The sequence below is a fragment of the Phocoena sinus genome, chromosome 13 (assembly GCF_008692025.1).
Source record: "Phocoena sinus isolate mPhoSin1 chromosome 13, mPhoSin1.pri, whole genome shotgun sequence".
NCBI lineage: Eukaryota > Metazoa > Chordata > Mammalia > Artiodactyla > Phocoenidae > Phocoena > Phocoena sinus.
In genome coordinates, this window is record NC_045775.1 from 45,326,956 (window position 1) to 45,615,313 (window position 288,358).

The window sequence follows — 288,358 nt, forward strand, 5'->3', positions numbered from 1 at the left end:
AGGGAGCTAATGATTCTTCTGCAATCAGGAAACCATGTACTGAATTGGGAAGTTGCTGGCTTTAAAACTATGTCTTTCCTGCCACCATCAGGAAGCTGCCATGTTCTGGAAACTGCCACATCCTGGACGCTGCTACTCCAGAACCCGGTACATGATACTAACTAGTAAAATGCATGTCCTGCACCCTGCCTCTCAGTGCCAAGAGGCCACAGTCATAGTGACCTCAGTTAATGCCACAGAAAAACTAAGCTCCTCCATTGTGCCTGTCATGGAACCAGCAGCAGAGGGCTCTGGCCTCAGTCACGCCCTCCCTCCACATTTAGCATGGTGTTTCTGTTGGTGGATCCTCTATAACAGAAGGAATCCTAATTGCAAGGGTGTAGCTTTAACCTTTCCAGCTCTACAGAATAGGAAAGCAAGCTAGAAGGAGATTGGAATGGATGTTGTATACCCATCCTGTGATCTAGCAAAGGCATCATGAAGTAGATGAGTTGTTTTAAATACTGGAGAAGCCTTGATGTCACACAAGCCCAGAACTAAGGGTAAATGTAATTCATACCTTTCAGGGAATAAGTGTGTGCGTGCGCATGTGCGTGTGCATGTGTGTAGGTATGTACACTAAGGAGGAATCGGAAGGGATGTCTTCCCCTGACAGGCTCTTTGCTTCCATAGAAAAAGCAGACCTGAGACTGGCTCAACTCTGTAAGTCTGTGCTTGGGAAGGGTTAGGAGGGGAAGAGCATACGTTGCCTAATTTTTTGAGTTAGTGTCTGTCCCTTTCTCCTCTTCTCTATCTTGGAGCTATAGCACAGAGCCTGGGCACATTCTGTTTAAAACTTGGCTTTGCTATTTGTTGCCTTTGTGATGTGTCCAAGCAGCAGTATCTGTCATTTTGTCCCCTCTTTAGCTAATCTTATCCTTCCCTCATCAAGACCTCTAGATGCATATTTCATGTTTTCTAAAGCACACAGTGCTAAGCATAATATTTTCCCATAGTTTCCTCGCTTCTGGATATATTGTTATTCATTTTATATATTTTCTTCTTTTGGAAATAAACTATGTTTCCATAACACATTCTTTTCATTAATTGAGGTATGATTTTAATTATTTATTTGTGCTTCTTTATCCAGTTAAGATTTGCTTTAATGCTTTGAAAATCAACTGTTTAATCCTCTCTTAATGTGAGCATGACTTACAAGTTCACTAAAAATTTAAATCATGTCCCATATACTGAAATAGTTTTAAAATATTTTAAAATTAATAATGCTGTTCATGCACTACAGTGAGAAATTATTTTGAAATGTTATTATGTGAATATATAACAGGATATTAAAATGGACTTTTGAAAAGTAAACTTTTTATTTTAGGACAGTTTTAAATTTATGCAAGTATTATGAGGGACTTCCCTGGTGGTCCAGTGGGTAAGACTCCACATGCCCAATGCAGGGGGCCCAGGTTCAATCCCTGGTGGGGGAACTAGATCCCACATGCGTGCTGCAACTAAGAGCCTGCATGCTGCAACAAAAGATCTTACATGCTGCAACTAAAACATGCCACAACTATTATGAAGCTAGTACAGAGAGTTCCTGTATATCCTACACTCAGTTTCCCCTATTATTAATGTCTTACATTAGTACAGTACATCATTTGTCACAGTTAATGAACGAACACTGAAACCTTACTATTAACTAAAGTTCATACTTTATTCAGATTTCATCAGTTTTTACCTAGTCCTTTTTCTGTTCCAGAATCCCATCCAGAATACACATTACATTTGGTCATCATGTCTCCTTTGGCTCCTCTTGGTTGTTTCTCAGGACATCCTTGTTTTTCTTGACCTTAATAGTTTTGAGTATTATTGGTCACATATTTTGCAGAATGAAATGGACCCTTTCATTTTAAATTTTATTTTAAAATTTTACATAAAAATTTCAAACATACACAAAATTAGAGAATAGTAAAATGAATCCCCATGTACCCCTGATGCAGCTTCAATAACTATCTCCAATTTACTAAGCTTGTTCTATCTACACTGTCGTACTCCCAACCCCGAGGGTTTTAAAGCAAGTCCCAAATATAACTTCATAGCATGTAACTTCATAGCATAGCACACATATATTTCAGTACATACCTCTAACAGGTAAGGCCATTTTAAAAAATACACCCCCAATGAATAATCACACAACAAATTTAAAGATAATTCTGTAATATTTAATAGTCAACCTGTGGTCAAATTTCCCCAGTGGTCTCACAAATGTCTTGAACTTATAAATTCAAATCAGGATCCAAATGAGGTTTATATTGAATTCTGTTGATTTGAAAAATGGGACTTCTGTCTCAGTTTTAGCTGAGACCTGAGACTCAAAACAAATCAATAGTTATACCCACATTACAATCTGGGATGCTAAACTAGCTATGTTGTCCAAAAGGGGTGTTTAAAACTGGTTTTAAAATCCTGAGCCCAACACCCTCCTCAGGCTCAAGAGGATTTCTTGGGGGAAAGTTTAGGGGAGCTGTGGCTTTTCCCTCTTTGCCCCTCTCCCACCACGGCAGAGAGAAACAGGGTGTTTTCCCTTCACTGCATGCCTAATGAGAGGGTCTTTAAAAGAACCACTTTGAGAGCTTGGCTTTTACTCCTTGAAGCTAGAAGGGACTGGTATTTGACCCAGACCCGCGGCAAGTAAAAAGGACAGGCTGTGGCTGGAGATACCTGAATAAAGTCTACCAAGTGGAGCAAAAAGAGGTGGTTGAATTCAGAGCAAACTGTGACTTCTATCAGTGGTAGGGCAGAAATATGAGTCCCCACAATTAGATGTGATGGGAAGGAGGGATCTGGTCTTGTGGTCGTTTTAAAAGAAATCCCACCCATGCAGCCTTCTACCTGGGGGCTAGTCTCTCAGAGGAAACAGGTTTTTAATTTCAACCAGCAGTAACACAAAGCCAAAGTTATTGCTCAGGTTTCAAAATTAAAATTTTCACCTAATTTAATCATGTATGTGAAGAGCTTGCTTACATCTGTTTGCATCAAAAGCCAAATAATCATATACTCATACAGTGTTGGTAATTACATGTTTAAATTGGTACAGCCCTTTGAAAAATGATTTGGTAATGTGTATCAGAAACAATACACACTTGTACCCTTTGATTTCGTATTCTAAATTCTACCCTAAATGATTTTTAAATATAGGAAAGAAGCTATATGATGGAATATTTCCTTCACAATATTTTTTATGGTAGTGAAAAATTAGAGGCGACCTGAGTATGTAACAACAGGGATTTATTAGTAGGTAAACGTATGGTTATACCTACTTAATAGAGTATCATGAAATTACTAAAATATTCATTACAAAAAACTATAACATGGAAAAAGAAAGAATAAAAGTTGAATTTATACAATGATATTAACTACTTAAAACATATATATAAGAGAATACACAAAAAAGATAAAAGTTGTGTTAGGGTTATGGATTTTTTTCTTCTATTTTTAAAAATTTCTCTAATTATGCACAAATGTTTTTGTTGTTTAAAATTAGCTGAAGCATTAGCAACAACTGCTTAAAATTTTTAGTCTTAGAATCACATATATTGGCAATTCATGCTGAAATGGTACATAAAAATTTGTTTGCTAATTTCAGCTGTTGGCAGACACAGTCAATTTTTTAGCTAAGCAAATGTCAACTGTTGCCACTGCGCTTCTAAAATTACAATAAAGCTACATAATAACTGGCAGGAGTACTCTTGGATAAATGTGGAGAAAAGTCAAAAGACTGATTAAAAAAAGGAAAATGTCAACCTTCCCAGTCAGTGACAAGATCTTTGATAGGCAGGGACAGGACCCAGTTTGAGATCTTACTTCTTGGAAGGCACAGTACTAGTGGGGAAGACAGTAAATAATTAGGATGAAATCTGGTAAGCACCTTGCACAGGCAACTGAACAGGATATGGGAAGATCTGGGAACTGGAATAGGTATTCCAGATAAAGTAGATCCAAGAGCAAAGATTTTTTTAAAGTCAGGGTGTGTTCAGAGAGCTGAATAACTTAAAGTGTCTTGACAATAGGTTACCTATAACCTACAGGAGGGGTAGAAGCAGGTAGTAAGAGGTTAGTGGAGGCTGAAGACCCTCACTTTTATTTGGAATGCAGTGTAGAGACTTTGAAGTCATTGAAAAGAATGACATAAGATCTATGTTGATTCTAGGGTCTGCATGCAGTGAACTGGAAGGGAGATGAGAGGAAGATGTAAGTTGTGAGGATTCTGCAATAAACCAGGATCTTCATTACATAAAATTACCGGATTAGCGCTTCCAGAATATATTTTACTGTAAATGATTTAACCACATTCCAAGCAAGTTTTAGATGATTTTTGGTGCTAATAGAATTGGCACATAATATTGAATCAGATTGCAGAGGATTATTTTAATTATATGGCCAGATGCAGAGAAATATGTAAAGATCTCGAAGCCAACAAATATGTTGAGAAAGGCAAATTCTCACAAGTAAAAGGATTTTGATTTCTAGAAGGCATTAGGTTATCAATAGCTGTATACAGATTCTCTGGAGTTGTGGGTTGCTTTAACACTTCATAACAGCTCACCAGGAAGTAATATGTTCTAAAGTATAAACTGCTTTAACCTTCTAGGCAATTGGGGGCATTGCTGAACAATGATCAAGATCATAAAAAAGCTATACGAGTTCACAGCAGACAACATTTTTTGTTTCCATTAAAGTTTCTTGTCCCAGAATATATCACAATCCATTTAGAATATGGATTCAGGCCTAAAGCTTTTCTGACTCAATAGAAAAAAGAGGATGCAGATGTCACCTTAAGAACGGCTCAAAATCGCCTGACAGATTCGGCAGTTACCTAAACGTTTAATAAAAATTTACTCACTAACCAAATACTCTCAGTCACCGAGCTAGCAGGTCTTTCATTTCAAAAGAATCATTTTGGGGGTACCAAACTATTGACATCTGGGCCAAGCCTCCGCTTTTATTTAAATACAAACACTGACAAAGAAGCCCAACGGTTCGTTAAATCGCAGGGACTCGTAGCTGGCAACCCTCCCGGGAAGCGAGTCTGGTTCCACCACGGGGGAGGGGCAGAGAAAGGAGACCTCGGGCGCCAGGGACCTAGCGGGCTCTTCCTTCCAGGCGTCCCGGGCTGCCCTCACTACCAGTCCCCGCCGTCTCATTTGCCGCCTTCCGACGCGTGACCCCGGCGTGCTCGCGTCCCGGGCCGGTGACAGGCGCGGGGTGCGCCGAGCGGTCCCATGTGCGCCCTCCCTCTCGCGGCCGCTGCAGTCACCGCGCCCCGAATCCAGCTCCAGCTCCTCTGCCGAGGCCTCGCCGCCGCCATGTCTACCGCCAGGCCACTCAAATCCGTGGACTACGAAGTGTTCGGGAGAGTGCAGGGTAGGGGACCCCCTTACAGTGGGAGATCAAAGAGGTGTTGGGGAGGAAGAGTAGAAAGCTTCGACAAGCACACCCCATCTTAAGGACGCCCTGCCCCGTAGCGGCTACGGCTTCCGCTCGGCCATGACACAGCAGCCATGGGTGGGAAGGAGGCGAAGGGCGCATGCGCAGAAGAGCTGGGGTGGGTGGGATGGGGGCGAGGGAGGAGAGCGGAGCCGGGGAAAGACTGGGAGAAGGAGGAACAGCCGGGCGCAGGGAGTGGGCCACTTAAGGGGGTCCGGGGAGTGCAGACTGAGGGGACGAAATGAAGTGGGGGAAGGAAAGAAGAGAGGGTCTTTGAACTAGTGGTCCCCGTTACTCACCACTGAACTACTGCGCTTGACTTGAGTTTAGGATGGACACCTAAGATGGTGTGTGAGGGTTCACTTTGTAGGAGATTATACTTTTTTTTTTCCTGTATAGCTCCTGAAAGAATTATTAAGTTGTTATCTAATTTTTGTCTTATTATAAGTTTAAATCGTTGTAGAGGATGTCATGTCTGGCTTATTGTAACTGTCGTTATTTCTAACTTAAAATGTTAAATCACTGAAATTTATCCAGTGGAATATAAATATGGTACTGATTTACTATTTGCCATCATTCATTCAAAGCAAAGCTTTTTAACAGTGGGAAATTTTGCATCATACCTTTTCCTCTTTGAATTTGATTTCCATTCCATTTTCCCCACAGAATTTTATCCTATTGTTATGCTTGAGCAGTTTCTAATTGGTCACCTACCAAACTTCTCTGCAATATGTATGTGCATATGTATGTGTATATATATATATACACACATACATATATTTTCTTAATTTCCTTTGACCATAAAGCTCTATTATTTTTTTTCTTTTGGCTTGAGTTACTATAGTGACTATTATTAGAATACACTTGATGAAAATAATATAAATACATTTAAAAGTGTGATAAACATTATTAAAATTTAAAAGGTAAATTTGTTTTGGAAATTTATTTCTTACAGGGAAAGCTGGAGGTTTCATGGAACATTGATTAAAGAGTTGAGTTATCTTTGTATTTTGGTATTCTAGAGGTTTTTACACTTTGGGGCAGTGTACCAGGATAAGAAAAAGGACGGGTGAGTGTATGTCTTTTGTAAAGAAATAGCTCTTCCTTTCAAAGGGTAACTGTGGGAAGGGAGGTAGGAAAGGAGAATCATGGCGGATTACAGGTGTCTCCTCAGACAAGTCAGTTTTAGGGGAAAAAAAATATGGAAGTTCTAGATACAGAAATTGATTACTTAAAATTATTCATGCTTTGTACCCTTTAGAATGTCTTCGGTACACCCAGGGGTATGGTATTCTAGATTGAAAACTACCCCCAAAAGTCATTGAAACATGTATATAAAAATGAATATGGTGGCAAAGATCACTTGACAAACTATTTGGTCTACTGGACAGAGACGGGAGTACTTAAGGAGCATGTGTGTGCACGTGTGTGTGCACATGTGTGACGTTTACTGAGGGTGTACCATGTGCTGAGCATCCTACTATTATTTAATCTTCATCACAATTTTGTGAGATATGTCTTAGTACTGTTTTAATAATGATAAAATAGGTAGAGTGTCAGTAACTTGGACAAGCCGTTAGTCGACAAATGGGATTTGATCCTGCATCTCTAACTCTAAAACCTGCACTTTCCCATTAGATGAGGTTTTCTGATAACACATAATGTATTTCTATTAATTTTAACTATGTAATTGCACTTTGTCCATGTGGTGGTCACATGGTGTATGAAGATCAATTTGGGGCAACAGTATACATAATAGGAAAGAGAAATGTACGCTATATAAACAGTGGGGTTTAAAAATCAGCTTTAGGGCAATAACTCTGTTGTTTACAGTATGTTAAATGGAAGAGAGTACATGCATACTATTGATTTATCAAGGCCTAGTATGTGGGACAAATTCACAATCACATATTTGCACACATATACATCAATATTTGCTGAGAATCTAGGATGTGCCAAACTCTGTACTCATTTAATCGTCAACCCTATGACCTCAACCATTTTCCTCATTTAACAAATGGAGAATTTAAGGCATAGTGAAGTAACTTTCCCGGTTACAGAGTGAGTTAAGTGGTGACGCTGGGATTTGAACCTTGACAGTTTTATACCAGGGCCCATGCTCTTAATCAGTATATCCTACTGATCCTCCTCTCAATACCTTTTCCACCTTTATTTTGCCTTTCTCCGAACCTATGAACCGAACACATACATACACTGATGTAGGGCATTTCGACCTGGCCATCTACACCATTCCAGATGATTCTGAGGATGTTTTTATGGTCTTTTTGGCTCCAAGGAAGTTTGACCTTGTCAGTAGGCAGTCAGCACATTCAAAACTGCAGCCTCTGACTCTCTCTCTGTTGCTTGCTGGCACTATCACCGTTGCTGTATATCAGTCTGCGTCTCTCTGTGTCTCACAGAACTGCTCACAATTTTTTAGTGGATTACCTAAGAAATAAATACAAACCACTAGCTTTTTGTCTGAGTCATAATGATAGTGTAGAAATAATTAACAATAAATGATAAAAAATTTTAATTTTATTTTAATAATGTAAAATGGAGAATGATTAAAGGGATCTTTAAAAAGTGTGGAATAATAAAATCTTAGTGAATACTCACTTGTTAGAAATAACGGCTATGAAGGTAAATTTACAATGGAGAAAGCTATAATTAGGAACATTGAATATGGACAAGATATAGATTGATAAATAAAATTGTCATTAAAATACTTAAATGAAAAATATTCTTAAAATTGCTTCAATGTTATAAAAATTAATTTGGAAAATGATTTAACTGTCTTGTTCTGATGGAAAATTGATCAGTGAATTGAATTAGCTTGACGGAGCTTATGACAGAAAAAATTTTCTAACCAAAAAACGGGGTATGCTGTTATATTTGTATTTAGAATGTTTGAATTTAAATCATCCTTGGTGCCAAAATGGTAGTCAAAATGTTCTAGGGGTCAAATATACTCTGCCTTGTTCTCCAATACACACACCCCAATTTGCAAACAGATTGCATTTCAAGAACTAGTTTATAAATTGGTTGTTTGAAATTCAGGAAAATACATTAATAGAAATAATATTACAAATAGTGGATTTATTTCTCAGACCCTTCTGCAAAGTCCACTCATAGAGCTATAGGCTTGTTGACAGAAATAATCAATAAACAATCTATAATTGGAATAGAAAAGAGTTTTATTTCAGCCAAACTGAGGACTGTAGCTGGGGAGACAGTCTCTCAGGTAATTCTGAGGAACCGCTCTGGAGAAGCATGGTTTCCAGCACAGTTTTATATCTTGTCAGAACAAAGAACATCTAAAAAATCAGCGATTCATTCCTTCAAGGTTTCAAAAAAACAGATCAGCATGTACACAGTGAGCCAGTATGTCCTTGGCACCTGGGAAGAGAGTCCTATCATCAAAGAAGTACCAGTATTGGCATCCCAGAAAGGGAGGCATTTAATCTTTATTCTTAACATGGACATTCTTTACTTCTGATTAAGGTGCCCTTTTCTTTAACAGTTAAAGCAGATGTATAGTGTTTGATAAGCCACAAACAGGCTGTTTTAGTTAGCATAAAAGTCAGGTTAATTCCTGGATAAGCCAGAATGACTTTCCCATCCCTCAATATGTGAACATTTCTTCCATCAGGCTGCTGCTGCTCTCCATTGCTGCTTCCTTCCCTCTATTTTTTTAAATAATTTTTTTGTTTGTTTTAGAACAGTTTTAGAATTATAGAAAAGTTAGAAAGATACTATAGAGAGTTCCTGTATACTCCACATCCGGTTTCCCCTACTGTAAACATCTTACATTAGTATGGTACATTTGTCACAACTGGTGAGCCAATATTGATACATTATTTTTAACTAAAGTCTATACTTTATTCAGATTTCCTTAGTTTTTACCTAAAGTCCTCTTCTGTTCAGGATTCGTCTAGGCTATCATATTACATTGAGTCATCTTGTCCCCTTAGGCTCCTTTACACTGTGATAGTTTCTCAAACTTGCCTTGTTTTCCATGACCTTGGCAGTTTGGAGGAGTACTTTGGTGCTAGGTACCTTGTAGAATGCTCCCATACTGGTATTTGTCTGGTATTTTTTGTTGTAAGACTGAGGTTGTGGGTTATCAGGAAGAAGACCACAGAGGTACAGTGCCATTCCCACCAGCATATCAAGGGTACATGACTTATCACTGTTGAGGTTAACCTTGATCACCTGGCTGAGATAGTGTTTGTCCACTGTTAAGTTACTCTTTTCTTCCCCTCCCTTTCCATCCTCTACTTTATCTCCATATTCTCAAGAAGCTCCATGTTTTTTTTTCCCACCAACTTCTATTACATTACGGGCTTTGGGATGGGGGATAGGGGAGTAGGGGACTGACCTCCTGGGTTTCTAGAGCATTTGTAACTATGGCATGGCTTATAATGTTCCTATAAATGTTTAATTACAATTACATCAAGAATAATCTGAAATTTTGAAAGAGAAATTGATTAAGCTGTGTATAGATGCTTTACCAACTCTCAGGTAAATACTGACAACACTTGTAGAAATGGACTGTGGCAATCTGTTGGTTTACCTGTGCGTTAGAAATTTAACAGTTTGCTTTTGATGGGATTGACTCAGATTTAGAATGGGAGTAACTTATTAGACTACAGAAATAAATAGCGATTTTCTTTAAGATTGCTTAAAATGAAAATTAAGATATTACTAAATAGCTTTGTCAGACACCACATAATTTAGGTGTATACATTTTTCCTTACGTAGACAGGTAAGTGGAAAAGTTATGTTTTAGAGGTTGAAAATTTTAGTACATTAAAGTCAAGAAATACGATTAACTCTAATTCCCTTTCTCATCTTTCTTCCTATAGCGTTTCATTTGTAGTTCTGTTCTACTTCTTGTTTTTACTTCTCCAAATCCATCCTCCCTTTTTAAAAAAATTATTTATTTATTTATTTGGTTATGCCGGGTCTCAGTTGTGGCACATGGGATCTTTAGTTGTGGCATGTGGGATCTTTAGTTGTGGCATGTGGGATCTAGTTCCCTGGCCAGAGATCGAACCTGGGCCCCCTGCATTGGAAGCATGGAGTCTTACCCACTGGACCACCAGGGAAGTCCCTCTCCTTTCAACTATAGTTATTTGTGTACACCTATCTGTGTCTCTCACTAGACAATAAGGACAGTATTGGGTGGGCCAAAAATGCCTTTGGTTTTTTAAGTAAAAATAAAAGACACATTTTTTAATTTTTCACCAAGAACTTTATTGAACAAAGTATTCACCCTTTTGTTCCACTACCTTCTGCCATTTTTCAGGCAACTTCATGATTCCATCTTTCTAAAACTTTTTATGTTTTTGAGCAAAGAACTATTCCAGGTACCTTTTATAGTCTTCCAGGGAATTGAAATTTTTTCCATTAAGAGAATTTTATAAAGACCGAAATAAAGGGAAATCGGAAAGTGCAATGTCTGGTGAATACGGTGGATGAATCAGAACTTCCCAGCCAAGCTGTAAAGTTTTTGCTTGGTCGTCAAAGAAACATGCGGTCTTGCATTATCTTGATGGAAGATTATGCGTTTTCTGTTATAATTCTGGACACTTTTCATCAGGTGCCACTTTCAGTTGGTCTAATTGGGAGCAGTACTTGTTGGAATTAATCGTTTGGTTTTCCAGAAGGAGCTCATGTTAGAGGACTCCCTTCCAATCCCACCATATACACAACATCACCTTCTTTGGATGAAGACCGGCCTTTGGTGTGGTTGGTGGTGGTTCATTTCGCTTGCCCCACGATCTCTTCCATTCCACATTGTTGTACAGTATCCACTTTTCATCGCCTGTCACAATTTGTTTTAAAAATGGAATGTTTTCATTACATTTAAGTAGAGAATCGCATGTGATTCTCAAGAAGGTTTTGCGGTTTGCCAGGTTTGCCTGCCATGTCAAGAAGGTTTTTTTCGCTTAACTTACGTGGAACCCAAACATCAAAGCGAATCACATAACCAAGCTGGGGCAAATGATTTTCAGTGCTTGATTTGGATATTTTGAGTATGTCGGCTATCTCCCGCGTGGTATAACATTGATTGTTCTCAATTATTGTTTCAATTTGATCGCTATCAACTTCAACTGGTCTACAGGACTGTGGAGCATCGTCCTGCGAGAAATCTCCAGCACGAAACTTCGCAAACCACTTTTGACACGTTCGATCTGTCACAGCACCTTCTCCACACACCACACAAATCTTTTTCGGCATTTCAGTTGCGTTTTTACCCTTCTTGAAATAATAAAGCATAATATGCTAATAATGTTGCTTTTTTTCTTTCATCTCCAATATTAAAATGGGTACACAAAAATTCACCAATTTTGATGTCTTTTTTAAAATGCTCACTGATATGACAAATGTCACATACAATCTAACAAAATTGTTTTGAATGAAGTTAAAGACAACTAAGTGCTACTAGAGCCATCTTATGCAAAAAACTGAACTAACCTTTTGGCTCACCCAATATTTTAAAGGTCAAGCTAGCTTGTTTTTATATCCCCTACAGGCTATGCTTCTGGTGGGAACTTCCAAAGTATCTCAAATTAAATTCAAGTGTTTGGTATAGTTGGCTTAGAGAAGAAACAGTAGTATATTTGCTGTTTTGACTATTTGAAAGATGCCATGGTGTGTGGCTCCAGGGGACAGATCCTGGATGGATGTTGGAAGGTTAAAGTGAGGCAGAATTTTATTCCATAGAAGGAAGGACTTTCTAACAAAGATGTTTAAAGTCATTAAGGGCTGCTTTGTAAGGTAGTGACTTGATGACTTCCTGCATTCAAAATTGACATATGCAGTTCGATCCCAGGATGAAGGATTACAGGTTAATATGAAAATTTGATTTTACATGAAAGGATCCTAATGTTTAGAATTCATCATATGGTTTCTTTAAACATCAATACTTCTTTGTAGATTTAAAGTATGATTTGCTTTGCAAATATTCACCTCAGAGTTTCTCCCTGACACATCTTTTCACAAAGCAAGGTCCGGTTGCAGCTGACTGTGACTTGATTGAGTGGCATATTTTGTTTGAGTCTCTCATAACTGAAGCGGCTGATGTCTGTCCCAGTTTCCAGAGCAGTGGGTCTGTAAAAAAAACTGCATGTGTCATATCAGCTTCCCTTCTCTTTAGCAAGCAGGGTGAAAGCAGTGTAGAGAGGCCACGGAAGCCCATGGAAGCGACTTCTCCAGTACAGGCCCTGTCCTGAGAGTGCTCAGTTCCAGTTAGTGCTACTCAGCTGCAGAAGATCTGTGTTCACATTCACTTTGTTTGCTATATGGACCTCCCTCTGTTGCACAGAATGCTTCAGACTAGGGATGGGGACTCTCAGAAAGACTGAGAAAATTCCAGGGCTTTGAACAGTTAATTCCTGCGTGGTTCACTGCGTCACAAAGTTAATGGGCTGGAGGTCCTGACACCTCTTGATACACATTCCTTCTAAGGCTTTAAAATATGGGTTGTGGTTGAGGGACCCAGTAAACAACACCCCTCTTCATTATGTGAGTTATTGACAAGTAAGACAGTGAGTAAAGCAGAGTTTGGGGGATGTGTCTCAATCTTCAGGTAAGTAGACTTTGTAATAATCTGTACTGCAGAATTAAACACACCAACCCAGGCACCAGCAGGGCTCCCTCAACAGAACAGAAGGGATGATTCCTTTGAATAACTAGTTCCCAGAAGGAAGAAGAGGAAGCACCTGGACTATGTATGTTTCTCCTCCCAAACTTAACCATTAGATAAGTCACTGCATGTCTCCGAGGAGTTAGGAACAGGTAGAGAGTGGCCAGGAGTGACACACTAGTGGATATTTCTCCCCGTTAAAGGAACTATCACATGGGCAAAGAAACTTTCTCTCCCAGAAATAAGCAGTGACATCTAGAGGGAGCTCAACTATTTAGTTCTCGTTGTAGTACTTCAAGATGATCTGCAGAGCAGAGTTTTTTGGTGTGGAATGATAGGAGAAGTCAGGGATGTTGTATGGAGAGCAAATTGGGGAATGACTGTCCTTGTTCTACAGAGAGAGAGGAAGGACGACGTCACAGTCCTGTTTCCTGCTTTCCTTTTTTTGTGTGTGACATAAAAAAAAATTGAGATCTAATTCACATAGTATTAAATTCACTCTTGTAACGTGTTCAAACATACTCAATATACAGTGTTTTTTACTGGATTCACAATGTTTTGCAGCTATCATCACTATCTAATTTAGAATATTTCCATCACCCCAAAAAGAATCCCTGCCCCACAGTTCCCTTTCTCAGTCACTCCCCATCCCTTACTTCCCCCATCCCTCAGGGATGTCGCTGCCAAGGTCTCTGTGATTTCCTTGGACTTTCCTTCATGGTTCCAAGACGGCTGCTATCGCTCCAATCATTACGTTCACCCTACAGTCAGCAAGAGAGAGGGAACAAGGAGGAAACCCCTGGCTGAGACAGCCCCTGTCAAAGAGCTTTGTTGAAAGCTTCAACCAGTGATTTGGCTGAACCACTTGACATGGACCACCCCTTAGAGGGAAGATCGATAAATATGGAAGAGCATGTTGCTGCCTCAAGTAAAATCAGAATTCTGTTAGAAAAGCAGAAGGGGAAAATGGATTTTGTGTAGGCAACTAACAGTGTCTGTCACAGATATTCATATGTTAAATACATTTAACAGCATAGTAATTACATTTGTTAGTCTTTCCCAAGTAGTGATGCAAAAAGACATACTACAGAAAGACTTTGATCTCCCTGGTCTCAATCTCAAAATATTTGGTTTATAACCAAGACAACCTAAATTTCTGTTAAGTACATATTGAATCTTTCACATATGATTTATCTCAGTCTTATTTTTTTTCCCATTTATCACTGCTTAAAGCAATGGGCAACACTTGTGTTATCTACCCAATTTGTCAAGCAGTATGAACTTAGCCTAAAATTAAGTCTCTTAAACTTAAAGGACAATCCTTTAGTTATACTGTTTTAAGATCTGTTTAATAAATGTGTGTGTGCCCTTACCATTCATAGTTACAAATACAGCCACCATGTCCTGCTCTAGTCTTCTATCCCAAGTCCTCTAAGTTCTGTAAGACAACCAGTTTAACCATTTCTTTTTTCAGTTCTTATGGTTGTTAAGCCATTATTTATAAACAACATGCTCATATTAATATTTCCTGATTTGTCAACTTAGGCATTATGTAGTGACTTCTTGCTACCCTTTTTAGTATATAGTATATATAAGCACACACACACATACACACATCAAACTATATATTATCATTTAGATAAAGCAGTAAAGTTCTGCTAGAATCAACACAGAAGTCTTATGATTCTTTCCCGCTTTGAGTGCAGTAAATTTATCATCATCACTTTGAAATTAAACTTAAACTCTAATAAGTATGGTTGGATGTATATGTACAATGTTAATAATGAATTAGTACAGGACAGTAAAACAGTTCACTTAAATATTTATCAGCTGGTTTTTCTTTTACTTATTTATTCAACAACTATGTGCCAAGCTCTGGTCTAGGTGCTGGGGACACAGTGTTGAACAAGACAGAAAAAAAAAAACCCACAAATAAATACCTAGTAATATCATATGGTAATCGGTTATGCATATCCAGGAAACATATAAGGATGCAGTGCTGTTTTAGATAAATTGGTCAGGGACTATTTCTCTATGGAGATGACATTGGTGCAGAGACATGAATGATGAGAAGGAGCCAGCAATGAGAAGATCAGGGGGAAGAGCAGTTTAGACAGAGGGAATAGTAAATGCAAAGGCCATGAGGCAGGGATATGCTTGGCATGTTGAGGGACACAAAGGAGAAAAATTTGGCTGGAATGAAATGAGCAGACAGGAGTCCTAAGAGATGAGACAGAGCATTAGAAAGGGGCCTGGAGGCTGTGGTAACCAGAATGTATTTTATTTTGAGTGTGATAGGGAGCCACCAGAGGGTTTTAAGCTGGGAAAGGAAGTGATTTGATTTTACTTAAGGAAAGAAAAGCACCTTGGCTGCTTTATGGAGACTAGACTGTAGGAGGGCAGAACTAGACATAGGGAGACTAGTGAAGGGGGCCATTGCTGTGGATTAGTTGAGAGATTATGATAACTTGGACTAGGGTGTAAAAACATTTTTACCCATTTTTCTAGAAACAGTTGAAACAGAATTAAACTATTTTTTAGCAAGTCTTGAAAATGAAGTTTGGGGCTAGAAATAATTGGTAAAATGAGTGCAATGACATGGTTTTGAATATTTAACTGTGCGTGGTATCCAAATAGGTCATGATCCTGATTTGGGGACTTTGCACATGCTCTTCCATCTTTAATGTTATTCCATTCTCATCATACTAATTTTTGCTCATCATTGAAGTATCAATGTCCCGTTTTCAATAAGCCTGCCCTAAAATTACCCAAGACTGGGTGGGTCATTTGTCTGTCCTGTGAACTCCCACTTGCATCCTGGTTTATACATCTTTCAACTCATAATTGTCCTATGTTTTATTTATTTTTAAAGTTTTATTTATTATTCTTTCTTCCCCAGTTTTATTGAGATATAATTGCCATACAGCACTATATAAGTTTAAGGTGTACAGCATGATTTGACTTACATCATGAAATGATTATCACAATAAGTTTAGTGACTATCCATCATCTCATATAGATACAAAATAAAAGAAAAAGGAATAAATATTTTTCCTTGAGATGAGAACTCTTATGAGTTACTCTCTTCACAACTTTCATATGTAACATAAGCATAAGTTAATTTTATTTATCGTGTTGTACATCACATCCCTAGTACTTATTTATCTTATAACTGGAAGTTTGTACCTGTTGTCTTCTACATTTTAATTGCCATTTTACTTGTCTATCTTCCTCACTATACTGTAAGCTCCTAGATGGCAGGACTGTCTTATTTACTTATCTCATTCTCTGCAGAATTAGACAATGAATATTTGTTAAGTGAATAATCAGAATGTCTAAAAGTGTGCTTATTTTTTTTTTAATATTTATTTATATATTTGGTTGCACCAGGCCTTAGTTGCGGCATGTGGGCTCCTTAGTTGTGGCATGCGACCTCTTAGTTGCCGCATGCATGTGGGACCTAGTTCACTGACCAGGGATTGAACCCAGGCCCCCTGCATAGGGAGTGCAGAGTCTTATCCACTGCACCACCAGGGAAGTCCCTAGTGTGCTTATTAAATATATGAATTGTGGGGCTTCCCTGGTGGCGCAGTGGTTGAGAGTCCGCCTGCTGATGCAGGGCACACGGGTTCGTGCCCCGGTCCGGGAAGATAGCACATGCCGTGGAGCGGCTGGGCCCGTGAGCCATGGCCGTTGAGCCTGTGCGTCCGGAGCCTGTGCTCTGCATCGGGAGAGGCCACAGCAGTGAGAGGCCTGCGTACCGCAAAAAAAAAAAAAAAAAAAAAAAAATATATATATATATATATATATATGAGTTGCCTGATTCTTAGATTATGTCTGTGTGAAAAGAACATTTCATTAGCAGACTGGAGTAGGTAATTTCCTTAACCCTGCAATGTGTTGGATAACTCTTTTAAAAATTCCTCAAATCCTGTCACCTTAAGCAAATGGCCTTTTTGTCATCAGTAAATAGATGGTGGAAGGGCTGCTGGGAATTCATAAATGTTGAAAGGATGTTGCTCTTCACCGGGGGTGGAGTGGGGTGGAGTAGGGTGGAGTGGGCAGCTTGTTGTTAACCTCCCTTTCTGGCAGCTCCGGTGTTTCTGGCAGTAAGTAGCAAGGGTGGAGGGAGCAACCTAAGTTACAGGCTGCCTGCTCTGCTCCAGCACCAAATCCAGTTAGAGTGCAGGACAGGGTTTTTTGTCTTTTCATTATCCATGGTTTCTTTCAAGTAGCGCTGTTGACTTGTAAAATAGCTGAGGCAATATTGACATGCAAGTACATGATTTATTACCAACAGGAATTTGAACAGCACGAATGAGAAATGCATCAGACCTGCAGTACCCTACAAGATTGGAGTTTTCCCCTTTGCGATGCAATTCTTCACCTGAAATATAAATCTTTTTCAAACCTTTCCCAGACCTTCCTTTAAGGTGGAGCCAACCATTGATTCTAAACTTTAGTGGGCATAAAAATCACCTGGAGAGCATGTTAAAATTGGATTCCAAGATGCAACCTGCAGAGTTTCTGATTCTTTAGTGCTGGGGAGGAGCTTGACAATTTGATTTTCTAAAAACCTCTCAGGTGATGCTGGTGCCTCTGGTTCATGGACCGGTCTGAATAGGAAAGAGCTGGACTATATGTTTCCAATTTCTGTTTACTTCAGTTGCATGTGCTTTCTTTTCTTATTGCTAACATCATTTGGGGCTGTTCACTGTTGAGAAACTCAGAGGGGAATATGCACAATAGGCCTGGACCCGAACCTTCAACTCTGCTTAGTCAGTGTCTTCTGGGATCCCCTCACTCCAGGAAAAAATGACTGCACACTTCTCCACAGTTCTGCCTGTTTTGTCTCTTCTACATGGTCTGGTTAACCTGAAGTTTCCCTTGAATTTTCTGCCCATTCCTTTTATATCTACTGACTCATGTCTTTCCCTCCATCTATATAACAGATTACCTTTCTGGTTCTTCTTCAGATCAATACTCCCCACTCATCCTTCCCTCACATTTATAGGTATCTTTTTTTTTTTTTTCCTGGTACGCGGGCCTCTCACTGTTGTGGCCTCTCCTGTTGCGGAGCACAGGCTCCGGACGTGCAGGCTCAGTGGCCATGGCTCACGGGCCCAGCCGCTCTGCGGCATGTGGGATCTTCCTGGACCGGGGCACGAACACGTGTCCCCTGCATCGGCAGGCGGAGTCTCAACCACTGCGCCACCAGGGAAGCCCTATAGGTATCTTTTAAAATATTTTTTATAGCCCCATAAGAATTTCACTTGTGATACTATCCTGCCTTTTTTGCTCCACTACTCTTTATTTCTTCGTATTCATTTGGTACCACAATACACTACCCTCAGGAAACAAATGATACTCCTTGTTATTATAAATCTGCTTACAAAACTACATAAAATTACCCAAGCCACTGATCTTGTCTTCTGTATCCTCTTAATCAGGCTCAATTGCTGTTTGGAGAAGCAATATCTTTTGACCTCTCTGAGATTGATTTGATCTATCCCCTGTGATTTGCCTATTTTTTTTCTAATTTATAAAAATTGAGGTATAATTTACATTAATATTCACCCTTTTTAGTATACAGTTCAATGAGTTTTGATAAATGCATACCGTCATGTAACCACCACCACTACCAGCACAACTGAGACATAAAACAGTCCAATCACCCCAAAAATTTCCTTCGTGCTCCTTTTCGGTGCCCCACTCGTTCCCACTCCCGCCCTTGGCAATCACAGATCAGTTTCCTGTCCCTGTAGTTTTGCCTTTTCCAGAAAGTGGAATTAAAATAGTAATGTTTTATTACATTTAAACTTGAATTTAGTCCTTGTATTTAAAGAAGACATTCTATTTATTTATTTAATTTATTTATTTTTGGCTGCGTTTGGTCTTCGTTGCTGCACATGGGCTTTCTCTAGTTGCGGCGAGCGGGGGCTACTCTTCGTTGCAGTGTGCGGGCTTCTCATTGCCATGGCTTCTCTTGTTGCGGAGCACGGGCTGTAGGCACATGGGCTTCAGTAGTTGTGGCACGCGGGCTTCAGTAGCTGTGGCTCACGGCTCTAGAGTGCAGGCTCAGTAGTTGTGGTGTACCGGCTTAGTTGCTCCGTGGCAAGTGGGATCTTTCCAGATCAGGGCTTGAACCCGTGTCCCCTGCATTGGCAGGTGGATTCTTAACCACTGTGCCACCAGGGAAGCCCCTAAAGAAGACATTCTAAAAGCTGAGAGTGGGTAAGTTTTATGCCAGCACACTCAACTGTTCTTGTAGTAATTATTTTGTTTTATTTAGCATTTTAAAATAGAAGGAATATGCAGTTTGGCGTTTCATTATACTTTGGTTTCAGAATATTATTCTTTTTCTTCAAAAATAACACTCCTTTTTCTCTTTTTGTTTTAAAAGAAAAGAATTTTTAAAAAACACTTTCTGAATGCATTCAGATATTAAAGGTTTTGTTCATTTCATTTACTTACTATTTAATAAACTAGATGAAAGCTAAGTCAGGAAATATATACTTTTTTTAAAGGTAGACAACCTGACATTTCTTTTCATCTTTCTCTTATACAGGTGTTTGCTTCAGGATGGTAAGTCACCAATCTGTTTATTATTTTTTGCCATCTCCCTCCCACCCCCACTGTTATTTAGTCACAGAGACAGAGCAGTTATCTACTTAGTGCTAATCTATTGCTAATTTCCTGTCCTTGACAGTGAATGAAGAAATATTTGTATTTCTTTCAAGTTACTGGTTGAGATTTTTATTAAGGATGTCTTTTAAAAGTAGCCTATTAAAAACATTACAGCCTTCCTAGTTTTCCGTTAATATTTCTAGGAATTTCGAAAGTATCTCTCTTGGGGTGATCCAATTAAACATTTTGATTAGGTATATTTAATACACAGTATGGGGTCTTCCACTTGTTCTGGATGTAAGAATCTCTCCAGTCAAGGGTACATATCTTGAATTGCAAAATGAGAAAAACCCATTGTTGCACAAGGAAGTGGTTCCTAGGTTTTTAAAGTTAAAACCCCTTGCTGCCTTTTAGATATTTATTTTAAAATATTTATTTATTTTAAAATATTTATTTATTTTAAAATACTTTTAAAATATCAATTTTTAAAATATAGTACTCCTTTCCTAAAAGTTAAACGTGGCATGTATTCTCACCTACTGTTTGAGCTGGGAATCACTAGCTAGGTCTCTGTTCCTAACCTCTAAGGGTTCTAACAGGTTCCCACAAGTCAAGTCTCTGCCTTTAGAGATAGTCGCATCCCCTGGAGTTCAGATTGTCTTCTTTTTCATTGCTATCTGTGAAGGCATGACATTTTCAGAACCCAGCCGTTCCAGCAATCCTAGCTGTAATCATCTTGGTTTGCGCTGCTTCATTTAGTTGGGGACGTGGAGTGTAGAGCTCTTGGTCACCCTGGCCTCCAAACAGGAGAGAGCATGTTTCTAAAAAATGCTGGTATTCTGGCTCCACAAGAATTTTAGTGTGATGTAGTTAAAGTAATACAAAATAAAAATGTTTCTAGGTTTGCATGTGCTGGTAGCATAATTGAATTTGGAATCAGGAAAAGGAATTTTAAAAAACTATTACGAATAATAGGAGAAATAAATTTACTCATAGGCAATTATAACAATTGCGTGGCAAGTCCAGAGTCAACAGAGAACACTGGAATCTTTTAATCCAATACTTTATGTTGATCATAACTGGATATTTTTGCTCAGTGATTAAGAATCTTGGAGTGATCATCATTTGAAACCCAGATTGACGGTGTAATTTAGCATTAGCAGGTTGTGAGGGCAATGCAACTGAGTTTTATGGATTCCAAAACACATCATGGAAATTGTTTTCTGAAATAATTCCCACCATCAGTTTATTTTCTCATAATGTGCTTGTCTTTACTGAATGTGGAATTTAGCACACACACAAAAAATACCATTTAAACGAAAGTTTTTATAAATATAGGTATTACTATGGGTCAGCTACACAATCTTTGGCATAGACTATATTTTAAAGGAATCAGCTTTTTTGTGACCATACCTTTTTGAATGTTAGAATCAAGTATGTTGTAAATTCAGACCTTTGATGATGGACTTCGTCTCTCTTGTTTTCTCCTGAAACCAGTACACCGAAGATGAGGCAAGGAAAATAGGGGTGGTTGGCTGGGTGAAGAATACCAGCAAAGGCACTGTGACAGGCCAAGTGCAAGGCCCTGAAGAGAAAGTCAATTCCATGTAAGTAATAAGACTAATAACACACTCATGCAACTTATGAACTTATTTCAATGTTTGGCTGTACAATAAGAATAGAATTGATGGACCAAATTTAGTTTGTAGATTATCACTAAACCAACATGCTTTTAGGCAGACCAGCAAAGAAATTTTCAGAGTTGAGAGTGGAATTTCTATGTCTAGGAATGGATTTCCCACTTGGGCAGGCCCTCAGAAAGAGCAGTAGCATCACTCTCCAATCTGTATGAAATGTGTTCTGTTCAGTCTCCTCTAATATGAGGGAAACATCCAGGGTCAAGTGTTTCTCATCAGAAGTGGTTGTGACAGAAGCATAGCGCTTTAGGATGGTTCTTGAAGTTCTTAAAGAGCCTGCAAGGCAAAAAGTTGCCATTTCCTTTGTATTGTTTAAGTATCTTATTTATCTTATTGTAATTTTATTTTTACCGTCAATGAAAGTGTGTTTGATGAGCTGTATAGTTACCGTAATATGAGTCCTTGCAGTGCAAAGGAGATCAGATTCAGTTGTAGGGAAAAAAGTGCCTTGTGTACACAGTGTCATTTTCAAAGACGTTATCTTTTCAGCTTCCTAATTGCCACTGCTCTCTGTAGTCTTATTTTTTAAATAAAAATTGCTCCTATTTATCGAGCGTTTGCAGCATGTTAGGTAATGTGCTAAAAACTTTACATTTATCTCATTTAATCTTCACAACATGTCTTACGAGGTAGCTACTCGTTGATACCCAATTTACTTTATTATTTGCAATTTATCTTTGTTTTCTTTACTTAATGTTTTCAGATTTCAAGAGCAATACTTTTTTACTTGTTGTAATAAGTGAAGTAATAAAATGTAGAGAGGTATAAAAGCAAAGTTAGTAATCGGCCCCTCCTTTCTACTTCCTTCCCCTTTATGTAACCTGAGCCAGTGGCTTTGTGAATCCTATCCAAAGCTTTCTTTTTCACTTAAAAATACTTAATTGTACGTTTAAAATTAGAGTTTTGCATGCTTTTACTGAAATGAAATACTTCATGCATATTTTTCTATAACTAGTATTTTTTACTTTATGGACGTTCAACAATCAAGAAATATATAAGTACCAATTCCTTATTTTTTCTAATTTCTTTATGTATAGGTACATATTTGCATTTGTGCATAAACCATACCCCAACTTGAAGAGTGGGGTCCAAAATTCAATTTCATAAAATGTGGGGTAACAGTTAATGGAAAAATTATCTTTTTCAGTAGGATAGTCACAAAATGCACAAATGAGAGGACTGTGAGCAACATTATGCAGAACTAATAGTTCAGTGGATGAGAAAATGCCAGATGACTATGATATAGTTTGAGATTGGGGACCACATGGAGGATGGATGCTCATGCCAATCATGTTATACCCTAGTCCATGTTGTAGCAAGCTTTTGATTAATTTCCTTAACATAATCATATCATACATTCTGCCCATTTTTCCTTTCCAACCCCTGCACACCCTTCTTCCCTGCCATGCTGCCAGTCATCTGTGTTAGCAACCTGTGTGTGTTTCCTTCCATGTTTGTCTCCATGTTTGCCTTTACACAACACACACACACACACACACACACACACACACGGGTGCACATATATTTGAGGGTTTTGTTCAATGTTTGCTTTTTAAAAATGGGATTGTGGTGTATGCACCTCTCTGCATCTCACTTTTATTTTATTTTTTTTAATATAAATTTATTTATTTATTTATTTTTGGCTGTGTTGGGTCTTCGTTGCCGCGAGCGGGCTTTCCCTAGGCCGCTTTCACTGTGGCAAGCGGGGGCTACTCTTTGTTGCGGTGCGTGGTCTTCTCATTGCTGTGGCTTCTCTTGCTGTGGAGCACGGGTTCTAGGCATGTGTGCTCTGTAGTTGTGACTCGCGGGCTTAGGTGCTCTGCGGCATGTGGGATCTTCCAGACCAGGGCTCGAACCCGTGTCCCCTGCATTGGCAGACGGATTCTTAACCACTGCACCAGCAGGGAAGTCCCTGCATTTCATTTTATCATTCAAAAATACATCCAGGAAAATCCCTCCAAGTCAAATGGTGTAACACTAATTCATTCTTTTTAATGGCTGCTTAATATTCTACAGTATAGATGTACCATTATTTATTACCTTATTGCTGGGAAACTCATTTTGTTACTTTTTATTTTTTTCCGCAATAAGAGCAATGATGCAATAAACATTTTATTGGTGATTTTATTTTTATGAGATAGATTTCTAGGAGTGTGATTTGTTGGTTGAAGTGTCTTGCATACTTTTAATTTAAAAATATTTGCCTGACTGCTTTTCAGAACAGCTGTAAACAATTACATTTTTTTCTATTCATCCTGTTGGCAATTGGTACTGTTGCACTCTCATTTTTCTTTTATCTGATTTGGTGTAGAGTGATATATTATTTTTTTTACTGTAGTTTGCATTTCTCTAATTGATAGTTGGAGCATCTTCATGCTATGTGGATTTGTTCTCATGGATTCCCTTTTCACATCCTTTACCAATTTTCTCACTGGATTGCTTGTCTCTTGCCAATTTTTAACAGCACTTTGTATACTGGTGATGACTACTAACTCATTATCTGTTATCTCTTTTCCAAGTATTCCCCAAATCTATCATTTGCCTATTAGTTTTGTTTATGGTAGCTTTTACAACATAAGTTGTTTTTCATTTTTATAAACTTAGATATGGCTATATTTTCTTTCTGGTTAAAAAACAGATTGTGTGTTGTTTCCTAGCTTTCCTTCTAACTTTTTGATGCTTTATTTATTACATTAGGCATCTACTCCATCTGGAATTTGTTTCTTATTTATAATATGAGATTGGAGACTATTTCCTACCAGATGGATAGGGAGTTGTGCCAGCACCATTTATTAAATAGTCACTCTTTCCCCATTGAATTGAAATATGTTTTTGTCAATATATTAAAATCTCATATAAACTGGATTCTATTTCTGGTTTTTCTGTTCTGGTCCACTGATTGATATATCTATTCCTATACTAATACTCCATATTGATTTAATTACAGTGGCTTTATAGTATATTTTCTTTCATTATTCTTTTTCATTCACTTTTTTGCTTTCTTGGGCATTTATTTTCTCTCTAAACTTTAAGATAATTTTATCTATTTAATTGGAATAATATTTGTTTTTTTTAACTTCCCTAATTGTCTTACAAATATGTTTTTTCAAAAAAGAAAACTTTCTTTTTTAAAACAGTTTTACAGTTACAGAAGAATTGTGACGATAGTACAGAGGGTTTCCGTATACTCCTCACCCTTTGCCCATTAACATTTTACATTAGTACGATACATATGTTACAGTTAATGAACCAGTATTGATGTACTGGGTATTAAGTAAAGTCCATAGTTTATTCAGATTTCCTCAGCTTTTACCTAATGTCTCTTTTCTCTTTTAGGAGCCCATATTTTACTTGCTTTTTAATTGCACATTTTTATGACATAAGAGAATTGTTATTAAATCTTTCCATCTAAGAATATGGATATCTTTTCATTTGTTCAGATTTTAAAAATTATCCTTCAATGTGATTTTCTGGTTGTCACCATCTAAGTTTTGTGCTTTTCTTGCAGAGTTTATTCCTAAGTATTTGCCTTAGTCAGTTTGGCTTCAGTAACAAAGCACCGTATAGACTGGGTGGTTTATAAACAACAGAAATTCTCATAGTTATGGAGGATGGAAGTGCAAGATCAGGGTGCAAGCATGGTCAGGTTCTGGTGAGGGCCCTCTTCTGGGTGACAGACTGTTGACTTCTCATTGTATTCTCCTATGGCACAAAGAGAGCTAGTTAGCTCTCTGACCTGTTCTTATAAGGACACTAATCTCATTCATGAGAGTTCTATCCTCATGACCTAATTACCTCTCAAACACCCCACCTCCAAATACCATCACAGTGGAGATGAAGCATCAAGCTATAAATTTGGGGAGGACCCAAACATTCATTTCGTAACAATATTTTATTGCTTTTTTTCACAGTTAGGTATGGAATATTTTTCCCATTTTTGTTTCCGGGTATTTATGCTAGAATAAGGAAAGCCTAATGATGTTTGTATATTTATCTTATAGAGTTACCTTATCAAATATTCTCATTAATTGTACTAGCTTTGATTGTTTGTTGTTTTTTTTGTAAACTATAGTCTATTAGATTTCGTAAGTATACAATTCTGTAGTTAGCCAAAATAGTGTCTCTTTTATCCAGTGTTTATTTCATTTGCTAGACCTCCTCACAGCAATGTTGAATAGTAATAGCCATAGCAAGCATTCCTGTCTGGTTTCTGATTTTATTTGAAATGGCTTTATTTTTTCACCATGATGATGAAGAATGATGTTTGCTGTTGATTTTTGGTAAATAAACTTCATTACATTGAATTTTACTCTTGAATTCCTTGAATTAAGCTCTAGTTGGTCACAGTGTGTTATTCTCTTGAGTCATTGCTGAATACTGCTTCCCAATGTTTTATTTAGAAAATTTGCATCTGTACTTATAAGTGAGATTATGGTTTCCTTTTTTTTGGGGGGGGAGGGTTGTTACTGTATCAGGTTTTGGTGTTAAAAGTTCTGCTGGTTCATGAAATGTATTAGGAAGTTTCCCTTTTCATTCATTCTGGAATAATTTAAGTAATACTGGGATTACTGTTCTTAGGTTAGCTGAAATAAGTTATGAAATCACTTGGTCCTGGTGCTTTCTTAATGATAGGCCTTTAATCACCTTTCCAATCTGGTCTATCGTAATTGGTGTATTTGGGTTTGCCACTTGTTCCCAGATTCATTTATATTTTGCTAGGAAATTATCCAATTCTTTTTTGAAATTATCTACTTGTCCTAGGGTTTCAAATTTGTGGTTATAGATTTTATAGTTTTTAAAATCTCTTCTGTATCTGTGTTTATATCTCCTTCGAAAATTCCTAATCTTGTATAGTTTTATTCTCTCCTCATTTTTCCTTAATCAGTCTCGGAAGAAATTTATCTATTTTATTGGTATATCTTAAAAGGCAGCTTTTGGATTTATTGATCATTTCTACTTTTTTGGTTTTCCATTCCTTAATTTTAATCTTTATTAATTCCCTCTTTTTTATTTCTTTGCTGCTTGGTCTCTAAGTCTTCAACATGAGTGGTAGTTGCCTTTAATTTTAGCCTTTTTACATTAAAGATGGTAATTTGGCATTTACCCTAAACACATCTTTTGAGTTCTTCCATAGGTTTTGGTAAAAAGTCTTTTCATTGCTTTCTGGAGAGTTTGTATTTTCATGTTTCATTTCCTCTTTGAGCAAATATCCAATGGTATTCTGTGTATGTGTTTTTTAAGCTTCCAGTGGTTATGTTTTTTTAGTCACCTTTTATTACTTATTTCTATTTCTATTTAATGATGATCAGAGAATGGGGCCTAGAAGATCTCTACTTTGAAAAAATTGTTAAACCCTTGTGATGATGTGATTTATTTTGGATAGATCAATTAGGATGGGTGATCCAATTAGGATACTTTAGGTTGCAAGAAATAGAATATCTGTTAAAAGTAGCTTAATGAAGCGGCTGAATTTTCTCACTTTCTAAAAAACTGGGGCAGGTAGTTCCAGGGTTGGTCCAGTTGCTCCATTACATTAGGGTTCTGGGGTCAGTTTCTCTGGGACCCTCTTGACCTATCTGTTCTGCTTGCCTGCAAGTCCTTCACACCCTCACAGGGTCAATTCAAAGCAGGAAGAATGTGAGACTTTTTCCCTTCTCTTCTAAGAGAGGAAATTCTTAAAAGACCCTGGCAGATTGCTCTACAGGTTCCACTGGACAGAGCAAGGTCACAAGCCTATGCCCTGGCTTCAAGTGATATTAGGGAAGTATCTGGCATTTTTAGCTTTCCTTCTAACAAGTGGGATTTGGCATCAAGAAGGAAGAGAGAGAGAGGAATGGCTGTTAGGGAGACACCCAATGATGTTTGCTGTAAAAGAGACCTGAAAGGAACATATGTTCTCTTTCTGAGGCATATGAGATTTCATATCTCTCTCTCTCTCTTTCTCTATCTATCTATCTATCTACCTATCTGTCTTTGAATGTGTTGATTATGTTATTCCATTCCAGTATTTTTTGACAACTAAATCCATTTAATTATGAAAGAGGTGTATTTTGTTTTTGTTTTTCGGGTTTTTTTTGGCCATGCCGCACCACACCCAGCTTGTGGGATTTTAGTTCCCTGACCAGGGACTGAAGCCAGGCCCTCGGCAGGGAAAGCGTGGAGTCCAAACCACTGGACCGCCAGGGAATTCCCATGAAAGAGGTGTATTGAAGTCTTTCTGTATAACTGTATTTTCATCGTTACCATTGCCGTTTAATTTTTCTTTACATTTCTTGCTGTTGTGTTGTTTGATACTACAGATACATGACTTGTGTCATCTTCATAAAGTGTCTTTTTTCATTACATAGTGTTTGTCTTTATACATTTTAATGCTTTTAAATTTAATTTATACCTTGCTACTCCCTCTTTCTTTTAAATTTACATTTCATTGGTATTTCTATGTTTACCTTTATATTTTTATCCACTCTTGATCATTTTAAGGGTGCTTTTAATAAACAACATAGAGCTATGTTTTGTTGTTTAACACATTTTGAAAGTTTTTCTCTTTTAATGGCAGAGTTCAATCTTTTCAAATTTAGTATAATAATTGGTTTGTACACAAACTTGGTTTCTTCATATTTAGTATAATAGTAGTTTGTAACAATTTTATTTTTCTATGTTACTTTACTATTATTACTTTTAGTTTTAATCATCAATACACTTTTTTTATAGTGAACTACAACACATATATAGAAAAGTGCATAAGATATTAATGTGCAGGTTGATGAATTAGTATAAAGCAAAGATCTTTCTCCTGCAGTATCACCTTGGATCAAATGTCCATGGATCATATGCATGGGTCTGTTTTTCTGGATTCTCTGTTCTGTTTCATTGGTCTGTTTGTCTACCCTTGCACCACTACCATGCCATGTTAATTATTGTAGCTTTATCATAAGTCCTGGCATCTGGTAGACAAGTTATTCTAACTTACTCTTTGTCAAGGTTGTGTTGGCCATTCCAGTACCTTCCATTACCAAGTAGATTTTAGATCAAGTTGTCAAGTTCCATGAAACAACCTGTTGACTTTTGACTGGGATTGCACTGAATGTAAAGATAAATTTAGGGAGAATTTATGTTATAAATGTGATAAATCTCTGATTTATTTTGTTCTTCTTGAACTCTCTCAATAGTATGTTATAATTTTCTGCATAAAGGTCTTGCATATTTCCTCCCGAGGTATTTGATAGTTTTGATGCTATTATAAATGCTATCTTCTTAAGCATTTTTCCTGTTTATTGCTAATATATAGAAAATCAATTGAGTTTTGTGTATTGCCTTATTTCCAGTGACTTTGCTAGACTGACTTGTTGATTCTAATAATTTGCATGAAGAATCTTTTGAATTTTATTGTTTTGAATATTATCTGAGGATAATGAGAGTTTTATTTTTTCCTTTCCTATTCTTTCACCTTTTATTTCTTTTCCTTGCTCACTACACTGATTAGGACTTTAAGTATTTAAATATTGTGCAGAAGTAGTAGTAATAATTGGCATCCATGTCTTGTTACTGATCTCAAACTTCCAACATTTTACTTTTAAATAGTATACTTGGTAAAAGTTTTTTTGTAGGTACTATTTATCAGATTATTAAAATTTCCTTCTACTTTTAAAATCACAAATGGATACTGCATCCTAACAAATACTTTTTCTATATCAATTAATATGATGATATGATTTTTCTCCTTTATTCTGTTATTGGGACAAATTATATTGATTGATATTCTAATATAATCAGTACTATATTCCTGGAATAAACTCAAATTAGTCATGACTGATTTTCCTTTTTATATATTGCTGGATATTGTTTGCTCGCATTTTGTTTAAGATTCTTACATGTATGTTCACATGAGAGATGGGTCTGTAATTTTCCTTTCTTATAGTGTCAAAGTTAAGTTATGTTTATCTAGAATTTTTATAATATTGATATTATTCTGTAAATAGTAGAATTCATCACCAATTAATTCTGGGCCTGGAGTTTTCTTTGTCCCGATGTTTTAAATTACAGATTGAATTCCTTTAACACTTATAAGACTTTTCATATTTCCTTTTCCTTTTGTCAATTTTGGTAAGTTGTATTTAAAAAAAATTTGTCCATATTTTCTAAAATTTCCAATCTATCGGCATAAAATCTTATTAATATTGCAGTATGAATAGTGCTGTTGACCTTTAATTTCTGATATTAGTTGTCTGGGCTTTTTTGTTTGTTTTTTTTTCTCCCTAGGCCTTTATCAGTCAATATTCTTGGTCTTTCAAAGAATCAACCTCTGCCTTTGTTGATCCTTTCTATATATGATGTTTCCTGTTTCATTAATTTTGTTGTTATAATTTTGCTGCAATTATTTTCTTCCTTCGATTTTCTTAGTAGTTAGTTTGCTGCTCTTTTTTTAACTTTTTGAGATGGATGCTTAGTGAATTGATTTTTTAGCCTTTCTTTTTAAAATATATAGCATTTTAAAAGCCATTTCAAAAGCCAATTTGCTTTCTAAGCACTGTTTTATCTGTATCTCATAAGTTTTTATATACAGTTTAAAAAAATTTTTCAAGATATATTCTAATTTTCAGTTTGACCTATCAATTATGTAGAAATATATTTATTAGTTTCTAAATATATCTAGCTTTCCTAGGTATCTTTTTGTTATTGATTTCTACCTAATTACCTTATAATCAGAGAACATCCTGTATATAATTTCAGTCCTTTGAAGTTTGTTGAGACTGTTTTCATGGCCCAGTATATGATCATTTTTATAAAACTTCTCTATGCCTTACAAAGAATGTATATTCTGTAATCATTGGAAATAGAGTTCTATATGTTCATTAAATCAAATTTGCCATATCATATTATCTAAAACCCGTACTGGTTTTGTTTTTGACTGCTTGTCCAGTTATGATTGTGGACTTGCTTCTTTTTTTCTGGTAGATTTGTCAATTTTTTCTATATATCTTTTGAGTCCATGTTATTTTTATTTTTTTTATTTTTTAATTTTTTTTGTGGTACGTGGGCCTCTCACTGTTGTGGCCTCTCCTGTTGCGGAGCACAGGCTCCGGACACGCAGGCTCAGCGGCCATGACTCGTGGGCCCAGCCACTCTGTGGCATGTGGGATCTTCCCGGACCGGGGCACGAACCCGCGTCCCCTGCATCGGCAGGCGGACTCTCAACCACTGCGCCACCAGGGAAGCCCTTGAGTCCATGTTATTTGATGCATGCAAATTTAGACCTGTTGTAGTCTCCTGGTGACTTAAGCCTTGTATCACTGTAAAGTGTTTCTCTCTATCTTTAATAACGCTTTTTGCCTTAAAGTTACTTTATCTGATATTAATAGAGTTATACAAGCTTAATTTATGAATGTGTTTGAATAATTTCCCGTTGTTTCATTTTCAATGTTTCTTTCTCATTATGTTTTATATGTGTCCGTTTTAAACAGCATATAGTTGTTTTTTTTTCTTTATGTAGTCATATAACCTTTGTTTTCAAATTAGACTGTTTAGTTCATTTAAGCTTAATGGAATTACTGGTATATTTAGAATTAAATTTATATCTTACTGTGTTCTTTCCACTTGTTTTATCAGTTCTATGTTTCCTCTTTCTAGCCTTCATTCGGATTGAATATTTTTTATTATTCTTTTTTTCTCTATTAGTTTAAAAGTTGTATATTCTTTTATTCTCTTACTAGTGCTTTTCCTGGAGATACAACATACAACCATAACATATCAAAATTTGATATTAATTTAGGCCTTTATTCTTTTTTCCAACAATGCAAGATCTATAGCACCTTTTACGGCCATTTATCTCCCTATTTATTTAGTTGCTATAGTGGTATATTTTAATGATCTATTTTAAAGTTCATAAGACATTATTTTTAAAAGTCAGTATTTGGTGGGTTTCCTATAGATTTGCCATTTTTGTTGCTCTTTTCCCTCCTAAATTCTCTGGGCTTCTGTGTAGGAATATTTCCATTCTGCCAAAAGAATGTTCTTTAGTATTTTCTTTAATTTGGGCCTGCTGGTGATGTGTTACCTGAGAACTGTGTTTCAGTTTTTGTCTCTGTGTGTTTTTATTTTACCTTCATTCTTGAAAAATATCTTTGTTGTGAGTAGAATTCTAACATGCCATTTATTTTTTTCAGTTCCTTGTGGATACCATGAGAGTGTCTGGCATCCATTGCTTTGTTTGAAGCTGGCTGTTGGTTTTACTCTTTGCTTCTTTAAAGTAACTTAGCTGCATTTAAGACAGCAACGATAGTAAAATTGCCAGTTTATGATTTGCAATAATAAATATAACATTAAGCCTGTCAGATTTAGGTGATTTTCTCCAGTAATATTTAGTTCTCTGGGTACAGATGCAGAGAAGGCAGGAGGTAGGGTTCATTCCAGAGCTGGTTGTTGCCAGCTACAAAAAGCAGAAGTGATAGAGCAGGGGCTTACGGATATTTACAAGGGTGTGAATAGAATGATGAATCCCGGAATCTAGTTTGGACAAGAAGAGAAATGAACTGGGAGGTAATTGACGGGCAGTGAGAAATGATTGCCTTATTCAGTTTTGGATCTAAGCATATGGAACAGCTGTCAGTACTGTTTTGTTGCACAATGCAATCAGTGGAATCAGTATAAAGGAAGGGATGAAATGGGGGATGTGAAACATCCCTGATGTTGCTTAACCCACTGTGACTGATGATCCAGGGTAGATGGGCTCTTTCAAAAACTGACTTTTTCTGTGTCCAGTGGTTCTATAACTTAATCGGAGCATTGCTAAGTGGAAATTCCTCCAGGCGTTTGAAAGATTACTGAAATTTTGCCCATTTCTATGTTGTCATGATTTTCTTTCTTTCTTTCTTTTTTTTTTTTTTTACTGCTTTTTACTATGGGATAGTCAAACATATACAGGACAATGAACAACCCCACATGTCTATTACCCAGTTTCAATAACAATATCTGACAATCTTGTTTCACATATTCCTCCAACTTTCCTTTTGTTTTTGTTATTGTTAGACTTTTTGATGCAGATTTCCTGCATCATATTATTCACTGGTAGGTTACCTTGAAAGGTACAAAACAGCCAATGTTGGACAAAATTTTGAGCTATAAAACAGTAATTTCATGTTGTTCAATCTAATACTTTACTATTTTTCTCTAAAAGAAACTCTATATACTTATCAATCTATTTTTCTAACCCCCACAGAAGATCTACCTCCAAATGTCAAAGTGCATCTCATAACCTATCAGTTATACTTTTCCCTGGAAGCTTGTCTTCCTCCCAGTCTGGGTCTAGACCTGATGAACAGCATTCATTCTGGTGTTTAGCCTCTTGCCCCTTTCCTGGAGCAGGTTTCTGTTTCCTCAATTACATGTTTTCATTCCCTTGATTTAGTCCCTTATTTTGTTGACACAATTCTCCGTAAGCTTCCCTCAAAAAGGTGCCTGAGAGACAAAAAGTTTGTATCCTTCATCTGCCTGCCTTCATCTGTCCTCATACTTGATTGTTGGAGCTGTAAAATTTTATGCCGAAAATTATCTTCCACTCAGGACTCTGAAGGCATAATTCCATGACTTGCTTTGCTGTTGAGAGATTTGATGTCATTCTCATACAAAGGTTTGGGAGCTATACCTGTTTGTTCCTCTCAGAAACCTCTTTAGATGTTCAGTTTCTCCCTCTTTCTCTGCATTTTCAAAATCATCTGCCTTCATGCATGTTTTAATTTCACTTTAGATGTTGGGGTCTTGGAGGAGGAGAATTAATGTCTTCCTTTGACAATTTCTTTCTCTCTCTCTTCTTGGCTCTCCTCTTTTGAAATTTCTATGTCACCCTGATTCTCTAATTTTCAACTTTTCTCACCTAGTCTCCAAACTTTATTTTCTGGGAAATTGCCTCAACTTCATCTTCCAACCTTCCTTTAATTTTGTTTGTTTCTGCTGCAATATTTTGATTGTTTCTACTTCATAGCACCTTGTTCTTATTCATTTTTTTCCATATTTCTCTGAGGATAATGTGTTTTTCTTTTTGCTGTTTTCTTCTGCTTTTTGTGTTGTTTTTGTTTCCTCTAAGTTTTTTTTTTTCCTTTCACCCCTCCTTGCCTTTTCTTTTTTTCTGTTTGCTTTGCTTCTCTCTTTCATACCCAGGCTTTCCCTACAATCATATTTTCAGTGACTTACTCATAAATATGAACAGACAGCCAAGAATAAACAGACTTTTAAGGAAATTTTCCAACATGTAATAGTAAACTTGTTGGCTTGAGGAATGGTGGTGACTGATTGTGAGCTGGCTTTTTGTTGGGGAAGCTCCAAATGCTAAATCTGTAGGTCTTGTCTTCTGCAGTCCTTGGTGCCTCCAAATCCTGAGTCTACTGTGGGTTCCATGAGGTGAGCTGACTTGCTTCTCATTGTTTTTGCTTCTGCAAGTACTTGGGTTATAGCATCCTTTGTTTTTCTGTGTAGTTACTCCTCCATCTGCTTTCCTTCTAATTTGTTGAAATCTCTTGTTCATATTATAGTTTTGTATCCAGTAGGAATGTTTTCAGCTGCAGATTAGTAGAAAACCATACTGAAAATGAATATGACAAATAGGAGTTCATTTTTCTCAGTAACAAGAAGTCTGGAGGTAGATGGTTACTGGCCTTGGTTCAGTAGCTCAGTGATATGAGTGCCAATGTCTCTATGATTTTCTTGGCCTTTCCCTGATGGCCAAAATAATGAAAAGTGCAGCTGCACATAATATCCACTATTAAGTCAGGAAGAAGGCAGGAAAGGGTAAGGATTGTGTTGCATTTCCTGAACTTCCCAAAACGGATATCTCCTTATGTTTCACTGGCTCCTATAGAGTCATGTAGTTGCTCCTTGCTGCAAAGAAAACTGAGATATCAGTTTGACATATTGATACCCTGAACAAAATTGGTGTTCTCTTGGCCAGGAAGAAGGGCAGGGGAATGGGTACTAGGTAGTTAATGAATGATGTCTGTTACATATTTCATATTCTGATGCTATCATTTGAATGGGGTTTCAGGTAAAAGGAAATGAACCTGCCATGTTTAATGGCACTGTAAAGATTAAGTGAGAAAATCCATGTGAAGCACTCAGCACAGTGTGTGGAACATAATGAATAATCAATAAACATTCCCTATCATGAGATGACCTAGGGTGTTCCATCTTTGCACATGTTGTTTTAGTGGCAGTTAGACTGTCCAGGTGAATGTGCCACTAGGCTCTTAGATATATGGGGCATCCCTGCAGTGAAACCGGGCTAGAGAAACAAATTTGGTTGTCATCAGTATGTGGATAGTGTTTTAAATCACATACATGGATGAGATTACCCAGGGAGAGCTTTTGTGATGACAAGCAAGCAGGAAGCAGACACCATGAGATTGTAAGTCAAACTCAACAAATGTTATGAATTGGGATGTCATTACAAATAAAAATATTTATACTTTAAAGAATGAATTTATTCCTCTAGTATCTACTATGTACGATATACTATTTAAGGTACTGAATTATCAAAAAAATTAAACTATGGTAAGTTACAGAAATGGGTTGTAAAGTCAGACCAAATGTGGTACATTTATAGCTCTATAGATATGGACTTTTTTCTTCTAGTTATTAAAAACATTCTTTTTAGGATTCTATGACAATAAGTCATGGAAATTAGAGCTAAATTTTCTTCAAAAACATGGATGTGGTTTCTTCCCAAGTTACTGAAATGTGGAATACAACAAGGAACATCATTTAGAGGTAGCCTGGCTATGACTGTAGCAGCCATGCTCTGTTCTTGCTAACAGGCCAGCAGCATCAAAGGACACACTGCAGATGTGTGTGTGTTTTCTTCCCCTTTTGTGCTTCATTTTCTCTGAAAAAAATAACTGATGGTTTTCTTTTGTAATTTGCAGTATATGATTCCAATTGTAGAGGTAAGTTCTGCCAACATTTTTTGATGTGTAGGAACCATTTTGAATTTATTGTTTTATTAAGCCTACTTTTTTTTTCAAAATGAAACAAAAAATATTTTCTATTTCTTGGTAATCATTTTTAATTAATGTATAGAGTTATGACACTGGGAATAAACCATTGGCTATATCTACACAAAATATATTTTTCTTAAAGACTAAATGGTAATTTTGTCAAAAACAAAACCCCCAGAAAACTAAAAACATTTGTATTTGGAGACAGTGAGCCAAATTCTAAAATTAAAATTCCATCTTGATTACTACATATTTTGAAAACCATATGTCATGTATCTGTACTCTGCACTTCAAAGGATAGTTATTGGACTGGAGTATGTATACAACAGGATGATCAGTTGGTCACATAGTCTGGAAAACTATGTCATAACAGGAGGAATGCTTGAAGGCGTGGGGGATATTTAGACTGGAGAGAGTACTACTTGAGGGAGTCATGATTGTTTACTTCAAGTATTTGAAGGGCTGATACATGGCAAAGGATAAATGTTCTCTTGTTTCAGAAGGCAATATTTTGTTTATAGCAATGGGTGAATTTGCTTATTTCAGTGCCCCCGACAAAGAACTTTCCTGTCAAGGTGTCTAATGTATCTAATGGAATTTTATAAATAACTGGGAGGGGTCTATATCAGCGGTTGGCATACTGTGGCTTTCTGGCCAGACCTGGCCTACTTCCTGTTTTGTAAATAAAGGTTTATTGGAGCACAGCCATGCCCATTTGTTCCTGTTTTGTCTGCTGTTGCTTTTGAGCTACAATGGCAGAGTATTTGCAGCAGAGACTGGATGGGCACAAAATCTAAACTATTTACTGTCTGGCCTTTTACAGAAAAAATTTTCAGACTTCTGGTGTAGATAACAGTCAAAGGTGTTATAGAACATCTAACTCATTGGATAGTAAGTTAGTATAGGTGACCTCAAAGATCCTGTCCATAAGATTCTATGGCTCTATACAGAGACAATATATATTTACTTAAAATGTGTTCATGGTCTGAGTCAGAAGTAGAATAGATGTATTCACCAACATAGTTGTATTTATCTCTTCCAAAGATAGCATTTGTATGAAATGTGAAATTTTAACAGCATTTTGCTTTACCTATGAAATGCCATTGTTTTAAATTTCCAGCTGTTACAGTAGTGGATTGGAATGAAGTAATGGATTTCATGAATAATTAGGTAGTGTCTCATTCAAAGTTATTTAATATTTGTAAAAATAACTTTTCTCTGACAGACCATTAGTGGCATGAATTTCTGTTACCAGACTTGCTAGTTTTTCCTAACTTTTTCATCTGAGAATCTCAAAGCACTTTGCTAATATTTTTATACCTTATTCATTGAAGTCCTTCATACACAAATAGTGTTATTAAGAAAGTTCCGTTAGATGTTCTATTTATGTGTATGTATGTGTGTGTGTGTGCGTGTGTGTGTGTGCGTGTATGTTTTCCCCTGGATCTTCTATGGAAATAGAGAAGACTTGGACAGTTTTCAGGAGAACAAAAATTCATTGAGGAGATGTAATTTTGGAAAAAAGTTTAGTATAACCTATTTGACGTAAATTACTCTAATGGAAAACTAGAAAATGAAAAATATCTATAGTAGAGTCGGAGATCTAATATCAGGTTTTAGACCTCAAATTCTAAATCATTCAAAGTGAGAGAGTGGCATGGTCATATATACACTACCAAATGTAAAATAGCTAGTGGGAAGCAGCTGCATAGCACAGGGAGATCAGCTAGGTGCTTTGTGACCACCTAGAGGGGTGGGATAGGGAGGGTGGGAGGGAGGGAGACACAAGAGGGAAGAGATATGGGAACATATGTATATGTATAACTGATTCACTTTGTTATAAAGCAGAAACTAACACACCATTGTAAAGCAATTATACTCCAATAAAGATGTAAAAAAAAAATTCTAAGTCATTTGTTTTCTTTTGGAATATAACATCTTTATTAAAAGTACTTAAATGCATGACTTTTGCTTTAAAGTTTACATTTTAAATATTTTAATTTAGTTAATCCTATTTAATAAAGTAAATGCATAATGCAACACATTTTTAAAAAACTAATAGACTTTATTTTTTAGAGTGGTTTTAGATTTACAGAAAAATTGTGCAGAAAGTACAGTTCCCATATATCTGTCCCCAGCTCATTTCCTCTACTATTAATATCTTGCATGAGTGTGATACATTTGCTGCAGTTGATGAGCCAATATTGATCACTATTATTAACTAAAGCCCATAGTTTACATAGTTTACATTAGGGTTCATACTTCCACTGTCCCCCAAATCCCTGGTGCTCCATCTATTCATCCCTCCCTCCCTCTCCCATAACCCCTGGCAACTACTAATGTTTTTATTGTCTCCATAGTTTTGCCTTTTTCGGGATGTCATATAGCTGGAATCATACAGTATATAGCCTTTTCAGATAGGCTTCCTTCATTTAGAAATACGCCTTCAAGATTCCTCCATGTCTGTCCATGACTTCATAGTTTATTTATTTTCTGTGTGTGTGTGTGTGTGCGTGTGCGTGTGTGTGAGTGTGTGTGACTTTGGAATTTATTTCAAAAACAGATTTTGGTTAGATGATAATTGTATAGTTTAAGTTTAAAAAGTTACAGGAACTTTTTTTAACATTTCTTTTTTTAAAGACTTTGCTATTTTTAGAACAATTTTAGGTTTATAATAAAATTGAGAGGAAGGCATAGAAATTTTCCTGCCTCCACACATGCATTGCCTCCCCCATTATCAACATCACTCACTAGAGTAGTATATATATATTTTTTTTTTACCAAGGGTGAACCTACATTGACACATCACAATTGTCCAAAGTCCATAGTGTACCTTGGGGCTCACTCTTGGTGTTGTACATTCTCTGGGTTTTGCTCATTTCTTTTAATTGCTGAGTAATAGTCCATTGTATAGTTATATTGCAGTTGGTTTATCCATTCACCTGTTGAAGAAGGTGCTTCCAAGTTTTGGCAGTTGTGAGACTAATTCATTTTATAAAAGTTAATACTGTAAATAAAATAAACTTCTTAGTATTTATTTTTATTTATTTTAAAGTTAATCTACAATTTTAAAATGTGAACATAAAATATTTTTGAAAAATATATCTCATATTTCCAAAAGCTTGAAACTCATTTCAGTCACCTCACTACAAAATAAATGTGGTAATTTTTTTTAGTTTGCAAAAGGTTTACATGGGTGTTCCAAAAGTTCAAATGATACAGAATTGTATGGAGTAAGAGATGTAACCCCTGCCTGTCCTCCTAATACCACAGTCCTCCACATCTTTTTCCCTATGTGTATAAAAACATGTATATATGTTAAAAAATTCATATAGCATAATATGGTATAATCTTTCATTGTAAAAAAAAACCCAACTATATATACCCATATAATTACATTTATCTCTATCATTTATAAAGATGGGATGATGCTGCACATATTGTTCTGAAACTTAAAAAAATTCCACAGTACTATGTATTGTCAATATATTTTCATGGCAGTAAATGTTCTTTTAAATCACTGCAGAGTATTCCATTGTATAGATAAATCATAATTTATTTAATCACTCATCTATTATTGGCCATTCAGGTCATTGCAGCTTTTTGCTATTATGAATCTCGTTACATGAGCATTCTTGTACATATGAATATGTACTTAATCCACACTTACTTATTTGGAACCTATTCTGTGTGCCAGGCACAGTCCGGTGCTGGGATTCAGCAGTGAGCCAGAGGTGATGTTCAATTTCTTGTGTGGGGCTTCCCACAAAAAACACTAAATAAACTGGATATTTTCAGATAGTAGTAAATGCCGTGAAGGGAGTGGTGGTTTTTTTACTTTCGATGGACTGGTCAGGGAAGAGCTTTCCAGGGAGGTGACATCTGAGCTGAGGGCTGCTTGGTGAAAAAGAGGCTGCCAGTGCCCTGAATCTGGGTGGAGGGAACAGCATGCAGGGTGGAGAGCAGGCAATAAGGGTGTGTGTGTGCAGGGAACCTGAAAACAACTAACTGAAATCAGTCCACTTTTTATTACCATCATGTGCCACAATTCAGACCAATAAAATACTGCTCCCTGCTGCCCCCTCCACCACGACTCTGACATTAAGTGTTTGCTTTGCCCAGTATTTTTGAAGTGTTGATTCCTGGACATGAGTTAAAGGCTATGTGCATTTTAAATTTAAACTTGGTGATTCACTTTTAATTATAAAATCTATGAAGTATTTTTCAAATAAATGCTGAGTAAAATAAGGACTCATGGATGAAGTTTTGTTCTCCTTTGTAATTTGTGAGCAATTGGACTGATTTAGATAATTTAAGTGAATCAAGTCAATTATAAAAAAGTTAAGAAATGGGGCTTCCCTGGTGGCGCAGTTGTTGAGAGTCCACCTGCTGATGCAGGGGACATGGGTTCATGCCCCGGTCCTGGGGGATCCCACGTGCTGCGGAGTGGCTGGGCCTGTGAGCCATGGCCGCTGGGCCTGCGCGTCCGGAGCCTGTGCTCCGCAATGGGAGAGGCCCGCGTACCGCAAACAAACAAAAAAAAAAATTAAGAAATGGAAATTAAATAACCCACAACCTGCTGCTTAAAATCAAATATGGATAATATTTCAATGCATAATAGAACTATTTCTGCCTCTCTCTTTTGCTGGGGTGATAACATCAAGCTCCTTGTGATTTTAAAAAATACTTAAAAATCAGGAAATTGTAGAGCTGACAGACTCATCAAAGGTCACGTAATATTTTAACCCCCATAAGGCTCTAATGGAGCAAGCATCTCATCCAATCATGTAAAGACGGCATACTGAGTGGGTGGCGGGACTCAATTGCAGAACTGGGCCTCAAAAACAGTCATGAATTAGCCCCCTTATTGGATTAAATAGTTACAATAACCTATCATGATAATTTTTTCATTCGGTGAATATTTATTAGATGTCTTTCCGCATCCCTTCACTAGATGCTGGGGGTACAAAGATGATTAAAGGTATTGTGAAAAGTCCAAACAGTCTAAGTGAGGGAAAAGGAAAAAGGTGAATTCAGCACAGGATGGGAGGTACAAGGGTGGAGGCTGGGAATGGAGAGCTGGGCTGCACAGTGGAAGGTGCTCCCTCCTGCTTTGGGGAGCAGGCCAGGCCTTGCCTCTCTTTCTGGCCTCTTCTGCTGCTCTCCCTCTCATGGGCCTTTCAGTCCCCTCGCCACACCATGCACTTCCTCTCTGAGGACTCTTGCGGAAGCTCTCCCCTCTGCCTGCTTTATCTGCAGGCCTCTCCCAACTCACCTGTTATCCCCTCTCACCATATGCTCTGCTTCTTCAAGTCACTTAGCACAGCTGTGTTGAAGAATTACTTGCTTATTATCTCCCACCTCCATCCCCAGAGATTGCTGTCAGCTGTAAGCAAGGGTATAAAGCAAGTGGCTCAAACGAGTGGGGGGGGGTTTGTTCTTCTCAGATATAAAGGGGCCTGGAGGTCAGTGGATGTTGCGCTTGGCCAGCTGATCCTCAACGTCAGGACCTGGGTCTGTGGGATTTTCTTGTTCTTTCCTTCATGGTTGTAAAAGGATTGCTCCAACTTCCAACATTGCGACTACACTCAGAGCTGGAGGAAGGAATGGCTCTGGGTCTGTTCCCTTTTATCTGGGAAGCAAACTTTCCCACAAGCCTGCAGCACACTTGCATGTATATGCCATTGGCCGTCTCTAGCCGAATCAGCATTCCCGGCCACTGGTAAGGAAGGTGAGTGTTTTGTGTTCTTTTATGAGATGGTCAGCCACCTAACTGAAGTAACCTCACTGAAGCTCAGGAAAAAAAAGCTTACTATGCTCACAGGTCCTAGAGACAGAAGGCATGGCATGCCATGCCGGGTCAAGGGGACAACACCAGGGGAGTCAGGATGGAGTGAGGGGAAGGGTTAGGCCAGAGCCTTTGTTGGGGTGTCTGTGGGGAAGGTAAGGCAAGGCAGGGCAGGTGAACAGTTTAGGATTGGCTAGTAGGAATTATTTTGGAGGGCTTTGGACTATAGGGGTGGTCCCCAGTTGCCTGGAATCTGGCCCTGGGAAATTTAAAGGAGAGGACAGTTGCCTCCTGGGATGCAGGGCCCCATGAAGGAGGTAGGGCTCTGGATTGGTTACTTTGCATATTAAAGGCAGGCTCAGGGCTGAGCTCTTTGCTGTCTCTAAGAATTGACAAGTGCCCAGGAAGGGCAGTCTCTCTCCAGCTAGAAAGGCTTTTTAAGATGTCAAAACCTCATAATATATAGAAAATAAAAATATGTATTATACAGTGAGGAGGGTAATGGTGGTGGGTTCACTGCTCAACAATGCCTACCACACATCTCAAGACTCCTGAAGGGAAGGGGTTGTCCTGTTTGTCCTTAAATTGCCCAACTGAGGCTGTGAAGGAGGTTTGGGGTCAAACTGTGAAAAGCCTTGCGTGTCATGTTAGTTGGTCTTGTCTTCTGTCAGTGTTGGGGAGTCGTTGAAAAGTTTTAGGCCAGGAGTAGCACAGGATTTTGGGGGTTAGGATGTTAACTTGGCAGCGTGGGCTAAGAACTGGAGGAAGAGAGCTTGGAATCAGGGAGACTAATTAACAATGCCATACTGTGGTTTGATAAAGTAGAGGGAAAATAATACAAGGAATTCAGAAAATCTAATTCTGAGGCCACCATCTAGAACAGTGATTCTCAAAGTATGACTCGGGACCAGTAGCATCAGCATTACTGGCAACTTGTTGGAAATGCAAATTCTTGGGCCCCTACAGAATCAGAAGCCCTGGGGGTGAGTCCAGCAATCTGTTTTAACAAGACTTCCAGGTGACTCTGAAGTACCTAAAGCTTAAGAACCACTAACTAGAATAATAGGCTTGGGGGTGGAAGAGAGCTAGGTGAGTCACTGATCCAAAGAAACCTATCTGCATATTAGAATCACCTGGGGAGCTTTTTCATGGCAACTAGGTTGGGCCCCCTAGTAGAACAACTAAATCGCAATCTCTGGGGTTGGGACCCAGGCATCAATTTCTTTCTATTGCTCCCAGATGCTTCCAATGTGCAATCAGGGCTGAGAACCACTGATCTTGTTTAACCCTCATTGATGAGACAGCTCAGAGCTGGAAGGTGAGTTGCTCAAGTTCGCACAGCAAGTTCAGGTAAGAATCCATTTTTTAAGCTTCTCCTTGATGCTTTAGACACTATCCCAACTTTTAAATAATTTGCTTTAAGACAATGGCTTCTAGATCATCCACAGTAACAAATATTACTGCCAAACTTTTAGAAGAAACATAGGTTACAGCATTATTAAAAACTCAGTTCTTTAGTTAACAATATTTCACACTTTAGAAAGTTATCCTTTTTATAAAGATTTCATAAAAATAGATATTTTCACCATAAGCAAAAAAGAGTATAGATAAGATATGGATAAATAGTGCTCTGTTATTTGTGTTTGTGTGTGTTAAGTAATAACACTTTCTTCCAACTCTAGGTGGAGCTCTTTGGTTTATACATACATTGTTTTATTTATAATTTTGAGAGTCTTAGTTTTAAACAAGGAGGTATTTGAGATTTTTTTTAATTTAAAAGTTTATAAGACATTCGCAACATTGCTCTGCTTTCCTTTTCTTCTTGTTTTAGAGTCATAGATCTAAAAACTCATTTTTATTTCACTGCTTGACCAAAGAATCCAAATCCAGGCCTCAGAGAGTCATTTTCAAAACCATCTTAAATCTGTATTGTTTTCCCATAGTCATTAACGAATGGAGTATGTTTCCTAGAGCTTTTGTTTTTTATAAGTCTCAGTGTTGAAATAGAATTTCTATAAGATGGGCTTCCTTTTCTGAATAATGTCAGTAGGAAAAAATCTGGTGGATAACATAGCTATTGCTATAGTAATTTCTTCAACTATATTTACCCCATTGTGTACAAAGGAATGTTAACAGCTACCTTCCTGTAACATAAATGAAACATTTTGCTGCCACTTCTTTTGCTCTTTCCTCTTTGCTATCTCAGTATTCTCCCTTCTACTGGGAGTGCACTTGAAGCAAAGTTCCCAGAATATGCCTCATGTTAGTTTTAGGTGATGTGAGCCAGTGGTTGTGGTTCCCGGACCAGCAGCATCACCATTGGCATCACCTGGAAGTTGGTTAGAAATGCAGATTCTGGGGTCCCACCCCAGACCTACTGAGTGAGAAACCCTGGGGGTGGGGTCCGGCAACTGTCGAACCCCTGGTATATGCTATTTTGAAAGGAGAGAAATCCTATAGTCACTGGCGCCTACATAAAAAAAAATAAAAACCAAAAAACTCCTGTGCCATAATCTATGTCCATTTTGGGGTTGCTCAAGACTCTTAAAATCATCTAGGGACTTTGTTAAAAGGCAGAATTCTCATTCAGTAAGTTTGAGGTAGAGCCTGATACTTTGCATTTCTAACCCAAGCTCCCAAGTGATGTAGGTTTTGCTTATCCATGGAGCACATCTGGAGTATGGAGGATATTGACCAGACACATAGCACGTGTTAAGACCATACTCATGCCCACATATCAAAGTTACCTATGATTTCTGAGTATATATTTTTGGTTTAGTATATCTAAGGTCAATGAGTTTTTCCTTTTCAATCACAGTGGAAAGAGACAATTTCTGGAATATAGTGCTCATTTGTCTATAAAGTGACTCACCCTTATTAAGTGCTACAAGAGGGTTTGTTTGCCAGGTACTGTCTCTGAGGCCCTCTACTGTATCAGAAGCAGGCACACTTGAGGAATGTGTTATTTTTTAATTGAGAAACTTATTCATGGCATGATGAAGCTAGAAAGAAAGTCCTGAAGTTAGGTGATGTTTTCAGACAAAAAGAAGTGGTTCACGAAGTTTGGAATCATTCATTTATGATTTTTTTTATTGATGTGTAGTTGAATTACAATGTTGTATTACTGCTGTACAGCAAAGTAACTCAGTTATACATATGTATACATTCTTTTTCATAGTCTTTTCCATTATGGTTTATCACAAGATATTGAATATAGTTTCCTGTGCTGTATAGTAGGACCTCGTTTTTTATCCATTCTGTATATACCAGTTTGCATCTGCTAATCCCAAACTCCCAATCTAACCCCTCTCACACCCCTCACCCCCTTGGCAACCATCATTCTCTTCTCTATGTCCCTGTGGAATCATTGAGTGCTCCATATTTATTTAGCACCTGCCATGTGAAGCATTGTGCTAGGCACTTTGGGAAATTAAAAAAAAAGTCCTTAACACTGAGATTGTAATCTACTCAAGGAAACAAAACCTATGCCTGTGAAAGTTAATTACCAGTATAGAGAGCATGCTGTCCAATGGTAAAGAAGTGTGGCAGAAGAACCTCAGGAGACCAAAAGATAGTTATTGGCTGAGGAGGTTAAAACTATGGAGTCTGATTTGGACTTTGGGGTGGGTAGAATTTAGATATTCAGAGCAGAGTGAAGGAGAGGACTCCATAAAAGGGTGGTAGGGCCAGGATGCAACTTCCAGAAGTGAACCACATGGGAATACAGGAATAGTTCAGACTACATGGAGTTTAGACTTTCTTTCTGGGAGAGATTTTAAAAGTGAGCTGGAGCCAGATTGGTTAGGATTTAACTGCCAGGTTTATGAGTTTAGACTTAACCCCTTGTGCAGCAAGAAGACATTGAAGGCTTTGAGCTGTGTGTGTGTGTGTGTGTGTGTGTGTGTGTGAGAGAGAGAGAGAGAGAGAGAGAGAGAGAGAGAGAGAGAGAGAATGACCCAATCATAACAATGATTTAGAAAGAGTCATTAATGGAATGTGCCGGGTTAATAGAGATGACAGACTGGAGGCAGAAATTCTTGTTGGAAGGCCATTGCCTTGGGTGCCCTTGGCAGTATGCATGAGAGAACAATGCAGAAAATAAGAGATTTGGCAAAGGGGCAATATAAACTGAAAATATCAACGGATTAAAGAGAAGTTAAGATAATTTGCTCAATATAAATGGAAACTAGGGGCTTTGCGACTATGTTTATTCTTTTGAAGTGCCCCTTGGGACAAACAGCCTTACTTTCCAACTAACAATCTTGGAGACACCATATAGACAAATTGGGTTAAATGGTATTGCCTTTTTAATAGTTTGAAATTTATATATTTCATTCACATCTTTTTGGTTTTTTATCTCCCTATATGGTCCTCTGCCTTATTTTCTGCAATCAAGAATATGTTTTGAATACCGCTAGCCATCACAAATTCCAAAGCTGGAATAGCATTGTTAGATAGTACTATCAAAATAATCATCCTAAAACTTTAGATCTAGAAGGGACCTGAGAAGTTATCTAGAATCATACACATGTACAAACTCTATCTCTTACATACTCTTACACTTCAGAGACAACAAAAGTTTTCTAGGACTTGAGGCAGAAGGAAACTACACTTAAAGGCAATGCCAGGTATCACCATGCCCTATACATGATAAGACGGTTCGGAGCTGTGTCACATCTGATCACCAGTGCCTCAGGCAAGAGAGGAGGGTTGGTACCAGAAGAGCACTCTGAACAAAAGTTTCCCTCCTACCCTGCTCCATGGGAAAGCTGATGCACCTTGGACGCTGGATGAAGAAATCTTCTGGCAGGATATCCGGGTGGCTCTTTATCGACACTTACTGGCCATTTTGCAAAAGATTATAGCTCCCCAAATCCTTGGAACACATGTAAGAGCACTGAGTCTGAACTACCCAGCCTAAATTGTTATAGAAAACACAGTGTCTTAATATGCCAAAACACACTCACATGACCCTCTCTCCTGAGATGTTTGCCGCTTTACATTCCAGTTTAGACAGTCATCTGGCAAAAGTGCAGCCTGGTCCATTGGTCCAGTGATGCCTCATTGTTGATGCTCTTATCTGGGGGCAGCCTCAATTATTGACATCATGCTGTTTGGTTGGCCAGGCAAAGAGACCCAAGGTATGTATATTCCATGTGGCCATGGTGTTGCCTTAGAGCATCCAAAGGACTGTAAGTCTTCAATACATCAGTTGATGCATAGATTATTGCCTGTAGCCTGTAGGAAAGAATTCATTTATTCCATGAACATTGTGAAGTATCTGCTATATGTCAGGTAGAGTGCTGAGAACCGTGGAACAGAGATGAGTAATACAGTCTCTGCCTTCCATAACAATGGAGACTTAAATCAAGATTCTACGACAATTTGACTTTTGTAGTCCCACCTCCCATACCACTCCCTCTCCTTCCCTAGTTGCACATTTACCACCCCAGTGCCCATGGTAATAGTGCCCATGGTAATATCTTCTGACAAAGCTGACAGATGCAGCTCATAAGCAGGGAGAGCAGCAGCCCCTCTTAAAAAAAAATAAAAACTTTTGTTTTCTTAATGCTTCCAATATTTCCATTTGCTCTAGCTGTCACAAAAGCTAGATGGTAATCCTTACGTCCCTTCTTCATTACTACATCTATTGACCTGTGACCTTCTGCTTCCAGCTCTTGTTGAACACTGGATATATTTTTATGTATCACCACTCATTTCTTTACCAGTTCTTGTTACATTTTTGGATCTTGATTCAGCTATCTAACACACTCATTGTTTCTCCCAGCTCATCAACTGAGAAATATTATAAATATCCTTTCTATATAATTGTCCAAATAATTATGACAATGTCGAACAGGACAGGGCTCAGTAGCATGAGTTAGAAACTTCCTACCACTTTCACATATATAAACATATTTGCACAGATAAAATGTCCAAAAGAATTAAATCATTATATTATAAAATTTTTCAAATGCATAGAAAAGGGAAGAGCACAGTGAACATCTACATCTAGATCTTACACTTGTAATATTTTTCCATATTTCTGTCACAAAAATAGACTGATTTCTTCTTCCCTAATTGGGACAAACCAGCTGTAAAAGACATTTGAGTTACTGATAGGGGACATTCGAATATGGCTTACGTATTAAAGAATATTAAGGAATTAGTGCTAAATTTGTTAGGTCTGACAGTAACATCATGGTTATGTAGGAAAATGTCTTTATTTTTCAAAGCTGTGTTCTGAAATATTCGGGTGAAAAGTCACGATGTCCGAAATCTTATTTATAGTACTTAAGACTGGCATGAAAATCCAATGGGAAGAGAGTTGGGTAGGAGATATATAGTCAGAATAATGGCTTAATGGTCGTTGTCAGTCTATACTGATGAAATTGTTTTGAGTCTAGAATATTTTGATAAGTTCTAAATAAGAAACCAACTTAAAAAAATTACCATATAATGTGCAAAAAAGAAATCCTCATCCTGTTCCTGGGCCCCATGCCATCCCAGAGCCTCACTCCATCCCATTTCTCCACTGCTGGTGTTATTGTAATTTATAATAAAAATTGTTTCTATATTTTGGTGTAGATTGCTCAAAACTGTTCTGTCAAAATGTTCACTTTGCCCCTTGGCTCCATCAGAACACGCCCCAGACAAAACCACTGTGTCAAATCTCCTACATCAGAATGTCCGTTAAAGGAAAAAAGCAAGACAAACGGTGAATTAGGGACCATAAAAAGTAATTGTATATTATCAAGGGAAGAGTTATTAATATAATTTTAGACATATTACTAGGATAATAGTTAGACAGGTATAGAAGTCAACTATTGTTATATATTGGCTGAGTTACTTAAAAATATGTATATGGTAATCATTGAATTAAAGTAAGAGAAACTCAAGTTAATAAAGAGGAAGAGCTATGAAAATGAATATAAAGTATCTCTTGGGAAAGTATAAAATGGATAAGACACTACTAATGTAGAGGATGATTATTATAGGTAATACGTTAACTCTAGTCTGGGTGTGTCTGTTAGAAATAAAATTTTATGTATTGCCATTTTGTGGATTAGCTAAGGATGATAAAGGCAAAATTTGTATTGCGTACCAGAACCATAAATGCCATATAAAATGGTCAGCCAAGGTGACCGACATTGGTGAGATAAGCCAAAGCTCTGTCTTTGGCAGCAGTTTCCATTCCTTTAAATTTGATTTGTAAAATTTGATTTTGCTGCTGAAGAGCCAAATAGGAATGTTACAGAATTTTTTTTTTAACCTAAACTATTTTAGATGGTATTCTTTCTAAAGTATATTACACTCATCCCTTACTTTTTCTCCTTCTAACTGGAAGCTATTTAACAAAAGTTAACCTTCTCCTGATGATGATTTCTGTCTATAATTTCAGCAGTGAATCTCCCAGGGCCAATTAACATGTGTAGCGCCATTTGTGCCAACACCAAAGGGCCACTGTGTCCTTGTGTCCCTGAATGTCATTCTTCTCTACTTTGTTCGGTGGGTCTGCCTGGTTTTTATCTGCTTCTGTGACTTTGGGGCCTGCCCATGAGAGCCTTCCACTTGCCAGCCCCAAAACCCCTACTTTAATTTCTAATCTATGGGCTTTACTGACATACATACACATATACTCCCCTTTCTTTGGCCCTCACATTAGAATACTCACTAAACTGTAGGAATTTAAGACCAGTAGGAATTTAAGACCAGCTGTTATCTATCAGCTATACCCATGTTACTCTAGACATCTTGGACAAACAGCTCACAGAAAAGGTCCACAAAAATTATTAGGTTTTTTCCCTAAATAAAAATATTGTCTTCTGTTTTTATGTTAATTTTGTTTTTTAAACAAAATAATATCTGCACATGTTTAAAAAGTCTAATAGTGCTAATATATATATATACATATATATATATATTTTTTTTTTTTTTTGTGGTACACGGGCCTCTCACTGTTGTGGCCTCTCCCGTTACAGAGCACAGGCTCTGGACACATGGCTTACGGGCCTAGCTGCTCCACGGCATGTGGGATCTTCCCGGACCAGGGCACGAACCCGTGTCCCCTGCATCAGCAGGTGGACTCTCAACCACTGCACCACCAGGGAAGCCCACTAAAATATATATTTTTTAAAAAAGGCAGGCACCCCTTTCCAACCCATCTCATCTCATTCCTCAATCACTGTTTTAGTGATTTCTTTGGGCATTCCTCCCAATTTCAAAATAATATACTCAAATTGGTATGTCTTAAATCATTAATTTTAGCTATTATCTATCGACTTTCTATTATGATAGGTGAAGTCATAACTCTTATAGTACTTATACCACATATTCCTTCCCTCATTTCCCCAGTATGGTTACATCTGACTTTTAGTTAAATGAATCAGCAGTCGGTTTTTATATTCTTAGCACTTTGTGTTCACCACTAAGCGAGGCAGTGTATTCCCCAAGAATATGACACTTACCAAGCTGCCCTTGCGGGTGCCTGTGACTTGCCTCCCCCTTCTCAGATTCTCTTAAAGCTTGGAAGTTGGGTGCAGCTGTTCATCTTCCTCCTCAGAAGACCCTGGCTCTAATCGTTCATTTCTCCTTTTAGAATTTGGTGATAATAATACTTGGTTGTCAATTCTGGGTACTAGGAAAACTTTTATTCCCAAATCCCTTTAAACTTTATTAAAACATTTTGTCGGAATAGACACAATCTCTTAGATGGTTGGAAGCATGTTCATATCTCTGGCTAGACTGTGAAGAGTCTTGAGAGCAGGGATTGTGAATGTGGCTTCACAAAAAAGAGGGAGGTTGAGAAAGAAAGGTTAGAATTTGGACAGGCAAAAAGAAGGAGAATATGCTTTATACTCTTGGTCTCCTGACCTTTATATCTGAAGCCCTGGAGCTTCTGGAATGGAATGTAGTTAGGTAGTCAAAGGTGAGAGGAAGGTTCTCACTCAGGGCTAACCTTTAACTGCCCCTCTTCTATAGCTTAATCATGGGGGGAGTGTTGGGAGCATGACAGGCTGAGCATATGATTTTTGAGGCTCCTGAATTGATCGTATATTCCCAGTTTCCTGATGGTCTTCTTTCATGTCTGCTCTGTCTAGCCCCAAATATGGACATTTTCCTTTCATACAACTACTTAGGACTTTATATATGAGCTCAATTTTCAATCACATGTTCCTTCCTCGTACTGAAGATACTGAGTGGAATACAATGATGTTACAGAAGAATGACTTTACTGTTGTCTCTCTACTAAGTTTTAATTCCTAGTGACTGAAATTACTTTTCTTTATTAAGTAAATTTAGGTGCCAGGAAATTATTATTTGCACAATTTCAGCAGACTGTGGTGGCATTTATGGTGGTATAAGGCTTACAATGTGTTGTTGGTTGCAAAATGCACTATCAACCTGTTTGAGAGCAACCCTGGCAATTTCTTTGTTCATGAAGGTCAATTTTCACTAATGAAAGAATCACAAACACAATTAACTGGGGAATTTAATTTTATTTCATATAAGAGAGGTTTTTTTACCCCTTAAATTAAGTAGGTCCAAGCTTCTTTGGAAGTTGTACTTGTCAGTTCTATTTTTGGTTTCTTAGGAAATAAGTTAAAAACAGCTTTTTAAACCTTACTACATTTCTTTCTCCCCTTTTGAGAGGCTTGGTTCTCTTTAAAAAGGTAATGACTTCTTTGCTTGTACTAATAGGATTATCGATTTTAAACATTCATATTCCCGCCAACCATAGTCATTAAATATATATATAAATGCTCACAAAGGGAGAGCAGAAAAGTCAGGTGCTTTATGTAAAGCTTTTGAAGTTGCTCAGTGATCACGTGTTACTATTTGTGAACACATTTGTAACAACTGAAGTGATGGCCTGGGTTGAATTTCCTTCTTGTCCCCGGATCATCAACCACACAACAGTGTGTATAACCCATGACAGTGAATGAGTGTGGAGACAAAGCTAGCTTCCCCACCTGGAGAAGGAGCAGTGTGAGAATGCGGGGTGGTGGGGGGAATTGAACCGCAGTGATCTCTCAGCTCCTATGTCTCTAGTTTGTAGCTCATGGACCTGGCACGTTGCAAGGTTTATGTGTTACTTTGATTTCCACTCAGTTACTCATATCTGGTTTTTTTGGCAGTACGCGGGCCTCTCACTGTTGTGGCCTCTCCCGTTGCAGAGCACAGGCTCCGGACGCGCAGGCTCAGCGTCCATGGCTCACGGGCCCAACCGCTCCGCGGCATGTGGGATCTTCCTGGACCGGGGCACGAACCCGTGTCCCCTGCATCGGCAGGCGGACTCTCAAGTACTGTGCCACCAGGAAAGCCCCTACTCATATCTTTTTTCAGATGCTTCAGAGATGAAAAGTGGGAGGAGAGAGGGGAATTTTGCAGATGATTTGCTGCCTCTCCTGGAGGTGTGAACTGAGGGAAATGGTAGAATCTCTGAGCCTGTCTGCCCTTTTGACACTGTCTTTTACGTTGACCAAGTGGTTATGAACGACTCTTCAGCTGCCGTCCCCACATTCCAGGGAGATTCTTATTGTCACTGACAATCTTTAGAAACAAGGGGAGCACATGAACTCTTGTATCACTCTTCCCTTGTCCATACACCTGCCCCACTGGCCATCTTTTCACTTCCCTAATACTTAAAGCTTGAGGAGTCTCCGTCTTCATGTGGCTGTCTTCTTGTCATTCCGTTCCCCACTCAAATATCACTTTCTCAGAGAGGACCTTATTGGACTCCATCTCAGTAGACCTGGTGTCAGTCCCTATCACATCATCCTTATTTTCCATAGCACTCACTGCCGTTGGGTATTTCTGTGTGTGTTTGTTCTCTGTCTCCCTCCAGAAACTAAGCTCATATGAGAACTGAACCTATATCCTGACTTGCTCAGTGGTATATCCCATCAAGAGGAGAGGTTCAGCAAACTTTTTTTCTATAAAGGAGCAGATAGCAAATAGTTTAGGCTTCATGGGCCTAATAGTCTCATTCACAATTATTCAATTCTATCATCATAGTATAAACGCAGCCGTAGATGATGCGTAAACTAATGAATGAAGCTGTGTTCCAAAAAAGCTTTATTCATGGGGGCTTCCCTGGTGGCGCAGTGGTTGGGAGTCCACCTGCTGATGAGGGGGACGCGGGTTCGTGCCCCGCTCTGGGAGGATCCCACATGCTGCGGAGCGGCTGGCCCCGTGGGCCATGGCCACAGGGCCTGCACGTCCGGAGCCTGTGCTCCACAGCGGGAGAGGCCACAGCAGTGAGAGGCCCGCGTACCGCACAAAAAACCAAAACACAAAAAACAAAACTTTATTCATGGATGCTGAAATCTGAATTTCACATAACTTTTCCATGTCATGAACATTATTCCTTTTTCCTGACAGTTTTAATACATCAAAACTGTGCTTAGCTGTGGGCTGTACAAAAACAGATGGCTGGCCAGATTTGGCCAGATTTGGGCTGTAGCTCGTGGACTCCTGATGGGGAACACTGATTAGCCAGCAGTTACTACCAGCTGGTCATGAATTAACTAATAGAGTGAAAGAGAGGAATTATTATATGAAGAAATCAATATATTTACTCCTAAAAATAGAATGTGACAATATTCTTGAATCAGTAGATTGTTCCGAAAGGATAAGAATAATATCCTCTTTTGATGTCCCCTGTATTTGGCCTGGCTAGTGGAGTGCATGTTGCAAAATGAGCCTAAGCCAGTTTAGACATGCATGACTCGTAGGTTCTTTTTGGTGAATAATAATAGCTATCAAGGAGGTGGTGTGTTTAGCTACTCTGTCACAGACTTGCTACCAGGTAATAATAAAAGCAGGTTTCAAGCAAAATTCAGGGCCACAAAAGGCAATTATAACCAAGCATTTATTAGCAAGTGGCCCAAAGCAGTTCATTCAAACTTTCTGAAAACTCAGAGGAATCCTGCTGCTCTGTGGGATTCTTTTAAGCGCTTACACTGCATCTTGTATGCAGAACTCACTGAAGAAAGGCACGCCATCATGCAGTCAGAGCTCCTCTGAAACCAGTAGCTAACTATGGGACCGATTAAAGAATCAAACCGCTAATGTTGTCTCTAATAGTACGTGTTATGATTTGCTGGATTCTTACGTTTGTACAAGGATTGAGGGGTGTTTCTAAGTCATTCAAGCCAATCCACATATGTTGAATACTTTTAATTTCACCAGTGATAATATATATTTTGAACATAGGTTGACTAATAACTCACTAATTCACCAATAAAATCCCATTAATAAAATACCCTAATAGTTAGCAGAGTGTCATTTATTGATCTGAATGGTAGAAAGATTTGTAGAAGCTGCCCCTGGAATGTGCCTTTTTTATGTAATGCCAGCTGATCACTCTGCATTGTGATTCTTTATAGCAAGTTACCTGACCAACCCCAGCATTAAAAGTTAAACTAACCGGCTTGTACTTAACATCACACTAATAACACTGAAGTTATTAACAGACAATGTGTAACAGTAGCCTCTGACTTAAGCCCTTAATCCATGCTGTGGAATGTGTAGCCAAGGGCACCAACCTTCTCTCATATGTATCTGCAGCACAGTGGGAATTATAAGAATTACAAGGGAAGAGGAAGTTTTGTTCTAAATCTTCTAGGAGTGTACAGATTACCAAACAGCAACACCTCTTACTTCCTTTTCTTTTTTTTTTCTTTACTGTAAATTTACTGATTATCAAATTAATACATATTGTGATAGATTGCCAGTTGTCTCCTAATATATTTTAGGACATTTGGAACAACATAAAAGTATTAAAAAACCCAAAAAACAAAGCAGGAAAATAACTCAACCATCAGCCGTTAGTAACTGCTATCTTAGTGGACATTCCCTCCTGCCCCGCCCTCCCCACCCCAGCACACACACGCGCTTGGGGATGATGCACTCAGTCACTGAGTGCTGGCAGTGTAGCTGCTAATGGCTCTACCTGATCTCGGGTGACCTTGGCCTGCAGCGGCTTGAAGCAGGATTTCGGTTCCCCGGCCAGAGATTGAAGTGAGGCTGTGGCAGTGAGAGCACTGAATCCTAGCCACTAGACCACCAGGGACCAGTGGCCAGTGACAAGGCCCTGGCCCATCAGCTTTGTAGAAATAAATTTCCACAAGGAGAAAGTAATGAAACCAGTAAAGTGTTTATTAGGAGGAAAAAGAGTACGTGTGAATAGACTCACACAGGCAGGCTCAGAGAGAGAGTCATGCCCTCATTGTAGTTTGAATCACTTATATGGGGCATTTCTTCTGAGTTGCCTTTGGCCAGTCATCTTGCTTTGCCTGGTTCTGAGTCCGTATTTGGTTTATATCAGGGTCCTCCCTTGTGTGTGTGCACATCTCTTAGCCAAGATGGATTCCAGTGAAGAGGCCTATGGGTAGGTTGACATGACTCCCTTTTTACCTCCAAGGAGCCTCTCTGCACATGTATAGTTGGGAAGGTCTCCTTGACCTCGAGAATGAGAAATATGTGGTCTCTTATCTGGGAAGGACTCATCTCCTCTTCATCTTGGAGTATCTGTCCAGAGGGGACAAACTCCAGATGCTCAGCCTAGGGCCCATCTATCTCCTGCCTCATACCCAGGCATTGCCCTTGGCCTCATGGGGCAGCCTGCATTCAATAACCGGTTGTTCAGGGACTACCAAAGCCCTTCTTACCTCAATTCGGACAACTCTGAAGGGCCATCCCAGTTTCAGAGCTCCCTGTAGGAATGGCCAAGGCCTCTGTTATAACCGCATTAAAGTTTAACCTCTTCCTCTGCCAAACCTGCTTCCCTTCTACTCACAGCCACCGTTTCCAGGAGCACTCCACAACAGACTTCCCACATGCAAATCTTAGTCTATTTTTTTTAAATGAATTCTTTAGTATTGTACACAATTCATATTTTCACGTTCATTTATACATTAACATGTTCAAAAGCTATTTTTTTTAACACCTTTGTTGGAGCATCATTGCTTTACATTGTTGTGTTAGTTTCTGCTGTATAACAAAGTGAATCAGCTATACATATACATGTATCCCCATAGACCCTCCTGCTTGCGTCTCCCTCTCACCCTCCCTATCCCACTCCTCTAGGTGGTCACAAACCACCGAGCTGATCTCCCTGTGCTATGTGGCTGCTTCCCGCTAGCTATCTATTTTATATTTGGTAGTGTATATATGTCCATGCCACTCTCTCACTTCTTCCCAGCTTACCCTTCCCCCTCCCTGTGTCTTCAAGTCCATTCTCTATGTCTGCGTCTCTGTTCCTCTTCTGCCCCATGTTCTTCAGAAGCTTTTTTTTAGATTCCATATATATGTGTTAGCATACGATATTTGTTTTTCTCTTTCTGACTTCACTCGGAATGACAGACTCTAGGTCCATCCACTTCACTACAAATAACTCAGTTTCGTTTCTTGTTATGGCTGAGTAATATTCCATTGTATATATGTGCCACATCTTCTTTATCCATTCATCTGTCGATGGACACTTAGGTTGCTTCCATGTCCTGGCTATTGTAAATAGTGCTGCAGTGAACATTGTGGTACATGACTCTTTTTGAATTATGGTTTTCTCAGGGTATATGCCCAGTAGTGGGACTGCTGGGTCATATGGTAGTTCTATTTTTAGTATTTTAAGGAACCTCCATACTGTTCTCCATAGTGGCTGTATCACTTTACATTCCCACCAATGGTGCAAGAAGGTTCCCTTTTCTCCACACCCTCTCCAGCACTTATTGTTTGTACAGTTTTGATGATGGCCATTCTGACTAGTGTGAGGTGATACATCATTGTAGTTTTGATTTGCATTTCTCTAATAATTAGTGATGTTGAGCATCCTTTCATGTGTTTGTTGGCAACCTGTATCTCTTCTTTGGAGAAATGTCTATTTAGGTCTTCTGCCCATTTTTGGATTGGGTTGTTTTTTGGATATTGAGCTGCATGAGTGGCTTGTAAATTTTGGAGATTAATCCTTTGTCAGTTGCTTCATTTGCAAATATTTTCTCACATTCTGAGGGTTATCTTTTCATCTTGTTTACAGTTTCCTTTGCTGTGCAAAAGCTTTTAAGCTTCACTAGGTCCCATTTGTTTATTTTTGTTTTGATTTCCATTTCTCTAGAAGGTGGATCAAAATGGATCTTGCTGTGATTTATGTCATAGAGTGTTGTGCCTATGTTTTCCTCTAAGAGTTTTATAGTGTTTGGCTTACATTTAGATCTTTAATCCACTTTGAGTTTATTTTTGTGTATGGTGTTAGGGAGTGTTCTAATTTCATTCTTTTACATGTAGCTGTCCAGTTTTCCCAGCCCCACTTATTGAAGAGGCTGTCTTTCCTCCATTGTATATTCTTGCCTCCTTTATTAAAGATAAGGTGACCATATATGTGTGGCTTTATCTTGGGCATTCTATCCTGTTCCATTGATCTGTATTTCTGTTTTTGTGCCAGTACCATACTGTCTTGATTACTGTAGCTTTGTAGTATAGTCTGAAGTCCAGGAGCCTGATTCCTCCAGCTCTGTTTTTCTTTCTCAAGATCGCTTTGGCTATTCAGGGTCTTTTGTGTTTCCATACAAATTGTGAAATTTTTTGTTCTACTTCTGTGAGAAATGCCATTGGTAGTTTGATAGGGATTGCACTGAATCTGAAGATTGTGTTGGGTAGTATAGTCATTTTCACAATGTTGATTCTTCCAATCCAAGAACATGGTATATCTCTCCATCTGGTTATATCATCTTTAATTTCTTTCATCAGTGTCTTATAATTTTCTGCATACAGGTCTTTTTTCTCCTTAGGTAGGTTTATTCTGAGATATTTTATTATATTTGTGGCAATGGTAAATGGGAGTGTTTCCTTAATTTCTCTTTCAGATTTTTCATCATTAGTGTATGGGAATGCAAGAGATTTCTGTGCATTAATTTTGTATCCTGCTACTTCACCAAATTCATTGATTAGCTCTAGTAGTTTTCTGGTGGCATCTTTAGGATTCTCTATGTATAGTATCATGTCATCTGCAAACAGTGACAGTTTTACTTCTTTTCTGATTTGGATTCCTTTTATTTCTTTTTCTTCTCTGATTGCTGTGGCTAAAATTTCCAAAACTGTGTTGAATAATAATGGTGAGAGTGGGCAACCTTGTCTTGTTCCTGATCTTAGTGGAAATGGTTTCAGTTTTTCACCATTGAGAATGATGTTGCCTGTGGGTTTGTCCTATGTGGCCTTTATCATGTTTATGTAATTTCCCTTTATCCCTACTTTTTGGAGAGTTTTTATCATAAATGCGTGTTGAATTTTGTCGAAAGCTTTTTCTGCATCTATTGAGATTACCATATGGTTTCTATCCTTCAATTTGTTAATATGGTTTATCATATTGATTTGCGTATACTGAAGAATCCTTGCATTCCTAGGATCAACCCCACTTGATCATGGTGTATGATCCTTTTAATGTGCTGCTGGATTCTGCTTGCTAGTATTTTGTTGATGATTTTCACATCTATGTTCATCAGTGATATTGACCTGTAGTTTTCTTTTTTTGTGACATCTTTGTCTGGTTTTGGTATCAGGGTGATGGTGACCTTGTAGAATAAGTTTGGGAGTGTTCCTCCCTCTATTATATATATATATATTTTTGTTTTTTTGCGGTACACGGGCCTCTCACTGTTGTGGCCTCTCCCGTTGTGGAGCACAGGCTCCGGACGCGCAGGCTCAGCGGCCATGGCTCACGGGCCCAGCCACTCCGCGGCATGTGGGATCTTCCCGGACCGGGGCACGAACCCGTGTCCCCGGCATCGGCAGGCGGACTCTCAACCACTGCGCCACCAGGGAAGCCCTCCTCCCTCTATTATATTTTTGAAGAGTTTGAGAAGGATAGGTGTTAGCTCTTCTCTAAATGTTTGATAGAACTGGCCTGTGAAGCCATCTGGTCCTGGGCTTTTGTTTGTTGGAAGATTTTTAATCACAGTTTCAATTTCAGTGCTTGTGATTGGTCTGTTTATATTTTCTATTTCTTCCTCGTTCAGTCTCAGAAGGTTTTGCTTTTCTAAGAATTTGTCCATTTCTTCCAGATTGTCCATTTTATTGGCATAGAGTTGCTTGTAGTAATCTCTCATGATCCTTTGTATTTCTGCAGTGTCAGTTGTTACTTCCCCTTTTTCATTTCTAATTCTATTGATTTGAGTCCTCTGCCTTTTTTTCTTGATGAGTCTGCCTAATGGTTTATCAATTTTGTTTATCTTCTCAAAGAACCAGCTTTTAGTTTTATTGATCTTTGCTATCGTTTCCTTCATTTCTTTTTCATTTATTTCTGATCTGATCTTTATGATTTCTTTCCTTCTGCTAACTTAGGGTTTTATTTGTTCTTCTTTCTCTAATTGCTTTAGGTGTAAGATTAGGTTATTTATTTGAGATGTTTCTTGTTTCTTGAGGTAGGATTGTATTGCTATAAACTTCCCTGTTAGAACTGCTTTTGCTGCATCCCATAGGTTTTGGGCTGTCGTGTTTTCATTGTCATTTGTTTCTAGGTATTTTTTGATTTCCTCTTTGATTTCTTCAGTGATCTCTTGGTTATTTAGTAGCGTATTGTTTAGCCCCCATGTGTCTGTACTTTTTTCAGTTTTTTTCCTGTAATTGATATCTATTCTCATAGCGTTGTGGTTGGAAAAGATACTTGATACGATTTCAATTTTCCTAAAATTACCAAGGCTTTATGTGTGACCCATGATATGATCTATCATGGAGAATGTTCCATCAACACTTGAGAAGAAAGTGTATTCTGTTGTTTTTGAATGGAATGTCCTATAAATATCAATGAAGTCCATCTTGTTTAATGTGTCATTTAAAGCTTGTGTTTCCTTACTTATTTTCATTTTGGTTGATCTGTCCGTTGGTGAAAGTGGGGTGTTAAATTCCCCTACTTTTATCGTGTTACTGTTGATTTCCCGTTTTATGGCTGTTAGCATTTGCTTTTTGAATTGAGGTGCTCCTATGTGGGGTGTATCTATATTTACAATTGTTATATCTTCTTGGGTTGATTCCTTGATCATTATGTAGTGTCCTCCCTTGTGTTTTGTAACATTCTTTATTTTAAAGTGTATTTTATCTGTTATGAGTATTGCTACTCCAGCTTTCTTTTGATTTCCATTTGCATGGCATATCTTTTCCCATCCCCTCACTTTCAGTCTGTATGTGTCCCTAGGTCTGAAGTGGGTCTCTTGTAGACAGCATATGTATGTGTCTTGTTTTTGTATCCGTTCAGCCAGTCTATGTCTTTTGGTTGGAGCATTTAATCCATTTACATTTAAGGTAATTATTGATATGTATGTTCCTGTTACCATTTTCTTAATTGTTTTGGGTTTGTTATTGTAGGTCTTTTCCTTCTCTTGTGTTTTTTGCCTAGTGAAGTTCTTTTAGCATTTGTTGTAAAGCTGGTTTGGTGGTGCTGAATTCTTTTAGCTTTTGCTTCTCTGTAAAGGTTTTAATTTCTCCATCGCATCTGAATGAGATCCTTGCTGGGTAGACTAATCTTGGTTGAAGGTTTTTCCCTTTCATCACTTTAAATATGTCCTGCCACTCCCTTCTGGCTTGCAGAGTTTCTGCTGAAAGATCAGCTGTTAACCTTATGGGGATTCCCTTGTATGTTATTTGTTATTTTTCCCTTGCTGCTTTTAATATGTTTTCTTTGTATTTAATTTTTGATAGTTTGATTAATGTTTGTCTTGGTATGTTTCTCCTTGGATTTATCCTGTGTTGGACTCTCTGTGTTTCCTGGACTTGATTGACTATTTCCTTTCCCATATTAGGGAAGTTTTCAACTATAATCTCTTCAAATATTTTCTCAGACCCTTTCTTTTTCTCTTCTTCTTCTGGGACCCCTATAATTCGAGTGTTGGTGTGTTTAATGTTGTTCTAGAGGTTTCTGAGACTGTCCTCAGTCCTTTTCATTCTTTTTTCTTTATTCTGCTCTGCTGTAGTTATTTCCACTATTTTATCTTCCACGGCACTTATCCGTTCTTCTGCCTCAGTTATTCTGCTATTGATTCCTTCTAGAGAATTTTAAATTTCATTTATTGTGTTGTTCATCATTGTTTGTTTGCTGCTTAGTTCTTCTAGGTCCTTGTTAAATGTTTCTGGTATTTTCTCCATTCTATTTCCAAGATTTTGGATCAGCTTTACTATCATTACTCTGAATTCTTTTTCTGGTAGACTGCCTATTTCCTCTTTATTTGTTTGTTCTGGTGGGTTTTTACCTTGCTCCTTCATCTGCTGTGTATTTCTCTGTCTTCTCATTTTGCTTAACTTACTGTGTCTGGGGTCTCTTTTTTGCAGGCTGCAAGTATGTAGTTCCCATTGTTTTTGGTGTCTGCCCCCAGTGGCTAAGGTTGGTTCAGTGGGTTGTGTAGGCTTCCTGGAGGAAGGGACTCGTGCCTGTGTTCTGGTGGATGAGGCTGGATCATGCCTTTCTGGTGGGTAGGACCTAGTCTGGTGGTGTGTTTTGGGGTCTCTGTGAACTTACTTTGATTTTAGGGAGCCTTTCTTCTTATGGGTGGGGTTGTGTTCCTGTCTTGCTAGTTGTTTGGCATGGGGTGTCCAGCACTGTAGCTTGCTGGCCGTTGAATGGAGCTGGTTCTTAGCGTTGAGATGGAGATCTCTGGGAGATCTGTCACCGATTGATATTACTTGAGGCCAGGAGGTCTCTGGTGGTCCAGTGTCCTGAACTTGGCTTGCCCACCTCCGAGGCTCAGGCCTGACACCTGGCTGGAGCACCAAGACCCTGTCAGCCACACAGCTCAGAAGAAATGGGAGAAAAAGAAAGAAAGAGAAAAAATTATAGAATAAAATTAAGTTATTAAAATAAAAAATTAAAATAAAAAATTTAAAAAGTAATTAAAAAAAGAGAGAGCATCCAAACCAATAAACAAATCCACCAATGATAACAAGCACTAAAAACTAAACAAAAAACCCCATATAAATCAGAAACTAGTCAGTTTCATACAGCAAACCCCAAGTCTACAGTTGCTCCCAAAGTCCACTGCCCCAATTTTGGGGTGATTCATCGTCTGTTCAGGTATTCCACAGATGCAGGGTACCGCAAGTTGAGTGTGGGGATTCAATCCACTGCTTCTGAGGCTGCTGGGGGAGATATCCCTTTGTCTTCTTTGTTCTCACAGCTCCTGGGGTTCATATTTGGATTTTGCCCTGCCTCTGCATGTAGGTTGACCTCTGGCATCTGTTCTTCGCCCAGACAGTAGGGGGTTAAAGGAGCGGCGGATTAGGGCGCTCTGGCTCACTCAGGCTGGGGGGAGGGAGGGGTACGGAATGCCGGGTGAGCCTGCCGTGGCCAAGGACAGCGTGACATTGCAACAGCCTGAGGTGTGCTGTGTGCTTTCCCAGGGAACTTGTCCCTGGATCACGGGACCCTGGCAGTGGTGGGCTGCACAGGCTCCTGGGAGGGGAGGTGTGGATAGTGACCTGTGCTTGCACATAGGTTTCCTGGTGGCTGCAGCAGCAACGTTAGCATTTCATGCCCATCTCTGGTGTCTGTGCTGATAGCCGTGGTTCACACCCATCTCTGAAGCTTGCTTGGGCAGTGCTCTGAATCCCGTCTCCTCACACATCCTGAAACAATGGTCTCTTGCCTCAGGCAGTTCCAGACTTTTTCCCATACTCCCTCCCAGCTAGCTGTGGTGCACTAGCCCCCTCCAGGCTGTGTTCATGCACCCAACCCCAGTCTTCTCCCTGGGATCTGACCTCTGAAGTCCAAGCCTCAGCTCCCAGCCCCCACCCGCCCTGGTGAGTGAGCAGACAAGCCTCTTGGCCTGGTGAGTGCTGGTCGGCACCGATCGTCTGTGCAGAAATCTCTCCACTTTTTCCTCTGCCTCCCTCTTGCTGTTCTCTCCTCTGTGGCTCCGAAGCTTCTCCCCCACTCCCCCCGTCTCTGTCAGTGAAGCAGCTTCCTAGTGCTTGGAAACTTTTCCTCCTTCACAGCTCCCTCCCAGAGGTACAGGTCCCATCCCTATTCTTTTGTCTCTGTTTTTTCTTGTTTCTTTTGCCCTACCCAAGTACATGGGGAGTTTCTTGCTTTTTGAGAAGTCTGAGGTCTGCCACTGTTCAGTAAGTGTTCTGTAGGAGTTGTTCCACATGTAGATGTATTTTTGATGTGTTTGTGGGGAGGAAGGTGATCTCCAGGTCCAGGTCTTACTCCTGTGCCATCTTGAAGTTCCTCTCAATCTTAGTCTGTTTGCTGCGGAAACTGACCTATGTATATTATTACACATTTGGAATTATATTGTAATACTATATTGCAATCTGATTTTTCACTAAATATTGTGCTGGGTATTCTCCAATTGCTCCTTTAGATCCACACTCCACCCTCCTCCATCCAGCTCTGTTCTGGGAAGCTGACCTCTGTGGACTCCATCAGTGGGCTCCCTCACTCTTTGCCTGCCAGTTGCAGGTTGGGGGATAGAAAGACTTGGGTATTTATTCTCCAGATCCCTCGTTGCCAGGCTCTGTGTTGGAAGGGGCATCATTTCTCTACCTAAGGCCATAGGTCCTGTCATGAAGCCCTCTTCGACAGCTACAGGTGTTACTGTGTTGTGTTCAGGTAATTGCTCCCTCCCTGCCCTCCCAGGCTGTTGATGGTAATGACTCCCCAGTGATGCTAGCACCCTAGGGTGTTTGTCATTTGTTTCCTTTATCCTTGCCCAATCCTTGGTAAATAGCCACTCTTCTCCATCACCCCATTTGAGTGTGCCATCTACTTCCTGGCAGGACCATGACTGATCACAAAGGTGAACTGAAAGCATTTCCCCCTTCTTTAAGTGTTCTCCTGAAACATGATTTTTATTGGCCACTTAAAATTCCATCGTGTAGACTTACTAGTGTTTTGTTTTTAAACAATTCCCTATTGTTGGAATATACATACAATTTTATACTGATTTTTAAATTACATATCAAAGCATTTATAATGCCATTAAAAACTCCCAATAAACACCTTATAAAATGACTGCTGTATTATGGGTAGAGCATGTTCCTTGAGTTGTTTATTCAGTAGTGATGGAGATTTTTTTCTAATTCATCCAGTTTATTTTATACAGTGTCTATATTGACAAAGGAAATGTATTTTCAAGATGGTTGGCTGGCTGTGCTCTGTAGCTACCAGAGACTAAAGTAAGGTTGTGGCCCAAACCCACAACTTCAAGGTCCTTAGTTCTGGGCTCTTAAAACAGTTGAATTGCTGTAAACAACACTTTTACTTGAATCTGAGATCTTTTCTTTTTCTGGTCGAGGCTTTGCTTGGATGTTGGATAATAGACTAGGTGACACTTTTATATTCCTTACGTGTGCATAGTTCTAGAATAATATAAAGTATTTAGTGGAAAGAATTTGAAAGGGAATGTAGGGTTTTTTAAGTTTTAATTTTATTTATTTTTTATATAGCAGGTTCTTATTGGTTATCTATTTTATACATATTAGTGTATATATGTCAATCCCAATTTCCCAATTCATCCCCCCACCACCACCCCCCACCACCATTTTCCCCCCTTGGTGTCCTGTCCATACGTTTGTTCTCTACATCTGTGTCTATATTTCTGCATTGCAAACTGGTTCATCTGTACCATTTTTCTAGATTCCACGTATATGCGTTAATATACGATATTTGTTTTTCTCTTTCTGACTTACTTCACTCTGTATGACAGTCTCTAGATCCATCCATGTCTCTACAAGTGACCCAATTTCATTCCTTTCTATGGCTGAGTAATATTCCATTGTATACATGTACCACATCTTCTTTATCCATTCATCTGATGATGGGCATTTAGGTTGCTTCCATGACCTTGCTATTATAAATAGTGCTGCAATGAACATTGGGGTGTGTGCATAATTTTGAATTATTGTTTTCTACAGATATATGCCTAGGAGTGGGATTGCTGGATCATATGATAATTCTATTTTTAGTTTTTTAAGGAACCTCCATACTGTTCTCCACAGTGGCTGTATCAATGTACATTCCCACCAACAGTGCAAGAGGGTTCCCTTTTCTCCAAACCCTCTCCAGCACGTGTTGTTTATAGATTTTCTGATGATGCCCATTCTAACCGGTGTGAGGTGATAACGCATTGTAGTTTTGATTGGCATTTCTCTAATAATTAGTGACGTTGAGCATCTTTTCACGTGTTTGTTGGCCATCTGTATGTCTTCTTTGGAGAAATGTCTATTTAGGTCTTCTGCCCATTTTTTGATTGGGTTGTTTGTTTTTTGATATTGAACTGCATAAGCTGTTTGTGTATTTTGGAGATTAATCCCTTGTCAGTTGCTTCATTTGCAACTATTTTCTCCCATTCTGAGGGTTCTCTTTTTGTTTTGTTTATGGTTTCCTTTGCTGTGCAAAGGCTTTTAAGTTTAATTAGGTCTCATTTGTTTATTTTTGTTTTTATTTTCATTTCTCTAGGTGGTGGATCGAAAAAGATCTTGCTGTGATTTATGTCAGAGTGTTCTGCCTATATTTTCCTCTAAGAGTTTTATAGTGTCTGGCCTTACATTTAGGTCTTTAATCCATTCTGAGTTTATTTTTGTGTGTGGTATTAGGGAGTGTTTTAATTTCATTCTTTTACATGTAGCTGTCCAGTCTTTCCAGCACCACTTCTTGAAGAGACTGTCTTTTCTGCCTTGTATATTCGTGCTGCCTTTGTCATAGGTTAGGTGGCCATAGGTGCATGGATTTACCTCTGGGCTTTCTATCCTGTTCCATTGATATTTCTGTTTTTGTGCCAGTACCATACTGTTTTGATTACTGTTACTTTGTAGTATAGTCTGAAGTCAGGGAGCCTGATTCCTCCAGCTCTGTTTTTCTTTCTCAAGATCACTTTGGCTATTCAGGGTCTTTTGTGTTGCCATACAAAATGTAAAATTTTTTGTTCTAATTCTGTGAAAAATGCCCTTGGTAATTTGATAGTGATTGCATTGAATCTGTAGATTGCTTTGGGTAGTATAGTCATTTTCACAATATTGATTCTTCCATCCAAGAACATGGTATATCTGTCCATCTGTTTGTATCATCTTTGATTTCTTTTTTTTTAAATTGGGGTATAGTTGTTTTACAATGTTGTATTAGCTTCTACTGTACAGCAAAGTGAAGTAAAGTTCCCTGTGCTGTATAGCAGGTTCTCATTAGTTATATCATCTTTGATTTCTTTCATCAGTATTGTATAGTTTTCTGAGTACAGGTCTTTTGCCTTCTTAGGTAGGTTTATTCCTAGGTATTTTATTCTTTTTGATGTGACAGTAAATGGGATTGTTTCCTTAATCTCTCTTTCTGATCTTTCATTGCTAGTGTATAGGAAGAGAGAAGTTTTTTTCAACCATCAACTTGGCAAAGATTAAAAAGAATACCATCACAACGTTGTGACTATTCTAAATGCCACTGCATTCTTCACTTTAAAATGGTTGACTTTATGTTATGTGAAATTCAACTCAATTTTGAAAGGGCAAAAAAAAGAATGATAATATCTAGTGTGGGAAGTATATGGGGAAATAGCCAGTCTCAGCCACAACAGTTTGTATTAAGAATTGGTATAAAAATTTCTGGAAGACAAGCTAGCAGTATGTAGCAAAAAACCTTGAAAGTGTTTGTACCCTTTCTTTTCACTCTGTAATGCCACTTATAGTAATATATACCTAGGAAATAATTAGATGTGCTTAGATTTATGTACAAGCAAGTCATTTTTAATGGTGAAAATTACAATTAATTATAGTGTTCAGTCATAGAGAATTGGTTAAATTATTATATACATATAATGAAATGTTCATTCATTAAAAATCATATAACCAAGTAATATTTTTGAGATGCTACACTATGGAAGGAGGATGAAGGAACTGTTTAAATTTCAAATTATTTTTTAATCCATGGGGAAACATCTTAAAAGTCAGTCTTTGTTTCTGAATTCCAAAAGCTCCTCTTTGTTTCTGGAGGAAAATGCGGCAGTCTGAGTGTATAGTTTTATTATAAGCCAAAATATAGGAGGGCTCTTGATCTGATGTACGCGTTCCTCCTGTCCCAAGGAAGGAAGGAAGCCTTTTAGGTCAGTCTGGGTACAAACAGCAGCAGGAGTTCAGACTGGAAAGTGTCTGTATTGCCCTCTTGTTAAAAATCTCAAAGAAGACGTGGGGTTTCTGAAAGCATAGGAGTGGTACTTGACTTCTCTGACCCAGTCCACATGGCTTCGGGGCACAGAGCGGTGTTGCTGGAGGGAGATATCTGAGTGCATGGCTCGAGATGTGCCTTGCGGGGGCCTACAGCCTGGGCACACAGTGCTGGACGGCGGCTGTCTACAAAAAAGCTGAGGGAATAAGTAACAGAAAGAGACCTGAGGAGGGAGGGATGAGGAAGCTGTAGACCAGAAACAAAAAACAAGGTCCAAGGACTGGCATGTGCCCACCTAGGCCTGAAAGCAGCTGCTCTATAACAGGCAGTACTGCCTGGTGCCTGGTGAGCCAGAGGGTCAAGGGGCATCTCAGTGGAGGCTGGTGAGGACCCAGAGGGTCACACCTGGAGAAGAGACTTTCCACCCCTATCACCAGGACAGGACAAGCTCTCCCTTGCACTCAGATGCCATCTTGGGGGAAAAAGGAATGGAAAGGGCGCTTTTTGGAAGGGAAAAACACAGTCCTGGTAGTCTGAACCTTAAAATGATAGCAATTACCTAAAACACTTAAAAATATTTTGAAAATATTTAAATGCCTCTTTTCAAAATGTTACTTACTTTAAAAAGTAACATTTCCCCCCCACCCTTACTAGGGATGGGAGCTGTAAAGCAAGATGTGGTCTGGTACAGAAACTCAATAAAGTTATATATTTTTTCCATATCAGTTTGTATATTTTGATCTCATTGAAATCATAGTTTAAAAAATGTTTAAGGAAACTAGAAGGTGCTCATTATATTTAAAAAGCAAGCAGTGAGATATAACGGGATTCTAATTTTCTAGAAAATAATATTTTCTATTATATACATAAACATTTAAACACATCAAAAAGCCTGGAAAGATGTACAGTTAAATATTAATAGTATTTCTGGATATAGAATTATTTTATGTGGTAATTTTCATATTTATAAGATGAACATATATTTCTTCTTATAATCAGAAATTATTTTTAAAAAACAAAGTGTAGAGCCTTGTTCACAAGTGTGGTCCATGGACAGCAGTGTCCGCATCACCTGGGATCATGTAAGAAATGCAGATTTTGGGGCCCCACTCTGACCTCCTGAATCAGCATCTTCATTTTAACCTGCTCCTTAGCCAGTATTTCCTATACAAGCAACACCGGCTCCTTTATTACAGTTACTTGCTCAGGTCACAACCTTGGTCATCCATGACTCCTCTGTTTCTTTGTCTTCCCATCACTAAATTCTCTTCTACTTTCAAAATATATCCAGAATCATCCCCCCACCACAATGATCACCTAAGTCCAAACCACCATTTATCTTCTGGGACCATTGCAGAGCCGTCAGACTTGGCTTCTGCTTTTATCTGTGTCCCCAATAGTCTATCCTCTGCACAGCAGACAAAGGGATCCTTTTGAGACACAAATTGGGTCTTGATTCTCCTCTGCTCAGAATAGTTCAGTGACTGCCCATCTCACTCAGAATAAAACCCAAAGTCCTTACCGTGTACTTCAAGGCCCATGTAAACTGGCCCCCTTCTCCACGGTACCATCATCTCTCTGATCTGATCTTCTGTTCCTGTCTCCCTTGCTCCACCCACTGCAGCCACAGTGGGCCCTCCTTGCTGTTTCTTGAGCATCCCAAGCACAGGCACTACCACTTAGGGTCTTTGCCCCTGTTGTTACCTGAGAGGCAGTAGAGCATAGTGGTGGTGGTTAAGAGCAAGACTTTGGAGCCAAGCCCAATTCACCTCTGATATTTACTAGCTGTGTGACTTACACAAGTTACCTTAACTCTCTGAGCCTCAGTTTCCTCATCTGTAAAATGGGGATCATAATAGTACCTACACTCAGTTGTTAAGAGGATTAAATGAGTTTACCTGTAAAGCAGTTAGAATACTGACTGGCACAGGAGAAAGTGCTTCATGACTATTAACCATTATTATTCCCACAGGTATGCAAATGACTCACTCCCTCATTTTATTAACATCTCTGCTCAAATGTGCCCTAGTTGAAGACTTCTCTGAATACCCTCCCTCCTCCCCATATCTCTCTGTCATAACCTGCTTCATTTTTCTTAGCACTAATCGATATCTGAACATGTTTGTTAATTTGTTTGGTATTGATCTCTACCCACTAGAATGTGGGTTTCAATGAGATCTGGCTATTGTTCTGGTTAATAGTGTCTGGCATGTGCAATTAAAGATATAAGCCCTTAAATTTGTCAAATCTTGTTTGTATTTGAATCGAAGATTCCCAAATTTAAATCCAAGAACTAATCCTTGGAGAAATGAGACAAATTAGGATATACACTCAGAGAATAAATAAATATGGCCTCCCTATAAATCAGTATAGGGAGGCCAGCTATTCTTGCTTGGGAAAGAACATTTTTTCTTAATCTGAAAGTATGTTTTTCCTCTTAGAGTGTCAAAATATTCTTTCTTTAATTAAATGCTTTAGATACTAGATTATAGTTTTAAAAATTCCCTATTATTCCTATTTTCATGCTCTATTTTAAAATATTCCAATTATCCCTGTTTTAAATTTAAAAAAATTTTGAATTATAAAATGTTGTCAAACTTATGGTGCTTTTCAAAATTTTAAAAATATTGCCACTCTGTGAAATCCAAAAATCTGAGAATGGCTCAAAATAAAAATGTAGATAACATATCCAATTTTATTGATACAGAGTTCTAACTCCAGCAAAAACCTGGGAAGTTGTTTTATTAATCAAAAAACCTTGGTGCCATTTTATTAATTGTATTTTGCCTGTTATTTAAAAAAGGATTGGAATATTTTTTAAATGAAAGAAGAAATCTGGGTGTCAATTACTATGCCTTATTATGAATAAAAGTATTAGGGATATGACTTAGGCATGAAACAAAAAATCTTCCCCATAAGCTACACTTGGCTTCAGGTTAAAAGACTTGGTTTTAGTTACTTTAAGATCTATTGAGGTCTTTGCTGTCCTTAAAAGAAGGAAAAGTGTCTACATTCTCTGTTTATTAAATAATGCACACTTAAGCTTGACTATAACATAGAAGATAATAGCAGTATAGAAATAATAGGTACCATTTGCTGAATGCTTATGTATCTGTTATAACATTAATATATTTATTATCTCATTTAATTCCAAGACTAGTTTTATAAAATGGTGATTATTAAACTTTAACTGTTGAGGAAACGGAAGTTTAGGGACAGTGACGGAAATTGTTGAGACCGACATCATTTGTAGATGGTAGGGCTGGGATGAGCTCCCAGGGCAGACTCTACCATGGGTCTGAATCATATACATAATTCCTGAACTGGCACACACTTATCCCACACTGATAAGTGCTCAAAGATAAAATGAAACTTTGTTTTCTCTTTGCTTTCTTTCAGGTGTGTTCTTGTTTTGCTTAAAAGGTCAAATTTTCATTTAATAATAATTATGTGGATTTAAACTAATGATAAAAATCAACCTTATATTTTTTAACCTACAATATTGTCTGGAATGTAACCTGGAATGATTGACAACTATTATCACACAAATACCACATTCTAGTGGAATAATGGCAGCAATTTGTGTGTTTTGTAATTAGGATATTATTGTCTTTGTATTTGCAAGTGAGAAGTAATAATATATTAGAAAGTAGTTGACATTATGAATTAGGAGAAAATAGAAACATTCCCATTTATGATTCATTTAAAGTTTGCTTTAAAATTATACAGTAAAATAATTCATTCATTTGGTTTTATTGGTACTTTGTTCAAAAAGATTTAAAAACCAGAGTTTTAAATAGGCATGATATATGAATTCTCAAGACTGAAATCCTTCACCCCATCAGCATTTTCCTTGGGGAATGCTGTAAAATGGTGAAAAGACTTCCTGGACCCAATTCCAAAATGTATGTATGGAGGCTTCCCCACACCAACAAGCAATTCTCCGATGCCAGCAGAGTGTCTGAGAATTCAGCTCAATTCTGACACTATCTACTGGGATAGAATCAAGTTCCACAGGTAAAGGGCTCAGTCCCACAAGATCACCCTCCATTCCAGAGGCCAGTTGCAAGCCCAGGTTAGTACCTGTGCTTCTAACTGACTGGCTACAAACTGGAGGTTCCATTGATCTCCTCCAACTCAGTATGCCAATTGCAAGTCCAGGTTGTTACCAGTACTTCTGACCGGCTAGCTATGAAACAAAGGTTCCCATGACCCCCTCCTCAGGTTTGATTTACTTTCCAGAAGGGCTCTCAGAACTCAGGAAAATCTGTTTACTCAATACATTACTGATTTATTATAAAAGGATATTAAAGGATACAAATCAATAGCCAAATGAAGAGATACACAGGGTGGGGGTCTCAAACAATGGTGATTCTGTCCTCATGGAGCTTGGGGCTGGGCATGGTTGCACATGGAAGTGTTCTGGTTCCCCCACGTGGAAGCACTCTGAAAAAGGGCCAGAAAACTGTCCTTTTGAGTTTTTATGGAGGATTCATTATATAATCATGATTGACTAAACTGTTAGGCAATGGTGATCAATTCAACCTCAAGCCCCTTTCCCCTCCTTGGATATCAGGGGATAGGACTGAAAGTTCCAACCCTCAAATCACATGGTTAAGTCTCCTAGCAACCAGCTCCCACCCTGGGGGTGGGATCCAAAAGTCACCTTCATTAACATAAACCCAATTGTGATGGATGCTCCCATTGCTCTTATAGATCAGAAAATTCCTGGGGTTTTGGGAGTTGTGAGCCAGAAACTATGTATGAACACCAAATATATCTGAGAAATATGTTTTGGTCATCTGAATGACCAAATATATATATTTCTTATAAATCACAATATTGCAAATGGGTTTTAGTCAATTCTACAAGAAGACATCAACAATTAGAAATGAAAAAAATTAACAGCACATTTTTATTGAGTTAAGGCTTTTGTTCAACCTAGCTTTTTATCCATGAGGCATGCTATTCAAATCTTAAAAGCATTGATTGATATTTTCTTTTATCAGGAAGTTCATATAATATATGAGCACATAGTAAGTACAAATCATATTTGTAGAGTAGTAAGTACCATCAATATTAAAGAAACATTAAAGATTTATTTTCTCAGCATTTAACTTAGCTTTTTCTTTCTATATCTTATCTATTTACAAGTTCTAACATTTTTTTCCTTCTTTTCTGTTGCTTTGTAACATTAAAATCAATTTCTTTCTAAGTGTAATTTTTGATATCCCTAGGTAGATATGAAAACTATTGAGGAATGAATTATCTTCTTCTTTTATACACCTTTACACCCAATTAAAATGCTACCCATGCAGTGGATGGTCATTCAACTATGATGTTACTTAAAGTATAAATATTCAGTTGGTATCACTAGTGAAAACTCTAGGAGCCATTTTAGGATGTTTTGCTTTCTGATAATGAATATTCAAGTGGAAGCAGGAAAAGTGAACCACATGCATTTGCCTGTTTTGGGGACCTCACCAAACTAAATCAGACTAGAGACCTCAGAACTCAGTGGCTAAACTATATCACTCCCTTCTTTTTATTTAAATTTTCAGTGGCAGGTTTTTATCTTCGCAAACAATGTGTGCATTGTCCTATAAGTTGGCATTTCTCTTCTGTTAGCCTTATTAGTTCCTCTGGGAATGTTGCTATTGTCAGGGGTGGACTGTTAGGTTTCTATAGTGCTTCTAGCATATATCTTCTTGACATTTAGTCATCTTTCATGACTGGGGTTCACAGATTTAATTTCTTGAGTAAGTGTTAGGAATAAGTTTAGCCGTATGCTACATAAAACCCAAGTAATGGGCTTCCCTGGTGGTGCAGTGGTTGAGAGTCCGCCTGCCGATGCAGGGGACACGGGTTCGTGCCCCGGTCCAGGAAGATCCCACATGCCGCGGAGTGGCTAGGCCCGTGAGCCATGGCCGTTGAGCCTGCGCATCCAGAGCCTGTGCTCCGCAACAGGAGAGGCCACAACAGTGAGAAGCCCGCGTACCGCAAAAAAAAAAAAAAAAGAAGAAAAAAACACCCAAGTAATACTGGCTGAAAGAAATATTGGCTGTTTTTCTCTTATGTAAGAGAAGTCCTGAGAATGCAGTTAAGGCTCACATGGCAGTTCTCTAGTCACAAGGATCCAGACTCCATCTTCCACGTCTCCTCATAGTTGCACGGTGGCATCCACAGCTCCAGCTTTAGCATCCACAATCCAGGCAGCAAGAAGGAAGAAAGAAAAAAGGCGAAAGGGTGTGCTTCCTGGCTGGGTCAACTGCCTTAAAAGCGATTTCTTAGGAGCCCCATTCAGTGACTTGTACTTCATTAGCCACAGGACAGATGGTAAATAAATTCTTTTAGCTGGGCATACTGCCGTGTCAATTAAAACTGGGGTTCTTTTACTACAGAAAAAGGGCTGAATGTGTATTATATGGGCATCTAGAAACTTCTGCCACACCTTGATATTTAACCCATTTTATTTTTAAGATTTGTCCTTTTTCTTCAACTAAGCCATGTTTCATATGGTTGTGTTTTTATGGTCAACATAAACAGACATTTTGTCAGTTGTGTCTTGACATAACCTTTTGAAATAATCACATCAGAAGAAGAAACTTATTTTTAAAAAAGCTTTGATTAATAACATTAAATAAACATTAAGCTCCTATCGTAATCAGGATATTGTACTAGACAAGCTTTCTCAACCATGGCACTATTGCATTTGGACAAGATAATTCTTTATTGTGGGGAGCTGTCCTTTGCTGTAGGAGGTTCAGCAGCATCCCTGTAGCCACTGCCAGTTGTGACAACCAAAGTTGTCTCCACACATTGCCACATGTCACCCGGGAGACGGTCAACCCCACTGAGAACCACTTTGCTGGAGGATAACCCCACATTTAATTGAATTGCCTGTTCGGTTTCCTGTAAAAGTATATCCCTGAGATTAAGTGTTACTTTAAGTGCCACTCACTCTCAGTGTTATGAACACAGTATTTGTTGAATTTTTATTGTGTGCCAGACACTGTGATGAGAACTTTACATATGTTACCTGATTTAATCCTTATAACAGCACTGCATTAGTAGAAGGTACTAATGATATTAGGTAGTATTATTGCCCTCATGTTAGAGATGGGAAAATGAGGCTTAGAGGTTATTTTAGCTGAATTCCCTTGAGAGCAGAGTCTGTGACCCAGGCTTGAGGGCCATTTATCTGGGAGGTGATGGCAGGAAGCAGAGTGATGCAGAAGGGAGAGTGAAACAGGGAAGGAAGAAAAGTCAGTGAAGGGCCATGGGCACTATACCTCTGAGGACCCTCTGAAGAGCCATGAAGAATGCATCTCTGAATAATATCCCTCTCCCCACTCCATAGGTTGGGAAGAAGCTGGGAAACTTCTCCACTGACTCTCCCATTGGTTTTCCCCAGGGGGATTGAACCCCTTTCCCTTAACTGATAAAAGTGGTGAACAATGTTCACAAAGACCCAGCCACTTTTCCTGTGGGGAGTGTTAGTTTTCTATCCCTATGTAACAAATTACTACAAAATTAATGTCTTAAAACAGCACCCATTTATTAATTCAGTGTTGTGGTCACATGTCTGACATGGTGTTGGGCTGCACCCTGCAGGCCTGTAAGTCCTGTACTTGCCCAGCCTTAAGACTGAAGTAAAAGCCTGGAATCAGTGACAGAGACCTCAATAGTTTAATGGATGGGGGAGCTAACATGCCTGAAGCAAGGTCCTGGAGCACTGTGAGCTACAGATGGTGGGCAGGACATGGGTCAGCAGGTGGGGGGAGGAGGTTACCAGTTATAGGGGGAATTGACATCATCAGGTTGGCTCATCAGTTACCAGGGAAACCAGAGGACCACACTCCCCAACACCCCTTTGATAAGCTATCATAGGGGAGATGTTCTCATCTAAAGATTAGAACAATCACTAGCTGGGGCTGGGGGTAAGTATGTAGGCACTTACTGATTAGGCTCTATGATTAAGAAGGAAGGCCAGTCATGTGAATAGAGTGTAGGTGGAGTAGGGACTGGTTGAGCAGGGGATGTACAGAGAGCAAGAGAACAGCCATCTTGGGTGGCCTGATCATACACATGGCATTGCTGGGTTCTCTGCTCAGGGTAAGACTAAGCTGAAAACAAGGTGTTGACTGGACTGAGTTCTCATCAGAAGGCACTGGGGAAAAACCCACCTTGAAGCACCTTCAAGTTGTTGGCAGAATTCAGTTTCCTGTGGTTGTAGGACTGGGGTTTCCACTTACTTGCTGGCTGTTTTCTGGGGGTAACTCTTTACTCCTAGGAGCCATGTGGTCCCCTCCATCTTTTTTTTTTTTTTTTTTTTTTGCGGTATGCAGGCCTCTCACTGTTGTGGCCTCTTCCATTGCAGAGCACAGGCTCCAGACGCGCAGGCTTAGCGGCCATGGCTCACGGGCCCAACCGCTCCACGGCATGTGGGATCTTCCCGGACCGGGGCATGAACCCGTGTCCCCTGCATCGGCAGGCGGACTCTCAACCACTGCGCCACCAGGGAAGCCCAGTCCCCTCCATCTTTAAGCCAGCAACCATGCATTGAATCCATTTTGTGCTTCAAATCTCTGACTTCCTCTTCTGCCATTTACAGAGAACAATTCAATGGTTTTTAGTATATTCACAAGATTGTACAACCATTATCTAATTCCAGAATATTTTCTTCACCCCATAAAGAAACCTTATACCCATTAGCAGTCACTCCCCCTTCCCTTGTACCCTCAACTCCTGGCAACCACTAACCTGCTTTCTGTCTCTATGGAATTGCCTGTTCATATAAATGTTATCTTATAATATGTGGTCCTTTGGGACTGGCTTCTTTCACTTAGCATAATGTTTTCCGAGATTTATCCATGTTGTGGCATGTATCATTAACACTTCATTCTTTTTTATGGCTGAATAATATTCCATCCTATAAATATACCACATCTTGTTTATCCATTCATTACTGCTTGGACATTTAGATCATTTCTACTTTTTGGCTATTATGAATAATAATGATTCATATTCATGGTTTTGTGTGGACGTGTTTTTAGTCTCTTGGATATACTCCTAGGATTAGAATTGCTGTGTCCTTTGGTAACTCTATGTTGAACTTTTTGAGGAGTAGCAAGACTGTTTCCCAAAGTGACTGCACCATTTTACAAAGCAGTGTATGAGATTTTTTCCTCCACATCCTCACCAATGCTTGTTATTGTATTTTTTTATTATATCAATAGCATCCTAGTGGGTATGTAGTGATATCTCATTGTGGTTTTGATTTGCATTTCCCTGATAGCTAATGATGTTGCACATTATTCATGTGTTTATTAGCCATTTATATATATGCTTAGGAGAAATTTCTGTCCAAATCCTTTGACTATTTTTAAAACATTTGGGTTGTCTTTTTAATTGCTGAGTTGTTAGAGTTCTTTTTACATTCCACATACTAAACCCCTATCAGATATAGAATTTGCAAATATTTTCTCCCTTTCTATGGATTCCTTTCATTTTCTTGATGGTGTCTTTGTAGCACAGCAGTCTTTTAATTTGATGATGTTCATGTTTCTTTTGCTGCTCATGTGTTTGTTGTCATACGTAAGAAATCTTGCTTAATCCAAAGTCATGAAAATTTACACCTATTTTTTCCTGAGTTTATATGTTAAGCTCTTATATTTAGGTCTTTAATTCATTTTGAGTTAATTTTTACATGGTGTAAAGGTTAGGGGTCCAACTTCATCCTTTTGCACTTAGATATCAGTTTGTCCCAGCACCATTTGTTAAAGAGACTATTCTTTCCCCATTAAATAATCTTGATACCTATGTAGAAAATCAGTTAACCATAGATACATAGGCATATTTATGAACTTTCAATTCTATTCCATTGATCCATATATTTGTTCGTATGCCAGTACCACACAGTCTTGATTACTAGTTATAGTAAGTTTTGAAATCGGAAACTGTGAGTCTTCCAACTTTAGTCTTCTTTTTCAAGATATATTTGGCTATTTGTAGTTCCTTGCAATTCTGTATGAATTTTAGGACCAGCTTGTCCATTTCTGCAAAAAAGAAAGTTGGAATTTTAATAGGGATTTCACTGAAACTGTATATCAATTTGGGAGTATTGACATCTTAACAATATTGTCTTGGAATTCATAAACATGGGATTTCTTTTCATTGATTTAGTTAGGTCTTCTTTAATTTCTTTCAACAATGTTTTGTAGTTTTGCACTTCTTTTGTTAAATTTATTCCGAAGTATTTTATTCCTTTTGATTCTGTTGTTAATAGAATTGTCTTCTTAATTTTGTTTTCAGATTCTTTCATTGCCAAGTATATAGAAATACAGTTGATTTTTGGATTTGATCTTACATCCTGCAACCTTGCTGAACCCATTTATTTGTTCTGATAGTTTTTTAGTGGATTTCTTATGATTGTCTATATACAGGATCATGTCATCTGCAAATAGAGACAGTTTCACTTCTTCCTTTCCAATCTGGGTGCCTTTTATTTCTATTTCGTGCATAATTGCCCTGGATAGACCCTCCAGTACAAGGTTGAATAGAAGTAGTGAGGGCAGACATCTTGTCTTGTTCCTGATCTTAGGGGGAAGTCTTTCACCATTAAGTATAATGTTGGCTGTGGGTTTCTTGTAAATGTCTTTCATAAGGTTGAGAAAGTTCCTTTTTATTCCTAGTTTGTTGAGTGGTTTTTAGTCATGAAAGGGTGCAATATTTTGTCAAATGTTTTCTTTGCATCTGTTGAACTGGTCAGATGGTTGGCTTTTCCTTCTTTCTATTAATATGTATTAATTTTTTTATATGTCGAACGTAGAGTATTCTTCCAATACTTTTTTCTTCATAAAAGGGTAAAAGAATGATTTGTTTTACAAGTCATTATAAGTCTGAAAATTTTCATTTCAGTTATGGATTATATCTTTCCTGGACATAAGGTTCTTGGAATGCAGTTCTGTTTTCTTTAAAGTCTGTATACATCTTTCAGGTTCTGATGTGGTATAAGAAAGATCCAGTGGCAGTCTGTTTATTTTACCTTTGTAAGTACTCTTTTCTTGCTCTCTATAAGACTTGATTTTTACTCTTAAAGTTCAAAAACTTCATCATAATTTGTCAATTGTGTGTTCCCCCCTCCCCCCCACCCACCCAATATAACTGCCTGGCGTTTGGTGAACTCCTTTGATCTGAAAATTCAATAATTTCTTCAGCACAGAAGTTTTCCTATGTGATCATTGCTTCTTTTCTCTTTTTCTGAATATCCTAGTATTTGCATATTAGGCTTTCTGGATCTGTCTTACATGCCTCGTATTTTTACCAATAATTTACATTTCTTTGTAATTTTTGCTTTATGATATGATAGTTCCTTTATTTCATTTTCCAGTTTTGGAAATTGGTTTGGTTTCCATTAAAAAATTTTTTTAATTTGGTTTCCATTTTTTCCCCTCTTCTGGAATTTTAACCCCAGGTTTCATGTTTCTTTTAGCCCCTCCCCACCCAAATTTTTGTGGTTATTCTCTATGTGTAACATTCTCTGAAACATTCATATTACCTTGTTATTGTTTCTTCCATTTACTTGGCCTTTGTAGAAGGTGACTATTCTGTCCATTCAGGTTTTCCTAGTTTGAACTGCTGCATAGTCCATTAGATGTCTATGAAGTTTCTTTGCTTTCTTAGGTCAGGGGAGTGTGTTCTCCCAAACACCTGTAGAGGTGTGGTGGGTGAAGTCTGTCGGGCCATAGTGGATATTGCCAATAACCTGCAGGAGCTGAGCTCAAAAACTGTGAGATGGCATCTGGGTGTAGAGAGGCTATTTTAGTCAAAGGCAAGATGAAGAACCAGAGGAAACTAGTCAGCGTTGAAGAGGTAACACCCAGCGAGAAGAAGACAGGCCATGTGGGGATCAGAAACCTGTTCTTGACAGGGAGGCCTGCTGTTTTTTTATTGTCCTTGGTTTCTCACAAAACCTTTGTGTATCCTCTTATGATACCAGTTATGTATCTCCTCTTCCTACCCACTCCTACCATACACCCACACTCCACCCCTTTCTTGAGGTGGCTTGAGTTGATGTCTCTTCCCAGACCAGGCAGCAGTCACACCACTGTGGCTGTGAGATGCTTTCATCTTCACACAGGGCTCGGGAGATGGTGGAGATCCATCTCTTCAACATCCTTTCTGTAGTGACTTAGACTTACCTCACCAGCTATCTCCTTTAGTAATCTCTTCCAAACAATTCCATTCCTTTCCTAAATCCCTTTTCTGAAATTCTCCTTCAGTTCCTGAAGTTTAACTCTCTTCTTAGAGCCTTTTATCTGTACAGATTTACTAAAGTATCTCACGTAATTGGGTCAGGGATACTCCTCTGCAGCTAATTTTGCACCTTTCACGTGATACAGGCTTTTCTTTAGGGTTAAATATGTATCAATAATTATGAGTAATGTGCTAATCAAACAGAAATTCCCTTTTAGAGTATATTTTATAGATATTTATGGTTATATTCTCTTTTACTAATTCATGTATTTACTGTTCTAATTTACTTCTTTATACTTCCCAGATTTTTGTTAAGTTCCCTCTCCTTGAAGGTATTTGGCTTTTAAGTTTGGGACCTTGGGCTCAAGATGTCATTGTAACTTATTTGCTTGCAAATATTTTTCTTAAATATTTATGATGGATAACATTGTGAATTAGAGGCACATGTCATGAATTGCAATTTAGATCTGTTATTTATTGTCATTGCTGGCTATGCTTAGAGAATGACTTTGAATTGTTTTCCTATTCACTAAAAAAGTTTTTTTTTCAAGTCTTGTGATGTTTCTAAAATGTTTATATCCCAAACATGTTATTATATGTTTTCATTTAATTAGGTTGTCTGTCACTTTGCTAAAGGTATAATTAGTAAATTCTATCTCTATTGTTTTTGATTCAAAACTAATCTACTAAAAGGCACTTTGAAAACAGGATAATTTATCCTCCGTGCTTTGACAGACCTAAGACTTGTAGTTTTCACAAATGACATCCTTTATTTATATCAGGTGCCTATTAGTGTTATATACATTCTCCATGATATTGGTGTCTCTTTGTTTCCTGAAACAGGTGTACCAATCCATTTCACTTTAGTTCAATTGAGTCCTCTTTGTGATCTTTTCCATAATTATAGAGTACGTGAAATTCACTTACTCCAAAATATAATTTGGAAATGCAAACTAAATGTTCCCCGGTAGGGGGTGCAATCTGTTTTAAACTCTTAATATGTGTAATAAAAGCTATAAACCATAGGGGGAACATTCGTAGGCTTTCTCCACGTTAACTCAGGTTATTTGAAAACCTTGTATATTTTATGATAGCCAATGTTTTCCTCAAGTTATAAAATTTGCATAATGTTAGGATAAATGCAGTAAACTTACTCTTTGTTATGGTTTTGGGCATTCTTTGGGCAGCGTTCTTCTGAGAAGCAGAATCAATAGTATGTGTATATAGTATATTAATATATATATATATGCACACAATACACACACATACACACACCATATATTGATATCCATATGTATATATGTATATGGAAAGAGAGAAAGAGTTTTATTATTGTGAGAGCTGGCAAATCTGAAATGTGTAGGGCAGGCTGGCTGACTGGAAATATCTAAGTTACAGGCTGGAGACAGAATTCCTTCTCTCGGAAACTTTAGTCTTTTCTTTTAAGGCCTTTAACTAATCAGATGAGGCTCACCCACATTATGGAGGATAATCTGCTTTACTTAAAGTCAACTGATTATAAATGTTAATCAAATCTAAAAAATAACTTTACAGCAACATTTAATCTAGTGTTTAACCAAACAACTGAGCACCATAGTCTAGCCATGTTGACACGTAAAATTAATCATCACTGGCATCTTGCATACATTTTTGTCAATGCAGGTATGAATCACAATTAAAGATAATGGTAGCTAGATTTTCTGGGGTAGCTTGGAGTCAATATTTAGTACAACTCTGCAGTAATAAAGATGCAAATGTACACTTTAGTACTCCAAAGTTGAGTGGGTGGGACATAAAACATAAACTATAAACTGTCCTTTTTTTTAGTTTTTATTTTATATTAGAGTATAGTTGATTTACAATATTGTATTAGTTTCAGGTGTACAGCAAAGTGATTCAGTTATGCACATATATATATGCATTCTTTTTTAGATTTTTTTCCCATATAGGTTATTACATAATATTGAATAGAGTTCCCTGTGCTATGTAGTAGGTCCTTGTTGATTATAAACCATCCTTCTTATCAGTTTGGACTTTTTCCATAATATTTTTTTTGGTAATCTATAATGGTATTGCTCCAGTTTTCCCTCTGAAACTTAACTTTCAAGTTCTTTGTGTACATTCAATATTGGGCATTTTTGAACACATAATTAGAATAGTGGCCAAAGTGTGGATTAGAGGGAGAAGGTTAATGAACTTGCTATCCTGTGGAATTTCTGAAATCCTAAAATTGTTCCAGGACCTCACACATACCCATGAAATGTATCTTCTGGGCTACGTTCCTCATGTGGTTTGTGTAAGCTTCCAGCGCAGGGAGGTGTCAAGCTTACTTTTTCTTTGACCTTGCATAATTCAGTTGGAGGTCTTCTAGTTGCATTCACCCTCTAGTTTTTTTTTGACTCTAAGTTTTTGTCTACTGTAGTTCAATTCACATAAAAAATATTTTTAGTTATTTTTTCCCCTGCAGTCCTAAAGTGGTTTCTCCCTCTGTCTATCTGTCTCCTTCCTCTCTTCTCTCTTTTTCTCTTTCAGTTCTGATCCTGATGTTAATAATATACTGTCCTTAATCTTGGACTTCTTATTTTCAACTTATGTGACAGTCTTCATCTATCTTGTTTTTCCTAAGGTTACTACAAGGTACCTTTAAAATCCTATAATGTTGAATGAAAGTGTAGTGTGTGTGTGTGTGTCTTTTTAATTGTTGGAGTTTAATCTCTAGATGACTTTCCATTAGTTTGGCATCATGTGACCCCCCCCAGGGTTGGGCAGGAGACTAGTTCTTGTCCAGAATAGCAGGACAACAGAAATGATTTTCTGAGCTCCAAAGCCTTTGCTGCAGAAGCACAAATTGAAATAGTGGCTTAGTGATTGACTTAACTCATTAGATAGCCTGCTGATAAGAATTTATGTTTAGACTTCAGAGGGAAAGGAGAGGTATTGTTTTGTTTTGTTTTTTTCAGGGCTTGCTATAGGTCCCAGTTACAGAGAACAGTAAAAAGAAAAAATGTGACTTTCATATAGTCTTGAGCAATATTCCATGTCATAAATCAAATTTTATAGAATTAGTCATGTGTCAGATTGTTTCCTTACACCCTATTGTGTGACTGTGTATGTGATTAGCTTTTACTTTGATTTCTCCATTATTAAAGAAAAATATTGAGGAAATTACAAAAACAAGTTTTGGGTTTTATTTATTAATTTTTTTGGCAAGCTCAGCTTTTTCAAGCTGTTTATTTTTGCAGATGTATTTCATAAGTTCTTAAGAATGAAGCTAGGAATGTTTGTTGGCTTCCAGGTTAGTACCACCCAGAAATTTTTTTAAAATCTGTTTTCTTAAAATATATTTTTTGTGGGGACATAGGGGATCTTTTCATTTTTATGAACTAGTAGATTTGAGAAAATATATTTAAATGATGCATTTTAAATACTACTTTTGAATATACTGCTTGTTTTCATTCAATATTGGCTTTTTGACTTCTTTGGGGTATTCATTATTTCATAGTTAATGATTTTTATGGAAAGGAGGTGAAAGTTACTCATGTTTTTATTTTCTCTGGAATATTTGAATGTACTGTTCGTGTCATTTTAGAATTGTTTCTTATCATCCAGAGAGCCTCCTACAGAGGTCAGTCTCCAAGGTTATTGATAATTGCTAGTAGATTGTGACTATTTGATCCATCAACAACTATACACTTCTTGTAGAGTAGTTCTTATACAGTTAAAATAACTATATCAAGACATTGTTCTGATGCACTTTGTTTGAACCAGCCTGGAGTAAGCAGAGTTGAGAAAATGACCTTCATTTGGCAAACGTTTATTAAGCCTCCCAGTTGTGACAGGCTTTGACGCCATCCTGTCTCTACAGAAACTGACAGTTTAGACAAAAGTGAAAGCAATTATATTCAGTATAGTGACTGTTAGTATAGTATAGTGACTTTTCCTGAGGGTGTCCATTTCTGGCCGTCTCCAGATGGCCTGCCACTTTGAGCTTTGAAGTTGGGGAACAAAGCAGAAGCAACAATGCAGAGCAGCTTACTTTGAAATAAAAAAAGTAAAATCTAAGCTGCTGTAGAGAAACATGGTGCTATGCTCTCTTTCTCTTAAATCCTAGATAAAATTAATATACATTATGAAGCAGAGTTCCTCAAGTTGAGAGATGTATCCCACCCTCTTGAAGAAAAATAAAATAAAATAAAATCCCTGTGAACTTCTAGTACTGACTGAAATTGTTATTATAATATTACTTAAATTACTCATTTTACTAATTACTTATTATGTTAATTAGTATTCACAAACATAAAACTACATATTTTATGCTTATAACTCTTATTCTAAATAAAACCAAGACAAATGTACAAATTAAATAAGACTACAAAATCATTATAATTCAAATGAACATTACAATTCAATTTAAATCAATATGGATTTAATGGGATGGGTGACACTGCTTTGCTGAAATAGCATTGATTTGGAGAATTATAGCAGAAAGATGTCACCCCAAGTCTAGTGCTGTGGTTCATCTGTTTTCTGTGTTTGGATTTTGATAATACTTACTCAGCCAATGCCTGTTTACATAAGTATGTTATTCAAACAATATTAATACCTTTATGTCTCTGATTGGAACTTGGGCAAATCAAACCTCAGTGAGTAGTCTTGAAACAGCACATTAAAGACATTATCACTTGGCAACTCTGTAAAGCTTTATTACTGATACTTGGAGAAAAAGTTAGCCTAATTGATGTCTTCATTAAATAGGTATCCAGTGCAACTATTGCTAGGATCAGGGATAGAAAAACTCTTTTTGGAAAATTTAGACCATACTTATTTCCAATAAATTGATATGAGCTGGCACAGTCAAAGATGATATTGGGCTCTCCCACCACTTTGTTTATATAGAGCCTTCCAGTCAGCTATCCCTAATGTTAATCAATGAACTCAGTTGCACATACAAACTACTGCATAAAAATCTTACAGCAATACACAGTTGCACGGGGTCATCCAAAAGATGCATACTATCTTTAAATTTCTTTTTAAAAGATGGTCGTCACCTAGAGGGGTGGGATAGGGAGGGTGGGAGGGAGGGAGATGCAAGAGGGAGGAGATATGGGGATATATGTATATATATAGCTGATTCACTTTGTTATAAATCAGAAACTAACACACCATTGCAAAGCAATTATACGCCAATAAAGATGTTAAAAAAAAAAGATGGTCGTAAAAATTAAAACAAATTTTTTTTAAAACATCACCAAGAATTTGAAGACCTTTAATAATATATTCATAGATGTGAGCTTGAGAAATACTGCTATAGAGTACTCAGCAGTTCCTGATGGTGAAAAAAAAGACTTTCACATCCTGATTTCTATCTGTTTAAGTAAGTTGGTAAATAGTTTCTCTATTCTAGATCCATAATAAAGTATAGTATTACAATGATATTTAAATCTGATGTCCAGGACCTGACGTGAAATACAAAGAATTTAGGTATGTCCTAGGTTTTGAGACAAACCTAACTACTGTTAGCCCTTGTTCTGTGGAGGCTATGAGCATCCTGATCTACTTAGCTGGGGTGAAAGACTGACTGTGAAGAACAGCTTTGATGTCGTCTATAACCAGACCTGGCTATGGGCAGTTTTGTTATTTCTATGTTTGAGTGTAGAATTTTTATTTTACTTTGAGGACTATAATGTTCAATTTTCAGGTATTACTGGTTATATTTAATTCCTAAATATTATAATTGATTCACTTACTAAAGAATAAATTTAACTCTAGTCTCACCAGCTTTTTTCCCTACCCTTTCTGGGTTTCAGATATCTAAATGACATCTACCATTTCTCTATGTATTGTATTACAGGGCTCTCTTTCTTCTCAACTTTAAAACTCATTATTTCCATCTCTAATTGATCAGAAAGGTAGGATAATCAGAGCTTGAAAATTTAGTCAGAGCAAACCTGTATCTCTCATGATGCCAGGAATTCTGCTTTATTCCTTTTTTTTCTCTCATTTATTTTTAGCTAATTTATATCTGGCAGGATTTTAATCAGGGGCATAACGTGTTTACATTTGATAAGGGGATGATTGTAAGCTCCACCTACTGCCTGCTTTAGTGCTTGGCACATAGTAGGTACTCATTGTAGGTGAATGAAGGAATAAACAAATGAAATGAATGAATTTGGTGTAGTCGTAGGGGTGATGGTGTGGCTGTATTAGATTTTTAGCAGGGCACATTTTAGATTGTTTTTCCATTTGAAGCTGGAGGCTTTGTCTTAACTGATTTTCATATTGCCTGAGCTTTTACTTATTTTTGGAGATGCAGGAATCTTTTGGAAAATTTCTTAATTTCTCTGGCTAATGACACTTAGGGTGAGCATGATCTTTGGATAACCATAGTGGATGGATTGCCTTTCACATTACAGGAAACAGTTGCCATAGATTACACATCAAACTGCACATAGAATTTCTACTTTGTTTTGCTTTTTAATTTTAGTTTGAGTTCATCTGTCATGCTGGAGCCTTAGATGTTATCTCCTTTTCCCTGAACTGCTGACTGAATGCATTTCTCTGTGCTTTACTGGGGCTGGAATAACCCACTTATGATCATGCTAATAGTGGCCTGTCATGTAGGCCTTTACTCTCTGCTTCCCTACTCCCAGAATCAAAATAGGAGTGAAAACACAAAAAGAGTACAAAGAAAATGGCTTTATTTCTGACACTGCACACACAGCTTATTACATATGACCTTGGGTGATAAGTATGAAAATGAGGACTGCAACTGCATTCTTCATTAGTCAATTCACCAATTGGGTTAGCAGATTTCCTTTTAAAAAGTAGTTGTGTAGTTTGTAGCTGCACAGTAGCCAGATGCATTTGATAAATCAAGTTCATTTTGTTTTGACTAAAAGACTAAATATATTCCTGTACCAAAATATTTAAAAACTTTATGTACAGAAGAAAATTTGTCACCTATAATCCTACCACCTAGAAATAACCACATTTTAATAGAAGCTACCTTTTTCTTTTTGATGTGGACCATTTTTAAAGTCTTTCTTGAATTTGTTACAATATTGCTTCTGTCTTGTTTTTTTGGCTGTGAGTCACGTGGGATGTTAGCTCCCCGGTCAGGGATCGAACCCACACCCCCTGCGTTAGAAGGTAAAGTCTCAACCACTGGATGGCCAGGGAAGTCTCAAAGCTACCTTTTTTTTTTTAATGTCTTGGCTATTTTCACCACAAGAATTTTAAAATATATCTTTTTTTTTTAACTTTTTCTAAACGTAAATTTATTTATTATAGATTTACTTTTAGAAAAATTAGAAGATATAGATCAAATAAAAAGAATACCCATTATAATACCATCTAGAGATAACTGATATTAAGATTTTGTTATATATTCTTCCAGACTTTCAATTACATAATAAAATATGTAAATTTATGACTAGGTACATAATTTTTTATAAAAAGGAAGCACACCATACATACTTAGGTATAATTTTTTTTGCAAATATCTTTCCATGTCAGTAAATATATATATCCCCATGATCATTACTTTTGGCTATATGACATGCCATTTTTTTGATGTATAAAATAAATATATTTAGCAAAGTTCATGATGATTAAAAATTAGGCCATTAAAAAATTCTTTGATAATTGTTTATGGCAGAGTTTGTGCCATACATAATTCTTACATCTTTATGAATCCAATCTGTCAGTCTCATTATGGTTTCTGCTTTTGGGATCATGCTTAGGAATTCCTTACCAATACAAATATTTTAAAATTACTCAGCTCTGTGTTCTTCTAGTACTTCAGTGTTTTCTATTTTAAAACTAAAGACTTCAGCCAATATAAAATTTATCTTACATATTACGGGACAGGAATCTAGTTTATTTTTTTTCTAAAATGCTTAAATAATCTATCCCTCTGCTAATTTAAACAATGGATCTGTTCCTAGGCTTTAAAGTTTTGTTTCATTGATCAATTTCCATTCCTGTGCAAGATCCATACTATTTTAATTGTTTTTTTAATCCTATTATTTTTTTTTCCACACACACACACTGTATTTTATTTTTACAAGAGATAAATAAACTGACACCAAGCATTGTTCATGGGTGACCATAACAAAAGCAACAATCACTGCAATTACCAAACACAAAACACACTCATACTATGTCATAATATTGACATTCAGTCCAGTAATCCTCCACTGTAACAGCCCCTTTACTTTGCAGTGAAAATTGATTTGTATATTTTTTGCCTCTGAGTCCTTGTGGGATGTTTTTTTTTTGTTCAAACAGAAAGTCACAAAAATTATAATCATCCTCATCAGTTCACTCAGTCCCATGTAATTAATTATTTTTTTCATCTTGATCTTTTGTTAGCATTTTATGAATTCATCAGTTTTCCATTAGAGTTCTGAAAATGCTTATTCATTCAGTTCAGCAGTATAGTCAGTTACCAGAAACCTGTACTTGTCAGAGTCTTTTCCATGAATTCCTTGAAGATGAAACCCTTTTATTGGAACATTTTTGCAAAAGCATCAGAGTACACCCAGAACTGTCTGTAAATAACAAAAGACTTTAAAATGACCACAGTTAAAGATTTGATGAAAGTTCATAATAATGCAATTGACAAGGAAATTTAGTTATTTCTGAGATATACATTTGTAAGTAATAACTAGAATTATGACTTATAACATTATACCAGAACATATAAGATTTTTAGAAATTTCATGTAATGTCAGAAACATTTATATTAACATATTTCCATACAAATAACCCAAAGAAAGTTTAGTATTAGTTGTTTTTATTGTTTGTTTGTTTTTTTATACTGCAGGTTCTTATTAGTCATCAATTTTACACACATCAGTGTATACATGTCAATCCCAATTGCCCAATTCAGCACACCACCATCCCCACCCCTTGATTTTCCCCCTTGGTGTCCATACGTTTGTTCTCTACATCTGTGTCTCAACTTCGGCCCTGCAAACCGGTTCATCTGTACCATTTTTCTAGGTTCCACATACATGTGTTAATATAGGATATTTGTTTTTCTCTTTCTGACTTACTTCACTCTGTATGACAGTCTCTAGATCCATCCACATCTCAACAAATGACTCAATTTTGTTCCTTTTTATGGCTGAGTAATATTCCATTGTATATATGTACCACATCTTCTTTATCCATTCATCTGTCAATGGGCATTTAGGTTGCTTCCATGACCTGGCTATTGTAAATAGTGCTGCAATGAACATTGGGGTGCATGTGTCTATTTGAATGATGGTTTTCTCTGGGTATATGCCCAGTAGTGGGATTGCTGGGTCATATGGTAATTGTGTTTCTAGTTTTTTAAGGAACCTCCGTACTGTTCTCCATAGTGGCTGTATCACTTTACATTCCCACCAACAGTGCAAGAGGGTTCCCTTTTCTCCACACCCTCTCCAGCATTTGTTGCTTGTAGATTTTCTGATGGTATCCATTCTAACTGGTGTGAGGTGATACCTCATTGTAGTTTTGATTGGCATTTCTCTAATAATTAGTGATGTTGAGCAACTTTTCATGTGCTTCTTGGCCATCTGTATGTCTTCTTTGGAGAAATGTCTATTTAGGTCTTCTGCCCATTTTTGGATTGGGTTGTTTGTTTTCTTAATATTGAGCTGCATGAGCTGTTTATATATTTTGGAGATTAATCCTTTGTCCATGGATTCGTTTGCAAATATTTTCTCCCATTCTGAGGGCTGTCTTTTCGTCTTGCTTATGGTTTCCTTTGCTGTGCAAAAGCTTTTAAGTTTCATTAGGTCCCGTTTGTTTATTTTTGTTTTTATTTCCATTACTCTAGGAGGTGGGTCAAAAAAGATCTTGCTGTGACTTATGTCAAAAAGTGTTCCTCCCATGTTTTCCTCGAAGAGTTTTACTGGTCTTACGTTAAGGCCTCTAATCGACTTTGAGTTTATTTTTGCATATGGTATTAGGGAGTGTTCTAATTTCATTCTTTTACATGTAGCTGTCCAGTTTTCCCAGCACCACTTATTGAAGAGACTGTCTTTTCTCCATTGTACATCCTTGCCCCCTTTGTCATAGATTAGTTGACCATAGGTGTGTGGGTTTATCTCTGGGCTTTCTGTCTTGTTCCATTGATCTATGTTTCTGTTTTTGTGCCAGTACCGTATTTTCTTGATGACTGTAGCTTTGTAGTATAGTCTGAAGTCAGGGAGTCTGATTCCTCCAGCTCCGTATTTTTCCCTCAAGACTGCTTTGGCTATTTGGGGTCTTTTGTGTCTCCATACAAATTTTAAGATTATTTGTTCTAGTTCTGTAAAAAAAATGCCATTGGTAATTTGATAGGGATTGCACTGAATCTGTAGATTGCTTTGGGTAGTATAGGCATTTTCACAGTATTGATTCTTCCAATCCAAGAACATGGTATATCTCTCCATCTCTTTGTGTCACCTTTGATTTCTTTCATCAGTGTCTGATAGTTTTCTGCATACAGGTCTTTTCTCTCCCTAGGTAGGTTTATTCCCAGGTATTTTATTCTTTTTGTTGCAATGGTAAATGGGAGTGTTTCCATAATTTCTCTTTCAGATTTTTCATCATTAGTGTATAGGAATGCAAGAGATTTCTGTGCATTAATTTTGTATCCTGCAACTTTACCAAATTCATTGATTAGCTCTAGTAGTTTTCTGGTGGCATTTTTAGGATTCTCTATGTATAGTATCAAGGCATCTGCAAACAGTGACAGTTTTACTTCTTCTTTTCCAATTTGTATTCCTTTTATTTCTTTTCCTTCTCTGATTGCCGTGGCTAGGACTTCCAAAACTATGTTGAATAATAGTGGCGAGAGTGGACATCCTTGTCTCATTCCTGATCTTAGAGGAAATGGTTTCAGTTTTTCACCATTGAGAATGATGTTTGCTGTGGATTTGTCATATTTGGCCTATTATGTTGAGGTAGGTTCCCTCTAAGCCCACTTTCTGGAGAGTTTTTATCATAAATGGGTGTTGAACTTTGTCAAAAGCTTTTTCTACATCTGTTGAGATGATCATATGGTTTTTCTTCTTCAATTTGTTAATATGGTGTATCACATTGATTGATTTGCATATATTGAAGAATCCTTGCATACCTGGGAAAAATCCCACTGGATCATGGTGTATGATCCTTTTCATGTGTTGTTGGATTATGTTTGCTAGTATTTTGTTGAGGATTTTTGCATCTATATTCATCAGTGATATTGGTCTGTAATTTTCTTTTTTTGTAGTATCTTTGTCTGGTTTTAGTATCAGGGTGATGGTGGTGTCATGGAATGAGTTTGGGAGTGTTCCTTCCTCTGCACATTTTTGGAAGAGTTTAAAAAGGATGGGTGTTAGCTCTTCTCTAAATGTTTGATAGAATACACCTGTGAAGCCATCTGGTCCTGGACTTGTGTTTGTTGGAAGATTTTTAATCACAGTTTCAATTTCATTACTTGTGATTGGTCTGTTCATATTTTCTATTTCTTCCTGGTTCAGTCTTGGAAAGTTGCACCTTTCTAAGAATCTGTCCATTTCTTCCAGGTTGTCCATTTCATTGGCATAGAGATGCTTGTAGTAGTCTCTTAGGATGCTTTGTATTTCTGCGGTGTCTGTTGTAACTTCTCCTTTTTCGTTTCTAATTTTATTTGAGTCCTCTCCCTCTTGATGAGTCTGGCTAATGGTTTATCAATTTTGTTTATCTTCTAAAAGAAAAAGCTTTCAGTTTTATTGATATTTGCTATTGTTTTCTTTGTTTCTATTTCATTTATTTCTGCTCTGATCTTTATGATTTCTTTCCTTCTGCTAACTTTGGGTTTTGTTTGTTCTTCTTTCTCTAGTCCCTTTAGGTGTAAGGTTAGATTGTTTATTTGAGATTTTTCTTGTTTCTTGAGGTAGGCTCATATAGCTATAAACTTCCCTCTTAGAACTGCTTTTGCTGCATCCCATAGGTTTTGGATCGTCGTGTTTGCATTGTCATTTGTGTCTAGGTATTTTTTGAATTCCTCTTTGATTTCTTCAGTGATCTCTTGGTTATTTAGTAATGTATTGTTTAGTCTCCATGTGTTTGTGTTTTTTACGTGTTTCTCCCTGTAATTCACTTCTAATCTCGTAGCATTGTGGTCAGAAAAGATGCTTGATATGATTTCAATTTTCTTAAATTTACTGAGGCTTGATTTGTGACCGAATATGTGATCTATCCTGGAGAATGTTTCGTGTGCACCTGAGAAGAAAGTGTAATCTGCTGTTTTTGGATGGAATGTCCTATAAATATCAATTAAATCTATCTGGTCTATTGTGTAATTTAAAGCTTCTGTTTCCTTAATTATTTTCATTTTGGATGATCTGTCCATTCATGTAAGTGAGGTGTTAAAGTCCCCAACTGTTATTGTGTTACTGTCGATTTCCTCTTTTTTAGCCATTAGCAATTGCCTTATGCATTGAGGTTCTCCTCTGTTGGGTGCATATATATTTATAATTGTTATATCTTCTTCTTGGATTGATCCCTTGTTCATTATCCAGTGTCCTTCCTTGTCTGTTGTAACATTCTTTATTTTAAAGTTTATTTTATCTGATATGGGTATAGCTACTCCAGCTTTCTTTTGATTTCCGTTTGCATGGAATATCTTTTTCCATGCCCTCACTTTCAGTCTGTGTGTGTCCCTAGGTCTGAAGTGGGTCTCTTATAGACAGCATACATATGGGTCTTGTTTTTGTATGCATTCAGCAGCCTGTGTCTTTTGGTTGGAGCATTTAATCCATTCACGTTTAAGGTAATTATTGATATGAATGTTCCTCTGACCATTTTCTTAATTGTTTTGGGTTTGTTTTTGTAGGTCCTTTTCTTCTCTTGTGTTTCCCACTTAGAGGAGTTCCTTTAGCATTTGTTGTAGAGCTGGTTTGGTGGTGCTGAATTCTCTTAGCTTTTGCTTGTCTGTAAAGCTTTTAATTTCTCCATCTAATCTGAATGAGGTTCTTGCCAGGTAGAGTAATCTTGGTTGTAGTTTCTTCCCTTTCATTACTTTAAGTAGATCATGCCACTCCCTTCTGGCTTGTAGAGTTTCTGCTGAGAAATCAGCTGTTAACCTTATGGGAGTTCCCTTGTATGTTATTTGTCATTTTTCCCTTGCTGTTTTCAATAATTTTTCCTTGTCTTTAATTTTTGCCAATTTTATTACTATGTGTCTCAGCATGTTTCTCCTTGGGTTTATCCTGTATGGGACTCTCTGTGCTTCCTGGACTTGGGTGGCTATTTCCTTTCCCATGTTAGGGAAGTTTTCGACTATAATCTCTTCAAATATTTTCTCTGGTCCTTTCTCTCTCTCTTCTCATTCTGGGACCCCTATAATGGGAATGTTGTTGCATTTAATGTTGTCCCAGAGGTCTCTTAGGCTGTCTTCATTTCTTTTCATTCTTTTTTCTTTAGTCTGTTCCACAGCAGTGAATTCCACCATTCTGTCTTCCAGGTCACTTATCCGTTCTTCTGCCTCAGTTATTCTGGTATTGATTCCTTCTAGTGTAGTTTTCATTTCAGTTATTGTATTGTTCATCTCTGTTTGTTTGTTATTTAATTATTCTAAGTCTTTGTTAAACATTTCTTGTATCTTCTCGATCTTTGCCTCCATTCCTTTTCTGAGGTCCTGGATCATCTTCACTATCATTATTCTGAATTCCTTTTCTGGAAGGTTGCCTATCTCCATTTCATTTAGTTGTTTTTCTGGGATTTTATCTTGTTCCTTCATCCAGTGTATAGCCCTCTGCCTTTTCATCTTGTCTATCTTTCTGTGAATGTGGTTTTTTTTCCACAGGCTGAAGGATTATAGTTCTTCTTGCTTCTGCTGTCTGCCCTCTGGTCATTTTAATTATTGAGTGTCTTTAGTATGTGTCAGTTGATGTCTGCTTGAGCAAAACCTCTGAAAGTTTTTTGGCTAGTGTAACAGCTGGTCATCTTCCAGATAAATATGAGAATGATCTGTCAAGTTGCAAACATTCTTTGCATCTTGAATTTTTAATTAAAATTATGTTAAATATAAAGTTTAATTTGGGGAGATTGACATATTTATAATATCTTCTCATCAAATAATATAAAGTATGTTGTCTATAGTTAACAGTACTGTATTTTATAATTGAAAGTTGCTGAGAGAGTAGATCTTAAATGTTCTTACCACACACACAAAATGGTAACAATATGAGGTGATGGATGTGTTAACTAACTTTATTGTGGTAATCATTGCACAATATATACATATACCAAATCATCATGTTGTATACCTTAAACTTACACAATGTTGTATGTCAATTATTTCTCAATATATCTGGCAAAACATAAAATATATCTATTTATCTTATTATTTTTACTTCCTAATTATATTTTTAATTTTATTCATATAGCTATAGCACATTTTTGTTAAGATGATTTCAAAATACTTTATCCTTTGTTGCAATTGTGAATAAGAGCTTTTTCTCTTATTTTCTGATTATTGCTAGTGCAGATATATATGAATTGATTACATTTGTTTTATCTTATTTTTAAAATCATTTATTCTACTAGATTTTTATTTTATTTTCCTGGGTTTTCCATTATTTAGATCTTATTTTCTTTTCTTGAACCGTTGCATAGGTTCAAACCTACTCTAGAAAAGTGTTGAAAATTTTGATGATAGCAGTGCTTTCTTGACTTTTCCCTGACTTCAAAGGAAGGCTCCAGGTTATCACTATCCAATAGAACTTTCTGCAACTCTGTGATAATTCTCCAATTGATCAATACATGTGGCCATTGAGCACTTAAAATGTTGCTAATGATATTGAAAAACTGTATTTTAATTTAATTTAATTTTAATTAATTTAAATATAAACAGCCAGCAGGCTTTAGTAGGGCCAATAGAGGCTACTGTACTGGACAGCACAGCTCTAGGTTTTCATTGTTAATTATGTTGAGTGTTTATTTCAGATGGGTTTTTAACTTGTTAAAGCCAGCTTAGAGTAAAGATGATGGGGTAAAAGTGAGATTATCATGTATAATAGATAATTGCCAAACACAAGCCTTTAGCAGATGTGAAAGGGAATAGAGGATTGAATGATAGGTGGAGTGAGATGAGGGTTGAAGCAAAGCTTGTTTTCCATATGTTGATTTTGTTATTAACATAAGTGTGGTCCCAAATCCAACCCTTTTTTACCCTCCATAATATGTACTTTTTTCTATTTTCATTATTTCTATTAATATTGTCACCATGATCTTAGCCCAAAACCTTGTTATAACTTTTTTGATTTTTCTCTCTTCCTTGTGCCCTAAAACTCAAATATTCCTTCACTCCACCTCCATTTCCACGAGCCTACATCTTACCCATTCTTCAAGGTCTTCACAAGTGTACCTTCTGTATGAAATAACCCTTTCTTGATCTCATAAATTAAAAGTAGTTTTGGGCTTCTCTAGTGGTACAGTGGTTAAGAATACACCTGCCAATGCAGGGGACACAGGTTCGAGCCCTGGTCCCACGTGCCATGGAGCAACTAAGCCCATGCGCCACAACTACTGAGCCTGCGCTCCACAACTACTGAAGCTTGCACACCTAGAACCCATGCTCCACAACAAGAGAAGCCACTGCAATGGGAAGACTGCACGCCCCAACTAAGAGCTGCCCCCACTCGCCACAACTAGAGAAAGCTCACACGCAGCAACGAAGACCCAATGCAGCCAAAAATAAATACAAATAAAATAAATAAATATAAATAAAATAAATAAATTTATTTTAAAAAAAGTAGTTTTGTCTTCCTTGAAACTAGGATTTAATTTGTGCTTCCTTTTTATAGTGCTTAGTCCTGCACATTTCCTTATAGCTTTTTATGAACATATCTATGTCTATTATATAGATATATTTTACAATTGATATTGCAAATATTACAGTACATATCCATTGTAAGCTCTTTGAGGAAATAATCCTTGACTGATTTACCTTTCTGTCCTGAAGGTTCCCTCTGCTGCTATGTTGCGTAGCTATACATGCACTCAGTAAATATTTATTAAATGAGTCACATCCAACTTGTATTAATCGTATGTTTTGTATGTCTTTTCTTCAATTAATAACTTTTGTAGAGCAAGGCTCATATGTATTTATTTTTGTAGTCTGTATACTAGCACAATGCTAAGCTTTGAATAATTGATAATTATTTAAAATCTTATTTATAAAAATAGTGTTAAGACATATCACTTAGAATTGCTGTTTGGCTGTATGTAATGGAAATCCAATTAGAGTAGCTTAACCAAACAGTTATTTTTCTCAAATAACAAGAAAGCTAGAGGTAGACAGTCTAGGACTGGTACAGTGGTGTCATGATATCATCAATGCCCCAGATTTTTTCTGTCCTTACGTTATAGCTCTTGTCTTTGTGGTCATAGTAAGGCTCTTCCACCTCCAAGCATCATGTTCATGTTTCTGTCCCTTTCTATCAGGAAAACAGTAACTTTTCTGGAGGTTTCTATAAATAGACTTCTGCTCATTTTAGTCAGAATTTGGGTCACATGGGCATTTTTCCACCTGCCAGGGGATTTTGGAAGGTGAGTATTTTTAAATAGGTGCATTGCTATACAAGCAAAATTTGTATTCTTTTCATAAGGAAGAAAAGAAGAATGTATCTTGGTTGGGTATGTATCTTTGGATATGGAATTTACATGTAAAACCATTATAATCTACAAAGGGGTGATAAGATACATGTGACAGGTTCAACAATTCGAGACAATTATATGATAAATTACATATACACAGACAATAAATGCTTTCAAAGGTTAGAGGTAGAAGAGCTCCCTGGAAAATGGAGTTGACTAGGAAATCTTCAATGTAAGAGGTGGGAGTTGAACAGAGCCTTAAAAGATGGGTCAAATATTATACAGAGGTACTGGATGCCTATTTTGCAAGTGAGGAATTACATGTTTAAAGTGTGTTTTTGAATTACTAAACCAGCTTAGCAATAATAATGCACTCATATCATAGGGCAATCGAAAATACGTTGGGACAACGTAATGGAGGATTATGTATGCCACCGTGAAGAGTTTGGATTTGAGATTTGTTCAGATCAACAGATCTATTGGAGAGTTCTTTCTTTTTTTTTTTTTTTTTACATCTTTATTGGCATTTAATTGTTTTACAATGGTGTGTTAGTTTCTGCTTTATAACGAAGTGAATCAGTTATACATATACATATGTTCCCATATCTCTTCCCTCTTGCGTCTCCCTCCCTCCCACCCTCCCTATCCCATCCCTCCAGGCGGTCACAAAGTACCTAGCTGATCTCCCTGCGCTATGCGGCTGCTTCCCACTAGCTATCTACCTTACGTTTGGTAGTGTATATGTGTCCATGCCTCTCTCTCACTTTGTCACAGCTCACCCTTCTGGAGATTTCTGAAAAGAGGAAAAATAAGGGAAAGTAGAATAGAAATGGTAACATGTTAGAGTTTAAAAGACTAATTCACAGATTAGTTCATTAAAATTAATATCAAATACTGTACCTCCTATCCAGTAGTTAAGATAGTTCATAGCATTTTTCACCAAAGCAGCTGGTCCTAAGGGGTCTCCAATACCTAAAATGGATATTTAATACTATTTCACTTGAAGCCCCGAATGCAGAACAGTGGCACTCTAGAATTCAAATTTTCTATTCAACTTATTTTTTTTTATATGGCCAAGGAGTTCTTTGTTTCTGTTATCACCACAGGGATTTGAAATATTATTCAGAATATTTTATCATATTAATACCCAAGTGTAATCTTTCTTAATTAAATCATTTCTCTAAACTTGCACTGAATAATTAATAAAATGATTGAAAATAGATTGGTGCTCCTTTGACTAAGTGTACTTTTTGTTGTCTATTTTCTCAACCAAGAATTTTAAGTCTTGAAAATGCTTAAACTTCAAAGCACTTACGTTGAGCCAATGTTTTATTTTCCTTTTAAAATCAATCTTAATACATTTTGCAAAGTTTTTTTTTAAGATAATTGAGGTGTGTTAGAGCTTTCCCCAGATATACTTACAGATTTTTTAAATGACAGGTATTTATTCTAAAAAATGACAGATATTTATTCAACTGTAAATCTCACTAAATAGTATGGATTTCTTACCTTCTACTTTAATAATGATATAAATTACATTTGATGGTTTGACATAGCAGTTTGAGTAAATAGACTGATTCAATTGAAACGTGTAAAACATGCTTGAAATTATTTCCTATATAATTTTAAATGAACATCTGAAGCCTGAATTACCTCATTTATTTTGTAATTGGAATACCAGAAATTTCCACCTTCATTAGTGCCTCATCTGTCTCCTCCTTAATTACCATAAGATCTTTACTTTTAGAGTCCCATTAATATGAATTTAACTCCATGTAGAAATACAGATATAATGCAGTTACACCCAACTAGTTAAAATTTCAGCGTTCATTGTTGGGTACTTTTTGACTATTGTTCAGCTCCCATAATTATATATGACTAAATTATCAGCTCCCTGCTTTATTAGTTGAAAAATAATAGCATGTAACACCAATCGAGAGATTCTCATGGTTAGTGGCCATTGCAAATTTTAAGTAAAATGCCTGATATGAAGCACTTTCTTTTTTACAAACCTGGTTGGTACTTCAAATAATCACAAAATGGAATGACCATAGGAGCCACGGCTAACATTTGTTGAGGGCCTGACCACACATGTGCGTGGCACTCATGTCACATATTCTTTCACAGCAAACCTGTCAGTCAGTAAACACATATTTATTGAGCACTTGTTATATGCCAGATATTGCAAGGTGTATTGTCCTATTTTTGTTGAATGAAGAAACAGGCTCAGAAAAGTTAAGTGACTAGATCTAATCTCACAGCTAGGAAAGGGCAGAGCTAGGATTTGACTCGAGGTCTGATTTCAGAGATCATACGATTATCATCATTGGGTTCTTCATGTTTGGAAGAGTGGAAATATGAGAAAAGATAGAATTTACAAACTGATTTCCCTAATATGTGTTGGTGTGCGATTCCTAATAATCATTTGCTGTATGACCCAGATATCACCTGGGTAATTTAGATATCTGTGTATAATTAGCTTAGACCCCGGTGGTTTTATAGCCTTTGGAAGCCTGAAGCTCTCCCCACAATTTCTAATTCCCAGGTCTTACACTCTTATGGTCCCCCTCCTGTGTTTGTCTGGTGGCCACCTCGATTTGCCATGTCAATTGACATTTGCATGTCAATCTGGGTGTAAAGCTCCATCCTTTCAGGTTTTTATAGCACATGCCTTCACCAAGCATTTTATGAGTATTGGGAAGGATCCCCTTACAAACCAAAAAGTCTTCCACCATCCCTTCCCTCTCAGCCTTGCCCCTTAATTGCAATGCCCTGCCTCTCTCCCCAAATTCTTCTCCTTCTGTTTTGCAAAATAAGTTTACCTTTCCTTTGAAGCCAGGATATTCCAGGTCCCTGACAACTTTGGGAGTCACATCTCTACCCCCAAGTTGGAGTGTCAGTGTGTGCCTTCCTTGTTTCTATCTCATTAAAAGCAAAAATCGTGAGATTCTCTTGGAAAACAGCAAAATTTGGAATTAGTCTCATCAGTCTGACAGCCCTCGTTTAGCTCAGTTTTAATTTGAATTTCATGGAATTTTCAACATCAACAATTTTGTTCAACTAACCTTAAATGGTGAGAACTGAAAACATCTAATACAAGAAAGAGCTACTCTTCTTAGATTAGAAATAAAATACTTTACATAACTAAGAAAAAGCCTATCTTTAGATTTTTACTTACTTCCTACCTCTTTCCAAAAATGTGATTTACAAAAATTACAGAATATATTTGGATGTAAGCTTTTTCTGTACTTTTTTCCAGACCACTTTTTCTATTAGCTATTCAGAGTGAATTTCAGGAGTTTGAGAGCTTGGTTTGTTTATGAGCCCAGAATATAGAGGCTGGTATAAATTTAAATAGACTGAAGCACTTGGTTCTACAACACTGTGTTAGAAGTGGTTGAAGAACTGCTTTCTACTTCCGGATAAGCCCAGACTGTTTTCTCGTCTTACAGGATTTGCCACTAAAATTTTAATTCCTGTCAGAATTATTTTATATGGAAGAAAGCTGAAAACACGTTGACCAAAAGAACTTTAATTCTCACTCATTTCTAATATAATTTTAATTGGTTCATCTTTAATTTAGGAAGCAATTTCTCTAGTAATTTGGCAAACATTAGTTCCTTTAAGTCAAACCTTACTGAAGAAACTGCCTTAATGGTTTTTTGAAGAGCTCATGTTTTCTCATATTCCATGATTATACTGGCACTGTTTTTAATTTAACAAACATCATTTTCTTTATTAAACAAAGTATTGCTTTAGGATGTGTTTCTAACATGTAAGCAATAATAACGGAGAGTAAGTGAAAGATGGGGCAGATCCTGAATGTGAGGTGCCTTTGGAAGTGGGATGTCTCAAGAATATTGGTGTTAAGACCAGACTAACAGTGACAGAATCTTAATACTAAGATTGCAAAGAGAGCATTTTATCATTGTGTGACCTTGACCAAATTCTCTAACCTTCCTAAACTTTTCATTCCTTACGTGTTAAGTGGGGAGTATGTCTGCCTTACCTACCTTTGCCTTACCTACCTTACCTACCTCTTTTTGTTGTAAGCATTAAATGAAAACACTGTATGTGAAAGTACTTTGTATTGTGCAGAACCTACAGACATTAGGGATTATGTTTTTATTTTATTTTATTTTTTTAAACAGCAGGTTCTTATTAATTATCTATTTTATACATATTAGTGTATATATGTCAATCCCAATCTCCCAGTTCATCCCACCACCACCACCACCACCCCGCTTTCCCCGCTTGGTGTCCATACGTTTCTTTTGTACATCTCTGTCTCTATTTCTGCCCTGCAAACCGGATCATCTGTGCCATTTTTCTAGGTTCCACGTATATGTGTTAATATACAGTATTTGTTTTTCTCTTTCGGACTTACTTCAATCTGTATGACAGTCTCTAGATCCATCCACGTCTCTACAAATGACTCAATTTCATTCCTTTTTATGGCTGAGTAATATTCCATTGTATATATGGAATACATACCACAACTTCTTTATCCATTCATCTGTCAATGGGCATTTAGGTTGATTCCATGTCCTGGCTATTGTAAATAGTGCTGCAGTGAACATTGGGGTGCATGTGTCTTTTTGAATTATGGTTTCCTATGGGTATATGCCCAGTAGTGGGATTGCTGGGTCATATGGTAATTGTGTTTCTAGTTTTTTAAGGAACCTCCGTACTGTTCTCCATAGTGGCTGTATCAATTTACATTCCCACCAACAGTGCAAGAAAGTTCCCTTTTCTTGACACCTTCTCCAGCATTTGTTATTTGTAGATTTGCTGATGATGCCCATTCTAACCGGTATGGATACCTCATTCTAGTTTGGATTTGCATTTCTCTGATAATTAGTGATGATGAGCAGCTTTTCATGTGCCTCTTGGCCATCTGTATGTCTTCTTTGGAGAAATGTCTGTTTAGGTCTTCTGCCCATTTTTTGATTGGGTTGTTTGTTTTTTTAATATTGAGCTGCAGGAGCTGTTTATATATTTTGGAGATTAATCTTTTGTCCATTGATTCATTTGCAAATATTTTCTCCCATTCTGAGGGTTCTCTTTTCATCTTGTTTATGGTTTCCTTTGCAGTGCAAAAGCTTTGAAGTTTCATTAGGTCCCATTTGTTTATTTTTGTTTTTATTTCCATTACTCTAGGAGGTGGGTCAAAAAAGATCTTGCTGTGATTTAGTCAAAGAGTGTTCTTCCTATGTTTTCCTCTAAGAATTTTATAGTGTCTGGCCTTAATTTAGGTCTTTAATTCATTTTGAGTTTATTTTTGTGTATTGTATTAGGGAGTGTTCTAACTTCATTCTTTTACATGTAGCTGTCCAGTTTTCCCAGCACCACTTATTGAAGAGACTGTCTTCTCCATTGTATATCCTTCCTTCCTTTGTCATACATTAGTTGACCATAGGTGCGTGGGTTTATCTCTGGGCTTTCTATCCTGTTCTACTGATCTATATTTCTGGTTTTGTGCCAGTACCATATTGTCTCGATTACTGTAGCTTTGTAGTATAGTCTGAAGTCAGGGAGTCTGATTCCTCCAGCTCTGTTTCTTCCCTCAGTAATTTCCACCTATTTGGGGTCTTGTGTGTCTCCATACAAATTTTAAGATTTTTTGTTCTAGTTCTGTAAAAAAATGCCATTGGTAATTTGATAGGGATTGCATTAAATCTATAGATTGGTTTGCGTAGTATAGTCATTTTCACAATATTGATTCTCCTAATCCAAGAACATGATATATCTCTCCATCTGTTTGTGTCACCTTTGATTTCTTTCATCACTGTCTTATAGTTTTCTGAGTACACGTCTTTTAACTCCTTAGTAGGTTTATTCCTAGGTATTTTATTCTTTTCGTTGCAATGGTGAATGGGATTGTTTCCTTAATTTCTCTTTCTGATCTTTCATTGTTAGTGTATAGGAATGCAAGATATTTCTGTGCATTAATTTTGTATCCTGCAACTTTACCAGATGCATTGATTAGCTCTAGTAGTTTTCTGGTGGCATCTTTAGGATTATCTAGTTATAGCATCATGTCATCTGCAAACAGTGACAATTTTACTTCTTTTCCAATTTGTATTCCTTTTAGTTCTTTTTCTTCTCTGATTTCCATGGCTAGGACTTCCAAAACTATGTTGAATAATAGTGGCGAGAGTGGACATCCTTGTGTTGTTCCTGATCTTAGAGGAAACGCTTTTCACCATTGAGAATGATGTTTGCTGTGGGTTTGTCATATATGGCCTTTATTATGTGAGGTAGTTTTCCTCTATTCCCACTTTCTGGAGAGTTTTTATCATAAATGGATGTTGAATTTTGTCAAAAGCTTTTTCTGCATCTATTGAGACGGTCATATGGTTCTTCTTCTTCAATTTGTTAATATGGTGTATCACATTGATTGATTTGCATATATTGAAGAATCCTTGCATCTCTGGGATAAATCCCACTTGATTATGGTGTATGATCCTTTTAACGTGTTGTTGGATTTTGCTTGCTAGTATTTTGTTGAAGATTTTTGCATCCATATTCATCAGTGATATTGGTCTGTAATTTTCTTTTTTTGTAGTATTTTTGTCTGGTTTTGGTACCAGGGTGATGGTGGCATTACAGAATGAGTTTGGGAGCATTCCTTCTTCTGCAATTTTTTGGAAGAGTTTGAGAAGGATGGGTGTTAGCTATTCTCTAAATGTTTGATAGAATTCACCTTTGAAGCCATCTGGTCCTGGACTTCTGTTTGTTGGAAGATTTTAATCACAGTTTCAATTTCATTACTTGTGATTGGTCTGTTCAAATTTTCCATTTCTTCCTGGTTCAGTCTTGGAAGGTTATACCTTTCTAAGAATTTGTCCATTTCTTCCAGGTTGTCCATTTTACTGGCACAGAGTTGCTTGTCGTAGTCTCTTATGATGCTTTATATTTCTGTGGTGCCTGTTGTGACTTCTCCTTTTTCATTCCTAATTTTATTCATTTGAGTCCTCTCCCTCTTTTTCTTGATGAGTCTGGCTAAAGGTTTATCAATTTTGTTTATCTTCTCGAAGAACCAGCTTTCAGTTTTATTGATCTTTGCTATTGTTTTCTTTGTTTCTCTTTCATTTAATTCTGCTATGATTTTTATGATGTCTTTCCTTCTACTAACTTTGAGTTTTGTTTGTTCTTCTTTCTCTAGTTCCTTTTGGTGTAAGGTTAGGTTGTTTATTTGAAATTTTTCTTGTTTCTTGAGATAGGATTGTACTGCTATAAATTTCCCTCTTAGAACTGCTTTTGCTGCATCCCATAGGTTTTGGATCATCGTTTTTGCATTGTCATTTGTCTCTAGGTATTTTTTGAATTCCTCTTTGATTTCTTCAGTGATCTCTTGTTTATTTAGTAACGTTTTGTTTAGCCTCCATGTGTTTGTGTTTTTTACATTTTTTTCCCTGTAATTGATTTCTAATCTTATAGCATTGTGGTTAGAAAAGCTGCTTGATATGATTTCAGTTTTCTTAAATTTACTGAGGCTTGATTTGTGACCCAATATGTGATTTACCCTGGAGAATGTTCCGTGTGCACTTGAGAAGAAAGTGGAATCTGCTGTTTGGGGATGGAATGTCCTGTAAACATCAGTTAAATCTACCTGGTCTGTTGTGTCATTTAAAGCTTGTGTTTCCTTATTTATTTTCATTTTGGATGATCTGTCCATTGGTGTAAGTGAGGTGTTAAAGTCCCCCACTATTACTGTGTTACTGTTGATTTCCTCTTTTAGAGCTGTTAGCAGTTGCCTTATGTATTGAGGTGTTCTTTTTTTTTTTTTTTTTGCAATACGCGGGCCTCTCACTGTTGTAGCATCTCCTGTTGCGGAGCACAGGCTCTGGACGCACAGGCTCAGCAGCCTAGGCTCACGGGCCCAGCCTCTCCACAGCATGTGGGATCTTCCCAGACTGGGGCACGAACCCGTGTCCACCGCATCGGCAGGTGGACTTTCAACCAGTGCACCACCCGGGAAGCCCTTGGATTGATCCTTTGACCATTATGTATTGTCCTTCCTTGTGTCTTGTAACATTCTTTATTTTAAAGTCTATTTTATCTGAGTATTGCTACTTCATCTTTCTGTTGATTTCCATTTGCATGGAATATCTTTTTCCATCCCCTCACTTTCAGTCTGTATGTGTCCCTAGGTCTGAAGTGGGTCTCTTGTAGACAGCATATGTATGGGTCTTGTTTTTCTATCCATTCAGCGAGCTTGTGTCTTTTGGTTGGAGCATTTAATCCATTCATGTTTAAGGTAATTATCAATATGTATGTTCCTATTACCATTTTCTTAATTTTCTTGGGTTTGTTTTTGTAGGTCCTTTTCTTCTCTTGTGTTTCCCACTTAGAGAAGTTCTGTTAGCATTTGTTGTAGAGCTGGTTTGGTGGTGCTGTATTCTCTTAGCTTTTGCTTGTGTGTAAAGCTTTTGATTTCTCCATTGAATCTGAATGAGATCCTTGCCGGGTAGAGCAACCTTGGTTGTAGGTTCTTCCCTTTCATCACTTTATATATATCATGTCACTGCGTTCTGGGTTTTAGAGTTTCTGCTGAGAAATCAGCTGTTAACCTTATGGGAGTTCCCTTGTATGTTATTTGTCATTTTTCCCTTATTGCTTTTAATAATTTTTCTTTGTCTTTAATTTTTGTCAGCTTGATTACTATGTGTCTTGGCGTGTTCTCCTTGGGTTTATCTTGCCTGGAACTCTCTGTGCTTCCTGGACTTGGGTGGCTATTTCTTTTCACATGTTAGAGAAGTTTTTGACTATAATCTCTTCAAATATTTTCTCGGGCCCTTTCTGTCTCTCTTCTCCTCTGGGACCCCTATAATGGGAATGTTGTTGCATTTAATGTTGTCCCAGAGCTCTTTTAGGCTGTCTTCATTTCTTTTCATTGTTTTCTCTTTATTCTGTTCTGCAGCAGTGAATTCCACCATTCTGTCTTCCAGGTCACTTATCCATTCTTCTGCCTCCATTAATCTGCTATTGATTCCTTCTAGTGTATTTTTCATTTCAGTTATTGTATTGTTCATCTCTGTTTGTTCTTTAATTCTTCTAGGTGTTTGTTCTTTAATTCTTCTAGGTCTTTGTTAAACATTTGTTACATCTTCTTCATCTTTGCCTCCATTCTTTTCCCAAGATCCTGGATCATCTTCACTATCATTATCCTGAATTCCTTTTCTGGAAGGTTATGTATCTCCACTTCATTTAATTGTTTCTCTGGGGTTTTATCTTCTTCCTCCATCTGGTACATAGTCGTCTGCCTTTGCATTTTGTCTATATTTCTGTAAATGTGGTTTTCCTTCCACAGGCTGCAGGATTGTAGTTCTTCTTGCTTCTGCTGTCTGCCCTCTGCTGGTTGAGGCTATCTAAGAGGCTTGTGCAAGCTTTCTGATGGGAGGGACTGGTGGTGGGTAGAGCTGGGTGTTGCTCTGGTGGGCAGTGCTCAGTAAAACTTTAGTCCACTTGTCTGCTGATGGGTAGGGCTGAGTTCCCTTCCTGTTGGTTGTTTGGCCTGAGGTTTCCCAGCACTGGAGGCTACAGGCTCTTTGGTGGGGCTATGGCAGACTCTGGGAGGGCTCATGCCAATGAGAACTTCCCAGAACTTCTGCTGCCAGTGTCCTTGTCCCAGCAGTGGCCACTGCTGTCCCCCACCTCTGCAGGAGACCCTCCAACACTAGCAGGTAGGTCTGGTTCAGTCTCCTGTGGGGTCATTGCTCCTTCCCCCTAGGTCCTAATGCACACACTACTTTGTGTGTGCCCTCCACGAGTGGAGTCTGTTTCCCCCAGTGCTGTCAAAGTCCTGCAATCAAATCCCACTAGCCTTCATAGTCTGATTCTCTAGGAATTGCTCCTCCTGTTGCTGGACCCCCAGGTTGGGAAGCCTGACGTGGGGCCCAGAACCTTCACTCCAGTCGGTGGACCTCTGTGGTATAATTGTTCTCCAGTTTGTGAGTCACCCACCCAGCAGTTATGGGATTTGATTTTATTGTGTTTGTACCCCTCCTACCATCTCACTGTGGCTTCTCCTTTGTCTTTGGATGTGGGGTATCTTTCTTGGTGAGTTTCAGTGTCTTCCTGTCAATGATCATTCAGCAGTTAGTTGTGATTCTGGCGCTCTCACAAGAGGGAGTAAGCACAGGTCTTTCTACTCTGCCATCTTGAACCAATCTCCCATTAGTGATTATGTTTATGGGGCAAAAGAGTTGGCACGTGGAAGAGGAGAAGTAAGGTTGCTATTACATTTTTTCTGCAGTATGTCCGAAAATGGATAGTCATCAAATCCTAAATGGTTGAAAGATTGCCAGGGAAGGGACTACCTGCTGGGGGGAAGCAATGACAGGGCTTGTTAACTGGTCCTCATGAAAGCCAATTCCAATCATTTCAGGTAATATTTGAGTACCTACAGTGTACCATGTTAGTTATTAGGGATACACACTATGACAAGATAAAGTCCTTGCCTTCCAAAAATTTCAAGTCCAGCTGTGGACAGCACAGCTGTGCATCTCTAGCTGAACCGGAAGAAGGGCTGGGCAGAGTGTGCTTGGAACAGAAAAGGAGCTGGTTGTTGTGACTGGGTCTTGCATGTTTTTTCCATCATTTGATAGGATGATTTGAAAATAATTTATATTTTTAACTCTTTAAATCACAAAGAAAAGAAAAATACTAAGGGTGTTTTAAACAGTTGGTTACAAACAAAATTCTGTAATAACACTTTTTTTCTTTTAATAGATGAGGAGTGATAGGACTAGCTGCTTCTTTATAGTTTTGTCACATTTCAGATTTCTTGAATGCTCCTTTTAGGCTTCAGGGACATTATTGTCACCATGAGGTACAGCGGTCTTGCTTGTTTGTATTCTTCTTAAGGGACACTGAGTCTTTTGGCATCATTTTTATTTCATCTTTTGTATTCAAAAATTTAATTGCTAGTGATCTTTATCTTTGACAGTGTCCACAGGAAATAAGTGGATATTACATTATTCATACTAATGAGGCTCCAATGACAAAGATTCCTCCCAATTAGCGGTAATTATTTTGGTTCCGGAATGCCTTAAGGATTTTTTCTCCTACTTATTTCTTTCTTAGACAAATAATAAAATAGAACATTTTCTGAGTATAGAACAGTGGGGGGATGGGGCATTCCAGAAGATGCCAAGTAATACAAGGAAGCTAACCTAGGATTAAAAACTCATTGCAGAAAATCCAGAGGCTGAGAGGGTGATGGGGGAGGGGAGGGGGAATTTGTTGTTGAATTAAATTCTCTACTGTATCTAATTAATGTTTTATTTCAGTAGAGTTGTCACTTTGGTGAGTACTTTAACTTAAATATTTAGAGAAAATATGGAAAGTTTGTGAGAAAATGAAGTCTTGTATAAACACAGTGATCTTAATTGTTTACATTTACTGCAGAAATCCCGGAGTCACATCAGTGTGACCCAAGTACTCACCATCACCATTAATTCACAGGGTATCCTGGATGCTTTGGGAGATGGTAGCCACATTCAGTATTCAAGACCAAAAATATTTAAATACCCAAGTCAGTAAAAACCGATTCTCCTGGATAAGTCTGGAGCCATCATTTAAAGATGTTGAGTGCCTAGAGTTTTTATATGCATTGGTGAGGCCTCAGTTTCCTCTAACAGATAATCTGCTGTTATTACTGGATGTAGGCAGTAATAAAGGGCAGAGTCAGGAAGGACAAAGTATTTACAGTACAGAATTTTCAATAACGTGTTGATGTCAGGAAAAGAGTAGAGCCATTTCTGATAAGAAGGAAGTGTTAATTTTAAACAGCTGTGAATGTACTTTCTCTGCTCTTCTCCTGAAAAGTAACAGCAGGGTAATTCATAGGCCGCAGGTCACAAGATGAGTTTGAGTAATCGATCCCTCAGTGAAACCAAAGAGAGGAGAAGTAAATACTGGAGGAGGTGACAGAGTTCAGCCCGGGAATGGAACACAGAGTCTTTTATGATTCCATGTTCTTGCCCCAGGCTGACATTTGGCAGTGGCCACTTCCCTCCTCTAAGCCCTTGCCACTCCCTTACAGTGAATCAACACTTATCAGTGACTATGAATGCACAGGATAAAAATTACTCCTAAATTAGTTTCAGAAATGACATAGAAATTTTTTTATATTGGCTAAAACTGTATACATTTTTTTAGATTGGCTAAAACTATATATATATACTTTTTCTTTCTTTTTCCTTTTTTTTTAAAAAAATTATTTATTTTGCGCTGGGTCTTAGTTGTGGCACATGGGATCTTCCTTTCAACATGTGGGATCTTTAGTTGCGGCATGTGGGAGCTTTTTTTAGTTGCGGCATGCGGACTTCTTAGTTGGGGCATGCGGACTCTTAGTTGCAGCACATATGAGGGATCTAGTTCCCCGACCAGGGATCGAACCCAGGCCCCCTGCATTGGGAGAGTGGAGTCTTACTCACTGAACCACTAGGGAAATCCCTCTATTCTTTTTCAAATTCTTTTCCCATTTAGGTTATTAAAGAATATTGAGCAACATCCCCTGTGCTATACAGTAGGTCCGTGTTGGTTATCAATTTTAAATATAGCAATGTGTAAATGCCAATCTCAAACTCCCAATCTATCCCTCCCCCTTCCCTTTCCCCTAGGTAACCATAAATTCGTTATTAGCGATAACGAATAAGCAATATTGTATGATACTTGTCTTTCTATGTCTGACTTACTTCACTTAGTATGATTATCTACAGGTCCATCCATGTTGCTGCAAATGGCATTATTTCATTCTTTTTAATGGCTGAGTAATATTCAGTTGTATATATGTACCACATCTTCTTATCCATTCATCTGTCGATGGACATTGACATGTCTTGACTATTGTAAACAGTGCTGCAATGAGCATTGGGGTGCATGTATCCTTTCGAACCATGTTTTTCTCTGGATATATGCCTAGGAGGGGGATTGCTGAATCATATGGTAGCTCTATTTTTAGTTTCTAAAAGAGCCTCCATACTGTTCTCTATAGTGGCTGTACCAATTTACATTCCCACCAACAGTGTAAGAGGGTTCCCTTTTCTCCACACCCTTTCCAGCATTTATTGTTTGTAGATTTTTCGATGATGGCCATTCTGACTGGTGTGAGGTGATGTCTCATTGTAGTTTGGGTTTGCATTTCTCTAATAATTAGAGATGATGAGCATCTTTTCACGTGCCTCTTGGCCATCTGTATATCTTTTTTGGAGAAATGTCTGTTTAGGTTTTCTGCCCCTTTTTTTTTTGGCCACACTGTGTGGCTTGTGGGATCCTAGTTCCCCGACCAGGGATCGAACCAAGGCCCATGGCAGTGAAAGCACTGAGTCCTAACCACTGGACTGCCAGGGAATTCCCAGTCTTCTGCCCATTTGTTGATTGCGTTGTTTGTTCTTTTTTATATTGAGCCACATGGGCTGCTTGTAAATCTTGGAGACTAATCCCTTGTTGGTTGCATCATTTGCAAATATTTTCTCCCATTCTGTGGGTTGTCTTTTCATTTTGTTTATGGTTTCCTTTGCTGTACAAAAGCTTTTGAGTTTAATTAGGTCCCATTTGATTATTTTTGCTTTTATTCCCATTATTGTAGGAGACAGCTGGGAAAAGATATTGCTGTGATTTATGTCAAAGAGTGTTCTGCCTATGTTTTCCTCTAAGAGTTTTATAGTATCAGTTCTTACATTTAGGTCTTTAATCCATTTTGAGTTTATTTTTGTGTATGGTGTTAAAGAATGTTCTAGTTTCATTTTTTTTATATGTAGCTGTCCAGTTTTCCCAGCACCACTTATTGAAGAGACTGTCTTTCCTCTATTGTACAGTCTTGCCTCCTTTGTTGTAGATTAATTGACCATTGGTGCGAGGGTTTATTTCTGGGCTTTCTATCCTGTTCCATTGATATAGGTTTCTGTTTTTGTGCCAGTATCATACTCTTTTGATGACTGTAGCTTCGTAATATAGTCTGACGTCAGGAAGCCTGATTTCTCCAACCAGGTTGTTCTTTCTGAAGATTGCTTTGGTTATTTGGGGTCTTTTGTGTCTCCATACAAATTTTAAGACTTCTTGTTCTAGTTCTGTAAAAAAAGGCCATTGGTAATTTGATAAGGATTGCATTGAATCTGTAGATTGCCTTGGGTAGTATAGTCATTTTGACAATATTGATTCTTCCAATCCAAGAACATGGTATATCTTTTCATCTGTTTTTGTTATGTTCAGTTTCTTTCATCAGTGTCTTATAGTTTTTGGATTACAGGTCTTTTGTCTCGTTACGTAGGTTTATTCCTAGGTATTTTATTCTTTTTGATGTGATGGTTAATGGGGTTGTTTCTTTAATTTCTCTTTGTGATCTTTCATTGTTAGTGTATAGAAATGCAAGAGATTTCTGTGTATTAATTTTGTATGCTGCAACTTTACCAAATTCATTGATGAGCTCTAGTAGTTTTCTGGTAGCATCTTTAGGATTTTCTACGAATAGTATCATGTTGTCTGCAAACAGTGACAGTTTTATGTCTTTTCCAATTTGGATTCCTTTTCTTTTTCTTCTCTGATTGCCATGGCTAGGACTTCCGAAACTATGTTGAATAAAAGTGGCGAGAGTGGACATCCTTGTGTTGTTCCTGATCTTAGAGGAAATGCTTTTAGTTTTTCACTGTTGAGAATGATATTAGCTGTAGGTTTGTCATATATAGCCTTTATTATGCTCCCTCTATGCTCACTGACATTGAGAATTATACAGCATTCCTACTACCCCAGCTAACTCTTAGGAGTACACTCATTTTGATCCTTAAAGAAATGTGATACAATTTTTCTACACTGATTGAGAATTTTTGTCAATACATTTTGCTGGAATAATGATAAGCTGCCTGAGTCTGTGAAATTGGGTAAGAGCTTGTTATTTTGGTGAAGGCATATGTATTTTGAAGATCTATCTTCAAGCCACTAGGTACAAATATTGAATGTGGTTTGAATTTGGAAATTGAGTGCTTCATCGTTTCAGATTGGACCACTATTGTTAGGATACATTCACTTTTAAATCCAGCCTTAATACCTGTGTGTGTTTAGAGTATCTTTTTTCAAAGAATGAGTAACAATCCTCCCCCAGACCCCCACCCCGGGGAAGTTTACCTAAGTGCTAGGTGTTTAGGGACTGGGGATTTTGTTTGATTCTTCTTTAGGAGTTTGGAGTAAATCCTTTTTTCTATCTTTCATTTCTTTTACTTGACTTAAATCAATAGAATATGCACAGTAATTCTGGCTCCCCTGCTTCTGAAGCTGTCACACATGTAACATTCTTTGTGATAAAGCCTTAAAATATCATGAATAAATAGTGATATTTTAAAACTTTATAAACCTAAGGTGTTGTTATGTGTATGAATAGTGGTACCAATATTGCATAGAATAAGAACAGAATCATGTAAATGGATGTTATATCATTTAATCTTTATTCTTATTCACATTTTATAAAAATTCCACAAATATTTGGGACTATGAAATGAGATGCAAAGTTACACACATGACTATTTTCAGATTTCACCTCTGAGCTCACAGCTTAGAAATTCCAGGATTGAGGATCTCAGTGGCCTTGTAGGAATGGAACAGGCTGGTACTCAAAGCTGCCACCATTTTGGTCTGATTTTGCAAAACTTCCAAATCATCTGCTCAGAAAGCTCAGCTGCTTAGCTGAAACCCCAGCTGCTCTTCAAGATAAGCCATGATGACAGAGTGGCTATAAAAGTAGCATCTCATAGATAGAGAAGCATGGACAAGCTCAGGCTGGTTGAACAATAGCTCCTTCCTCTTTGAAAGGAAAGGAAGATAGATGGAAATAATGAATTTCAGTGCCTTATTACTTTCTTTTGGGAAAGTGATCACATTTACTATAAATTAGGAAGGAGGAATTTACATAAAGTATGGAACAGGTCAGAAATGAGTAGACATATGGGATCAGGCAGTTCTCCAGCATTAAGCAAGGACTAAAGATAGTAATACAGACTATAATTCTGTAAATGGGTAGATAAAAACCATAATAATAAGAGCAACAGCTAACATTTAAGGAGTGCTCAATATTTATTAGACACAGTAGTATGTATTATCTATAGGTTATTTGTGTGCAAGGCAGGCGCTATCTTTATCCCTGATTTGGAGATGAAGAAATCAAGGTACACAGAAATTAAGAATCTTACTCAAGGTCATTTGTAGCTCTGCTAGCTTTTAGACCCAGGGTACCTGATTGCAGAAACCATACTCTTAAACAGTATGCCATACTGCCTCCCATGAATTTGATAGTAGATTCATAGTCCATCCATTGGTGGTGTTAATGGGGGAGGGGATGGTGCGGATTGGTGGAATATGGCCCTAACAGAGGCAGAGTTCTAGATCAGCGGTTCCCAACCTTTTTGACATCAGGGATTAGTTTCATGGAAGACAGTTTTTCCACGGACAGGGGAAGCTTGGCTCGCTCGCCTGCTGCTCACCTCCTCCTGTGTGGCCCGATTCCTAACAGGCCGGGGACCAGTCCTGGTCCATGGCCCAGGGGTTGGGGACCCCTGTTCTAGATTGTTTAGGAAGTGGTACAAATACCTTAACTATCAAGGTAATCCTAAAAAAAAAAGGTCCATTCCAACAGACATTGGGTATTGTGGGAGTCTCCCTTTAAGTATTAGGGACCCAAAACAAGGAGATTGAGACTTCACAGTGAGAAACCCAGCCATGGGAAACTGGGATACAAAGCAAGGAACTCAGTCATGGTAGACTGGAGTAAAAATAAGAGGAACAGTAATTCAGGGCAGAGGCAGGAAGATCTTGACCTGCTGAGGGTGGAGTTGGTCCCAGAGTCAGATGCATAGCTGTGAGTCTGGTTAATTTAATATGTTCAGCTCAGAGGGAAAGAGAAGCAGGGGCATGAAGCTAGGTAGGCCACTACAAATTAACCCAACTGGGTTAGAGTTCCAGGCAAGAGGCTAATTTTACTAACATTACTTCTCCACCACGGCAGCCCCTGCTTCTATGAGAGATGGTGGGAAGTTGTGTGGCAGTGACATTTAAATACCCAAGGACTGTGGAACAGGGAGATGAATTTTCATGCCATAATTACAAAATTCAATAGAATCTTTTCACATATATCTTACGGCCTAATCTAAGTTGTTATTCTCTTATTTATTATTTTTTAAGAACCATAGTATGTTAGGTAATATGTTGACGGTAGAGTTTCCTAAGCCATTTGGGAGATTATTAGAAAGAATAATTAGATATGAAATTGTTATTTAATTATTCATATCACTTGTTTATGCTGTTTTATAATAAGTTTTGGAGAATGTATATGATTTGGGGAGCTCTTGATTTGTATCCTTAAAGGATAGAGTGAACATTCAAGATAGTAGTACTTTGGAAAATCATTTATTTAAATAGTTTCCATTTGCTGGTCTTGTCCTCTATTCCACGGAAGAAAAAAGTAAAAAGCAAGTAGTGTTTATCCAACTCCCTCCATATTTTATCTCATAACAGCCCTAAAAACTATACAACTATCTGTTCTTTCTAAAGCTTATGATTTCCTAGATCTAGTTGTAAGTGCTGTTAAAAATTGCCCCCAAAATGTGTTTAAGAGCCCAGTTTTGTTTCATTTGTGCTAGGAAGCTGTTTTCCAGATGACTGGCATGATAGAGGGCTGTTTCTATCCAAAAATATTTCTCTTGCTTAATCTGTGTATTTGTCACGTTCTGTCCAGTAAATAGCTTTGTTATAAAATGGGTCTGAGATGTATAAAAGAAAAAATGCATCCAGGAAATGCAGTTACCTTCTGTTATGTAAATTCTCTAAATTGAGACAGTTCATATGCATTTTTGAGTCTCATCTCGCATTAGAGAGTTGGCCTGAGATGGAGAATGAGCATTGGTTTGAGTTGAGACCTGTGCTAAATGCAAGCATCACCTGTTTAAGGAGCCGCCAAGTCAGTTCACCTCTGAGTTTGTTTCCTGCTGTGTCAGTTGGCAATAATACCTATCTTGCAGGGTCCTTATGAAAAAACAAATGTATATAAAGTTGCAAATGTAGACTTTCAGTAAAAGCTAACTGTTACCACTCATTGGCACCTGAACTATTCACTCGAGAGTATCCACTCAAGGCTATCTACTCAAAAGAGTTATATAATTTCAAATTATAAGAAAATGCTTTTGATATAAAAGGTAGTTTCCTGTCTCCCTGGGCACTCCACATAGCCTGCTGCACCATTAGCTGTTGCTATCTGCAGTTAATGATGACAGTTTGGTATGCATCCGGTAGTATGCTGAGTGATTTACATATATTATTTCATTTAATCATATTTCCTTTAATTTCATTTAATCAAAATTTCCTTTCAGGAAATTTTTGGTCTCTGACTTTCTGCCATGACTTTGACCTATGTGTGTTTTCTTTTAGAACATGTATTCTTTTGACTTTTATCTGCCTTAGTCTATGCACGCTTTGCACTGATGACTTTATGCAACCAAACTATATTGGTTAGGAGGCTTTGGGATGCAAATAGAGAATCAGAACTGATCTGGCTCAAAACAAATAAAGGGAATTTTTTCCGCACACACAACTGAATTATTCTTCACTGGGCTCTATTTCTCTGTGATTCTTTTCACTCTGTCTTCCGTCATGGCTTCCCGCATTGTATTAGAAATGGCCGAAGCAGTTCCTGACATGACATCTTTATGCTACATTTTCCATGGGACTGGAGAGCTTCCATTCTCCCAGACAAAACTCTTGACTTCCTTTGACTGGATCAGTTTCGACCTTGTATTGCATTTGACATAATCACTGGCACAGGGGGTGTTGGGGTGCATTGACTGGCTTATCCTTGCCCTTCCTTCAGTCAATCACTGGACAAGTGGAATAATGTTAATCTGCTTAGTTCAAGCCTAGACCTGAGGTTGTGATCAGTGTCACCCAAATCACAGAGGGGCATGATGAAGCAGGGGGTGAAGTGGTACTGGGAAGATAGATGTCTTTATCTTGTTTCTAATCTCACATGGAAAGCTTTCAACATTTTACCTTGAGTTATGATATTTTGCTATAGGTGCTTTTTATTAATAAAGATATTCTTTATCAGTTTAAGGAAATTACCAACACAGTTAGCTAAGACTTATTTTTTAAAATCATGAATAAAAGTTGACTTTTATTAAATGTTTTTTCTAAATCTGTTCATGTGGATTCTTTATTCTGTTAATGTGATAGATTACATTGATCAATTTTTAAAACAGCTTTAATGGGGTATAATAACATAAACTGCATGTATTTGTAGTATATAGTTTGATCATTTTTCACATATATATATATATACTTGTGAGACCATCACTGAAATCAAAATAATGAACATTTTTGTCACTCCCCTCCAAAACTTTCCTCAGGCCATTCTGTAACCCCTCTCTGTAGTCCCCTTCCTCTCATGCACCCCACCACACAGGCCCCCAGGCAACTACTCATCTATCTTCTGTCACTGTAGATTAGTTGCATTACTGATTGAATTTTGAATGTTAAACTAACTTTCCATTTCTGAAGTAAACCAAATGTAATCATTATATATTAGCTCTTTTTCTTACATATTTCTGTGTTTCTTTACCTAAAATTTTGCTTAGGATTTTTGCATCTATGTTTATAAATGTGATTGGACTGTAATTTTTTCTTTCTACTAACACCCTCATCAAACTTTGGTATCAAAGTGAAGCTGGTTTCATAAAATGAACTGGCAGTTGTTTTTCATTCTCTTTTCTATTCTCTGGGAGAATTTGTGTAAGATAGATATTATTTTTTCCTTAAGTATTTGGTTTGAATCAACCAGAGAAACCAACCAGACCTACAGTTTTCATTGTGGGAATGTTTTTAATTAACGATTTGATTTTAAAACAGAGAACTGCTTACATTTTGTTTCTTATGCTGTCAGTTTTTGTAAGATGCATGTTTTCTTGACCTTTTTATTGAAATATACACACAGTAATGTGTACAATATTAAGCATAAAGCTCGATGATTTTTTTACACATGCACAATTTATTGATGTAAAGTTGTTCATAATAGTCTCTTATCATTTAATATCTGTAGGCTCTGTAATGATATCCCCTCCTTTATTCCTGATACTGATTATTTAAGCTTACCTTCTGTATTTACTCATTTTTCTCCATCGGGGGTTTATAAACTTACTTGTCATTTCAAAGAACCAAGTTGTATCTTTGTTGATCTTCTCTATTGTATGTTTGTCTTCTATTTTATTTATTGCTGTTTTAATCTTTTTATTTCTGTCCTCTTATTTCTTTAGATATAAGCTGTTCTTTTTATAAATTTTTAAGCTCATTGCCTTTCACCTTTCTTCTCTAATATATGTATTTGGGGACACAAATTTTCATCTTAAAGTGGGTTTAATGTGACTCATAAATTTTCATGAATATTCACTTCAAAATATGTTTTATTATCATTGTGATTTCTTCTTTGACCCATGGGTTATTAAGAGGTGTATTTCTTAATTTACAAGCATTATAGATTTTTCTAAGAATATTTTTGTCATTGATTTCTAGTCTTGATTCCTAAGTGGTCAAAGAATTTACTTTGTATGAATTTGATTTGTTGGAATTTGTGACAATCTGCTTTCACATATGGTTGATTTTTATAATGATCCATGTATATAGATTTATTGTATTTATTTAAATTTTTATTTTACTTTTGACTGTGTTGGGTCTTTGTTGCTGCACGTGGGCTTTCTCTAGTTGTGGCGAGCGGTGGGCTACTCTTTGTTGCGGTGCACAGTCTTCTCATTGCGGTGGCTTCTCTTTTGTTGTGGAGCACGGGCTCTAGGTGCACAGGCTTCAGTAGTTGTGGCACCTGAGCTCAGTAGTTGTGGCTCACGGGCTCTAGAGCACAGGCTCAGTAGTTGTGGCGCATGGGCTTAGTTGCTCTGCAGCATGTGGGATCTTCCCAGACCAGGGATCGAACCCGTGCCCCTTGCAATGGCAGGCGGATTCTTAACCACTGTGCCACCAGGGAAGCCCAATCCATGTATATTTAAAAGCAACGTGTATTCTGCAGTTTGGGGGTACAGTGTAGTATGTGTGACTATTAGGTCACATATACAAATTGTGTTTTTCAAATCTTGTGTACCCTTATAAATTATTTTGTCTGATGTACATGAAAAAGATATGTTAAAATCTCTCTGATTTTATTTTTAATCCTCTTTTTTTTGGTCAATATTTGTTTAATATATAATTTTGGGCTATGTTATTAGGTACATAAAATGTAGAATTATTATCTTTTACTAAAGAACTCAAACTTTTATCATTTTGAAGCATACCTATTTCTAATAATGGTTTTTGCCTTAAAGTCTCCTATGCTTGATGCAAATATGGTTTATATGCTACGGTTTATGCATTTTCTTTTTATATATAAAATCCCCAAATATATTATCATATACTTAAAATCCCCTAATATATTATTATAACTATTGTTATATTCAGTTAATCAAAATTCATTTAGATTTATACACATTTGTCCTTTTTATCGTTCTTTATTCCTTCCTGCATCTTTGAGCTCCCATCTGGGAGCTGAATACAGCCTTTAGTATTTTCTTTAAAGTAGGTGGTTGGTGAAACACTCTCTACATCCCCCCCCACCCCACTACAACACGAAAAGTGTCTTTTGTTCACTTCATTATTGAAGGGTAGCTTGTAGGGAACTCTAGATTTACAGTTATATTCTTTCAGCACTTTGAAGCTACCATTTCATTTTCTTCTGGCTTCCCTCAATTCTTTTGAGAGATGAGCTATTAGTCTAATATTTGCTCCTTTGAAGTTAATCTTTTTTTCTCTCAGTTTTCTTTTAATATTCTCTCTTTAACTTTAATTTTCAACATTTTTACTATGATGTGCCACAGTGTGCTTTTGTTTTTATATATCTTGCTTTAGGTTCGGAGAACTACTTGAATCTATGACTTTTGTCAATTTGGGGAAAGTCTCAGCCATTGTCTTCTCAAGTACTGCTTCTTTCTCATTCCCTCTTCCCTCCCTTCTAGAGACTTTCTCACTAACTTTCTGGTCAGACCTGAATGGATCCCTGGCAACCTATTTGACCCCATCACCTGCCATACTCTAACTACCTTGCTCTTTTTCTAATAAGCCAGCATACTGCTGCCTCAAGACTTTTGAAGATATTGCTTCCTTAGCCTGGAACGCTTTTCCAGACATGTCCAAGACTCATTCCCTTACATGATTCAGGTCTCTGCTCAAATGTGGTCTTATCAGAGAGGCTTTCCCTGACCACGTTTTCAAAATTATTACCCAGACTCCTCCTCTTCTTCTCACACTGTGCTCTAACCCTTTACCTAGTTTATGTTTCTTCATAACACTTATTAAATATGACACGTCATATATTTAATATGTATTTGCTTATTCTCTGTCACCTTTCATTAGAATATAAACTCGATGAGGGAGGAGACTTCTTTGCTCACAGCTATATCCCAATCCCTGGAATTAGTATCTGGAGCAGAGTTAGGTGCTCAATAAATATGTATGGGATGAATGAATGACTAATAGATGATGGATATAGGAAGATAGAGTTCTCTATAGAAAGTGAAGAAAGCAGACAAGGAGAAATAAGCTAAGCAAGGATTTTAATTTTTATAATCTATACTTTGTTCTTTTGCATGTAAAGATAGTATCTTTGATCACATTTCTTTCCATGATTCTTACCTAAAAGAGTAAAATGAAATACTAATATGTTCAAAAGCATTGCTTTCATTAGTTTAAATTAACTGGCATCTCAGCATTTAGTTTAAACACGTACTCCATAAATTTTTAAAGACTTTTAATTTAAAAAATATTAAACCTACTGCATTAGTTAGCTTGGACTGCCATAACAAAATACCATAGACCAGGTGGCTTAAACAACAGAGAATTATTTTCTTACGGTTCTGGAAGCTAGAAATCCAAGATCTGGGTGCCAGCATGGTCAGGTTCTGGTGAGGACTGTTCTCCTGGCTTACAGATGGCTCTCTTCTTACAGTGTTCTCATATGGCCTAGAGAGCGAGCTCTGGTGTCTCTTTCTTCTCTTGTAAGGGCACTAATCCCATCATTAGGGACCCAGCTCATGACCTCATCTCAACCTAATGATCTCCTAGAGGCCCCATCTCCAAATACTATCACATTGGAGTTAGGGCTTCAACATACAAATTTTGGGAGTGTACAATTCAGTTCATAGTACCTACCAAATAATATGCATTATTTTCCAGTGAATTAATGAATAGGTATATTTAAGACACTTCCAGTGTTTTTCATAGTGTGAAATTATTATGATTGGACATAAAATCTTATTCAATTACTTTTGCAAAATATTGTGAATGCTTATAAGTCAAAGGCTAAATTGGCCAGCACCTGGGTAATGCCTGGTTTATTTCATTTGTGGTTTGTAGGGATATCTATTTATTATGTAGCTATTTAGGGACTCACATGAATACATCATTTTTTTATGGGCAAAAAACCCTAACTCTGATTTTCTACATGTCTTTTGTACATTTATTTCCCTAAGTAAATCATAAATCCACCTCTAATGCCTAGACCTACACACAGCATGCAGGCATTATAGCTACTCAGAAAGAACCTGTCATGTAGGTCAAAGCTCCGTGGCTAGAGAACTGACTCCTCTAATAGTAATGATTTTGCCTCACCGGCACCTACAGTATTTTTCTAGCTTGCCTGAGGTCAGCATGTCTTCCCGATGTTCATGGATTATGCTGCTTTTCCAAGAATGTCTCAAAGGGATCCTGCTTGAAAGAAAAGATGCCATACTCTCACATTTCACTGCTTATAAAGAAAGCGAGAATGGCCTCTGTCTTGTGCGTTTAGTCAGCTTCAAAACAGAAATGGAACTGATAGTCATCAACCCAGAGTCTCCCCCACCGCCCACGTATTTTCTAGTCTATAATGAAGCTAATGAGGTAAATAAAATGAAGCTTCCTAGAAAAGTGAAGGAGGAGAGCATCCACCACCTCACTGCTCCTCCCATTCCTCACCCCTGAAATAGGATTGTTAGTATCTGCTATGATCTAGAGGACTATTTGGGGCTGTGCCATCTGTCCTCATTAGAAGCACTGAGCTCATAATGACTAAGAAGCTCCAGGGGGTTGTCTAAGCCACCAAGGTTAGAAAGGGGCGCAGCATTATCACAGCTGAGCTAAAATTTAATATGATTCTTACTTTACCACCTATGGCGACCTAAGAAGGTGAGATGGCAGACAAATATAGGAGCTTAGTCATAGCTCACCAAAAAGCCAAAAAGCTGTCTTCATGATGGAATAGGGAAGAAGAAACTGGTAAATATTTCTAAATGTCATATGTTTACATACGAATTTAGTTTTAGAATTCTTCTCTTGTGAGAACTATGTACTTTAAAAATAATCCCTAAATTTAAAGTATTTATATCAAAAATTGTACATATACTCACCAATTAAAAATTGGGAGTGTTCCCTAGAAGGAAGTGTAACCCCAGTGGTCCAGGGGCTGAGAATTCTGTCATTAGAGGTGGGGATTTCGTCTCAGAATGAAGTTAATGTGGTATTCCTACCTGTGTGACCCCGTGGATGGTTGAGGGGGTCTGGGGTTATTCTTTTTTTCATTAAAAAAAAATTATTTATTTATTTATTTATTTATGGCTGTGTTGGGTCTTTGTTGCTGTGCGTGGGCTTTCTCTAGTTGTGGCAAGTGGGGGCTACTCTTCTTTGCGGTGCACGGGTTTCTCATTGTGGTGGCTTCTCTTGTTGTGGAGCATGGGCTCTAGGTGCACGGGCTTCAGTAGTTGTGGCTCATGGTGTCAGTAGTTGTGGCACACGGGCTCAGTAGTTGTGGCACATGGGCTCAGTAGTCATGGCTCGCGGGCTCTAGAGCGCAGGCTCAGTAGTTGTGGCGCACGGGCTTAGTTGCTCCGTGGCATGTGGGATCTTCCCGGACCAGGGCTTGAACCTGTGTCCCCTGCATTGGCAGGCAGATTCTTAAGCACTGCACCACCAGGGAAGCCCTAAAAATCTCATTATTGATTAAGTTAGATCTTTACAGATTAATACAGTTGAGTATCTTTCCATATGTTTATTGACCATCTGTATCTCTTCTATGAATTTCCTGTTATGTACTTTGTCCTTGTTGTGGTATTTTACATTTTTGTTCTTGATTCGTAGGAGTTTTCATTTATTTTGGATAATAATTTTATCTATTATATATGTGGCAAATATTTCTCCCCAGTCTCTTGCTTGACTTTAATTTATTTGTTAGTATTATTACTTTAAGTTGCAGAAATTTAACATTTTTACCTAGTTATATCTGCTAGTGGGTGGAGTAACTGTGGGGAGTTAAAAGTTGGTGTGCATGTGAATACAGTCTTTTTGGACAATTCATGGTTAGGTAAGATGTTGGTCTGGGGTTATTCTAATGAAGGTGGGTAGGATTGAGCATCTCCACAGAAGTGTTGGGGGAAGGGAATATCACCATATCTCAGTAGTGTATTTTTAGAAACTAAATTTTAGATGAGGAATGAAGTCACAACCCTTGAACTAAGAAGAGAGAGAAAAACTCGGTATCAGTTGATTAATTTACGGTGAAAAACACACCTCATTCAGGAATCAGTCTACATGTGTACCAAAACATGGCAAGCAGAGAATCATAAAAGAAAATTGCCTTTTCCCAGAAAAGTAAAACTTGAAAACTTTTGTGGCCTAGAGAACTCACTCTCCTGTTCCAAAAAAGATATTTCTTTTTCTGACTAATAACTTGAAAAAGTTGTCTCTCATCAGAGTTCCTGTAGCACACCTTAAGACATCAATACCTTTCTCATTCTCTAACTTTTCATTTTCCCATTTTTATTGGTCCTCAGAAGTTTGTCGTTGCAGCATCCCCTCCCTCATCAATACCATAACAAGTGAAAATTCCCAAGACTGAGGATTATATTACGAAGCTTGCAATTTAGACAAGCAACTCTGAGATGAGCAGCCCTCCTGCACATGGAGTGAGGAACACAATGATGTAGGAGTGAGAAACCCTGAGGGCTAGACCTAGGGCTATTATTACCAAGCAGCCTGTGTTTTTCCGGCTTCAGTGGCTTAGGCTGCAAAATAAGATCCCTTTTACTTTTGCCGTGGAACCCAGATCTAGCACTTTATTTTAGTAATTCTGGAAAGAAAACATTTAGGCCAAAGTGTTGCATGTCTGTTCTCATTGAGGTAAAGAGGTTTTGTACCTTTTTATTTTTCTTGGTAAAATCTTCCCTTTTAATCTGGTAGCCTTTATTTTTGTTCTTTTCTCTTCCTTTGGCTAGCTGGAGAGCAAGTGCCATAGACATGGCCCAAAGAATATATTCTTTGCACCCTTGGAGCAAGGAGTACCAGAGTGGAGCACCCTATCCCCTCTGGGCAAATGCCTGCGAGTAAAAACATTTTTAATTCAATCAGTTCAGTTATTATAAGCTGAATTAATCTGTAATTGTGGCATATCATGGGAAACTATTTATGACATAGGCCAGCTGACCCTTATCCAAGTTTCCATGGAAATAACAAGTATGTTCTTGGACTGTTCTAAAATTTCCAGCTGCTTTAAATGTGATATTGAAGCTAAGAAAGAAACCTTCTATTAATAAAATGTATTTGAAATGTGTTCTCAGGTGCTCAAGAGGTAGGCCTAACTTGAAAAAAACTGACTGAAAAGATTCAAGGTGCAATAACCATGGGCTTTCCCTCAAACTTCTTTAATTGAAACCTCTGATATTATTGTGTTGTTTCTATCTGAAGTCAAATGGGGGAAGAGATTGCAAAAAAGTTTTGTGGTTTTGTATTTTTTCCTCTATGAGATAGAGACTTACCTATGTCAGGAGAAGAAGAAGTATTCATAGTTTTCTCTTGAATGATCAAATAAAGTTTTTGTTCAAGAGATAAACCATATTCCATAATACCAGATTTATTAATCAAATGTATTGCTGTTAAGAGTGTGAAAATGTTTCAGATGAAATGATAGTATATGGGAGAAATTACCTATGTGTTTATAACAGGCCTAACAAAAGTGCAGACACCATGACTACATTGCATGCTTGGTGAAGGTAACGGCAGGTTTGCCGTATTCATAATATTTGAGTTAACCTGTGCAAATCCATGCACACCACTATAGAAACGACTTTCACAGTGAGGTCACTGCTGTCTGCAGCAATTACAGCAGAGCATCAAACAGGATGGAAACCACCAGGTTTGGCAAACAGGATATGCTTACAGAATTTAGTAATCCTGAGGTGACCCAGCCCATCACTGATATCCCTGAGACAACTGCAGGCTTGTCTACTCATTTTGATTTCCTCCATTAAAATGGAAAATAGGATTGTATTTGACATATACTTGGTGCTTTAGGTAAAGTATACAGTCATCTCTCAGTACTCGAATGGGATTGGCTCCAGGACCACCCCCCTCCCCCATGGATACCAAACTCCAAGGATGCTCAAGACACGTATATAAAATGGTGTAGTGTTTGCATATAATCTATGAGCATCCTCCTGTATACTTTAGGTCATCTCTGCATTACTTATAATACCTATTACAATGTAAATGCTATGTAAATAGTTGCTGGCATGTGGCAAATTCAAGTTTTGCTTTTTGGAACTTCCTGGAATTAAAAATATATATATTTTTTCAATCTGTGATTGGCTGAATCTTTGGATGTCGAACTCATGGATACGGACGGCCAACTGTATAATCCAGTTAGCTTCCTTCTTTGGCAAATCCCTGAATCAGTGATTTGCAGACCTTTAGTATATATCCTTTCTCACCATTCTAAAATTTGCTTGTTATGAATTTATATATTTCCAGTTTGTGATTTTTCTTATGACTTTCTTATGGATTTTATTTTTACCATGTAGATTAAAAACTTTTTTCAAGTAGTTGTATTTATCAATATTTTCCTTTATGCCTCCAGATTTTAAATAATAGAAAGGCCTCGCCACTCCAAGTTAATAAAGAAGTTCTCCTTTGTGTTCTTATAGTATTTTTACGATTTTGTATTTTTAAAATTTAAATCTTTGCTCCTGTGGAATTTACCTGGTGTACAGCATGAGGCATGAATCCAACTTAATTTTATTAAAAATGTCTCTCCAGTTGTCTAGACAATTTTTTGAGTTGTCCATCTTTTCCTCACTTTCAGATGCCATGTTTATCATGCCATGTTTATACACCAAATTCTGTATGCATTGGGGTCTATTTCTAGACTTCCTGTTCCATCCTATTGATTCATTTGTTTATTCTTGTGTCAGTACTACACTTTTAATTATTGTAGCTTTATATTATAATAAGTGTTAGAAATAGCCCCCTTCATTTGTATTTATTTTTGGAGGCTTCGTTGACATTCTTTTTTTTTTTTTTTTTTTTGCGGTACGCGGGCCTCTCACTGCTGTGGCCTCTTCCGTTGCAGAGCACAGGCTCCAGATGCGCAGGCTCAGCGGCCATGGCTCACGGGCCCAGCCGCTCCGCGGCATGTGGGATCTTCCCGGACCGGGGCACGAACCCGTGTCCCCTGCATCGGCAGGAGGACTCTCAACCACTGCACCACCGGGGAAGCTGACTTTTTTTTTTTTAATGTATTTTGGAATTTGCTTGTCTCTCCTCCACCCCTTCCTCAAGTTTTGGCCTTGTTATTGTAATTACAATACATTTCTAAGTTAGCTTAGGAAGAACAACTTTATGAGATTGAGACTTCCTAAGAACTTGGCATGCTGTTCACTTTGTCTCCTTCAGGAATGCTTTAAAATTGTATTCATAAATCTTACACATTTCTAAAGTTCTTTTTCTTAGATATTTCATCTTTCATTATTGCTATTGTAAATGGAGTCTTTCCCCATTTCACTTTAAACTCACTATGTTTGTTCATCTGAAATGCATTGATGTCTATATAGTAATTCTGTATCATGCTACCTTACTAAATTTTCTTGTTTACAGTACTTTTTCAGTTGAATATCTCAGGTTTTCCATAATGATTACAAATTGTGATAGTTTTTATTTCCTTCTCTGAATTTCTGTACTTCTAGTTTCTCTTATTAACTATATTGTCTAACATCCAGTACTGTTAAGTAATAGTGGTGACAAGTGAACATCCTTCTTTGTTCCTGACTTTAATGGGGATGCCTCTACTGTTTCCCCAGTAAGCTTGATGGTCACTTTAGGACCAGGGTATATTTTATCAAGCTAAGAAGGTGTCCATCTATTTCTTAAGTTTAAACATATTTCTAAATAATAAAGCCCCAGACGTGTTTATCTGCAGCCTCCCTAGCATGATAAGATCAAAGCTCTAAAAGGAAACTTAAGACTTTCTAGTCCACCTCACTCCCATCATGAGTAATAAACTCCAGTCACAGTAATAAATTCCAATTACTTCCCCCCAGAAGTCCCAAAATTACATTGGAAAACAAGCTGGAGCTAAAAATCATTGTATCTTAGGTCTCACACCAGTGTTCTTTTGGGTACACAAAATTAACACTGAAAACTTATGATTATTTTTCTCTTCCATTGTGCATTTTCCTTGAGATTTTCCCATTTTATCCCTTTCTTTTCATCACATTGTTGGGACTTCACATGTGCGGCTTGGCTCTACATTCTTCCCCACTGCCGAGGAGCCAAGTTTATGAAGGATTTTTAGACAGTGACATAATCCCTTCCCCACCCCGAAGACCTCTGCTATTTGGTCTTCTTGGACAAAATGCATTGTCTTCCAAATACTGCTGGTTACTCCTGGAATTAAAGCCGAAAGCTTGCTGGAGCCACTTGAACACCTGAAAATATGCTTTAGCTGTGACAGTGCCTTTAGCAAAGGGATGTGAACCAACAGTAGATATGTCATAAATGCCATTGTGTCTTATATTCATTTGTGAGTGGTATTCAGATATCAAAAGAAATTAGGTCCTAATAGGTTTACAATCTTCAAAGGAAAAAAACAATTATATTATTAGTACTGTACTTCTGATTTTGATGTGTCATAACTTTAATAAACATAGAAATTAGTAAAACATTTTATACGCTAAGAAACTTTGTATACAAATGAGAAAAAGCCATTTGGCAAATTATGTTCTACTGTAAAACAAGACAGTATTTCTCTCCATGTATAGTTACTAGACTCTGGAGTCAGACCTGGGTTTGAGTCCTGGCTTTACCACTGTCTGGCTGACTGACTGAACACAAGTAACATAATCTCAACTGAGTCCTGTTTTCCTAATCTGCAAATGGAGTCAGGAATACCTTGCAGAGTTGTATAAGAACAGAATAATGCACATGAAGTGCTTAGCACAGTGGTACCATGATGTAAGCCCTGAATAAATGAGGGCTATTATTAGTATAGCCTATTGTTAAGAGCCATAATACAGCCTGTTGTTTTTCTTTAAATTACATGAAGTTAGAGGTCAAGGAACGAATATCACAAGTTTTACTCAATTTGGATCTATAATTGCAAAACAGCTCAGTTATCGACATAGCTTCCTTTCTGAGACTTAGAACTAAGGTACTTGTAAGGATTTGACTGAAGTCTGCCCTGGCTCTTCTTTCTTGGGAATTATTTGGGCAGGCATGGCAATTAACACTTACCTAAAACCTCAAGCCTAAAAATATGTTATTACCTTTTTAAAATTAGGTTTTCAGTAGCCAATTATTTTTTGACCATTTTCCACCGATAAGTGGAATAAACCACTACAAAAGACTAATATGATTCATACTCTACACATTTAGAGCTATAAAGGACTCAGGCATCTTTTACTTACACATTCATTAAGTAATTTTGGAGTGCCTAATTTGTACTAGATATAAAATATATATCCTTAAAGATATATAGATGAAAAAATAGATTCCATACTGTGAAGAAGCTTACAGTCTAGTATGGTGTCTAGAGAGGAACTTAAAAGCCACCTTTTATAATATATGCCTTCCTTAATATTCCTAACTTCGGGGTGGGGGGGCAGAATAGTCTTATTTTATTGTCCCATAGCACTCTATGCTTGCACTTATTTTAACATTTCTTACACTGTACATTGGCTCCCAAGCAAGAATGTAGGCTACTTGAAGACAGGAACTGTGTCTTACTCATCACAGAAGAAGATACCTAAACATGATCTTAAATAACTTAAAATTGAGAGACAAAGGCTTATCTACACTACTAACACATATAAAGAACTAACTTAAATATAAACTTGTATGAAATAAAATACTATGGGAAGTAGGAGGTTTTAGAGGTTATTTAGAGGAGATGGCATTTGAATTGAATTTAGAAGGAATGGTAGGATTTCCAAAGATAAGGAGGCGGGGAAGAGAATCCAAGATGAGGGAAAATCATGAGCAAAGGCACGGAGGCAAGACAGTGCATGGGCTGCTTCAGGAATAGCAAGGACTCCAATGTGAGTAGATGCTGGCAAGAATGCTAGGGAGGGACTTGGCTGTAGCTGACCTTGAATGCAACAGTAGGGTGTTAGGACCTTCTTTTGCAGGCAGTGGTGTGTTGACAAGGATATTTTTACAAAAGGGATTAGATCACTTTGTCAGTAGTGTGAATGATGGGAAGAGAAAGATCAGATTCAGGAAGGGAAGCCTAGAGATTTTTAGTAATGTAGATAAGAGATGTTGAAGTAAAAATAGATATGGAAAGGAAGAGAGCAATTCTGGAAACATTGTGCAAAAGGACATGTCAAACCCTGATCTTAGAGTAAGAGTTGGAGATTCCAATTTGAGTCATTTTCTCAAAGGTGATGGCAGAAGCTCTGGAAGTGGCTAAGGTCACCCAGGAAGAGCAGAGATAAAGTAAGCCGGGGGAGGCCACAGAACCTTGGGGAAAGCTTATATTTAAGGGCTAAGTAAATCTTCAGATTTAGAAGAAATGATGCTTCAAACTTGTTACTAAAAAGATGAGGAAAACTGTCTTTAGAATCAATCGGTTTGCCTAGTTTACAGCAGAGCCCTTTAGAACCCAGGTGCCCCAACTTATAACTCAGTGCACTATTAGTTTAATGCTCTAGACTCTAGTTTAATGCTAAATTTAAAAATCCCACCTACCACCTTTCCCATCCTCATCTATTTTGGTAAGACAGACTAAACTTGAATTTTAGACTCCTTTACATAAATCAAAGTATCCTGCATCTCTTATGCTTCCAGCTACCAATAGCAAAGAGAAAATTTTGCCATTGGAAAATTCAGGGCAAGCCATCCATATGGATGCCACTTAAAATTATAATGTGTGATGTGAATTGATAGTAAGAATTGTAAAAAGCCTAATTAAGTCTACCTTATGTTTCAAAGGCAATAAGTTAATCTTACATATCAGTAAATGTTTTTATATCCTTTATGTTAAAAAAAAAAACCCTGCTGCCATTTTCAACACTGAATTATCCTTATTGTCCCCAAATACCTTGTTACATACATAAATGGAAAGGTTTTGCTCAAATAAGCCAAACCAAATGATTTCTTTAGTTTTACAGAAGATTTTGTTGCTATTAATATTGCAGTCTTCTATGGCATGTGCCAAAGGTGTAGTTTGAAATTCTGTTTTTCACTCAATGAAATATTTATACCTCAAAGAGGGAGGGCTAAAAAGAAAGGATATGAAACTTTGATGCAGACCATCTTAAGAAGCAAGAACGTGATGGGGTCATCTTAGAAATAGCATCATCCTTGCTGAACAACAGAACTAAATAATATTTGGCTTTTATCATTTATTTAGCTGGAAGAGCTAAGCTTTGAAAATGAACCATCACAAACCATAATTAAACTGTTTACAACTCAACTCTGATAAAAGTCAGTTGATAAAAAGAGCAGGAACAATATAAATACTAAAGCTTGATGGCCCATACCTAGATAAAAATTCCCCGCCCCCCAGGAAATGGATTTTAACCATTTGTGGTATAGTAAATGATCCTATTAGAATTCTAATATATGGACCTACAGCCTACCCCCGAAAAACCTGAAACATACTTTGAAATTGGCCAGTCATTTCCTAGCATTGAAGTTCCAGAAAGATGGTGGGTTTTGTTGTTGTTTTTGTTGTTTTATTTTTCTTTGCTTACTTTGGGTTTCTTTTTAATTTTTGTTTTTCTTAAGCAAGCATATTTTATTAAATATACATATAGAAAAATATGTTTCACAAATGTACAACTCAGTGAAGTGTCGCAAATTGAATATACCCATGTATGTAGCACCCAGATCAAGACAGACATCCCCAGCCCTTCAGAATCCACCATCATCCTCCCTTCCAGCCAGTAGGTACCGCCCCCACCCCACAACTGTTGGCAGACAATTATCATGGGTCTCTGATACTGCTGCACATCTTGTGAGCAGAGATACCACCTGCCTTTGTTCAGAGTACCCTTTCAAGTTTATTTGAATAGCCTTGCAAGGCAAGAGTGTTTTTCTCCAGAGAAAAGGGCAGTTTTGCTTAAGTCTTGAAAAAATAGAGATTGTGTCTCTTATTATTGTCTTTTATTATACTGTTTAGTATGTTAAAGATGTCTCCCTTCAAAGCAAAGGGTAGGCATGTTTACTTCCCATTATAAAACTGAGGTTACCTAAACTCAGGGTTCCTCTCCTGTAATGCAACCCAGCGTGTGTGCAGGTGTCACCTGGCTTTCTTCATGTTGCATAATTAGGAAGCAGGGCTCAAGAAGTTGCTGCAATACTGACACTGGCTATTGAGTTGTAAGGTTCTTTGTCTCTTGACTCAGCAGCTGTTAACTAGGCAGGGAACATAATAGTTTGTAAGCAGGGCAAAATCTCAGACTCTTCACTGTTCTTGGTAGTAATCACTATTCCAACTTCTACCACCATAGATTAGTTTTACCTGTTCTTAAAATTCATATATAAATGGAATTACACAGCATGTCCTCTTGTGACTGGCTTCCTTCATCCAACCTCATGTTTGTGAGATTCATTCACATTATTGCACGTAGGCATAGTTTTTTATTTCTCATAGTATTCCGTTGTGTGAGTATTTCAAAACTTACTTTTTCTACTGTTGATAGATGCTGGTGCAGTTCCTGCTCTTAGAATTGGGCTGTTATAAACACTTTTATGCATGTCTTTGTGAATATATGCAGTGCATGTATTTCTGTTGGGTATATTCCCAGAACTGGATCAGAGGGTGTGCATAGATACTGCCAAACAATTTTCTAAAGTATCTGTACTAAGCTACTCTTCCACTAGAAGTGTATGAGCATTCTTATTTCTCTGTGTATTTCTCCACCCTTGTTATTTTTCATGCTTTTAGTTTAGTTTTGTTTACGTGTGTTTATTTTACCAAGGTGCACATAAGGAAAGATAAATATGCCAATGGTACACTTCCAATTTTACAAAGCAATTTCACAAGTTTTTTTGCCATTTAGGAAAAGAGATACATCAATTATTAAGTTGTTACCAGGGTGAATTGTCAGGACAATCAGAGCCACAATTTTTTTATAGGTTATTTTTCCATAAAGACAACAGTCCAAAGTCTTCAGAGTCTGATAAGACCAAGTTATTCAAATTATACTTCTAAAGATACAGTTTTAACAGAAACGGGTTGAAAACTGTGTGAATATTCACAAAAGTCTCCATATTGTACCAGAAAGAAATTAACATTCTCCCAAATGTTCCCAACTAAAAGCAAAAGAAAATCTATACAACCACATCTTGCCAGTAAACAGAAACAGAGAAAGTAATAAGGTTTTACTAAATACTAGTAAAATTAAGGGCATGGTATTAATTTTCTACATAAAACACACAAAGTTGCATTGTTTGTATTTCTTTAAAAAAAATCATCTTTTGGCAACATAGCACTTCAACCACCTTCAATTCTCCCATCCCAATCCTGAGAAAAGTACTTCTCCTCCTATCACCACTAACAAGAGAAGGTATCCCTTCCTTGCAGGCTCTGTCAATCCTGTGTTTATTCTAGGCCCATATTTCCCCTGGCTCATTTCTGCCTCTGGCCGTCTGTTCAGTTTTCCTTCTCAGGGCGGGCATCCATCACAATCTCTTTAGTTCTTCCATCCATTCATTCCATGTATGTCTTTCTTTAAACCAACTAGGCATTGCTATAGATGGGTGAGGGCTGGGAAGAAGGCAGAGAGGGACTGAAAGCTCTGATAGTCTCCTTGACAGGACCATCTCTCTGCCTCTGGAAATGATAAACAGCCAAGTTAAACCGAAAAGCCTGCTTCTGCAGATGCTTCTGAGCTACCACTTTTTAAAAAGAGATAGAAGTGATATGAGAAAGAGAGGGAGGTGAGAAATAGAAGAGAAACTGTACACCTACCCTGGTGCTGCTGGCACTTCTTCATATTCAGGATGAGCAAGGGAGACAAAAATACCTTTTTTTTTTTTTTTTTTGCGGTACGCGGGCCTCTCACTGTTGTGGCCTCTCCCGTTGCGGAGCACAGCCTCCGGACGCACAGGCTCAGCCGCTCCGTGGCATGTGGGATCTTCTCGGAGCGGGGCACGAACCCGTGTCCCCTGCATCGGCAGGCGGACTCTCAACCACTGCGCCACCCGAGAAGCCCCAAAAGTACCTAACTTTTGTATGGCTTCACTGGTTGAGGCTGAGAAAGCCTGGTACTTAGCAAGGACACCATCATTATCCTTGCCATGCAAATAGGGTCTAACTCGTCACCTCAACCACTTGCCTGACAGTCAGTAGGGTTCCTGAGTGATGGTGAGGAATTGAGGTCTTTTAGGGGAGAAATAGAAAGGTCTTTTATATGATGGCAGGAAGCCTGGGTCTACCACCAGTTCTGAAGATCCTTGTTGACCAAAAACCAGAAAGTGGAGCTGACAGTGGTCTAGAAAATGTTCATCCAGCAGGTGGCAGCCTAAGGGGGTGGGTGTAGCCAGTAGCAGGCAGCATTAGGTGATCAGAGAAGCAGGAAGAGCAACGGAGTTGCATAAACCAGAGAACAAGCAGCCCCCTTCTCTCTCTTGACTTTATTAATGCCCAGCAATTGTCCACAGGCCACGTGCAGAGCCCAATGAGTAAAACAGCTCTTAAAAGTAGCTGGAGGGCTTCCCTGGTGGCGCAGTGGTTGAGAGTCCACCTGCCGATGTAGGGGACACGGGTTCGTGCCCCGGTCCGGGAAGATCCCACATGCCGCAGAGCAGCTGGTCCCGTGAGCCATGGCCAATGAGCCTGCGCGTCCGGAGCCTGTGCTCCACAACGGCAGAGCCACAACAGTGAGGGGCCCGCTTACCGCAAAAAAAAAAAAAAAAAAAAAAAGGCTGGAAATCCAGATGGTAGTAACTAGACCAGAAGCCTTGGGAGCAAACAGGGTCCAAGCAGTGCAGACAAAGGCAGTGCCATCTGTAGCATCATTTATTTGGCTTAGAAGAGTGTGAACTACCACCATGCAGCATGTGATATTAATGCACAATAGCATGCCACGGGGAAGTGAAGCAGCATAGCCACGAAGGTCTCAATCTGGAAAGCTGAGAGAGCTGGATGTCCAGTGGAGGGAAGGTGCAGAAAGGTGAGCACAAAATCGGTCAAAGGCATACCCTTGCTGTTGCTAAGGCCTAGGTCTGGCAGGAGGTGGTAGGGGACCTGTGTGGGAGTATTTCCAAGAGCAAAGGTTAACCAGATTGGAACCCAAAGGGCCTGGGTATCTCCACTGGCTCCCTTGTCTGGAGAAGTCTAGCCCTATGGGCTCCTTCATCCCGGAAGTACTATTGCAGTGGATTTGGCCAGAGGTCCTCTTTGATAATCTCAGCAATCTTGTCAGACTCTGGAAGGCTGTGGTCTGAGAACCAGGCAAAGAAGCTGCACATGAGGTCTTGGTTCCTAGGAAGAAAGGCCTGGGGTTCATGGCCTGGGTGCCATATGATCGGAGTGGAAAGAAACACCACGTGCCCCGAGGATCTGACCTCGTATTCCTTCACAATCTAGTTGTTTCTTCGAAAGAAGAATTATGGGTTTCTTCGAAAGAAGAACTTGAACTTGCACCCCATCCTAGGATGTCTGAGTTCCTTCACCTTATAATTCGCTACGTACCTGAACATCTCTGCACCTCTGCCTCTAATCAGGGCAGATAGCTGTGGGTGGTTCCAAACGGTAGTGACTCAGAAGCCCAGGGTGTACCTCCACTGCAGGTAGTGTTGACACATGCGCCCAAAATTGCACCCGAACTGGAGGAAGGCCCGGTCAGCCTGAGGGTGTGCAGTTCCAGCTGGATGGCCTCCAGGGGATTCAGGTGGAGACCCTCACTCTGGGCCGGGGCCTTGCCTCGTCCTTCGCCTCGTTTACCCCTCTGTGCTCCTCCACCACTTCCATTTCCTCAGCCACTGGCTTTTCCTCCACTTCAACCCTCTCCTCCTTGTCCACTGCTTCTGAGAAGATGGTGCCCCTTTCAGTCTTCGCTTCCGCGGCCTTCGCCCCAGTCATCATCAGCTCAGACTCTTACCGCTCTGTGCCACAGGTTTCTAGGGCCTTCTCCCCACCAGTTTCACGCTGAAAGCCATTTTTCAGGCTGCTGTCTGCTGCCGCAGAGGCAGAGGCTGCTTCCACACCCTCCCCGGGTGGCACGACCTCCTCCCGCCCCGCTTCGGCCGCTCCATGGTCGCGACCCCCAGCGACTGGGATCTGGGGAGTAGGTCCGCAGCCCGTGGCGCCCTCTGGGTGCGCCCCCTCCACCGGAAGCTGGGGTGGTGGGGTGCTTTGATCTCCAAGCTGCCCTCACTCGTCTCCACCATCACCTCATCCTCTTGCTTTCTTCTAGAAGCTTCTGACCCTGCTGTGGGTCCAGGTCGCCCAGGACATGGTCGGGAGTAGTGAGGTTGCGGGTTTGGGGGAGAGGGATCCCCTGGCCCCATTAGGGACGCTTATGTTGGTAGCAGCCTGACCAGCTGTTTGTTGGCATCTGTTTTCCTAATCAAAGACTTACTCATGCAAACCAGCCCGTTGCGCAGCCCACCCTTCAATTTCCCGATACTCACCCCTCAGTCTCTAGGCACCCGCTCTCGGTCTCATAGAGTCTATTTTTGTGGCTTCTGCCATCCCTTTTATTCGGATTTTTCTGGTGTATGTGTGATGGTGTTACATAGTGGTTTTAATTTGCATTTACCCAGTGTCTAAGAAATTGGAAAGCTTTTCATGTGGTTTTGATTTTGCCATTTGGATATTCTCTTTTTGTGAAGTAACCGAGTCTTCTCCCCATTGCGTGTTCTATATTTTTCATGTTGATTTGTAGGAATGCATTATACGTGCTAGATACGAGTCCTTTTTCAGATCTGTGTATTGCAAATATCCTCTCCCTCCGTGAGTAGCTTTTTCACTATCTTGATGCCTTTTAATGAACAAAAGTTTTGAATCTTCATATATTCCAATTTATCATTTTCCCCTTTAGTTAGTGCTTTTTGTGTCCTGTTTAAGAAATCTTGCCTTTCTAACATCGTTCACATTTATATCTGCAATCCATTTGGAGTTGCTTTTTGTGAATGGTATGAGGGGAGTCAAGATTCATTTTTCCTCCCATATGATTATCTGATTGACCAAGCAGTATTTATTGAAGAGACCATCCTTTCCCCATGCATAGGTTTTTAGATGTTTCCATTAAAAGTGACGTATGTCATTGGCCGGAGCTAGTCAGATGGCCTTGCCTAGCTTCAAGGGGTCAGGGAAATATAATCCTCCCCTGAGATTGGAAGGTGAAGGAAACTGGAAATATTTGTGAGCACTGTGTCGCTTACTCATCACAGACTGTAACTTGAGTAGTGTGTACAAGACCAGTAGAGTTAAGCCAAAGAAAGTAGAGAAGAGGTAATGATAAATAGAAGAGGAGAAATTAATGAAAGACGATAGAGAGTATCAAGCAAAGATTAATAATAAAAGGAAAGAGAATAAATAATATTTGGAATGAAAAATACAGTCACAGTAGTGATTTAAGGAAATATAAGAGAACATGTTGGACAGACTTGTGCCAGTACATTTTCTTTTCTTTTTTTAAAAAATTTTTATTGGAGTATAGTTGATTTACAACGTTGTGTTAGTTTCAGGTGTATGGCAAAGTGAATCAGTTATATATATATATATATATATATATCCACTTTTTTTTTTTAGATTATTTTCCCATATAGGCCATTACAGAGTATTGAGTAGAGTTCCCTGTGCTATACAGCAGGTTCTTATTAGTTATCTACTATTTTATATATAGTAGTGTGTATATGTCAGTCCCAATGCTGGTACATTTTCAAACTTGGATGAAATATATGAATTCATGGAAACATATAACTCATCAACACTGAAATGCAGTGAAAGGCCTAAATAGACATAGAAATAATAAATAGAATCAAGAATTTAAAAAGAATCTTTCTATAAAGTTAGCATGAGGCTAAATGATTTTGAGACAGATACTACCTAACCTTCAAGGAACATATAATCTATTTCTTTTCTTTATTAAACATTCAACACATATTTACTGTGTGCCTGTAGCATGCCTACTACTGTTCTAGGCCCTTAGGATACATTGTTAAACAGAACAAAGATCTCTTCCCTCTTGGAGTTTCTAGCAGAGGAGAAAGACAATAAATAATAATGATAAAAAGTAAATGAAACATATTAGAAAGTGATAAGTGCTATAGATAAAACAATAGGTAGAGGTGAGTAAGGGGATTGAGAATCCTGGGGGTAGGGAGTGGGGAGCAGACTGTAGTTTTAAATAGGGTAAGCAGAGGAAACTTCATTGAAAAGATAAAATTTTGGCAAAGATTCAAATAAGATGAGGGATTTAGCTAAGTGGATATTCTGAAGAAGAGCATTCTAGGAAGAGAGAAGAGCTAAGCAGAGGCCCTAGGACAGGAGCATGCTTAGGGTGTTCAAGGAATAAAAAGGAGATCAGTGTGACTGGAACAAGGTGAATGAGAGAGGCCAGATCAAGTAGGATCTTACATGATATTGTAAGAAGTTTGGCTTTTATTCGTAGTGAAATGGGAAACCACTACAGGATTTTGAACAGAGGACTCAAAATGTGATTCATGTTTTGCATGGATCACTCTGGCTCCTGGGTGAAGAGTAGACTGTGTGGGGCCAGTGGTAGATGCAGGGAGATCTTTTAGGAGTCTATCAAAGTAATACAGGTGAAAGATGATATTTCTTAGACCAGGTGGTAGCAGTGGAGGTGGATAGTGGTTACAGTATGATGGTAGAGCCAGCATGATTTCATGGTGAATTGGATGCAGGGTATAAGAGAAGGAAAGAAGTCAAGGATGACTCTGTGGATTTTGACCTGAGCAGCTGATAGGATGGAGTTGCCAGAAGCAGAGATAGGGAAGGTTATGAGAGAGCAGACCTTTGCAGGAAAATCAGAAGTTTGCTTTTGGACATGTTAAGTTTGAGATGACTGTTGGACAACAGAGTTGAGATACCAAGTGGGTATTAGGAGTTTGGAGCACAGGAGAGGTCTGGGATGGGGATACATATTTGGAAATAATCAGCATACATGATATTTAAAGCTGTAGTTAGAGCTTGCTGAAATCACCAAGGATGTGAGCAGCGATAGACCAAGCCCTGAGGCCTCCAAAATTACAAGGTCAGGGAGAAGAGGAAGAACCAGTAAGAGACTAAGGAGAGACCAGTGAAGTAGGAGGGAATCTGAAAATGTGCAGTACGCTGAAAGCCAAATGTATAAAGGAAAGTGTTCAACTGTGTGATGTGGTGCTGACAGGCCAGGTAAAACGAGAGTTGACCAATGGATTTTACAACAAAAGTGATGGAGGTCAGAATAGGTTTTAAAGGGAATGGGAGGAAGGAAATTGGAGACAGTGAATATTGATAATTCTGTTGAGGAATTTGCCAAAAAGGGAAATAAATGGAGTCATCACTTGACAAGACCACTTTTAGAGGAGTGGTAGGGTGACAGCTTGACTGTAATGGGTTTAAGAGAAAATCCATAAGGGAGAAAGTGAAAATAGCAAGTATATACGACTCTTGCCATTTTGCTCCAAAGAAATGGGATGGTGGCTGGTGGGGAGAGTGGGTCAAAGAAAACGTCTTTAAAATGGGAGAAAAAGATTGCAAATGATTCAGCAGGGGGCAAAAATTAATAATGTAGGAGAGAGAAAGGAGAATCATTGGAGGGATGTCCTTGAATAGGTGAAAGCAGATGGAATCTAGTGCCTACGTAGGGGGGAAGGAGTCAGCCTTCAATAGGAGCATGACAAGTTCACCTATGGGAACGAGAAGGCAAAGTATGAGGGTGTAGTTGCTGCTTGGTGGGTATAAGTGATGATGGAGTCTATGAAATTCTCTTCTCTTTGCTTCAGTGTTCTCGGTAAAGGAGAAAGCAAGATTCAACTCAAGTGAGAAAGTGGGAGTCTGGGGAGAGAGGGGTAGGAAATAGTTTTCTAGAGAATCAAAGAGTGACTGGATTACGACATATGGTATGATTGTCACACAGCATTAAGATCATGAATTTGAAGTGAGGCACCTCGGCATGGTTGTGAATTTCTCTTCAGCCACATTCATTTACAGGTGCAGCATGAGTAAGCAGAGTTGGATTTAGTCAGAGCTGAAGCAAGAAGGGCAAGAGAATGATTGTAATCTTGATCTTAGAATCTAAGCTAGAGGAGTAAAGGACGTATAGGGATGGGGGACAGTGAAAAGGTGGCCTGATCAATGGATTGGAAGACCCAGGGAATTGAAGGGTCCCTGGGTTTAAGTACCAGAGTGAGCTAGAAGGATGAGAGATAGTGGTCTGAGAGTGGACTGCAGGGAGTTGGTTAGAACCCTACTCCTCCATCCAACTTGGGCTCCAATGAGGCATATTGAGGACGAGGTCACTGCAGGGGAGGAGGTCAGTGTACCAGGAGGCCTGGGTGGGAAGGATCACCTGTGTGTATATTGAAATCGCTGAAAGATAAGATGAGAAAGAAGTGAGAATAAGCCAGGAGCTAAAATCCTTGAGAAATGAGGGAGAAATGACATGAGAATAGCAAGAATGCAGGGTATTAGGTGATTTAAACTGATGCCAGGAGATTTAAAGCTGGGTCTGTATTCTAGGGCCACAGTTAATTATATAACACCACCTCCTTTGGCTAAATTAGTTAGCCAAAAGGCAGACAAGTTTAGAATTTGATATTACTTAATGTCACAGAGCCTGTATTTTATTATTTTTTTCTTTCTCAAAGTGTGCAGAAGAAAGTCACACATATGTTAGGTGATCAAAAACAAGGAATGTATATGTTTTTGAAAATTGGAAAGTGAGTAGTGATAATACTTTTTGAGTTCAGTGCGAAATGTTATTCTCTTTTGGGGTCTTTCATTCTGCTTGTGCCCTAGAGTATGGACTAGAAACTACTGAGAAGAACAAAATACGATTTTAACTTTGGGCTTGAAACATTCTGGCTATAAAAGTGTTTTAAGGGGAGTAAGGAGAGCTAATACAAAATCTCAGAAATATCTAGTCAACCAGAGGCAGAAAGAGGGAAGGGGGAGGGAGAGAAAGACAAAGAAAAAGGAAAGAAAAGAAGGAATAAGAGTAAAGAAAGAAGATGGCTTTGGGGGAAGAGTACAGTTTAGCCACAAATCTGCACATCACAGAATTGTGAACGTTTAAATTCTCTGGGAAACAGAAACAGCATGATGTTTTAAAAGCTAAACTTAATATAAGATGAATGAAGAGAGCCTGTGAATTGTATAGTTTTATTTTTCTTTGACTCCTCAAATATCATTCAGTTCTTACTTGTTTTGAAAGGAATCTCTCATTCTTGGCCTAAATTCTTTAAACAAGTGTGTTTGTTTGGTGACTTAGCATACAGAAATACTGTTCTTTGGGCTAGGCCACCCAGTTTAGAAAGCTGAGGGCCTCTGTACTTAAGATTCAAAAGAATGTTGGTAGACAAGAGAAGGAGATGTACACTTTGTTAATTTCCTCTGTTTCCCATAGACCATTAAACTGTGTTTGAAAAGGAAATGGTAAAAAAGAAGCTTTGAGTGATTAACCAAGCAGCTTTATAGCTGCAGTCATCTCTATTGCCTCTTAGAAATAGCATATAAATATAGAAGTAGGGAGAAAATATTTGAGTTACCAGGGTGTGGGTAATGAGTTACTCTGGGAAAGTTAATAATTATGATTTAATCATTTTCTACCACTACAGCACTCATAGAGAGCAAATATACATTATTGTGCCTAATAAAACGTTAAGAGGCTGAGGTCTGTGTAGGGTGGCGGGTAGAGCCAGGTGACAGGGGTGACCAAATCAGCCAGGGATACACAGAGCCATCACAGAAATTCAAAATATAGGTCAAAACACTAAGTAGAATGTTTGTAATATCTAAATGTTAAACATACATAATCATTCTACCCTAATTGAGATAAAATTAATTTTTAAAAATAATGAAATTGATACTGTAGCAAATGAATAAAATTCAGTTAATCATGAAAAATCGAAATAATATTATTGGATCTTTTAAAAAATATTGTGATCTTAAAAAACAAAGTTCATTGATGGTGTCATCATTGCAGTATGAGCATAGTTTGGGGTCAGAAATTTCCAGCAGCTTTAAAAACTCAGGCTCTACATTAGTAGCAGAATGGTGAACAGAGTTTTGCTCTAATTCTTAGTATTTTCTTCTTAGCTGTCATTTTAAAATAATTTCTCTTTTTGATCTTTTTTTCTTTAGAAACAGGAATATTTTTATGTTTTAGCACATTACACACTCACTGCACCCTATGAACTAGCAGGTAGGAAAACTGAGGCACAGAAATTATAAGTAATTTGCTCATGGACACATAGAAAATCTCAAAGTCAAGAAATGAACCCAGACAATCAGACTCCAAAGCTCTTCCTGTTAAACACTGCAGGGTACACTCTGAGCCTTTCTCAGCCTCAATTCTCTCGTCTATAAAATATGGTCTATAATTCTTACTTCTCATGGTGGTTGCAACATTAAATAAGATGTGGAGCTTGGGCAGGGGAGATGTTCTTTATCTGCTTCTGTGTTGCTGTCTTTATCTGTTTCTGTATTGTTTGATTTGTTATAATGAGCATGAATTATTCATGTATTTTTAATCAAGAAAAAAAAATGTTAAGGCCTATAAGAGTGTCTGGCACAGAGAGGCACCCAATAAAGTCATTATTATGTCTGAGAGCAAAGTCAGAGTTTCCATTTGAATCAACAGGGATTTGTCATCTCTGGAAGCTTGGGTGCAAAGGGAAGAAATAAGATAGGGGAACAGCTAGAAGAGAATCCAGGGTAGAGGTTTTTACTTGCCAGTGAGAGGGGCTTGTTCATCTTAAAGTGAGGGTGGGAACCATTGGGAGGGAGAGCGCACTGGTTTAGGCAAGTGGGAATTAACCAATGGAGCAAAATTCCAAGGAAGTTGGGGTTGGGGGAGTCCTAGAACTTTGGATGAATTAACTTACTTTGCAGAAGATTAACAGTGACTTATTAGTCAATAAGGCCCATTTTCTAAGGTAACAAAAAATATCTATCATTTTGGAAAATGAGAAAGGAATTAAAAGAACTCTGGTTTTCTTTACTTATCTGCCTGGTTCTGGGGGATATGAGAATAGATTTTCTGAAGAGGAGCCATCAGTTTATTTTTCCATTTGTGGATTACAATGGTAAAACGACTGTTGGCAAAAGAACATCTTTTCAAGCAGCTTCCCTTGGTGTAGGTCAGAGGGGCAACAAGAGGAGTTATTTCTGCAGCTGGAAAAAAGGTTCAGAGCTGTCTTCCTGGAGACAGCTCCCATTTCAGAGTCTAAAATAGATTTGAATTACTGTGCTATTGGGGAATCGGGGCCTATTCATTCTAAGCACATCTGTTGGTAACTGTTGAAATTCAAATAAATTCAAATAAAGTGCAAGTAATGCTCGTTTTACACTTATCGATTTCAAGGAGTGTTAAAAAACACATATACAGAAAACCTACACTCCAGTCACTGACACTGCTTAAGACACAACATGGAAAGCCTTGATTTTCTGCCAACCATAGTTCCTTTGAACCTGAGCCACCACATTTTAATTCCTTTAAAATGCTCCTTCCTCCCTACCTGAACTTTTCAACTGAGATTCATTTTCATTTCAAAAGTTTAAATATGAACTATATCAAACAGTTCTGTAGTTTGATTTTGATCATTCCACAGCTTTCAGTAGTGAAATGAGGAGGTTAGACTATTGAACTCATAAAGCCAGGATTGAATAAATGCATTTTTCTCTTTGTCTCCTCTCCAGTTTTAGTAAATAAAAAATTTCAGTTAGGTGCTGTGATTAAGGAAACTTGGTATATCTATTTATTTATATATGACTCCAGTCCATAAAGGATTCAAGGCATCTTTAAGCAGGCAAACACAGGACAGAAGAATAAGGGAAATTCCTTTTTTTCAATTAAGCCATGACTCTCTTATAAGGAAATTTGATCTATCAAATGTATACAAAGAAATAGAACCATTTTAAGGTTGTGAGTTTTAATTTTTTTCTTAATAGTTAAAATTTTGAATAGCGTTTCAAGTACCATATTTATGTCATTACCTTGGAGTTTACAGTGTTACAAGTAGATACCACACCAAGTATATTACATGAATTATCTCCTTTAGTTTAAACCTCATAATTACTCTATGAAGTAGTATTATTTCCATCTTATAGATAAAAGTATCCAAGGCCTTACAAATAAATAATTTGCCCAAAGTCACATAACGAGTCAGGATTCAAATCCATGTCTGTTATTTTGAGTTATTAACTCCTAATCTAAATTATGCCTTATACATGGGAGGCGGTGAAAGAGAAGATCAAAGACCATAAAAGTAAATAGAAATATATTAGAAATTACAGAAAAGAAATTTACATGTAAAAGGAGACATTTGTCTAAAGCCAGGCAAACTTTTACAGAAAGTATTATGGTAAAAATAAAGCATCAGGAAGGAAGAAGACAAACATGGTACCAACAGCCCAGAACAGGGCTCCACAGACAAAGGTGTGGCAAAATCACACACTCAGTTCTCAAGGTGTGTGCTTGCCTTCTCTAGTGCCTTTGGGAAATGTGAGTGCTCTCTGTAAGGTTCTGGAGGGTGAAAGATCCTTACTCTAGGAAACTTCATAACTTACCAGCTGACACTAATATTTCTGGTTTCTTCTAACTCTTTGCTTTCATCTGTATGTTGAAAAATACAATCAATATTAGAGTCTGTTGTTTAATAACTAGTATTGTTCAACTGCTAGTATAGGGGTTTCCTGATTCCTTCCCAATCTTATTTACAGAAAAAATATCATCCATGATTCCACTATTCTTTGTCAATAGTGATTTTCATTTTTGCCTTTTTTTGATGTGCATAAGTAGAATTATTATTTGGCTCCCTTCCACCATTAAATAATAACATTTTTTCAGTTTTCATAATTATAATTCTAAGGGCTATATAATAGTCTACTGAATTGATATAGTATAATTATATTGGGCATTTTTTTGTTTGTTTCCAGTATTTTGCTATTATAAATATCCTTCCAAGAACTGATTAATGTATATAATTTAATTGTATTTCTTCATAAGTGAATTGTATGTTTATATCCTTTGACCATTTATCTCTTGAGGTTTTAAAATTTGTGAAGATTTGAGTTAGTTCTTTATGTATTATATATACACTACTTTTCTACCATGATCAATACAAATGTTTCCCAATTATGTTTCCCTTCTTTTAATTTTGTTAGTTGTTTATGTTACAACCATTTTTTTACTTGATGTTTTTAAGCTATTTATTTTTTCCTTTGTGATTTTCATTACTGCCCTGAGCTTTACAAAGATACTATCCCTCTAAAGATTTCATTAATATTTGATTTTTCTTTTCTCATAGCTTTGCTAAGAATTAAAGCAAATATTTACTCTTTAATCCACTAGAGGCTTATTCTGGCAATGTGGTATAAGAGCTGATCTAAATCACTTTTTGTTTTGTTTTGTGTTTGTTCACCAGTTACCCTGGCAATTATTAGAGTTTAATTAGGCAATTATTAAATAGAATGAGGCAGTTATTAAATAAATATTATTTTCCTTAATTTTATGATAGTTATATATTACATTTATTTCTGTATGTCCCACACTTCTGTATTTTAATCATTTAATTAATATACTTTGTTTTAGGGTTTCCTGGGAACTAGATCAGCAACATAACTTGTGGTTTCTTTGTTAGTGTAGAATTTTAATATTTAACAAATAGTAAATTTTACTTGGTGAAATTCATTTTCCTATATGATAACTGTATATATCTCAATTTGTTCATCTTGCTTTATATATTCTAATACACCTTTATAGTTTTATTTACATATAGCTCATAAGTCTTTATAATTTTCTTTATAACTGTAATGGGCAGTTCTGTTAAGTTTATCCATCCCCTTTTTTTTGAATGGAATTTCTTTCCTTTTTATTACGTTATTGAGCTGGCGGTTACCAGGATAAAGAAAGCCCCTAATTATGGTAAATTCATTATAAACCCGGTCACTTGGATAAACTCATGGGCTAATAAATTTAAACAGATTTCTTAGGATTTTTATACATGCAATGCTTTCTGCAAATAATCAGTTTTCTCTCTCCCTTTAGTGTATCATTCTATTGGCACAAAGCGAATACCCACTAAATGGCAGTTGCCGTTTCTGTATTAAAAAGAATATTAGGTGAGTCAGGAAACTTAAATCCTACTGTCAGTTCCTCAACTAAGAAAGCCATCTATGAAGCACCTTCTGTGGGTCAGGCACCATGCTAGGCACTTTACATAGTCCATCTTGCCTAAGGCTTAGAGTAAGCCTACAGAGTATATATACTATTAAATATCATAGGTAAGGGAACTGATAGGTAAGTTTAGCAGGTATAGAAGCCAAGGCTGGCCCATGCTAGGCCCCCAATAGCAATAAAAAATGGAACACGGAAGTGTCTAACTGTGGCAGTCTGTGCGTGAAAGGCCATGGGCCGATGGCTCTGGAGTCCTTGACCTGACAGGTTTCTTGATTCCCTGGGGACAGCACTGACCACTGAACTTTGGCCAAGGGTCTGAGGAACTAGGGAGACATGGAGAAGCTGCATCAGCTCACTTTCATCCTTATCTTGTACATACGCTTCACACTTCCTGCTTCCGGGTCACGCAGTAAACGTGAGTGAAAGCAGTCCTGAAGGAAGTCTGTGTTCCCCTTCTCACCAGCCTTTCAACCCAGATCAGCCTTTTGAGGTCTGGCTTAGCTCAGTGGGTTAACTAATTTGTCCAAGATTACCAGTGAGTGATGGGTAAGTGGCTTGCTCCACAGCCAGTGGTCTTGCAGTGTGGTTTGGACAGGTCATTTCACCTTTCTGCTATAATTCCCTCATCTGTATGATGAAAGAGTCAGATAAATAATCCAGTTCTGACAGGCAGACTGTTGGTGAATACACTTTATACGCTTCTTCAAGACTGCAAATTCCTCAGACTATACTTTCCACGTTCTTGAATCACTCATATTACTTTGCACATAAGAAATGCTCAGTGAATATTTGTTGATGCAGAATGAATGAATGAATTGATCAATCAATTGAAGAAAATAGTCTTAATGTTTTTCTTTTCTTTTAAAAAAAAAAAATTATTTATTTATTTTGGCTGCACTGGATCTTAGTTGCGGCATGCGGAACCTAGTACCCCCGACCAGGGATTGAACCCAGGCCCCCTGCCTTGGGAGCACGGAGTCTTACCCACTGGACCACCAGGGAAGTCCCTCTTGATGCTCTTCTCACAAGAGATTTTCAATGCTAGAACACAGGATCCTGCAGGGGCCCCTAAAATCTCATTTCACATTTCAACTGTGGAATCTTTTATAAAGATAGCATTTGTCATGAGCCTTTTTATAAGAAGATGCTTAGCAGGGGTCAGCTTGTTTTCATCTGAAAAGAATAAAGAATTGAGGTTAGGAAAGCAGGAAGCCTAGAAAGGAGCCAGGTTTGGAGCTGTGGTAGGTAGACTTTCCTGTAACAAAGCTGTTTCGGCTGTTTTTATCTTTGTGCTGCTGTTCTAGCAACACTATGACAAAACTGTGACTATTCAAACTTAATAAAACTAGAGCCTGTCCAAAATCAATTCTGAGTAAATGATGAACTGTGGGGAGCATACCTTAACACCTCTGTTTGGGCATGCTGTAGAAAACTACCAAATCTTATGTCCTGTCTATAATTTAAACACACAGTGTTTTAAATGCACCCTTAGAAGATCTAATAAAATTACTTGCATATTATTTAATAGTGTGTTCTCTTTTTATGCCAAAAAAAATCCAAAGGAAACTACCCAGCCCTCAGGAGGCATAGAATCTGTGGATTTTGTAATTACTGATTTTGAACTTAAAATCTCATTGAAGTCACTAGTTAATATTTCTAAATCTTTATATCTGAAAACTTCTGAGCATATATCCCAACAACCTTCCTGCCCCCTCTGCCATCCCCAGCCAAAGGTGGGAGGGAGGGAAGACCTGTACTGCCAATAGTTACAAAGGTTATTTCTGGAATAAAAACTAGGATCTGCAGCATGCACGAGTGTCTGGTTTTGTCTCTTGAGCTTTACAAAGACCAGCATCATATTGAGACTATAAAACTATTGTTCTCTGAAACTAAAAGTAAAATCTAGGAAAATTAAGCATTTTTGTTGAAAATTACTGAAATGTCAAATTTTTTAAACTAAGTTGTTACATAAAAGGAAGCATACGGAGGAAAAGCTATAAGGAGTCAAACTGTTTTTTATGAGCCACAGTATTTGCAGGAAAAGAAAACATGACAGAGACCACACCAGTTTCTCTAACATGGATACAAAGGAGAATCACGTCATCAAAGCAGCAGGTTTGTGCTGCCACAGTAAAGATCATCGGTGGCGCTTTCCATATCCTTTAGCTAAACCAAAATACCTGCATTCAGTTGCAACCTGAGAAACAGGCAATAAAGTCACAAATGTCTTTACTTTTAAAAAATATTTTTACCACTTTGTAATAGTGTTTAGTTTTATTGTCCCAGAACAGGAAAAGGAAAACATCGTGTTGATTAAATTTTGGTAATAACTTACTCATTATGGGCATAATTTTTACATCGTCAATGTTATTTCAGTTTGCAAGAAGAGGTACAGGGCTCGGTTACAGAAAATATGGCAACCTGAACTGAGATGGTTCTGAATTCTCTAGACTGTTTCAGGCTTCCTAATATTAAAGTTCTATGCAAGATAAGGTATGAAAGAAGAAAAAAACCTCATCTAAACAAGCTTGCTCTTAATAAATACACTAATAAAGTTTATTTTGACCTTGAGTTAAAATGATCCAGCTCTACTGGATGACTCTGATGGGGCTGCTCTTTTGTATTTATTCAAGTTAAATTTCAGATAAGCCCTTGAATTGTGTGAGCTCAACTATATTCTCTAAAAGAGAGCCAGACTAATGTGAACCTGAATCCAAGTGTACTTTTCCAGTAACATCTGACTAGTTGGATCTCATCTGTCGTGTTATCTCACTATGTCACACTCCCAACCACAGGAAACTGAGGACTAGCTCTCACTAGGAGAAACTGATAGCTCTCAGAGTATGGATCAGCTTTGTAGGTATTTTAACAATCCTCCTCCTAAGGAATACCAAGCTCTGAGAAATGATTAAGCAGATTTATAGAATCTAACATATTAAGCGAAATCCATTTAGGAGAATTTGGAATGTCAGCATGTTCTGTCTTATGATGAACATCCAAGCCCTGCCTGGTTTGCCTAACAGAGTATTTATAAGGAAAAAGTAAGTTCCAGTTTAATGTAATTTCTTATTAGTTAATATTTAGTCAAACAATAAAATGCAACATTAAGCATATCCCTAACTATATTTAGTATAGTAGTTTACACAGCAATTGCTATGGGTTCTATATTTATGTATCATACATCTTTTTCTGGAAAAAAATTGAAGCTGGCTTAAATAGCTTACATGTTTGCCCTTTCTACCGTTAGGAGAGATTCCTTTAAAGAAATTATAAATGCCTTAGGTATACTCTTTTTAATATTTACTCCCTCTAATCATCCTCTGTGTGTACCTTGATTATTCATTCAGAAATACAGCTAGGTTCTCATCTTTTTAGAAAAAAATCCACATCCTTAGCAAGCTGTACAAGACCCTTCACCATCTAGCCATGGCCCCGGTAATCCATTTTCATCTGTAAGAATCTCCCACTCACAATGTCTGGTGTCTCCATGTTGTTAGTTTGGATATTTCAGCCACTATTTTCCTTTGTTAATAACACCTCATAAATATGTTAGTCTAACAGTTTTCAATATTATAAAACTTATTTATACACGGGGGAAAAATCACTTCTTGCATTACCACATTGGAGTTACTAAACCACTGAAAAGACTTATACCATTGGTAAAATATTACGTAGTATTTAACTCTGGATGTCATTACCTCCCAGCAAGAGAAATTGCCAATAAAATTTCAACATTCATTGTAATGACTTTGACTTCGATCACAAAAGCCAAGTTTTATATTTCGACCTGTGTTCAGATTGTTCTTTCCCATGGGGAGAGAAAAAAAAGAAATGTTTTATTCCCTTAGGCATCTTTCAAACTCATTCATAATCTTTTATTAATTTTAAATTGATACATATTTATTGGAGAATTTTGAAAATAATTTGAAAACAAGCAAAGAAAAAACGAAAGGAAACTACCCATATTTCAGGAGATACCCACTATTACCACTTTTTATGTCTTTCAAATATTTTTCTGTCAGTATATTTTGTTTTACAAAACTGAGGTCATACTATATACTGCAAAACTATACCGTTTTGCAACTTGCTTTTAAAAAACTTAATACCATGTATGTTTTAAATTTTTATTTATTTATTTTTTGGCTGCGTTGGGTCTTTGTTGCTGCACACGGGCTTTCTCTAGTTGTGGCGAGCAGGGGCTACTCTTCGTTGTGGTGCGCGGGTTTCTCATTGCGGTGGCTTCTCTTGTTGCGGAGCACGGGCTCTAGGCGCGCAGGCTTTGGTAGTTGTGGCACATGGGCTCAGTAGTTGTGGTGGCTCACGGGTTTAGTTGCTCCATGGCATGTGGGATCTTCGCGGAACAGGGCTCAAACCCGTGTTCCCTGCATTGGCAGGCGGATTCTTAACCACTGTGCCACCAGGGCAGTCCCCAGAAAACTTAATACAATATTAAAAATGTCTTTATTGGTAAAAATTCATCTTCATAATTTTAACAGCTATCATTCCTTTATCTGGAAATACAGTAACTTATTTAACCAGTTCCCAATTATTGGACATTTAAATTGCCTGAACTATTTTCCTGTTACATACAATACAATGTACATCCTTGAGGCAAAATCTTTACGTACATCCTCAGTGATACTTTAGGATAAACTTTTAGGAGTAGAATCACTGTCACATTTTTAAAAATAATTTTTATTGTAGTATAGTTGATTTACAATGTTGTGTTAGTTTCTGCTCTACAGCAAAGTGAGTAAGTTATACATATACATATATCCACGCTTTTTAAGATTCTTCTCCCATATAGGTTATTACAGAGAATTGAGTAGAGTTCCCTGTTCTATACAGTAGGTCCTTATTAGTTATCTATTTTATATATAGTAGTGTATATATATCAATCCCAGTCTCCCAGTTTATCCCCCCTTTTCCCTCCATAACCATGAGTCTGTTTTCTACATCTGTGACTCTATTTCTGTTTTGTAAATAAGTTCATTTGTAGCATAATTTTTTAGATTCCACATGTAAGCGATGTCATATGGTATTTGTCTTTCTCTGTCTGACTTACTTCACTTAGTATGACAATCTCTAGGTCCATCCGTGTGCTGCAAATGGCATTATTTCATTCTTTTTTATGGTTGAGTAATATTCCATTGTATATATGTACCACATCTTCTTTATCCATTTCTCTGCTGATTGACATTTAGGTTGCTTCCATGTCTTGGCTATTGTAAATAGTGCTGCAATGAACATTGAAGTGCATGTATCTTTTCGAATTATGGTTTTCTCTGGATATATGCCCAGGAGTGGTATTGCTGGGTCATATAGTATTTCTATATTTAGTTTTTTGTGGGGTTTTTTTTGCGGTACGCGGGCCTCTCAGTGTTGTGGCCTCTCCCATTGCGGACGCACAGGCTCAGCGGCCATGGCTCACGCGCCCAGCCGCTCCACGGCATGTGGGATCCTCCCGGACCAGGGCACGAACCCGCGTCCCCCGCATCGGCAGGTGGACTCTCAACCACTGCGCCACCAGGGAAGCCCTATATTTAGTTTTTTAAGGAACCTCCATACTATTCTCCATAATGGTTGTACCAATTTACATTTCCACCAACATTGTAGGAGTGTTCCCTTTTCTCCACACCTTCTCCAGCATTTATTGTTTATAGATTTTTTGATGATGGCCAATCTGACCAGTGTGAGGCTGAATCACATTTTATTTATCTAATTAGGCAATGCATGATAGATGTACAAAAATTCAAAAGGAACAATAGGATATTCAGTGAAAAATAAGCCTTCCTCCTTGCCCTCCCTCCAGATATTCTTCTCCCTCCTGGAAGGCAGCTACTTTTAGTAGTTTTCATTTATTTTTGCAGAAATATTTAACGCATTTATAAGCTTTTACATATAAATCCTTCAGTGTGCATATTAAGAAATTGGTAAAATGGTTTCACTAGTGAAATTTGCTTTATAATTTTATATGCTAGATAATCATAGGCACAAAACTTTCTACAATAAAGCAACATTGAGTTATTTCAGTTCTGTATTATCCCTTAATTTAGATTATACTTTTATATAATAATATGTCATTTATCAACTACCGTTGTTAGTATTTTTATCTTCATGGTACACTTTTAAAACTTTTTATTATAGAAGGTTTCAAACACACCTGAAAGTAGAATAATACAATGAAGCCCCAAGTATCCAACTAGTACGCACATTTTAAGTCTTTTAATAAACAGTGCCAAGTTTTTCTCTATAAAAGTTTTTTACCGATTTATGCTCCTATCTACATATGAGATTTATATTATCTTCATTTTTGTACTGTTGAATTTTATAGCTGCTGCATCCAATGTTATAGGTATATGTTTTTAAGTAAGAGTAACTCGGTGGCAGGGATGGAAAATCTAGCACAGTAATGCCAGTCAACTTAGTGTCGCTTCCTGGTTCAGTGTGTTCGGAAGAATGATGAGAACAGATGCAGGATCTGTGGGGAAAAGTGCTAGGATTGATTAACAATGTCTACTACAGGGAAAGCGGGGAGGACTGTTGGCACTCGAGTCATATAGTTTGCTGATTCTGCTTTAGCTTATGAGCATAGCAGCATGCTTTTGTATCATTCTTTTGCTTAGTAGCCATAAAACCCAATTTGGCTTATTAAAAGGTGATGAGACATTTCTGTGTACCTATAGATTCCCCAATGCCTGCTGTCATATTGACAGGTTTTCTTAAAAATAAGCTGCTCTTTTTTTTTTTTGGCTGCGTTGGTTGGTCCTTGTTGGTCCTTGGTCCTTGTTGGTCCTTGTTGCTGCACGTGGGCTTTCTCTAGTTGTGGCGAGCAGGGGCTACTCTTCGTTGTGGTGCAAGGGTCTCTCATTGCGGTGGCTTCTCTTGTTGTGGAGCATGGGCTCTAGGCACGCGGGCTTCAGTAGTTGTGGCGCATAGGCTCAGTAGTTGTGGCTCACGAGTTGCTCCGTGGCATGTGGGATCTTCCCGGACCAGAGATCGAACCCTACATTGGCGGGAGGATTCTCAACCACTGCACCACCAGGAAAGTACCATACGTTGCTCTTTTGAAATGAACTCAGTGATGTTGGAACACACGTAAAGAGCATGCTGCTGCACCATCATTAGGGGAGCAAGTGCAGGGGTTGTATTGTTAGAAGCAGGAAAGGATGACATTTGTCCAGTCACACAGCTTTACCTGGCTCCAAGCAGGAGCATGGATTTGTTGAAGTCTGTGGTGTGGTTTGTGGTCATGGAACAGAGAAGCTAACTGACCCACAGTGAATCAAACCCCAAATCTTATCATTTTAAATTCCATGTTCCCATTTACTGAGCTAACCAGCCACAACAAGAGTAAACTAAAAACCAACATAAAGTATATCAAGTATTTGAGAACTGCTTTTTCATAAACCAATGGATTGGTAAATCTGGAAGGCATCTTGGAGATTGTTTAGATCAGGCTTTGGCAAACTACATCCCAAGGGCCAAATACAGCCCACTGCCTGTTTTTGTAATTAGAGTCGTATTGTAATATAGCCAGGTCCATCGGTTTACATATTGTCTGTGGCTGCTTTTGCACTACAACAGCAGAGCTGAATAGTTGTGACAGACTATACTGACCACAAAGCCTGAAATATTTATTATCTGGCCCTTTATAGAAAAAAATTGGCAACCTCTTATTTAAACCAGACTTTTCATTTTAGAGATGTGGAGATTGGGAATCAAGTAGGTAACTTGAGAAAACAGCTGGCAGAATTCCCCAAATCCCCAACATCAGGATCCAGAGCTATCATCTCTTAAGATTTTGGTAAGATAGCATTTTTACATCTTCTAGAAGCCCTACTCTACCTTCTTAGGCAGGGCGTCACTCCCTTCTCCACTGCCTTTCAGGCATACGCAATGAAGACAATGAGAACGCCCTCCTCTACTCATACAACACCTCACACATTCCTTAATCATTGCAGTTATCGTGCGGAATTGTAATCATTTGCTTTTCCCACTAAATTCTGAGTTCATCGGAGGCAGGGACCATGCCATATTTGTCTTTGTAGCCCAGGTTACAGAATAGATATCTAATAACTATGTGCTCAGTGGCTGGCATTTGCCACTTCATCTTCTGTGGCTATTTTAAGGTAAACTTCAACTATTGTGAAGATAAAATGCAAACATTGTGATTTATAATTTTCTATTCCTGACCAACACCCCCCACTGAGATCCATCAATAGGAGATGTCCAGGGCCAAATACTATGGATAGAAGGCAAAGGTCTCAAATATTTTCATTGTATTTGCTAAGAAATGGCCTCAGAGCCAGTCTTGACCTATATTCCTGGCAAACGGACAAGAGGCTGATGTAAATCAAGGACAATGAGGATGCAAAAGAGATGAAAGATTTTTAGAATCAATGGGACATTATGGTTGATTGTGCACGGATGCTGAGTGTCAGAGACTCTCTAGATTCTGTCAAATTTCAGAATGCAGGAGGAAGAGCACATTGGACGAGGGAGGTGTGAGTGGGAAGGGGGTATAGGGTGTGGGTGGAGGTAGATACGGTACAATCAAGTGGGGAGATTCAGTGGACAGTGGATTATATGAATCTGGAACTTTCATGCTAAGTCTAGGTTTAGATGAAATCATTCAAAGAGTAGATAGAGATTAAGAGAGGAGATTAGGAGCAGAAACCTAGAGATCACCAAAGTAAGGACTGAACACAGTAAGAGGAACCCCCACTGAGAAGGAACCCCTGGAGACGTAGGAGGAAGACAAAAGGTGGTGTCCTAGAAGCCTAGGTGGAGAGGAGAAATGCCAAGTAAAACTATTTTGAGGGGAAAAAAATATATGATGCTTTGGATTTAGTGATTTGGAGGTGTCTGATAACCTTTTGTCTATCCGATCAATCCTTTCACACACTGGCAACTGGAAATATTTTGGAAGGAAAGGAAAACTTTTCTTATATGTCAGTCACTAAAAGTATAAAGCTGGTAGGAAAGATGATGTGCTTTTACACAAATTTGTTCACCTTTTCCAGAATATGTGTATCAAATGAGGATTTATACTTCCATTATCTCAGGCTTTTAATAAGTTCTAATAAAAACCCATTTGTGCTGTTCAGATTATACTCTCCCAATGGATGATTTGTCATCATCTGATATTTTATGCTGATTTGAGTACTTTTATATGATGGGCCTAAAATAAAACCAAACCTTCTCAATACATAAAATCATGTCCAAATGGGAGTTGTCTTGAGCTAGAATATCTAAAATCTTTTTTAAAAGGTTAAAAAGCAATGCTTATTTAGTGTATGGTAACAGTCAATAAGTATTTGTTGAATGAATGTGTAAATAAATAAATGGTATATTCTCCTATAATTTTTCAACTATATATTGTGATTTTAAAACAAGTCCACAAATTCTTTGACACTCCTCTCACTAAAAGCGGGGTCTAATTCCCATCCCCCTGAATAAGGACCAATTTTAGTGACTGGCTTTTAGCAGATAGAATGCAGTGGACCTGACCCTGAGAGTCTTCCAAGACTAGGTTAGAATAGACAGTCCTCTTCCGCCTGGCTGGCTCGTTCTCTTGGACCCTGTGACTTTGGGCCCTTGAGCTGACAGATGTGTAAGAAGTCTAGCTACCCTGAAGCCACCATGCTGGAAAGAGCACATAGGCATGGAGAGAGTTGTCTGAGGAGCCTCAGCTGTTCACAACCCCAGGTGACTGAGTTTTCCCAGGATCACCTGCCACACCTCTGAGTGACTGAGCCATCCAGTTATTCCATTCCTCAGGCTTCGAGCCACCCTCTATAGCATGCATGGCAGGGATGAGTTCTCCCCGCTAAGCTCTGTCCACATTGTAGACTTGTAAGCAGGATAAATATTGTTTAAGTCTCTAGGTTTGAGGGTAGCAACCACAGTAATGGGAACATTCCCTAATTAGAACATCGGCTATATGTTGCCATGAGATTCTTATTGCTTGATCGCCATGGAGAACATTATGATCCTTTAACACATTCCCATTCTGGCTAATTCTCTCTGTGGGAGGGGGCATTCCTGCAGTCACCTACTACTCCAGTAGCCACTGGGTAGAACAGCCTTCACTTCCTTTACCTTTCCTAAATCTAAGGGAAAATATCAGAAATGTTGCCTTCTAAAATTGAAACACGTAAAATCGCCTCTTTCAAAGCAAACTGCCTTAAGATGGGGTTTGTGTACATGATATGATAAGTGATGGGTTTTTCCTTGTCTCTGCCCTAAAAACAAGGACGTACTGGAATATGTTTCAGTATAATCGGAGAGTATCCTCAGGACAGGAACAAAGTAACTGTAAAGAAAACCACAGCCTCATAAACCTGTGTGAGGCAGTGATGTGGTAAGTGAAAAATGGTGGGTGGTGTAGAGTTTTTTAAAGGCGATCGATACCACCATTTCAGTGTTTTCTAGGGAAGAAGGTTTTATCATTATATATTTTCTAGGCCACAATATGCCTAAACTGGAGAAAGAACAATCTATTGTAATTCTGTCTCATTAGCGTGCTTCCCCAATTGGAAAATTCTCGTACAGATGGATGATATACTTGACAAATAGAGCACCCAATATAAATGAATACATGGTATTGTATTTTTCTAAATTGATCTATGAATTTGGTTAGTAATACATTTGTTCCCCTGAACTTGATCACTTCAGAGAAAGCTTTTAATATCAATTTCCTAGACCACTGAAGACCACTGGCATCTCCACCAATGTAATGATGCCTCATAGGATTCTATAGGAAGCTGCTAGCTAGTTTCTTTCTTTCTTTGATGTAAGTTTAGCTATAGCAGGAAATGGTGTGTGATTCGAAGAGGCTCCCAAACATAAGTCCTCATCTGGATGACTGCCAGATCAAATAGTACTTTCTAGACCCAGTGTCGGGGAGTCTGGTTTCTTCCACAGCAGGACCCATCTTCTGGCTTTAGCTTCATGGTTATAACTTCTGAGACTTCAGGCCTCTAATTCTATTCAAATGTAAACATACCACTCTGGTGAGTTTAGATTTACATGCCTAGTTTGAATGGCCTCATCTGCAAGTCATTTGGAAAACTAAATATAACAGTCGTTTACTATATAAGTAGCTTTCAATTCAAAAGAGGGAGATGTAATTAATTAAACTGCATTCTGATTCTAGTACTACACATTCTTTAATCATTTTATTAATCGCTTCAGAGAAATCAAGCAATTTTAAAATGCAATATTAAAATTATGTAGAATTTTACCTTAGAAGAGGGGGAATCATTACATCTGTCAACTTTTTCCATTAAATCCTTTTCTTTCTTCTCCCTTTTAGCCCCTAATCCTTCCCTCTTTCACTTTGTCACCTCCCACTAGACAGGTAACTTGGATATACAGATGATGTCCTTTTATTTGTCTAAGATTAATCCAGCTGTTAATAAATTAGATTTTTTTATGAAAAATACAACAGTTTTAAGTCATCCTACGAGCATATACAATTTAAATTTGTTATCAGGGTGACACCACTTATAAGCTGAAATGGCCTTCTTACCTCCTATCTTGAACCTCCCTATGAACTGAGTCACATGCTTACATTTAAAGATAAAACACCCTCCTAGGGGAAAACAAGAATGGAAAAATAATTTTTTTTTTAACCCTGGGAAGTTCAAAAAGATAAGCCATTTCCCTGAGACATCTCCATGAAGAAGAGTTTCACTATTTGATTTCCTGTTAGATATTTAAAGGTATTCTGAAAGCCCCCATCTTCAGGGTTAACATGTAAGTGCAGTAAGCTCTGTCACAGACGATCCCTTTAAAATGCAGCCCAACAGTCTTCCATTAACATTTAATTTTTCTGATTTTCCACCTATGAAATCTCCTGCTTGATCAGTGGTACTTGGGTCATTAGCTGCCTCTCCATTCTACCTTCGAACTATTCTTTTGATTCAATTCCGCACAAATTATTTCAAAGTGACTGTCAGGGACAGCTTTGTGAGTTCGTCTTTAAAGTCAGTGCAGGCACCTCTCGGCTTGGCTTCCACGAGGCTGGCGGGCCTGGGAGAGCCGAGGCCCCAGTTCCTCCAGCAGCCGCAGCAAAGCGCTGCCCGCGGCGCTCCATCAGCACCACGCTCGCTGGAGGCTGCAGCCGGGTGGGTGCCCGCAGCGCCCACGCCGCGCTCAGCGGAGCATCCAGCCCGCAGCTGCCCTTGCCTGGCGGTGGCGGCTGAGAGTTCTCCGTCCGGTTGTTCAAGGCCCGGGTCAGGACGGCGGCCACGGAGACGGCTGCCCTGTAGATACACGTTTTTGTGACCTCAGAACGATGGGTGTCTCTCTGTAATGGAACAGGTATCTAGCAAAGTCGGTTGTAAAACAAAACTCTATAAATAAATCTCCATATCCCTGTCCAATAATTTCCTTTATAAAAATCAAGGAAACAGCATCAAGGAGAAAAAGAAAAAAGCAAAACACAATCCTCACAGCTTTATATGTTTAAACCTCACTTTGTTCCCAACATGACTTAAAGTGATTTGTAAGGCTATGTAAAACTGTAACAAGAGAGTGTACATTTACAAGTGGAAAAGGATAAAAAACAAGGGTGGAGACATAAAATAGAGCCAGGAGCTAGGCTTTAAAAAATGTCTGAAATAATGGCCTCTGCTCTGGGCGGGTCACAGTTTGGCTCTAAATTATCTAGTAGCCCTTTGTCAGCTAATGGCATCACCCCAACAATTCAATTTGCTTATGAGCATTTTGGGGGAGGTGGGGAGAGAGGTCAGGGTGAGGGGTGAAAATACAGGCGAGTCTGGCCAACTCCCTTTTCATTTGGCTCCATGTAGGAGTAGATTTTAACATATCAGGAACAGAAAACATCCTAGACCATGTGCCCTTAAAGCAATCCTCCTCGACTATTGTTCTTCTGAGGCAAGGCGCTTGTAAATACTGGAAGGCATTGAATTCAGAGCAGAGGTAGGCTTGGCCTGCCAAAAACAACCTTAAAGTTGTGTAAAGCTGCTGTGTCTCTCCTCTCCTCCACAGTCAGACAGCTCAAGAGATTGATCTGTTCTTGCTGTCTTCATTTCTTCACTTCCCCCTCACTCCTAAAACCATTCTAATCCGGATTCTGCCCCCACCATGTCACTGAATCTGATCTTGCAAAGGTCTCCAAAGTATTCTTCAGTTCATCTTTTATTTGGGTCTCAGGAGCATTTGGAAGTTGACGTCTCTCTCCTTCTTAAAAATATTCTTTGTACTTAGTTTTCCTAATGTTGCAGGAAGGGGAGTCCCTTTCAGGGTCCAAGAGTGGGCCCTTGTCTAATACTGGGAAATGAATTGTCTGAGGAGACACACGTGCTGACAAAGCAAGAGACTTTATTGGCAAGGGGCACCTGGGCAGAGAGCAGCAGCGTAAGGGAACCCAGGAGAACTGCTCTGCCACGTGGCTCACAGTCTCAAGTTTTATGGTAATGGGGTTAGTTTCCCAGTTGTCTCTGGCCAATCATCTTGCTTGGCCCATAATTGGTCTGACTCAGGGTCCTTCCTGGTGGCATGCGCATCTCTCAGACAAGATGGGTTCCAGCGAGAAGGATTCTGGGTGGTTGGTAGGATATAATATTGGCTGACATCTCCTCCCTCCTTTTGGCCCCTCCCAGATTCTCCCAGTTAGTTTTTGGTGACAGCACCACATTCCTTATCAGGACCTCCTGTTGTGAGACAACTCATGCAAGTGGTTATCATTGTGCCTGGCCAAGGCGGACCGTTTCCATCAACAGTTCCCTAACACTAACAACACACTTCGTGGTTATTTCCCTCTTCTCTGGTCATTCCTTCTACCTCTCCTCCATTTGCTTCTCTTTTCCACCTGACCCTTCAATGTTGGTGTTCCTTGGGATTCTGTTCTAGTGCTGAAAAGAACTCCAGATCTGAGAGAGTTCACAAAAGTATTGCTGTCATATAGACCAGCAAAAATAATACTTCTCATCTTTTGTATCCCATAGTGTAGAGTTTCATGAAGTTCTTGTTAACCAAATAGCAGTGGTAGACGTGGTATGTTGCCTCCTTGCTCAACCTCTGTTCCAAATGCCTTCTGGTGCCTTTCCTTTACTGCAGACTCTGGAGAGCTAGGATCTACGTTTCTCAGACTCCCTTGCAGCTAGAGTTTCAAATGTGATTTTGGTTTCATCAGTCAGAAGTCCTCGTGTGAAATTTGAATTTGGAACTGAATTGGGTGGGGAGAGAAGCAGCAGGATCTGAGTCAACCATTTAGCAGGTGAGGATCTAGCAAACGTTACGAGGCTCTGGAGCCAACAATTCTGGTAGGGGCTTAATGACTCCTGGACTGCAGTTGGGGTAGTGTGTTCATAAATGCAGTGATTCTGGTGACAGCCTCCTGACTTCTAGCAGCTCCCTTAACGGGCCTATCAGGAAAAAAAAAAATTGTCCAAGGTTTGGAAATGGAGATTAGGGGCTGTCTTTCAGGGAAGTGCTGGGTATTGTCTAGTGGAGCTTTATAGAATTTTCAGATGCTACACAAATGTGCACTTGATTGATTTTCTGTTGACCAGGTTATTTTACAACTCTGTAAGGTAGAAAGTTACTTGTAACAAACTACAGAAATGCAAACACTTCTTGTCCATAGAAAAGCAAATTAGTTTTTCTCTGATAGATATACAATCAGCTTTTGCCCTGAAAAAAAGATAATCCCAAACATTACTTTTTCATTGCCCTAGGAGTACACTAATATAGGAACCACTAGCCACGTGTGGCCGTTGAGCACTTTAATGTGGCACGTTTGAATTGAGATGTGTTGTAAGTGTAAGATACACACAGATTTCAAAGACTCAATATAAAAGTGTGTAAAATAGCATGTTCATTTTATTTATTGTTTATATAGATTATATCTTAATATTTTGGATATATTGGACTAAAATAATTTGTTTAAATTAATTTACATATTTTTTACTTTTAATGTGGGTCCTAGAAAAGTTTTAATTATACATGAGGCTCACATTACAAGGCTGTTGGACAGTGCTGCCTTATAGAATTTTAACCAATTTTGCATCTATTAGCAAGTTGAGTTCAGCATTCCTGATTGTATGCATGAATATATATGTGTAATATACATACGTGTAATATAAATTCTCCTTTGAACCAGATGTAACATCTTCTATGTTCCCTTATTGTGTTGAATAGAAATCTTTGACACATGTCATATTGTATTTGCATGAGAATCACAGTTTTAACATTTTATACTTTAGCAGCCAATTCTACAGAGTTGCTCCAACAGGCCCATCCAAATCTGTTCTTCCAGCCCTTCCAGTGATTTTGTAAGGACCTACTTCACTATATTAAATTCCATTGTAAAATAGCTAAGGTGGTTTTCATTACCTGCTACTGTACCCTGTCTGATACAATAGCTAAAAATTATCGAGTGCTTACTATTCTCTAGATATTGTGTAAAATGCTTTACACAGATTCTCTTGTTTAATCTTCATAACAACTCTCTGGGGTAGGCTATATACTCTCCTTTTTTTACAGATGAGGCACTGAGAGTTTAAGAAAGTTGCCCAAGATGACCAGTTAAGAAGTGGTAACTGGATTCACATCCAAGCAGAACGACCCAAAAGTCCACTCCATTACCACTGTGCTGCCAGCATTTATTTTCTTTCTATAAAATGAAACAGAAGAGCATATCTGTCACTTTGTTGACCTGGAAACTGTGGTGTGGCAGAGAAGCTAGAGGTTTCAATCATGCCTTCACTTCTTCTGCCGTCTCTGCATCCAGGCCCTTGATTCAGATTGGCTGGTTCTCAGAATCTCAGACATAGCTCATGCCTGGGTAGTTCTTCCAGACTCTCCCCCAGACGAGGAGGTTGAGTGACATGCTATTTTCCACTGCAGCTGAGAAGCAGCTCCACCAAGAACAAGAGGTTTTACTAGTGTAATTGCATTCAAGTGTGTGACTTGGAGGCTCACAGAGCTTGCTAAGCAGGCTGTCCATCATCTTTGGCAAAGGTAGAGAACAATTACGCTATAATAACTGCTTTTAAGGGCCTGCTGGGTGTCAGACATCACATTAGGCAATTTATATACCTTCTCTTTAATCCTTTCAATAACTCAGTGAAGTATTATCCTATTTTAAAGATGAGGAATCTGGTCTCAGTTTAATTATGGATATCCTAGGATTCCCTTTATAATCACTGAACTCTTCACTAATCGTGGGCTACATATCTAACAGAAACTTTAGACATTATATCAAAATACGTTCAGGGGCTTCCCTGGTGGTGCAGTGGTTGAGAGTCCACCTGCCAATGCAGGGGACACAGGTTCATGCCCCGGTCTGGGAGGATCCCACATGCCGCGGAGTGGCTGGGCCCATGAGCCATGGCTGCTGAGCCCGTGTGTCCGGAGCCCGTGCTCTGCAACAGGAGAGGCCACAACAGTGAGAGGCCCATGTACCGCAAAAAAAAAAAAAGTTCAAATGCTTGTATTGATAATGAAGAAGTATGATATTATTTGTCCACATGTAACTAAATAAGGAAACTTGCTAAAGAAAGAATAGCAAAAATATTATATGCTATCCTTTCATTATTAATGCTACTTTGAAAGCTTGAAATGAGCAGACAACTCAATATTTTCCAACATGCATCACGTTAGCTTTTAATTCATTAGCTGTCTTTTCCTACTGTTTGCTTTCTTGCTGTGGTCTACATTTTATACTGGTGCTACAGAGCTATGTGAAAGGATTATGCTGCCCCACTTTAGTCCCAGGAAATAGAACTGCTATGAATTATTAATAGTATTGGCTTTCTAATGCTTTAATTTCACCTCTTTGTTTCAGAGAAGGATATTAGTTAAATGGGATTTTTTTTTACCACTCCAGGAGCTTACTACATTTTGTAGGAAATGCTGACTTGAGTTATAGGAAAGATGGTCTTACGTTGATTTCCATCTCTACCTGTGATGGATCCTCCAATCATTCCACTCCTCTGTATCCTTGCTTAGTGATAGGTTAACAGGGAAGTTTTCAAACTGTGCTCTTCAGAGCCCTTGGGATTCCCCAGTGGTTCTCGAGGTGCAGCTGGCAGAGAGAAAGGCCTGGGGGGAAGGTTCTGCACCCCCAGGCCCCGACCATTCCCTTGTTCAGAGAAGCACTTCACTCCTGCTATAAGCAGTAAGCTTTTGTGCAAGATTATGTTGGAAGAAAGGATTCTTTTCTTTAAAAAGGAGCTTAAAAATCCTGAATTAATACAGCAAATACAATAAATAGGTGTCTGTACATCTTTGGGATACTAAGAAAAATGTCTAAGGATTTTTATTGGATGATCGCAACACGTATGAGCATATACAACCAATTGTGCGCTGAATTTGACCAAGGTGGCGGCAAATCAGGTGACTGGGTTTGCAGGATGGACTTGGCCCTCTTGTGGTGTTGAGATAGTCACCCTGAACTGAGTGGAGTCGGTTACTACGTTTATTTATGTAGTGAGTAAACTCACAATCACAAGAAATGCAGTAAAATCTGGGGGCTGGCAAAAGTATTTATACATGGACAGATTCCCATGAACCACAGGCTTATATTCAGCTTATTAGGTCGATCCATAGGCTTCTAACTTTCTTTAAGAGACTGAATATTGTCATTATTTGAGTTATTTCACAGGGGACTTCCATCAGCAAAATATTTACTCATTTTCTGTAATAAGAGCAACTATTTCTTTACCTTTCAAAGAGTGGGGGGAAAAAAGCAGGAGGGTTTTGTTTTGTGTGAGGTAAAAATCGAAGAGTTAACAGGTTATGCTCAGGGTTCCTTTCTGTGTGTGGACTGTGTAGTCCCTATACAGTCTATGCCGCTTCCTCTCATGCATGGAAGCTACAGACCTGAGGAGGGCAGGCAGGTGACAGACTCCATTCATTCAGTAAATATGTATTGAGTGCCAATTATCACTGGGCATCATGCTAGATGTTGGGGATACAACAGTGTGTAAGACTCTGACCCTGCCTTCTTAGAATTTGCATTCTAATGTGGAGGAGGCACGTAGTGAATACATAAACAATCATATAAACACAGCAATTATAAAATGTGGCAATTCCCATGATATACACAATAGCATGGGAGTAGGGCCCTTTTTAGATAGGGGCAGTCAAAGTGAGGTCTCTGAGAGGGCAGAAACCTCAGTGCATTTTAGAAGGCCACAGCTGGCCTCTTTGCTGGCTGCCAAGGCCATAAATGTGTGGCACTCACTGTACTTGACAGCTAAATGTGTGCCATCAGCACCCACAAATTAGAGACAATGCTGTGGAAACCCTGAGGGGACCAATAGTTGGTGATTCTCTGAATAGGAACAGAAAAACACAGCACAGTTAATTTATTAAATGAAGAGATTTTTCCTTGGTCACTTAACATTTATCAGCACTGTGTTTTATTCATTTTTCTTTAATGCAAAGATGGCCTGAAGAATACTTAAAAGTAATATGTACAAGATCATTGTCCTTTGCCATTCCATAAAAAATTGTTTTCACAACTGTGAAAACATGTAAGGAATGTATCCATAACGGAATTCCTGTTTCTGTTATTTCTTTATACTTGTTAACGGCAACATGATTTTGGTAAAAGAATTCAACTTTACAAAAATTAGTTTTATTTTCAAAATTTCTACATAAGGCATTTATATTAGAGGGAAGGGAGGACATGGTTATCAAGTAACATGACTTCTGTCAATAGAATTTTCCAGTTTACATTCTCATTCTTTAATTTTTATTCATTGAACCTTCTTACTGTTTTTTAAAGCCTACCAGTGGATCATGTTGCTTAAATAAAAATACCTGAAAGATATACGCACACAAAGCAGACTCAGATTTACAGCAGAAATAATGGACTTGGGTCTTGTTCGAGAAAATATAATTCACCCATCCATCCAGCCATCCATTCAATATTTATTGAGTCTATGAAACTGATAGGTAAAATATGCTGGAGTTAAGAGCGTGTATTAGTGTATTATGATCGTGTTGGGTGCACACAGTTCATGATTCAATCTTTCTCTGCATAGTTACTGTAGCAATTCTCTGACAGGCATGTAAGTAGCCAAAATGTGGCTAGAGAAGCTAAAATAAAGAGCAATTTGAAATTATCCACTGTGTTAAAAATTGACTAACAGAATGAATTCTGGAAAAATACATGGGGTGGTTTACCTAGGCAACCACAAAGAAAAGAGAAACTATTATATCACCAAGGAAGTTCAGTAAGCCATCTGATTACAATATGAGAAATCACTAGTTTCTCTGTATACCAGTTTAAAAGCATGATGATTAAAAAGCATCTTGTTCAAAACAGCAAGAAAAATAGAACATATCTAAGAATAAACTTACCAAGAAATATACAGGACCTGAATTTAAGCAAACAAAATTTTAATGAGGAACATAAACACTTGAACAAAAGTAGACAAAACTGTTACTTTTTTAAATACAGTTTTCTTGAAGTTTAATAATTTTTCAAAGTAATTCAAGATCAGTCAAGAGAATGTATTTCTTTTTTCAAAAAAGACATAGCTTAAAAAAAAAAAAAAGACATAGCTTGGTTTAAATCACTGTACTTGGTTTCTAAATGGGTTTTTAAAAATAATTTACATAGATTTCTTTTTTGTCTTGCTTTATGAGAAATACTGATCAGCATATTGCTTCTTTGAAAAGGGGGGTCAAATCACCCAATTCTTTGTGAGAAATAAATTATTAATTATTGACTTCACTTTATTCATAATCAATACTCTACTCATAAATACTTTTTTTTTTTTTTTTTTTTGAGGTACGCGGGCCTCTAACTGTTGTGGCCTCTCCCGTTGCGGAGCACAGGCTCCGCACGCGCAGGCTCAGTAGTTGTGGCACACGGGCCCAGCCCCTCCACGGCATGTGGGATCTTCCCAGACCGCGGCACGAACCCGTGTCCCCTGCATTGGCAGGCGGACTCTCAACCACTGCGCCACCAGGGAAGCCCCATAAATACTTTTTATTCATAAATATTAATGAAAAAGTAAAAGGAATATTGAATAATTTAAATACATATAACAAATTATTTTTAAATTTTTATTTTATATTGGAGTAGAGTTGATTAACAATGTTGTGTTAGTTTCAGGGGTACAGCAAAGTGATTCAGTTGTACATATACATGTATCTATTCTTTTTCAAATTTTTTTCCCATTTAGGTTATTACAGAAGACTGAGCAGAGTTCCCTATGCTATACAGTAGGTCCTTGTTGGTCATCTATTTTAAATATAGCAGTCTGTATATGTCAATCCCAACCTCCCAGTTTATCCCTCCTCTGCCCCCCCCCCCCCCAGCCACCTTTTCCCTTTGGTAACCATAAGTTTGTTTTCTAAGTCTGTGAGTCTATTTCTGTTTTGTAGGTAAGTTCATTTGTATCTTTTTTTTTTTAGATTCCACATATAAGTGATATCATATGATATTTATCTTTCTCTGTCTCAGTTACTTCACTTAGTATGATAATCTCCAGGTACAACCATGTTACTGCAAATGCATTATTTCATTCTTTTAATGGCTGAGTAATATTCTGTTGTATATATGTACCACATCTTCTTTATCCGTTCATCTGCTGATGGACATTTAGGTTACTTCCATGTCTTGGCTATCATAGACAGCGCTGCAATGAACATTGGAGTGCATGTATCCTTTCAAACCATGTTTCTCTCTGGATATATGCCCAGGAGGGGGATTGCTGGATCATATGGTAATTCTATTTTTAGTTTTTTAAGGAACCTCCATACTGTTCTCCATAGTGGATGTACCGATTTACATTCCCACCAACACTGAACCTCACTTTTCCCCACAACTTCTCCAGCATTTATTGTTTGTAGACTTTTTGATGATGTCCATTCTCACCAATGTGAGGTGATATCTCATTATACTTTTGATTTTCATTTCTCTAATAATTAGCGATGTTGAGCATCTTTTCATGTGCGTTTTGTTCATCTGTATGTCTTCTTTGGAGAAACGTCTATTCAGAGCTTCTGCCTATTTTTTGATTGGGTTGTTTGTTTTTTTGATATTGAGCTGCATGAGCTGTTTACAGGTTTTGGAGATTAATCCCTTGTCAGTCGCATCATTTTCAAATATTTTCTCCCATTCTGAGGGTTGTCTTTTCATTTTGTTTATGGTTTCCTTTGCTGTGCAAAAGCTTTTGAATTTAATTAGGTCCCATTTGTTTATTTTTGTTTTTATTTCCATTACTCTAGGAGATGTATCAAAAAGATATTGCTGTGATTTATGTCACACTGCTTTTCCTATGTTTTCCTGTAAGAGTTTTATAGTATCAGTTCTTACATTTAGGTCTTTAATCCATTTTGAGTTTATTTTTGTGTATGGTGTTAAAGAATGTTCTAATTCATTTTTTTACATGTAGCTGTCCAGTTTTCCCAGCACCACTTATTGAAGAGACTGTCTTTCCTCCACTGTACAATCTTGCCTCCTTTATTGTAGATTAATTGACCATAGGTGTGTGGGTTTATTTCTGGGCTTTCTATCCTGTTCCATTGATCTATATTTCTGTTTTTGTGCCAGTACCACACTGTCTTGATGGCTGTAGCATTGTAGTATAGTCTGAAGTCAGGGAGCCTGATTCCTCTGGCTCCATTTTTCTTTCTGAAGATTGCTTTGGCTATTCGGGGTCTTTTGTGTCTTCATACAAATTAAGACTTTTTTGTTCTAGTTCTGTGAAAAATGCCATTGGTAATTTGATAGGGTTTGCACTGAATCTTTAGATTGCTGTGGGTAGTAAAGTCATTTTGAGAATATTGTTCCAATCCAAGAAATGGTTTATCTTTCCATCTGTTTGTGTCATCTTTGATTTCTTTCGTTAGTGTCTTATAGTTTTTGGAGAACAGGACTTTTGTCTCCTTAGGTAGTTTATTCCTAGGTATTTTATTCTTTTTGAGGTGATGGTAAATGGGGTTGTTTCTTTAATTTCTCTTTCTGATCTTTCATTGTTAGTGTATAGGAATGCAAGAGATTTTTGTGCATTAATTTTGTATCCTGCAACTTTACCAAATTCATTGATGAGCTCTAGTAGTTTTCTCATCGCATCTTTAGGATCTTCTATGTATAGTATCATGTTGTCTGCAAACAGTGACAGTTTTACATCTTTTCCAATTTGGATTCCTTTTATTTCTTTTTCTTCTCTAATTGCCATGGCTAGGACTTCCAAAACTATGTTGAATAAAAGTGGTGAAAGTGGACATCCTTGTGTTGTTCCTGATCTTAGAGGAAATGCTTTCAGCTTTTCACCATTGAGAATGATGTTAGCTGTGGGTTTGTCATATATGGCCTTTATTATGTTGAGATATGTTCCCTCTATGCCCACTTTCAGGAGAGTTTTTATCATAAATGGGTGTTGAATTTTGTCAAAAGCTTTTTCTGCATCTATTGAGATGATCATATGGTTTATTATTCTTCAATTTGTTGATGTGTATCACACTGATTTGCAGATATTGAAAAAATCTCCTGGTCCGTATCTTCCCGGACCAGGGCACGAACCCACGTCCCCTGCATCGGCAGGCGGACTCCCAACCACTGTGCCACCAGGGAAGCCCTTTGTTGATGATTTTTGCATCTATGTTCATCAGTGGTATTGGTCTGTAATTTTCTTTTTTCCTGGTATCTTTGTCTAGTTTTGGTGTCAGGGTGATGAGGGCCTCAGAATGAGTGGGAATGTTCCTTCCTCTGCAATTTTTTGGAATAGTTTGAAAAGGATAAACTTTTCTCTGTTGATAGAATTCACCTGTGAAGCCATCTAGTCCTGGACTGTTTGTTGGGAGTTTTTAAATCATGGTTTCAATTTCAGTACTTGTGATTGGTCTGTTCATATTTTCTATTTCTTCCTGGTTCAGTCTTGGGAGATTGCACCTTTCTAAGAATTTGTCCATTTCTTCTACATTGTCCATTTTATTGGCATACAGTTGCTTGTAGTAGTTTCTTATGATCTTTTGTATTTCTGTAGTGTCCACTGTAACTTCTCCTTTTTCATTTCTAATTTTATTGATTTGAGTCCTCTTTTTTTTCCTTGATGAGTCAGGCTAAAGTTTTATCAATTTTGTTTATCTTTTCAAAGAACTAGATTTTAGTTTCATTGATCTTTTCTATTTTTTTCTTTGTCTCTATTTCATTTATTTCTGCTCTGATCTTTATGATTCCTTTCCTTTTACTAACTTTGGGTTTTGTTTGTTCTTTCTCTAGTTGCTTTAGATGTAAGGTTAGATTGAGGAAAGAACCTCATTTTAGATGCCTATGTATGCACTCCAGTATCTAGAATATACCTTGCGTGCTACTTAAATACTTATTGAATTAATGGGTACTATTGGATTATGTGGTTCTTTTACACATTAACAGGGAGTGGGAAAAATATATATCTCATTCCAATCACATCCTCACTAATTAGATAAAAATTTGTGTAAAAATTTGTGACCAGTTATTTTTTGGCTAGGAAAACTCTTATGTCTGCCATTTCCAGACCTGAGCCACCCCTATCAAAGGCAAGGGCAGCACATGAAGAGTGAGGTCTTAGGGCTTGCCAAGCAACAGATGACGAGAATACTCCTAGGTGAGTAGGCACGTCAGGCAAGACAGTTCCTAGCAACATGGATGACATGTGTGGAGCCATGGCACAGAGTGGCCCTCCCCCGACACACACACACACACACACACACACACACACACACAGTGTAAACAGAGCTGACTCACCTAACAGCATGACCATTCTGCTCCTACCAGTGGTGTAAATTCCTCCTTGGCCATAGGTCTAGCCAGTGAAGAAGTTCTTGGTGGTGTTGAAGATCAACTACAGGTAGATAGTCAAGCTCTCAACTAGTTAAATACACAGAGCTCAGGTGGATTAGTCATTGCAGCTTTGATGTCCACTAGTCCAAGTCCTGGACTCAGTGGTTCAAGTTCCTCTCTTATTCTTGCTGGAGCCCATTCAAATATGGCTTTCACTCCACCAACACTGTTCTTGTCAAGGTCATCAGTGACCCCTGTGTTACTAAACACAATGGTCAATTCTCAGTCCTCACCTTACTTGACCTGCTGGCAATGTTGCCCCAGTTGATCTCTCCCTGTTCCCAGAGGGCGTCATTTGACTCTCAGGACACAATGCTCTCCCAGTTTTTCTCCTACCTCACTGGATGCTTTCTTTTTCTTTGCTGGTTCTTCTTCTACTTCCTGAGCTCTTAACATTGGGATGCCCTACAGTGCAGTCTGTGGACCTCTTTCCTTTTCTATCTACATTCATTTTCTTGGTGATCCCATCCATTCTTATGGCTTTCAATGCTATCTACAGACGAATTCCAAATTTCATCTCTCCAGACTCATAGATCCAGCTGCCTACTCAACATCTCATTTAGATGTTTAACAGACATCTCAAATTTAACATTCCATAACTGAACTTCTGATCTTTCCCCCAAATCTGCTCTTCTCCCAGTCTCTCCATTTCAGTAAATGACAATTCCATCCTGTAGTTTTTCAAACCAATTGTAGTTTTTCAAACCAATAACCCCAGTATCATCCTTCAGTCTCCTCTTTTTCTCACACCCACATCCAATCTGTCAGCAAATCCATTGACTATACCTTCACAGTATATCCAGAATCTGATCACTGTCACCACCACCACTGCTCCTACCCTGGGCAAGTTACTTAACTCTTCTGTGTCTCTTTCCTCATCAGTAACTTAGGAGGACTAATGGACTATAGCTTACAGGGTTAATGTGTGGATTAAAGGAGATAGTGTATGTAAAGAATTTAGCACAGTGCTGAGCAAACAGGTAGTGCTTCATAAATGTTAGCTTTTATTTCTATTGGCCTTTCTTTTCTAGAAGGTTTCAAGGAGATTTGACTGGTAATGTTGAAGCCATCAGCCGTTTTCATAATAACTGAACTTCATTCTTCAACACATGCAATTTTGCTTTTTAAGATTTCAACTAAATGAGTTGAAGAAAAGAAAATGTTGCTGTGCTGATGGCTTAGCTTATGAAAAAGAATTTAAAAAAAGCTCACCTTACCCAGAAAAATTGTCACAAATAAGAATCAAAAAGGGGGTTAAAACTACTATTTGTAAAATAAATAAGATACAAGGATGTAATGTACAGCACAGGGAACATAGACAATATTTTATAATAACTTTAAGTGGAGTGTAATCTATAAAAATATTGAATCACTATGTTGTACACCTGAAACTAATATTGTAAATCCACTATATGCCAATAATAGAGTTAAATAACACAAGGGCAATCTTGAATCATTGTCATTCTTCTCCAGCCTGATTAAGAGTAATTTTCAGCTAGTCAGACAACTTTAGCTTAGAAAATATTCTTAATTCAAGGTTATGTGAGATTGTTACATATGATACTGCACAGCTGTACACAGCACTAGCTTCACAACCTCAAAGACTTTTGGGGATATGAGGAAACTTGTAGACTGTTTCTACAACTGGGATAACAGCCATCATTTGTATAAAACTGCCTCCTATTATTATTAACCTGTAGTCCCACTTAATCTGAAATGCCAACTAATTATTAGTAGGTAGAAAGATTCTGGAAAATCCTTAACAATATCTGAGGTGTTAGCAATTACAGTAATCTTGGAATTTATATGAAGCATCTAAGTACCAAATATATAAATTATCACTTATTAGTGATATGTATAAATTAGACACGATATCACTAATAAGAAAAAACACTATATAAGCAGAAAAGGTTTCAGAACATTTACTCTGTCTCTTTAATGCACTTTGGTTTTTGAATAGATAAGGAAAATATTCATCTAATTTTATTTTAATGTTTAAATAAAGAATCAATGTGATTTTTCCCACATTCTTTCATTCTTTCTCATTCTGCACATACATATATATAATCTACCATGTGCTGGGTAAGGAGAAAAACTCATGGTGCATTGTTTTTCTTCTTTATAAAAATATTTTTATCCTTTTGCATACAAGAGCTAGGTAGTAATGGCATCGGATGTTTTAAGAGGAGGGAAATAACCCCAATATGAAATCATCCAGAGTTGACTGTGCTTAATTTGTCATTAGCTTTTCTTTGTCCACATTTAATTATATGTTAAACTCTGTGGTATCCTGATATAAAATTTTCACGTTGTACAAATCATGTATATATTTCACATTATATGCAGAAGTTACTTAGTAAACATAAACTCCCATTATTACTCATCGTGGGATCATTTTAGCTAGTCTATATATACTTAAATGCTAATTTTTATTTGTTTATTTTTTGTAGGAAGTCCTGGCTGAGCAATGTTGGAAGTCCTAGTTCTCGCATCGATCGCACGACCTTTTCCAATGAAAAAACCATCTCTAAACTTGAATACTCTAATTTTACTATTCGATACTAATAGGAGAAAAATTAAAATTGTAACGCTCATACTGCACAAAAGACACTATGTATTCTTAAGTCTATATACTACAATGATAGTAGCAGAGTAGGGTAAAAAAAAGGAACTTTCTGTTCTGAAAGCTACAACATTATATGTTACTAAAAATACCTGACACTGAAATAGTTTTGCTCAAATATGTTTTTAACAAGCCAAAACTTAGCGTTCTAAAATTTAAAATGTCATTACAAAATATTTAATATTAATATTTTACTATATTTAAACTTGTCTCTTGGAATCTTTAATTCTAATATTATGGCATACATGTTATTTGGCTGGACATAAAATAAAGTTAACCATGTAAAAATTATTTTTAGGTATTGTTGTCTGAATTGCATTCTAAAATCTCTGAATAATAATTTGTTGTTAAAGTTGAATAATTTGTTTAATAACAACAACAACAAAATAACCAGTAGTTAGATATAAATGTATATGATGATCAGCATCGCCCTAAAATCAATAGTTTCAAAAACTCTGGTTAAATGAGAACATGACTCAGTACTTCGGTTGGAAGTACTTAATGCTTTCTAGGAACTATATTGTTCTGTACAGTGAACAGACGAGTGAAGAACCCACACTGGTAGTGTAGCAAGCTACAAGGTTTATATCCACAAACACCCACAATGGATGGCCTATGAACCAGAAAAGGAACTGAGAGTCTAAATAAATCATACTATCCCCCAAACTTGGCCTATCATCCAGAGATTTTCACATACAGTTGATAATTAAGCAACATAGTATTTTAAGGGGAAGGTTTATTTCTATACTACAGAATTATACTCTGGAAAATGGGAGACCTTTAACTCAAAATACTGGGGAATTTCAAATTTGTAGGTATATACTTACATATTCCTTCAATGATTTACAAGTTTTTATAACAATGTCCATTAAAACAAAGGTTTACCTGGAATTTTATACATAAAGCAAGTGGAAAAGAACTAGAATGATTGAAATCGGGGTCTGTGGAGCCCTGCACACTTGGTCTCAGTTTTCCCTCCCGCATCTTGTCCTCAGCAATCGTCCAATAATTTCAAATGCCCTGGGAATACAGGCTAGAAACCACCATTCTGTATCTATGGAACAAATCTCTATTGCTACACTCCATGGCATACAGAAAGAATTCAGGCCTCTCTTCTCTACCTGCTGCAAGATTAGAATTAAGGAGATGAAGCACGGGCTGACTTTTCTTCACTTGAATGGTTAATTCGATGATAATATTGATATCAAATGTATACACGCAGACAATACAACTTTAGGGAATGACATTTTTTTTTAACTTTCCAAATACACTTAAAGGAGTAAAGAACTTTCCTACATTTTTAATACCATCACCACGTAAAGGAGACTCAACGGTGTTATTCGTTTGGGTTTTCCTCTCCCTGTATTTCCCCACTCCTGATTCAAGGAAGGTCGACAAGTCTTTAGCTCCTTTACCTCAAGGAGGGTTTTGGTGCCAGATTCCCTGAAGACGACTTTCCTTCCAAGGTTTCATTTTAAAGGGAGCATTATGCTGTGAGTTGAGGAGAAAGACAAACACTATGCCTTTAGCAGGTAAAAGAGAAGCAGAAGTGGCAAGAGCCAAGGGGACAACGAGATTATCCAAGACTTTGGAAAGGGACCAAAGGCAATGGATTTCCCAAGAGATGGAGACCTGTGCCTTTCTCCCCAACAGCACCTCTGGGGAACAGCCAAATCTGAGAAGGAAACAGCTGTGGTCCACCCAGAGAAGCTAGATCCCAAGCCCAGGGGCTTCCAGTCCTAGCAAGATTCCTATCCCCAAAAGTGCTGCAAAGCATCCTGACTACAAGGGACCATGGTGGCTTGGATGGTAGTCATGGTAACTGGTATGGACAAGAGACTAGAGAAGTCTTTCCTGAATGTTCTCTCTACATTAGGCCCTTTACATGATCCTTTTGAGAGAGGGTACAAAGCACCAGGGATGAAAGACTTAACTTCTCACCTCCCAGACACGATGGGACTTGAAGCAGGCTCAATTTGACTTATGGAAAATAAATAATTTCTTGCACAGCCAAGTTGAAAATAAAATCTATATCTCTACACATAGGAAGGCCAAATGATTTCAGAAAAATATGATCTCAGAAGTGACACCAATATGTCACTTTATTACCCTGATTTCCTCTGGTAGTTCCCTTCCCCAATCTCTTTATAAGAAAATCACACTTTACTGGCACAATCTTCTAACTGCACAAAGTGAATCACATTAGTCAAGGTTGCTTAATGATTAATACATAACTAAGTTCTATTACGGGATGAAAAATATTGTAAATAATGATTAAAAATGGGTGTTCATAAATGGATAGAAAGCAAGAGAAAAAAAAGGTAAAGCAATCTCAAAAATGTGTTGAGACCAGATAGCACATCTGAACAGTAAACTTAATGTGTCACATTTCATATTGAACTTACACAGGGACTTTTAAATTTACATATCATGTTTTAGATAATAACAAACCTTGACAGGTTTAATTTTGCCAGAATTAGGCATTTTAAAAACCAACTAAGCAAAAGATGGGTCTCTACTTCAATGACTGTCAGCCAGGAGTCTCAACACCCCACATGCCCACAACCTCCTCAAGAAACAACACATCAAAATTAGGGGTATATGATTTGTTAAAGCATGTAACTATTTTTCATGTTTATAAAAATATGCCTCTCTTTTTAAAAAGCTAACTCAAGAAGTAAAGCACTTGGCTGGAGGGAAGATGCAAAAGACAGACTCTTTAGCAGTCTGGGTGCACAGAAGCAACAGGGGTATAGTAGAAACAGGAGATTTTTCTATTAAGAAGACTGTGGGCTTCTAAGCTTGAGAAGAAGCAATTCAACTTTCATGTGAGGCTGGGAATCTCTAGGTACAGGGGAATTCCCTGCAGCCTGAAGAAGGCTTGTGCTTCAAAAGTAGGTGCTTATGTTAACAAAGAGCACAGAAGCACCGAAGGGGGAACTAAGAGGTGCAGGGTGGATATGGCCACAACACCCACTAGTTTGACTTTTCTGGAAGTTGGTCACCATTTTCACAATGAAATATTTTTAACTTTGTCTATCGAAGGAATCTTTCAGAAGCACCTGTCTCTAAACTCATAAAGACAACAGAAAAAGCAATCCAATTCCAAAATTTAGCTTGTATTTGGAAATATATAGTCCACAAATATTTTTCATATAGTACTTCTCCCTGGCCTCCATTAATACAGACATCAAAGAATGTTCGCTACTTGTTAAAAGGATGAGATTTTCATGTCAGGAACTAATTTTGGGAACTGAATATAGGCAGTGTGGTATGGTAGAGGATATTCTGTTCTAGGAATCAGAACACCTGCATTCTGGGCCCAGCCCACCCATTAATTAGCTGTGTGCCTAGGTGCCCTCAGTGGCAAAGTCAAGAATTAGGACTTCTCCCAGGATTCCAGTAAGACAGAGACCTCCCAGGAAGTGGTACCAGGAGAACTACAGAAAGGCAATGAGGAAGCTGGGCAGCCAACAGTCCCAATCAGACCAGTCCTACTCTCATCTCTTTCCTATATTAGGATTCTCCATAAGACATATTTTGAGAAGAATTCTGCCTCAAACAAAAAACTGAAAAGAAACAAAAACAACACAGACACTGAATTTAGCATCCAGGGTCTTTTCTAAATTTTTATAAATGCTAAACTCAAATGCATTGCCCATTCTCTTGATTACTTTTGTCAAGCCAGTGTGGTAGGTATACTTTACCTGTAGCCATTTCCATTTTTGTGACAACTGAGCATTGAAAATAAATTTTTCTTTTTCATAGTGGCCTCCATAAAGGTCCATGATGACTAAAATATTTCTGAAAGTGATTTCTGTTGCCTTTTGTTTCTATTTTGATGTTACCAGAATTTTAAAAATATGCAAGAGAAAATACAAATATATAATTAGTGGCTTAATTAAAAAGTGTTTTATAAGCATATCTTGAAGATTTTAACTTAACATTTAGAATTATGTGTAAAAAGGTAATTTCCCTCTCTTAACCAGGTTCAAGTGGTTTTGAATAAAACCAAAGTCTGATGAAAAATTTAAAATTTTAGAATTTAAAAAGTCTAGTTACTGTGTGATCTCATTAGCAGATTTTTCTGTAGAAAGTGGGTTCTTCCCTCTTACTAGAGAGCAAGATTTATGCTTTCCTCCTCCACTGAAAGGACAGTATACCTTCTTGGCTGGATGTCTAAGATACTTCTTTCATCCTTAAACTACATTTTTCTTTCATTAGTTTTATTTTCCATGTTGCCACAATGAACTGTTCAAGAATCAGTGAATACAAGTTTCCAATGTGGTATCCTTTTTTTCCTTCTAGTTTTTTACAAATACTAGAAGACACATAGAGAAAGAGAAGATGCAGGAAATTCATTGTATTGGAAATGTGGTGTCTGTTTCAAAACAGTTCTAAAGATCAAGGATCACAGTCAGTCATTTGACCATTTGCAAGTATTAAAGCAGAATTTCCACTGAATTCAGTGCATATTAATCTGGATTAAGAACATGCCTGCAATATTTAACCAGGAAATTGGCATAAAATGGGTAGATGGTATGCACCATTATTTCTGAGCTGCTGTATCTACAACAATCAGAAAAAGATGAGACAAAAATCCTTCTCCTCAGGTATTATTTTCCAGGGTAGGAAAAGAAGAATCAACCCTTCTCTCCCTTCTCTGAACCCAACTACTATTCTTTCTCCACTGATTGGGATAATAAAACTAAATCACAGCACACAGGGGAGAGAAGGAACAGGTAGTAGCCAATTGGGTAGTCCCCTTACTTAAAGCATGGAAGCCAAGGCAAGGTAGCTCTGTAAGTGTTCCTTTTGTAATTATTCATACTTTATACCTTATTTTATATATCCTATATCTATGGTGTATTTCATAATTTTTTTAAAAATTTAAGGTTCCTGAAAATCTCAACAACAGCAAAATACTGGATTAGGGCAGATCAACCATTCTAAGGTTTTAGATCTGAGAGGGATAAACTGTCTGTTGGCAAATGCCAGTGTATAACCAAACTCTCCTCATTAAAAGATGAATAAATGGGGAAAAAAATCATCTTGAAATTCAAAACAGCACTACAGCCAAGGTAAATGGAATAATACCCCTTAGAATCAGAGGAAGTACCTATCTCTAAAAGTTATTTATTATAGGAAAAAATAAAATTTCAGGAAACATCTGCATATGTCCTCAATAGTGTATAATGAAGGTTGATCTTTGAAAGAAGAGCAGGGAGCCACAGGGGAGAATTCGTTCAGATTAAAATAAAATATATGGATTAAGGAAAATTAGTTGAAATATAAAATTCCATTCTGGAATTAGTAACTGGTAAATCTCAACAGTGATACAGAGCTGTGATTGTCAAACCCAGCTGATTATCAGAATTACCTCGGGAGCATTTTAAATAGACTTATTTATTACTAGGCTCCACCCCATACCTAATGAATCAGGATCTTCCAAGGGTTTTGTCCCTGAATCTGCAAGTTTAAAAATGTCCCCAGATGATTTTGACAGTCTGGCAGTTTTAGGAAACACTGATAAAGAGAATAATCTAAAAAGTTCATCAGGAAAAAGAGATGAAAATGTGAAAAAGAAAATTATTAATTTAGAAGAAAGAGAGCACTTATCTAACCCATCAATAAATCAATGATAGAAATTCATCAGGAAAAAGCAGAATAATTGAAAGAGAAGGAAAAATCAGTTATGATAGAAGAAAACTTTCTTAACGTATATAACTATAACCTATACAGTATAAAGTTATACAGTTAGGAACAACTTAGGTTTTAAGCAAAAGTTACTGAAAATCAGCCCATACATAAAGCATGGCTAAAAAATTAATTATTAAGATAAACAAAAAACCTCTAGCATTCACTTTAACAAGGACCTAATTGCTGCCCAGTAACTGTTCTGTTTCTCTAACCCATTCACTCTCCCACCCTCTTAGACAACCATTTCACACCTACTCCTCACTCAGCCTTGGCTTTGATTTCTATTTCCAGCAGGAGAGAACTTCCCCCAAGCTTCTACCATTGCATTTACCTACCTACCCACATTTGTGCCCAAGTACTTCCTCTACCTTCCTGCCTGTTACCATAGGCGAATTGTCTGGACACCTGGATGCCATAGCCGCAAGGATGCTGCTCCTACCATTCTCACTTCCGCACCATCAATTTTTGTTTCCTATTGAATGAGTCTCTCCTACCCGTCTACACACATGCTGTTATTTGTTCCTCTCTTGACTCTTCCAACTACGGCCACATACCTCTTCCAGTTATGGATAAACTCCTGGAAAATAGTTGTCTACACTTGCTGGAATCCAATCCCTCCACTCTCAAATCTGTTTCCATCATGCTTTTGCTCCCCCACCTGTTAACACTCCTCATATTATCCCTAATGACTTCAGTTCAGCGTTTCTAACTCCACTGGGCAGTTCTCTGTCCTCCTCTTTACTTTAACCCATCAGTACTTGTTTTCACTTGGCTTCCTGGACATCACACTTCCTTGATTTTTCCTTTTACCTCATTATTCACACCTTTTCAGTCTTCTTTTGTGTGATTCCTCCTCATTTGTGTCATTCCTCCTCCATCCTGAGGATCTGAGAGCTCAGGCCCTGGACATCTTCTCTTCTTAATCTGTACTCATCCCTCTGGTAATATTATCCAGTCTCATAAATTTAAATATTATGTACATGTTGACAACTCCAAAATTTACATCTCCCATCCAGGCTATTCTCTCAACTCCAGATTCATCTAACCCACAGCCTAGTCCATTTCCAATTGGACTTCTATTAGACATCTCAAATTTTAATGTCCCAAAACGAGTTCCTAATTTGCTTCTCTCACAGACTTACTTCACCTCAGCTGATGGCTCCTCCTACAAACTCTACACCTTTGTAGATGGTGGCAACACCTCATTTTGAGATGCTTAAGGCAAAAACTCAGGGCTAAAAAAATTCATCATTGACTTTTCTCTGTTGTTCATTCCCCTGTTGTCTCTGTCTTCAAACGTCCATAATCTGCTTAAAAATAATACAGTAGGAAGGAGGGAAGGCCAGAAAGTGGATGGAGGTATAGATAAGACATGATTAAACATGAGTTGACAGCCACTATGCAGCTCATAGAGGTTCCATAGACCATTCCCTCTCTTTTTGTTTGTTTATATTTTCCATAGTAAAAAGTTTAAAAATATATGCTCAAATCTGAGCATCTCTCACTAACTCTAAGGCAACACCCTTGATCTCAGTCATCATATAATAGCCTCCTAATTGAACTCCCTGCTTCTGCCTTTTCCCTTCTTCAGTCTATACTCAACACAGCATTGAGGGATACTGTTAAAAAGGAAATCAGATCACGTCACTCCTCAGCTCAAAACCCTCTGATAGAAATCTATTTTACTCTCAGTAAAAGCCCAGATCATTCCTGGGCCCTAAACAATGTGGCGTCCCCTTGTGCTGTTGACCTTACCTCCTGCTGCTCTCTCCCTTGCTCCCCCGGCTCCAGCTACAAGGAACTCCTTGCGGTTCCTTGAATGCCCCAGGCACCCTCTGTGCCCAGCCCTTTCCACTTACTATCTTCTCTGACTTGAATGCTCTTCTCCCAGACATCCACAGATATCACTTGCTTTTGCTCTTTGGGTAAATGTCACTTTATCAATGAGTCCTTCCCTGGCCACACTATTTAAATTGTCAAACACTCACTCCCCAAACTCCCTATTTACTTCTCTCCTTTACTTTCTCCATGGTGGTTATTACCATCTAACTAATATTCCATATTTTACTTATTTTCTTTCATCCCAATGTAAGCTACATTAGGGCAGGAATTTGTGAAAGTTTGTACCCGGCTGTATCTGTAGCATCTACAATGATGCATGGCCATAGTAAGTGCCCGATAGTATTTGTTGAGTTAAATACAGGAAAAGAAATATTCCTCCAAGGGCTTAAACTACTGTAAGATGACAGAGTTAAGACTGCATATTCATGATAATATATAAAAAATAGGTTAAATTCCTCTATAACAATTCCTCACATAAGCCAAGCATAGACACATAGAATAGACATAGAATAAGGTGACAAAAACTTCCATTATTATCCACAATATAGTGATGGATTTAATCTCCCCTTGTAAACAACCAGAACACTGGACAAAATACACGGAACAACTGTTTTCAGGCAGTGCACAACAGGCAGTGCAGGACCGTGATCCCTGAGAAAAGGGGAGCAGATGAAGTAAGTCCTGCAATTGCCACAATTTTCCACCTAAAGGTGATTTCCAGACTGCAAGAGCAGGAAGGGAAAATCCAAACAGGACCTGGACGCCTTGCTAAAGAGCAGAGACAGAGGATGGAGGCTAGGTTACATGTGGCTAGTGGCTACCATATTGGAGAGCACAACCCTAGATTGGTGGGGGAAAATGGAAATAAATCCACTGAAATTGGACAGTGGTTATGTCCAGCTGGTAAGATTTTGCTTTATTTATATCTATGTTTACCAAATTTTTCTAGAATAAGTATGTATCCCTTTTATAATATGAGGGGAAAAAAACTATTTAAAAGTGTATACATTAAATTCCTAATACCTAATTTGGACTGATAAGTGGTGATTTCACCAGAAAATTTTTAGAATTAAACTATAATAGTATAAAAATTGAATTAGCACTTAATCCTTAAAAGCAGTGTCTTTCTCTGGATAGAAATTCCTATGCCAACAGAGTTTAGCAATGGAAATCTCATTTTACTTTAAGGAAATCAGTTTTAAGTTTTCATGTTAAAGTGAAATCGGTAGTTTCTTTACAACAACAATATTTTGTCTGCACAGTGATGGATCTCGATAGGATTATTTGTAAGAAATACAACAAAAGACATTCTATCTCAGAGACATAATGGAATTCTCTGACAATATAAAAATCTGTTAAATGTTGAAACTTTCAGTCATTTGTCTAATTGTATATCATAACTAAAAGGGAAAGAATTTGCACTTCAGTTGCATAAAATTTAACAAATATTTTAATAATTATAGAAAATAAAATTAGTTTAATGGACCTAAACTGAGATGAATTAAATTAATATTAGATTTAATATTAGATATTTTTAGAAAGTTGAGGGGAAATACTGTAAATTCTTCCAATCTGTCTATGACGTCCTTACATTCCCTCCTTCATACCAATTTGCTTCAATTTAGCAACACTAAAACCTCTTAATTGGCCCCATTAGTGCCTACAATATGCAGTCTGAATAATACATTTGAGACATCAGCATTCTGCTGTTTAGGCTGTAGCTTAACTCCGATTTTTAAAAGAATGCCAATGTCCCATTCATTTTATTGTTTCGTTCACTGTTTGAAAAGAGAGTGGGAAAAAAACCCATTAGCTCTTCTGAAATGTCAGCAAACGTGGGTAACTCTAAATGTTTAGAGCTGTCAATCCGTGGCACATCACATGTCTTTAATTCAGCAGCCTGTGTATACGTGGGCATCGTTGCCAGCCATGAGTTCAAACTCTTTACTAATACAAGTTTAAATTCTACCTAGCATATCCTTCACTACTAAAAGTTTGGCTGCATTAAAAAACTAACCATTTTTAAGACAAAGCTTGGGTGTATTAAGCAGTATTCACATGAGTAAATTTGAAAATATCGCCGAGACGTGAAAGAGATCATTTTAATGTAAATATTTTCCCAAACCATAACGTGCATTGTGTTTGAAGTGCTGGTTGTCCCTGAGTGGCTCACAATTTCAATAGAAAACAAGACATTCACAAACACACACCTAGAGTAAAATTCCAAGGTAATAAACAAATGATGTCATGGTACTATAGTCTGTGTGGTGGAAGTCCTGGAATTAAGGTCTGATGTTGTGCGCTTCCTTGATATCTGACGACATCGGGAGGGTCTCAAATGGCCTATAACTACAAGTTCTCTTTGCCAGCCTGCTCCCAGGGAAAGGGTCCTGTAGCCAAACAACCCTCTTTACAAGAGGCCAGATGCACTTCCTGCTGATCCCGGGGTACCAAGTTTCAGTTCCCTGCCAGCCTGCAAAATTATTCAAACAAGCCAATCACATCCCCCGGTGGGAACCAGGGTGACCTCATCCTCTTGACCCTCCAAACCAGCCTCCCACAGCCCCTGGCTGTCCACTCTGTTCTGGAGTGCAGCTCCCATGTGGCTCTGTGTGGCGTGGCGTCCTGTCCCCTCGGCTGTGAGCACACGTGCCTGATAAACTGCTGCTAGTATCATCTGTCCTGTCCAGTGTCAGGTGTCATGGGTTCAGCCACCCACGTAACCTCAGGGCACGAACCTCTCCTTCATGAGCAAGGTGAATAGGAGGTGATTGGAACAGGCTGTGAACCTTAGTACTGTGTAAGATCTGGTTTTAGAAAATAGATCCTTACAATGGCTGTCTAAAAAGGTTTTGTGAAGTAGGTTATTCTGGATGGAGAATGGTGTTGAGAACTTGGTTGTGCCTGTGGCTTTGGTCTCATTTCTGGAATTCTCTGCTGAAGGAAGAGGTAGACAAGAAACAACAGCCAAATAACAAAGTACTGATTTCATTAACTGGACAAGGACCCAGTTAAACAAAGGAGTAAGAGTGGCTTACAAGTAAAAGCTGGATTACAGAAACGCATTTAGAGTCGGCAGCCAAAGTGAGTCCTGTTTCTTCCTATGCCCCTTCCCTTGAATTCTATACCCTCTCCTAATAGCTGCACGGTTATGGATGATTGGTCCATCAGCTCCATCCAGTTGCAGGTAGAAGAGAGAGGGTTGAGTTGGCCAGGCCAACTGAGACAGACCCTGTCTGGTTTGTCCAACTCCTGGAGATAGGAAGTACAAGAGAGGGCAAGGGTGTGCACCACCCCTGAGCACTGAACTTTATTCAGTGATCCCGCCCTCTAGTAAAATAGTCCCAGTCAAGGTCCTGTCCTGACAGTCTATGGAGCAAATCTGTTCTCCAGGGCAATGAAAGTGGGTAGAGAGAAGGGTGCCAGAAATGGAGCAACAGTTTCCTTCTAACCTATAAATAAAGGTGAAAATAAATTCCTTACCCCCAAAAGAAGGGAAAGCAGTCCAGATAAGTATAACTATATCCACAAACAGACCAAAGTAGAAATTAGGATGGCTTGTGGTAAAAGAATACACTGTTTGGACCAGAGGATCAAAACTGAGGAGCTGTGAGACACCTGGGGCCAGTGCTAAGACGAAGATTCATGCCTTCTGAGAGTGTGAAGTCCAAAGGAAAAGACAGCTGAAATAACACCCAAGGAAAAATATGCAGTCTGATTAAAACAATAAAACCTTTCTTGCCTGAACACAAAGGTCTCTGGAATAAAATGAAAACACTAATTTGAAAAGATACATGCACCCCAATGTTCATAGCATCATTATTTACAACAGCCAAAATATGGAAGCAACCTAAGTGTCCATCAATAGATGAATGGATAAAGAAGATGCTACACACACACACACACACACACACACACACACACTCACACACAATACTCAGTCATAAAAAAGAATGAAATTTTGCTGTTTGCAACAACATGGATCTACTTGGAGGGTATTATGCTTAGTGAAATAAGTCAGACAGAGAAAGGCAAATACTCAAATACTGTATGATATCACTTATATGTGGAATCTGAAAAATAAAACAAACTAGTGAGTATAAAACAACGACAGAATGAGACGCATAGATATAGAGAACAAACTAGTGGTTACCAGTGGGGAGAGGGAAGTGGGGAGGGGAAAGAGAGGGGTAAGGGATTAAGAGGTACAAACTACTATGTATAAAATAAGCTACAAGGATGTATTATATAACACAGGGAATATAGCCAATATTTTATAATAACCATAAATGGAGTATAACCTTTAAAAATTGTGAATCACTATGCTGTACACCTAAAACTTACATAATATTGTACATCAATGTACCTCAAAAAAAAATGAAGGTCTTAGGATACTCCAAGAGTTCAATTTCTGGTACCCATAACTCTCAGTGAAAAATTCCAGAAGCTGGGAGAAACCAGTGGGCTGGCAGAGAAAGAGCAGGCACTGTATAAAACATACTGGAGTTTTTTGCCATTTATTCTGGAGCATTTACTTAGAACGTGCCAGATGACAAGCACTGTGCCTGGGGCTGGGTGGACAGAGAGGAAGAAGATGAGACAATTTCAACTTTGAAGACATTCATATCCTGATGGTAATGTTGATAGAGAGCCAGTGTCTGAGCACCGAGCACGTGGCAGGCAGTGTATTATGGACCATCTTATTTCAGCCTACGAGGAAGGCAGGTACGGTCATTATTACCACTTTACTGTGAGGAAATTAAGGTTCAGAACCACAAACTTGCTCCAAGTCATGTTGCTAACAGGTGGTCCAACTCCAGGGCACAGTTTGTGACCACTGTGCTATATTCCTTGAAATACTGAATGAGAAGCAAAGAGAATATTAAAAATAGGAAGTAGAATTTCAGGCCTATCTATATTCAGTTCAGAAAGAAAGACTGTAATGGACCTAAGTAAAAAAGTATAAAAAATTCTTAGAGAAGATTAAAATAAAATGTTTAAAAAGAAAAAATCACAAGTCTCATATTACTATATATGAATAGAAAGTGATAGAAAGAAAACAATAAATTTGGGATATAACCCCATGAAGTACACCCAAGATAAAATTATATGGTTTCTATATATTTTATTTTATGTAACCTCAACCATTCACTAGGGAAATAACATACTTAGAATCATTATATTTTCCCATGAGCAAGACTTTCTCTTCTCATCCAATCTAATTAGCTCACATTCCAGTTAAAACAAAAGTCTAAAGGTAATTATTTGGTCCTATCTTCTATACTATTCTGGTCTGTCTTTAGAGAGAGAAGTATGAGTTTGGAGCAGATTATCTTGCGAATGAGCTTCTCAGCCGAATATTCTCACACAGATAAAATATGGCTTAAACTGAGGATTATCAACAAACAAGCAGAACCTAAAATATAAACAAAAAGCAAAAGCAAATGCAAGTTTGCAGGAGAGGCTGTTGCCAAAGTACATGCTGAGACAAACTGTACTTAACACACAGGGAGTTGCCTTGTCCTGTGAAACTAACCCCAAGAGGGTAAGGTTAGGACACTGCTATGGCCCAACTGATGCATTTAATAAAGGGCAGTTTAACAAAGCTCTTTTGTGTATAACTGCTCCTTTAACCTTGTTGCTGCAGGTAGGGGAGATGTTAGTAGCTAAGCGTACAGCCAAAGGCACAGAGGCTCAGAAAGGTCACACTGGACCAATCTGTTTCCAACAAGGAAGCCCAGGCCCTTGTTCATTGTGGTAACTCATTACCTTCAACAATGGCTCAAAGTCTTCCCTGCAGTCCTCACAGGGTTGACTAGCCATTATCCAAATAAAGTAAAGACTGTGATATTTCCCGTATCTATTCTCTACCTGGCAAAAAATTTGCAGAAATGCCAGGTTTCTTTCTAATGTTGCCTATGTTCTCTTAAAATATAGGGAAATCCTGTAAGATTTATTTTCCTGAATCTTACAACCCATTATTAAAGCCTCAGAGGTTGGCACAGGAAGGAAGGAAGGAAGAAAGGAAGATGAAAGAAAGAAAGAAAGAAAGGCAGGAAGGAAGGAAGATGAAAGAAAGAAAGAAAGAAAGAAAGAAAGGAAGGAAGGAAGGAAGATGAAAGAAAGGAAGGAAGGAAGAGAGGGAGAAAGGGAGGAAGATGGAAGGAAGGAAGGAAGGAGATGAAAAGAAAGAAAGAAAGGAAGGAAGGAAGATGAAAGAAAGGGAGGGAGGGAGGAAGGAAGGGATGAAGAAAAGAAAGACTTAAATCAGGTAAATAGGTAAATAGTTTGCTTCCAGGCTTACTATAAGAGGATAAAAAACATGGCTAAATTTCCAAACTCTTGCAAATCTTATAAATACCAAAATAATTAAATAGAGCTTGAAGCACATAGTACCATTATAACTGCATACAGGGAAAAGGATATTTTAGAATAACAGCTTCAGAGTGGCGACTTGTGAAATGCTCATTCGCCATACCATTTTGAAAGGAATGATAGAGGTCTAGGAGGTATCTGAGGTAAACTAAACTAAAGCTTATTAATTAAACGTGTTGTACTTTTCTATTTTTTTTTTTTTTTTTTTTTTCAGTACGCGGGCCTCTCACTGTTGTGGCCTCTCCCGTTGCGGAGCACAGGCTCCGGACGCGCAGGCTCAGCGGCCATGGCTCACAGGCCCAGCCGCTCCGCGGCATGTGGGATCTTCCCGGACCGGGGCACGAACCCGTGTCCCCTGCATCGGCAGGCGGACTCTCAACCACTGCGCCACCAGGGAAGCCCTGTACTTTTCTATTTAAAACCTCAACTGTCATTTCTTTTGAGGTATATTCTGTCTTCATTTTTCTTTAACTGGAAGCTATAAGTTAGCTCCTAACTCTTCACTTTTGTTACAGAAGGAAAGAAATTTTTAATTTATTGTAGCTCTATATGGTAGACAAACCATCCATATCAAAATGATTACTACTGTTTAGCAGTTCATAGTCTGAAACTGTGGCGCCCTGTAAAGTCATGACTTTACATGGAGCGGTGGTGACTTGTGATTGTGTGCTTTTCCTTGGATTGCTATTGTTCATCTTACCAACCATGGCACCTAAACATCAGCTCTAACTGCTGCACATCTGTCAGAATGCATTGTGTATGGTGACACTTTACAAATAGTGCAAACTTTCACTTTTCACACCCCCCCTCCCCATCACTGAATGGTTATCATGGTCTCCTCCCCTAGCACACCTTCCTGTCTAGAAGGCTTCCACTCCTATCACACTGGCCAATAGTACTCTTTCTAGTTACTTTTACCCACTCTCATAATACCATAGTGACATGAGGAAGACCTTATTTAGAGTTTTATGTTCAATTTTTATTGCCATGGTTTAAAGCAAGAGGTAGAGAAACTAGATGTAGAGGCAATGAGGTATAAAAAAGGAGAGACTGATCTAAACCCCAATCCTAGCTATATCACTTTATAGCTGGGTGACTTCCACAAGGGGTAAAGATGGGGAAGTGTGGTGGTAAATGATACCTATTGAGTACCCACTTTGTGCCAGGTGCTTTATACATATCTTATTTAACATAACAACCCTACAAGAGAAGTTCTTATCTCTACTCTTTTGGGGTCTTTTCTTATTCATTTACTTTTTAAAGATTAACAGGAGACATATTCAAAATCTAAAGCTCAAAGAATTTAAATAACTTGCCCAGAGTCACAGAACTTTAATCACAGAGCTAGGACTTAAACTCAGGTCTCCTAACTCTGAAGTTCAATAAATATTAGTTCTTTTTCCCAAGGGAAAAAACAGAGAATAGCAATTTGTATCAAAGAGATCAAAGGTAGATTTTTACAGGCAAAAGTTGAAGAACCTAAGTTGCTTAGCTTAATAAGTAGTTTTAAACATTAGAAATCAACTATACTTCAATAAAAAAATTCTTTTTAATTTAAAGGTAGTTTTAATTACCATTTTTAAAATGTGGAGCTTCTCTAAGGAATTTGTTGGACAATGATTGACTGTGTCCATAAAAAACACTTAAAAATGAAAAGTAATATATGTTTTGTAGGATATAAAGAAGAATTCTTCTGGGACAATCTTGTTCATAAGGCATATTGTTTGCAAGGTACTTTTCTAGGTGCTGAGAATCTCAAATGAATAAACTAAAATCCATGGTCCAGTGAGAACAGGCCAGAACATACAGGTGCTCAGTACATATTGGAATGCTCAATAATTAGATAAGATGTGGTAACAACCTTCCCGGAAGATGATTACATCTCTGGAAGTCTTCAAATAAAATAAGGGAAATAGCCTAGAAAAGAAGCTAGAAGACATCAAAAACCATCAAAAGTAGAGAGCTTAGACTAGTGTCCTTACTTTTTGATAATGGTAACACCCCAACCATGTTTCATTTTGCATTCTTCCTTCCTCAAGAAATTATATGTCCATAGCTATTCACAAATCTTTACTACACGATCACTCTACTTACAACACCACTATAGAGACCTCCCTGATGGTCCAATGGTTAAGAATCCATCTTGCAATGCAGGGGACGCCGGTTCAATCCATGGTCGGGGAAATAAGATCCCACATGCCACAGGGCAACTAAGCCAGCGTGCCACAACTACAGAGCCCACGAACCACAAACCACAACTAGAGAGAGACCACACGCCACAAAAAGAGAGAAGCCCGCACACCACAACGAAGGGAGGAGCCCACGTGCCACAATGAAAGACCCTGCGTGCTGCAAAGATCCTACAATGAAAAACCCAACGCAGCCAAAAAATAAATAAATAAATATTTAAAAACAAAAAACCAAAAACCTCTATAGTACCAAAATGGCCCTCTACTGTTTTAGCCACCCAAGACCAGCTTTTCATTCATCCTTTGGTTATACAGCCTCTATGTACATGACCATAGTTGGATTGTTTCAAAATGAACTTTGAATCATGCAATTATAGAGGTGGTTAGAATGCTCCAAATTCATAAAATACAGTCTTCTTCCTTCAATCAGGTGAATTTCCTAACTAATGATTTCTAACAATGATTTTGGAGTAACCCAGGCTGTAACTGTTTAAATTTCAAGAAATTTCATAAAATTTTTAAGATTTTAATTTATACATCTCTATGAATATGAACATACCCATGTATACATCCAGGATCACTTATATCAGAGTACTCTGTATGATTTATACTAGAGATTTTTACTTTTTAAGAGATCATGTCATACTTGTTTTGTAATCCCTCTCTTAAAAGTTAGATATAAAGTAATCCTTCTCTCTTAAAAGTGAACTATAAATCAATTAGCTTTGAACTTAAACCAGAGGAAAATTCAGAGTCCCTTTCATATCTGTAATTCATTTGAACCTATCCATCCTCAAAGATGAACAAACCTAACACTAATAATTCTCATTCCCATTACCCTCAAATTAATGTATATTTTGGCTTAATAAAATTCTTAGAGTCTAAGGTGATGAAATAAAGACAATGTAATGCATGTACTTGATGAACTTTCTATCCTACTAATTATATGAATAGGAAGAATACTAAGGCCAACTTTTACTGAGTGCTTACTATGTGCTAGGATAAGTCCTCTGCATGCATTTTGTCATTTAATCCCTACAACACATGTATATGAGACAAAGGAAGAAAAACCTATCTTAAAACAATAAATAAGATTAGAGAGAGCTTTGCTCTTTTGCCATATTCTAGAGAGCCTCACCTGTATCCCATCACTGGAGAAAGAACTGAGAAGAAGCTGGATCTTCCTGAGCCTCAGCTTTCCTAGCAGGTTATACAACTGTACCTTCATTATTTTTGGCATTTTCCTATGGTTCGAAAAAAAGTGTTGACAATTTTCTGCATCTATAACATTTTGGATGAGCAATTTCCATCTTATTGTGTTTCCTCACATATGGTGTTCTAGCTCAAATAGCTCTGGTATTTTTAACTTGCCCAATATTAGTACACCACTTTGACTTCTTCGCTGACAAGTATCCAAATTACCTAACACAAATGAGAAAATTTCATGTATTATTTAGGCCTGTGTGTTCATTGAGTTCTCAGACAAAAATTTTCCAGTAGAATCACTGTATTTTACAGCTGAAAGGGATCATAAAGATGATCTAATCTGACTACCTCTCAAGTGAGATTTACAGCAGAGAGGTCTAAGTGTCTCTGCTAGGTCAGGTTAGCTAGTTAGTAGTAGAAAAAACTAACATCAGTCCAGTGCTTTTTCTACATAAAAAAGTCAATAGTTATTTTAAAAGGTCCATATCATTTTGCAGTGCCCTACAGGGGATGTTCCAATAATAAATGATGGGCACATTTTTGTAATACTGTATTATCATCAGTACTGAAATTGAAAACTTGTGACTATCAGTTATATAACGCTCTTAAGTATCATTGCTGTTCAAAATTTTTTCCTGTATTCTAACTAGATTGTGACTTCCTTCTGGTAGACACAATTTCTTTTTTAAAAGCGTTTCTTGGGCTTCCCTGGTGGCGCAGTGGTTGAGAATCTGCCTGCTAATGCAGGGGACACGGGTTCGAGCCCTGATCTGGGAAGGTCCCACATGCCGCGGAGCCACTAGGCCCGTGAGCCACACTACTGAGTCTGCGCGTCTGGAGCCTGTGCTCCGCAACAAGAGAGGCCGCGACAGTGAGAGGCCCGCTCACCGCGATGAAGAGTGGCCCCCACTCCCCGCAACTAGAGAAAGCCCTCGCACAGAAACGAAGACCCAACACAGCCAAAAATAAAATAAATAAATAAAATTAAAAGTGTTTCTTATATCCCTTAATAAACCTACACATACACTGGTTAACAGCTGGAAAGAGACTGAAATATATTTATATTTTAGACTAATACTATATGACTCAGAATCAAACAACTGTCATCCTGTTTGAATGCAGGTGAATATGTTTTTCTGAGAGGGAGAACTTGAGAAAATTTCTCATTTTTTCCTACCAAGCAGTTGGGACTGTCCCTGAGGGTGAGGGGTTCTAGGAGCCTTGAAGGGGTTGGTGAAGGTTGGAATAGAAATTAGAAGGAATGATAAGAGAGTTGACTGAGCCTTAAGATATCTGGTAGCATATGCAGATCAAATTGCTCAATAAAAATAATAGCTAATAACAACCGAGGACTTACTACATGTTTGGCAGTCCTCTCTCTACCTGTGTTACATCATCTACACCTTGCACAACCTCAGGTATTCTTTCCCCCATTTTGTGGATGAAGAAATTGAGGCTCAGAGAAGTTAGAACATTTGCCCTGCTGAACCAGCTACTTAGTGGTGGAATCAGGATTCAAACACTGACTGCCCCGGAGGCCTATGCTCCTAATCACAGTTTGATGGTTAGGATAAAACCAGATAAGTAGGAGGCATTTAATACACTGCAGAGCAAATGCTTGGCTCCCAAGAAGGAGCTCATTAATGTTAATGCCCTGCCTTTGGCTTCAACTCACTCTCCCCATATTTATTTACCCAGCCACTCCTTACTCCCAAGAACACATACACATAACCACATATTCACACACACTCCAGTCTTTTTACCAACAAGGTCCACCCTCAGGTGTCTAGGTTTGATACCTAGTTATCAAACTTCTATTCATATACTCTTCTTCCTCATGGGACTTAAGCTTACTTATGTACAATGAATCCTAGGACCAACCTCTGCTCTCCCCCATTTTCCAGGTAAATGTAAACACATGTTAAGACTGACCCTAGGTTACAAAACATATGCACGTGCATAGCCCAATACATAACAGAATTCAATTCAAGAAGGAACTTTCTTTTCCCATTATCCAGGGAGATGCATGAGTTACCATAACAGATGCCAAAGACATTTGGCTCTGGCAGTGGAAATTGGGAAGCAATGGTGAAATGAGGTAAGAAATTCCGGGGCCAGAAGGTGGACACAAGTCATCATCTGCTTTTCCCAGGAGCTTGCTCTTTTGGAGAAGTGCTCCACGTACAAGCTCCAACCTGCTGCCATAGCCTTCAGTCCCCTCTACCCAACTCTGAACCCCGCTCAGGCTGGAGCAGATGCGCACACCGCAGGGAGCCTCATTTGTAGGAGATGAGTGTTCCCTTGTTTTATTTTAAGGCTTGCTCCCAGGCTGGGGAAAGAGGATGTGTCAGAAATCGTGGAGAACAGCGACAGCCAAGCTTTCTCATGCAAAGACTAAGCAGCCCAGGAGCAGCAAATGATGACTTGCACAGTATTTAATGGTTCATGGGAAAACAAGTTTCTCTCCTGCCTGCCCGCCCTTCTGGAGCCAGCTCTGGCAAACGTGGGCTAAGCCGGGGCGGCGTCCTGCGGGGCTCTGGAGGGCTGGCAAGGCAGGGATGTGAGCAGCTCAGCCCCTGGCACCAGAGCCAAGGCCGCGGAGGAGGCTCCGGAATCGCCCCTTGCTGATCCCGAAGGATCCAGTGGGCCCTGATAAATACCCAGCCCGGCCGGATACGGGAAGGACAAGTTCAAACGCAGGGTGTAGAGCCTTGGGCAAGTCCGGCAAATAGACCCTGTCTGCCACCCACGCCCCGCCAGCCGCGCGCGCTCGCTGTGGACCCGACCGGGTTACTGCGCCTGCGCGCTCCGGGTCCTGCCGTCCCCCCACCCCCCCCCCAAGACGCTTTCCGAGGCCTAGTGCCCAGTCCGCTGTCGCTTAGCAACGCACAAGTCACTGCCGCGGTTCTCCGCGCGCCCCTTTCTTGTCGGGGCTTACTCCCTGCTCTTCCCGTGAGGCTCCTCAGTGCCTCGTGGCAGGCCGTAGGAGCCCATGGAGAGAAAGGAGGAAAGGCAGCCGTAAGTGCTGGGGTTTGTTTTTCTATTTCCCCTTCCGAAAAATGTTTTCCTACTTGGAGGGTTAAGTGAGATCGGAAGGGTGAGTCTTCGGGCCATCAGGGCTTTTCCTCTGCCAATCCCCTTCCTACCTCTCATTTCGAGCATTGAGCGCAATAATACTTTTTAAAACGCACTGTTTACTGGGCACCTACTATGTATCAGGCACTTTACATGCATAGCTTGGCCTAAAATTCTTGACGTCATCTTGAATTATCCACTACTTCTCACACCCCACATGTAATTTATTAGCAAATTCTGTAGGCTTTACCTTTAAAATATATCCAGAATCCACCACGATTCATCACTTCCACCGTCATTACCACCCTGGCCCAAGGACCAGCGTCTCTTACCTGTATACTGCAGAAGTCTTCGCTGCTCCCCTCGCCCCTCTGCAGCCTCCTCAATGCAGTCTTCTGAGTGGTCATTTTACAACATAAAGTTAGATCACGTTCTCCCTTGGCCACTGCAGAGGAAAAGCTAAGGCTCCTACAGCGGCCGGTGGGGCCTACACAATGTGCGCCTTTGCCTTACTCGGCCCTGTCTGCTCCTTGCCTCCCTCTCCTCCAGCACTGAGGCCTCCCTGAGCCATCTGCAGTGGTTTTCAAAGTGTGGTCCTCAGAACAGCATCAGCATCACCTGGGTGCTTATTTGAAATGCAGTTCTCACGGGCTCCCCTCCACAGACATACCAAATCAGAAACTCTAGAAGAAGCGCATGATAATTGAGTTTTAACAAGACCTCCAGGTGACTCTGATGTACCCTAAATTTTGAGAACTATTAAATCAAGCAGCTTGTGACAGCTTGTTATGGTGTGGAGCCAGGGGTATGTGCTTCCAAACCTGTGTTTTTGTCACTAAAACAGTGGTTCTCAAATTTTAACATACATGAGAATCACCTAGAGAGCTGGTTAAAAGTTTCCTGGAAACCTGCCCCAGAGATTATTTAGTAGGTTGGGAATGGGACCTGTGAATATATATTTCTGACAAGCTGACAACTGATGCCAGGGCTGCTACTCCAGGAACTACGCTTCGAGAAGCACCGTCCTGAGGTCAGGTGCTTCTGCTTCCAAGCTTCGGCATTTACACGTCCCTCTGCTGGAATGTGCTTCCTTAGATATCCACTTAGCTCTCTCCCCTCTTTCCTGTCTTTTTTCAGTTGCCACCTTCATAACTCAGCCTCCACCTTATCTAAAAATGCCACCTACCTTCCATATACATGCACTTCTTTCCCCTATGCCCTGCTTTAATTTTGTCCTTATTACTTAACACCATCTAACAAACTATATATTTTACTTTTTATTCTCAACTGCCTTACCCCACTGGAATGTAAGGCTCTGTTTCTTTTGTTACTCCTCTATCCTCAGTGCCTCAAACAGCACTGGACACATAGCTCAATAAATATTTATTGAAAGAATGAATTATTTAATGTTATTCTCACATGTCTCACAATAGGTATTATTGTCCTTATCATGCAAAGGATTGGAAACCAAGGCTCAGAGAGTAAATGGCAGAGCTGGGATTGCAACCCAGGTCTGACTTATTTCAGAGCCCATTAGTATTTTTAACTGTGCTTTCCTTCTAGTAAGAGATTACTACAGAACCCTACATTTCACATTTATGAGTCAATTTGTAGCCACTCACACCACAAATCCTTCATCACATGAATGCATCAGTATGTGAACAAATAGCTACGGTCCTTTCCTTAAGGCCTGATTCTAGTACAAATTTATTGTTGGGTTACAACTATGAGAAGCAGATGGAAAAAAACTGATGCCAGAAGTCTACAGTGATAAATCAATTAAGGCCTTTAAATAAATTCATCTCTGGAAAGATAACAGAAAAACCTTCAAAGTAATTTACACTTTACCAGTAATCATTTTTTCCAAATCCTTTGCAGAGAGCAACTTCTGCTGGGATGCAGAGAACTGGAATACAAGGGTACTGAATGTCGTGTGTGTTTTGGATGAGGCTTGGGTGTGTACAGCTAACGCAAAGCCAGAGTGAAAAACTAGTCCAGCAGATTCACCAGGAATGTGTAAATAGTATAATGCCAATCTGTTTACCTGCAACAATCAGGACAATTGTCCGGATGTTGGGTACATAATGATGAATGAAACCCGATTGTCACCTTAATGGAACTTACTGGCTTGTACAGGATTATTTGTAGTGCTGACTAGAACACGAAAACAAAAAGTAGGTACATAAATGATAAATTGTAGAATGAAAGAAATGAACAAAGTACTAAAATAGAGAAAACATGGAGTGGGGAGGGGGAAATCTAGGAAAAGTTTCTGAGGAGATGACTTCAGCTGAGACCTAAATGGTAATGAACCAGCTGTTCAGGGAGCTGGGGAAGAGCAGATGCCCTGAGGGGAGAGGAGACTGGCTGTTCCAGGAACTGCGAGTAGGCAGGCTGGCTGGAGAAGGGAAGGGAGAGAGGCTTGAGTGGTTGAAGAGATTAGCTGGAGCACGGCCACACAGGGCCTCAGAACTGCGATAAGGAGGAAGTGTTTTATCGTAAATTGCAGTGGAAAGCCACTGGAGGCTTTTAATTGAAAAAAAAGACATGGGGTAGAAGAGATGGACCTGCTTTAGTCTGAAGTAAGGTAGGGCCATGGACAAGGCTAAAAAGAACTAATCACTTTCTCTATAAATTTCGAATCTTATTCACTCACCTTCCATGGGTCAGGGCTTTGATTTTTTAAATGTCTATGTAAAAAAATCTAAATTCAAATATTTTGTTCTTACCTTCCTTTACTTTTCAAGTACGCAAAATTTTAAAATACTCCTGGGCTTCCCTGGTGGCACAGTGGTTGAGAGTCTGCCTGCCGATGCTGGGGACACGGGTTCGTGCCCCGGTCTGGGAGGATCCCACATACCGCGGAGCGGCTGAGCCTGCGCGTCCGGAGCCTGTGCTCCGCAACAGTGAGAGGCCCGCGTACCGCGGAAAAAAAAAAAAAAAAAAAAAAAAAATACTCCTGTTACTCCTTATTTAAAAGGAGAAAAAATTTATAAACTATTCCTTTTAAAATATTTTTTAACATTTAAAAATTTCAATAATTTTTATTTTTCTTCCAGGGTAGTTATTAGAAGCAAAAAATTATGAAATTGAATTAGCTATTCTGATGTCTGCACAGTGGTCTTTTCCTGAAAAGATAAATAATAGTGCTCTTTTGGTAGCTTTTATAAGTTTGCCAGGTGAGCCTTTAAAATTAGTTATCCTTGTCCAGATAGCTAAATATACTAGGTAACTAACTCTTTTTTTGCAGTACGCGGGCCTCTCACTGCTGTGGCCTCTCCCGTTGTGGAGCACAGGCTCCGGACGCGCAGGCTCAGCGGCCATGGCTCACGGGGCCAGCCGCTCCGCGGCATGTGGGATCCTCCCGGACCGCATGAACCCACGTCCCCTGCATCGGCAGGCGGACTCTCAACCACTGCGCCACCAGGAAAGCCCCTAGGTAACTAACTCTTAAAGAAGATGAGTTAAGATTAGCATGTAACTTAGGCACATGAATAAATACTGTAAACGTAATTTGTAAGAATGATCAAATCACTACTCTTTCTTAACTCCAAGCAAATGAATCTGTACACTACATTGGTATATGGTAATAAATAATCACTATTAACACAAATCTCTTTATCTTTTATATAATTTCGAATGACAGGATACCCTCCCAAATTTTAATTGCACCAGCCCCTAATAGTTATTAATAAAGCCTAAATTGTCTTGACACTTGAAATATATTTAAATCTAATTTTATGTAATTATGACTCAGCACTGAAATGCTCATTGGATAAATGATATACTATTTAATTCTGTTTTTCAGAGAGCATGAAACAGAAGATGCTGGTATACTGTATGTAACTGAAAAAAAAGAAGAAACGAAACATGAAAAAAAGCCTAGAAAAAGTATTCAACATTCAAAACCATGTGTTGGGAAAGGACATGTATATTATGCTAAATTCACTAACACAAATGTAAGAACATGCAATGAACCAGTTCCCTACATAGATCCCCAAAACGAGCCAGATGATCAGGTTGGATTGATGTTCATTATTTACAAATATAGATTTAGATTCAGAAGTGTTTTGCAGGATAATTTTGTCACAGACTACTTAAAGGATGTGACAGATCTCAGACTAATATTTACTATAATCCAATAGTTAAAAGCAGTAACCTGGAACTATCCTTACTGATAATTTTGCATACAAACTATATATATATACAGGGAAGGAACCCAAATAATTGTTTTTCTAGATCGGGTCAGATTATAGTCACTCAGCGGTGCTTGTGGGTAGGAGGGGTTATTGAAGAAATCTCTAATATTGTATTTGTGACAAATAATATAAAAATTTCCCATGATACTCCGTAATTCAGATACTTTCTATAAAATAGCTACCATTTATTGAAAGTGTATGAAGTGCTAGAATGAGCTAAGTGTTCTGTATAAGTTATATCCTTTAATCTGCACAACTTCTAGGAGGTATTATTGGAAATAGTTTAGATGATAACATGCTCTAATATAGTAAATTAACATACCTGAGATTACATAGTAAGCAAATGTCACAGTCATGTTTCTGATCCAGGACTGTTGGTTTAGACAAATCACACTTTTATTCACTATCATATTAAATATATTCCATTCTTTTTTTTGGAATCAGGTTCATTGAGGTATAATTTATTGTATTAATTTCCTGTCTTGCTGTTACAAATTACCACAAACTTAAACACTGGCTTAAAGCAACACAAATTTATTCTCAACAGTTCTGAAGCTCTAAAGTACATAATCAATCTCAATGTCTATTGGGAGAGCTGGTTCCTTCTGGAGGCTCTAAAGAAGAATCCATTTCCTTGCCTTTTCCGCCTTCTAGAGGTTGCCTGCCTTGGCTCATGGCCCCTTCTTCAAAGCCAGCAACATACTGTCTTCAAATCTATGACCGACTTCCCTGCCTCCTTCTTCTAAGGACCCTTGTTATTATATTGGGGTCCTCAGAAGAAGAGAATCTGGGATAATCTCTCCTTAGCAAGATCCTTAGTCACAGCTGCAAAGTCCCTTTTGCCATGTAAGGTTAGGTGTAGTTGTGATTTAACTCAACATTTAAATGGAGATTGCTTTTCGTGCGCTCTCTTTACACTGATAACATCAACTGTTCTTGTCATGAAACAGCACACCATGGCCCTGTGTGTGAATATGAGAGCTTTTGGGGGCAGAAATTCCTGTAGTCAAATATGCTTTAATATCATGTAGTAAACCCTTACAAGGGCAGTTTTAAGGCTCTTTTGTTTTATAAACAAATAATTATTGAGCATTTAAAAGATATTCATAGAACATGCCTCTGGGGGAAATAAATGTGGTACAGAAATCCAGGTTAGTGAAGTCCTCATAATTCTTGCAAAAGTTAATGAATGACTCTCCTGAGCTCTAGTTCAAGGCCAAGTTTAAACCAAACTGTTAACCCATCCTGAACCCCATAAGGAAAAGAAGCTGGTTTGAGAAGAGAAATATGAAACATAAAGAAATTTTAAAATAAATCTAATTTTCTCTTGTTCCTACTTTGTAGGTGTCTTGAAAAAAATAAATGTACAGAAGCGTTAGTAGCTTGCTCTATCAACAAGACTGGGTGATAGCAGCAGTAGAATCTTTGTTTATTAGTGCTCAAAGCTCCATGAGTCAAAGACCTTAAACAGGTGATGAAAGTGAGTTTGAAATGAAGTAAGAGGATAGGTAAGAGAGGTTCACAGTGGCTGAACAAGGAGGGCTGAACAAGGAGGTACAAAGACCAAAGATGCATCACAGAGCTAAGTGTTCACATTGGGCGTGGAGTGAAGGGAATGAACATACTTAAACAAAACTAAACCTACCCCCTCCAACAACAACAAAAAACCCTTAAATGTACTCATTTCCAAGTACCCAAGGAGTAATAAAGAATGCTCATTTCACGTATTTGTAAACTTTGTTCTTTTACTTAAGATGACAGTTTTCTTTTTAAAGGTTAGCTTGGTTTAAAAAAATTAACTGGCTTATAGTAATACTGGCTTTAAAATAAAAGTAAAGAAAATAAAGTTGCCTAAATATTTCAATTGACATATATCTGTTGTCTTATGTATTTTGCTAAGATAATACCTTTAGAATACCAGATTGGTCGGTTTTATTTATTTACAAGATTTTTAAGTGAAATAATCAATTATACAGTTCTACATAGGGACATAAAATTGGTGGTGCTAAAAGAAGTAAAAAGGAGCTTTAGCTCAGTTATTTCCAATGAAAACTAATTTGGTTGTCTTTGTGTTTTTAAATATTAGTAAATATTGATATTTCAAAAAAGATTATACTGGGTATTTTCCAAAATGTATTTTTTTGGAGCACTAGTCCTTGCCAATGTGCTCAATAAAATAAAGTTCTGAAGTCACATGTTTTGGAAAACCTGTATTTTTATACACCCTTACTCAGAGCTTCACAATTCACATTAGTAGATAAAGGTTCTTGAGAAATCCTGTGGTAAACTTGTTTAACTTGTTTAACTCAGTATTTATCAAATTTCTTTAACTATGGAAACCTCTTTTATATAACACCTATTAATATGCTGCAGAACCAGTGTTCCACAGAACACAGTGCAGGAATAACTGTTATTGTGAATTGTTATTATGAATTGCTTAAAAAGAGGTATTTTTCAGCGTTCTTTCTGGTCCACAACAAAACATAGAGGAACGTAGATACAGTGTAACTCTAGTGTTTGCTATAACACAGCAAATTTTTTAAAGCCACTGAGCTCCATTAAAAAAATATGATACTCTATGTGTAAGGTGTTGTCAGAAGTCCAGATTTCCCTAGGAATCCATAAAGTATAATTTGATGTCCACAGATCACTACACCACCACAAGCAGCAGTAGCCATCTTGGCCAGGGCGCCATAGAGCTTGGCACACCACCTCTTATATTCTCTTAACTGGTCCCTCCAGGATACCCCACTTACTTTTTACTACATTTCCCCTAAGATTCTCCCTTAGTTTCCCAAAGAATGGAAGTAAATGGTGCATTTCTGAAGGCAAAGGGCTGACAGAAGTGTAACAGAGAGTGCCTCACGGTGGTTTCCAAATGTGACTAAGGGGCCCACAGCACAATGGCTCTTAGGCCTTCCAGCAGCCGGGGTTATAGGGAGACTTGTCATCAGGAATCACCAGGTACCTCCCTACCATGGAGCCCCAGTGACGGTCATCCTGCAGCAGGAAAAGAGACAGGCTTTGGCCTGGAAGGGAGGACTTCATCCTCTCCCTGGGTGCAAAGTTTTGGGAACAACTCTTTCTGTAGGCAGAACCCCCTCTACAATCTGCAAGATGTGGTCTGACCCCCAAAACCTAGGCAAAGCAATAACATAGAGGACCTTTCCCGGTTTGGTTTATTTAATCATAAATACTTCCACATGCACCTCTCAATCCAATGTAAGTGATGGTACACAGAGCAGTACATTTTTATTCTTAGTCTTTCTCTTCAGTGTGCGGTGAAGGAAAAAAATAAGCCTCTGCCTTTACCTTTTGTCTTATAATCTCTCTGAGCAAATGCTTGGACCAAAAAGGCATGCACGTGTGCCTGGGTGCATACACACTCCCTTCCAGGAAGGAACCAGACTTCTCAGGCATAGGGCAGACTATCCAGAAATAAAAAAGATAAACACAACAGTTTTTGAACTGTAGCATTTCATTCTCCTGAAGTTAAGATTCATCCAACTGACAACACTAATCAGAACACTCACCGACTATAAGGGTCTTGAAGTCATCAATCACACTTCAGAAAAAACTGCTCATTGTTTCCTTTATACGTATTTGTGAAACCAAAGAGACCATTTTGGTAAAATTCTAAATTCCAGTCTTCTTGAAAGGTGAATTATCTCTGCTTTAAGGTAGCTTTTGCACTACACTCTTGTTTAAGAAAAAAATTGAAGTCTGCCAGACATCGTGGTTCACTTATTCCAGAGTCACTTCTCCAGTAACTTGGATGTTAGCAAAATAAGTTTCACATCAACAAAAGAAGATATAAAGAGTACGCCTTAAAACCTTGTCATAGAGGATTTCTCAGGATATTTACTTAGAGCCTCTTTATTTTTATTTTTGAAATAATTTAAATAAATTTGTGTTTATCTGGCTTTGCCTTCCACAGCAGATTTCCTATAGCAATGTAGCACAGAAATCAGAGGCATGCACAGACAAATGACGGGCTGAATTGAGGCGGCTCTGCTACCTGTTAGTGATATACCTTGGGGAAGTTACTTTATCTCCCAGCAGTTTTCTCATCTGTACAGTGGGTGTACCCACTTCATAGAATTGTGATGAGAATAAGTGAGAAAAGGCCTAGACCTTGGAGCATAATAAGCACCGTGGCAATCACAGAGTAGGAAAGAGCTGCAAGAAGCAGGCACTCTGACAACAGTAAGACGTGACTATTTTGAGCCAGAGAGTGAGAAGACACCATCTGTGTAGTGATATGTTCTAGAATTCCTAGGATCTACATCAAGTAGATGTAATTCACCTTTAAGTCCATTCTGAAAAATGAGGCATTGGCTGATCTTTCCTGCTCTCCAAAATTCCCCACTTCCTACATTTCTTTGATTTCTGCAAACATTCATTTTTATCCCTGGTTACAGGCTGTCACTGGCCTGGAAACTGGCTCTCATTTCCAGTTGCAAAGTGAGTTCTGACTCTGTCTTCATCTGTGCAGGGCTTAGTGCTCTCTTTGGTTCATGTCCATCCCATCTTTTTCAGTTTGAAGATAACTTCCCTTAATGAAGAACCTAAAGTTGAATAGCTCTGACTTTCAGCTCTAAGGAGGGTACTCTTCTCCAAATTCTAAGCCTTTCCTTGATTTCTTGCTGCAACAGAATTTTTTCCCACAGAACACCCGATTTTTGCTGCTTGGTATATTTCATGAATCTCTTCTAAGCTTCTTGACAGTCTCCTGACAAGCTGACTCCATTCAAGTGTTTCTCCTTTGAATCTGATTTTGTGCACCACTTGTACACACACCTGTCTCCTTGAAAACTAAGCTCATTTGAAAGCTAACTGCCTATGTAGCCACACAAGTTTCTTTAGATGCCTCCTTCTTTTTATATCAATGTAGCTTCAATTGTATTTTCAGAATTTAACTTATTAGAATCTCATATTTATCCACCTTGAATCATATTTTAAAGTCTCTGACAATGCAATCACAGTTGATCTTTTAAAAGGCTGATCTCTTCCCTTAAAGCCCCAGGTAGGTGTTGGAACATACCCAAGGTTACTTTCATTCTCTAAGATCCAAGGACTCTGAGGTGTCAAGTTCCCTTTTCCCAAGGTTCTCTTCTACCTGATCAACCAGATTAAAAAAATTTTTTTAGTCAGTACTAAGTTGAGTAACAATTCACCTCACTGCTTTCTGAACTTCTAAGAGATCAAACGTGCTAATGAAGAGTCTTCATTTCCTGCATACTTAGTTCAGGTTTTATTATCAGAAATTCAGTAACGCTGGAGACATTTCTGCTTAGAACAAAGTTTCTCAAACTGAATCATTAGTGAGTTATAAATAAATGTGGACTGCAACCAGCATTATGAGATGAAATAGAAAAGTAATATAATAGAAAAATAGCCAAGTGCACTGCATGTAGTAAGAATAAGTATTGTTTTGTGAAACCTCTCGTTTTATGTATATGTATGCAGTGGGTACTCTTGCATGACATAAAATGTATTTCATGGTGTGGGTCATGGACTAAAAACTTTGAAAACCACCATCTTAGACGACAATACATTATTTGTATTGCCATAATGAAAAGTATAGAATATAAGTTTTAGATTAAATCATGTTTACTATATGCATACGTGTGTATATATGCATATATATATATATATAAATGGTAGTACAAAACATAGAAACATAACTATTTTGTTGATTTTTACCATTCCATCTGTTGATAGAAGGTAGTTTAAGAAATTAGCATCTGGGGCTTCCCTGGTGGTGCAGTGGTTGAGAGTCCGCCTGCCAATGCAGGGGATGCGGGTTCGTGCCCCGGCCGGGAAGATCCCACATGCCGCGGAGCGGCTGGGCCCGTGAGCCATGGCCGCTGAGCCTGCGTGTACGGAGCCTGTGCTCCGCGACGGGAGAGGCCACAACTGTGAGAGGCCCGCGTACCACAAAAAAAAAAAAAAAAAAAAAGAAATTAGCATCTGTATTTTAGCTAAAATTATATGATAATACATTTTTAGGTGCCTCTTAGGAAATACAGTCTTTATGAAAATATATTTAGTCCTAGATTTCAGAACTCTATTTTAGTACTAGAAAATCCAATAACTTGTTGAATCAAATTACTGATCATCAAACACATGAAAATGAAAATGTCCTACAGTATCCAATTTTGTGTTTCCATTTTTCTTTTCCATGAAGGGTGACTGGTGGTCACATGGTAAAGGAATGGAAAATCCCTTCCAACCACCTTATGACACTAAGAGCACCCAGAGGAGTGACTTTAAAAAACCAACATGTCCATTTGTTTCTCCAGTCAAATACAGCAAGTTGCAAAAGCCTTCTTATGGAATAGGTAAGGTTAGCAGTTCTCCACTGTCTCAGGTTACTGCTATCAAATTAAGATGTATTGAAGAGACCTTGAAGATGGCGGAAGAGTAAGACGCGGAGATCGCCTTCCTCCCCACGGATACACCAGAAATACATCCACACGTGGAACAACTCCTACAGAACTCCTACTGAAGGCTGGCAGAAGACCTCAGACCTCCCAAAAGGCAAGAAACTCCCCACGTAACTGGGTAGGGCAAAAGAAAAAACAGAGACAAAAGAATAAGGACGGCACCTGCACCAGTGGGAGGGAGCTGTGAAGGAGGAAAAGTTTCCACACACTAGGAAGCCCCTCCGCGGGCGGAGACTGCGGGAGGCAGAGGGGGGAGTTTCGGGACCGCGGAGTAGTGCATAGCGACGGGTGCGGAGGGCAAAGCGGGGAGATTCCTGCACAGACGATCGGTGCTGACCGGCACTCACCAGCCCGAGTGGCTTGTCTGCTCACCCGCCGGGGCGGGCGGGGCTGCGAGCTAAGGCTCGGGTTTTGGTTTTGGACGGAGCTCAGGGAGAGGACTGGGGTTGGCGGCTTGAACATAGCCTGAAGGGGTTAGTGCACCACGACTAGCCGGGAGGGAGTTCGGGGAAAAGCCTGCACCGGCCGAAGAGGCAAGAGACTTTTTCTTCCCTCTTTGTTTCCTGGTGCGCGAGGAGAGGGGTTTAAGAGCGCTGCTTAAAGGAACTCCAGAGACGGGCGCGAGCCGCGGCTAAAAGCGCGAACCCCAGAGACGGGCGCGAGCCGCGGCTGAGAGCGCGAGCCCCCGAGACGGGCGCGAGCCGCGGCTGAAAGCGCAAACCCCAGAGACGGGCGCGAGCCGCGGCTAAAACCGCGGACCCCAGAGACGGGCGGGAGACGCTAAGGCTGCTGCTGCCGCCACCAAGGGGCCTGTGTGCGAGCACAGGTCACTCTCCACACCCCTCTTCCGCGGAGCCTGTGCAGCCCGCCACTGCCAGGTTCCCGGGATCCAGGGACAACTTCCCCGGGAGTACGCACGGCGGGTCTCAGGCTGGTGCAACATCACGCCGGCCTCTGCCGCAACATCACGCTGCCTCTGCAGCCGCAGGCCCGCCCCGCACGTAGTGCCCCTCCTACCCCCATCCCCCAACCCCCGGCCTGAGTGAGCCGGAGGCCCCGAATCAGCGGCTCCTTTAACCCCGTCCTGTCTGAGCGAAAAAAACAGACGCCCTCCAGCGACCTACACGCAGAGGCAGGGCCAAATCCAAAGCTGAGCTCCTGTGAGCTGTGAGAACAAAGAAGAGAAAGGGAAATCTCTCCCAGCAGCCACAGAAGCAGCGGATTAAAGCTCCACAATCAACTTGATATACCCTGCATCTGTGGAATACCTGAATAGACAAGGAATGATCCCAAATTGAAGAGGTGGAATTTAGGAGCGAGATCTATGATTTTTTTCCCTTTTCCTCTTTTTGTGAATGTGTACGTGTATGCTTCTGTGTGAGATCTTGTCTGTATACTCCTGCTTCCACCATTTGTCCTAGGGCTCTATCCGTCCATGACTTTTTTTTAAAAATTCTTTTTCTTAATAATTAAGTTTAATTGTAATAACTTTATTATACTTTACCTTCGTTCTTTCTTTCTTTCCTTCCTTCCTTCCCTCCTTTAGACAACGAATCACCCCAAATTGAGGAGGTGGTCTCAGGGAGCAGGATTTATGATTTTTCCCCCTTTACCTCTTTTTGTGAAGGTGTATGTGTATGCTTCTGTGTAAGATTTTCTCTGTATAGCTTTGCTTCCAACATTTGTCCTAAGGTTCTATCCGTCCCTTTTTTTTTTTCTAAATATTTTTTAATTCAATAACTATATTATACTTTATTTTATTTTTACTGTATCATCTTTCTTTCTGTCTTTTTTCCTTCTTTCCCTCCTTCCTTCCTCCCTCCCTCCCTCCCTCCCTCCTTTCTTCTTTGCTTCTTTCTTCCTTCCTTCCTTTCCTCCTTTCCTTCTTTCTTTACTCATACTTCTACTAATTCTCCCTACTTTTTCTCCCTTTTATTCTGAGCTGTGTGGATGAAAGGCTCTTGGTGCTCCAGCCAGGAGTCAGGGCTCTGCCTCTGAGGTAGGAGAGCCAACTTCAGGACACTGGTCAACAAGAGACCTCCCAGCTCCACATAATATTAAACGGTGGAAATATCCCAGAGACCTCCATCTTAACACCAGCACCCAGCTTCACTCAACGACCAGCAAGCCACAGTGCTGGACAACCTATGCCAAACAACTAGCAAAACAGGAACACAACCCCACCCATTAGCAGAGAGGCTGCCTAAAATCATAATAAGGCCACAGACACCCCAAAACACACCACCAGACGTGAACCTGCCCACTAGAGAGACAAGATCCAGCCTCATCCACCACAACACAGGCACTAGTCCCCTCCACCAGGAAGCCTACACAACCCACTGAAACAACCTTAGCCACTGGAGACAGACATCAAAAACAACGGGAACTACGAAAGTGCAGCCTGCAAAAAGGAGACCCCAAACACAGTAAGATAAGCAAAATGAGAAGACAGAAAAACACACAGCAGATCAAGGAGCAAGATAAAAACCCACCAGACCTAACAAATGAAGAGGAAATAGGCAATCTACCTGAAAAAGAATTCAGAATAATGATAGTAAGGATGATCCGAAATCTTGGAAGTAGAATGGACAAAATGCAAGAAACAGTTAACAAGGACCTACAAGAACTAAAGATGAAACAAGCAATGATGAACAATGCAATAAATGAAATTAAAATCACTCTAGATAGGATCAATAGCAGAATAACTGAGGCAGAAGAACGGATAAGTGACCTGGAAGATAAAGTAGTGGAAATAACTACTGCAGAGCAGAATAAAGAAAAAAGAATGAAAAGAACTGAGGACAGTCTCAGAGACCTCTGGGACAACATGAAACGCACCAACATTCGAATTATAGGGGTTCCAGAAGAAGAAGAAAGAAAGAAAGGGACTGAGAAAATATTTGAAGAGATTATAGTTGAAAACTTCCCTAATATGGGAAAGGAAATAGTTAATCAAGTCCAGGAAGCACAGAGGGTCCCATACAGGATAAATACAAGGAGAAACACGCCAAGACACATATTAATCAAACTGTCAAAAATTAAATACAAAGAAAGCATATTAAAAGCAGCAAGGGAAAAACAACAAATAACACACAAGGGAATCCCCATAAGGTTAACAGCTGATCTCTCAGCAGAAACCCTACAAGCCAGAAGGGAGTGGCAGGACATACTGAAAGTGATGAAGGAGAATAGCCTGCAACCAAGACTACTCTACCCAGCAAGGATCTCATTCACATTTGATGGAGAAATTAAAACCTTTACAGACAAGCAAAAGCTGAGAGAGTTCAGCACCAAACCAGCTTTACAACAAATGCTAAAGGAACTTCTCTAGACACGAAACACAAGAGAAGGAAATGACCTATAGTAGCGAACCCAAAACAATATATAAAATGGAAATAGGAACATACATATCGATAATTACCTTAAATGTAAATGGACTAAATGCTCCCACCAAAAGACACAGATTGGCTGAATGGATACAAAAACAAGACCCTTATATATGCTGTCTACAAGAGACCCACTTCAGACCTAGAGACACATACAGACTGAAAGTAAGGGGATGGAAAAAGATATTCCATGCAAATGGAAACCAAAAGAAAGCTGGAGTAGCAATTCTCATATCAGACAAAATAGACTTTAAAATAAGGACTATTAAAAGGGACAAAGAAGGACACTACATAATGATCAAGGGATCGATCCAAGAAGAAGATATAACAATTGTAAATATTTATGCACCCAACATAGGAGCACCTCAATACATAAGGCAAATACTAACAACCATAAAAGGGGAGATCAACAGTAACACATTCATAGTAGGGGACTTTAACACCCCACTTTCACCCATGGACAGATCATCCAAAATGAAAATAAATAAGGAAACACAAGCTTTAAATGATACATTAAACAAGATGGACTTAATTGATATTTATAGGACACTCCATCCAAAAACAACAGAATACACATTTTTCTCAAGTGCTCATGGAACATTCTCCAGGATAGATCATATCTTGGGTCACAAATCAAGCCTTGGTAAATTTAAGAAAACTGAAATTGTATCAAGTATCTTTTCCGACCACAACGCCATGAGACTAGATATCAATTACAGGAAAAGATCTTTAAAAAATACAAACACATGGAGGCTAAACAATACACTACTTAATAATGAAGTGATCACTGAAGAAATCAAAGAGGAAATAAAAAAATACCTAGAAACAAATGACAATGGAGACACAACGACCCAAAACCTATGGGATGCAGCAAAAGCAGTTCTAAGAGGGAAGTTTATAGCAATACAAGCCCACCTTAAGAAGCAGGAAACATCTCGAATAAACAACCTAACCTTGCACCTCAAGCAATTAGAGAAAGAAGAACAAAAAAACCCCAAAGCTAGCAGAAGGAAAGAAATCATAAAAATCAGATCAGAAATAAATGAAAAAGAAATGAAGGAAACAATAGCAAAGATCAATAAAACTAAAAGCTGGTTCTTTGAGAAGATAGACAAAATAGATAAACCACTAGCCAGACTCATCAAGAAAAAAAGGGAGAAGACTCAAATCAATAGAATTAGAAATGAAAAAGGAGAAGTAACAACTGACACTGCAGAAATAAAAACAATCATGAGAGATTACTACAAGCAACTCTATGCCAATAAAATGGACAATCTGGAAGAAATGGACAAATTCTTAGAAATGCACAACCTGCCAAGACTGAATCAGGAAGAAATAGAAAATATGAACAGACCAATCACAAGCACTGAAATTGAAACTGTGATTAAAAACCTTCCAACAAACAAAAGCCCAGGACCAGATGGCTTCACAGGTGAATTCTATCAAACGTTTAGAGAAGAGCTAACACCTATCCTTCTCAAACTCTTCCAAAATATAGCAGAGGGAGGAACACTCCCAAATTCCTTCTACGAAGCCACCATCACCTTGATACCAAAACCAGACAAGGATGTCACAAAGAAAGAAAACTACAGGCCAATATCACTGATGAACATAGATGCAAAAATCCTCAACAAAATACTAGCAAACAGAATCCAACAGCACATTAAAAGGATCATACACCATGATCAAGTGGGGTTTATTCCAGGAATGCAAGGATTCTTCAATATACGCAAATCTATCAATGTGATAAACCATATTAACAAATTGAAGGAGAAAAACCATATGATCATCTCAATAGATGCAGAGAAAGCTTTCGACAAAATTCAACACCCATTTATGATAAAAACCCTCCAGAAAGTAGGCATAGAGGGAACTTTCCTAAACATAATAAAAGCCATATATGACAAGCCCACAGCAAACATCATCCTCAATGGTGAAAAACTGAAAGCATTTCCACTAAGATCAGGAACAAGACAAGGTTGCCCACTCTCACCACTCTTATTCAACATAGTTTTGGAAGTTTTAGCCACAGCAATCAGAGAAGAAAAGGAAATAAAAGGAATCCAAATCAGAAAAGAAGAAGTAAAGCTGTCACTGTTTGCAGATGACATGATACTATACATAGAGAATCCTAAAGATGCTACCAGAAAACTACTAGAGCTAATCAATGAATTTGGTAAAGTAGCAGGATACAAAATTAACGCACAGAAATCTCTGGCATTCCTATATACTAATGATGAAAAATCTGAAAGTGAAATCAAGAAAACACTCCCATTTACCATTGCAACAAAAAGAATAAAATATCTAGGAATAAACCTACCTAAGGATACGAAAGACCTGTATGCAGAAAATTATAAGACACTGATGAAAGAAATTAAAGATGACACAAATAGATGGAGAGATATACCATGTTCTTGGATGGGAAGAATCAACATTGTGAAAATGACTCTACTACCCAAAGCAATCTACAGATTCAATGCAATCCCTATCAAACTACCACTGGCATTTTTCACAGAACTAGAACAAAAAATTTCACAATTTGTATGGAAACACAAAAGACCCCGAATAGCCAAAGCAATCTTGAGAACGAAAAAAGAAGCTGGAGGAATAAGGCTCCCTGACTTTAGACTATATTACAAAGCAACAGTAATCAAGACAGTATGGTACTGGTACAAAAACAGAAAGATAGATCAGTGGAACAGGATAGAAAGCCCAGAGATAAACCCACGCACATATGGACACCTTATCTTTGATAAAGGAGGCAGGAATGTACAGTGGAGAAAGGACAGCCTCTTCAATAAATGGTGCTGGGAAAACTGGACAGGTACATGTAAAAGTATGAGATTAGATCACTCCCTAACACCATACACAAAAATAAGCTCAAAATGGATTAAAGACCGAAATGTAAGGCCAGAAACTATCAAACTCTTAGAAGAAAACATAGGAAGAACACTCTATGACATAAATCACAGCAAGATCCTTTCTGACCCACCTCCTAGAGTAATGGAAATAAAAACAAAAATAAACAAATGGGACCTAATGAAACTTCAAAGCTTTTGCACAGCAAAGGAAACCATAACCAAGACCAAAAGACAACCCTCAGAATGGGAGAAAACATTTGCAAATGAAGCAACTGACAAAGGATTAATCTCCAAAATTTACAAGCAGCTCATGCAGCTCAATAACAAAAAAACAAACAACCCCATCCAAAAATGGGCAGAAGACCTAAATAGACATTTCTCCAAAGAAGATATACAGAATGCCAACAAACACATGAAAGAATGCTCAACATCATTAATCATTAGAGAAATGCAAATCAAAACTACAATGAGATATCATCTCACACCAGTCAGAATGGCCATCATCAAAAAATGTAGAAACAATAAATGCTGGAGAGGGTGTGGAGAAAAGGGGACACTCTTGCACTGCTGGTGGGAATGTGAATTGGTTCAGCCACTGTGGAGAACAGTATGGAGGTTCCTTAAAAAACTACAAATAGAATTACCATATGACCCAGCAATCCCACTACTTGGCATATACCCTGAGAAAACCAAAATTCAAAAAGAGTCATGTACCAAAATGTTCATTGCAGCTCTATTTACAATAGCCAGGACATGGAAACAACCTAAGCGCCCATCATCGGATGAATGGATAAAGAAGATGTGGCACATATACACAATGGAATATTACTCAGCCTTAAAAAGAAATGAAATTGAGCTATTTGTAATGAGATGGATAGACCTAGAGTCTGTCATACAGAGTGAAGTAAGTCAGAAAGAAAAAGACAAATACCGTATGCTAACACATATATATGGAATTTAAGGGAAAAAAATGTCATGAAGAACCTAGGGGTAAGATAGGAATAAAGACGCAGACCTACTGGAGAACGGACTTAAGGATATGGGGAGGGGGAAGGGTGAGTTTTGACAGGGCGCGAGAGAGTCATGGACATATACACACTAACAAACGTAGTAAGGTAGATAGCTGGGGGAAAGCAGCCGCAAGGCACAGGGATATTAGCTCGGTGCTTTGTGACAGCCTGGAGGGTGGGATGGGGAGAGTGGGAGGGAGGGAGACGCAAGAGGGAAGACATATGGGAACATATGTATATGTATAGCTGATTCACTTTGTTATAAAGCAGAAACTAACACACCATTGTAAAGCAATTATACCCCAATAAAGATGTTTAAAAAAAAAAAAAAAAATTAAGATGTATTATACGTGCTTGCACCTCCTGGGAAAATTAGTCCTCTACAGGAGTTGAAAATATACATGCAGCAAGTGCAGCCCTTGACAAGTTTGTTCCTTATCCCTTCCTAGTGGATAACTTAGCTCCAAATGTTTAATACAACGTAATAAAAATTGTAATGTTCATTGATAACACCAGCTTCCAAGTCAGAAATTTAGTAGCATTCTGCTCATTATTGCCAGCAAACTTTAAAAATTATAACTGTTAGGCAACACTATAGAGCAGTATTTTTCAAAGTGTGCATGGAGGGGCGCTGGTTTTTGTTGTTTGTTTTTGAATTTTATTTATTTTTTTATACAGGTTATTATTAGTTATCTATTTTATACATATTAGTGTATACATGTCAATCCCAATCTCCCAGTTCATCCCACCACCACCACCACCACCATCACCCCGCTTTCCCCGCTTGGTGTCCATACATTTGTTCTCTACATCTGTGTCTCTATTTCTGCCCTGCAAACCGGTTCATCTGTGCCATTTTTCTAGGTTCCACATATATGTGTTAATATACAGTATTTGTTTTTCTCTTTCTGACTTACTTCGCTCTGTATGACAGTCTCTAGATCCATCCACGTCTCTACAAATGACCCAATTTCGTTCCCTTTTATGGCTGAGTAATCTTTCATTGTATATATCTACCACATCTTCTTTATCCACTCGTCTGTCAATGGGCATTTAGGTTGCTTCCATGACCTGGCTATTGTAAACAGTGCTGCAATGAACATTGGGGTACATGTGTCTTTTTGAATTATGGTTTTCTCTGGGTATATGCCCAGTAGTGGGATTGCTGGGTCATATGGTAATTCAATTTTAGTTTTTTAAGGAACCTCTATACTGTTCTCTATAGTGGCTGTATCAATTTACATTCCCACCAACAGTGAAGAGGGTTCCCTTTTCTCCACACCCTCTCCAGCATTTGTTGTTTGTAGATTTTCTGATGAGGGGCACTAGTTTTTATGATGTTTATAGCTACTGCTCAAAAAAACAGGGGAAGTCAAATAAGTTTTGGAAAAACTGAATTTATAAAGTTAAACAGTTTTGTGGTTTTTTTTTTTTTTTTTTACTACAGAACTCTTAAAACCCTTATTCTAAGCATAAGCATAATGAATTTCCAAGAAGAGGGATAAAGAATGCTATGTTTTCCCAATATTGACAACTTTACCTTTTTTCAGATCATCTCACATGACTGGTATCCCACAAAACATAATTTAGGAAATACTGTTCTATACAGTATTCATACATTTTGAGATCTAAAATTTGTTTTACCTGACAATGTCATTATAATAATCTAGGTCTTTCACATTTATTCAAGTTGTATCTGTTTCTTAACCCAGTACTACTCATCTCTACCGCAGGAGTAGAATTTTTAGCAAGTCTTAAAGAAGTGCAGGATCAAGTTCAAACAAAAATGGATTTATTGAATACCCGCTCTGTTCTCACCCCACACAAAAGTTCACGAGATAAACATCAAATTTTCTGAACACGACAGTAGGCAGCGAAGGATTACTTTTAGACGTCAACAGTCCCTCAGTTTTAGCCTTCTGGCCTCTGTGATTGGCCAGTCTAGTTAAGGATACAAAGGGAAGCTAGATTGAAGGTCAGGATATTAGAAAATGGTCATATTTAACATGATTTCTACCTCAAGGGTGGTAGTTAATAGGGAGGGCCAACTATTAGATAGTCTATAACAATGGCATCTCTTTTAGAAAGGTAATAAAGTTTCCAATTCTGATTCAAGATGGTAGACTGAGCACAAACATCTAAATCCCCTGCCTCCCAAGACCCTATTGAATGATAGCAAAGCAGTCAACCCATAAAGGACCCATAAAGGTGAAAAGAATGGAAGGAAGAGCTTTCTGGATTTTGAGAAGGAATGGAAGACTGTTGACAGATAAAAAAAGAGCAAAGAAGCAATAGCCTAGAATATACAGAAGGAGATGCAGTGAAGAGCCATTCTGCCTGAAAAAAAACAAAAGTATCTGCAGGCTCAGTCAGCAGACAAAGCATAACAGAAACGGGGGAGGGGAGAATCAGAGGGTTATTTGAAAGTCTGTTTCTTAAATAACTGCTCCAGTCATGAGCACGCTACCCTCTCCCAACATTAAGAATGCTAGAGCCCATTGTCTCAGCTAGATGTCAACTACCACACTAGTTACTTTAGTATTTCAAACCGGTCTCCTATCCTATTCTTAATTTATGAATGGACAACCAAAGATTAGAATTATGCCAAATTATATTTTTTTTAGGTCTGGAGGATAAAATCAAGGAAATATCACAGAACATAAAACAACAACACACAAAACCTTAGAAAATATGAGAGTATAAAAGCAAAATGGAGAATCAGTCTTGGAGGTCCAACTTTTCTGGAGCTCCAGAAAAGAGTAAAAATGAAGGCGAGATAATTATATCCACACATAACATCTATTAAGCATATACTATTTGCCACGTACTTTATGGAACTTTCTAAATGTTTACTCATTCAATTCCCACACCAACCCTCTGGCATATAATAGTATAGTAATACTATTAATACTCTTCATTTTTCAGATGAGAAAGCAAGCACAGAGTTTAAATAATTTGCCCAAGGCTACACAGCAAATAATTGGTGTTTGAACTTAGTCTGACTCTAGTACCTGTAAAAATAACCAGTACTCTACACAGCCTCTAGAAAAATAATAGGAAGATAGTTTCCCAACATAAAGAAGAGCCATTGATGGGCTTCCCTGGTGGCGCAGTGGTTGAGAGTCCGCCTGCCGATGCAGGGGACACGGGTTCGTGCCCCGGTCCGGGAGGATCCCGCGTGCCGCGGAGCGGCTGGGCCCGTGGGCCATGGCCGCTGGGCCTGCGCGTCCGGAGCCTGTCCTCCGCAACGGGAGAGGCCACAGCAGTGAGAGGCCCGCGTAACGCAAAAAAAAAAAAAAAAAAAAAAAAAAAGAAGAGCCATTGAAAGGGTCTACTGAGTGTATCTAAGTATGAAGGGAAAAAAGATATACACCTATACATCATTATGAAATTGCAAAACAATAATTATAAAGAGAAGATTCCAGAAGTTTCCATTAAAAGAAAACTAAGTCACCACCTAAGGAATAAGTATATGGAATCAAGCAACACGGATGGACGAGCACAGTGGAGTTAATGTCTTCAAAGTTCTCAGGGGAAATCATTTTTAACCTAGAAAAGAGGATTTATTTGACAGGTACACTAGAACCTTTTTCTTCCCCAAGTGGCACTGGGCATTGGACCCACTGAGAAAGAAATATAGTCCTAGCACAACATTTGGCTCTTAAGTGAACAAAATTCACGTAATTGTATTGTAAGTGCTACTTAGTAGTTAACTTTTAGCGTTATTTTATAGACACAATATGGAAAATTTAAATATGGTTACAGATCAGAATTATGTTATCAGCTTTAAGAAGAAAAATAAATATACAGTTGACAGAAGATGGGAAGTAGAAGAGGAGAAGGGTGCTAATATCACTATTTAACATATGAGTCCTCAAGAGAGACTACCCAAAATAGATGAAACACGGAATAGAAGATTAAGGCTGAAGTCAAAGGAGTTAATACAACTACCAATTTCTTTCTCCAGCCCTGGCTTCTTTCCTGAGCTTCAAGCCTGATATCCAACCAACTACTTAACATCTCTTCTTGGATAACTAATCTCCTTTTCAAGCTTAACATGGCTAGAATAGACCATTTCATTTCGCCCATCCAAACCTATCCCCCCATCTCAATTAATGTCATTTCTATTCCCCCAGATGCTCAAGTTTTGATACCTAGAAGTCATTCTAAAACTCCCTACCCTCTACAGCCAATCCACCTTGACACCTCTATCTCCAAATACTATCCCAAATTATCTTACCAATGTAGTGAAGCCACTGCTGCCCTGCTTCCTTTCTTCCTCCTCCATAATGTTTTCCATACCATCGTCAGACAGATCTTTTAAAAACATGAAGGACATCACTCTTCCCCTTTGGAGGCTTTAGCTACTTCTCACTGTTTGTAGAGTAAATTTCAAATTCTTTGCCATGGTCTACATGGTCCTATTTGACCTGCCAAATCTACCTAAGTCTCCTATTGCTCCTGATAGCTTGGCATGGGGATTTAGAGAAGGGGCACATAACTCAGACCAAGGAGGTAGAGAATACTTTCTGAAAGTCATGCTTGTTTCAGAACCAATTTATGCCTGTGTACTTGTTACTGTACTTCTATAACTTAATTACATATTATAAATTAAAATCTGAGTAAGAAAAAAAGCAGTTGTTTCTATAAAACATTCAAAGTTGAATACTTTACAAAGACTTGCTAAAAGGTTAATCACTAACTTTAAAAATGCTAATTAAGCACGGGTAAAATAACTATAAAAGAAGAGCTAGAGGGAATTTTTTAAATCTTGAAAGACGCTGTACTCATTTTCCTTCAAATGCATCCTTAAGTTTCCATTCTGTGCTAAAGAAACGGAAAATGAAAAGGACACATTAGGCGTGTGGTTTGTGCAAGAAATATAAAGTGGAATTCCAACCAACAGGCACTTCCTCAAAGAAAATGCCTTTGCACTTCAATAAAATTTTGGTGAATGAACTGGTTAAAGGAAAATAAGTATGGTTTACATAATTTTCTATGATTCTTTGCCTTAACTGACTTTTTTGTTAACTAACCAGTCAGGTCTCAGTACTTTCTCATAAGGAGCAGTTGTTTCTTCTCTAGTTCAAATAAGGGATGTAGTGGAAGATGAGACAGATAGGCTTTGTTCTAGGATGATCAGGCAGGGCCCGGTTATTTCATAAGGGAACAACCATAATCAGTGTCTGTAGGTCTGTCAATTTTCCCTTAGAGGAATCCTCCAAGCCTCTGCCTGGAGTGGAGGACAGAAAATCTGGGAGTCTCTCAAACAATCTTCAGTTTACAGCTTCGACTTGTACCACTTCCCATGCTCCCTGCCTCAGAAGCGTCTGATGCCTCCAATTCCCGAGCCTCACTGGAAGGCTGTGGCATGAATTGGCTTGATTTTCACCCCCCCTCCTCCTCCGCAAGCCCTTATCTTCCAGTTTACTGGACTCTACTCAACTCAATTGCCACTTATCCATCTGCTTTCCAGCTTCCAAATTTGTTAATATCTTTGCTCGCATTTAGTTCTCTTTTTTCCTTAAGGCTTTAAGCCCTTTTAATTTCTTTACTATCATTGTATTATCTTCTTCCTCTCTCTCTCTGTGTCTGTTCTTTTACTGGTATTTCTCATTGCCAAAATCATTATTATATTCCAGGTCCTACCACTATGCCCAGACTCAACAAATATTTATTGATTAGTTTAATGATAATTACATATTATTCAACAGATTAAAGTCATAATGTAATTTTAACTAATATACACACCACAATATAAACCTGCAATTTATTCATATTTTAGATGGTGTTTGGGTACTAGATGAGAATGATATTTAAAAGAAAATATTTTATGTAACATTTAAACTATAACTAGTATATAAACTAGTCTGTATATGCCAGATTTTTAATGTATATATATATATGTGTGTATACATATATGCATATAGACAGAAAATGTGTATATAAACATGCATTAATAGCAAAAGTCATCTCATAGTCATTCTGTTCCATCAGCCCACTTAATTACGCCTGGTTTTTGGCATTTCAGCAATGTCATCTTGTACTGATAATGAAAGTGCCCTTTATGTCTTCTACCACCACACAATTTCCTGGCTGCCATCCATGGTCAGTTCAACAAACGGCTATGCTCCATCATATCTGAGTCCCTGTAAGAATGAGTGTTCACTTTGGGTTTTATATAATAAAACTTTATAAATTGGAAAAGCTGATCTAATTGGTAAGGGAGGTGTTTCATACTTAAATAAAACTTTGGCTGTTTATCAATTACTTGATATTTTAACATTCTTTAAAATTGTGAATTCAGATACGGTGCTAAAAATATTTTTCTAAAATAGGTTTTAGTTTGTGTTGCTTCTTTTGCATCAAGGTATAACATAACAATGATTTCTTGCTACAGTTGTATTCAAGTTTCTCTTTTACACTGTATTGTGAAAATCTGTACTGTTATTTTTACATTAATAATCCGTTTATGTAAGATGAAAATAAATACTACTTAGAAGAATGGGGTTTCTAATAGAAAAATAATACTGATAAATGTTTTTTAAGTAGATACAAATGAAAAGTTAAGAAAATTTCTCAAAACAAAAGCTGCTAAATCCGCATCAATATGAGGAACAAGTTGTGTGTTTGAATAAATCCTGGCTTTGTTGATAAAATATAGATGGCTAGACACCAACTTGTTTGGTGTATCCTTGTTTGGAATATTCCTATTTTAATTAGAAGTTTCCAAGAAACAGAGAGTGAATTTCAAACATTCTTCATAGACTTTGGCTTACTTTTTGTAAGCCTCATCTAACAAGGCTTCTTTTAAGTAATTATTTTGGGTCCAATTTGAATTCTTAAGTAGAGTAACCACTAAGAACTTGAATATCTTCTTTGATGTTTTCCCACTTAGATGATCTTCACTATTGTGGGCTTCTTTAAAAATCACATATATTTACATAAATGAACATGGTAGTTATGTCTACTTTTTTTTTTTTTATGTCTACTTTTAATAGGTATAATGTCTGGGTAAGGAATTTCTTTCTATAATAGTTTAGATTACCTTTCTTGCCCCTTTATTGGTCCCCATGAAGATATTTTTTTAAGTTATTATTTTCAAGATTCTGGGAGGTTCTAGATCACTATATAAAAGATGATTCATTTTAATTGACTTCCTTCTGAAGTCTTTCTGTTTGTTATCTGCATAACAAGTCAGTCCAACATTTAGTTGCTTAAAACAACAATCATTTTACTTGCTCATGATTCTGCAGTCTGGGCTGAGCTCAGGTGCGCAGTTCTTTGGCCGTTCTTGCTGGTGAGCACTTGAGCAACTGAATTTAGTTGGTAGGTCGTCTGGGAACTGAACTCAGCTGGGACACTGGAATGATTGGGCCTGTCCTTCTCCGTTTGGTCTCTGCGTGTGGTTTCTCCAGCAGGGTAGATGGAACTGGCATAGTATCGCTTCTGCCACATCCTATTGGTTGAAGCTAATCACAAGGACAGTGCACATTCACAAGGGGACTGTACAAGGATGCAAATACTGGGAGGCCTGATTCTCTGGGGTCACCAGTGTAACACCTTACTTCAATGTCTTTAAATAGTCCTTTCCATGAGAGTTTAGGAATGGCCAACTCTTCATTTTTCTTTGTCTGAAAAGGTCTTTAAATTGCCCTCACTAATAGATGAAAGTATAGCTGGGTATAGAATTCTAGATTCATAGTTACTTAGCTTTTACACTAGGAAGGTATTATTCCATTGTCATCTGGATTCTATTGTTATGTCAGGTCTGAAAGCAGTCCAGTTGTTAATCCTTTGAAGGTAACTTGTTTCAGTAGAAGATTTTTTATGTTCTATGGGGGTCTTTGCATACAGAAAGAGATATTTATTTATGGTTAAATTAATATTCTAGTTTTAACATTATAAATTTAAAACTATTTCTTTAAGCCCTTAATTTTTAAATATTGTATAATATTAGAATAGTAAGTTTCACTTGTTCTTTGGTGTTTAATTAACTCAGCTTGAACAAATGAAATACTCCTTAACAATGACTTATTTACAAACATAGTCAATTAAATTCCATTAATATTTTAAACTGCATTTGGTGATTTAATTATATTCTGTTTTCCTCTTAACACTTTAAATACCTAACAAGGAAAATGTAGAACTTTGACCATCAAAACCTTCCCAAACAATTAAAAAATTCTTGTAATAAGAGCTAATGAGACCCTGATACCTTAAAAAAAATTTTTTTATAAATAAAATTAAATTAAAAAAAAAACCTTCCCCAATTAAAAAATTCTTGTAAATCTAATAAGTTAAACCTATATAGTAAATACATATATGTCAAACATTTTAATACTCTTTATAAACTTAATATTTCCCTAAAACTGTCAACACTAGAAAACTATCAGATCAAATTTTCTTCTGATGTATTACATAACAAATTATAGATTTAAATGTATTTGCTTTATCATCTCTACATTTAGTCCCAAACCTTCCCCAAATTAAAAGACTTACTGAATATTTATTTTAGAAGAACTGTGTTGGTTGGTAGAATACTGGTTTTGAATATTAGTAAGGTATTAAAGTATTTGTTTTGAAAAAAAGTTACCCTGTGACCAATCTTTGTTACCCTATATGAAAAATATGCAATATACTATTTGTATTAAATCTAGTTTATGGCGAGGCATTTTTGTTATCATTACAGAGGGCTTTTAATGATGATAGAGATTTTGTTCTATGCATTTCTCTCACAAAGACAAAGCGAGAGAATTTAATTCATCATACTTTAAGTTTTCCTTATAGTAGGTGGACATGACCTGTGTTGTCCAAGGATAGGTTCCTGTGTGGGAAATTGCTGGCATTGGATTCTAAGCAGGTAGGAGGCATAAAAGTTTCTAGTTTGGGTCAGCTTATTGTTTGCCCCAACTATTATTGCCATTAAGGGCAGCTGCCCTGTTAAACAATTGCCCTTGATTGTTTTTGACAAATGCCTTTGGGGGAAAGGCTATTTACACTAAGAGAGGCTGAGTCATTGTCTATAAAGACAAGCCCTAGGAATGGAGTTTCCAAAGAAGTGCCAGCCAGGTTAAATAACAATTCTTTGAGTTCATGTTTGTGGGAAGGTCCAAAGACAGTGGTTCTTTCCAGTGGCTGCTAAGCTTCTTGCTGATTTTTACCATAAATTCAGGGCTGTTAGTTTCCAAGGCTTATGACAAGGTGGGGACAGGGGCATGAAAACTGGGCCAAAGGCCTGCTTTTATTACAGAGATTAAGCCATTTTTCTTGAATAAATGCTTCTCAGATTGTTGCAAGCCTTTGGTTAATTTGCAAAGTTCTGAAAAAGTTGATTTTGATTATTTTTGCCAATGTTCTCATTGCTTTTATGGAGAAGCAGTTTTTTTGGAGGTTTTTACTCTGCCATTCCCACTGATGTCCTATCCCTTTTAGTTTTCATGCTACAAATATTTTTTCCCAACCTATCATCTCTGTTAACTTTGCTCATGGTGTACAGAAATAAATTTTGATGTAATCAAGTTTATTAAGTTTTCACCTATGGTTTGTGCATTGGGTATTTATGATGAGTTTTCCTACCCTTAGGTCACAAAACTATTCTCCTACATTTTCTTCTCTTGGTTTTATCATTTTACCTTCCATAATTATGTATTTAACTCTATAGCCCAGCTTTATGTGCAGTATTAAATAGGGAACCTATTCCATTTTTCTCCATGCAGTGAACAAGTTTTCTGGATACCACCTACTAAACAATCTACACTTCTGTCATTAACTTGGGAGACCTCCTTAATTGTATGTTAGGGTTCCCTATATGAATAAGTCTGTCTCTGAACTCTCTGTTACATTCCTTAGGTTAATTTTCAGTCCTTGGATCATTACTAAAATGTTTTAATGATATAGATTTTTAGCTTGTCTTAATATCTGATAGGGAAATTCCTCATTCTTTGCTCTTCCTTTTCACAGTTAAGTTAAGCTCTCTATTTATGGACCTTTATTTTTCCATTTCAATTTTGGAATTTATGACATTTCTCAAAATATCCAGCTAGAACTTTGATTGGGTTGTGTTGACATTATAGATTAATTTAGGAAAAACTGTCACCTTTACAGTAACATACTATCCCATCCTATCTAAGGGAATGGAAAGTCTATTCAGCTCAATTTTTGTCTTTGAGTTAAAAAATTTTCTCTATAGAGATCTTGTGAAGTCTTACTTTCTAGAAACTTTATACTGTATAGTTTTATTCCTACAGGGACTGTATCTTATTTTTCCTTTTGTTTTCTAGTAGGTTATTTTTATCATAGCAAAATGCTTTTGATTTTTGTACACTTATCTGCTTGCCTTGCTATACCCTTATTCTCATTTTTTTTTTTTTTTTTTTGCGGTACGCGGGCCTCTCACCCTGTGGCCTCTCCCGCTGTGGAGCAACAGGCTCCGGACGCGCAGGCTCAGTGGCCATAGCCCACGGGCACAGCCGCCCCACGGCACGTGGGATCCTCCCGGACCGGGGCACGAACCTGCGTCCCCTGCATCAGCAGGCGGACTCCCAACCACTGCGCCACCAGGGAAGCCCTATTCTCATTGATTCTAGTGGTTTTTCTATTCAGGTAATTATATTACCTACAAATAATGACAGCTTTTTCTTTTCCTTTGCAATCATTATACTACTTTTTTCATTTTTTATAATATTCACCAGAATCTCCATTAATATGTTAAACAGTAGAATTTTAGTTCTGAGTTATTACAGGTGTAATACTTATTTTTCTGTTCTTTAGTCATTGTCTTTATAAGGAGGCAAAACGTTTTATTATTTTCTTCCATATACCTTAGGCACCCTCCTTGAGTTATTTCTATTCTCATTTGAGTTCTTCCTCTAGAAAATTTTTGAAGTGGTCTGTTTATGGGGAAATATTCTGAGGCCTTCTTTGCCTCTCAATATTTTTTAATTTTGGCTTCATGGTTAAATGACAGTTTGGTTGGATATTAAAATATTAAAATTCCAGGCTTAAAGTTTTTTTCCCTTTAATACTTAAAAAATATTAATAAGTTATTATGTGTCCAATGTTGTCAAATTTGATATAAATCTGCTTCTTACTCCTTTGTAAGTAATCTACCTCTCCTCTTTGAAACATTTAGAATTTTTTCTTTGTCTCAGATGACCTTAAATTTCTCTATAAAGTGTCTTACATGTGAGTTATTTCTTATCTACCATACAGGACTGGGAGAAGAGTGAGCCAAGTGAGAGGTCTAGGGTGCAAACTGTAAGGAGGCACTCACTCCCAGGATCATGCAAGTGCCTCCTTACATTTTGCATCCCATGAGCCTCACTTGCCTCATCTTACTCCTGGCCCTGCTACCTGTTTGGTAATCTGTGAGCCCTTTCAATCTGAGGTCTTTGGGCTTTCTTTAATTCTTATGTATTTATCATCTTTATTTCTTTAAACATTTCCTTTTCTCTGTTTCTTCTTCTAGGTTTCCTGGATTCTAGTGTTGGTATTTCTACCATCAATGTCTCTTAGCTTTTCTTTTTTTTTTTTTTTTTGCGATACGCGGGCCTCTCACCGCTGTGGCCTCTCCCGCCGTGGAGCACAGGCTCCGCAGGCCCAGCGGCCATGGCTCATGTGCCCAGCCGCTGCCGCGGCATGTGGGATCCTCCCGGACCGGGGCACGAACCCACGTCCCCCGCATCGGCAGGCGGACTCTCAACCACCGCGCCACCAGGGAAGCCCGTCTCTTAGCTTTTCTACCTTTATTTCTTTCTCCTTTCCAGATTCCTTCTGGGAAAGCTTCTCAGTCTGATTTTCTAGTTCATAACTCTTATTTTTATCTCACCATTTCTACTTCAACTATTATATTTTTATTTCTAATATTTTACATGATTCTTTTTTATGACCTCTTATTCTTGCTTTATATTAAGAATACCTCCTGTACCTTTGAGTATATTTGTTATGCTTATTTTATTCTTGGTACATAGGTTCTAATAATTCTGCTTCACATAGTGTACGTTTTAAATCTTATTGTCTTTCTTTAACAGTGTCCCTCTAGTTTATCTTAGGTCATATTCCCCAAGGGGAATTATCAGCCCTGTGTGGGCAAAGGCTAAAGACCAGGGTCTGGCTTGTGTACCTCTCAATGAATTTAAGGAAAGAAGATGAAGGTCAGGCTGGAGAGGGTCAGGCCTGACAAAACCAGTTTTGACCACCTCCATTTGTTGTCCCTATTTGAGACCAATCCTCTACTCAGGGCTCCACTCCTTTCCCCTTTAAACTCCTAAAAAGAGGCATCACCAAGAGAAGGCAATCTCTTGATGTTTTTAATCCACCAGCACTGACAATTGCTCTGGCAGTGCTGGAGAAGGAAATGCCCAAGGGGCTGCATGCAACCATTTTCATCAGCTCCTTACCCTGGAAGGATTTCTGTGCTGCTCCAATGTTACTAAGTTGACAACACATGGCTAGACGTTGCTGCCAGTTTCTGCCGCCCTGAGGCAAACAGTGATCTTCCCAAAGCAATGTGGGAGAAAGTCAAGAGCAGATTTTAAAAGCTCTCCCAACCTATTCTCTACTGTCTACATCTGATCTCCCTACCCTCCAGCCCAAGCTGCCACCAACCCTTCATAGCAGTTTACTAAACCCTTTGGTTTTCTCCCAGCATTTTGATAGTTCATCACATTCATGCTTCTCCTCTTCCATGGTTTCCCTTTTGTCAGGATGCAAAAGAGCTTGCCCCTTGCCTAACTTAGAAGTCCCTTTCTAATTTGACCCAGCATTCTAGAGACTTTATAAACATTGTCTTTAATCCTCACAGCTCTGAAAGCAAATTATTATTATTCCCATTTTAGGGAGAAGAAATTGAATCTCATTGAAGTGAAGTGATTTGTCCAAAGTGACACAACTAGGAAATGCAGTAGAGCTGGAATTTGAAAGCACGTCTATCTTATCCCAAAGCCCATGCTTTGGATACTCCATTAACCCCACCTGATTAATGCCTAAATTTAGAGCTGCCTCATTTTATTCAGAGTTATCAGACTATGTTCCTGGAAACACTAACATTCTGTGAGCCAGACCATGGCGTTCACCCCAAAACTGATAGTCTTTTCTGATTTGGTGGAAAAATATAACTTATGGTTAGAATTTCTCAACATAAATAGTTGTCCACAAATTTATGTTAAATCTTTGGCACCTGCTCTCTTTTGTGTGCTAGCAAATCCTAAAAGAAAAGTAATGATTAAGTAGAAAATGAGTTTTGAGTATCTGATCTCAATTAGAAATCAAGGAAATGTTATCAATTAGCATTTTTCCCTGCTAGCTAGAAAAGACTGCCATCTCACATTATGTAATATATAAATATTGGAGTAATCATTCTAGCTAGTAAAATTAGTTTATATCAATGTCTGAATATTGAATTAAATTCATGAATGCTTAATAAATGTGAATTTACTAACATATTTTTCCTCTTATATATTCTCCCTAATTTTAAAGTCATGGTTTTTCCAATTTAAATTTTATTTTTTAATAGTTAATACAGGCATACAGTACAAAATTCCATTGGTACAATAGGGAAAAGAGTGAAAGTGAATCCACTCTTCTCCACCTCTGTCCTCCAGCCAGCTAATTCTCTCCCCCTGCAACAACCACTGTATCAGTTTCTTGTTATCACTCCATAGATATGGGAGGTGTACATATTATCTTATGTACATATTTTTCTATAAAAGGGAGAAATTTTTTCCTTGACAGAATTTTATGTCACTAAACTGGGTGTTACTCTGACTCCTTACATAACGTAGTGTGCTAAAAGCAAAACTAAAGTGAGTTTTTAAAATTATTAAAAATTTTAAGCATAGAGAAACCAATATAATGAACCCCTATATAGCTATTACACAGATTGGAAGATTATTTAAAAGCGATTTTTAAAGAATACTCTCACAAATTTTCAGAGCCTTTGTCAATGGGAAATGAAAAGAATTGTGTGTTCAAGTGCAGTAGCCCTGGAATCTTCCAGTTCATTTGTCAGTGCTAGCAGGGAGCAACTTATGCATAAATTTCTCAAAGCCTTTTCAGTAGTAAAAATAAGTTGACAAATAAATTGTACTTATGCTTTTCCTAACACTTTGGTTGGTATATGTGCAAGAAGCAGACCTAACAGTTGATTTTTAAAAACCATTATTACATTATTATTAGTTTTTAAAATTACTAGGAATTCCACCTGTGGGGCTAATTTGGTTGTTTTGATTTGGTTCTTTTCATGGAGAAAGAATGATGAATCTATGATTGTATTATTTAGATGTGTTTAGGTAACCTTTCATACTTAAAAGAATTTAGTTTCGTTAACATTTTTGATAAAGCAAAAATATTATAAATACTGATTATATTTCCATATACAAATCTTTTATCCTGACTTCACAAAATCTTTTTCCCCTTAGTTCCACTTGCCTCTCCTGATGCATCAGCAGAACTCCAAAAGAATTTTATAGAACGCATCTCTTTTTCACATCAATATGATGCCAGGAAAACACCCAATGAGCCCATCTGGGGAAAGGTAAGTCAGTATTTAGAATCAATTACTTAATACTTTATGATGGGATAGATTTATGGTAGAACTCTAAGCCTTTCAAGTCATAATCATATTTCTCAAAGTTGATTTAAACAAACTAACATGGTTATTAGGAGGATAAAATCTTAACCACATGTCATAGTCAAAACTAAAGAATGATGTCATAATTTTGGATCAGTCTTTGGAATTTGGTTCAAATTATTAAAATCATTCACTTAAGGTAATATCAAAGCAACCTGCTAAAGTTTTTGACATGCTTATGTATGTGTGTGGCAGGGGGATGCATATAAGTTTTATAAATTGAACAGTAATGTAATAGTCAATTGCTGGATTTTTTCCCAACTACAGATGTTTGTTTTCATATTTCACCATAGCTAATAATAATAACATTTCACAACAACTATTAGTTGTTGGAAGTAATAGACGTTTATGATGCAATCATAAATCCTTAGGTCTATGAACTGCAGTTTCTATCGTATCCATAGCAACCTGCAGAGCAAGAAATGAAATTGGATATGAATAGTCTCATACAATTCAAATGACAGAAAAATTGAGAATGGGAGATAATGAGATGCCGCTCCTTTGACTTTCTGTTTTTCCCTTCCTGTTCATTTTCTGGTGCACCCTTGTTCATAATTTGTTTAAATGGTTCACCATTTAAACTTCCGTCTTCAGTTTTGAACTAAGGTGACAGCCAATGAAGAGGCAGAGAAACAAATGCCTGCTTCAATCAGGACTTGAGCTAATACATGAACTCCGGTCACAGCTGCATCTTCCAGCAACTTGTGTGCCCTGGTTAATGTCAACTTTGTTTTCCTTTCCAGCGACATGGAGTTTTTGTGCAGACAGAGATAAAACCAGGGAGTAGGCCAACAGTTCCTAAGAGAACAGAGGTATTACTGAATGCTCCAGGGTCATGCTCATCAGAACAGTCCAAAAAAACAGAGAAAGGAAACTCAGCGGAAAGCAAAATGATCTCACCCGGTCTCTGCCGACAAAATTCCCAGGAGTTGCTAGAGACTAAAACTCACTTATCAGAAACAGACGTCAGAGTGGCAGCCAACACATGTCCCAGAAGTCTTGAGAGAAGGGAGAAGACTGCAGACGTCTTTCAAATAATTGCAGTAAAAGCTCTTCTCACCAGGCATGATTCTTTAAGTCCACCAATAAAAAGTCAGGATAAACCAGGATAAACTACCTTCTTCAAATAAAAACATAGTCCTTAGAATGTAGACGATTTCAGAATCATCATACAGGCCCTCACATTTGCTTTTTCTGTTATCAATAACCTCAAAAATGACAACTTACGTAAATGGGAAAATGAAAAAAGGTAATAAAATACACCAAAAATTTAAGTGTGGTCTCCAATGAGTGATGGATATGAGACATATTTCTATGTTAGATTGTTTCTAGCCATGGCTCTAGAATCAAACTGGGGCTGGAATTTTGGCTTCACCACATAGAGGCTGTGTGACTTTGGGTAAATTACTTAACCTCTCTAGAGTTCAGTTTCCTCATCTATAAAATTAGGATAATAGTAACTTCATAAGGATATTGAGCATGAGATCATACACATTGATCAGTGATCATTGTAATCACATTATCACTATTACTATAATTAAAATTTCAATTTAAGGATAACATTCTCCTATAACCTTGAATTCTCCTCCTTATTCTAAAACTTTGAACCCTTCTATATACAATTAAGAGTGTAAAAACTAAAAACCTTTCTCCCAGTACAAGATACACACACACATTTTTTTTTTTTTTTCTGTACGCGGGCCTCTCACTGTTGTGGCCTCTCCCACCGCAGAGCACAGGCTCTGGATGCGCAGGCTCAGCAGCCATGGCTCATGGGCCCAGCCGCCCCGCGGCACGTGGGATCTTCCCGGACCGGGGCATGAACCCATGTCTCCTGCATCGGCAGGTGGACTCTCAACCACTGCGCCACCAGGGAAGCCCCACACACACACTTTTAATTGAAAGGCATGAGTACACAGAATATCAAAATATTTCCTAAATTGATTTCTATTTTATTTAAATTATTTCTAGCACTAGCTCAACCTTTGCTTTTTGGCAGAGTTTGGTATGGGTAATTCTACCAGTTATTCTATTTGGTACATTTTGGTGTGCCAAAAATGTATCTACTATAAGCTGTGTTATGTTGCACACAAGTGGAAGTAGGTGAAGTATTCCTCTGCTGCCCCAAAGAGTATTTACATGCCCAACAAATTTCCATGGGAACATATCCATTGTACACTATTATCTATAGTACTGGTAAGACTACAGGTGTATCTTTATTCCTCCACTAAAGACATTTTAATAGACTGCAAACAAATAAATGCCATTATTAAATATTTGTGTATTGGGAACTTCTGGTTCTTACAACATGGCAGATTAAGGCGAATAGTGAACCCCTTTCATTACAAACACCTTGAAATGTTGAATAAAATGAAACAATAAATAAACATGCAGCCCAGCTCACAAAACAGGGAAACCCTCATGTTTCAAAATAAAGAACTTGCTTATTTTATGTATCAATATATATCTTGAAGATCTTTTCTTGTCAACACATGTAGACTACCTCATTATTTTAACAGCAGCATAGTCTTCCATCGTATAGATATACTATATAACTGGAGCAATAACACAAGCTTTGATGTGAGTGGGGGAAGGGAATGCTAGCAGATCTGGAGAGAGGTCTTACAGGCTAGGGACTAGAAAAAATATTTTTTAAAAAGTGTACACTATTTTAAAAAAAAGACTATGAACTTGAATTTTAATTCACATTGGAACAGAGATGGAAATTTATGGCCTCCAAAATAGAGAGATGGCATTGAAACCTGCATAAAGCTAGAACTTTGGAATAGCTGCTATCTTGGTACAAGGCATACTGGAAGAACTCCACTCACTTAACTGTTAGCAAGAAAGTTTGCCTCTGCCTAGAGCTATAGATAATGAATAAATCTTTGCGAGAAAGTAAAACCTCAAGCTTGCACCACATTCCAATTTGAAACATGAGTTTACATGCAGGTCATCTCATATGACAGAAAATTAACATAAAAAATAATCCTGCTGGGGATACCACTGAGGTGCCTGACAAAAGCAAATGCAACATACACCCCCACCCCCGGAAAGATATTTCCACAATCCACAGAAGAAACAGTCCCTGTTAAAGGCAAGGTTACAAACAAAAACTACAAATCACACAAAGAAGAAAATCAGACTGAGCAAGAGTACAACAGTACAACAAAGAGAATGATTAAAACTTCAAAACTGGAGAGAAAAGAATTAAAATACTTCAGCTTGAAGATTCTTATCTTTCTTCCATTCTGGAAAATTTTATCCTGTAGCTTTTTCTGTTATTTCCATCCCCTCCATTCTCTCTCTTTCCTTCTGGGACAGCTACTAACAGAATGAACACTTGGATCTATCATCTAGGTCTTTTATCTTTTCTCTCATTATCCTTCTCATCGTACTTTACCACTAAGTAATGCAAGAATTCCTTGGCACTAACTTTCTACTAACTAATTTGCTTTTCAGCCATGTTCATTGTTATGCTAGGTCATCTATTGAAATTTAAAATTTTTGACTGTATTTTTAATTTCCAAGATCTATACATGCTTCCTTAATACATAAGAGTCTCCCTATCTTATGGATACAAAAGCTGCTCTTATCTCTCTTAGAATATTGTACTTATGCTTAAAGTCTTTTGTTCGCTTTCTTAATTTTTGTTTGTTTAGTGTGATGATTCACTTTCTTGATATTGTACTTTTTCTCAAATGTTTGGTGACTCTTTTTTTTTTTGCGGCATGCGGGCCTCTCACTGTTGTGGCCTCTCCCGTTGCGGAGCACAGGCTCCAGATGCGCAGGCTCAGCAGCCATGGCTCACGGGCTCAGCTGCTCCACGGCTTGTGGGATCTTCCTGGACTGGGGCACGAACCTGTGTCTCCTGCATCGGCAGGTGGACTCTCAACCACTGCGCCACCAGGGAAGCCCGTGGTGACTCTTAATTGTACAGTCTTATGCATGATATTTCCAAATCCCTATCAGTATAAGCTGTTTCTGTCTACTATAGCCTGACTTTGGAACAGGGCTGGGATATGCAGTCAGATAGTACCTGAGCATGATTTGTTTGATGGGCTCTTTGATCCCCCTGGGGGTTAGTAGCTACTTAGGCATCACCTGCTTTTCTAGCTACAGTGTATGATTCAGTTCATACCACAGCTGCCCGTTTCTTAGCACACAGAAGAGGGGATAACTAATTTGCTGCTCCACATGCAGTTCCCTAATTTTCCAAATTGATAAATGTACCAGGGCCCTTTCCACTTCTTAATATTCACTGACTCTAAGCTTGTAATTCTATCAGACTTAACTCCCCAGCAGTTACCTCCACATGGGTTGGGCTTTTGTTTCATTTATTTTTGTTTTCCAAACATTTGTTCTTGGTGATATCTTTCAGAATTTATTTTAAAAGTATTTCTTCTGATAGGAAGTTTCTCTGTTTTCCAATGCTATTAAACTGTATTTTATTATCTATATCTATTTACCTGTATTTTTATGAGATTTAATACAGAGTAAATGGTAGAGGTGTATGATCAGTCTGCCATCTCGAGTCAATCTTTCATTTTCTTTTAAGTAAATTATTTGCAAACTTAGTACTATAACCATTAGCAAATCACAGATACTCTGCAATAGACATCATAGTTGACTGATAATCATAGAGGATTGATACAATCCTTCTGTCTTAGAGAATATGTTTTAGTGAGACAAGGAGGGTTTGGAGCCAGTTAGTGGAGTACTACCATAGGCTAGGTTGGTAGTTCTCAACATTTTCAAATATGAGGACATCTTTTCTGCATTAAATAAAGAGTTTATGTTTCCTCACAGAATATTAATTGAACTTTCAGTATCCATTGTTTGAGAAAACACATAATAACAAAATGAAATGATGACTTCCAGGTTCGAGTCTCTGTTTTGTAACTGCTAAGAGTGTATCTCTCCACGATGAATTCCATAGTCTATTAAAGTTATAACTGCCTGTCAGTACAAATGCTGCTCTTAAATTTCGCAAGAAAATTTGAATGTTTCCAAGTAGTTCCCTTATTAGGTATTTTCATAGAATGATAGCATTTACCAGGATACAGGGTTTTTGTTTTTTTTTTCAGTTTACCAAACCAAACCAAAAATCCCATAATACTTCATATAGCATTTGAAAACTATCTTAATGAATGTGTTAATGGTTTTCAACCCTTGACGTTGCTATTAATAATACTATAAATTTGTATGATGTGTTTTAAGTTTTAAAGCATTTTCAAACTTAGACCTAGAGATTATCATACCAAGTAAAGGAAGCCAGCCATAGACAAATATCATATGATATCACTTACATGTGGACTCTAAAAAAAAAAAGCTACAGATGACCTTATTTACAAAACAGAAATAGACTTGCAGACATAGAAAACAAACTTATGGTTACCAAAGGGGAAAATGTGGGTGAGGGATAAATTAGGAGTTTGGGATTAAATATACACACTACTATAAAATAAATAACCAAGAAGGACCTACTGTATAGCACAGGAAACTAGTCTCAATATTTTGTAATAAACTATAAGGGAAAATAATCTGAAAAAAATATATATATATCTGAATCACTTTGCTGTACACCAGAAACTAACACAACATTGCAAATCAACTATACTTCAATAAAAAAATAAAGCATTTTCAAATCCATTATCTCATTTGGTCCTTACAATAATCATATGAAGCAGGGCAAATAATAATATGCCAATTTTATGGCTAATCATAAGCTCAGAGAACTTAAGCAATTTCCTCAAGTTTGCAATTAGCAGGCAACAAAGCCAGGACCTGAACCAACTGAACCAACTCAATGCTCTATCCATTAATTCCTAAATGTCAACCCACATGGCAATGCTGGCCCATTACAAATGAATAAACAAGGTTAGTATACTGAAGCAAATAATTTCAATACTTTTACTGAGAGATTTTTATTCTTCTGCTTTGGGGGATTTAACATTCTTTTTGCCAGACTTTTTATCTTTTTATCAGACTTTTTATCACTATGACAGACTAAGTTGATGTGGAAAGCACTCATCACTCCTTACACAGATAAATGCTCAATAAAATATAATAAAAACATTTGAAATTTGCAACTAAGCACTAAACTAAGAAATTTAAATCCTCAAATACCAGAAATGAAGAGAACACTAAAAAGTGGTGAGCAAGAGGTGAAGCTAAACAGGCAACTGGAGAAGTAGAATCAGAAGTTGACTTAGGGGCTGGGATGTTAATACCTAAGCTGAAAGGGGAGTTGAGGTTCCAAGTGCAATGGCTTTGGAGCTGAGCATAGAGGTAGGATCCCAGAAGAGCTTTGCTGAAGTGAAAAGGACTCTAGAATATCTGCTCCCATTAGCCTTAGAATTAGGGGAGAATGCAGACTGATTACCACCACATGACATACCTCCCAAACTGAGCTGTCCACAAGAGTGGGGGCCAAATGTGCATTCATGAATAGTGCAGGAAACCCAAGCTGAGGTAGCAACAGAAAAGCTGGCTTGATCCAGGGAAACCTGAAGACTGCTGTTAGAGACAAATACAAAACTGTTCCATAATAACCCTCTGCAATCCTGGACACATGAGACACCATGGAAAGAAATACCCAAGATGAGATAAAAATACACACACACATATATACACCTACATACATATATATTTGTGTGTATATGTATATAAATATAGAAATATCTCTTCTGTGGGTTAGTAGAATTCATCCCCCAAGAATTACAGACAGTAGAGCAAAGAGACTATGAAGTAAGTATGCTTAAATGATTTGAGACATAAAAGAATGAAAAAAACAGAAGAGCATAAAAAAATAACAGGCATATTTCAGGGAAAAAGTTATAGAAATTCTAAAGATAAAAAATATATCATTTTTGCAGCAGTGTGGATGGACCTAGAGAATATTATGCTTAGTGAAATAAGTCAAAGACAAACACTTTATGATATCACTTATATGTGGAATTTTAAAAAATACTGCAAATGAATAGCAAAACAGAAACAGACTCGCAGATACCAAAAACAAGTTGTTGTTACCAGAGGAGAGGGAAGGGGGAGGGGCAAATTAGGGGTATGGGACTAAGAGATACAAACTACTATGTACAAAATAGATAAAAAACAAGGATACATTGCATAGCACAGGAAACTATAGCCATTATCTTATAATAACTTTTAATGGAGTATAATCTGTAAAAATACTGAATCACTATGCTGTATACCTGAAATTAATATAATATGGTCAATCAACTATACTTCAATAAAAATGTATAATTTTTAAAAAGCTTAACTCAGTAGACTGAACATAGCTTAAAAGAACATCAGTAAATTGGAAGATAGAGCTGAAGAAGTCTCACAGAATATAACACAAAAAGATAAAAATATATTAAAAAGAAAGAGGCAAAGAGAATAGAATGTTACTAAGAGTTCCAGAAGGACATAATAGAGGGAATACTAGAGAAATTTGCAACCAAAATAATGGCTATGATAGAGACTACTACTTGTTTCCAGTAACCAATCTCCCTCTCTGCCTTATTCATAGAATCACCCATTTTTAGCTGGGAGTTTAGCTGCCCAGACAAAAGACAATATTTCCCGGCTTCCCTTGTATCTGGATTGACAATATGACTATGTTCTGAGATGTAACTGAAACAGCAGAAACAACTTCCAGAAATGTACTTAGAGGGAGGAGGTAGGCCCTTCTCTGTACTTTTTCCTTCCTAGTAACTGGAATGCAGATGTTATGGTTTAAGTTCGAGTAGAGATTCTCCTTGCTGAGAATGGTGGAACAATAAAATAGAAGGGTCCCTGAGTCCCTGACATCATCAAACACCATTTGGAAGGCCTAGTTTATATGAAAAAGAAACTTCTGTCTTATGTAAATCACTCTGATTTAGAGTTTTTCTTTTTTTTGTTTGTTTGTTTTTATCACTTGCAGCAGAATCTTATCCTAATTTACACAATAATTGATAACTTTGTAGGACTGAAGAAAGATGTGAGTCTTCAATTTGAAGGAGCAAAAAATTTTGAGCTAGAAAAATGAAGTTAAATTCACACATGAACACATAATAGTGAAACCACAAAATATCAAGTGTAAAGAGAAAAAGCTTTAAAGCAAGTAGAGAAAAGAGATTCTTGCCTATAAAGGAAAGGCAATCCACAACTATAGATATAAGAAGATAGTGGAGTAATATCTTGAAAATACTGAAGGAAATAATGGTCAACATAGAATCCCATGCTTAACTAAACTGTAATTCAAGAATGAGGACAAAACATGGACATTTTTGACATATACAGATTAATAATAATAGCAAGTGCTATATAATACAATTTTACAAGGCACTGTACTAAGTGCTTTATATATTTTTACTCAGTAATCCCCACAGCAACACTTTGAGGTATTATTAATATTACCTTATTAGAGATGATGAAACTAATATACAGGGAGGTTAAGTAACTGGCCCAAGGTCATACAGCTAGTCAGTGGCCAAATGGGGATTCAAACACAGGCATTCTGCCCCAGATTCCATGGTTTTAATCACTTACAGTAATGCAGTTTGTTCCTCACAGACCTTCACTGAAATTACTACTAAAAGACATATTGAACCTGGACAGAAAAAATAGGATGTAAGCAGAAAAATAAGACAAATCAGTAAATCATACTGATTAACTCATATATTAACTACAAAAATATTCTTTTGTAAAATAATTCTGATACTAGATTCTGTGGGATTTTTTTTCCTTGTAGTGTCTTTACTTGGCAAAAGAAAATATTTGACAACTCTATGCTAGTTCTCCCAAAAAAAACTTTGGGAATTTTCCTAGTCTGTGAAATCACAAAGTCTGGAAACTATTGGCTTAATCTATTGTGCAACAAAGGTTTGTTTCCTTAAAAAGAGAATTATCCAAGTTAATTACTAATGTGTTATATAACAAATATATTTATTGGTAAGAGGATATTTTGCTGAGTATTTGAATTCATGGCGTAAGGAAGACAGGCTACATGTAACCATTAGAGAGAATCACTGTTCTCTTAGAGACACAGCTCAGCAAAGGGCATGCTATAAATCAAAATGTAAAAGAGGGGGGAAAAAGCCCTTTCCACCACAGAAATTCATTGCTAACTTAGTAAGATTTATGGAGAGAATGCTTTTGGTTGATAAATTATCTCAAGATGATCTATAATATTTCAGCCAGGAAGCAGAGTCCAGTACTGTTATATGCCCAACAAAGTCAGAGATGGATAACCACACTAAACATCTCTGAAAGAGTGAATTTTGTGAGGAAGAGAGAAAACATGTTACTTTTTACTTGCTTGTAATGATTGACTTCTTTATTATAAAACTTTCTTCGAATGACTCTGTAAACTATCTTTTTTAATTCTGTAGATTAAGAATGCCTAATATTTTACTCTTCAGTAACCTTGTAAGTCACACAATTTCCTCATTCTTTAGTCAACTTTGCACTAGAAGGAGATGTCCCCCAAATGGTCCCAAGAGTTCTTAGCTCTTTGTTTCACAATCATAAACAAGTGTGTTGAAGAGACGTATGACCTAATGGAGTTTTTATGGCTAGAATCTTAATTGCAGCCCTAACAGAAGTTGAGTTTCCAGATTAAGTTCTTCTGTAAAAACAATTTCATTATGTAGGTTGTTTTTGTTTCCTTTGTTTTTGTTTCTTTATAGTAGCAGCTGCTTATGTATTTCATTGTGGTGGGAGCTGGGTATAGTGAGAAGGTATTTATATTTATTTTTAAATATTTTTGTTTATTTGGCTGCATCAGGTCTTAGCTGCAGCATGCGGGATCTTCATTTAGGCATGTGGGATCTTTCGTTGCAGCATGTGGGGCTTCTCTCTAGTTGTGGCATGTGGGCTCCAGAGCATGCGGGCTCAGTAGTTGTGGCACATGGGCTCAGTAGTTGTGGCATGCAGGCTCTAGAGCACACGGGCTTAGCTGCCCTGCAGCATGTAGGATCTTAGTTCCCCAAACAGGGATTGAACCCGCATCCCCTGCACTAGAAGGCAGATTCTTAATTACTGGACCACCAGGGAAGTCCCAAGAAGGTATTTTTAAAAGTTAAGCTGTAAAGGAAAAAGTCCTTTGAAAGTCCGTCATGTAGCCCAGGATGTCTAGAATACAAAATTTTGTGTATAGTAATTCTTATATACACTAAAGTATCACTGAGCTATAAGGACAAAAGGAAAATCCCTATCAGATGTCTGCCTGCCTTAAGGGTTCCCTTCATTCTGTTTTTTTAAATTAGGATTCTATAACCCTACATGTTTGTGTAGTGAAGGATTAACCTTGCCTAAAAATAGGACTGGGCTCTCCTGTAAGGTCACTTCTAAGTGACCTTGGAATATCCTGCCTGATAAGAGTATCTTTGTTGACCTGGGAACCTTGGGCCATGCCAGATGGTCTATGCAACAGTGTGATTTATTGAGGGGTGTCTTGGGCTACGTAATATTAGTTTGATCTCTGCAGGGGCTGGAGACTAAGGTCAGCCATGCAGGCAGTCAACAATGGCTACATGACCAAGCTCAATAAAAACTCTGGACACCAAAACTCAGGTAAGCACCCTAGGTGGCAATATTTCATATATCTATCATGCAGTACTGATAGAAGTTAACACTATCCACAACTGCACAAGGAGACAACTGGAAGCTCATTCTTGGATCTCTCCTGGACACTGCCCTATGTGCCTCTTTTCTCTGCTGATTTTAATGTGTGTCTTTTCACTGTAATAAACTATAACTGTGAGTATAAGAGCTTTTAGTGAGTTCTGTGACTCCTAGCAAATTATTGAACCTAAAGGTGATCCTGGGGACCACTGAACTTGCACTTAGTGTCAGAAGTGGAAGTGGTCTTGGGGGCTCTCAAACATTGCATTACTGATTTATTTGTTGTGAGGATTAAACAAGGTAAGTCTATAGTGAAACTTCTTGGTAATGTAGAACCTCTCACTACATTAGATGGAGCTGGAATGATTGATAGAAGAAGTTAATAATAAATTGCATTTGTTTAGCTCTAAAAATATTCCCAAGCATCTTCAACCAAGAAATTCTGAAATTTTAGAGGACAAAGTATTGATATTACTACAACTAACCTCGGTTATGGTATAAGAAATGGCAAAACGAAGAAGAACTCTACATGAGTCGATAAAACTCATTTCTTTAATCAATCCTATCAAAGGTCGTTTTGGCCTTGTAGTAGTAGTCACTATTTCTGGCTATGATACAGCATATGTATCATATTGACTTCTTTCAACTTATTGACTTCTTTCAACTCTGCCCACAGCTTCCTAAATAATCCCTTTATTCTCCACATTCACCCTGTTTGAGTGGCCATTATTATCTAGCTGGACCAGACTGATACGTGATTGGCACTATCACATATGATCACAGAATCTTCTCAGCACTGAGCTCCAGGTTGTAACTATGCATTGATTAAAGTTGACATTTGAAATGCATTTGTCATTCTTAGATTTGGGATGATATTCCTCTTGGTTTGAGCCTCCACAAGAAACATGAAAACCATGCCTTATTACTGGACACTTGATGGCTCTCTCAATTTCAGTTCACTGAGGAACAACTTCTAGTTAAACCACGTCTCAGGTACACCACTCTATCTGTGGCCTCAGTAATGGGAATTTTAGCCCAATATATCTGTCTGTTAATATAACCTTGACAACCACCAAGATGCCCTGTGACTCAATGAACTTCTGCATCATACCTCTTTGTTTGAGTCATCTGCCTCTATACCTCAAATGTCCTCAGAGACCAGGCAGGTAAACCAAAATAAGGCAGTGGTATAAATAAGAGACAGTTCTGATTTCTGGTATGTCAGAGAAAAGACTTCAGAAAATCCATTCCTCTATGAAAGAAATGAGAACACTGGCAAAAGTGGTTAAAATCAACTATTTCAAAACTCTGAAAATTAATCAAAGGTTTACAATAACTGGAAGAGCAGTCATTCAATAAAAATGACTGAATCTCTGTGAGAACAGTGAGCTTTGTGGTGTTTTAACTCACTCTATTTCCATCCCACTCTCAAAAACAATAAAACACTTAGGAATAAGTGTATCAAAAAATTTCAAGTCTTTTAAACTGAAAATATTGTTGAAAGAAATTAGAGGATCTAAATAAGTGGAAAGAATGTGCATGTTCATGGATTGGTACAACCGATATTGTTAAAATGCAACACTCCCCAGACTGGTTTACAGAGTCAACACAGTACCTTTCAAAATCCCAGGTGCCTTCTTTTGCAGAAATCAAAGCTGATCCCAAAATTCATATGGAAATGCAAGGGGCCCAGAATAGCCAAACAATCTTGAAAAACAAGAACAAAGTAAGTACTCACACTTCCTAGTTTCAAAACTTACCACAAAGCTACAGTAAATCAAGACGGTGTGGTACTAGGATAAGGATAGACATATAGACCCATGGAATAGAATTGAGATTCCAGAAATAAACTTACACATCTATGGTCAATTGATTTTCAAGAAGGATGCCAAGACAATTCAAAGGGGAAAGAATAGTCTTTTCAACAAATGGTGCTAGACAGCTGGATAACCACATGCAAAAGAATGAAGCTGGACCTCTTTTTTACACCTAACAAAAATCAGTTCAAAATGGATCACTGATCTAAATGTAAGAGCAAAAACTTTAAAACTTTGTAAAAATACAACATAGGTATAAATCTTTATCGCCTTGGATTAGTTAATGGTTTCTTAGATATGACACCAAAAACACAAGGAACAAAAGAAAACATAGACAAGTCAGACTGTATCAAAATTTAAAGCATCTGTGCTTCAGAGAACACCATCAAGAAAGTAAAAAGTCAACCCACTGGAGAAAATATTTGCAAATCATATGAGAGACTTTCATCCAAAACATAAACAATTTGTAAACTCAACAATAAAAAAAAAAAAGGCCCATTTAAAAAATGGGCAAAGGATTTGAATAACTATTTCTTCAAGAAAGCTATATAAATGGCCAATAAACAAATGAAAAGATTCTTAACATCTTGGGTCATTAGGGAAATGCAAATCAAAACCACAATGAAAAGCCACTCCATAGCCCCTAGGATGGTAAAATCAAAAGGAAGACAAGTGCTGTTGAGAATGTGGAGAAATTGGAACCTTCATTCGTTGCCGGTGGGTTTATAAAATGGTGCAGCCACTGTAAAAAGTTTGGCAGTTCGTCAAAAAGTTAAGCACAGAGTTATCATACAACCCAGCAATCCCACTCATAGGTATATATCCAAGAAAACTGAAAACATGGCCACACAAAAACGTGTACACAAATGTTCCTGGCAGTGCTATTTATGAGGCAGAAGGCAGAAACAACCCAAATATCCATCAATTTTTGAATAAACGAAATGCCGTACAGATCTTCCTTGACTTACAGTGGTGTTAAGTCTCAATAAACCCATCTTAAGTTGAAAATAAAAGGCGAAATGCATTTAATAAACCTAACCTACCGAATATCATAGCCCAGTCTACCTTAAAGGTGCTCAGAACATTTACATTAGCCTTCAATTGGGCAAAATCATCTAACAGAGCCTATTTTATAATAAAGTGTTGAATATCTCATGTAATTTATTGAATGCTGTACTGAAAGTAAAAAAAGAATGGGTGTATGGGTACAGAATGGTTGTACATGCATTGGTTGTTTACCCTTGTGATCCTGTGGCTGATGGTTTCTGCTGAATGTGTATCAATTTCCCAACACCTAAAGTCAAAAAACGCTTGAGCTGGGGGGCATCTGTATACGCATCCAATGGAAGAGTTATCAGCCATAAAAAGAAATGAAGTACCGATACATGTTACGGCATGGACAAATGTTGAAAATATTATGCTAAGTGAAAGAAGCCAGACAGAAAAGGCCACAAGTTATATGATTCCATTTGTAGGCAATGTCCCAAATAGGCAAATCCACAGAGACAAAAAGGAGATTAGTGGTTGCCAGGGGCTGGGAGAGAGGGAGTGAGGAGTGACTGCAAGGTAAGAGGTTTTTTCTGAGGTGATGAAAATGTTCTGCAATTAGATAGTGGTGATCAACGCACAGCACTGAATTCTACACTTTAACATGGTGAATTGGGGGTGGGGGGGATAAATTAGGAGTTTGGGTTTAACATATACACACTATTATATATAAAATAGATAACCAACAAGGACCTACTGTGCAGCACAAGGAACTATACTCAATATTTTGTAATAACGTATAAGGAAAAAGAATCTGGAAAAGTATATACACACACATATATATATGAATCACTGTGGTGTACTTCTGAAACTAATACAACATTGTAAATCAACTATACTTCAGTTTTAAAAAGGTGCATTTTTATTGCATGTGAATTACATGTCAATGAAGTTGTTATTACAAAAAAGACAAGAGACAGTGCTTAAATCTATAGAAAGCTCTGGAGTTCAGGTCCCTTCTAAAGATATAATTCAGACATTAAATATACAGGGCTCGTTAAATAAAATACAGACTCAAACTTAAGCCCCAAGTAAGCATCTTCTAGGAAGGTCTTTATCTCATCACACCAGCCCTCTTTGAGATTCTGGCCTCTCAACTGGGAAGGGGAGAGGGAGGGGTTTCCCTCTGAAGTGAGTCATCACCTCTTGGCTGTCATCCCCTTTGTCTCCCATACGTGGGACCTGGCCAGGAGAGCACCAAGAGTGAACCTGAGGTGTCTCCCTGTCACGTTACTCCCTTCTTTGCTGCCCCCTTGCCCACCTGGGATTACTGATTCCAGCTCCAATAGGGTGGCTCAATCAAATCTAGCCCAACCGTCCTTCTAATCTTCTTGGAAACCTTGAACTCTCTCAAAACCAAGTCCCAGCTTCCTCAGAAGCTACCCATTCACTCTCAGGTTCCTTACTGGCCTGTGGTGCCTCGTACCTCAGGCACGTGAAGCACAACTGGCCATGAGAAACTTCAACTGTCATACCAGCTCGCAGAATAATGCTTCTCTCATAATAAGCACTTACATCCTCAGTTTACCAAAAACTAAAATTAAATTGACACAGGCAAAATGTTCAAGAATTTGTGTGGTGTGCGTCTGAAGTGAAATGATCCTAGGCTTACAGACACTTTGACTAGAATCATCTGACAGTAATCCCTTCTCAGAACGCTAAGAAAAAAAAAAAAATCCTGAACATTTCTGGGGAGGCAGCTTGGACCAAACCTGAACCAAATGCCGAAAAACCTGATTTCTAACCAAGGCAGGTCTTGGAGCAGGTTATCTCATCTATATAAACATCAGTTTTCTATTCCATGAAGTGAGAACAATTATATTCAGCTCTGCCTAAGTCACAGGTGATCTTGAGGATGAAACTGGAAACAAAAATTGATTGGAAAGTGCTTTAAAATTCGTAAAGCGGGCTTCCCTGGTGGCTCAGTGGTTGAGAGTCCGCCTGCCGATGCAGGGGACACGGGTTCGTGCCCCAGTCCGGGAAGATACCACATGCTGCGGAGTGGCTAAGCCCATGAGCCACGGCCGCTGAGCTTGCACGTCGGGAGCCTGTGCTCCGCAATGGGAGAGGCCACAACAGTGAGAGGCCCCCCTACCACAAAAAAAAAAAAAAAAAAAAAATTCGTAAAGCATCAGACAGATGTGAGGTTTCATGATATCTTTGAAGTCATGGTTCTATGAAAATTTTAATAGGCAAATAAAAATGGTTGTTTAAATAACTAGGACAATTCCTTGGTTACAGTGAAGCACTGTTTTAAAAGGAGAAAAACGAGTACTACTGAATGCACTTATTTTCATATACATATGAAATACATTCCTTCCTAGGCCACAGGGTAGTTTGTAAGTCAGTGTCATGCTGACATTTCTCATCACACCAATCGCACCTAAGTTGCTAGAGTCTAAAAGAATTCAGTGACAGCAACGAAGGGTGTCCCGCTGCTGGATGGTCGAGTGGGAAGTTCCTTTCTTCTAACATTATAACCAGTAAATTCACACAGTACAAAAACACCTGGTAATTCTCTGCTCCTTTAATCCTATATTATAATTCAGTGCTGCCAGCTATCAAAAAAAGTCAAAATTACATTTTCAGAGAAGGGAGAGGGAAAGGAGGTAAAATTTCCTACTACCTGTACAAAAATGTTGTAGAAATCATGAGAGGTTAATTATTAAAATAACTTTGCATATTCCTTTAAAAGTACATATTTCTTTTTAAAATATTAGTTGCTATTTTAGTGCTTTGTAAAGAAAACCATGTAAAGAAGAGCAGCAATTTATTAACTCAGACCTGTTGCTGCACAGCTGATGTTTTCTGGTTTTGCCATCTAGGATTCCACCTCTCAGAATCTGAAGTGGGCTGGAACCTAAGTAACTTGTTGGAAACACACAAATCTGTGAGAGAGTTCTGCCTGGTGACCCCTCCTAGGCAGCTGAAACTGTGGGGAAAGGTGAAGTAGCCCCACTGGGCTTTAGAAGAAAAAAAAGTTCTGTTTCAAAGGCCCCTTCCCTTGTGATGTGGGTGGAGAGGAAGCCTGGGTGGAGGGTGGGCTGGGACTCAGCAAGACCAGACAGGGTTCCTGACGTTCTTGGGAACTTCCTGAAAGCCTTGAGAGGTGAGGCCCAATCCCTGGAGGGACAGTCCACCGGTCAGCTCTGGCCGTACCCAGGGCCGCCTGCCAAGGGAACTGTTTTTATTGTTACCAAATGTCACTCCACCCAAGGCAGGATTTTCAAAGATTCCTTAGATGAATGGAAACTTCTGGTTGCTCCTTGTTTTCCGAAGTGTGTTATGACAGGCATTTGATCTGTTCCTCCTTTGTAATTCAGGAAAAATTCCTCAGGGCCTAGAGGGTGACCTTTAACAGAAAGCAGCGGACATTGTTATTCCTTTCCCCACGGTTTCAGGGTCTCTGCTGGGCTGAGAGATTCATTTTCTCACAGATGCATCCATGTTTTAGGCTATTGAAGGAGGAAGAGAAAACCCCTCACTGTTCTGAATATTTCCTTGTCCGATTTTGAGCCCTCCAAATAGGAAGATGGGGTGGGTTGAGACTGGGAAAAGTATAAGCTGGGCCGCAGCCCCCAGGGAGTGAGAGGTACCACCCAGCTGCGACCACCACTGGGGGCTGCCAGCCTTCCCCAGGGTGCTGGCTTATGTTGGGTTTTTAGGGGAAAGGCAGGCCTATCTTATTCAGCACCCCTAACCTCCACAGCCATCTATGCTTGAAAAGGGGTCAGGGACACCTGGGCCTGGCATCTGCTCTGGTGCTGGGTCCGGAGGGAGCAGAGAGTACGTTGATGCGTCCAATCCCCAGTTCCTATTGGCTTCACCCTACCCCCATGCCAGAGCAAATGCGACAGTCTGGAGGTTTCAAGCAGGGAGGCCGGGTGCCTGCAGGAGCCACACCTGCTGTCACAGTTGTCAGCTTCTCGCCTCTAGTAAATTTCAGACATGCCGGTCGTGGGCGAGGGCCGAGGTAGCCACGGCGGCGTCTCCGGCAGCGTCTCCCGGGAGGACGACATCAGTGCCAGAAACACAGCGGCTTTGCCAGGAAGCTAATCCCACAGTGTGGGTGGGCGCGGGAGTGAGCTCTTACTTGGGGAGCAGCTGTGCTGGCTGCCGTGGGAAGAGCTGAGTCTAGGGAAGCAGCAGAGCAGGTTTCCGAGTTCCAGCTCAGTCACCTTCCAGCTGTGTGACCTTGAGAATGTCACCTAACCTCTCATTCCTTCATCTGTTAGATGATGATAACCAAACAGCTACATCAGATGGTCCTAGTGAGGAATAAATGAGATGATGCATGTGGAATGCTTCAGACTTCTAAGGCTAGGTCATAAAAGGCCATTGTCCACAGTAAGCCACCATGTAAGAAGTTTGACTTCCCCAAGGCTGCTGTGCAGGGAAGGCTGCATGCGGGTATTCCACCAGCCTGGGCTGAGCCCAGCCTTCCAGTCTTCTCCACTGAGGTGCCAGATACATGAATGAAAAACTCAACTTGGAAGCGGCTCCTGCCACTCTAGCTCTTCCTGTCCCAGCCATCTGGAGGGTGTCCCAGCCTTCCTGTCCTGAGTCATCCCCAGTCTCCAGCGGAGGCTCCAGATAGGGAACAGACATGAGCCATGTCCACAGTATAATAAAATGATCATTATCGTTTGCCACTACGTTTGGAGTCATTTATTGTGCTGCGAGAGATAACTGGAACACTCATCATGTCCCAGATCAGACTCACCCCTGCCCCCTATGTTCCCCCTCCCTTATTTCTGCCTTTAAGTTAATGGATCATAGGTTACCCAATGGGTCAGAAACTTTCATGTTCCATCTCTAGTTAGTCACCAAGTCCTATTTCATCCATCTGTTTCCTGTTTTCTATTTCCATTACCTCTGCCTTACTTAGCTCAGGACTTAGCACTCACTCATCTACAGGCAATGCTTTCTTAACTGACCTGCCTGCCTTTAACTTCTCATAGCCCATGCACTCTGCACTCTGGCCAGATTTGGTCTTTGCAGATTCACCTAAGTCCGAGCAGTCTCAGCCTTGCTGAAAACCCTCTAAAAGCTCCCCACTGCTGCCAGAAGGCCTTACAGGATCTTCACAGCCAGGCCGCCTCTCTCCAGCCACCCAGGCCCCAGCCCAATGCCCTGTGCTCACACCTGGAGCTACTCACTCTTTCCAGAATATGCCAGGCATGTTCATGCTTCTGTGCCTTTATCCACACTGTTTCCTGTGCCTGGACCGCCCACACCTTCACACCTCCCCCACGTCTGTAACATTTTTTTATTCTTCCAAGGCCTAGCTCAGATATCACCCTCTCTGAAGCGGCCCCTCAACCAGCCCCCAGCAGAACAAACTGTTCCTTCCCGTACATCCCATTGTTTCCCAGTTTGCATGTCACTTTGTAGCACGCACTTGATGTTTGTCTCTACACTCTGCATCTCCAGGGCCCACTGTGCAGCCTGCCTGGCATACAATATGTATGTATCAATGCTTCTAGGATATCCACTGCTGCTGCCCTAGTTCAGAGAATAATCTCCACCCTGTCTTCTTAAAATATAACCCCCAACAGGCCACCTTCCCCTCAAAAATTTAGGTGGTTCTCCACCGAGTAGAGACAGAACTCCTTAGTATGGCATCTGCGACCTACACCTATGTCTATGGGCTGGAGGAGACTCAGTATAATGGTTAAACAGTTCAGGTTGCCCAATAAGTTGGGTGGGTGGTGCCCACCTCTGGGCTGTTTCTGACCCTCTCTCCCCTTGTCTGTACCCAGATATTCTCCAGCATGGTCCTGACCTCAGTTTTTGAATTTCTACTCATATATTTATCTTCCTAATAGTCTCTGTCTCTTGGACAACGTTTATCCTTCCATTCCTATCATCGAGTCTCCACATCAAGTCTCAGGAATGCCCATGAGGTCATACTTAATTCTGGGTGTCAGACAGCAAGTTCACTTTCTTTATTGCCCATTGTCTAGGCAATGGCATATAGACACCTGGCATCAGAAGTATTGGTTTGTTTGCTTCCTGTCCAATTATCTTAACTTGTATTTTACTATGCAGCCTGCCTCCTGCAATGCTCTTTTTTTCTTATCCTCAATACTCTCCATAGTAACTGCTTTTACAGTCTTGTCTGAGCATTCGTTGCTCTACACTGTAATTCTTACAGATGGGATCCTAAAATGTTGAAAATGAATGTCTTTTCTTCTTTTCTTTTTTCTCGTTCTATTATGAGATATTTCAAGCAATTATATACCCATGTACTGAGAGTCCTATTTAAAACAAGGTATTCTGAATAATTAGATTTGAGTTATCTGGTTGAGGAATGATAGTTAATAATTGCTGGTACATTCACGGTTGCTTTGGTCATTGATGGGAGTTCAAGTAAAAAGAAAAACTATCTTAGGGCAAAAGGAGCATACGGATTTAAATATTTTAAGTAAAGACAAAATAATGCTTAGCGAACCAATAAACATGCCCTAGGTTTCTCAGAGAATGACTAATTCCTTCCAGAAAAACAGCATTGTTTGTTTCCATTTAAAGAACTTAAGCGGCAACCAGCTCCCATTTTGGTCCCTTTAGAGGAATGTCATACACATTATTCTAAACGTGTGTTAGAAAGGGAAAACTGGGATAGACCTGGCCTTAAATATAGTGGTCACTTTTCAAACACAGAGCACTTGACAGATTTCTAATTCTCTTTCTTTTCTTTTTACGTGGCAAATAAAGGCAGAATAAGCCAGTGCTAAATTTTGGCTCCAGAGCGAACGATGAAACGCGTACATCAAGGCATCCTTTCCGTTTCCCATTTACCTCCCTTACTCCATTCCCATACATGTTTACAGCAGCTTTCTACCCTGCATCATTTTCTTTCCTGATCTGTGAAAATACATTTCTTAATCTTACTGGAAAATCATTTTTTGAGGTTTTGCTTCTGCATATAATAGAATATCTAGTAAAGTATTAAGTAAATGCTAGTTATTCTTTTTTGACATTAGTCCGGCTTTCAAGGCTTCTCCTTAAGGCTTTCCCTTACCTTACCAGCCTTTAAAAAATATCCAAAACAAGACCCCCAAACCCAGAAGCCAGAAGGAACAGATCAGATTTTTCTACAAAAGAATGTTAACATGGCCAAAAATATAGCTCTAATAAAGTTAAAAGATAAACGGAAGAGAGAAAATATTTGTAACATATAATGAAATATTAATATATTCCCTAATATATAAGGATCTAAAAAGTTCTATATAAAGAACTCATACAAATCAGTAAAATAAAGTCATTCAAATAAAGAGGAAAATGGGCAAAGGGCATGAACAGGAAATTCAAAGAAGAAATACAAAAAAATGTGAAAACAATGTCAAATAATTATAAAATAAGTACAAGGCACAAGTTTTCACCTGAGTTGGACCAAAATTTAAGATTGTTCATATAAAGTGTTGGTAAGGATGGGGGAGGAAAGGTACTTTACCATAAGGTTGTGGGAGTATAAACAGGTACAACTCTTTGGAAGGGCAATTTGACAAAATCGAAAGTGTAGATGCACATACAGTTTGACCCTACAATTTTATTCCTTGGTAGCTGTCCTACAGACATATCTACACAAGTTAACAGGAGCGTATTTATAAGGATGCTTATTTACTATATTATTTTAGTTGCAAATCATTGAAGAAAACGTCAATGTTCTTCAATAGAGAGCTGTTGACACAACTGAATTCTCTAATGTACACCCAAAGCATGGGTTAGATCTCTAAGATATGTTGTGAACTGAACAAGGCACCAAACTATTTATACAGAGAGCATGATCCAAATTTTTACCTAAAAATTTTCAAATCATGTAGATGAGTTTGTGTGTGTGTGTGTGTGTGTGTGTGTGTAGATAAAGTTCTGGAAGGATACACATCATTGTGATTATCCCAGGAAAGTTGGGATAAAGAGGCAACTCCCTTTTTAGCTTTATAATCTTGAATACTGTTTAAAATTTTTACAGTAACATGAGTCACTTTCTAATTTTTTTTTTTTACAAAAATAATTGAAGAAGAGAAATAATATCCAAAGAAATCTTACCTATATTCCTGTCATGGGTATTGACCCACCAAGTTTGAGATTCCCTAAGACCATATTTACCTTAAAATTTCAAACTTACTTTATGGTTCCTTCTCTTGGCACTAGAGTAGAGGAATGATTTTACATTTGAGGCCATGAGTTTTGTTTCTGAACCTCTTCCCAATTATTCTGAATTACTCATTTCCAGATACCTTATTCCCATGAAGGTAAATCTGACCTTTTGTGAAGGTTGCCTAGAATAAAACAGTGTACACACCCTACACCCTGGGGCAATGGGCTGGCAGTGCTCAGAATCAGGAATCATACAGAGTGAGTTAAAGAAAGCCAGCCAGATACCATGTTCCACAACCTGCTGTGTGTGTGTGTCCACACACCTCACCAGCCCGGGCTGCCCTCTCTTGGCCATTAGCACTGAGGCCCAGGAAGAAGAGTATTCTGGAAAAAGCATTAGACACACTCCAGGGCTTCTGTCACTGTAAGCACAAGAAATTAGGCTTGGTTTTCCTTGAGGGCAAAGGCTGTACCTTTCAGGGTCACTGTCAAGCTCACACAAGAGGCTTTGTGCCACAATTTTGTGAAAGAACAAGTCTTTACTACTCAGCCCACCAACATTCCAACAGACTTTGTTTTTTCTGACTTCCCAACCAAGTCTCTATTGAGCGGCTGGCACTAGTGGGCTTACGGAAGATATTCATTAGTCCTTGCAGATTGTTTATTTCATGACAACACCTGTAGGGGGACTGCCCAGTGGTGTGTTGGTGAATGTATAACGACTGGCTCCTGGAGAAACTATGCCCTGGTTGGTAATATTTACTGATTTCCACAGTGTGGCTACAATTCCCATGGCCAAACTCAAACTACCAACAAAATGTCACTGAATGTCAGCTGGAAGGCAGTGTGCATAGCAGCATACTGTTATACAGTATTTCTACCTCCAAGTGTAAAGTAAAGTGTAATAAAATATTAGGAAGCACTGAGTTGTAAGAATGACATTTGTTTTAATAAAATTTATTTAATTGTAAGTTTATATAAATATATTTCTAATAATGGCTGGGCTTAACAACAAGCTCACAAAATTCCTGAAAATTTAACAACCGACGCTTGCAAGCCAGTACAAGGCGGCTCCAGCACACTCCTGAGACCACCACATTGCAAGATTTTATGCATATTCTTTCTCCTGGAAAACTCAGTCATTATTTCCTTAATGACAGCTCAGATCTCCCAGTGTTTTGGACAATACATATGTCTGTTTATATGTAGACAGGTGTTTGTACACTGATGTGTGTCTGTATTTGTGCCTTCTTGGGCTTGGTGTTGGGGCTGAATAGTGCAGTAGATGAAGAAAGGCATAGACATTGGAGTCAAATAGATCAGTGACTGCTCTGTGCCAATTTAATTAACCTTTAACTCTTAATTTAATAATATGTATTACCTATGGGATTGTTGGAAGAAGAAAGAGGAAAAGGAGGTAGAGAGTATACCTAAACACAGAGCAGCTGTGAGGTTTAAAGACTGACATTTGTAAAACACTTGGCACATAACAGGAGCTAAATACATGTCAGTCCTTTTTCTCTTTAACAAGCGTCTCCACGGATACCCAGGTAATTGACCAGAGCACTTTAGGGAGACCTGCAGAGCCAGGCAGCCTCAGGACACAGGCTGAACTTGCCTCTCTTTTTCTTTTTACCTGATTTGAGAATCAGGCTGGGCGACACACTTTATCATTCTGGTGCCTGGTAACAGTCCGTAGTCTAATCCTGTAAATTAGGGTTGTCATTGTGGGGCAGAAAGTTCTAGAGATAGAACTCTCCTGGCTTTGTGGTGATACTATTCCTCTGGGTCACCAAGGTTGGATAAACAGTGCGACTCATTCTTGAGAAAAATCTCAGCCTCACATGCTTTGTGGCTGCACACGCTTATCCAGCAGGCTAGGCCTGCACCTAGCCAAGCCTGAAAGCAGTTTAAAAAGTTTTTAAACAGGAAAACTATGTATTAGAGCAATTTTAATTCTTCCTTAATTAATTGATCACATCAGATGCTTTATACATGCTAATGGATTTTTTTTTTAGAACATCAGAAATTCATTCTAAAATGTACTTGGGAAAATATGCAGGTGAAATTACCCAAAAAATTGTCTAGAAAGAAAAAATAAAGGAGTGCCCAGCTTTCCCCCAAAATAGAATAGATAATTAACAATAAAGTTTGAATAACAACAAAATGTAGTAACACGTCTAAAAACAGACTAAAGGATATGTGATAACTCACAAAACAATACACAAAAAACAGGTACTCAATGAAAGGAGAAAGCTGGAATGCCCTCCTTCTGCTCTGTCTATTCAAATCAAACCCCCTTTTCAAGTCCCAACCTGGTTGCCAAGGGCTCCAGTAAACCTTTTTGGACCCACATCTCCTGTATTCCTGCAGCTATAGAACTTGTTACTTCTACTGCCCAGTTTATACTTTCCTCGCATTCTGTACTGTTATCCTTTGTAGAGATTCAAATTGTTACATTTAACATCTGTTTTTGAGTGCAGAGAACACGTACTGTACTTTTATGTAAGCTTCGTGTAACAGGCAATTCATTTCATGAATGAATACATGAACCAATCAAGCAACAAATGAATGAACATCTATGGATTTGGGTAAAGCACAATTTCCATGGCCCTCAGTTTCCTTGGCCTTACACAAGAAGATTACATTGATTCATCTGAAACAGCAGGCTTTTGCTATAAATGTGGTTTGCTGGCCTCAGGCCACTGTGACCGACATCTCTGGAAAGTAGTCTGGCTGCTCCTAACAACCCCTCCTCATCCACCTGGATAATAAAATAGCCAGAAAAAGACCCCTGCTATTCATCTGAGATCTTATCCTTTGACTTCTATTTTCTTCTCTAGTTCAGTGTCCTCCAGGACAATGTTTTTCAATGTGTGGTTGTCCGATCAACTCATCAGATCACCTGTGGCCCTATTTAAATATGCTGATTTCTGGGTCCCGTTTGCAGGCTCCTGGCTCAGATTCTTGCCGGTAAGGCAAGGCCTGCATCTCCCAGGTGGCTCGTATGTTACTCTAAAGTTTGAGACTCTCTTATTGGCAAGAGAAGAGAGAGAAGGGAAATAAATGTGCTGTCTCCCACATGCCAGATGCTTCCTTTGATTCTCGCAACACCACTAAAGGTAGATTTTAGCATTTCTTTTGGTGATGAATCTCAGACACTAATGTACTGATGAGACAAACTGCCAAAGTCCCCACAGTGAGTTAGTACTAAGGCTGGATTCCAAAGTCCATCTGACCCCATGTCATCAGTTCCTTCCATGACAACGCACTGCCTACCCCACCCCCACCCAGGACACCTTCCATATGCACACATTCAAGATCCCAGAGTCCAGCTATTTCCTATATTGACCCAAAATGACCTCTGAGATGCTACTCCACAGCTCAGTTGCCATAAGAGATAAAGCTCAAAAAGCTCCTCAGTTTAGTCCCAACCATCAGCACTGTTTATACATCCTGACCATGGCTTAGAGAGTACAATTCAATTCAGTTCAGCAGGTCATTGTTAGGCCTGCCAAGCACTGGAATCCAAAAGAAGCAGGATTCCACTAGGCCTTGCAGATGTGAGGAGAGAAGACCTTGGCAGGGCGTGGAGCACCATAGAAGGATCAGAGCAGTTGCCACCAAGCCTGCTCCAACAGTGGTGGATATTGTGGGCAGCCTCTGAGATGGCCCCCAAATGTGGAATCCCCTTTCCCTGAATGTGGTCTGGGTTTAATGACTCACTTCTAACAAATCGAACACAGCAGAAGGGATGGTATGTCACCTCTGAGATTAGGTTAGAAAAGGACTGCTGCTTCCATCCAGGGTATGAGAACACAGGACTTGGTGAAGCAGAAGGAGGAACATAAACAACGTCCAGGTTTTTAGAGTGAACACCTGAATGGATGTGGTGTCATTTACTAAGATGCTGAAGATTCGAGTAAAAATCGGTTTAAACTCAGCCATAAAAAAGAACGAAATTATGCCATTTGCAGCAACAAGGATGCAACTAGAGATTATCATACTAAGTGAAGTCAGTAAGAGAAAAACAAATATCATATGATATCACTTACATGTGGAATCTAAAATATGACACAAATGAACCTATTTATGAAACAGAAAGAGAATCACAGACTTAGAGAACAGCCTCGTGGTTGCCAAGGGGAAGGTGGCTGGGAGAGGGGTGGAGTGGGAGGTTGGGATTAGCAGATGTAAGCTATTATATATAGAATGGATAAACAACAAGGTCCTACTGTACACAGGGAACTATATTCAATATCCTATGATAAACCATAATGGAAAAGAATATTAAAAATGAGTGTATATATATGTATAACTGAATCACTTTGCTGCACAGCAGTAATTAATACAACATTGTAAGTCAACTATACTTCAATAAAAAATAAAAATCAAAAAAATCAGTTTAAGAAGGAAAATGTTCTTCATCATGATTTTGGATTTGGATGTGAAGTTTGAGGTGTCTGTGTGACATCCAAATAAAAATGTCTGCTAAGCAGGTCGGATTTAGATCTGGAGCTCAGAAAAGAAGTGTGGGCTTGAGTGTAAATTTGGGGGTTTTCAGAAGAAAAAGAAAGCCCCTGGGGAGTCCTCATCCACCTGTGGATACTACATGGGACCATGTTCTTATACCCTCCCTCCCAACTGCAACATCATGTGAACTAGGTGTGGGTCATCCACACCTGCCCCCCCAACACGATTATGCCCATGCCTCTGGGTGTAATCACCCCTATAGACGTGTGCTGCCATGGGAATGTGGGCACAGAATACGTAGCTGGTTCCCCTCTTTCCCTTATAGATATTTTCAAAACAGTGTTTCTTTGGTGATATCTTTTTTAGTCTCCTTGTTTCCCTGACTACAGATTGAGAACGATGAAAATCCTCGGGTGCTTTTTAGTAGATCTTTCTCCACTGAGCATGGTGGCTGAATGACCGTATTCCTAGTCCTGATTCAAAGTCTATTGTATTAATCATTCACCTATTTGCAACCAAATCTCAGAATACGTTTGCATAAACCACCACACTGCCCGAGAATTAAGGCCCTTCGATCTCAAGCTCCTCTCCTGCTTTCAAGGGCTGCTATTGCCCCGCCCTGCTCTGCCCAAACCCTCCTCTGCCACCTCTGGTCCAGGCCCAGGTGATATTTCTGACCTCTATGCCTTTGTTCATGTGAGATTCTTTATATTTATCTATCTATTTATTTGTGGCTGTGTTGGGTCTTCGTTGCTGTGCACAGGCTTTCTCTAGTTGTGGTGAGCGGGGGCTACTCTTCGTTGCAGTGCATGGGCTTCTCATTGTGGTGGCTTCTCATTGCAGAGCACAGGCTCTAGGGACGTGTGCTTCAGTAGTTGTGGCATACGGGCTTCAGTAGTTGTGGCTCGGAGGCTCTAGAGAGCCAGCTCAGTAGTTGTGGCTCACGGGCTTAGTTGCTCCACGGCATATGGGATCTCCCTGGACCAGGGCTTGAACCCACGTCCCCTGCACTGGCAGATGGATTCTTAACCACTGCACCACCAGGGAAGCCCCTGTGAGGTTCTAATGTGAGTTTCTAATCCATTTCCTAACTATTGGGTTGGCTGAAAATTTCATTTGAGTTTTTCCATAACATCTTCACGGAAGAACCCGGATGAACTTTTTGGCCAATCCAATAATTTCCTATGTTATTTTGAGCAAGTTGTTAAAAACTCTCTCAGCCTGTTTCTTCCTTCACCATAAAAAGGCTCCATTGGTCCTTGGAGCTATCGTTTGCTGCCCTAAATATTTTATGCATGTTTTCTCAAATCCTCCTAATACCAGTTCAAAGGGATATAATTGTTCCCACTATACAGATGAAGAAACTGAGACTGAAAGGGACTAAGTAAATTGCCTGAAGATACACAACTATTGAAGAGCAAAGAAGGAATTAGAAGCTTGTTTAGAATTAGAAAACTTGTTTTCCTCTACTTTACTCACATCTGTGACCATGTGTGTGGGTTTTATCCTCACATCAACCAATTCTCCAACACAGCTGGGCATCGTGCAATTTGACCAGTTCTGACACCATCCACCTGGAGTTAGCATTCAGTCCCACAAACTGCCCTCTTACTTCAGATACCAATTGCATGTCCCCAGTTATCACCTGCACTTCTGATGGACTGGCTATAAATTGGGGTTCTCATGACCCCCTCCTCGGGTTTGATAATTTGCTAGAATGCTTCATAGAACTCAGGGAAACACTTACTTACATTTACCAGTTTATTATATTATAAATGAAATAGATGAATAGACAGATCAAGAGATATATAGAGCAAGGTCTGGAAGGGTCCCAAGCATAAGAGTTTCTGTCCCCATGGAGTTGGGCAGTACCACCCTCCTAGTACATGGATGTGTTCACCAATCAGGAAGCTCTCTGAACCCCATACTTTAGGGACTTTTATGGAGGCTTCTATCATATAGGCATGATTGGTGATTAACGCGACCTCTAGCCCTTCTCCCTTAACTGGAGGTTGTAAGGAATGGGGCTGAAAGTTGGTTCCCCTGGCAACCAACCCCTCATCCTTAGTGGCTTTCAAAAAAACACCACATTAAAAATTAAAATAAGCTCAGGTGTGGTTGAAAGGGGCTTCTTATAAATAACAAAAGACACTCCTTTCACTTTTCTCTGCTCTCATCACTTAGGAAATTCCAAGGGTTTCAGGAGCTCTGTGCTCTATATATTTGGTCCACAAATTCTTCAATACTCCTCCTTTCAAGAACTGGAGCTTAATTCCTCTCCCCTTGAGTGTGGGTTGGACGGAGTGATTCTCTTTTAGTGAACAAATATAGCAAAAATGGCAGCATGAGACTCCTGTGACTAGATCATAACAAGCATTAGGGCTTCCTTTTTGTTCTCTCTCAGATCCCTGGCTCTGGGGGAAACCAGCTGCCATGTTGTAAGAACACTCTGACAGCCCAATGGAAAGGTCCACATGGCAAGGAACTGAGACATTCTGCCAGGAGCCATGTGAGTAAGCTGTCTCGGAACAGGATCCTCCAACCTCATTCAAGTCTTCTGATGACTGCAGCCCAGCCAAATCTTGACTGCAGCCTCATGAGAGACCCAAAGCTAGAACCACCCAGGTAAGCTGCTCTAGAATTCCTGACCAATGAGATTATGAGTTGTTTTAAGCTGTTTAAGTTTGGAGCAATTTGTCACACAACAATAGATAACTAATAGACAAGCCTAGCTACAAAACATCCCAAGCAGTATTTCACACACACATCCTCCTTTTTCCTACTCACCTTCCTACTTTCTTTGTCCTTTTTCCTACATACTTTGAAGTGAATGATACTGAAGCTCTAGAAGGCTACAAGATGGAAGGAGCAAGGATCCCTGAGTCACTTGGAGGAGAGGTAAACTCAAAAGTCATCCCTACCATGTTAAACCACAGGCTTGGGGCTTGTGTGTCACAATAGCTGGCATTACTTAGTCTGCGGATACACCCTCCTTTCTACTTCTCCTAGCATGTGTGGTTCTTTACCACCTATGATATAATTATGAGCATAAATGTCTTTTTTCCATTCTGGTCTACAAATTGCTTTCTTTTTTAAATGAACATCAAATGAGCAATGAGAAGATGCTTATGCTTGGTAGTATGTGCTTTGCCAGCATATCTCAACTAATTCTCACAATAGCCCTATAAAGTAGATTCTGTTATTATTCTGATTTTTCAGATGTGGACTCTGAGGCTGGGAGAGGCTAAGTGACTTGCTGAAGATCACATAGCCCAGAAGGGCAAAGCGGACAAGTGTTCGGATTGCCAAATTTGAACTCTTAGCCACTCTGATCTCCCTCCCAGGGACCCCTGGATCTCACACTGTGCCCAACAAAGTCTCTTGCATACCGTTGTTGCTTAGTTAATTAATGTCTGCAGCTGCATGAGTAAGTCAATAAAAAATTGGTAATATGTTAAGAGGGGAAATGTCATGAAAGTTCACAAATAATAAAAAATTCTGTTGTCCTGAAATATTTTGTTCCTCATACAAATGTCTCTTTTTGCTTGTATGCCTCTGAACTTCAGGGTGTTAGTGGCTGGGACACATAAAGAGATTCATTCACTGGATGAAAAGTATGCTTTAGAGAATAAGAAATTCTTCGTAATATCTACGTTTTCAGATAAAGAGCCACAAGTGCTCAGGACATCAAAGACATTCAGGACTTTTCTGAAGAGCAGACTCATTAAGGAAAGTGGCTGAAATCCACAGGCACGTCTTAAGGAGAGGACAGGAACTACTGAACAGCTGGGCCCCCATTTCACCAGAAACCCGTGTCCATTCACGGACCTCAGCAGCAGGACAAAGTCCGGATTGTTCTCTCCAGAACAACCCGATAGTGCAGTGGAAGAGTGGGCGCCCTGTGTACTGAGGAAAAAGGCAGTAAATGAGCCCCTGGCACTGCCACAGCAGGTCAGCCTTGACAAAGACGGGACAGAGCCCTTCGCCAACAATCCCATCTCAGCTAGCTCGCTCTCTGAGAGAAGACTTGATCAGATTTAAACTAAAACCAGCTGAATTTCCAAACTCTGCAGCCAGTGCACCATGAGAAAAAGAAGACTATCCATTCCTAGGGAGGGTAAGTAATAAATAGTCTCAAACTCTTTTAATGAAAGCAAAGCCCAGGCCTTCCTTTCTGAGTTGTTCGGAAGTGGCTTTAGCTTCAAGTCACCCCCCGCTGTTTCCACTACTAGTTGAAACTTTTGTCTATTCCAATTCTCCCAAAGCAAAGCTTAAATTTTCCTACTGTAAGCTTTTTTTTTTTTTTCCTGAAATGAAAAATCTTGAAAGTGGTGGGCTCTGGGAAGAGAAAGGGAGAGGGGAACAGAAAGAGGGAGATACTTGTTTTCTATTCTTACCTTCTGGTATTCCTTTCTTTATTGTATTAATTATTTATTTTATTACTGTTAAAGTTCATCAGAGTTAGGATTATGACCTTTTGGGTCTTCTTTTTTTTATTACTTTGTTTCAAAAGAAGTCAAATAGGCTTTCGCGTAAGTTTTATAACCACAAACCTCTGCCCGAAAACAACACTTATTATTCCCATAAACAGAAGCCTTGCTTCTCAGAGAAGAGTCCCTTCAGTGTGTGTTTCTTGCAGCAGAATGTTACAGAACACCTTCACTGAACAACAACAACAAAAAGCGGTTATTGGGGTTTTCTGTCATTTTAGTATTGCTTAAGGTGGCATAAATATATATTACTCTTTTATACAGATTCATGGTTTCCAACTCAGCATGATTTTTCCCCAGAGGACATTTGGCAATCTAGAAACAGTTTTTGTTGTCGTAACTAGGGAAGTGTGTCCTACCGGCAGCTGGTGGATAGAGGCCAGGGAGGCTGCTAATATCACACAGTGCTCTGGACAGTCCTCACAACTGAGAACCATCTGGTCCAATATGTCAATCGTGCCCAGGTTGAGAAACCCTGATATAGGTATGATGACTCCACAGTTTAATATGTAGAAATTCACCCTAACGTTGTGCTCACAGAATAACTGATTAGATTGGGGTGGGGAGGATGGTGATCTCCTGTTTGGATGACACACCAAGTGTGAGGCTGAGACTGACCAGAGTTAGGGGCAGCTGTTTGTGTCTGATAAAGGCACTCAGTAAATGCACATACAAGCCACTTGATAAATTCTTCAGAACAGAACTGAATCTATCCTTTGTTCTTTATTCATTTATTTAACAAATATTTGTTGAATCTCTGCTATGCTATCAGGTAGACACAGCTTATAAGGGAAATCACACTCCAACTAGGAGTGCATCTGTTCTTAATAAAATCTAGAAGTACCCAGGCCATGTCAAAATATTACAATCAATATTTTGGCCAAGATATGTCTTTGAAGAACTGAAATGAGAATGAAACTGACATGCTTAAATATCTTATATATTAAACGTGCACACGGTTAATTTCCAGCACGACTGATTTTGTCTTGCAGTCATTAAAAATAAACTCCTATTCCTTTAGAAAAGCCAGATCCTCAAAGGGCACCAATTCAGGGAGGCTAAAATAGGCTGAACAAGCCAAGTAAGAATTTAAGCCTGGGACATGGACGGCAGGAGCTTCTGGTACTTTCGCTTTGTATTTCTGACCGGTCCCCACCCTAACCAGCTGTACAGGCGGTGCTCCTGGACTGCCCTCCGCAGCTAGAATAGCCAGAAGGACATGACCGTGTGGTCCCAGGGGCTGGACTTGTCTCCTCACTCTGAATGGAGTCATTAGGAAAGTTCCTGAACTATGCCTCCCTAAGCAATCATAAATCCACACTTATTTCTCCCCCATCAAAGTAAGACTCATAGGGCTTCCCTATGAGTGGCGCAGTGGTTGAGAGTCCGCCTGCCGATGCAGGGGACACGGGTTCGTGCCCCGGTCCGGGAAGATCCCACATGCCGCGGAGTGGCTGGGCCCGTGAGCCATGGCCGCTGAGCCTGCGTGTCCGGAGCCTGTGCTCCGCAACAGGAAAGGCCACAACAGTGAGAGGCCCGCGTACCACAAAAAAAAAAAAAGTAAGCCTCATAAAAATATTCTCCCTTAAAGAAACCCCAGCAGGATGAATTCTCTCAGAAGTCGTAATAGTTGTAGCATTATTGATCCATGAACAATTGAATTCTTTGAATTTGTGCCTAAGAACACAAAAGAAGACCCTGTACTTTTTCACAAGTCCCTGTAGCATTTCTCATTCCAATAAAAGCAAGTTACACTTTTTTTCTCAATTTAGCAAGAGCACCATTTCCAACCCAAGTAACCACTTAATATAGTTTTTTTGTCTACTTACAATTCAGAAATTTTTTATAATAAAAAAGAAATGCAGCTAAAAGGTATTAAGATCAGAAAAAATCTATTTGCAAAATATATATTGCAAATACAATTTTATCCTATTTTTGGTTACCTTTAAGGAAAACTTTAAGATAGAAGAGCAGCAGCGACACCAATTCAACTGGGTCAAAACAATAGCTGACCCAGAGTTGGGTGAGCCCACCAAGCTGAGGGCAGAGCAGGTCCAGCCTGACCTCCCTGCTGGGCAGGAGTCTGAGTAGGATTCTGTCTCAGATCACCTCGCCTGTTACTGCTTCTGATTAACCCTGCCTCCCACCCCCAATGGATCTTAGCTTGGAGCCCAACTCTAGTTCTGTACACGACCAAAGCTCTGGTCAGGGACCGAAGCCTACTGTCATTCTCAAAGTTCAGGATGTCCTGGTCTGGCCTGGAAGTAGCCTAGATCGTTTGGGGCCACAGCAGTGGATGCTGGGTCCAGGATGAGCCAAGCAGTCCTGGATCAACCTCATAGCTACTCAAATCCAAGCATTTTGACCGGAACCAGAAAAAATATGGGGAATGCAGCAAACCATCTGTCTGGCTGCATTCAGCCCTCTGGTTCAGTCACGATAGGTGTTCAGAACCCCCAGTCCCGTGTAATCAATCAAAGACAGACAACTTCCACTAAGAACTAAAAACCTGGGCAGGCTGTCTGGCTTTAAATCATGGCTTGTGTCACTTTGGAACTATGGAATGAGTTAAACCTCAGCATGCTCCTTGGCTTTTAACTCATTCCAGTTTCTCAAACGAGAACAAAGAAAACATGAGAATGTATCCATCAGCAGCACGATAGGCTCCACACTGGGCTAAGCACTGTCTTTTCACCCCTAACTCAGAATTTCCTTTCACTTACAGATTTAATGCAAACCCTTTGTTTTGTTAAATGGTGGCACACGTATTTGTTTTTGTTTATTTACTGTGTGCTCAGAGGTGTCCTAAGTGCTTTATAAACATGAACATATTTATATGTATATATGTACATGTACATTTATCATAAAATGTACATATCATGGGGTTGCATAAATTCCAACAAAGGATGCACTTTTTAAAGTTTTATTTGTGACTGAATTTATTTTTTAAATATTTTTAATTGCTGAAGCAATATGTGCCCATTTTAAGAAAGTAAAGATAAGAAAGTTTTATGAAGAAAAAGTGAAAAATCTTGTTCTCTCCTTCTAGATCCATCCTTCCGAGATAACACCAATGGTTAGAGTGGGATAAGCCTTCCGAAAGGAGTACAAGAAAGAGCTTTTGAAGGAAACCCAAGTCTCAAAGCAAACAATTAGCATGAGATAAAGAATGACATTTTTTTTAAGTTAAGAAAAGAATTAAGAGATGAAGTGGAACACAAGGTAAAGGAAAACGCTCCCAGCATGGAAAAAGGCTCAATAGCGTAGCTGAGACTAACGGATAAAGAAGATGTAGCACATATATACAATGGAATATTACTCAGCCATGAAAAGGAACGAAATTGGGTCATTTGTAGAGACATGGGTGGATATAGAGACTATCATACAGAGTGAAGTAAGTCAGAAAGAGCAAAACAAATATCGTATATTAACACATATATGCAGAACCTAGAAAAATGGTACAGATGAACCAGTTTGCAGGGCAGAAATAGAGACACACATGTAGAGAATAAACATATGGACACCAAGGGGGGAAGTGGCAGGGGTGAAGTGGGGTGGTGGTGGGATGAATTGGGAGATTGGGATTGACATATATACACTAATATGTATAAAATGGATAACTAGTAAGAACCTGCTGTATAAAAAAATAAAATAAAATTCAAAAAAAAAGAAATTTTAAATTAATGCTGTTGAGGGAGGAATAGTGAAGAATGGACCATAAGTCAGCAGACCTGGGAGGTGGGTGGAGGGGACAATGTGACATGCAGGCCTCCCATAATTGATCCAGGAGTTTCTGATGGTACAGAGAGAGTACCTAGTAGTTCCTTTCAGCAGATATTTCGTTTCAAGAGTTTAGGCACGTGTCCTTTTCAAAACAGTCCAGTTACCCCAAGGAGCCCTGGGTTTGCATTTGAACAGTCTGGCAATGCAAAAAGAAAATCTCATCCCTCTTCCCTGGAAAGAGGAATGCAAAGGCCTAAAAGGCAAATCTGGAAAAGTTTGTCCACTTAGACCCAGCATCTCCCAAGAGCCTTCCTTCTCCCCTGTGATGTCTGCAGAAGGCATCTTAGCCTGACCTTCAAAAAGGCTTTGCAGCTGAGGGAAGTTCACAGGTGCCCTGGAGAATGGGATCTCAAGTGGTCAGAGCCAAAGAATCCTTTGTGGAACCAAAACATAGCACAACATAGTGGAGAGGATTTTGAGTCGAGGGATCAACTGGAAAATACAGAAGGTAGCAATCAGGACAGAAAAACACTGTAAATCCTTCGGGGTCACGATTGCAAACCTCAGAATAAAATGAAGGCTTCAGGCTCCAGGGACCACCTTTTCAGCTGCAAAAATGTTACAGACTGAGCATCTTTGTCTTTCAAGAACACCAAAACAAACATCAAATAATGGAGGGAGCGGGGAGTGAGAATACAGACCCCGCTAGCTCGCTGACCTTGACACTGCATGTGATTTGGAAGCTTTGCTGGATCACATAATAATCGGTGTCTTAGGCCTTTTAAAAATGCATGTGTTAGGGCTTCCCTGGTGGCGCAGTGTTTGAGAGTCCGCCTGCCGATGCAGGGGACGCGGGTTTGTGCCCCGGTCCGGGAAGATCCCACATGCCGCGGAGCGGCTGGGCCCGTGAACCATGGCCGCTGAACCTGCGCGTCCGGAGCCTGTGCTCCGCAACGGGATAGGAACATGTGTTAATAGTTATTCCATATCTGCATAGAGAACTCCTCTCCGCATAGCTAATTAATAATTCTTAATGAGGGCAGGTGTCTTGATTTTAACTTCAAAGTGTTGGAAAAACTCATGGGACGTGGTGAAGACGGTATTTGTCCAAAGCCATGGTTCAGCACCCTGGCTGCACGTTAGAATCACATGGAGAGTTTTTAAACATTGATCCCCGGAATCTACCCTCAGAATTCTGATTTAATTGTTCTGTGGTAAGGCCAGGTTATCTATATTATTTTTAGAACCTCCCCAGGTGATTTGAATGTGCAGGAAGCCATGAAAAACAGGTGTAGGATCATTGGGATCCTAAGCTCTTCCAAACAACGCTCCCCTTCCTATGAGGTACACAGAGAAAAAAACAAACCAAGTAACCCTTTACCAGCAGCTTGGGCCCCAAATCTCACTGCAGCACTGCAGTGAGCTGGGCTGGAGCTAGTGAAGAATGCTGTGGCACCCACCTGAACAGCCAAAAACCAAAGCCAGATGAAAAGCTAACTCCTGCTCTCCATCCCCACATCCAAACCCAAGTCTGAGTTGTTACCACTACAACAAGACGACAGCCACATCCACCAGCAAGAAGCAAAATAAGCACAACATATTTGCAACTCATATTTTCGATGAAGAAAGGATTCGTATCTCGAAATAGAAGGAAATACAAATCAATAAGAAAAAGGCAACAGCCCAATGGAAAAGTGAGCAACGGGTATACACAGCTAATAAAAGAGGAGCCTTGAAAAACTAATAAATATATGAAAAGATCTTCAGTCTCATTAGTAATCAGGGAAATGCCAATGATGATAACAAATGAGATCGATACCACTTTACACTTACCAGAATGACTAAAATGCAAACGTTTGGTAATACCAAAGGTTAGCAGGCATGTTGAGGAACAAGAACTCTGCTATATTACTTGTTGGGGTATAAATCTGCACAACTTAGAAGAGCAGTTTTTCAATATCTGCTAAATAACAATGTAGAAGATGCTCATACCCTCCAAGAAATCAATTTCCCTTTCAGGTATTTGCTGCTCAGACAGATGCAGAAGGAGATACAGCATAAGGTGTCCATTGCAGCATTCTTTGTAATGTGAATAGGTTGGAAGGGTTAATACCCTCCAAGAGTGGAACAGACAACTGTGGTTTCATCACTATACGATGAAATAGTATACTCAGTTACAATGAATAAATAGCATTTACATATTCCAACAGATTAATCTAAAAAGTAATGTTGAATGAAAAGTACAAGCTACACAAAGTAATTTTCAGTGTGATACCCTTTATGTAAAATATTAAAACACAGAAACAATAATATATCTACTCATGAACAAATATGTAGAAAGAGTATAAAAGCATGAGCAGGAAAAATGTGCATGAACAATAAATAAGAAAAGTTATTACCTTTGGGGGCCTCCCTGGTGGCGCAGTAGTTGAGAGTCCGCCTGCCGATGCAGGGGACACGGGTTCGTGTCCCGGTCCGGGAAGATCCCGCATGCCACGGAGCGGCCGGGCCCATGAGCCATGGCCGCTGAGCCTGGGGGTCCAGAGCCTGTGCTTCACAACGGGAGAGGCCACAACAGTGAGAGGCCCGCGTACAGCAAAAAAAAAAAAAACAGTCATTTTCTTTGGGGAGAGGTAATATCTCCTCGCTTGAGATTGGCAAAGCATTTCAACTGCCACTAAGATGTTTCCCTTCTCTTCCTTCCTTCCTTCTCTCCCTCCCTCCCTTCTTCCTGCCTCCCTTCCTGCCTGCCTTTTCTTATTGTTGTTTTTTAATTTGAAGCAAATGTGGCCAAATGTTAATTCAAAAACCTGGGTATAGGTAAATGTGTGCTGTTATAGTTTTATTTCTATCTTATTATACATTTGAAATACATAATAATTAACTTAAATTTTTTTTCTTTCTTATTATTTTTCTTCTAATAATTAACTTTTAAAAGACTTTCTAAGGGGAAGATAAAGAAGCCATGAGTATCTCCTTCAATAGGAGTTTTGGTGTATTTACTCTCTCTTCCTTTAGTGAGATGGCAAAACAGCTGTGGTAAGCAACCTGCAGCTGGCTGCCAGGACCCATTTGCTGGTGGGGACAGAGAATTCAGGGCTCCCAGGTGGCCCACTCCATAGTCACCCCACCAGGCTCTTGCTGCATCATCAATGTCCCTTCAGTAACTCCACTTTGGAACGTGGGAGAGATTTAATCTGACTTCTAGAGGGACTCACAAACCCTGGAGCAAAGGACCCTCCTTACTTACATAATTGGTGTTTTATGAGGGGAAATTGACTTGTATTTAACCTACGTGTGATGTGTTTCAAATACTCTGGTCCCTACAAAGATCAGGTTATGAGTTATTGATGAGCAAGTTGAGGGGGTATTGGGAGCAGCTGAGGCACCAGTGCTGCGGAGCATCGGATGGACAAGGGAACCGAGACTAGAGAAGCAGTGGGGCTTCGCAGAGCCTGCAGCTGTCCACTGCTGGAGCCGAGGCCCCCGGGTCCATGACACCCTGCACAGTGCTCTGAGACCCCAGGCTGCCAAGCTGTCCTTTTTATGGACAGGTGAGACATCCTCAGATGAGAAAACTAGAAAAAGTTGAAACTTCTTGCCTGTTTCTTTTTCTCTGCGTGGTGTTATTTTATTTCTACACATAAAATTTACAGAAACCATGTGCTGAACGTTTTAGGTAACCCGTTTATTTGAAGAGCCTTAAACTGAAGAAGGATATATAAGAAAGTGGCTTTATACATACTTCTATCATTGCTTTCAACTGTGTCCTGTCAAACCGTCCTTTCCATCACTTAGTGTCATTGTAGGCAGATTTGGTATCTCTCAGGCCACTTTTAGTTATTAAAATTTGTCCAAACTAATCTCATAAGGGATTCAAAGTTCTTCTCTCCTTCCCCAGGGTAGGCTTGGAGTGTGTGTGTGTATGTGTACGTATTGGGCCTGGGGGATAGGACTTGGCTCTGACACTGCCAGCCCCTTGCTTCTCAGGCCCTAGCTTACTTGTTGGGGGCTTTTGAGGGGGACAGGGGAAGCTTAAGAAACGTGCTTCTGTGGCTAGTGGTCCTCTGTTGGGGATGGGGGCTGCTGGCGTCACACTCTTTTGTTGTGAATCTCTCTGAAACTAGAGGCCTCTGGTAATTTCAGGGCCACCAAGAATCCATATGATGCCTAAGCCAATGAGAAACAGGTGCCCTCAGGAAACCCTCTGGGGTGGCGGGAATGTTTTATTCCCACCATCTCTAAGGCAGCCACAGGAATAGTCCAGGGTCTTCAGTCAAGCCCTTCAAGGCCAAGGGTAGCTCAGAGAGCAGATTGCTGGAGAATACCGGCTATACATGCATGGATTTTCCGGGCTCCACGGCCATCCAAGCCCACAGAGGCATCAAGATGCCTTTCCTGATTCAGTGTAGCTGCCAGAAAGAGGCTGAGTCCCTCTCAAACTCAGAAAAGGCCTTGCTTTTACCCTGAGAGGAGTCTGTTCTAATCTGTTAAACTAAGGACTGGCCATTGAAGCCTCATGAATAATATATCAGCACCGGTATCAATGTTTTTTCAGTGAGGAGTTAGAAAAACAGGGGAAGAACAATGGGCCTCATCCATCCAGGTGGTAATGTCTAACGGGGAGAGAGGAAGTGTTCAAAACCTTCATTCCAATAGCTTTTTTTTTTTTTTTTTTGCGGTACGCGGGCCTCTCACCACTGTGGCCTCTCCCGTTGCGGAGCACAAGCTCCAGACGCACAGGCCCAGCGGCCATGGCTCACGGGCCCAGCCGCTCCGCGGCATGTGGGATCTTCCCAGACCGGGGCATGAACCCGTGTCCCCTGCATCAGCAGGTGGACTCTCAACCACTGCGCCACCAGGGAAGCCCTCCAATAGCTTTTTTGTTGTTTGGTTATAGGAAGGAAGGACAAGACTGGAGGGGAAGGAAGACGTGCCTGTTCTAATAAAAAAAATTTTTTTTAAGAAAGAAGTTCACCAGCAAGTTACCTCTGGAGAAAGGGTAATCCCCTCATCTGACCATGTCCGCTCCCTACAGCCTTTACCTGTCCCCCTATCCACTGACTTACTTTAATGAAGCCTTTGGGTCGTGATTCTTTCTGAAGCTGACCTGTGTTTTAGGCTCCTCCATACCACGGGGGCTGTGAGCATTCGACTCCTGAAAGGAAGCTGTCCTTAAAGAGAGGGCCGTCCATACCAAACGGCAGGTCTTCTGGCTCTTTGGACCTTGTCAGGGACCTTCCATTTTGGATGAAATGCACCACATTTTAATCCCTTTCAATTTAGAGACCTTAAGCAGTTAAGGCTCTGTTTCTTATGAGCTCTTATTTAAAATTCTATTTTTAGTGTCAAAACTTTTAAACCTTAGAAGGGTCACTATATGTGTCTCTGGGTAGAAATTGATTTGAACTATATAGATCCTGAAATAATCCATGGAATACTTTGGTTAAGCACTGCAATCCATATATTAATGTTATTTCAATATTTTTTCTGTAACTGGGATGTTCCATAATCAATACATGTTCTGTGCTCAAAAGATGTTTCCAGTTCACAGGGGTCAGAAGTTACAGAACTCACAGTCAGTATAAGCTGCACTTACACCTTATAAGTGTAGAGGCCTAGCTTCTATCAAACATTAAAAATAACATTCTGGGTCTTCCCTGGTGGTGCAGTGGTTCAGAGTCCGCCTGCCGGTGCAGGGGACATGGGTTCATGCCCCGGTCCGGGAGGATCCCACATGCCGCGGAGCAGCTGGGCCTGTGAGCCATGGCCGCTGAGCCTGCGCGTCTGGAGCCTGTGCTCCACAACAGCAGAGGCCGCGACGGTGAGAGGCCCACAAACCGCAAAAAAACAAAAACAAAAAAAACCATTCTGAAGGTAATGCACGATATCCAGGGAGAGATTTTGTTTCTTTATAGGGTCAACAAGAGTCCTTTTTACCAATTAAAACATGTATTTCTTTATTTTTTTCCTCTTAGTTTAAATTTTCAAGACATTAATTTCCCTTTCAAATGTGTAGTCATTATTTACATTTTATGTCATGCATGTTAGTTAACATTCTCCTCCCCTTAAAATATTATCAGATATAATGCTCTCTGGCTTTCTGTTCAAGCTGTGAGGAGCAACCTGGTGTGCAGTTCAGGGAGGAGAGGATGAATCATAGTCATCTCAGACGAGAAGAGCGTATGGATCTCAAATACTTACAACGTGGGCAGGTAAAGGGTAAGTGCACTTGAGGGTGATTGTATGTATGCAGTTAGCAGGATGCACAGCCTAATGATATATAGAAAAAGTGACAGTTACAAATAACATAAGCCTCTCTAGCTAAATATACATCTTCCAAATGTCTCTAAAACATTTCAGAATGTCTGTCATTAGCAGTGATCACAGTGATGGTTTTAAAGAACTGCCACATCTCTTTGCACGAGTGGCTGGATGTGACTCAAGGCTGTAGTTTCCCATTAGAGAAAATCATGGGGTTGAAAAATGTGTGTGTGTGAGAGAGAGAGAGAGAGGCAGACAAGAATTCCAGGAACCCAATCATAAACCCACCATTGGGACTCCCAAGTTGCTAATACTGGCAGGTCACATATCATAGTGTATTACTTCCCCTGACCCCTTAGGATGACTCAGCAGAGGCACCTTCTCTAGAGATATTGAGAACTGACCCAGGACTGCTTATCAATAGGGAACTTTCCTTCAGCAGGAGCTTTAAAGCAGAGGAACTCCTTGGTTTTCTGTCCTGCACATCCCTGCTCCTCACTCAGAAAGAAGTCAGTGAAGACCTAAGTGTCCTTTCAGCTGCAGCTCTTATTGCTCTGGCCCCTCAAGGAAACTTCTTTTTCCCCTGGGGCAGTTCATATGCCTTTAGCACTCTTATTCTATTGAAGGTGTCTATTAATTTTCTCTATATCTTTTTATATTTCAAAAAACGTATGCTGGGCTTTTAGTTTTTATATGCTCCATCTCAGACTCCTTTTATCATGTGATGTGAAAATGCTCACATTTTCCCACCATCAGTTAATTGATCTGGCTACTTGACTGTAAAGCCCCTTCAGTGTTCCATTCAGAAACACAAGCGAGATGCTAATAGTTTTATAGTCTACCCAGCTGCCTTTTTCTTCTCTGTGGTGAATGTGTATTGTGTCAATTTAGCTAAGCTTGGACTACATTTCCCAGAATTCTCCTCCTTACACAGCTGGCTTGGGTCGGAGGAGAAATTTTGTTTGTGATTCAGAAGGCAGGAATGAAGCAGCCATATTCTTTCTGTGTTCAGCAGGTTGATGCTGGTGTTGGGTGTGGACGCCCCTCACAGGTGTCATCGCGGATTTGCTGGTTCCACTGGTTGGTGTGGGGCAGCAGCCTGGCCCACAGCTCCTCCAGATCCCACTAAGTCTCCTGGTTCAACTTCTCTGACTCCAGGGCCAGGTCCACGCTTCTTTGTGGGAGAGAGGTACCAACCTATCCTGCAGGTCCCCTGTATCCTAGAGTTGGAGACTTGTAGGTAGTTGAGAGTCCAATTCGAGGTCCAGCCATTCTCATGGTTTCTGCCTCACGCTCACATGTTCCAGTGTGTCTGTGCTTCCCTTACTTCACACCCCTATTTCCTTCCCGAACTTCAAGTTCTAGTAGCCCCGAAGTAAAGCCTCACAGAGACACTTTAACCAGCTTCCACAACTGAATAAAGTCAAATCCCTAAAATGAATCCCTTATTATTATGTCACCCCTAGTTGTTGTGCTTCTCTGATAAAACCTTGATGTATACACTAACTTTACTTGCTTGGGTGTATTTTGGCGAATAAAGGAAAGAGGACTCAGACTACAGCTCTTAAGGACAAGGTTACCTGTCCCTTAGCCTCACCCGGATGGGAAATCCCCAGTCACACTTAAACATTTCTATTTGGGTCAAACACCTGGAATTTGAACCAACAGTGCCATCAGCTTCCATTCTAGTACTCAGAGCATTTTAAGGTTTTTGTCAGCAGCTTTACTTTAGGTTCTCTGACATGAACAACCCCAGGATGGGTAAGTGGAGCACTGAGTGGCCAGGGTATAATCTTCATCTTTGGGAGTGTCCTGCTGCCAATCTTACACTGAGGCTGGGCAGTTCAGGGCACTCTGAGGTCCTCTGATCTGCCCAGTCAGCCTCCCCACATTACAGGATGTGTTAAGAAGAGGACTTCTTAGGGAAAAAAAGTAATCTTCTTGGGTAGCCAAGCCGTGAGAATTTATTTGACTCTTCTACATGGGTGGGTCTGTTGATTTTAAAGGATATGTTTTAAATTATGAGACTTGCCCCAAAGCCACAAAAATACATTTTGGTTATACGCATGTTTATGCACAGAGAGCTGGTGGGATCTGGAAAATACTTTAGGAAACTCTCAGTATTGTTCCCATGGCTGAACTTTCTTAAATATAATGCCTTTTTTTTTCTTTTTTTATAAACATGAGAGTTTCTTTTGGATCTGCTTAAGTATATGGGTCATAACTTGTACAGGATCTTAACTAATCCCAAATCTAGATGAATAAGAGCAGTTTCCAAACACAGCTGCTTGCCAATGTTCTTTTTATGAAGGGAAGGAAAAGATATTTTCAGAAATCTGTTTTCTTTCCTCCTGGAGTTTGTTTTTCACTCAATTCAAGAATGAAGACTTATTTTTTTGTTAACTCCAAATATCCATCCTTGAAGTAATTTGGGGGTGGCTTTACTGCCTTAATCATCTTTATACCTTACCTAAATTATGCTGGATTCATTTTGTTCAAGTTCAAGCAAAAAGATTAAAATCATATTATGTTTAGCGAAGTAAGTCAGAAAGAGAAAGACAAATGCTGATGATATCACTTACATGCGGAATCTAAAAAATAATGCAAATGAATTATATGCAAAACAGGAACAGACTCAAAGATACAGAAAACCCACTTGTGGTTACCAAAGGGGAGAGGGAAGTGGGGAGGGAGAAATTAGGGGTATGGGATTAACAGATACAAACTACTATGTACAAAACAGATAAGTAACAAGGATATACTGTAGAGCACAGGGAACTATAGACAGTATCTTGTAACAACCTATAATGGAGTCTAATCTGCAAAAATACTGAATCACTATGCTGTATACCTGAAACTAATATAATATTGTAAATGAACTATACTTCAATAAAAAATAAATTAAATAAAATTGTTTATGATGTTGAAAAAAAAAGACTAAAATCAGTCCAGCTGGGCATATACATGTTCAACTACATGATCCTGGCAGGAAAAAGGTCATAAATGGAAGTCAAACATTACCCAAACAAAGGAGACTACAGCTTTTGATGCTATCTTCCATAGTCAAGTTTACTGTGTGGATCATTAGAAATTTGAGTGTCCTCCGGCCATACCAGGCTGAGGATACACAGGGGTTCATGCATTTAGGGATATTAGGATGTTCATACATACTACCTATCTTTACCCATCTGAGTTCAATAAAAATTAAGAGCTAGACAGAGCTGTCAGAACAATAACAATCAAAATTATCAGCTTTGTAACTGAGAAAGGCTAAGTTAGAGGACACAGCTGAGTTGTGCAACAGTAGGCTTATTCCATGCTGCCCCGGTCACAGGCACAGCTGGATAACCTCCATCCTCAAGCACAGGGTCAAGGGCTGTCCACTAACCTTCCTGCATGATCAGGAACAGATGAGTCAGGAGACCCCAAGGGAGTGGGAGGGAGGAAAGGAATGAGCTGAGCATGCCCAGTTCCTGCCACCAAAATCCCCCATCAGAGAAATCATTACTCCTCTCATACAGAAAATGCAGTAAGGGTTGGGGAGAGAGATCAAGATGTTGTTCTGGGGAAGTTCCTCCACTTGGACATTGCTGCCCTCCCTGAGCTCTGCTGCTGTCTCCTACCAGGTTCCACCATGGCTTCTGGAGCTGTCAAGGAACCCAACAATCTTTAGCAAAGCAGGAGAGAATATATCCATACTTTTTATACTTCAGTGGCAGCATCTTGCTAACAGAATCCCAATCTTGCTCAGGTTGGCAATGTAGCAAGATAACTATTTTCTTCCCCAGCCCCTTTGCATCAAGGGGTGGCCATGTGACACAATTTGGACCAATGACATTAACAGAAGTCTCCTAAATTTTTCTGTGAAATATTTCATATTTTAAAAATACATATAGGTAGTAGTATCCTCTCCTCCCACTTCCATCTTCCTTGGATTGGAAATGATGGATTTATAGCCATCTTGCAATCACGAAGAGTCAAGGATGAGGATGAAAACTGGCGCATTAAGCATGGTGCAACAGATACATAGAAAGAGACTAGGTGCCTGGTGGTACTTTGATCAGCTGAGCTAAACAAGCATCAGACTACTTCTGGGTTTCTTGTTATGTGGGAAAACAAAATCAAAATAGAAAGACATTTGTATAAGACACTCTGAGATGGGTTTTCTGTTACTTGCAGATAATTATGGTCTGAACTGATAGCAACTCTGTTTCCCCAGGCAGCTTCTTCAAGAAGGAATTTTGTGAAGCAGTAAAGGAGGAAGGAGGCTCCTCACGCTTCCCCCCTACGGCTCAGCCAGCCACAGCACCCAAACCAACACCGGAGACCACAGGGATGAAACATGTTATGGCCATTTCACCCCTACCCAATCCTCATTTAAATACACTGTGGGGCAGAGCCAATTTCTTCACTCTTATCACCCATGTGCTATTTAAATTCCACTCTCACTGCCTATACCAAGCCACCACCTCACTGACAATAATCACAGAGTCCATTCTCCCAGCTTTTTTGTTTAATCTAAAGGTCAGTTAACTTGCTGAGTCATCTACCATTTAGAAAAAATAGAAAAAAAATTATAAAAAGAAAATATAAGTTGGGAATGTGTTTCTAATAAAGAGTCCACTTATAACAAGCTATTCTGTCACCAATGTCTCCAGCTTTTAGACAATCAATTCCTTTCTCAGCCAACCCCAAAACTTATTATCTTCAAAACCAGATTTGTACTGAGTAGAGACAGAGGCTGAGTCGAAGAGATTCCTGATACTAGATCAATAGAGAAATCATATCTCATCCCCTAGATGGTACATCCTCAAATCCCAGGGAGCTCCATCTTACACAATTGAGTAGCATTCTATGCTAGTCAAAGAGGTCGGAGGATATAGGGAGGGAGAAAAACCACCACCATATCCTACCCTCATAGGCTGCTTCCTGACACATACAAACTTGAAAAAGATTACAAGCCAGAAGTGTCTGGATGCTTGTTTTATTTTAGTCAGAAATATAAAGTAATATTTTTTTCTACCAGGAAATATTAACAGATCCAAGGAGCCTTGCAACAAATAAATTCTTATTGGGTTATTGGTTTTTCACTTTCTTCTATAAAACATTTTCAAATTAATCTGTATATTTGTTGTGATGTTTCCTGTCACTTTGTGGTTTCTATACATTAGATAGGTCTTGTGGGCCAATAAGTTTTGGGTTTTTTTGTTCTGTTTTGTTTATGAATTTATTTAATTTATTTATTTATTTTTAGCTGTATTGGGTCCTTGTTGCTGAACGTGGGCTTTCTCTAGTTGCAGCGAGTGGGGGCTACTCTTCATTGTGGTGCACGGGCTTCTCATTGCGGTGGCTTCCCTTTCTGCGGAGCACGGGCTCTAGGCACGCAGGCTTCAGTAGTTGTAGTACGCAGCCTCAGTAGTTGTGGCTCGCGGGATCTAGAGTGCAGGCTCAGTAGTTGTGGCGCATGGGCTTAGTTGCTCTGCAGCATGTGGGATCTTCCCAGACCACGGATTGAACCTGTGTCCCCTGCATTGGCAGGTGGATTCTTAACCACTGTGCCACCAGGGAAGCTCCAATAAGTTTTATTTTTGTCTGGCTGCATCAGTTAGAATGCACTGAGCGTCAAGTAACAGAAAACCTAATAGTGGTGCAAACCACAAGGACATTTACTGTTTAGTTATCAAAAAGTTTTGAGACAGTCTGTCCTGGAGTTTGTCCAGTGACTCGGTGACGTTGTAGACAACATCATGTACTAAGGCTCCTTCTATCATCCAACTCCGCCCTCCTCAAAGAGTTGGTGATGACTCAAAATGGCTGCCACAGCTTCCAGAATCAGTCCTCACAAGCAAAAAGAGCAAAAAGACAAAGGCAAAAAGGATTTTCTTTATGGGTCTCACTTCTTTATCAAGGAGGAAACTTCACAACAGCACCCCAACAGGCTTGCTATTGGATTTCACTGGCCAGGAATGGGTCACATGGCAAACACTGGCTGCAAAGGGGGCGGGGAAATCCAATATGGCATTTTCAACCTTGTGCGTAGGAGACAGGCAAAGTGGAAGGGCATTGGGAAGATCTGCTGAGTAGGCCATGAATATCTACCACAGATATAAACTTTTAGAGATCACCAATTCCATATTTTTATTTTCTCTCTGTGTCCTTTTGTAACAAAAAAAAATCAAAACAATAATAAGAGTGAATATATTCAAACAGCACTGTGAAAAAAGAAAAAAAATCACCCGTAATTCCACCCCATTACAAAGATTTCTTTTTTGTGTATTGTTTTCTATTCACTGTCCATAGTCCATATTCATAAACACTTTTTACCTATTTACAAATTAATTTTATATTTTTTCACTTAACATCACATCATAATTATTTTCCTATTTTTTCTATATATTTTTCATAATTATAACTTTTAATGTAAAAATAATTTTTTATTAAGATTTATATATCACAATTTAATTAACCATTTCCCTATTATTAGGGAACTCAGTTGATTTTCCATTTTTTGGCTAAAATAGATTATACTACAATAACATCTTTGTGTGTGGAAGTTTTCTGTGCAAGTAGATTAAGTGCAAAGAAAAATTATGAAGTCATAGGGATGTAAGGTACAGCATGGTGACTCTAGTTAATAACACTGTAGTGCAAATTTGAAAGTTGCTAAGAGAGTAGATCTTAAAAGTGCTCATCACATGAAGAAAAAAATTTAACTATGTGTGGAAACAGACGTTAACTAGACTTACTGTGGTGATTATTCTGCAGTACATACAAGTACAGAATTACTATGTTGTACACAAGAAACTAATGGTATATGTCAATTGTACCTCAAAAAAACTATGAATATTTTTATAACTTTTAACATATTGTCATAAGCTCATACAATCAGAATGACAGTTGCAGTTTAAACTACTACTAATCATATATATATATGCCAATTTCATCACAACCTCACTAGCATGGTGCCATCATTATTTAGATGCTTTTTTGTTCGTTTGTCTGCTTGTTTGCTGATTCACCAACTATAAAATGTTGCATTATATTTTATTTCCACTATTTTCCTTTGTCCTGGCAAGGAGACCAGAGGACTAAACCAGCCAGGGAGGATCTTATATGACTACAGTTGGGGCCAGATAGTTTCTTATGCAGAGCTAAGTTAAACCAAAATGCTAATAATCTTTTGAATCTTTCAGAAAAGCATGTGAGGGAGATTTTGTCTGATTTTTATTTTCTGCCTTGTTTTCTTCTAATTATATATACATATATTGAATAGGTATTACTTTGATAATGAGTCTAAAGCAATTACAATATATTATTTTACTTTTAACGAGTTGAACTTTGATAGTACTGGCATAGGTGTGTTAGTAAAGAAAAGGGTCCAAACAGGTCGTCAGAACATGGAGAACCTAAGACAAGCATACACAGATGGATATACAGCCAAGGCCTGGGGAGTCCACGGAGACTGGAGTCTGGAGCACCATGCCAACTGAGCAGTCAGGAAACTAAAACAAGGGCTTAGGGACAGCTGCTTCTCATGAGCCCCTGAAGCAAAGCAGGAGACAGACCAGACCTTTAGACAGTGGAAAAAAGAGCAGATTGTATCTGTGATTACTGCCAAGGTGTCTTCTTACTGTTAACTGTTCTTGAGTGAATTTGTCTATTCACGTCCTAAAACATGCCTTTGTAATTATAATGGTCATTCATTCCACAAATATTTATTGAGCACCCACTATGTACCAAGCATTGTGGTAAGCACTGGGATGCAGCATTAAACACAGTAGACAAAGTCCCTAACCACAGAGGAAGATTAACTGTCACAAAGAAAAGAAGGATAAGGGTATAGAGAGTGTCTGGGAGAAGAGGGGACCTCTCTCATGTAGCAGGTCCAAGAAGACATCTCTGATGAGGTGACGTTCGAATAGGACCTGGATGAAAGGAGGAAATAAGATATGCAAATATCTGAGCGAATGGTTTTCCAGACTGAGAAAACAGAAAGTAAAGAGGTCCTAAGACCTGAGCGTACTGGAAGTGTTCAAAACAAGAACAAGTTCAGTGTGGCTGGTGGGTAAAGTGAGGGAGAAAGTGTTAAGAGATGTGACTGGAGAGAAACCCAGAAGCCACATCCCGGAGGCTTTCATAGGCCAAGGTAAGAATCTGAGATTGTGTTCCCAGTATGAGAAAGGTAGCTGGGTTTGCAAAGAGTTACATTTTAAAGGAACCACACCTTGTTGTCTGGAGACTAGATTGGGGGTGGGGGATGGTGAGGGCAAGAGTGAAACCTGAGACTTATTGCAATAGTCTAGGGGTTTGGACGGAGGAGGAGGCGATGGAGCTAGTGAACAGCTGTCAGATTCTGGAGAGTTTTTCAGGATGGAGTTGCCAGAAGTTGCTGATGGAGTAAATGTGGGCTGTGAGAGAAAAGGAGGAACCCAGTGTGACTTCTAGATTCTTGGCTAGGTGAATCTGTAGTCCTTTGTACTGCATTTTGGAACACTGGGGAAAGGGCTGGTTTTAGAGGAGAAAATCAGAAGTTCAGCTCTCTTAAGTTTGAGATTAGGTATTCAAGTAAAGATGCTGAGTTGGCCATTGAATATATTTATTTGGTGTCCAGGGCAGAAATCGGGATTGGAGGTTTAATTTTAGAAGCATCAGGTATACGTGATCTTTAAAGCTAAGAGCCTGGATGGGATCACCAAGGCAGTGATTACAGGTGGAGAAGAGAAGCAGCTCTTTGTCAAGTGGGGACTGGGAAGTTGAACAGGATCCGGCCAAGGTCACTAAGGAGTAGCCAGAGATGTGGGATGAGAACCAGGTGGGTTCAGGGTCCTGGAAGCCAGATGAAGACATTGTTTCAAGAACTGCTTCAATTAACCATGCCAAATGCTACCAAAAAGTCTAGTAAGATGAAGACTAAGCATTGATCTGCACTTATGCTCTGGCGCTTGGTAATCTTCCACATGACCAAGGTGGATCAAAAGCATGTCAAGCAATCCCAGCAACGATCTCTCCGTGGATGCTTCCAAAGTGACACTGGCAGGATTTGGATCTGTCTTTACGTAAGGACCAGTCAGCTGGTAGCTGGAAGTTCCACAAGTTGTTGTAATTCCGTGTTGGAGATGAATGCTCGGGTATATCTGAGGTTATTCTGAGAGGATTAAATGGGCAATAAATGCAAAGCATGAGGCACAGGTCTGGCACATTGTAATTACTCAACAATGTCAGCGTGAGCTCTTATTGTAACCCTAGTGAGTCTCATTTAATGTTTAGCTCTAATTTCAGGCTGTTGCTTAGCAGTGTCGCAAAGATAAACACAATGTTTTCTGGAAATGATTGAAAGTAATCACAATGCCTTACAGCTGAAAGGAGTGTATGGATTAATTACTCCATTCTCTTCACTTGATCGATGAGAAAACAGAGATCCAGCAAGATTAGGTGACTTTCTCAAGGTCACCTACCAAATTTGTGGCAAGACTCAGACCAGAACACAGGTCTCCAAATGGCAAATCCTTGAGAATTAGAGTAAAGTTCACCATTACAGAGCTGAACATTCCATTCCAGGGACTATCTCTCAGGTAACTGAAGCTTGTTCTTTTTAACCACTGAAACTTACCAACAGCCATTAGCATCATTATCACTCTTAATTAAAATCTTCTGCTGCCTTTGATTAAAACACTTCAGCACAATGGAGTTATTTTAGTCTAAAAGATTTGAAATCCTGAAAGGCCGCTCTCCTTGTTACCTCATTTCTTTACCAGCTGCTTTAAGCTCTGCGCAATCCCTCTGACTTGTAAAGCAAGCGACCTCATATGATAGTGTTACGATATTGTCAGATTGATCACTTGATATTTTCTGAAAAGACAGAAATCTAAGAAGAACAGAAAGAAGCACATGACTGCATCTAAGAGGATCCATGATTATGAGTACATTTTAAAATATTATATTCAATATATGCACGTAGAATTGTAAGTGTATTATTATGGAGATTTCAGTGCACAACACAGATCTGAAACTCAGAGAGAAATTAATCTTAAATGAGTCTGTGTTATCGTTCCTTCAGTTTTTCAGAGTACGCATGAAGCTCATATATATTTAGTTATTGAAAGAATTTGTGTCTCTGAGCTAATAATCATAATCATGGTTGCCATTTATTAAAATAGACTTAAATTTCACAACAAGATATTTTCTGAATATCACTTCATTTAACACGTAAATACTCCTATGAGGGATAAGGAATCAGATGTTACTATTCCTATTCTAGAAATGAGAAAACTAACATCCTCAAATGTTAACAGGCCCAGAGGACCTATATGAACAAGAACAAAGTCCCTTTCTCCCTTCGCCTTCTCACCAGGCAATCTTTGAGTCTCATCCAGGAGTCTGAATTTAGCCCTCAGAATTTTCAGCTGTTCCAGGAATAGACCCTGTCAGAAAATAAAGCCCACTGATTCCTGGTGCTCACAAATCCAACCTCGACTTTCCGCATCGCTAGTGACCTCAGGCTCGGCCTCTGCCTGCCTCTGAGATCGTGGGGTCTCTGTTGCTACAACCGTGAATCCAGCACATTTCACTAGTACAGGTAAACTGCCAGTTACATTCTGTCCAGTCTTGTTAGAACAACAGAGCTGAGCATCTCTAGAGTGGATAGCAAATAACAGACCAGCAAAGGATTCCTTCTCTGCCTAGTTAGATTTTGGTGCCTGTGAGTGACGAGAGATATTGGGCATGTGGAAAGTTCTGGAGGAAGAGATGACATATGGATAATTACAAGGTGGTTGAAAGGGTTAACATTAAAGGAGATAACACATGTAAAGTGCTTACTAAAGGGTCTTGCTGAAAGAAAATGTTCAACAGATGTTAACAGTTGTTACTATTAGTATTTGTAGGTTAGCTGGTAGAATTTGGGAAGAGCTAATAATCATAATCATGGTTGCCATTTATTAAAATAGACTTAAATTTCACAACAAGGTTACAAGGTGATTATCATTTTTCCCATTCCACAGATCAGAAAGTTGCAGACTTGGGATCTGACAAAGGTTTCTCTGATTTTAGCAAGCTTATTCATTCATTTATTCATTCATTAACAAATACTAACTAAGCTACTGTGTACCAGGCTCTGAGCTAGGCAAGGAAGTGAACAAGACAGACCTGGTCCTGTCCTCACAGGACATGGAGCATAGGGAGGAGTACAGTCAGGTGAAACCCAGTGTCATCATGTCCCAATGTCCACCCCCATTCTTGCTCTGCCACCGTGAATGCAAATCTCTGCCCTTCTCTTCGTCCTCCTAAAATAAATCTATTAGGCAAGGAAGAAAAGGATGTTTTACTGAAGAATGCAAAGGGGAAGGAATTTACACTTCAAAACACGTAATTTCTATCCATAAGTCCCCCATAAACTCTTTGTTTTTCCCGCCAGCTCAATCCTTAAGCTCCTCACCCAACCCTACTCTACCCCAGGCTCCCAGCCCAGGGACAGGCTCCTGGCCCAGGGTCACCCTGCAGGCCATTCTATGGCTCTTCCTTCCTTATGCAGACTATTTGTCTTACATCTCAGGTACCAAATAAAGGTCCTCTCATTAGCAAGATAAACTTCCTTATAAGATGGCCAGGGGGTTACAAATACATTATTTTTTTCTGGTCCCACAAGTAAACAGGCAGATCTACTGTGGTATAATCCCCTGTGTTAGAGGATCACAAAGATGGTCTTGGAACTTGGACTTAGGAAAGCCGTTCAGGAGCCCTGGGAAAAGTAACATCTAAAGTGTGGTGGACGGGGCTTCCCTGGTGGCACAGTGGTTGGGAGTCCGCCTGCCAATGCAGGGGACGCGGGTTCAGGCCCTGGTCCGGGAGGATCCCACCTGCCATGGAGCAACTGGGCCTGTGCGCCGTGGCTGCTGAGCCTGCGCTCTGGAGCCCATGAGCCATAACTACTGAGTCCGTGTGCCACAACTGCTGAGGCCTGCATGCCCGGAGCCCGTGCTCTGCAGCGGGAGAGGCCACCGCAATGAGAAGCCCGCATCTGCTCGCAGCAACTGGAGGAAGCCCGCACGCAGCGGCTGAGACTCAATGCAGCCAAAAGTAAATAAATAAATTTATAAAGTGTGGTGGACGTATGGTTGCCTTCTCAACATCAGCTGTTCAACCCTTGGTAACTGCTCTAATTTGGTGGTAGAAATTGGAGTGGAGGGATGCTTGTACCTCCTACATGAAGCCCACAAGCCTTGGGGGGAACAATTCCAAACCCCCACTCAAGTCTAAGCTAAATAGCGTAATTTCATCCCCGCCCACCCGACCTTGCCACAGTTGGTTCAGGGGCGAGCGAGGACCTAAGCTTAGCCAATAAGACTGAAAACAGAGGTTGAGGAAAAGAGAAGGGGAGAAATGCGGGAAGGTCTAGAAAAGAAACAGTATCTTTAATGGACATAACTAAGGAAGTGCATAGGCTTAATCATTACTGTTGGCCCTCTGATCACTACAAGGACCACCAGCCTCAGCAGGAAGGCTATGTGGCTCAAGAGAGTGAAGAGCTAAAAAGAGATTAAACCCTTCGTTACCTGGTAGAGCTGCCGAACTAACCTCAGTGTTGTGAGCCTCTCTTGTGTAGGGCAGTTTGGGCTTGAGTTTTCTTCTACCTGCAATCAAACCCAGCCTAACTGACACAGGTGAGATTAGATCAACAAGTAGGTAGGCAAGTCCCAGATCTACAACTTAAAGTTCATTTCAATAAAGATTGGCAAACCTGTGAGGAAGAACATTTTCCTTAAAACTTTATGAGGAATGGTAAAGAAAGAAAAAGATAGATAAATTCACATATAAATTTTAAACTTCTATACAATAAAAAATAGTAAAAACATAAAAAACAGAATATGAAAACAATCTATATCATATGTTACAGACTATTGGGTCATAAATAAAATATAAAAGGAGCTTATTTAAATTTATTAGCTATATTTCTTCACTCTGATAGATGAATGGGCAAAGAACATGAAGCAACAATTCCAAGGAGAAAAAGAAACAGTAAATAAACACCTGAGAAAATGTTTGGCCCTGGTAGTAATCAAAGAAATGCAAATTAAAGCAACCTTGAAATGTCATCTGACACCTACTAAATTAGCATTTTAAAAAATGAGGGGCTGGCAAGGTGACAGTGATATTGGCACACTCATTCATTTCAGGTGGCACGGCAAACTAGTACTGCCTTTGAGAAAGCACTAGGCAACATGGAGAAGCATTCATGCCTTTTGACCCAGTAATTCCAGTTTTTGTAATTAGCACTAAGGAGAATAATTTGACAGAAGCAAAGAGACACAGCACCATTCTTCAGAGCCTTGGCCGATTCAATTAAATGCAATTAGCATATATTTTACACCTTCCACTGGCCAAGCAGGGGTAACAGGGACTCAGAAATTAGTAAGACACTGTATCTGACCTCAGGGGCCTCACAGTCTGGCAGAGGAGTCATGCAGGTAAATAAACGCATTACACAATTGTTCAGTAAGTTCAGCAAGAAAACCACAGATGCAGTCAGATGAGTTCGACTTTTATGATGGGGGGGGTGGGTAGGTGAGCCGAGAGCAGGCAGGTTGACAGGAGGCTTACGAAGGGGACAAGGTGAAACTGTAGTTGAAGAGGCACAGAGAGTTAAAACAGGGACAATGAGTGTCCGGTACTGTGGGAACAGGGATTCCAGGAGGAAGCTTGTGGAAAACCAAGATTTGTGGCAGAGTGGAAAAAGAATTTTATTGCCGTTGTTTGACATCTATAATAGCAAAAAAATGGAACATTCTTAAATCACCAACATTGGAAATACCTCTTTATGTATTATGATACACAGTGGACCATTATTCCACCGTAAGAATGAAAATTATGAAAAATGTATACTTCCCTGGTGGTGCAGTGGTTAAGAATCCGCCTGCCAGTGCAGGGGACATGGGTTTGAGTCCTGGTGTGGGAAGATTGCACATTCCGTGGAGCAACTAAGCCCATGTGCCACAACTACTGAGCCCACGTGTCACAACTACTGAAGCCTGTGCCTAGAGCCAGTGCTCCATAACAAAAGAAGCCCACGCACCGTGAAGAGTAGCCCCCACTCGCCGCAAGCCTGCAGGTGGCAACAAAGACCCAACTCAGCCAATAAATAAATTAATTAATTAATTTAAAAAAACAGAATATGACACTTAAAAACATTTATGATATGCGGGCAGGATACCTGGAGGAAGAGCAGCTGACCTTAACAACCCTGAGCATTGCTCCAAAATTCCCCTTTCTCCCTTTTTCCTTCAATTTTTTTTAACTGAAATATAATTCACATGCTATAAAATTCACTCAAAGCATACAAGCCAGTGCTTTTAATAATATATTCATGAAGTTGTGCAAAAATCACCACTAATTCCAGAACATTTTCATCACCTGAAAAAGGAACGCATTAGCAGTTACTCTTCATTCCTCCCAGACTTCAGCGACCACTAACCTACCTCCTGTGTCTGTAAACTTGCCTATTCCTCACACCTTGCCCTTTGAGAAGCCTCCCAAACCTCTGCTGTCCTCCCCAGGCCTGGGTAGGTGGGGGCAACACCTATTGGATGCTCTGGCCCCAGCGTAGCTACTGGCCCTCCCCAGAGTGTAGCTGACTGAATTCAAGTAAACACCACCCATTAAAGGCTCAGGGAGAACACAAGGAAATTCAGCATAGACTCAAGTGAAACTGGAGACTCTGCTACAGAACAGGTAACTTACTCTGTGAGGCTCTCAAAGTCATGCTAACTTGAGGCCCACCTCCCTGAGGTGAGCACTGTCTTGGCCCCCACCCCGCAGCTTCCCTCTTATATATCGAGAGCCGAGAGAGCAGGACCAGTGAAATCCAGCGTGAGTAGAAAATGAGGGCAAGGCAGGAAGCACGCCGTCCTGGGCTAACACACGCAAAGGAAACCTGGGGGTGAATTTTCACTTTTCTACTATGACGCTTGCAGGAGGCGTGGTTCACGTGGTGACTTGGCCTCTGGCTGCCTTCACCAAATTGATTAACTCTCTTCTCCAGCCTTATCTACTGCAGGACACTGTTTTATTCCTTTCTTGGGGACATTGACTGTAAAAGCTCTAGTTCTCTATGGAAATGACCGCAGGTGAGTTTCCTTGCAATTTGTGTTTGCCGTGTTTTCCTGACCAGTTAAAGAGGATACTGCACATTTGATGGTGAAGTTTGACTTTTTTGTCACCACAGCACATTTTCTTTGGTGCTCTCAAGGGTTAGAAGACCTTACTCTTCACAAACAAATAACAGTAATAATTTATCACCCCATTTCTCCCGGCCTCCTGATAACTATGAAGTGAAGATGGGGATGAACTAAAACATCGTGTTACAAGTGCAAACACAGAGGCAGCCTGGTGATGTGTTAGGAGGAGCACTGACCAGGAGTCAGGTGGGTTTGGGATTAACCTCTCTGCTCTTGGTTCCTTCATTGATAAAGTGAGGGTTGGAATAGAAAGAGGTCCCAGCACTTGCCACTAAATGGAAATTCCATAGTTTCTCTAAATTAGTAAGGTAAGAACCAGGTCTCATTGTTTAGGAGATGTCTAGTCTCAGGGCCTTGTGAGAGAAAAAATGGGGAGGGGAAGGAGAGTAGGGGGCAAGAAACAAGAGAGGAGGGGACCTACGGAAGGGAGGGGAAGTTCAGGAGGTGATGGAGGGGAAGGGGACAAGAGGGGATGGGGAAGGACAGAAGGGAAGGGAGGGGAGGGGAGGAAGGGAGGGAGGGAACAAAAGGAGGGGGGGGAAGGGAACAGGTGGGGATGAGAGGAGAAAGGAAATGAGGGAAGGGGACAGATGGACAGGAGAGGAGAGGAAGGGAATGGAGGGGAGGGAGCAGAAATATGGAGGGGACAGGAGGAGAGAAGAGTGGCAAATGAATGAGACTTCGTTGGAGAGAAGATGGGAAGAACGGAACTAACATTTCTGATGTCCTATTAGATATCACTTCTCAAAATCACCTCCGAGGTAGAATGCTGACACTGCTCTTTCACTAATGAGGACCTGAAATTTCAAATTCTTTGGTACCCTCTCCTGTATGTTGGATGAGCAATAGCCCTCTCCTCCAAGAGATTTCAGTGCAATTGGACAGGCTCTGCGACAAGATGGGCTAAGTAATTTGCCCAAAGTCTTACACTGATGCTGGAATTCAGACTCAGGTCTAATCCAGTTCTGAGACATTGTTCTTTCCACTCTACTAGGCTGAGAAAAGAAAACACAAAGAGAAGTGAGGAAAGGTTTCAGAGTAGATACCTCTCCATGCACGTAATAAGAAATGAGCTAAGAAACCCTCTCAATAAAATTCACCCTCAAAAAAAAGGAGGAAGGAAACAGTAGGCTAGTAAAATCTATTCAATTCAAGGGAACAGATTTAAGATAAAGTCTCAGAGGCATTCCCGGGACAACAGACTTTTTCCATAATTAATACGTCTCCCTCTGCACTGGGCTGGCAATAACTCTTACTGCCTATTCTTTAATAGTAATCTTGATTTAACAATAATCCTTTTCATTTTACAGCAAATTCAGAATCTTTAAAACACTTTCACATTTATTACTCCTTTTGACCCTTAACATAATAATAATTATAATAGGCAGAAGACCTATTTTTGGAATAAGATCTCAGTTTGATTGTCATCCTTGAAACTTGTGAGCTGTGTGACCATAGGCTGATTAATTAACCATTCTGTGCCTCAATCTTCTCTCCTATCATATGGAATAATAAAAGTGGCTATCTCATAGGGTTGTGGTGAGCCTCCAAAGAGATAATACATGTCAAGTGTTGCTCAGCAGTGTCAGTGCTTAAGAAACGCTAGCCAAGGTTTTTCTTTGTTTTTTTTTTTTTTTGTGGTACGCAGGCCTCTCACTGTTGTGGCCTCTCCCGTTGCGGATCACAGGCTCCGGACGCGCAGGCTCAGTGGCCATGGCTCACGGGCCCAGCCGCTCCGCGGCATATGGGATCTTCCTGGACCGGGGCACGAACCCGTGTCCCCTGCATCGGTAGGTGGACTCTCAACCACTACGCCACCAGGGAAGCCCCTAGCCAAGTATTATTGTTATACACGTTTGTCAGAGAAATTATCTGATATTTGAAAATAGGCAGAGAAGATTACTGGGCCTTCTTTCAGTGCAGTAATGGGATTGATTTTCTACTGTGCAGAGGCTAACTTGAAACTTTTTGTCTGGTGAAGATGCAAATAATTTCTGTTTAATAGAACAGATAAGCACAAAGCTTACAGTCTACTGTCCTGTGGGACATTAACCAGTTTTGTATTTAACTTGGCAATCTTATTTTTTTTAATTGAATTGTATATACACACATCTCTAATGCTCTTTGGGCCAGTTTTAACATCTTGATGTTCCCCTCAATAAATAAAATCTTTGACATGTATTCATATTATATTTGCCAGAGAGATGTGATTTTACCCTTTTATATTGTAACATATTAGCTAGTACAGATAGGCCTGCCCCATTTACCTGAGGAACTCTGAAACTCAAAGAGATTTCAAGTTGCCCAGAGTTAGGAACAGAAATTGGATTTCTCAAATTCCACTCCCATATTTTTTGTTCTACCTTACGCCTTTGCACAAATGATATACGAAAATAGAACAATAACAATAAAGAACACAAGGCCAGGGCTTCCCTGGTGGCGCAGTGGTTGAGAGTCCGCCTGCCGATGCAGGGGACACGGGTTCGTGCCCCGGTCCGGGAAGATCCCATATGCCGCGGAGCGGCTGGGCCCGTGAGCCATGGCCACTGAGCCTGCTCGTTCAGAGCCTGTGCTCCGCAACGGGAGAGGCCACAACCGTGAGAGGCCTGCGTACCGCAAAAAAAAAAAAATATAAGGCCTCCTCTTCTCTTAGGCTTCAGCAGTTTCCCAGCTATCTACACAGCCATCATTCAGAGGGGAATGGGGGAAACATCACGTGGAGATGCTTTGAAAATGTTCTGCTTCTCTAAATATTTTCCAAACACGTAGGGGAAACGAACCCTCTGTAAAGACAGCAATGGTCTAGAAAAGGGATGAGGTGGGGAATCCAATAGGTCACTAACCTAGTTAATGGGAAATCAAAACTATTCTATGCAAAATAAACTTAATCTATATTGATTAGGTAGAGGGAGACTGGGTTGAATCTATCTTGGAATGTGAGCAGACTCAGCATCTCTGAAAATTTTATATTCTCTTTTCTCAGCATGAGAGGAAAGTAAGCTTTCAGAATTAGGGGATAATTAATAGTGATCCCTGTTCCAGTGGACTGAACTTGCTGTAATGCCCTTAATGCGGAAAGTAACCAAACCTAGCGTGGTGCTCAGAATCCAGCAGGACATTCTGTGAGGAGAAGCAGCAAGCAGAGCAGAACAGTAGGCAGGTGATTGTGGAACCAGGGTTAATTTAAATGAAGCAGTGCCTGAATCAAGTGAAAGGAGCTCTCTGTACATTTACCACAACTGGGGGTTTATTAAAATTATATAAATGAAGAGGGGTTTTGGTATTTTAAAAATTCTACCAACACAGCATTTTGGCACAGTTGGCCGCTCACTTGTGCAATTCTTTTGTCTCCAAATTTCCCTGGATTTTCTCCGATCTCTCTAGCTGTTTCTTCTCAGTCTCCTGATTGTTCACCCTTAATTCCTCAATGTCAACTCACACAAGAGTCATTCCTTCCTTGGCCCTATCTTCTCATCCCTGCCTGATTTAAAAGTCATCCACAGACTGACGCTCCCCAAGTGTTATCTACAGCCTCAACCTCTTGCCTGAACTTCGAACTAATACATTCTGTTGCATATGTGAAATCCCCATCCAATGCCAATGATCAACTTAAAATTAATATGTTCAGAACAGAGTTTTGATTCTGTCCCCTAAAAGAACAAATTCCAGGTTAGGGCCTTTGCACAAGCTCTTCCCTGCGCCTGGAACACCCTTTGCCCGGTCATTTCATGGAAGGCCCCTCACTGTCATTCAGATCTTGTCCAAACATTACTTCCTTCATGGAGCTGCCCCTGAGCCCCCATCTGAAGCAGCCTCTCCCTTCCCCAGCACCACCAGTCCTGGAGATAACCTGGAAACTGCTCCATAACCTCATATCTATCACTATATGGAATTCTATTACTTAAGTGTTCACCTGTTTCCTGTCACCCCCACCCCACAGTTCTGCCCCCCACCCCAACAGAAAATGAGCCTCGCAGGAGCTGGGACCATATGTCTTAGTCTCTGCTATTCCATCAACACCTAGGCGCTCAGCAAATTGTTATTGAATGTGTACATACATGCACAAATGCATCTCTGGAGGTCTGTTTTCCTGTATAACCCAAGAGTAATTATCACAAAAAGCATGCATGATGACTGGGAAGGAAGAAGGTACCAGTGCAGGCATGACCTTGAATTTCTAAATTGATTCAGGGTTAGCAAATGTCGTTGGGATGGTGAGGAGAACAGAGGATGTGTGTAGGGGTTTGGAGGGGTGGGGGGAGGAGGGGTGAGCAAATAGAAGAACACAAGGAAGTGAATTGTTCACCTTCCAGACTTTGAGATTCCAATAATTCCTAAATGTCCAGAAAAACTAAGAGGTTGACATAGAATAATCATTTTATTTTTATTTTGCCAAGTAAAAATACTAAGGGGAAAAGTTATCACCTACTGTCACCATCAACCATCATAAAACAAAGAACATTTAATTTCCAAAAAGTAGAAAAGATGTAAATTTCACAGTTTTTTCAAACTGAATAAACTTGGTTTGATGTAAACTTCCTATATTGACTTTATTTCTCTCATTGCTCTATGGTCCTTTGGAAGTGTCACCACTGACACTGTGAGAAACCATTGACTTAAATGACAGTTCAAGGTCAATGGGCAATCACTGGGAAGTTTCCAAAGTCTGTACTTCTCAACATGTCTATGGCCAAGTAAAGCTCTCTGATAAATATTCTCTTCTAGGGTATTGTAATGCACACATGTCCTCAGAAACTTGACTTTGAAATGTTACTTAGAATTTTTCTCATACATTAACCAATGATAAGGCCAGGCATACAAAAAAAGGTAAGATATCTGAAATAAATAAATGAATACTTGTGCTTGCGTGCATGGGTGTATAATGCACTAAGGAAGAAACTGGTGGTGGATATTCAATAGAGTTGTATTATGTAAAAAAGATCGGTAGTACCTACTGAAAATAATGACCAACATATCTCGTATCATGGTTACATTACATAAAATACAAAACAGAATTTCCTTTCATTTTACTATAAATTATTTTAAAAATAAATATTTTTTAAAAGAATAAGATTAAAAGGTACACATAACAGAGACAACTGAAAAAAAATGTGTAGTCTCTTGGGGAAACTAAGAAATAAACCACGTGAGGTGGATGACATCAAGGGTTATTCACAGTGACTGCTGAACCGATTTCTTCAGGAATAACACCCACATGAGAAGGGGAATATATTTCGAAAATGGAAATGTGAATAATTTCCTCAGATGACTTACTTCATATGAAAAGAGAAAAATCTGCTTGCAGAGAATACGCAGAACACAAGTGACAGTGAGTAGAAACAAATTGTAAAGGGAGGAGAGAAAGATCTGGGCAGAGGAGGCATCAGCCAGCCTGTATGTGAAAGAAGCAGGGGTGGCTGAGACATGCATCACCGCCCATTAGATGCCACTTTAAGAAATTAATAATTCAGGGCTCAGGGGGAGCATTGGGTGACTGTAGTCATCCATATAAGTAAATAACAACAAGGACAAAGTGCTCTGGTCATTTCAGTGACCTACGGGCTCCTGGAGGGCAGTAAACAGGGACTCGGTGTCTGGCTCTCTAGATAAACAACAATAATAAGAGGAACCAATAATAAGAGGAATAAAGGTTCCAATTTGGAACTCTAGCTCTGCAGGGGGCAGCCACATAATCCACTCAAGTCAAGAAGTAGCAAAACTCAATTAGCAGCTGTCTCCCCACCCCCTCTGATGAGAGAAAGGAGTAAAATTTTCTCCCACACGCTCTCTAAGCTGTAGGGGTGTCTTTTGAGCTTCTGAACCACAGTCAGGAAAAGAGGCTGTTCAGTAAGTTGATACTGTGAACCACAGGTCCCCTGAAGAGATTACGTGGAAAATAATACTAGTAGATAGATTCAAATTCCCAGTAAAACCAAAGCTATTCTTCCTACTTAGATCTAGTAGAAATTGTCATATTTTAAATAAGCACTACACTACATTTGTGATTTAGAATCAAATTCAAAATCTTACCTTTTTGGGCTTCCCTGGTGATGCAGTAGTTGAGAGTCCGCCTGCCGATGCAGGGGACACGGGTTCGTGCCCCTGTCCGGGAAGATCCCACATGCCGCGGAGCGGCTGGGCCCCTGAGCCATGGCCGCTGAACCTGCGCGTCCGGAGCCTGTGCTCCGCAACGGGAGATGCCGCAGCGGTGAGAGGCCTGCGTACCGCAAAAAAAAAAAAAAAAAAAAACTTACCTTTTGATGCAACAAGCAGGCAAGCCTTTTACTGGTACTCTGGACAAACTTGGTACCAAGTTTCCTGGGCCAGAGAATGTCCACCTGACACGCTCATCCTGGAACCATCTTGAAAGCAAAATGGCTCCCAGACCCTCCGGTTTCTCTTGGTTACGGCAGTCAGAGCCCTTCATGGGCTGAAATCCTGCGTACTGTTGGAGATATATTCCCAAGCAGAAGAGAATAGACCCAGGGACGCTGATTTATTTGAATATTAATAAAAAGTTTGCAAAGACTCCTATCGTTTTTTGCTTCAAGATTCATCTCAGCTGAACTCAGGTTAGTCTTTCAATCACAGAGAGAGTCTCTGTGGGGAGGTGGGGATGGCAGGAGAGAGGAGGTGTCGCGAGACCTTCCGGCCGCCAGCTGTGTGTTGGTGGTGGTCACGCGGTGGTCACTTACCTTCTCTGCACTTTCATTTCCTTGGCTGGATAATTAGGGTGTTGATGATCTTTAAGTTTCTTTCTAGTTCCAAAATAATATGATTCGATATTTATAACTCAGTGTGATTGGACACAAAGTTTGAATAGGTCTGTTGCCCAAGAATAAACTGGTGATATCATTCAGTTATTTGAAGTGACCAAGATAACTAGATTAAAATAATTGCTTGGCTAATTATTTCGGCAACCTTAACACTGACTGGCTTGACCATGAAGCAATCCTTTTGGTTGCTTAAAATAGCTTTAAAAAATAAGAATAGCCATCCATCCTTTGGTCTCTGATCTTGTTTTTGGATATCTTGAGACATATATCCCACAGGGTTATTTTGTAAACTCTCCCCTATAGCACATTTTTGCTGCATCCTGGATGCTTCTTCTTGTTCTATTTTACAACTTGTCTTTCTCTGCCCACTCCCTAAATGTTACTTCCTTAGCACTCCTCAGAACTTTTCCTCTTACTGTATTTGCCTTCTTTGGATGATTTCACCCTCAGCCCACAAAAAGTGTGTGGTAAATGTTAACAAACAGCTCTTCCAGGGGGATTAAAAAGCCCAGATTTGTAGTGCTTGCTGATTTCTGTGGTGTAATGTTCTCACCACTGTTGATTTCAAGCTACCAATCCTTGTGGAGTTGGGAATTGATGCACAAAATCAGCCCTTACCAGCTGTATGAGCCCATGGCAGCACACCAATGCACCCACCACTGCTACTACCACCTACAGACTGAAATCCCTCCTCCCTCTCTCCCTCTCCCTCTCCCTCCCTACCTCTCTCTCTCTCTCTGTCTCTCTCTCAGTTTGCACCAAACTTAAATCTACTTGAATGTCATATCTTCTCAACATCACCAAAGGCAAAATGGACACATGATCTCCCCATATACCTTTTCCTGTATTCCCAGTTTCTTACGGTAACCATGGATAAGAGTGATCTACCCAGCCTGTGGGAAATATGCTAACCTTGAACTATTGTGTGAATGCATCTTCTGAGCAATAGAATAAGACCACAGGCTGGTGGGTGGATATAGAGTTTTCCCCAGCAGAAAATGGATATTTCTGCTCCATCGTCCTGTAATGTGGTTTCTCCTGGGACAGAAATTGTGTGTGTGGCGGGGGTGGGGGGGGAAGAATGCTCTAAACAGGAAGAGGAGAGAAAGATCTAGGGCCTAAGACCAAATGAGACTGAACCCCAGATACAGAGGAGCCTAGAGTCGTTCTACTAGCAGAGTAACTGCTTCTATCACATGGAGGCAGTGAATGGTAACACCAAGTTTCTGATCTAGCAGCAACGTGGAGGCTGGAAAAGCAAGACCAAAAAAGAAAGAAAGGGTGGGGGTAGGAAGCAGCTCTGCAGATGCCAAACTGAGACAGCAAATGTGGACCTGGTTAGTCCCTAGAGGGCACATCCCATTTCCGAGGCTGGAATGGGGGTCCATAGGCAGCAATACCCATAAGTCATCTGATGCCCAAGAGCAGGGATCTCAGAATGGCATTAACAGTAGCAGCAGCAATGAAGCAGCAAGATTAGGTTAGAGGGGAAGAACCCGAGGAACTTGCTCTGTAACTCAACGGAGACGCAGGCGCTCTAAGATAGTCAGAATTAACAAACCACACACTGACAGGAGCTGGTTTCCAGCAAGTAGTTCCAGTGCAGGCTCTGTGCTTAAGAATTTAGATAGACTAGGGAAGAATCACTTTCTGTCATAGTCACAGGCTAGTGGGCCCAGGGTATTCCATCTGGATTAATTTCCATCTAAATCAGACCATTTACCCCAATGCCTAAGCCTGAGTATGAGGAGTCATTCTGTATTACCTGACCTACCCTGGATAATCAGTCACACAGCACTGTCAGTGCCATCACCCACATTTTCTTGAATCCATTTTTTTCTTTTCATGCTTACAGTCACTCCTTCAATTCAGGCCTTCATCCTTTCTCATGTGGATTTCTCTGAGAGCCTCCCAACTAGTCTCCCCAGTTTCTGCCTTGCTTCCTGCAACCAGCCCACCTACCACATTGCTACAGAGTGATCTTCAAACAAAAACTTGTTCAAGTCACTCCTTTGCTAAAAATCCTTCAGGATGAAATCCAGACCCCTCGGGATGGTATATGAGATCCTTCATGATCTTTCTAGGTTCAGCTCATTCTCCCCTCTTCTTACCTCCAATACACAGAGTCAACTAGGTATGGGAGGATGCTTTGAATCTTTTCCCTACCTCTTTTTTTATCTTAATAATGTGGTTTTAAATTCTCATGCTTTTTATTGTTGGTGGGAATGCACATTGGTACAGCCACTATCGAAAATAGCATGGAGATTCTCAAAAACTTAAATATAGAGCTACCATATGATCCAGCGATCTCACTTCTGGATATTTATCCAAAGAACACAAGACACTAATATGAAAAGATATATGCAGCCCTATGTTCATCGCAGCATTATTTACAACAGCCAAGATACAGAAGCAACCTAAGTGCCCATCAACACATGAATGGATAAAGATGTGGAGTATATACATATGCCATAAAAAGATGAAATCTTGCCATTTGCAACAACATGGATGGACCTTAAGGGTATTATGCTAAGTGAAATAAGTCAGTTGGAGAAAGACAAATACTATGGGATTTCACTCATGTGGAATATAAAAAACAAACAAACGAAACAAAATAAATGAACAAATCAAACCAAACAAAAACAAACGTGAAGATACAGAGAACAGAGTAGTGGTTACCAGAGCAGAAGGGGTGGTGAGTGGGAGGGTAAAGGGGATCAACTGTATGGTGACAGATGGAAATGAAATTTTTGGTGGTGAGCACACTGTAGAGTATACACACCACTTACAATTTGACTTTGCAGCTTCTTCAATCAAGAGCTGGTGTGTATTTCGGAAGTAGAAATATAGTGTTGTACATGTGAAACATATAATGTTATAAATCAATGTTACCTCAATTTTAAAAAATTGAAAAAAAATTAGGGCTAAACTCTCATGCTTTCTTCCATTATACCACTCTCTTCTGGCTTTCTTCTTACATCCCTGGTTGTTGCTTCTCACATTCTTCTTCCTCTACCCATCCCTTAAGTGTTGATTTTCCCCAGGTTTCTTTCCTCAGATCTTTTTTCTCTCTTCCTGGAAAATGAAACTCATCTCTGGGGCATCTGCTTCCACCTAATACTGAATTCTCTTAAATCTTTGCCTCCAGATCAGACTGTACTTCTCAACACCTCTACACTATGTCTCTTAGTTATATTAAACTCCATATGTCTGAAACAGAGGTCTCCCACCTTCATATGGGCTTTCCCTCCTATATTCTCTCCCCCAGTCTATGTCTCTGTTTGGAAGTTGTATCAGTTATTTACTGCTGCCTAACAAATCACCCCCAAATAGTGGCTTAATATAACAGTCATTTTTTATTGCTCACAAGTCTATGGGTCAGCTGGGCATTTCTGCTGACCTGAGCCAGACTCAGCTGATCCTGGCTGGGTGCTCTTCATGTCTGAGCCTCAGGTGGGACAACTGGGCTAACTGGGCACATATGGTCTCTCACCCTCCACCAAGTTAGCCTAGGTTTATTCACGTGGCAGAGGGGCAGAGTTCCA

General features: G+C 38.8%; 3 protein-coding genes and 1 non-coding gene across 4 annotated transcripts; 2 read left to right on the top strand and 2 right to left on the bottom strand.

Annotated features, from left to right (window-relative positions):
- The first annotated feature begins 4,481 nt into the window (after positions 1 to 4,481).
- ACYP2 (acylphosphatase 2) lies at positions 4,482 to 169,643 on the top strand. The gene is made up of 4 exons (XM_032653679.1): positions 4,482 to 5,412; positions 19,698 to 19,714; positions 21,254 to 21,363; positions 169,180 to 169,643. Exons 1-4 carry the CDS (start codon positions 5,271 to 5,273, stop codon positions 169,292 to 169,294), a joined length of 384 nt encoding a protein of 127 aa, XP_032509570.1. The 5' UTR covers positions 4,482 to 5,270; the 3' UTR covers positions 169,295 to 169,643.
- TRNAW-CCA lies at positions 10,514 to 10,586 on the bottom strand. The gene has a single exon. It is a non-coding gene; the product is annotated as a tRNA-Trp (tRNA).
- Positions 131,828 to 167,125, bottom strand: TSPYL6 (TSPY like 6). Its single transcript, XM_032653306.1, is given in 5 exon segments — positions 131,828 to 132,405; positions 132,408 to 132,461; positions 132,464 to 132,890; positions 154,916 to 155,242; positions 167,066 to 167,125. Coding segments are annotated over 5 exon segments (1,446 nt in total).
- A 19,903-nt stretch (positions 169,644 to 189,546) lies between the features above and the next one.
- Positions 189,547 to 223,427, top strand: C13H2orf73 (chromosome 13 C2orf73 homolog). The gene is made up of 5 exons (XM_032652923.1): positions 189,547 to 189,682; positions 193,548 to 193,758; positions 200,129 to 200,282; positions 222,065 to 222,180; positions 223,020 to 223,427. Exons 1-5 carry the CDS (start codon positions 189,657 to 189,659, stop codon positions 223,386 to 223,388), a joined length of 876 nt encoding a protein of 291 aa, XP_032508814.1. The 5' UTR covers positions 189,547 to 189,656; the 3' UTR covers positions 223,389 to 223,427.
- The last annotated feature ends 64,931 nt before the right edge of the window (positions 223,428 to 288,358 follow it).

Coding starts and splice junctions, on each gene's coding strand:
- ACYP2 (XM_032653679.1), top strand. CDS start 5,271: ATGTGCGCCCTCCCTCTCGCGGCCGCTGCAGTCACCGCGCCCCGAATC. Junction 21,364..169,179: donor GAAGAGAAAGTCAATTCCAT/GTAAGTAATAAG, acceptor TATTTTTTGTAG/GAAGTCCTGGCTGAGCAATG.
- C13H2orf73 (XM_032652923.1), top strand. CDS start 189,657: ATGGAGAGAAAGGAGGAAAGGCAGCC. Junction 193,759..200,128: donor AAAACGAGCCAGATGATCAG/GTTGGATTGATG, acceptor TTTTCCATGAAG/GGTGACTGGTGGTCACATGG. Junction 200,283..222,064: donor AAAGCCTTCTTATGGAATAG/GTAAGGTTAGCA, acceptor TTTTCCCCTTAG/TTCCACTTGCCTCTCCTGAT.